Source organism: Dermacentor silvarum, chromosome 3, assembly GCF_013339745.2.
Source record: "Dermacentor silvarum isolate Dsil-2018 chromosome 3, BIME_Dsil_1.4, whole genome shotgun sequence".
Taxonomy (NCBI): Eukaryota; Metazoa; Arthropoda; class Arachnida; order Ixodida; family Ixodidae; genus Dermacentor; species Dermacentor silvarum.
Genome location: NC_051156.1, coordinates 11,702,648 through 11,991,005, shown reverse-complemented (window position 1 = coordinate 11,991,005; position 288,358 = coordinate 11,702,648). Strand labels below are relative to the sequence as shown.

General features: G+C 45.7%; 1 protein-coding gene, 2 non-coding genes and 2 pseudogenes across 3 annotated transcripts; 1 reads left to right on the top strand and 4 right to left on the bottom strand.

Annotated features, from left to right (window-relative positions):
- Positions 1 to 49,142: 49,142 nt before the first annotated feature.
- On the bottom strand, positions 49,143 to 210,664 carry LOC119445320 (small G protein signaling modulator 2-like). The gene is made up of 22 exons (XM_037709634.2): positions 210,134 to 210,664; positions 186,724 to 186,799; positions 183,963 to 184,146; positions 180,989 to 181,120; positions 180,337 to 180,404; positions 177,026 to 177,204; positions 175,573 to 175,919; positions 172,482 to 172,549; positions 168,072 to 168,239; positions 161,211 to 161,321; positions 159,729 to 159,873; positions 154,224 to 154,288; positions 153,102 to 153,307; positions 148,662 to 148,857; positions 144,872 to 145,030; positions 143,760 to 143,923; positions 100,923 to 101,047; positions 95,533 to 95,615; positions 93,537 to 93,646; positions 90,906 to 91,002; positions 68,466 to 68,633; positions 49,143 to 57,933 (listed from the first exon to the last, which is right to left on the bottom strand). Exons 1-22 carry the CDS (start codon positions 210,284 to 210,286, stop codon positions 57,845 to 57,847), a joined length of 3,093 nt encoding a protein of 1,030 aa, XP_037565562.2. The 5' UTR covers positions 210,287 to 210,664; the 3' UTR covers positions 49,143 to 57,844.
- LOC119446942 (U2 spliceosomal RNA) lies at positions 102,871 to 103,020 on the bottom strand (annotated as a pseudogene).
- Trnat-cgu (transfer RNA threonine (anticodon CGU)) lies at positions 117,243 to 117,314 on the bottom strand. The gene has a single exon. It is a non-coding gene; the product is annotated as a tRNA-Thr (tRNA).
- Trnat-cgu (transfer RNA threonine (anticodon CGU)) lies at positions 121,130 to 121,201 on the bottom strand. Its single transcript has one exon. It is a non-coding gene; the product is annotated as a tRNA-Thr (tRNA).
- Positions 210,665 to 210,888: 224 nt separating the features above from the next.
- On the top strand, positions 210,889 to 286,363 carry LOC119445322 (vacuolar protein sorting-associated protein 33A-like; annotated as a pseudogene).
- The last annotated feature ends 1,995 nt before the right edge of the window (positions 286,364 to 288,358 follow it).

Genomic DNA, 288,358 nt, shown 5'->3' with positions numbered 1-288,358 from the left:
AGTGAGTCTGCAAGGGTCGGGCATTTTTTTTTTCGGAAAACTGAAGTTTTGTGTATCTATTGGGAGGAAAGTTTACTTCGTTGAAACCAGGTTATAAAAACATGGACATCTTCGGAAATTTCAGCGGGAATGTAATTTTTTGTATACAATAATTTGTTATATCCCGTTTCGTTATAACGAATTTTCACAGTAACATATTTGTTAATCTTTTGTCTTACCTTCTAATTGCAGGTGCGAAATCTGAGGTCAAGCATCATTGAAGCACGCTGAATTTTCTGCGTGTGCATCAGCCTGTGAAAATGTCTAAGCCAGTTCCCTGAATCGTGAAGTGTCCAATTTGTTATAACCACATGCAAAACTCTAGGAGGTGCATTCGAAACATTTTGCTTATGTAGAGGCGTGTTATTGATTTATTAAAAATTCTTTCAAACCTTGACCACTTAGTGCTTCAATTGTGTGAACAATCATGCTTTATGTTAAGCGTACTGGCTTTGACACGTGTTTATCGCTTTTGTGGCTTTGCCAATATTTCTGTGTTGCTCTGGTGGGTTGTAAGAAATGGGCCATAGGATTGGTGCTGTCGGTAAAGCCAACCTTTTTTCAATAATGCGAGGAATACGAACGTCCTCATTGATTTCTCTATGTAGCAGATAAGAGAGAGACACTAAATTCCTTCATAATTAATGCTATAATAGAAGGGTGTTTTGTGTGTCTAAATTCTTGTGCATGCCAAACATCCATGCAAGGAAATATTCTGTAATTGTGTTGCAGGAGGCTTTGATATTATTCCATCTGCAAATCTAGATCAGTGTTGACCAGGTAAGTAAAATAATATTGGGTCTTCCTTGACTAATGGGCAGTGTATGCTGTTTTCTAGCCAGATCACTGAAGCTAGGCAACATTTCGTTGGATAGTTGAAAAAAAATTAAACTATGGGGTTTTACGTGCCAAAACCACGATATGATTATGAGGCACGCCATAGTGGGGGACTCCGGAAATTTGGATCACCTGGGGTTCTTTAACGTGCACCTAAATCTAAGTACACGGGTGTTTTCGCACTTCGGCCCCATCGAAATGCGGCCGCCGTGGCCGGGATTCGATCCCGCGACCTCGTGCTCAGCAGCCCAACACCATAGCCACTGAGCAACCACGGCGGTTATTGGATAGTTGGATAGTTGACATCGGAAGGAGACAGACCACCTGGATTGCAATATGACCTAATTTTAGCTTCTGGAGACAATTTAAAATGTCATATTGTGCTAGTGCTTCCCTAGCTGAAACAGATTAGGTGTTGGACTACAGTTTAGAGAGGTCAAGTCCGTTGTACTTTATATAGTATATGTATATTAAAGTCAGCATGTTTATTGCTTATTTGTTTCTTCGCTTTCCTTTTCCTCAAAGTGAAGACTTGGTAACCTTATGGAATACATTCTGTGTTGAAATAACCTACGTTGTGTTCAGATTTCACGTCCTCTGCACTTTAAACTAAGTATACTTCACTGTCACTATCTTTTCTAAATACTTTAAATACTGTAAAACAATATTTAGGGCTTAATTAGCTAAATACGAGCGACTAGAAAAGGCCATGCCTTAGTTGTCCAGTAGATATTAAAAGCATTTAAAAACGGTTTAAGACTTCCTCAATACGTCTAGTAGAACGTTTTGTAGCCGTTTTCAAAACGTCCCAAGATGTCTTGCAAGAGTTCTAGCCGTCTTTGAGACGTCTACAGGACGTGTTGTAAAACGTCTAATATCCGAAATTTGGTAGTGCATTAGACGGTCTTAGAGACGGCTATAGGACGTTTTAAGCCGTCCGACAAAATCTTGGTTGTCTGTCTGTCGGTCTGTCTGTCTGTCTGTCTGTCTGTCCTGTCTGTCTGTCTGTCTGTCTGGTCTGTTGTGTCTGTCTGTCTGTCTGTCTGTCTGTCTGTCTGTCTGTCTGTCTGTCTGGTCTGTCTGTCTGTCTGTCTGTGTCTGTCTGTCTGTGTCTGTCTGTCTGTCTGTATGTCTGTCTGTCTGTCTGTTGTTCTGTCTGTCTGTCTGTTGTCTGTCTGTCTGTCTGTATGTCTGTCTGTCTGTCTGTCGTCGGTCTGTCTGTCTGTCTGTCTGTCTGTCTGTCGTCTGTCTGTCTGTCTGTCTGTCTGTCTTGTCTGTCTGTCTGTCTGTCTGTCTGTATGTCTGTCTGTCTGTTGTCTGTCTGTCTGTCTGTCTGTTGTCTGTCTGTCTGTCTGTCTGTCTGTCGTCTGTTGTCTGTCTGTCTGTCTGTCTGTCTGTCTGTCTGTGTCTGTCTGTCTGTCTGTCTGTCTGTCTGTCTGTCTGATGTCTGTCTGTCTGCTGTCTGTCTGTCTGTCTGTGTCTGTCTGTCTGTCTGTCTGTCTGTCTCTCTGTCTGTCTGTCTGTCGCTGTCTGTCTGTCTGTTCTGTCTGTCTGTCTGTCTGTCGTCTGTCTGTCTGTCTGTCTGTCTGTCTGTCTGTCTGTGTCTGTCTGTCTGTCTGTCTGTCTGTCGGTTCTGTCTGTCTGTCTGTCTGTCTGTCTGTCTGTCTGTCTGTCTGTCTGTCTGTCTGTCTGTCTGTCTGTCTGTCTGTCTGTCTGTCTGTGTCTGTCGTCTGTCTGTCTGTCTGTCTGTCTGTCTGTCTGTCTGTCTGTCTGTCTGTCTGTCTGTCTGTCTGTCTGTCTGTCTGTCTGTCTGTCTGTCTGTCTGTCTGTCTGTCTGTCTGTCTGTCTGTCTGTCTGTCTGTGTCTGTCTGTCTGTCTGTCTGTCTGTCTGTCTGTCTGTCTGTGTTCTGTCTGTCTGTCTGTCTGTCTGTCTGTCTGTCTGTCTGTCTGTCTGTCTGTCTGTCTGTCTGTCTGTCTGTCTGTCTGTCTGTCTGTCTGTCTGTGCTGTCTGTCTGTCTGTCTGTCTGTCTGTCTGTCTGTCTGTCTGTCTGTCTGTCTGTCTGTCTGTCTGTCTGTCTGTCTGTCTGTCTGTCTGTCTGTCTGTCTGTCTGTCTGTCTGTCTGTCTGTCTGTCTGTCTGTCTGTCTGTCTGTCTGTCTGTCAAGAAAACATAACAGTGAAGAAGGTTGCAAATTGCGGCGAAGTTGACTAAACAGAACCGGCGTTTATGCAATGCACATAAAACACTTGCTGGCCCCAAAATAAATGTAGCCCGGCGCTTGGTGGATTTCGTCCAGTGTGCATGGTTCCCGAAAGATTTTAACCGATGCACACTTATTCGGGTGCAGCCAGCGCTGCTGCGCCGTCTCTGAAGGAGGGCCCATCGACTTCTGGGTTGGTGGCCTCCAAGGCCCTGCTTTTCGAGGCAAGGCCTACCACCAAACTACCCCACTCGAGTGAGCGGAAGTCCAGCGGCTCCCAGGAGTCGATGGACACAACTCCAAGCCAGACTGCGCAGCCAGCGCCTCGGGAGCGGCGCGATTCTCGCGAACGCTCCAAGACAAACAAACCACGGATTACGGGGCCTGAAAAGGCTTCGTAAGCCAGCTTGAATCCTCTTGACACACAGCCGAAACACACAAACAACATGGACACCCAAATACTACACTGGAATGCGAAAGTTCTTATGAAAAACACAAACAACATGGATACCCAAATACTACACTGGAATGTGAAAGGCCTTATGCACAACCTCGATGACATTAAATAATTTCTGCACAAATACAATCCAAAGGTGCTGTGTGTTCAGGAGTCACACTTAAACCAACACAAAGCAACTTCCTCAGGAAATACGCCATTTTCCGAATAGATCGAGATGACGCACTCGCCTCTTCGGGTGGCATCGCCATTATAGGGAACAAAGATGTTGCTTGTCAGCAGTTACCTCTCCGAACTCCTCTTGAGGCAGTCGCAGTCTGAGTGGTGCTCTTTCAGAAGTTGGTCACTATAAGTTCCCTTTACATACCTCCTAATTACCAACTTTCCAGATCAGAGTTTTTAAGCTTCATCGCTGAACTTTCCCAACCATATATCGTTGTTGGAGATCTAAATGCCTATAGCAGCCTGTGGGGTGACTCTCGTTGTGATGCGAGAGGGCGCTTAATTGAAAACTTTCTTTTCTCCACAGGTGCGTGCTTGCTAAATAAAAGAGAGCCCCCATATTTTATAGCGTGACACACAATACATACTCATCTATAGATTTAAGCATAGCATCAAGTACACTCATGCCGTATCTGGAGTGGAAAGTCATCAAAAACCCCTATGGGAGTGACCACTTCCCGATCGCCTTAACATTAACAAAAAGGGAGGAAAACTGTCCTTATGTTCCCCAGTAGAAGATTGACTCTACCGACTGGGAGCAATACAGAGAGCTCACCTGCTTAACATGGGATGACATCCATACACTCAAATTGACGACGCAGTAGCATATTTGAAAGCATTTATTGTGAACATAGCGTCCATGTGCATCCCAGAAACACAAGGAAAACATTCCAAACGACGTTTTCCTTGATGGGACGATGGCTGTAGGGAAGTACGAAGAAAACAAAATAAGGCTTGGGGCCGCCTTCGTGACTCTCCAACTACAGAAAATCTTATAAACTTCAAGAAAACAAAGAGTGAGGGTAGAAGAACGCGCCTCCGTGCCAAAAGGGAAAACTGGCAAAAATACATATCACGCATAAACTCTTACACAGACGGAAAGAAAGCCTGGAACCGAGTTAACAAATTAAACGGCCGGCAAACTCATCCTCTACCATTAGGTAACAACCAGGGAAAGACTCTTGAAGACCAGGCTGATTTTCTAGGTGCCCACTTCGAGTACATGTCTAGTTCGGCCCATTACACATATGCATTTCTACGGTACCAGCGGCAAGCAGAGTTATTGCCCCTGGATCGGAAAATAACAAAGAATGAACCTTACAACCGTCCATTTAGCATGGCGGAATTTCAGGCGTCACTGAGTTGCTGTAATATGACAGTGCCAGGAAGAGACAGAATAGCTTATGACATGATCAAACGCTTACACCCTGAAGCCCACAAAACACTTCTGTCGATATTTAACTCCATATACTGTGGTGGGTACATCCCGGTTGCCTGGAAAAAGGCAATAATAATTCCCATTCTCAAAGAGGGTAAGGACCCGACTTCGGCCAGCAGTTATAGGCCTATAGCCCTAACAAGTTGCCTGTGCAAACACTTTGAGAAAATGACTAACCGGCGCGTGATTCATTTTCTTGAAAGTAACAAAATACTAGATCCCCCACAGTGTGGCTTCAGGGAAGGTAGATCCACAACAGACCACCTTGTCCGCATCGAGACAAATATCCGGGATGCCTTCATGCATAAACACTTTTGCTTATCTGGATTTGTAGACATGGAGAAAGCATATTACACCACTTGGCGTTTTGGAATCCTTCGTGATCTGGCAAGAATGGGCGTCCGAGGCAACTTGCTGAAGGTGATTCAAAGTTATCTCTAGAACCACACATTCCGTGTTCGCGTTGGTAACATCTTATTTCGTTCATTCACACAAGAGACTGGTGTACCACAAGGAGGTGTGCTGAGTTGCACTCTATTTGTTGTAAAAATGAATTCTCTCCACAGTGTCATACCACGCACAATGTTTTATTCCGTGTACGTGGATGATGTGAAAATCGGTTACAAATCTTGTAATCTTGCTATCTGCGAGCGAGAGGTGCAGCTTGGCCTCAACAAGATTTCCATAAGGGCGGACGAGAATGGATTTAGACTAAACCCACAAAAAAGCGCGTTCGTCCTCTTCTCGAACAAAAGAGGTATGAAACCAGACCCCGTTATTGACCTTAGTGGAGAACGGCTATCTGTGAGTCATGAATATAAATTTTAGGCCTCATCTTAGATTCTAAGTTAACTTTTGTCCCGCACCTGGAGCTCTTGTCACGCACATCATGGGGAAGCGACAGGAGGTGCCTCCTTAACTTATAGCCTCCTTAGCTTAGCCTTGTACGGTCACGCCTTGACTACGGAGCCATAGTTTATAACTCTGCAACACCTAGTGCTTTAAAGATGTCAGGCCCCGTTCATATCTGGGTATGCGGCTTGCCACAGGTGCCTTCAAGACTAGCTCGGTAGAGAGCCTATGTGTTGAGTGGGATGAGTGGTCCCTGCATCTCCAAAGAGCGTATTTAAGTCTGTTTTACTTTCTGAAGGTAAAGGCAGATGTAGAACACCCATGCCATACCACCATAAGCGATATATCGGCTGCCAGGCTGTATCGAAACCGGCCGTCTCTGAGGGCTCCTTTGGCCCTGCGTCTAGAAGCGTCGGCTGAAGAAACAGGATAGACTACTTCAAGAGAATATCTTAACGGCTCCCAGTCGGCTTCCACTACCTTGGGAGTGGCAGACTGTTGAGTGCGATGTCTCTTTCATAGAGATCTCCAAGCACACACCTGAGACTCAGTCACAGACCCCGTGAACGAGGCGCAAACGCCGGACCAAATTCCAAAGCCGACTTATCAGCTTCCGAAAATAACCCCACGAAAGCAAGGACAATTAATAATGAGTCCTGAAGTGCGCCAGCGAACACCGGTTGATGTCCAAAGACCGAGTCAGAGCCCAGAGTTGTCAAAAGACAACAAAATATATTCTTCGCACAAGGCAGTTACACACAAACGTGCACACTTAGGCTAGACACAACACAATACAAATCAGATGGGTATTAACAAACACAAGAAAGCAACACGTAAATTACAAAATGAATAGGAACACTAAGTGTCCAATCGTATTCACCGTGCTGGTCATGGAGTCAGATGATCTCGGCGTAGCTCGCGGCAAATCTCGAAGAAGGAACTTCTTCCGGAAATGCAGATGCTCGATGAACACGTCGACTAGTTTTCCGGGGAATCCCCTTCTTCCGCAGACGCTGGGTCTTCACGTTACATCACTTCACCGGTGCGGACTGAACTCCACTCCTGATTCTCGCACGGCGGTTATATAGACGTTTTCACGAGGGCGCTTCCGACGGTCTGGCGTGGAGAGTATGTGTCAGTGTTGCCTGTTCGGTCTGGACTGTGAGCTTGCCTTGCGCTTGCATTGCGGAGTGGTCGCTTTCATTCGATGTTTCCGTTGATTTTTGTCACGAATAACTTACGCTCGCATATAATGACATATATACTCATCAAACGACTACAGGCCAGCACTGTGCAGTTTATGGGTGCACAAACAACCAGCGGAAAATACCGATTTTGGGGACTAAGTGTGTCCACAGCACAGCACTCCGCGAGACCACTGCCACGATGGTATGTTCACGCTTCTCCAGTTTCCTGCATCACCTGAGGACTTGACATTTCAGTCTAATGTGAACCAATGCACACATCAGTAAAATAACGCGTTTTGGTAAACATTTTTCGGCGCATTTCCCAATAGGTTGCGAGAATTGTCAGCTCTTCGATGCAATATTTTCTCGTATGTAGTGGCAAAAGCTACATTTGTTATTCTTTCAAACACGACTTCATTCCAGTGCCTAATACGAGGGTCACCGTGACGACGCACTTTTGAACGTGATCGAGCCCGATATGGGTCGAATTTCTTGGTCGCGATTGGCTTCTTTGCTCAATCTCCGGAAGGGAGCCAATCGCGGTCGAACATTCCGTTGGTCTCGATCGCTATCAAAAGTGTCCGTGTGACACCGGTATAAGACAAATTGGAGCACTCTGCGAGAGAACTAGTCGGTAAATACACTTCGCAACGATCTGAAAAAATCGTGCCCTATGGAAGATGTATGCAGACCCTGTGTCCACCAAAACATTGTCTCTGCGTTCAGACGCACCTTGCGCGGCCCTGCCCATAAAGGTAATTAACTTCGACAGTGTGGTGCTGCATCGAGCTCACCCATCTTTTGGCGTTGTCTATTTCCTTGGGCAGCAAGAGCAACAACAAACCTGTCAACCTCATCAGCGCGGCCTAACGCCAGTGCTAAGTTTGGGAACCGTAATGCGCTAACTGTGCGTGGCGTAGAAACGCGCTAAATGAGCCCGCGCAAGTAAGAACGTAAAAACGGTATTCGCATGGGTACGCGGACAATAGCATCATGCTTGCAAGAATAACAGTAACGAAAAATATTAATTATTCGCACAGTCGATCAAGTGAAATACTTACGTGCGTGCAGTGACCGCTTCGCTGACCACTAAGCGCTTTTCACTCCCGGTCAGTAGTGGTTTACAGTCATATGCATATGTATTTATTCCACAATTGTTAAGACTCGACATTACTTTATTATGGACATAGCACAGTGAGACGGTGTAAGGGAAACAAGAGAAAGAGCAGAGATGGACCTAACGCTGCAATATTATTGGCTTATTTCGCTTCAGAGATAGCGCACACGAACAATTCATGCCGTACGCGATATCTTCAATACAAACTTCGCGCACGATCTACGTTAAGGTTCACCGTGAGCGAAGCTTGTTCCAAATTCACATTCGAAAGAAAATCCATTCCAGGTAAACAAACGTAAAAATAGGTAAACAAATATATTGTACTGGAGATTATCGGTACTGGCACGGTAAAGTGTGAAAGAGGAAGTCGACGAACTAGGAGTGCGCGCTCGATCGGTGTCCAGCTGAGACTGCTCCGTCTTCTTGTACATCAGTCAGACGCCCTGTGGACTTGCAAGAACATCCCGTGACATTTGGTGGAGGTGCTGGGTTAACGTTTTCCCCGACCTGGAGCTCCGCAGCCGTACGTTGCCATCTGCGGCCACAATGACCGACGACGCCGGCCCTTCGCAATCCGCTCCCGCCCCCCGGCTGTTGTGTGTTCTGGTGCGGTACGTCAGCGCGACCCTGCCATCTTCAGCGGCACCGACGATCACGACGTGGAGGACTGGCTTGCAGAGTATGACCGCGTTAGCGCGCATAACAAGTGGTCTGATCGCGACAAGCTGACCAACGCCATCTTTTATCTGACTGATGTGGCACATCTGTGGTTTAGAAACCACGAAGCCGAATTTCGAACCTGGTCAGCTTTCACCGAGACCCTCACTTCGGTCTTCGGCCGTCCCGCTGTGCGCAGACTCCGTGCTGAACACCGTTTGCGTGGTCGCGCTCAACAACGCGGTGAAACCTTCACGAGCTACATTGAGGACGTCATCGACCTCTGTAAGCGCGTGAATGCGTCCATGACCGAAGCCGATAAGATAAGGCACATTATGAAAGGCATAGACGACGATGCCTTCCATATGCTCGTGGCCAAGAACCCTACGACAGTTGCACAAGTAATTGAGCTCTGTCAAAGCTTCGACGAGCTGCGCAAGCAGCGCCTTTCCACCCGTCGCACCAGTGTGCAGTCCGCGGACCTCTCGGCCTTGGAGCCTGGATGCCTTGGCGCTGATCACTCTGGCTTGCTGCCGCAGATTCAACAATACATTCGGGAAGAAGTGGCTCGCCAGCTCTCTCTTGTAGCGTGTGTTGCTGAGCCTGCTTCCACGCTAGAACCATCGCTCCGTCGTGTCATCCAAGCACAAGTTTCTGAGGCGCTCCCACCTCCCTCTCCACCGCCGCCTGTCACTGCGCCTCTGACTTACGCTGCCGCTCTCAGCCGACCTCCTCCACGACCGATGCCTACTACCTCCCGACCCGCCGCTAGTTTCTACTCGTCGCCACTTCCGGTACGCCCGGTCCACGTGCCCTTATCGCCTTCCGGACCTTCTCTTAACCCTTGGCGTACTCCGGACAACCGCCCTATCTGTTTTGCGTGCGGTATTCCGGGACATGTTGCGCGTTTCTGTCGCCGCCGTGGACTTTATTTTCGTCGTGACGTGCCGAACCTCGGCTACCTTTCCCAAGAGCCTTCGCATCGTTCTATCCCTGATCCCTCGGACTTGTATTCTCGTCGCGCCGCCTTCAACTCTCGTCGGTCTCCTTCCCCTCGCCGCCGTTCCCTTTCACCCATGCTTCGCCGTTCCAGCTCTGGTCAGGAGGAAAACTGACAGCCGCAGTTCCCGAGGCAAGAACTGCGCCATCGTCGAAATTTTCAAGGCCTCGTCTTTCTCCTCCTAACGAAATCGCCGTATTTGTGGAAAGCGTCGCGACAACAGCTCTTGTCGATACGGGGGCTGCCGTTTCTGTCATAAGTGAAGACCTCTGCTGCAAACTCAAGAAAGTAACGATTCCTGTACCAGATATTTCCCTACGCACGGCAAGCTCGCAGCAAGTCAAACCTTCGGCCGCATGTACGGCTCGTGTTATGATTCAGGATGAACTATATTTTGTAGAATTCGTCGTTCTATGCCGTGCTTCGCATGACGTTATTCTGGGTTGGGACTTCCTTTCCGCACATCATGCTGTTGTCGACTGCGCTCGCGCGCAACTGGCTTTGTCTCCGTTCCGTGACACTACCGTCGACCTCCCGAAACGTTCTCCTAAAGTGATTGTCACCGCTGACGTCATTATCGCTTCTTTTTCTGCCGCCTTGGTGCCCGTCTCTTGTGACTCTGCCCCCGCCACGACAGCTCTTTTTACACCATCTGAAGATTGTGCGCGTCGACGGAACCTTCTACTCCCGTTTGCTGTCGTCACACTCACCGATGGTTCCGCTGCCATTTATGCGTGCAATCCATTTCCATGTCCTTCAACTCTCTTACACGGTGAATGTGTGGGGCGTCTAGACACTGTTGACGTCATTAGTCCATTTGACCTTTCTTCCGATAGGTCGCCACTGCCTATCGGTGCCATCACTTCTGCTACCGCACCAGCCTCGCGTTTCCCCGATGTTTTCTTGCATACCATCGACGACGCGCTTACGCCCATTCAACGCAGTGAAGTTCTTGAACTTCTTGAACGTTTTCGTGCTTCTTTCGACCTCGGCCAACCTTCCTTGGGGCGCACGACAGCGGTTGTTCACCGTATTGACACCGGTCACCATGCTCCGCTGCGCCAACGTCCATACCGTGTTTCCGCAGCCGAACGTCGTGTCATTGACGAACACGTTGACGACATGCTGAAACGAGGTGTGATCCAGCCCTCCCACAGTCCTTGGGCGTCTCCGGTCGTGCTGGTGCGGAAAAAGGATGGCTCAATCAGGTTTTGCGTCGATTACCGCCGACTCAACAAGATTACCCGCAAGGATGTTTATCCCCTACCACGCATCGACGACGCCCTGGATTGCCTACAGGGAGCTGAGTTCTTCTCTTCACTGGATCTGCGCTCCGGGTACTGGCAAGTGCCGATGGCTGAAGCCGACCGCCCAAAAACGGCTTTTGTAACTCCTGATGGATTATACGAGTTCAATGTAATGCCTTTCGGCCTTTGCAACGCACCTGCAACTTTCGAGAGAATGATGGACGCTATTCTCAGGGGTCTTAAATGGCACACATGCCTTTGCTACTTAGACGACATTGTGGTCTTTTCTACCGATTTCGATACGCATCTCGCCCGCCTTGAGCAAGTTCTTGCCTGTCTCACGTCAGCTGGGTTGCAACTCAATTTGAAAAAATGTCATTTTGGTGCCCGTAAGCTTACGATCCTAGGCCACGTCGTCTCCAAAGAGGGAATTCTGCCTGATCCTGCCAAACTTCGCGCCGTTGCTGAGTACCCCAAGCCCACTACTCTAAAGGAACTACAGAGCTTCATCGGTTTGTCTTCCTATTTCCGGCGTTTCATTCGTAATTTTGCCTCGATCATCGCTCCCTTGACGCAGCTTCTTAATGGCTCGTCAGACCTGTCGGCTTGGAACTCGGAGTGTGACGAATCATTTATGAGGCTCCGCCGGCTCCTCACGTCCCCTCCAGTACTGCGCCACTTCGACCCGAATGCGCCTACTGAGATACATACGGATGCTAGCGGTGTCGGACTTGGCGCCATTCTCGCCCAACGCAAAGATGGCTTTGACGAGTACGTTGTCGCATATGCCAGCCGCACCCTAACGAAGGCAGAATCCAACTATTCTGTGACGGAAAAAGAATGTTTGGCGATTGTTTGGGCAATCAGCAAATTTCGTACTTATCTTTACGGCCGTCAGTTTGACGTTGTCACTGATCACCATGCCTTATGCTGGTTATCGTCCTTGAAAGATCCCAGTGGCCGCCTCGCTCGTTGGGCCTTACGGCTTCAAGAGTATGACATACGTGTCATTTATCGCTCTGGACGCAAACATTCAGATGCCGACGCCCTATCCCGTTCTCCGCTACCTCCTGCCTCAGTTTGCTCCTTGCCTCCCACCTGCGATTTGTCAGCTCTTAGCTTCAACGACATGCCGGCCGAGCAGCGTAAAGATCCCTGGATCTCTCTACTGCTGGACTTCCTGTCTCACCGCTCACCTGCGTCTCTCTCACGCGCCGTGCGTCGTCAAGCACACCACTTTGCCATCCGCGACGACCTTTTGTATCGACGGAATTACCTCACCGACGGCCGTCGATGGCTGCTCGTTATCCCCAGTCACCTGCGCTCACACATCTGCGCCGCTTTCCACGATGACCCCCAATGTGGCCACGCCGGCGTCTTCAAAACGTATTCCCGTCTTCGTCTTCGATTCTACTGGCGAGGCATGTACAGATTCGTTCGCCAGTACGTCCGTTCATGTGCAACGTGTCAACGTCGCAAGACCCCTCCTCAGAGTTCTGCAGGTCCCCTGCAACCTTTACCCTGCCCTGCTCGACCATTCGACCGTGTTGGAATTTATCTTTACGGCCCCCTTTCAAGCACTCCGGACGGTAACCGGTGGATCATTGTTGCAGTAGACCACCTCACACGGTACGCCGAAACATCTGCGCTGCCAGCGTCCACCGCGAAAGACGTCGCTTGCTTCCTTCTTCGCAACCTCATTCTGCGACACGGTGCTCCACGTGAATTATTAAGTGACCGTGGGCGCGTCTTTCTCTCCAATGTCATCGCGGCCCTGCTAAAGGAGTGCAACATCGTTCATCGCACCGCTTCCGCCTACCATCCACAAACTAACGGCATGACGGAACGTTTCAATCGTACGCTTGGCGACATGCTTGCCATGTATGTGTCTGGCGATCACTCGAATTGGGACCGGGTTCTTCCTTTTGTCACTTACGCCTATAACTCTGCCCCGAAAACAACCACCGGCTTCTCTCCTTTCTTTCTTCTCTATGGCCGAGAACGTTCCTGCCTCTTGGACACCATTCTCACCTACCGTCCTGACGCTTCTGAAGTGACACCTGTTTCAAAAGCAGCTGCTTATGCTGAAGAATGTCGCCAACTAGCCCGCTCGTTCACCACCCAAGATCAGTGGCGCCAAAAATCTCGCCATGATGCATCCGCTCCTAGTGCCCGCTATTCTCCCGGAATGCTTGTTTGGCTTCAGGTCCCGGCTACTTCCCCCGGCCAATCCACTAAGTTTTTGTCCAACTACCACGGTCCCTACCACGTACTGCAGCAAGCATCACCTGTGAACTATGTCATCGAGCCGCTCGCGCCGTCTTCTGATCGCCGTTGCCGAGGGCGCGAAATGGTTCATGTAGCACGGCTTAAACCGTGTTATGACCCGCCGATGCTGTCTTTTCCCTAGGTCGCCAGGATGGCTTCTTTCTGTGCGGGGGGTGATTGTACTGGAGATTATCGGTACTGGCACGGTAAAGTGTGAAAGAAGAAGTCGACGAACTAGGAGTGCGCGCTCGATCGGTGTCCAGCTGAGACTGCTCCGTCTTCTTGTACATCAATCAGACGCCCTGTGGACTTGCAAGAACATCCCGTGACAATATCTTTATACCAAGTCCTGTAATCCCTATTGGGATTGACAGTATGTATACATAAATAAATACTAAAAATAAAAATCTAGCACCTGGGATGTATCAGTTGCGCTCGCATCTGTGATCACTGTCGCGCGTCGGTTCGCTGCAGGTACCGCGCTGCTCGGTCGCCACGCTTAAGCTTTGACATTTGGTTATAAGCACCCTGCACCGCACCAGATCCAATAGATTTTGCATGATTGAGCTGTTCAGTTGCGTCGGAAGCGTATGGAGTAACCACCGCATATCTACCAACCACTGACACGCGTCGTCGGGCCGCCAGCGCCTGGTTCTAAGTATTGCCCGACAGCTACGTACGCGCCATTTGTTGCAGCTCTTGTTTCAGCCATACTTTCTTTTCATGAGAAATCCTGTAGGCTCTCTTCCGTACAATAGTCGTGTCGCGGAGTTCAAAAGGTACTTCGGGTACAGAAGCTGCAGGTTATGTATCGAGGCATCTAAGTTCGGGAAAAATTGTCCATATGTCAGCGCATTTGGCAGTCCTCATCTGTGGCGGTGTCTGGACACTTGAAACCAGGGAGTCTAAAGTCACTTCATCTTTCCAAGAAATGTTCATTCGTAGCTTCTTCATGTCGGGTCTTGACAGTATAAACAAGAATTCGACATCACGCATAACTAGCGTTTCTACTGTGAAGTCCTCCCCAGCCAAACGTATACTGACTCTTGTCCAGGTGTGCAGTCTTCGAGCTGATCCATCGTAGCTCTTAACCGTTACCACTTTACCTTGTCGCATGTCATCTGCCTTTGCCATGCTTTGATTAATCAGACTTACTGAAGCTCCTGTGTCGACTAGGGCACACACTTCTTTTCCGTTAATAAGCAGTGCCGTTTGTAAAACGTTTGATCGAATCAAGTAGACAGCCTCATTTTTGTAAAACGGGTGGGGCTGTGCACCCACGTTTATTCGTTTTTTGTATGCTTGACGTCTCGTTTGGAAGGGAAATAGTCAGAAGCTGTGCTTCTGGTGGATGCTGCCATCGCTGTCGCAGTATTATCCGGATGAACTCTGGCTGTATGGATCCAATTGTGCTGTGCAATGGGCCCAGGGGCTTCATGGTAAACGTCCTTAAGACACCCCAGTAGGTCTTCAACTGTCTTAGGCGACATTATTTGCACTTGCCTTTGGCATTCCTTTGTCATAGCGTGGATGACAAATGGTACAACAAACGACTCAGGCAAAGTAGAATCAACAATAACAGCCGTCTCTTCTCGTAGAAATAGTCAATTAGTGAACTTGAGCCTTCCTTGAAAAATATAGCTTTGTCCCATCGGTCGACCAGTTCTGATCAAAAGCCCAGATAAAACTGGCTCTCCAGTGATCCCAGGCGTCGTCCGGATGGTCTGTTATGCGGAGGTCATACCATTTCTTGGCATTGAGTACAAGAAATAGCCTCATACTTTGCACTTTATCCTGTGACGTCACCCAGCAGTTCATATCACAAGCATATTCAAAGAACTTCAACCAAGTGGTTGCCGACGCGGTCGTCCCATCGAAAATGTCCGGCTTTACTAATTCAGCTTGGGGCCATTGTTCCGCATTGTCTGGGGAACAAGTACGAAGCATAATTTATCCAAGAATATTGTTACTTAGAAACGTGCCATAAGGTTGGTTGCTAACATACCATGGTATGCCCACACAGAAAACTATTATTCGGAGTTTAACATCATTCAAGTTCCTAGTCTTTATGCCTTCAGGTAAATTATTATGTACAAGAATGCTATTAGAACAAACAACGCAGATGTGTTGACGCTATTCAACGTTCAAAGACATGTGCCCATGTACAATGTGCGCAGTTGCACCGCTTGGTCTCACCGTTTTGTCGGCCTGTGTACCGATTTCAATCAAGCGCCAATAAACTTCCCTGTTTCATTAACACACTTGAACGGAATAACATCTCACTGGAAGAAATATCCAAAAATAAGTTAATTAGTGTTTTGCCGCTCCTGCACTAATGGATGGTGTTTCATTTAGTTTTTCTGCATGTTGCGTTATTGTTAAATCACACAATGTTAACAAACGCACTAAGGCTGTTCTCAATATTGTACGTATATTTTCTTACTGATCCCTACTGTACAAATTTTTGCCCTTGTACGTTCTCAAATTCAGAATATATTCCGATATTTTCAGTATTTCTCGGCATTTCTGATGGCTGTTTACTCGCCATACTGTCGCGTTGGTCGTAATGGGGTTCTCAAAAGCCGCTGCATGCGGCTTTTACCCTTACGTCCGCTCTCACTCTGTATTCTGTGGAAAGAGAGAGAAATAAAGATTATTATTATATTATATACGTACAGCTGGCGTCTGCGTCTCCTTCCGGTCCCGTGGCGCGCACTGGTTGGGCTCGGTGGTGGGCGGCTGGCGTAGCTGCCGAAAACAAAAAGTATTTATGGCTTTGAGTACCTTTCCCCGACTGCCTAATCGCCCTCGTTCGAAAAGAGGGCACACCGAAGTACTAAATTTTTTGTCCAACGCAAGGAATCCTTCCCGCGCTCCTATGTTATACATAGCAAATGCGCCGAAAAGGTCAGAACACTTTCACCTTTCACCGTTGCAAAAGTTCTCACAGACGTGCTGGGTCCCGGATACAAAATCACTAAAATGGCTAGCGGCGACCTACTTCTTGAAGTTCGCGACAAATGACAGCATGAAAAGATTTCAAATCTCCTTGCTTTTGGTGATGTTGAAATCACGGTAACCCCCCCCCCCAACGCTCAATGAACACATCCAGAGGTGTGGTATCCGATGATGATCTCATGAATCTCAGCGAAGAAGAACTAGTTGAAGGATGGAAGGAACAGGATGTCATCAATGTACAAAGAATAATGATAGAACGTGACAACAAAGAAATTCGTCCAAAACATCTCATTCTCACCTTTGCGACGAGTGTACTGCCAGACTCTCTCGAAACTGGTTACACAAAGACATGAGTAAGACCCTACATTCCGAATTCACGCAGATGTTTCAAGTGTCAGAGATTTTGCCATGGCTCGCAAAGCTGCCGCGGCCGGCTCACTTGCGCAAAATGTGGCAAACAAGAACACGCTTCCAACAACTGCGCTGGCACGCTCCACTGCGCGAACTGCGACGGTGAGTATGCCACATATTCCCGATCATGCCCTACGTGGAAGAAGGAAAAAGGTATTTCATTTAAAGTGAAAGAGGAGATCTCATTTCAAGAAGCGCGGAAGTGCGTTTCCTTCCTGCATATTGCAGGTATGCTGGTGCAGCGCGAAAGAGGCAACATTCCCTCTGAACACAAGCCAAAACGTTTTGTACCAGCCAAAATAAACTAGGATGTCTACAACTATTCAAGACGGCTACAAGACGTCTTTATAGACGTTTACAAGACGTTTACATATACGTCTTGAAGACATCTTTGTATGTACGTCTTGAAGGCATCTTTATGTATACGTCTTTCAATGTACGACTTGAAGACGTCCTTATATGCACGACTTGAAGATGTCCTTATATGTACGTCTTGAAGACGTCTTTATATATATGTCCTGAAGGCGTCATTATATATACGTCTTGAAGACGTCCTTATATGTACGGCTTGAAGACGTCCATATATGCACGACTTGAGGATGGCCTTATATGTACGTCTTGAAGATGTCTTGGTATGTACGCCTTGTAGACGTCCTTATATGTACGTCTTGAGGACATCTTTATATGTATGTCTTGAAGACGTCTATATATGCACTACTTGAAGACGTCCTTATATTTATGTCTTGAAGATATAGTACATCTTGAAGACATCATTATACGTACGTCTTGAGGACGTCTTTATATATACATCAATATCAGTGGCCCATGCATATACTGCATACGTCTTGTGAAGGATGGCTTGAAGGCATCTTTATATATACGTCTTGAAGGCGTCTCGCGAAAGATGGCTGGATAATATATTGAAGGCAGCATACGTCTTGAAGCTGTTTATACGTATATATATATAGGTCTTGAAGTCTTGTTAAGCTGGTTTAAGCTATCATCTTGCCAAGACGGATAGAAAATGTTCTGTAAAAACGTCTGGAAGATATCTGTGCGGATCCTTATCCTTATATGTATAAAATATGGATTTCAGTTCTTTCCGCTGCTTTATACGATTGTTAGATATCTAGCACCCATACTGGTCACACAGCCTGTACTTGAAAACGTGTACATGCACTGCCTTTCCTTTGGTCTGTCATTTTATCATCCTGTAATGTGTAAATTGTGTACAGCGCTTTGCTGCACATGTGTCGTTGCACTGTACGTCCACTCGTGGCATCTATACGTATTTCACGAAGAAAAAAAATTGAAGCAAACATTAAAAAAATGTGCTAGATTGAAGGCAGCATACATGCAAGACCTAAGGCATTTAACCACGTTAATAGAGAAAACAGAAAAAGTGAAAAATAAATCGAAGGCCTAAATTGCCTAAATGATGAAGCAGACGGTGGAGACTCCGGATTAATTCTGAACACCTTGGATCTGTAAGATACACATCAATCTAAGTACACGATCGCTGTTGCATTTCGATCCTATCGTACCCGCGATAGCAGTCGCGCTATAATAGCATCGCGCTCAGCAGCGCGATGCTGTAGCCTTGAAAACGTCTTCAAGACGTCTTTGTGTGTACGACTTGAAGACGTCCTTATATGCACGTCTCGAAGACATCTTCACAATACGTCCTGAAGACGTCTTTATATATACGTCCTGAAGACGTCCATGTATCTACGTCATGAAGACGTCCTTATATGTACGTCTTGAAGACGTCTCTATATATACGTCATGAGGACATCTTTATCTGTACGTCTTAGAGACGTCTTTATAAGCACTACTTGAACACGTCTTTATGTATACGTCCTGAAGATGTCTTCACAAATACGTCTTGAAGACGTCTTCACACATATGTCCTGAGGAAGTCTTTGTGTGTACGACTTGAAGACGTCCTTACATGCATGTCCTGAAGACATCCTTACAGATACGTCCTGAAGACGTCCTTATATATACATCCTGAATTCATCTTTATATACACGTCTTGGTGAAGTCTTTACACGTACGTCTAGAAGACGTCCTTATATATACGTCTTGAAGACGTCTTTATTTGTATGACCTCAGGACGTCCATATATGCACGTCCTGGAGACGTCTTCATACGTACGTCTTGAAGATGTCTTTATATGCACGACATGAAGACGTCCTTATGTATATGTCTTGAAGATGTCTTTACACATACGTCCTGAAGAAGTCTTTACACATACATGTTGAAGACGTCTATATGTACGTCTTGAAGGCGTCTTTATATGTCTCCGACTTGGAGACGTCCATATATGCATGACTGGAAGACGTCCTTACAAATGCATCTTGAAGACGTCTTTATATACGTCTTTAGTGTACGTCTCGAAGGCATCATTATGTATACGTCTTGAAGGTGTCTTTACACATACGTCTTGAAGAGGTCCTTACACATACGTCTCGAAGACGTCTTTATATATACGTCCTGAGGGCGTATTATATATACGTCCTGAAGACGTCCATATATGCACGACTTGAAGACGTCTTTATATGTACGTCTTGAAGACGTCTTTATATGCACGACTTCAAGACGTCCTTATATGTACAGATCGATTATATACTACAGATCGTGAGCACGTTTTGGCGCCTATAATCCCCATAATTTTGAACTGTTAAGGAGAGTTAATTACTCATGACAGGCTTAACACAGCTGCTGCTGTCCACATGCCGAAACTTAGGGCTCCAACTAGTGTTGCTCATTTGGCGATATAGAACTACGCTGCTTGCTCTTCCAGTGGTCCACCATTCCGGCAATATTGTTGACGATCACGAACGCGATCAGGCAAACTTGCGTAGCCGACATAATTTATTTGGCATGTTTATTGTTATTGAATTCCTGGCTGGCGCGGTAGCACCGTTCAAAAATATTCCCACCTCGAACATTTATCCCCATTGTTCTCGCGTAAAATCGCGCGCTTGCTGTTCGTGTTACTGCGCTTGCTTGCAACATGTTTTGTTTGAACTCGTATTGTACTGGTTGCGTGTGACCCACCTGTTTGATTCTTTTCATTTGCGTTTAGTGACGGTGATGTATTTGTGTGCAGCGCATTCGGACGATCTACAGTCACGCTTCAAATCTATTGATTGCTGGTTGGCACTTCTAAAATATTGCGATCTTTGTGGGTGCCTGCTCATGGATGCAGACTCGGGAACACGCCGCTTTGCGCATAATTTCCTTTCGCACTATCTATTTGACCTAGAAATTGTGGATGGCTTACCTTAATTCGCATCGGCGTTCATACCGAAAGTCATGAATCTGAAATGCTAAATCTCGCGGGCTGAGAACGAAACTTTAGGTAACTCGCAATTAAAATTAATAAAAATCTGGGGCTTTACATGCCAGAAGCGCGATATGATTATGAGGTACGCCTTAGTAGGGGCTTTGGATGAATGTTGACCACCTGTGGCTCTCTAACATGCACCCAATGCACAGCACACGGGCATTTTTGCATTTCGCCCCCATTCGAATACGGCCGCCGCAGACGGGATTTGCGCACCTACAGCACACCCCATATTTTGTGTCGTTGTGATTTCTCTGGTTAATGAAATATCGCCAGGCCATCTACGCCTTTTCACGCTGTTGTGTTCTTCTTTCGGGGGTTTTACGAGACAAAACCACTTCTGTTTATGAGGCACGCCATAGTGGAGGGCTCCGGATTAATTTGACAAACTGGGGTTCTTTAACGTGCAATACAACGCAAGCACACGGGCGTTTTTGCATTTCGCCTCCATCGAAATGATCTCGTGCTCGCTCGGCAGTGCAAAACGGCTTAGCCGACTAAGCAACCGCGGCGGGTCAGGCTGTTGTGAATTGTTGCTTTGTTTCTTGTTTACCCGTTATTTTATCAGAGCTTTATCAAATCGCTGGTAGCAATTTCCTCCAACACACTTCTGTGGAAGGTAAGGAAAATTTAATTTTTAGTGTTGTTACGAACGTTTAGCATAGCGCTATATATCGCTTTATACCGTTGCCGCGACGATCACAGGCACAAGTGTGGTTGGCGCATGCTCTCTAAGCTGTGCCAGTTGTACGCGTGGCGTGCTTTTTAGGCAATGCAAGCAAACCAACCGGTAGCTGGTGGATACGGTAGCGGCAATAGTACAGCGGCATATGGCTTGTTCATTTAATGTTCCAGTGGGAACCCGTGAGGTACCTGGTAATTAAATAAATCGAGGTATCTGTACCTACTGGCGCGTAGCGTCAAGCGTTGAGCAAAATCAGACACTTGCAGCGTTCTATCAGAAAGCTGAAGCACTGGTAAACAGAACGTCATGAGAGAGTGGTTTCCTGTGATCCACATAACGATGGGCCTTTGCTATTGCAAGACTAATTATTTGCAACGCTGAAAAGGTCATTTCTTATTCCTGTTGTGCCATAGACATGCGGAAATATAGTCTAGAAGTCAGGCCGCATTATTGTTCCAGAGCGGATTATGTGGCATATACCATATACCGAGGATTATGTGGCCTGACTTCGTCTTTATATGTACGTCTTGAAGACGTCTATATATGCACGACTCGAAGACGTCCTTATATGTACGTCTTGAAAATATAGTACGTCTTGAAGACGTCATTATATGTACACCTTGAGGACGTCTTTATATATACATCAAGACATATCGTCTTGCGAAGGATGGCTTGAAGGCATCTTTATATATACGTCTTGAAGGCGTCTCGCAAAAGATGGCGAAAGATTCCAGTGCCTAATACGAGGGTCACCGTGACGACGCACTTTTGAACGTGATCGAGCCCTATATGGGTCGAATTTCTTGGTCGCGATTGGCTTCTTTGCTCAATCTCCGGAAGGGAGCCAATCGCGGTCGAACATTCCGTCGGTCTCGATCGCTATCAAAAGTGTCCGTGTGACACCGGTATAAGACAAATTGGAGCACTCTGCGAGAGAACTAGTCGGTAAATACACTTCGCAACGATCTGGAAAAATCGTGCCCTATGGAAGATGTATGCAGACCCTGTGTCCACCAAAACATTGTCTCTGCGTTCAGACGCACCTTGCGCGGCCCTGCCCATAAAGGTAATTAACTTCGACAGTGTGGTGCTGCATCGAGCTCACCCATCTTTTGGCGTTATCTATGTACTTGGGCGGATCGATGGCGAATATCTCAGCAACCTTCGGTTTGCAGATGACATTGTCCTATTGAGCAACAAGGGAGAGGAATTACAACAAATGATTGAGGACCTTCATCGAGAAAGTGCAAGAATTGGGTTGAAGATGAATATGCAGAAGACAAAGATAATGTTCAATAGCCTGGCAAGTGAACAAGAATTCAGGATCGCCAGTCAGCCTCTGGAATCTGTAAAGGAATATGTTTATCTAGGTCAATCACTCACAGGGGACCCTGATCATGAGAAAGAAATTTACAGAAGAATAAAATTAGGTTGGAGTGCATACGGCAGGCATTGCCAAATCCTGACTGGGAGCTTATCACTGTCGTTGAAAAGAAAAGTGTACAATCGTTGCATTCTACCGGTGCTAACATACGGGGCAGAAACTTGGAGGTTAACAAAGAAGCTCGAGAACAAGTTAAGGACCGCACAAAGAGCAATGGAACGAAAAATCTTAGGAGTAACGTTAAGAGACAGGAAGAGAGCGGTGTGGATAAGAGAACAAACGGGGGTAGACGATATTCTAGTTGACATTAAGCGGAAGAAATGGAGCTGGGCAGGCCATGTAATGCGTAGGATGGATAACCGGTGGACCATTAGGGTTACAGAATGGATACCAAGAGAAGGGAAGCGCAGTCGAGGATGGCAGAAAGTCAGGTGGGATGATGAGGTTATGAAATTCGCAGGCGCAAGTTGGAATACGCTAGCGCAAGACAGGGGTACTTGGAGATCGCAGGGAGAGGCCTTCGTCCTGCAGTGGACATAAATATAGGCTGATGATTATGATGATGTACTTGGGCAGCAAGAGCAAAAACAAACGTGTCAACCTCATCAGCGCGGCCTAGCGCCAGTGCTAAGTTTGGGAACCGTAATGCGCTAACTGTGCGTGGCGTAGAAACGCGCTAAATGAGCCCGCGCAAGTAAGAACGTAAAAAACGGTATTCGCATGGGTACGCGGACAATAGCATCATGCTTGCAAGAATAACAGTAACGAAAAAAAATTAATTATTCGCCCAGTCGATCAAGTGAAATACTTACGTGCGTGCAGTGACCGCTTCACTGACCACTAAGAGCTTTTCACTCCCGGTCAGTAGTGGTGTACAGTCATATGCATATGTATTTATTCCACAATTGTTAAGACTCGACATTACTTTATTATGGACATAGCACAGTGAGACGGTGTAAGGGAAACAAGAGAAAGAGCAGAGATGGACCTAACGCTGCAATATTATTGGCTTATTTCGCTTCAGAGATAGCGCACACGAACAATTCATGCCGTACGCGATAGCTTCAATACAAACTTCGCGCACGATCTACGTTAAGGTTAACCGTGAGCGAAGCTTGTTCCAAATTCACATTCGAAAGAAAATCCATTCCAGGTAAACAAACGTAAAAATAGGTAAACAAATATATCTTTATACCAAGTCCTGTAATCCCTATTGGGATTGACAGTATGTATACATAAATAAATACTAAAAATAAAAATCTAGCACCTGGGATGTATCAGTTGCGCTCGCATCTGTGATCACTGTCGCGCGTCGGTTCGCTGCAGGTACCGCGCTGCTCGGTCGCCACGCTTAAGCTTTGACATTTGGTTATAAGCACCCTGCACCGCACCAGATCCAATAGATTTTGCATGATTGAGCTGTTCAGTTGCGTCGGAAGCGTATGGAGTAACCACCGCATATCTGCCAACCACTGACACGCGTCGTCGGGCCGCCAGCGCCTGGTTCTAAGCATTGCCCGACAGCTACGTACGCGCCATTTGTTGCAGCTCTTGTTTCAGCCATACTTTCTTTTCATGAGAAATTCTGTAGGCTCTCTTCCGCACAATAGTCGTGTAGCGGAGTTCAAAAGGTACTTCGGGTACAGAAGCTGCAGGTGCATATGTATCGAGGCATATAAGTTCGGGAAAAATTGTCCATATGTCAGCGCATTTGGCAGTCCTCATCTGTGGCGGTGTCTGGACACTTGAAACCAGGGAGTCTAAAGTCACTTCATCTTTCCAAGAAATGTTCATTCGTAGCTTCTTCATGTCGGGTCTTGACAGTATAAACAAGAATTCGACATCACGCATAACTAGCGTTTCTACTGTGAAGTCCTCCCCAGCCAAATGTATACTGACTCTTGTCCAGGTGTGCAGTCTTCGAGCTGATCCATCGTAGCTTTTAACCGTTACCACTTTACCTTGTCGCATGTCATCTGCCTTTACCATGCTTTGATTAATCAGACTTACTGAAGCTCCTGTGTCGACTAGGGCACACACTTCTTTTCCGTTAATAAGCAGTGCCGTTTGTAAAACGTTTGATCGAATCAAGTAGACAGCCTCATTTTTGTAAAACGGGTGGGGCTCTGCACCCACGTTTATTCGTTTTTTGTATGCTTGACGTCTTGGTTGGAAGGGAAATAGTCAGAAGCTGCGCTTCTGGTGGATGCTGCCATCGCTGTCGCAGTATTATCCGGATGAACTCTGGCTGTATGGATCCAATTGTGCTGTGCAATGGGCCCAGGGGCTTCATGGTAAACGTCCTTAAGACACCCCAGTAGGTCTTCAACTGTCTTAGGCGACCTTATTTGCACTTGCCTTTGGCATTCCTTTGTCATAGCGTGGATGACTAATGGTACAACAAACGACTCAGGCAAAGTAGAATCAACAATAACAGCCGTCTCTTCTCGTAGAAATAGTCAATTAGTGAACTTGAGCGTTGCTTGAAAAATATAGCTTTGTCCCATCGGTCGACCAGTTCTGATCAAAAGCCCAGATAAAACTGGCTCTCCAGTGATCCCAGGCGTCGTCCAGATGGTCTGTTATGCAGGAGGTCATACCATTTCTTGGCATTGAGTACAAGAAATAGCCTCATACTTTGCACTTTATCCTGTGACGTCACCCAGCAGTTCATATCACAAGCATATTCAAAGAACTTCAACCAAGTGGTTGCCGACGCGGTCGTCCCATCGAAAATGTCCGGCTTCACTAATTCAGCTTGGGACCATTGTTAGCCCGCAGAGTCTCTGTTCGCATAGCAAGCAATTGTCCATGTTGCTCAATTTGAGGCGCCTGTACTTTAAGCATCCGCTCCATAAGCATACCAATGTCCTGACTATTGTCATTTCGAAACGGCTTTCTACTTGCTAACTGCCTGAAGTGCTTTTCATAGTCGGACATTTTGATATTGATCTTCCACATACCTCGGGTGACGAGATCCGCCCCGGTGACTTTAGCCTTACTTGCGATGAACTGGAGCAGGCTCGGTGATGTCGCGGTCTCTTCGACTTCGACTTGTTCTTCATATTCGGCTTGGTATGACGTGACGTACGGTTGTCCCGCTGTAGTAGTACCAACTCGTACTTCTATCCACATCCTGTCGGGCTGCGCCAAATGTAAAATAAAGGATCCGAGACTGATCAACTGTTTACTGTTTCCATTCGGTCATCTGCTTCTTCGTCTCTCTCTTAACTTCCTCTTCTTCGTTTGACCAGGACGTTACAATATTCAACCTTTGTCTCAGTAGTGGAGTATTTCCTAAGCAGATGCCGATTGCGAAATTTATTGTGATACACAAAAGAGGCGATACCTCTGAATTGTCAAATTATAGGCCAATTTCTATTCTACGGGTAATTTCTAAAGGTATAGAGAAAATTATTCCCACGAGAATAACTAATTTCTTAGATAAGCATTCTGTTTCTCGAATGATCAGTTCGGATTCAGACCAAGAAATCCACAGAGTTGGCACTGTTCAAGCAAAAGGAACCCATCATAAATGCATTTCAAGACAAGCTCCTTGTCCTCGGAATTTATATTGACTTTTCCAAAGCCTTCGATTTAATCAATCATGACTTGTTAGTAAATAAACTAAGCCACTACGCTATAAGGGGGATTCCTAATTCATTGATACGGTCATACCTTCAACATCGTAAACAAATTGTAGCACACAATGATGCTCTGTCTGATGGCCAATACATAAATCGGGCGTGCCGCAAGGCCGCATCTTAGGCCCTTTGTTGTTTTTAGTTTACTTAAATGATATATTTTACACTATGCTACCGGTGAACCTTACTGCCTACGCTGATGACATTACAGTGCTCATTGCGGGTAGAAGAGAAAATGACATCCTCTACAGGTAATGAGTTTTGTCAAATGTCTCGGATTAACCTTCTCGGAATCGCTTAATTGGGATGCGCAAATTAATAACACACGATCAAAAATGAACAAGATGAATGGGGTGCTAAGTCGTCAACAGTATGTGCTATCAACAAGAATAAACTGTTAATCTACAACGCATTCTTAGTTCCAATACTTAACTATTGCCGCATTGTCTGGGGAACAAGTACGAAGTATAATTTATCCAAGAATATTGTTACTCAGAAACGTGCGATAAGGTTGGTTGCTAACATACCATGGTATGCCTACACAGAAAACTATTATTCGGAGTTTAACATCATTCAAGTTCCTAGTCTTTATGCCTTCAGGTAAATTATTATGTACAAGAATGCTATTAGAACAAACAACGCAGATGTGTTGACGCTATTCAACGTTCAAAGACATGTGCCCATGTACAATGTGCGGAGTTGCAGCGCTTGGTCTCACCGTTTTGTCGGCCTGTGTACCGATTTCAATCAAGCACCAATAAACTTCCCTGTTTCCTTAACACACTTGAATGGAATAACATCTCACTGGAAGAAATATCCAAAAATAAGTTAATTAGTGTTTTGCCGCTCCTGCACTAATGGATGGTGTTTCATTTAGTTTTTCTGCATGTTGCGTTATTGTTAAATCACACAATGTTAACAAACGCACTAAGGCTGTTCTCAATATTGTACGTATATTTCCTTACTGATCCCTACTGTACAATTTTTTGCCCTTGTACGTTCTCAAATTCAGAATATATTCCGATATTTTCAGTATTTCTCTGCATTTCTCATAGCTGTTTACTCGCCATACTGTCGCGTTGGTCGTAATGGGGTTCTCAAAAGCCGCTGCATGCGGCTTTTACCCTTACGTCCGCTCTCACTCTGTATTCTGTGGAAAGAGAGAGAAATAAACGTTATTATTATATTATATACGTGCAGCTGGCGTCTGCGTCTCCTTCCGGTCCCGTGGCGGCCACTGGTTGGGCTCGGTGGTGGGCGGCTGGCGTAGCTGCCTAAAACAAAAAGTATTTATGGCTTTAAGTACCTTTCCCCAACTGCCTGATCGCTCTCGTTCGAAAAGAGGGCGCACCGAAGTACTAAATTTTTTGTCCAATGCAAGGAATCCTTCCCGTGCTCCTATGTTATACATAGCAAATGCGCCGAAAAGGTCAGAACACTTTCACCTTTCACCGTTGCAAAAGTTCTCACAGACGTGCTGGGTCCCGGATACAAAATCACTAAAATGGCTAGCGGCGACCTACTTCTTGAAGTTCGCGACAAATTACAGCATGAAAAGATTTCAAATCTCCTTGCTTTTGGTGATGTTGAAATCACGGTGACCCCCCCCCCCAACGCTCAATGAACACATCCAGAGGTGTGGTATCCGATGATGATCTCATGAATCTGAGCGAAGAAGAACTAGTTGAAGGATGGAAGGTACAGGATGTCATCAATGTACAAAGAATAATGATAGAACGTGACAACAAAGAAATTCGTACAAAACATCTCATTCTCACCTTTGCGATGAGTGTACTGCCAGACTCTCTCGAAACTGGTTACACAAAGACATGAGTAAGACCCTACATTCCGAATTCACGCAGATGTTTCAAGTGTCAGAGATTTTGCCATGGCTCGCAAAGCTGCCGCGGCCGGCTCACTTGCGCAAAATGTGCCCAACAAGAACACGCTTCCAACAACTGCGCTGGCACGCTCCACTGCGCGAACTGCGACGGTGAGCATGCCACATATTCCCGATCATGCCCTACGTGGAAGAAGGAAAAAGGTATTTCATTGAAAGTGAAAGAGGACATCTCATTTCAAGAAGCGCGGAAGTGCGTTTCCTTCCTGCATATTGCAGGGTATGCTGTTGCAGCGCGAAAGAGGCAACGTTCCCTCTGAACCCAAGCCAAAACGTTTTGTACCAGCCAAAATAGCAAAATAGCAGTCGCACTATAATAGCATCACGCTCAGCAGCGTGATGCTGTAGCCTTGAAAACGTCTTTGTGTGTACGACTTGAAGACGTCCTTATATGCACGTCTCGAAGACATCTTTACAAATACGTCTTGAAGACGTCCTTATGTATACGTCCTGAAGACGTCCTTGTATGTATGTCTTGAAGACGCCTTTACATGTACCTCTTGAAGACGTCTTTATATATGCGTCCTGAAGACGTCTTTATTTGTACGTCTTCAAGACGTCTTCATATGCACGACTTGAGGACGTCTCTACGTATACGTCCTGAAGATGTCCTTGCACATACGTCCTGAAGAAGGCCCCACACATACGTCTTGAAGACGTCTTTGTGCGTACGACTTTGAAGACGTCCTTATATGAGTGTCTCGAAGACATCCTCACAAATACGTCTTGAAGACGTCTTTATATATACGTCCTGAATGCATCTTTATATACACGTCTTGATGAAGTCCTTACACATACGTCTTGAAGACGTCTTTATATGCAGACGAAATAAAGATGTCTTGAAGACGTCTTTATTTGTACGACTTGAGGACGTACATATATGCATGACTTGGAGACGTCTTTTTATGTGCCTGGTGTTCCTGGTGCTTTTTTTTAGCTGCACCAATTTTTTAAAAATTGCCTGTGGCAGATAGCACAATTATAAACCTTGATCAAAATTACTCGATAAGGCGGCCATTACGCTACGAGAAACCGATATGCTTTCCGAATAATTTACTTGCGCTAATAAACAAACTACTTTGCAGCACATATTTGAATCTTCGAATTGTAGCTAGTGGGTATGCAATGCATATCGACTTAGACCGAGATTTGAGGACTATGCTAGTTTCGATATAATAATTTTGAATGTGTCCACCGAAATGCATTGGCGTTCCAGTTAGTGTGTGCTTCAATGTATGAAACAATGTTTTCTTAAAAATTAAGTTTAAAAACTGTGCATTTTTATGCAAGTTTGATACCGCATATTTCGAAACCGTTGCCATCCTCAGAATTTGTTCCAAGTCGATATGCTTGGCATAATCACTAGCTACAAATAAAATATGTGCAGTGAGGTAATTAATAAAAAGTTAATTAGTGTAACTGTCAATTGTTCAAATAAACGTTTTGATTTTTCGTAGAAGTAATAGGCCACCTCATCGAGTAATTTAGAACAATTTGGACAGCACAATTGTGCTGTCTGCCACATGTTCTTAAAATGTAGTTCAGCTAAAAAAAGGGACCATGTAGAATGAGAACATACTGTATGTTCTCATTCTACAAGGTTTTTTTTTTAAGATTGAACCAAATTAAAAAAGACATTGCATGTGGCAGATAGCACTTGGGCAAGCGCAATGGTCCAGTCATATCACATGCTTTAAACCATGACGCTATTAAGCTGTTTTCTGTGTCCCATAGAAGAAAGAAACATTCTTTAATGAGATGCTGGAGATGTTAGCCTGGCTATTCGCATGACATGCTATTCCAGGTGCTTAATAACGTAATGGTTTGAGGCAGTGATATGACTAGCCCATGGCGCTTGTCAAGTAATTGCCATTTTAATTGAGTATGCTGTTACCGGTAAGCTGAACCAACCGCTGAGTAGGTTCAGCTTACCACTGAGGCGAGGATGACAGAAGGTGAATACGTCATTGCGGCCTTAGTAATGACAGAACAAGATGTTGGCCTTCAGAATAACACACGGATGTAATGTCCTATCGTTTGCGCCTTTAAATAAATAAATTCTATGTGTGACCTGTATGTGCGGCATAGGTATTTTTGTGTCCTCATTAACTAATAGTTTGGACCGAATTTTTTTATACTGCTTCACTTGGTTCTTGACAAATCTTAATATATCTGTCCTAATTTAAACCACAAGAATGATTAAACACAGAATTTTGCCGTCTTCAGTTTTTCTGCTCACATTGACTTCCATACCTTGCAACAGCTAGGATATTAAATTAAAATTCAGTGCTGCATCTGGCTTATGCTTGCTCTTGGTTCTGGAGTTCATGTTACAAGAAGAAAAAAACTGGACGCCGATCAAAAAGTGGTAATACGAATTGGACGCATGGAAGCCTTGTTCACAACACGAACGGCTCGAAACGACGGCATTCTGCGTGTGCAGGCGGGATATTGCCATCGTTGCGATACAGCGTTTTTTTCTGTAGTTTTTTGTAGTCTGGATAGCAAGGGATTCCAGAAACTCCCTTCAAATCCAGTTTCCTTGATAGAAGCCTTATCTCGTCGGTGACATATTCAGCCTGCCACGTGCTCCACAAGTTCAATGGAAACGACATTGTTTCTTCACTTCTGATTAATTTCTAATTGATATCTTTTACATAGATTTCATGCTTCAAGCGCTTTCAGAATGACTGCTTTCGCTGATGTAAAGATAGTCGCGATTCGCGCAGGCTCTTCTGTATAAAATGCTTGGAACATATCTTCTGAATCTTCACATCTGCCTGTTCATGCTGCAACTAGTGGGCCTAAACGTGGGACATTAACTTCATAGGGTTTCAGAACAATTGCGATGGCCTTGCTCACTCAAGGGACATAGGCAAGGGTCGTGCGAGCTCGAGGGCGCGTGTGACCGGTAATGTGGCAGGCCTCAACGATATTTCGTCGAACGAATGAACATTTCCCGTTATGCTCACTCGGACGTAATCTTTGCAAGTCATTGTCAGAAATCTGGTAGCCAGGATTAAAGCAAAAATATTACAGCGATCCCGGCAAATTTGCTCTAGTTCAGGACGCTCAGGGCAGTGGCCTATCAGATGGGGGTGGGTGACCGGGCTTCCGCCCCCCCCCCCTCTCCAATTTTTTCTTTTTTACGGCCTGCGCCCTGCTCCATTTTGTGCCTGGCACGTCACCTATTAACAAAGGCGCTTATCCTTCGAACGTGATTATGGGCATTCGCGTCTCAACGCTTCTTCGACGCCTGGGAACTTAAAAAAACGAAGCACCGCAGTCAGGACGATCGCGGTGCTTATCTCCCCCATCCCCGAAAAAAATATCCGCGCTGCGCGCCTGGCTCAAATTACGTTGCGAACATTCTGAGTGCGGTTACCCCGGAAGTGTTTCATTCGCTGTGTCGACAATCGTTCAAGTTGACCAGTGACCTCGCTTGGCCGCGCGTCCTTCAGTCAACGCTGCCATTCAACATGTCCCCAAAAGGAGACCTTGTCACGTGTTCTGAAAACCTATGACGCGCGGCGCATATATGAATTGTTTTTCGGCGCAAACTGCTACTACGTTTAAATCAACAAAAGATGCAATTTCTAAAAAGGGCTTGCAGCATGTGTATGATTTGAAAACGAAAAATGTCGCTTGCGACGTAGTTGCGGAGGACGTGGCAGCCTCCAACCATGGCACTGGCCTTCTTGGAGAAGGCTGTCGTTATTGCCAAGAATCCGGATTTCAGGGTAGTATCTTGGGAGCTTGCTACCGAGGCAAAGACAAGGCCGAATCGCAGCGATGGCATAATTGCATCTGCATACGGAAGAACAGGTCGGATTTCTAACAGTTACTGTTTGCAAACAAGGCTGCGGTATATATGAGTGGGAACTCTTCAGTCATATGCAACAAAATCTTTTTATAGCGAAGTTGAAGGGGGAGCCAAAATTACGTCATTATATTCATTACTGCCTTTCACTGCAAGATATGCGCAATGACGCGCACAAATTTAAACTTGTATAGAAGCAGATGGTTTTTCGGGCAGCAGAACCACTACATGGCCACGTGCTCGCTGAACTTCTAATAAAACAGTAAAAGAAACTTCGGCGTCCTTAACACACCACTTCTTAGCATCTCACACGATTGCCTTTACGATAGCTGCCTTCTGTTTCAATGTGATGATCTTTCGTTACCTCTTTTACTTGGGTCGTCTCTAGCGTCGCGAAACCGGTGAAACGGCGACGCGGTTGAATAGGTTGCACGCTGCGACACCAACAATGTTCGTCGTGTGCGAGCAGCACGTGGTACACACAGGGAGGCGTGGCCTCTGAAATTGCACAGGCGCAATCTCTGAGGCCACGCCTATAGCTGCACTAACTAGCCTGCGCGGTGCCGCAGTGAGAGGAATTGCGATGGCGATTTAGTCTGCTTATGCGCAACTACGCGTAGTGGTGACAAGTACCAGTGTTCGACGGTGGATTCAACGCAAATACGTAAACGTTTTAAACATCGGCAACGAATGTGTGCTTGACTCTGCGGAAAGCAGAAGTGAGTCTGCAAGGGTCGGGCATTTCTTTTTTTCGGAAAACTGAAGTTTTGTGTATCTATTGGGAGGAAAGTTTACTTCGTTGAAACCAGGTTATAAAAACATGGACATCTTCGGAAATTTCAGCGGGAATGTAATTTTTTTGTATACAATAATTTGTTATATCCCGTTTCGTTATAACGAAGTTTCACAGTAACATATTTGTTAATCTTTTGTCTTACCTTCTAATTGCAGGTGCGAAATCTGAGGTCAAGCATCATTGAAGCACGCTGAATTTTCTGCGTGTGCATCAGCCTGTGAAAATGTCTAAGCCAGTTCCCTGAATCGTGAAGTGTCCAATTTGTTATAACCACAATGCAAAACTCTAGGAGGTGCATTCGAAACATTTTGCTTATGTAGAGGCGTGTTATTGATTTATTAAAAATTCTTTCAAACCTTTGACCACTTTAGTGCTTCAATTGTGTGAACAATCATGCTTTATGTTAAGCGTACGTGGCTTTGACACGTGTTTATCGCTTTTGTGGCTTTGCCAATATTTCTGTGTTGCTCTGGTGGGTTGTAAGAAATGGGCCATAGGGATTGGTGCTGTCGGTAAAGCCAACCTTTTTTCAATAATGCGAGGAATACGAACGTCCTCATTGATTTCTCTATGTAGCAGATAAGAGAGAGACACTAAATTCCTTCATAATTAATGCTATAATAGAAGGGTGTTTTGTGTGTCTAAATTCTTGTGCATGCCAAACATCCATGCAAGGAAATATTCTGTAATTGTGTTGCAGGAGGCTTTGATATTATTCCATCTGCAAATCTAGATCAGTGTTGACCAGGTAAGTAAAATGATATTGGGTCTTCCTTGACATAATGGGCAGTGTATGCTGTTTCTAGCCAGATCACTGAAGCTAGGCAACATTTCGTTGGATAGTTGAAAAAAATTAAACTATGGGGTTTTACGTGCCAAAACCACGATATGATTATGAGGCACGCCATAGTGGGGGACTCCGGAAATTTGGACCACCTGGGGTTCTTTAACGTGCACCTAAATCTAAGTACACGGGTGTTTTCGCACTTCGGCCCCATCGAAATGCGGCCGCCGTGGCCGGGATTCGATCCCGCGACCTCGTGCTCAGCAGCCCAACACCATAGCCACTGAGCAACCACGGCGGTTATTGGATAGTTGGATAGTTGACATCGGAAGGAGACAGACCACCTGGATTGCAATATGACCTAATTTTAGCTTCTGGAGACAATTTAAAATGTCATATTTGTGCTAGTGCTTCCCCTAGCTGACAACAGATTAGGTGTTGGACTACAGTTTAGAGAGGTCAAGTCCGTTGTACTTTATATAGTATATGTATATTAACAGTCAGCATGTTTATTGCTTATTTGTTTCTTCGCTTTTCCTTTTCCTCAAAGTGAAGACTTGGTAACCTTATGGAATACATTCTGTGTTGAAATAACCTACGTTGTGTTCAGATTTCACGTCCTCTGCACTTTAAACTAAGTATACTTTCACTGTCACTATCTTTTCTAAATACTTTAAATACTGTAAAACAATATTTAGGGCTTAATTAGCTAAATACGAGCGACTAGAAAAGGCCATGCCTTAGTTGTCCAGTAGATATTAAAAGCATTTAAAAACGGTTTAAGACTTCCTCAATACGTCTAGTAGAACGTTTTGTAGCCGTTTTCAAAACGTTCCCAAGATGTCTTGCAAGACGTCTTCTAGCCGTCTTTGAGACGTCTACAGGACGTGTTGTAAAACGTCTAATATCCGAAATTTGGTGGTGCATTAGACGGTCTTAGAGACGGCTATAGGACGTTTTAAGCCGTCCGACAAAATCTTGGTAAGAAGTCCTGAAGAAGTATATAATATCTTGCCAAAACGTCTTTAAGACGTCTTGCAAACGTTGAAAATGGCTTTAAGGACGTCTTGCTTATCTTGTCAAGACGTCTTGAAGACGGCTTCTAGACCAATGTTTGCTCAGTGGGGTTGCAGCTAAATAAAACAAAACCAGTTTTAAGAAAGTTTCTGTTGACATGCTCGTCTTCTCTGGAAGTCTTGCGCGTTTTTTATTGCGATAGCAATTATATGGACACTTCAACCGGATTTCTGCCGTCGGCGTCGCCGTCGCCGTCGTCGTCGCCGTCGCCGTCAGGTTCCCTATAGATAAAATCTTCGCCGCGCGCCGTATGCCCGAGCGGAAGCGTGCGGGGACGCGCGCTATCACGGAGAGCGAACGCACTCAATCACCCACGCGCAAGCAAGGAAGCCAAGCAAGGAAGCGGGAAGCCAGCGCCGGAGGGGGCGCGGGGGGGGGGGGGGGGGGCGCACTTCTACTCTGCCAACAACCGCGCTCGTCGCTCGTCCGCACCGTCTCTTATCTCCACACGGCTCTGACCTTTATGCGCCGTGCATTCGCCGCTCAGTTTCCGTTGAAGCGATAGACGGCACGTACCTTCGCCCGCTACGGCTATGCTTGCTGCCAGCGTTTTGACAGTCGTTGTCTGCAGTCATTCAGTGTGATCTATTCGTGTTTGTTTGTGCGCGCTCACACCACGCTTGTTCTTTCAGTTAGTAATAGTCGGGCCACATTTTCCAACGCACGCTACAAATGCAATGCTGCCCGGATCGGCAATGCAGGGCTACAGGTGTGTGCCTTCGCACGCGCTGCCCACGGGGAGCGCTTCTCATCAACACCACCGTTTCACAAGCGCCTTCTCGTGGTCATCGAGTCTCTCTTCATGTCGGTCTACTTACGGCGCAGCACACCTGCTTACTTAATCAGCTCATGTTTACTACAATTCACATTGCTACCAAAGCCGCTCACCTTACTTCGTATGACATTGCTGTGTTACTATCGCATTCATTGCTTCGCCCTTAGGGCGAAACTGTGACATTTTTTTACAATTGTGCAGGACTTCACAGCCCACATGAGTTCCTTTCGTCGCGAAGAATAATATAAGTATACTCCTCATCGAAGCTTAGCCGAGTGTTTCACCCCTCCCCCCCCCCCGTTTCATTTTGTTGTCAGTCACGAACTTTACCACGCCTTCGGAATTAGCCATCAGGAGCGGATCATCGTACTACCACGACGATACATCATCATCATCATCATCAGCCTATATTTATGTCCACTGCAGGATGAAGGCCTCTCCCTGCGATCTCCAATTACCCCTCCCCTGTCTTGCGCTAGGTGATTCCAACATGCGCCTGCGAATTTCATAACTTCATCACTCCACATAGTTTTCTGCCGTCCTCGACTGCATATATATATATATATATATATATATATATATATATATATATTGCCGGTGTCAGGCGCCAGTCTATGCCTGAAAATGTAGTGGACCGGAGGAGGACTTACCACTTCAGCTTACTATAATAAAAAAATGAGCAGAATATGACACGTGTTGGTATACAACGCTATAATCCTCCTACCTAACTGCAGGATGACCCTAAATAAATGTTCATTGAAATATCATGCGGCACAAACGCCATGAACTGTCTGTTCGTGCTCTACATCCGCTATTAACGCACAAATTAATCCGAAAATTACGCGTTCAAGACAACAAGATTATTCGCGCTTATTTAGAAATGCTTCCACGCACTAAATGAAACTCAAATGCTGCCGTCTTCTAGATACACGTGCGAGACACGCACAGCCTTAGACATACCCTTACATAATACGTTGAAGAGAAAAGAAATCTGTAGTGTATACCATTACTAAAAGCGAACCGCGCAGCCCGTTTCTAAGGTGCGGTACTCTCTACGTGTGTGCGGGAAGAAACATCTGGCGATTTCTAAAATCAGCTTAAGTAGACTGCAGAATAACCAGTATATAGATTGATACAACGTTATTATCAGAACTCGCGAAATCCGAAAAGAAAGTCTTAGTTTAACGGAAACTCACGCGAATTATCTACATATCTCTGCGGAAAAAAACACAGACGTTATTCTTTCTCGAGCTTTCAGCTGTCACGTTTTCCTGAAAGCAAACATCAAATTAACTCGAAAATTTATCTGCCTCTACCACGATCAGAAGAGACCAACACTGCCCTCTGCCTAACAGAACGTTCCTAAATCTCAAAGTTATTCCAAAGTATCCTCAGACAAATGACTAGTAATGAATGCAACTTAGCAAACGTGCCTCGAAAGAGAAGCACTACTGTCAAACAAAACATGACTTGTCACAAACTCACGCAGAAGCGTCGCTCATACGTGCCTCAGTACAAACTCGCCACGCCTTCGGAATTAGCAATCAGGAACAGATCGTCATATTGCCGCGTCGGTATTACTGCCCGTCGAACAGCCCATGGGCATCACCTGTGGTGCTTGTCAAAAAGAAAGATGGTAGCTTGCGGTTCTGCATTGATTATCGCAAGCTGAATCATGTTACAAAGAAAGATGTGTATCCGCTGCCGCAGATTGACGACTCTTTAGACAGGCTACGGCATGCGCGCTACTTCTCCTCCATGGACCTTAAGAGTGGATACTGGCAAATAGAGGTAGATGAGTGTGATCGAGAGAAGACTGCATTCGTGACGCCTGATGGGCTTTATGAATTCAAGGTTCTGCCTTTCGGCTTATGCTCGGCCCCAGCCACGTTTCAAAGGCTCATGGATACTGTCTTATCCGGTCTGAAGTGGAAGACATGCCTGGTGTACCTCGACGATGTGATTGTTTTTTCCGCTGCTTTCGAAGAACATCTAAAGCGGCTGCTGTCAGTTCTTCAAGCCATACGGTCCGCGGGACTCACATTGAAACCTGAAAAATGTCACTTCGGGTTTGAAGAGCTTCAGTTTCTAGGTCATGTAGTTAGTCAAAAAGGTGTTAAGCCTGACCCCGATAAAACTGCAGCAGTCGCAAAGTTCCCTCGGCCTACGGATAAGAAGGCGGTCAGACGCTTCATGGGTCTCTGCGCTTATTGCCGACGATTTATTGCCAATTTTGCGCATCTCGCCTCTCCACTCACCCGGCTCACAAGAGACGACGTTGCGTTTGTATGGGGAGAGGAGCAAGAAGCGGCGTTCAACGAGTTACGGCAGCGTCTACAAACTCCGCCAGTACTCGCTCACTTTGACGAGGACGCGTCAACGGCGATCCACACCGATGCCAGCAACGTGGGCCTGGGAGCTGTCCTTGTTCACGCGGTGCCGAGAGAGTAGTGGCAGGACGGTGCCGAGAGAGTAGTTGCTTACGCAAGTCGAACATTGTCACGTGCCGAGTCCAACTACTCAACCACGGAGAAGGAATGTCTGGCCGTCGTATGGGCAGTCACGAAGTTTCGCCCGTATTTATACGGTCGCGCTTTTCAAGTAGTAAGCGACCATCATTCGCTTTGCTGGCTGACCAATATGAAAGACCCGTACGGACTTTTGGCACGCTGAGCTTACGGCTTCAAGAGTACGATATGACAGTGGTGTCGATATGACAGTGGCTTTTTAGGGATTGTTGATGCGGCCGCCATCTCTCGGCAACTGCAAGCCGAGCGAGAGCTCAACACCTTGATCGAGTTCTTGGAAGGGCGAGCTACGAAGGTGTCGAGAATATTTTCACGGAGTCTACCTTCATTCTGTTTGCGCGATGGCGTTCTCTATAGGAAGAACTTCTCTCCAACAGGGAAGAACCATCTGCTAGTCGTTCCCGAAGTTCTCCGCCGCGAAATCTTGCAAGGCTGCCACGACGAAGCCACCTCGGGCCACCTTGGTTACACGCGAACACTAGCACGAATCAAACAAAACTACTTCTGGCCTAGGCTCGCAGAAGAGGTGAAGCACTACATGAGGACATGCCTTGAGTGTCAGCGACGCAAAGCACCACCGACTAAACCCGCTGGGCTATTGCACCCGGTCCCGGTACCGGAAACGCCATTTGCTCAAATTGGCATAAACCTCCTGGGCCCCTTTCCACTATCTGACAGCGGCAACAGATGGGTCATAGTCGCGACGGACTATCTAACCCGATATGCGGAAACCAAGGTAATCCCGAGCGGCACGGCAGCTGAAGCAGCACGATTCTTTATCGAGAACATTATCCTCAGACACGGTGCTCCAGCGATCATAATAACCGACAAAGGAGCCGCATTCACAGCTGAGCTTCTGCGCATTGTGCTCACGCTGAGTGGCACAGCCCATAGGAAGACGACGGCCTATCATCCACAAACAAATGGGCTTACCGAGCACCTCAACAAGACAATCGCAGACATGCTTTGCATGTATGTCGATGTGGAGCACAAGAACTGGGACACAATCTTACCATACGTCACATTCGCATACAATACGGCACGCCAAGAAACAACGAAAATGGCGCCGTTAGCCCTGGTCCATGGTCGAGAAGTCACTACAATGCTTGACGCTATGCTGCCTCATGACTGCAATGGTTCAGATGCAGATGCCGCAGATTTCGCTGAACGCGCCGAGGAAGCACGACAGCTCGCCCGCTAGTCAGCAAGAACGCGACGCACGACGCTACAATCTCCGCCACCAATTTGCCGCTTATACGCCCGGGGAAAGAGTGTGGATTTGGTCTCCCGTCCGACGCCGAGGGCTCTCGGAGAAACTTCTACGCCGGTACTTCGGACCATACAAGGTTCTACGCCGTATTAGCGACGTGACCTACGAGGTGGTTCGTGACGGTTCATGCTGCTCGAAACGCCGTCAACAGGTGCCTGAAGAGGCTTCATGCGCACTACGTGCGCATGAAGCCATATCATTCAGAGTGAAGTGGACACCGCCAAGCTATCAACTACGAGTCTTTCCGCCACGATTTGATCAGCATCGGGACGATGCTCGCTCTGGAGGGAGGGTAATGCCGCGTCGGTATTCGTGCGCAAGTGCGCCCTGGCGCCGACAAAGACGACGACCGGGCTGCTCGAGATTCCGGAAGGCATCTAGAGAAGAAGAAGGGATTCTTGTTGTTGGCGCCTCTCTGGTTTCTTCTCCCGAGTACGGCGCGGTGCTTCTATAATAAAGCTCCTGAGCTTTGTGTATCGCTACAATATTTCCACGATGATAGGTGCCTCTGTAGAAAACGCGAAACATGTAGCCATGGGCCCCTCTGACACAACGCTCAAAAAAGGAATTTCGGGTTCCTGTGTTTTAACAATGAAGAAAATATCTGACTTTGAATTGTTCGCATCTTTCACTGCGTTACTCATAGCTTACCACCCTTTCCTTTCTGGCAAGTATATTGCCTGTTGCTTTACCATTTCCGCATCTTATAGAACCACTCAAAAATTATTTTACTATGCAAGTTTGACCTTATCTTGGTATAATCCCTTTCATAACACTATAAAATGGCCTACCTTGTCTGCTACAATAACCCTCAAATCTCTGGCAATCAATCATTCTACCGAGGCGTGCGTACTGTCAGTTTTCCTTCAGGAGTTCGATTTAATCGAGAACGTCCACACATTGCGCAATATATTGAGGTCTCTAGTCCTCGCGTGCATTACGAGAAATAGACCGCGCCACAGTTACGTCATGAACAGGAGATAGATAAAGACTTTCGACTTTATCTATCTCCGTTCAGCATGACGTAGCTAAACGGCGACAGAATTATCTTTCGATCTTTTGAAACTATGGTTGAGGCCCTTCTGGGGGAGTGTCCTATGGCCGTCCGGTAGCTACACGTCAGCGAGCGTCGTTTCTCTACTGGCTGAGGCGGTTTAAACACGTGAGCACTCTTTGGCGAGCTCCCCAGCCCTGTCACGCAAAGTTTAGTGCCTTGTATCTGCACAAAAATGCGTAATTTTCAAAGTTAAGACATTTAATCGCTATAATAGTGTAAATGGAAGCTTTTAAGCGATAAGGAACACTTTATAGCAAAGAAGTAAATAGAGAATACCCCTAGAGATACATAGGGCGACTTAGAAAATGCATGGGAAAGCTTATAGCAAGGGTAGGCCAAGTGACATTTGGGGGTGGGTCAGCTAGAAATTTTGGGGTAGGCCAATTAACCTAAATTTGGAGTTGGTCCAATGCCCAATTGAACGTTCCTGAGCGTCCTTCGAGTTATGAACACCTCGTGGGCAAGCGAGCCCTTTGAGACACTTGGCGCATTCTCATTGGGCCTTACCTAGGCAAAGTCAGCATGCAGGCGAGAACTTGCGTGGAAAAGGAACGCGCGAATAATACAGCCTTGCGAGATCGACAACCAGGGTGACATGGCATAGCGGTGATGCACCCTCCCCTAACACAACGCCTCATGCGCTACTGCGGCAGCTGGTGTTCCCGTTCAAACGCTCTGCTCCGTCGAGGTGCGCTCGTGCCCGGCATTCCCGCTCAATTGATACGATTGCATTGAAGGGGACGGATGCGGCGAGAAAATCTGGCAATTGACTACTTAGCTTTTTTTCCCCCAGAAAGGCCATGGTTAGATACGCATAAGCTAGGCAAAGCAAGCAAGCAAAACTGAGCGCAAACGAAGGTACAGCCGAGTCAAACGATGCTTACGCATTAGTAAACAATTCTGAGTATTTCTGTGGCTTTTTTCTTACATGGGGGTAGCGACTACACAGAATTCAAAGGCATGCACTCAGTGACGCTGTTTGCAGTTTTCCGCCACTCATTGAAACGTCGCTCTGGTCTCTTCTATTCCAGACTGGACAACACGCCGAGCTGGTCCTCGAGAAAACGAACCTATTGGCACAGGTCAGAACATAACAGTTTACTCGTTCTTCTGGAATGACCTCTCGATGGAAAAAAGAGGCCACACATAACCTGTACTTCTTCAGGGCACGTACAATAGCGTGCATGCAAGGAAGGCCCACATGACTTGCAGACATAAATGCCATCAAGTGGTACGACGACGGCAGAGTTAAATAGATCCAGATTAAACAAATAAAAGAGCCCGTGGTACTATAGATTACAGACAATAGAACTGACCACTGAGCTAGTTGGTACTGTCCTGTTTCTTCTCATTTTGTGTAACGTTACTCATTATTAGTGTGTCTAGTCGGATTCTGCTGTCCTGTTTATAAAGTAGTTTATGGCTCTGGCTACTTCCTCAGTACGTTTGGCTGACCTGCGCCCACACAGAGCTCACAATGCCGAACCAGTAATATCTGAAACGCAGGCGCTCGTAGGGTCTGCAATACTCCAGTGTGAGCGCACTGTGGGTCAGTGTGAAAGGAAGCGAAATGGCCAATTGTAAACTACGGAGAATTAGGAGCAGCCACTTGCGGACGGCATGAGCAGGAGAATTTGTATTTTTTTATTTTTGGAAGAAGTTTTGATAAAGTTGTACACACTGTACACACACATACACAACACAAAAAAGAGGGCGGCTTGATAGCAGCAGGCCGACCAGAGCAACGCTCCCCTGCACACCCCAACACCGCGAAGCTCCAACGATAAAATTTTAGAATGCATACCAAAACGCATTTCAGCAAACATTTAACGCAAGAAGTAATCAACACAACTTCTGAATTCAACTGCATCAAGCATCTTCATGGCTACTTTCATCAGTCGACTACTCAAGATAGTTCTACTGATGACATGTTCAATAAATAAAATTCAAAAAAGCACTCTTCCTAATCGCTACTGGCCCAGTACATCTGTCATTCATCACTATTATCTCTTTAGAACATCTACAGATATCTACTGATCTACAATAATTTCTACGGGCAGCTAGAGCTTGAGCCATTTGATCCTTCTTTTTCGACTGATAAAATTAAAACTGCGCAGAGCTTTTCACGCTCTACATGAAGTGTGCATCACCGACAACGGACGAAGACTTGGTCATGCAGGTGACATGCATGACCAAGCATGACCCTTCCACAGAATTCAATAATAAAAAATGACGCTCTTAATGGTTGTGCTCTGTTTATTTTGGTGCCTGCTTCTCATGGTACTTAAAAATGAGATGCACAACTTCTGTCGCAGTAGAGTTGGGTGTACGCCATCGGAGTTGCAGACTATCGAAAGTAACCTGATGGTAAAAACTAGTAATTTACTCCCTGGTTGTGGACGTGTTTTTGAGCACCAAAAGAAACTTAAGTGGTGTTAAAAGTCAACTATTAGCAGCATATTTGTTTACTCAAGACATCACGCATATAGGCTCCTGCTAGTAGCTGTGATGCATTCAAATGTTCTTGAAAATAATTCAGGTGCCATTAAGAATAATGTCGCAATGCTCGATGGTTTCTAATGCTCCACACAGCGTGAATAAACAAATGCACAAGTACAGTGCATAAAAAATGCACCATTGAGTTCCATTTTGATCTAAAAGTAGAGTTTTCAAACCGGTGTCTGGCATTGCCCTGCACATCTTACACAATACAGTTCCTCGCAAGCTGTGCTGTGGAACCCAAATGATAGGCCGGAGGATTTTAGAAAGCTTAGGCAATTAGAGAGATTGAAGGCTTGGGACGGTTTTGTCCTAGATAAAACTAGAACATTACGTCTGAATGTTTTGCATGCGGGCCCAATTTGGCTTTGCTGCGCCCTCAAAACGTTGTGTATAATTGGTCCCAACTAGACAAGACTGCACATCTCATCATCATCAGCCTATTTATGTCCACTGCAGGACGAAGACCTCTCCCTGAGATCTCCAATTTCCCCTGTCTTGGGCTAGCTGATTCCAACTTGCGCTTGCAAATTTCCTAACTTCATCACCCCACCTAGTTTTCTGCCGTCCTCGACTACCATCCTCGACTCGACTCCCTTCTCTTGGCGGCCATTCTATAACTCTAATGGTCCACCGGTTATCCACACAGCTCCATTTTTCCCTCTTAATGTCAACTAAAATATCGGCTATCCCTGTTTGCTCTCTGATCCACGCCGCTCTCTCCCTGTCTCTTAACGTTAGGCCTAATATTTAGGCATAATATGCAGGGATGGGCTGCATACAACTCTTCGTGAGCCTCATGCAGCCGCTTTATTACTTTCCAAAATATTTAGATATTCAATAGCATCTACGTGTGCCCATTCTTGTCACGTTGTATGCGAATGCGAGCGTGTTTTCACCTGAGTGAAACTATCATTAAGGCTCAGCGGTTTCGAGATCGGTTACCTTAATTTAAAGAAAAACTGAAAAGTAAAAAAAGTGTTGGTCAGTGACAGTTCTGACATATTTAAAGATGAGATAAGTCTGCGCAAGGAGCTCATGGAAGTTGGAAGTTGCAGCCATGAATGCCAAATAGCAAATCATTAGCAGTAGTAGAACAAGAAATGGACAAGGATATTCCTTTTTCTACAACTGTTTATCATTTCAATCCTGAATCTTTCTACGAACCTCTTTCCTTTAAAGAGCAAACCAGAAAATTCACTCGCAACTCAGCGACGTGACAACTCACAGAACTGCACCAGGACACCAGGAAGAGCAAGTATGATCGAAAATCTGTACCTAAAACTGATAGTGAGGACCTTAAGCATGTGATTACTAAGGTTGTAGATTGTCTACGTACGAGTCTCTGAGTTGAGTATTTACGTTAATTTACGTTAACGACCTTCTCGATGTCCTAGAAACACCATATGTATTCATATACACGCGGACGACACAGCCATGGTGATAATGGCCGACAACCTGACGAAACTCGAAAGAAAAACTAATGCCGAATTGCAACACATATAATTTTGTTTCGCTGATAACTTAACTATTCATGCAACATAAAAATGTATACTGTATTTTATTCCCTAACGCGACGCCTACAGAATGACTTCTGCTTTCGAATTAATAGTTGTTTTCTTGAGCATGTTCCAAAGTTTAGGTACCTTCCAAGTAACTTTGGAATGTCATTGACATTGCCGCGATCAAATTAATTCTTTATGCGCTAAGTCGGCATCTAGATGTATTGGCCCTTTACAAACTCGAAATTCAACATTTTGCATTCCACATTCTTTCAGTGTTTTCTCATACAGCATTGAAACTTGAAGTTTCATTCATAAAACATAATTTCTTCCTGTTGTAAAATGTGCAAAAATGAGCCATTAAAAAAATTAAATCTTGAACAAATGTTCATCCCAGAAAACACCTCTTTGGATGTTTAGGAATATAGGATTATTTGAGTGAATTGAGAACAGTTTTTCTTGTAGCTCCCACGTACACAACCGCCCCTTCTATGTGTCCACATTTCAATCGTCGTCTTGCATTTGATTTCATCCCTAGAAGCATATTGTTTAGAAATATTAAACTACCCCCAACCAAGAATCTCTATGGAGAGCACTTAATACACTTCTTTGGCTCAAAGGAAGCCTGCCATATTGGTTTTTGCAGGTGAGAAATATATTGTTTAAATTAACAATGGCCAAGTTCTTACGTAAAGACCATGTGTGTAAGTGCAAGGTTGCCTCGCGTTTAAAACTTGCTTAGTATTCTGTCCTTTTGGCCATGTTGTTAAACTTTATTTTTCGCGACTTTGTAATTTCGCATTATTGTTTTGCAAAAATAGTACACATGTGTCATAACATTGTAATTTCAATATAGATATAAATTCCTGTGACTGCTTAAATATGTTTCATGCTTAATCTAACAGTTTGCAAGCTTGTTGTTCCTTGTAGGCACATGTTCTATTTGGGCCCCCCACTAGCCATTGGCTATGGATATCGACATTTTGTATTTTTTTTCTCTTCATAAAGCGATTAAGAGCGAATTAAAATGAATTACTGCTGAGCACAAATACAGGTAAAGTCAATAAGAGTAATTTTCCTTCGACAAGACCTTAATTTCTGCCTAAAGGAAGTAAGCACAAAGAAACATCAGGGCAAAAGTAGCCACGGTGGACACACAAGCGTCGGTGTGTCCACTGTTTTTGTTTCTTTGCGCTTACTCCATTTAGTCAATATGTACCAACTACCCTTGATTTAGGTCATTGCAGTCACGGATATATTTTAACACCAAATATTTGGGAAACTTAGCCGAATATAGCTAAGAAATATATTATGTAATCATGCGTTTCGACCGCTGCAATGAAAATACAGCACGTGTGTGCATACATGCCCCAATGTCAAACAAATATCTTATTATCCAGGGCTGTGAAAAATACACTTGTGTACGCAGTACAATTACATTCATGAACTCAAACAAGCCACAAGAAAGAATTGGATTATACCGAAAAAGGGACGAGGAATGGTCTCGGAATGGCATAACCGCAGTATGAGTCAAACCACGGCTTAATTATACATTTTCCAACATACCAACGGGTAAATATGTTTTTGCTGACTTACTAGTACCTAAACATCTGAAGTAAAACACAAGTCAAGAGAGCCCTGAGCAGTGCGCCTAAAAAGAACTTGTAATTTGTCGGCTAGAAACTTTTGCTAATTCTTTGTCTTGCAGTAGGGCCCACACAAGCCAGTCATCGTTGTTCACTGCCACCTCACGGTGTGCGCACGTCTTCATTTTTTCTTGTCACAATACTCCCGCATTGCTATTTCTGCCTGCTAACGCGCATCTCCAGTATGCTGTTGCACAAGACCGTGTCCCTTGGGAGACACATAGCTTCCTGCCACACGCTGCTGTCTGCATATGGCTAATATAAACTACTAGGTGCTCACTCCGCCCTTCGCCGCAACGCCTCTTTAAGCCTCATGTGTTATTTGTGCAGAAGTTTCTGTGGCATTTGCACTCCTACTGCCCTTCCCGGCTGTGCGTGCCTGGCTGCAGCGATTGGTGTGTTCTTGTGAAGTATGGCAGAGGCTTCTCTTTATGTCTGAAATATATAAGATACTTCTTTGAGCAAAGAATTAACGAGTGTGGGAACATTTACCGCTGTGACAGGAGCCACTGCTGATGTTCTTACTGGTTACTGACTAAAATACATTGAGCCATGCTTTAAACGGCATGAGCCTTCTGCGCCTTCAGCTTGAAAGACATCCGACATCTGCGTCAAAAGGCTATCAGGGTATGGGAGGCAAACACGCCAACTTATCATTTGATGAGCATAAACTAATTCTAACATGATATTGCGGTAAAACTAAAGCTAAGCAATCAGGTTAACTCAAAATTCAGCTTGGCCCCTCATTTTACGGCGTGTCATACAAGCCGTGAGTGATCCCTTCTTAACCGTGCTGTTGAAATAAAGAAATGAAAACCAAGAAAACAGTTATCAAAACTATGAACTACGTGATTTGTTTCTGCAAGCAAACTCTCGGATGGAGACAGAGTGGATGAAGCGCAGGTCATCGCTTCAAATGTTCAGCACGACGCAGACAGCCTTCAATTCACCGTTCCGCTTTGTTCTTGCTACATGAAAAATAAAATAGCCCATAGCAACCGAAGCAGCTATTAATGCACTTTGGTCAGATCCATAGCTAAAAGTTCAATAACAATGACACAATAACATTATATTTCATACCTTGTAACAGCATAAAATGTTATTAGTAGGGATGTGCGAATCGCGAATAGTAGGTTTCCAATCGAATATCGAATCGAATGAAGAAAAAAAGGCCGAATATTGAATATCAGAAAATTTTTCACAAAACTGAACGCTTACAAATTTCGTGCAAGAAAGTACGGTGCTGCACGTGCTCGGGAGTCTCCTAGCATCTCATAACAAGAATGCAGCAAGCTATCACTAACATGTACATAGAAATCAAGATATGCAGTACGGTCTTCTCTTATTAAAGGAAACACCGAATTAGTTTTCCAGTACTTATTCCAGCTCAATTTTAGTATATGAAGGTCTGGAAAATAGTTTATCGATACAAATTGTGTTGAATAGAATCAAGTGCTTTTTTCCTCTGAAACTAATAAATTTGTGACACACAGTTGCACTAAACACCAATGAGCTTCTCAATTTATTAGTTGACCTGTGTTTTGCGGAAATCGTTTATTCATTGCATAGACAACTTTGCTTTCCTGTTTTTCTACACAATACAAAAGGGCTTGCCCAACTTTATGGCAGGTGGATTATTCCAAGGCCAATGTGTGCGACAGACTACAGGACCGCGCATCACGCGACTTGAACGCCGTGACTGTGTACGCAGCCGGTGCTGACAGTAAAGTGCAGGCAGCGTCCGCATCGTTGTATTGTCGGGTTCGGCGTGATTTGCCTACCTGTCAAAGATTCTAAATCTGGAGAGTCACGGAAAGTTCGCGCATCGCTCGCGTCCGCCCCCCTCTTTCCCCTTTCACCCGCCGTCCTCAAATGCATTCAACCGGCCATGACACTATCGCGCCCGCCGTATAAATCCAAAGCTAGTCTTCTGACGGGTTGCTGAAAGCTACAAAAGTTGATCCCTCTTTCATAGGAAACGGTAGAACACGAAAGTGAAACGTGTCTTCACAGAATCTGTTGCATGTTTGCTTCGTGAGCTCAGGTCCGCTGAAACGAAAGGCGTACGATTTGCGGCTCGGCGACCGTGTTACAGGTTTGCTTGGCGCGGCGTCCTCTTGGGGAGCGGCGTCCTGCTGCCCAGTCACTTCGGCGAAGTTACGAGCATTTTGGTCCGTAGTCTCTTGGGCAGCCAGTTGAGTTGCGACGCGCTCAGCTTTAAGAATGCGAGTGACAGAGTTTGCCGCGAACGCGCGAAGGCGTTCTGCTTCATGCTGGCGTGTCTCTCGCCGGACCAAAGCCAGATTCGCCCGTCCACGTCGTTGCCTTGCTGCGCCGCTTAGCGCAGCAGTTTTCTTAGTTGGTGTCATTGCAAGCGAAGCAGTAGGCGGCGTGCCAGCACCGCTGATGCATGTTGAAGCTTCACGGCGTAGGTGACGAGGCGTCACTGGCCACGAAAGACAAACCATGCGCAAAAACTTCGTCGTCACCTCGGCAGAAGGCGTACACCGCCTACACCAGGCTACATCGCGTTAGAGCCTAAGCTGCGCTGAGACTACCGAAGCGCTCACTGTCGGCGCTCATTAGTGTCATGATGCAGTACTTCGCTTCACCGCTCCTAGGTGGAGCCGGCATCCCTGTCAAGAGAGAGAATATTTTACGCGTTCGCGCCGACGTCACATCCGTTACAGGAAGTTGATGGTGGACCCCGGCATAAAACACTTTCCTGTTTAAAGAGACCACCGTACGGTATTTAGCAAAGATGGCAGGTCGTGAACAATTTTGGTGCCATCCCGTGCACTCGCTTTCGTTTGTGAGGCGTTTTGGCGACTTTCTGAGTGTGGCGCGGCTAATACGAATAGGTCTGCGTTGATTCGGTACCAAACCGTAACTTTAGTCGCCGAAGCCCGATGAAGCAGCTGCGATTAGGCCTAATTGCCTGATAGTATGGCCGTGACAAGAATTTGCCGCTGGCCTAAGTTGTAACGGGCCGCATGCCATCACGGAATGCTTGCCGCTAATATGCTCCTACGGGTGGCTGATGAGTGGTCGGTCCCGAATCCACGCGTGCGGATTAACTTAACGGCTGTTGAAGCGGTGTGAAGTTCGTCGCCGCGTATGCATCGCGATATTCTTGTTATCCAGCCCCGCCCTACTGATTCAGCTCAGCACTGACGGACAGGGGCCAGGAGCTGCTGGGAACATATGGGTCCCGTAACTAGGGAACCACCCCGTCTGGTACCTGTGGGCACCACCAATATATTTTGGGCCTAATAAATGTTTATTCATCATCATCATCCGTGCCTGTCGGCGCATAATGGACCCGATCGCCGCACAAGCTTTCAGGTTTAATTGGTGTACAAAATACGTGCTGCTTTTGTTGCCGTTATGTCAGTACGCGTCGCGGTCCCGTCGACCCGGGCGAAGCTTCTACCGACAGAGTATGAGGTAAGCGTCTTCATCTCGCCTGGGTCACACACTTATGCGTGTGTGCGATCGCTTCATCGGGCCGACGTCATGGAGCACTCGCAGTGATGAAGTCCGCTACCACGATCGACTGCCGGCGCGGCCCTGTCCGCGGCGCGCTCAGCGCTCCTTTGGCGCCGAAACCGAAGTGAAACGCTCGAGCGCTTGTACGCCATCGACCACACGCGACATATGGCAGTGCACCAGTCTCTACACTGATTATATCGAATAATCGAAAAATCAAATTGTAGATATTCGATTCGGGAATTGAATTATTTGAACAATCGCTATTCGATTGGATTCGGTGAAATTCGGTATTCACACACCCCTAGTATTTAGTGAAGCCACCATAATCGGTAGAAGCAACAAGGAAGCTATTTTTAGCCCTTTGCAAACAGAAGCAACCGGAGCACCCAGTAGAAGACGCACAACAGCATATAATAAAACCAACTATGCTACAATGCAGTACAACTGACCAAAGGCAAGTAGCTACCATCTTACTCACAATGCGTTACATCCCAAGAATCCTTTTTGTGGAGTCAATGAACCGTGCAAAGCATTAACCAAGTTTACCGACCAATACCGGCTGCACCGGCTTGCACAAATGACAGTGGTTTCTTCTTCATCTATGTAGTAACAAGCAATGCACCTAAAAACTTGTATGCATGAAAAAAGTTTTCTGCGAATACCTAAAACCAACATGCTGAGCATACTCCTATGAACGTACTGCATATGTATTTATACTGTCAACAGTACACAGTTATTTGAATAATAGACTGTATGGATATGCCTCCTACGCGGGCACGTTTGATAACGGTTGAATATATTGACACTGCACGCCAAGCACATTAAGCTGTTCACTTGTAGGAGCACTCTGCTGTGAATACTGATTCAAGCTTCCTCCATCAAAATCAAGATATTCAAATTCAAGTGAAGCTGCTTTGTGCCGACATGTCAAACAAGAAAATGAAAATATTGACATTGTAGGCATTCCAGGAAATTGACCTCAAAAGAGTACAAGTGCTGTAGTCGTTCACTATCAGGTGCCCAACCTTAAATCATTACGAGCATATTAATGTGACTGCTAGGATGGACTGCATTAGCAAAAATAATGCAACCTCCGCATTCAGTAAGATAATTATAACACTTCAGTTAAATAAACTGCCCCGTGAACTGCTTTTTTGAGTCACAGGAACATAAGTAAATATTGAGTTGGTCCTTCCTTGCATGTGCTTCTTTGTTTGTGGAAAGACAACAATCCAAAGCGAATAGTGAGGCCACACCACATCCACTCTGTTCTATCATGCTCAAAATTTCACTGGTTCAGTTAAATGAGAATACAAATCAATAGTGCCCGTGTAACAAGGTACATATGCATGACTTTTATCGAGAAGTCATTGTGCACCATGCAACTTGCTACTTGCCATTTATAACTAATGCTATATAGTACTTATGGTGTACGGACAGCACAGTAGCCTGAACCAACAATCAACAGCATTCTAAATATCTAAAGCCTTTATCATCCCTCCCAACAAGCAACTCGGCCATAAAAATGTACTACAAGAAACTTTCAGCTCTGGCATGCTTCAGAAATGCATAGAATAAACATGAGGGTAGACGACATGACATATTCTTCTTCACACTTCTAAACAAAGGCCCTGCAAAGCCTTTGTTAAACATTTCATGCAGTTTGGTCCTTTATAATATCTCATGGAGCTTGTATGCCAGACTTCATAAAAGTGCAAGAACCATAGTGCATGCAAATGCGTTATTTTAGGATGAGAATCATCACTCACAAATTTCGTGCGCAAATGCATTTGCAATAAAAGTGCTGGTTAGAGGTGTTCTAGGGTCTCTTTGGACATACAGGTGTATTTTGTGTGCCACAATTTAATAAATGTTACCTCTATTAAAACTGTTAAGCAACAATGAACGTCCCAATACACCAGGAACACATTGAATTTTAATGCCAAAATGGCACATGTAAATCTTCCCAACATAGTTTCCGATGCACCTGTGATCACAGCTCACCCTTTCAAAGTCATTTAACACCAGTCCCTTGGAGCTTTAAAGTCAAAGGCCAGCCCAACTTTGAAGTAGATGTGCTGACATTTCGTTCAAATGCCAAAACTGCAACAATACCCAGTGGTGCGGGAGACAAGTGGTGCAAAACAGACGTTTTCTTCTTGCAAGCATAGTTCGACACTGCATAACAGTTGTAAATATATCTTCACTCTCATACCAGATCGGCATTTACTACAAATAATGCTACTTCCAAGGTCTGCAGCTTCTTTTAAGCTTACCCTTAACACAGGATGCCTTCTGCAATTTCCTTCAATAGTTGAATGGAATGCGTTACGCAAGCCTCAAGCAATGAAGCTTGCTCTTGTGATGCAAATCAGAATAATACAAGACACATTAAAACAGAACCAATTTCAGCACAAAATGCCACCATTACAAATAGACAATCACATAATTACATAATGACCAGATGACATAGAATTCTAGATTCTGAGGCTATTGAACAGCTTCTCACATACCCCTTATGTGAAAACCCTGATAAAGGGACCTTTAAGAAAATAAACTGGCATAATCAACACAAAACATTGGTCGCTATAATTATGAACACATTTTGTAGATAAAAAATTGTGCATTCATCAAAACCCTGCTTTTTGTTACCTATGATAGGTTTAGCCACGAACACATACACGTGAATGAACAATATACAACTGTCATACATGAACTATAAGCAAACAGCATGCCTGAGTGAAAAAAATGGACATGCAAAGTGCATAAAATCAATCTTGCTTGAATAATATAACCTCATAGCCACAGCGGTTTGTCCTTGACAACAAGGGATAAACTAGGAATGGACTAGCATAAAAACAATACTCAGTATTGACTAAACTTATGAGCGAAGGAGTAAAAGACACTGCACTAAAGAAAAAGTAAGAGCAAATGCTTTCACACTTCACATTTTTTGTGTAGCACTTGATGCTTGCAATAACGTCCCAGGTTGTTACCAATAGCCACAAGATACAGCAGCTACCACATCTGACATGTTGCCCCGCTCTGCTCGATAGAGTAGGTTCACATTAAGTTGCGTAAAGGAAATATGGAAAGTTGTTCAAGTTAACACAATAAACCTGGAGGATTTCAATTCGCCAAGTGATTAACGCTAAACGTAAATGACAGCTTGTTTTACAAAGCAAATATAATGGCAAAAATAACGACTACAGTTGCTGTTTGGGCCTTTTGGTGTGCCTGGTGCAGATATATATATCACATTACGGGGAAACACACAAGAAAGAAACAAATTATTCATGCGGCACCATGTCTGTAATTTGCTTATTCCTTGCGTTTTTTTTTATAGCGCACTGTATAATCTGTGCAGTGCATAATCACTCCCTCTTTCACGCTGACAGAAGCCGAAATCGAGTTCACAGGACGGAATGAGTGCAATTTAACTCTGTGGTTCTGGCTATCACGTTGTCACAAGAGATGTTACTGCCCACTTTGTTTATTGACGTGTTTTCTAACAAAAATAAAGAGCTGGTATTTTGCACTCTGTCCATTTGCGTCCTTGTTCCCTTCTGTGCATTTATTCCAGTGTAAAACTCAGCACAACTTAACCATGAATGGGTACCAACTAGCCCTTTCATGGCTTTACTTAACGTTAACACTACTGAGCCACCTGCATTTTTGTGCCACGTTCTAATCGAAACATATTTTCGCTATGCTAAAGCACCCTATATTTCTCAGAGTTGCAGAAATCACAATTCTAGCAAACTTAACTATGTATTGGGCCAATCTACGTCCTTTTGCTGAGTGAATCAGAACGCTCACATTAAAGGTGCTGCCTGTGTCAGGCTCTTCAGCTAATCCTGTGCCTTCATTCTTCGGCAACGACTCAAGTGCTTAAGGCCTGATGGGCAGCAGTGCATATGGGTTGTATTCTTCCCCAACAACATCTTAATGTCATTATTATCCCATCCCTGCCTACTAAGATGTCTCAAGAACTTACTTTCCACCCTGCAATGCCAGACGTTACTCAATTCGCATTTCCGAAATCTGTGTACCATTTGGCAATCAGCTAACGCAATTTCACTTAAATGGGCACTAAAAAGAAATATAATCTAAGCGCTAGTAGTGAGTTACACTTCTTCAATACCAAAAATACTACAAGGTGCACAAGCGAAGGACCGATGACGCCGCCGCAATAAGCTTTCCCCACAAGCTTACCCATGACGTCAAGAATTTTGGCGGCGTCCGCATGACCGAAGTTAAATATTCATCGGTAAAAATGCACTACATTCTGTTCTAAAAGAGCCAAATAGTGAATTTAGCACTTTTTTCAAAAACGTTTAAAGAGCCATAACGGCCCAAATGCTGAAAAATATTTCTCAAATCAGTTACATAACACTAAGTACCAGCGCCCTAGGGGCTTTCGAAGTTTAAAAAAGTCTTTCGCATTTGTTTTCTTTTGGAATTATGAACCTATTACGGCAAAATTAACAAAAAATTAGTTTTTCAATAATATATTACCAGTTCAAACATATTTCCCTTTTAGTGCACCCTTCAACTCTGCAGTCTGTCGCTATTTGATACCTTTATCGACTGCGTGGCGACCTCCCTTTTATTTTCCCCCGAAAATCTAGCCCTCTACTGCTAACCATGTCATTGTAATAACCCTCAGCTAGCACAACAGTGTGAATAGTGAGCCTGGCTTTGCGTGCACTGCCTACAATATCACTGCATGGGAAATATAAAAATCTTTAAACAAAATATTTTACAATATATCTCAGTGTTGAGCATGGTAGCAAATAAAACTGAAAAACTGACAGCAAGGTATCATGAAGTACTGGCTTACATTTGCCTATTTTGAGTTGGAAAAACGTCACACTTTTCGACATATTTACTTTAAGATACTTTAAAGGCAATGTACCTCCACAAGCATATAGACGACCTAAATTATGATTAGGGTTGCCACCTCGCCGTTTATTCACCTGCGCAACTGTTTTTTTCCTCACGGTGCCACTCCCGCCTCCAACCCTATGACACATAACTTGCCAGTTTTGCAGTTCTTCCTAAATCGGTACACTATAAGCTGCTCCACAAGCACTGTTCTAGGCGTTTATACTTATCAGACAAGTGAAGTCTCGAAAACAGTTTCATTCCTAATTTCTTGAACTTTCCGTAATTCTTTATTTACAGTGTATTTTCTAGCCATCTTCATTTCCACGTATTGTTGTGTCATTCGTAGATTAATATCTCTTAAGAGTAAATTGTTGGCAGCAACAACACGAACACATTAAATGTACACTAAAGTTTACACTTAGTGCACATTTATATTTAGAGGGTTTGGTACACGTTATATTTAGAGGGTTCACCTTTGGAAAACCTCCCGGACTTTCCTACTATATTTACCACCTTTACAGGTGTCCTGGCTGCTGGCCTTATTTCCTACGGAATTACTCAATGAGAAATCAAGATACCTGAATATCCTCATAGCAACAAATATATGTCCTCGAGAGCACCATTGCTTGCAAACCTTTATGTGCATAGTGGCCGAGGGTTTTGGGTTTGGCGCATTTGCATGGCCGGTCTTTCGCCGAGTAAAGTGCAGTTTACTATTGCACTGTCTCCGGGATCAGCCCGCTCTAGTCGCCGCGCCGTCCACAGATACAGTGTCAGCAATTGAGGCGAATCCCGCAGACAGCATAATGCTTCTTCGCTCGCTCGTTCACCGCACATCTCACTGGCCGCACGGCGCTGGCCAGCCAGCCCATCGTGCGCGATGCAATGGACGAGAATCCATAGCGGATTCGCCCCCACGAAAAATACACCTCAGACGCACGCAAGTGTTCCGTCAAACGCTTTGGGCGTTGATGCCAACACACCAAGACGAGCAAGAAGTGGACGCGTTCGCTCTTCGCGGCTGCCACGAAGGAACTCCTGACAGGCGAGGGAAGGCACCGAGAGAAAGGGCGCGTGCTCTTGGGCAACCCAGCAGCGGGGAAGGGCAGCAAGGACAAATGGGGGACAGCTGTTGCTCGTTCGTTCGTTCGGGCTATTCGCTTACATTGCCATCATCGTCGACTATTTCTGCATAAATTTTTCTCGGTAAAGGTGGCAACCCTAACTGTGATGCAACTTCCGAACAAAGTCATCTGCTGCGCCAACATTGCAGTCAAAGCAAGACGACAAAGCTGAAGCTCACTGTAGCAGTTATGCACCGAGTCTAGCTCACATGACAGTAGAGAACCTAAAGATGTGAGTCGTTAGCAAGATAGCGCCAACCTTTCCCTTTCCCTCAAGAACCACTTATCAATTGGTCGTGGGAGGCGCGACTCTCCGAACTGGACTTGGGAAGCCAATTGGCGACCCTCTACCACGCCCGGCGTGCCGCAGTAGCCAGTGGGGCCCTGGAACGGGGGCTCCACCCACAGTAACCAAGCACGATCTTTATTTAAAGTTGTTTCTCTCTCTCTCTCCATTTCAGCGATCATGCACCTATGTTCCTTGAGAGTATCAAGTCTGCTTGACCACACTATTTTTGTCGAAGTTTGAGTTTGCGTAAGATGTAACTCGGAACTGAAAATGCACTTTACATTGTGCTGACACCCATAGGCAAATAGCTATATTTTTGGTCCCTTGAGAAATTCAGTTCTTTATTGTCAAACTCTTTGATATCCGAAAACCTGCTACTACAAGTTAAACCTTTAAAGTGTATTGACGCAAACCAAATTGATCGATTGATAAATGTGAGAACTTAGTCACTAACCACAATTCTCCAGAAAAACCTGCAGATACCTCTGCATAAAGTGAAATCTTTCGTGCAAATCACTACGAACTGGCAATACAATGGATCAAGAATAAGCAACATGGTTTTATCACGGAGAATGTCATGGTTTTAGGGTGCTTGGAGAGCGCCAATGGGTATGTTAATTTGGCTATAGAGGAAGCCATGCACTACAGAAAGAATGAAAATATTACCACTAGTGCGCATCTTGATAACGAAGATTCACTTTACAAAAAGGAAATTACTTTCTGCTGGAAAAGACCATACCTAAACACGTCTGTTGTCCAGATGTTGTTAAGCAGAGTATATTCTCCAATAAAACGCCAGGAAATGTGGCCACACCACAGTGGTCCCCACTGCTGTTAAAATGTCCAGAGAATTTTGTGACTCGGGCGAAGCATTTGCACATACTACTGCCATTGTCTAAGGGAACAAATATGCTTCAAGCGCTTTTTTTTGTTTTCCAAATACAGCGAGATGCTCGAAGCCAACATTTGCTTTTTGCAATATAGACATTTAAATTACGCTGCTAGAAGCCTGTTTTCTGCACTTATGTATGCTCGTTAGCTCATGTGTGAGACGCAAACTAAATATAGCAAGCAAAATTAAAAGGCAAGAAGCAAGGCATGTACAATCGATATTCTGGAAGCTTTCTTGGTTTCGGGATCAATTGCAGCTTCACATACAGATAACACTTTGGTGAATAGCATCAATAAAATACTGGAAGGTTTCATAATGCATGCAGATTTTTGTGAATACCGACACACTATTGGAGGTTTTCTTCTGTTATAACACTACTATAACTAATGACAGCTTATACAGTTAGAAACTTACAGCTAGTCACACATTTAAAAAGAAGTACAAATGAAAGTGTTTGTCATAAATGATTGTGAAGCCCCCAAAATCACTTTTCCCTTAATGGTCCTAAGTATTTCTGTTTGGTCACCTGCAGAAAACAAAGTTTGTTTTTTCAGATCAATAATATTCTAGTTATGCGAAAAACTTTAAATCAAACACTGCTGCAGTTAGGACACAGAGAACAAAACAGTTCAAGTTCTGCAGGCGATTTAAGTTGGCCAATGCGTTAAAGCTAAAATGAAGTACAAATAGCCGTATTAGAACTGCAATGAGCCTGGTGTGCCCAAGTTAGCTTTATTATTAATCTCTAGAAAAAAATACAGGCTTGCAGCCTGGTCATAGCTTTGTAAGCTGTTCTTATGTGGGCACAGCGTATTTCTATCTAGCACAGCAAGAGAACAGCTTCAAAGTGTGTTTTCCAAGGCAGTCAGTTTGGTGAGCAACACAAGTTGTTTTGGTGAGCACTACAAGCCATTACATTAGTCATGAGCATTATCTGATCAACTCAGGCTGCTCAGTAAGTAGAGCAATCAGTCAAATGTGGTGTAGTGTCCAGCTAGTTTTGGCGGAGCACACGATGCTCAGCCTACTCAGTGACAGGCCAATCTACTGTAGCATAGATGTGGAACACTGAGAATTTGTGGCAGTCGGCAGGCAGACACTAATTAAAGTCCTCACAATGTGGGTGCTTACGATTCATATCAAAGGCGCTCTCATGGCACATAATTAACTTTTGTTGACAACTAATAAAAACAAGCCTGAGCTTTATCACCAATGTTGGAAAGAACATGACAAGAAGCGTTTTGGCAGCAATTAGGCGAGGATTATGACACAGTCTTACATAATTTGGAAAAGGCATGGTAGTAAAGGGCCGTACACAAGCACGCAAAGTCAGTAGTAAACTAAACATCGTTTTGTCTTTGGCACAGCAGCCTTGCTCAGAGTGAAAACGAATGGACTGTCAGTGTATACAAGATTCCCGTGGAAGAGTTGAAATGCCATGTGCTTTCGACAACTTTGCTTGGTTAATGCACTGACACTTTCTACCTCTTTGAACAATGCCCTGATTACGGCCAGGCCTGATAATTTATCGCAGTTTGATATGCGATCTTTCAATTTGCATCCCTAATGTAGCAGTTTGCCAAGTAGCACTGGGGCACATCTGGGGCACCTTGTAAGGACAGGAGGGTCTTGCAGATGATCCTGTAGAATAGTAATCCTATGGCACACATCGTGCATGACCAGTCCAAGGGTCAGATGAACATTTAGACGAAGGGTCAGCGGGCGTGTTGCTGTCATTAGACTGTAGCCGGGCAAGGCAAGGTTCTCCTATCGGTTGTCAATCAACGTCTGGATTTGCAGCACAAGCTCGCGGGCAATCTGTAGCACGGCCTTGGCATCATGTCGCTCGGCCATCTCTGAAAAGCATAAAGACACAACAAGCGTCAGCAGGACAATGCAAGGCAATTTTCTAGAGCCATGGCTCAAGGGAAATTCAACGAATTGAGAACACTACAAAGAATGAGTGACCCATTCGGACATGTTGCTCAAGTTTTGCGACGCCAAGTCTTACTCGTGCAACTATTGTGCATTGCTCACAGAATGCCATGGACGAGGGACAGCTCTTTTTATTCCATTCTGCTGATTCATTCTGCTGCCACATAGCACAATCATCCTTGGAAAAGTCGTGTCTCTGTATGTGCTCCTTGTGCATAGATGGGACACTATAAAAGAAAATCTTCAGACTCCAGTGGCTCCCTCGATTTCTTAAAAATGCGGACAGCATTAATTGACCTATGACTTTTTTACAAGTAGCCAGACTCCTAGGTAATCGTTACCTTAGATGTCAACAAAATGCGGTCATGCCATTCCTGTGTTACTGTCCTTGTCGTGCTGTCATCGGTGATGTCACCATGCCGCTATCGTTGCTGCAGTGTCATTATCATGCTGCCTTATTTGCCATCATTATTGCTTTACCTATTGTATTACCCACCGTAGTTGCTTAGTGGCTATGTAGTTGGGCTGCTGAGCACGAGGTCTCGGGGTCAAATCCCATCCACGGCGGCCGCATTTAGATGGTGGCGAAATGCGACAACACCCGTGTACTTCGATTTAAGTGCACGTTAAAGAACCCCAGGTGGTACAAATTATTCCAAAATTCCCCACTAAGGCGTGCCTCATAATCAGATTGTGGTTCTGGGACGTAAAACCCCATAATTTTGTACTACTGTTATCGTATTCATTGACATGCTGTCCTTAGTGCTGCCACGCCATCATCGTAGTAACGTTGCCGTCTTTGCCACCATAAGTCAGTCGTTACCGCCACCGGCGTTGCGCCCGTACCGTCATCATCTGTAACTGTCGTGCTGTCATTAGCTCCTTTGTTAAAGTCTGTGTCTTCTCTAGAGGACCAGTTTTCTAGCTCAGAACTGCTGTTTGCAGTAAACATTTTGGTATACACATTCCGTTAAACAACAAGAGGTCTGCATATTGTGAAACTTCTTTCTGTACTGCTCAACTGCAGCACAAGACAATCGAAGCGTCTCAACGCTAGCGTAACTGTTTGCCTGCTGAAATAAAGAATATTTTAGTTTCATTCAGCACCGCTGTTAGTCATATGGTACTTTGGTCACAACTGAGATAATGAACGGGTCTGGGTTAATGCTCTACGCGCTCGAGGCGCATTACGCATTCACGCCGTCGGCACTGCCGTTCTTGAACTGCCCCGCTGACGTCGCATGCGCCGCTCACGCTGGAGGTTTAGAGGGTCTTCAAGACGCGGAGCGCGTTCGTTGCAAAAACGACGATGCGAAGTGAGCGCACTGTCAATGCTACGCTCGATCGCCTCAGTGTCGGAACAAGGGCAACCAACCACAGGGGCACTCAACCAGGAGTGGCCTCGTGGTTGCTATCTGGCTCTTGGCTTTTTCTAGGGGTGTATGGTTCCGGGAAAGCTACCCACTCCATGAAAATCCCGTCAAATCCTGTATAACAAAACCCTGAAAATGGTAGCCTGGGCCGCTTCCATGGCGGCAATCTGCCATCTCGCGTTTCAATCCACCTATAAGGTGGGGACGCTCTCAGGTTGGGGAACACCCTTTTCCAAGCGATGAGATATCATAATGGCCGAACGCCTGGTCGGGAGCGCGCTTGTACCTATTTTGCCGGTAGGTACCCGACGGCAGCTCTCATCGGCCTCCCACATCTGCGGTGGATGACCTACCCGAACGCCTTCTGCGGATGGATAAGGGGCGCCCAGCGTGAAACCACGCCTATAAATCTCTATAAGGCCCCCTTTCCAATTGCGAGCTTCCACCCATTAGAAATACCGCTGCGTTTGCGGAGGCACGCGATTCAAACCCAGTATCTCCCGCATAAAAGGCGGGTGCTCTACCGCTGCGTTAGAAGGACATCTGCCGGTCTCTCGCATTCTAGCAATTTATGATCAAGTGGGCGTCCTTCACAAGCGTTGGTTCCCTCATACTGGCCATTGGGTGTCCGTCCTAAGCGTTCGTTCCCTTGTACTAGCCGTGCAGCAGACCGGGAGCGCCGTTTTACCTATTTTAGCTGTTGGTACCCTACGGCAGCTTAATCTGCCTCCCATAGTAGCGGCGGATGCTCGGCTATTTCTGCATTGGTGTGGTGGTAGAAGGGATCTTTATGGACAATTTTCCATCCAGTGGATGTCCTTCCCAAGCATTGGTTCCCTTATACTTGCCGCGCAGCAGACCGCGGCACCGTTTTACCTATTTTACCGGTTGGTACCCTGCGGCAGCATCAGTCTGCCTCCCATAGTAGCAGCGGATGCTCGGCTATTTCGCCATTGGTGTGGTAGCACGAGGGGCACCCGAAGACCTTGCAAATCTCCATGGGACCCCCTTCCGAAATGGGAACCCCTTATGAATACACTGAGTACAAGGTCGTGGGATATCTCTATACGTATGTGGAAAACCGGTGGGTTCCCGGCGATACTGTCATTCGATGCCAGTACCCTTTGCATGCAAGGCGGACGCCCGTCCATTTAGGCATTGTTGCGAAATGTGCCTCCTGTGCACTCTTCCACAGTTAAAGTTGTCTATAGCATAAGTAAGGTAATAATCTAGAAGTGTACTTGACGATCGAAAATAAAAGCCTTCATTTACAACTTGCTGTTTCCTATATAAACTTAACAATCGCCTTTATAATATTCGCAATGATGAATGAGTTGAAATAAAGGGTGTGTGAACGTATATTTCTAATTAGCATCAGCCCAGTGCAGACCAACCAAGAGATTAAGAGAACTTATTGAAGTATTCAAAGATTAAGCCATAGCGAACTAATCAGTAGGTGAATAATTGAAGACTACAACTTCTCACTGTCTCATGTTGGTGTCTCTCCCAAAAGTTAAGGTCGTACGTTTATGATCGCTAACCAGGCTGTCTGTTCTTCATTCATCCCTCGTAATTTGGTGTGGTCGCTCGTAAACCGTTTCTAAGACTAGGCGTAGTAGATACACTACGGTGTATTTCCGTATTGCTACGTTACATTTACTTTCTCTGTTAACTACTACAGGGGCCGTATTCTGGAACGATCCACTTCGGCGATACTATCGCTACGGCCACGCCTCCGACAACGACGCACGCCGATTGGCAGTTATAGCAAAACCGGAAAATAAATGGCGCCATCTAGTACTTCCGGTCTACGTTAATTAGACGTCACGGTGTCGTTTGGTGCTGTTGACATATATTGAATAAACGAACACCTCTGTGTCATCATGCGGCCGATACACAGGTTTGGAATAATATTTTGGCTGATGGAGATGCAAACAACTCGTATAATAACTTTATAACAACATTCAAAGAACGTTACTTTGAATCGTTTCCTCTTTAGACATATCACAGACGAAACAAATCGAAGAAACCATGGATAACAAATTACCTCAAGCGACAGATAAACCATAAAAATAAACTTTACCAGAAGTTCGTTGAAACACGTAATGCGGACTTATGGGCTGGATACAAGACTGTTAGAAATAAGTTGAATAAAGAAAAAGAAAGGGCGAAAAGGGGCTACTACTACCACATGTTTGATCCACAACGTCCAAAGTGACGTAATAACATGTGGAAAAAACTAAATGAAGTACTGAATAAAGGAGCCACTCCCACTAAAATGGATAATCTGGAAATAGACGGAAAAACGCTAAACGTAATTGAGCTTGCAGAACATTTTAATGATGTCTTCGTGAAAAAAAAAGGAAATACCAGCCACAGCGCACAAAAAACGACCGGCATAAATCAGATACCAAACACGATTTTTTTAAACCAACTTCCAGTTCTGAAGTAATTACACTATTCAGTAGAATAAAAAAAATAGTCGCAGCTGTGATCCTGATGGCATAGAAATGCGGCCAATAAATTATGTATTAGACGTCATAGCAGAAGTACTAACACATATATACAACTTGGTGTTATCAACAGGTATTTTTCCAATGCTCATGCAACTAGCAATAGTTACCGCAATATACAAAACAGGAGATAAAAACAATTTAAGCAATTACGGCCAATATCTATACTCCCTATTTTCTCGAAATGTCTTGAAGAAATAATAAATGATAGAATTTATATCTTTTTGAGAAAGTACATTCTTGTTACCGAGTGTCAATACGGTTTCAAAAAGAAGCGTTCAACTGAGAGTGCTCTATTAGCACGGAAATAAATCGTAATATACAATATCGAAAAGAGGCTTTTGACACTTGCATTATATTTGGACTTCAGTAAGGCCTTTGATTGCGTAAGTCATAAATTGTTATAAAACAAATTAAAATGCTGTGGATTTAGAGGAATGTCACTGAAACTTATTCAGTCGTATTTAAGTGCGCGGTCTCAGCACGTTGAAATAAATGTGTTTAAATCACGCACACAACCAATTAGAACCGGGGTGCCACAAGGCAGCATTCTAGGGTTTGTATTAATTTTATTTTACATCAATGACATAATCAACATTGATGAAGATTGTAAATGTATAATTTATGCTGATGATTGCACACTATTTTTTACTGAAAAAAAGTTAGGTACTCTCGAGGCGCTAGCAACAAACACCTGTTATAAGCTTCGCGATTGGTGTACTAAAAACAATTTAACGCTAAATGAAACAAAAACAAAATGTGTCCTTTTTCGAGCCCTTGGCACTACAGTTACCTAACCATATTACCCTAGGCCCATACAAAATTGCAGTAACCAAATCAATTAAGACGCTTGGAGTAATTTTTAATGAACATGTATCCTGGAATGAGCAAATAGACCAGATTATTTTAAAGCTGAGACGCGTGGTTGGTGCTTTAAATCGTTGTCGACGTCTTTTGCCTCTTTCCATAAAGCGACTTATTTATCAAGCTCTCATCCATGCCCACTTGAACTACTGTGCTTTAATATGGGGAAACACTACATTAACGAATTTGAATGAGCTAAAATACTTCAGAAAAGAGCTATTAGGGCAATAGAGAACATACTATACCTTGAATAAACCAGAAATCTTTTTGTTAAGCATAAAATTGCTATTGCGAACGATATATACAAATGCAGGCTGCTACAATCCTACATTAGTGCAAATCGCAGGAAGCTTGACACATTTCTCACACTTGCAAATCTTGAACATACTCAGAGTATTTATTTCTATCGGTATAAACCCCCCTAGAAAATTCCATTCTCACGCACTATTTACGGAACGCAAAGGCTTAGCCACACATTACCAAGCACACTTAACGCATAGGAGCAGCAAGACATCGAAATCAAAACACTAAACCCCACCAATGTAATTAGTTTGTTTTTGTAACAGCGCATTCCTTATATTGTATTGCTTTATATCATTATGTTTTTCACTAAGCATAGAACTACGATGCCATTTTGTGTTCTCTTGCTTTATTATGTGCGAATATGATGCTATAGGTACTATTAATATTTTTCGTACTAGTGAAGTGTATAATGATTATTTATTTTCGCTTTTGTGTTTATCCTGTCAATTTAATTATTCACTTTTTCCTTGTATAATTATTCGCTTTTTGCTTGTATATTAACCTTGTATATTAACCCTGTCATTAACCCTGTCATTGCTGGGTGGACGGTGTTTAGTCAAGCTGCAGTATCCGCAGCTTTTTCGCCGTCTCCCCTTTTTCACCGATGTTTTTGTTTTGGTGAAATAAACAATGACTGACTGACTGACACGAAAACAACACACCCGAGCCGCTCTGCACTCGCACGGTGCGCTCTCTCATGCGTTGTGAAGCGTTGGACAGCGCGTGTTGGTAGTGCATGCTGACGTTACGGGCGGGTTGATTTGCTGAACGTGGCTATCGTAGAGGCGATAGTATCGCCGAGTTGGATCGTTTCAGAATACGGCCCCAGGATAATCAGTATTGTAATCAGTACTGTTGTAATCAGTATATACATCTACATGCGCTCCTTCCATGGGCGCCATTCATACCTCCTACTAATATATTTCTTAACTCCTTGATATCATTTCTAATGCACTCAATCAAATGTATATTTTTATCTCTGCTATCACTTCCTCTCCATTTACTCCTGGCCACGTCTTTTTTTCCTTTCCGTGCGCAATTAATCCACAAAAGCTCTTGGGCTCTTTTAGTATTTGTCACTTCATACCTCGCATAATGAGCATGCCTACACCTCCTCCTTACCTTGACCCAGTCATTCTTTTGTTCCCTTCCCATACGAAATTGCCATTAATAGGTGGCTGCTCCAAATATCGTAGATGCATTTCGCTCAAGGCGTACACGCTGAGAGCTTCGTCATTCAGCGGGGTTTTAATTTCCAGCCATTTGTACTGCTTGCGACCCCTCCACAGGTTAATGTAACAAATTTATGGTCTCTATACTTAGGCTCTTAGCGCGTCTTTTCTTGACTCCTTGTGCTTTAATCCTGCCTTATTACTGGTGCGTCGCTGCATTCAGTACTTAATCTACCTTGCTGAGTGCCTGCGACCCACCTAAAAAAATTTCACGGACGATTACGATACTACCTAATATGAATCTTCAGCGCAGCTGTAAATGTTTTTTGTATACGTGTTCGCGATATATTGGCTGGCACCACGGACAACCTGTCTCGTGCAGCACGTTGCAAACGGAGCGAAGTGTGGCGCGACTGCCTCGCTGATCGGGAGATCGCGAGAGGCATCACGTGGGTGACGTGTGGGCGCGATTCACAGCAGCCACTGCATACAGACCGCCGCTCATGCAGCGCCTTGTTCCATATACGGTATCGGTGGCTTCATCGGTGAAAAGAAGACGCGCGCTACTCTGGCGTCATCTCGTAGCCATCTTGTCCGACACTACGCTTTTCTTCTGACGCTCTCGCCATACCCTCCTCCGCTTTCCGCCTCGAGGTTCCGCTGCACCTCCCTCCTCCGCTTCCCTCTTCGCTAACGCCGTCTTTCATCCGCGCTCCGCGTTCGTTTTCATCCTTCGCAGTGCTCGTTCGCTCGGTTACAAGGGACACCGAGGGACGACGCTGACGCCCGCCGCAGAAATGAGCGCCTAAGGACTGCGCTCTAAAAGGCGCTTGGTGGTCGGCCAAGATGCACATTTATGCCACGGATAAAGAATCACGAAAGCGGTTTGGTCAATGACCGAGCGGAGTGAGCACGAGCACCAACAACACATCTTTTGCTAGCACCCCGCATTTCGGTTAATTCACGACCACGCATGCTTCAAGAAATATTCGTTAATAATGCTACGTTGTAGTCTTTGATAAGATGTACATCATAATTGGCGTTGTAATGACACAAACATGAATATGTTTGAATATGAATATGAATATTGGGATGTTAACATTGTTTTAGAGCAATGGTAAAACATACATGTTGATTATTCGAAAAATATTTGATTGGATTGTCGTTTGACACTATTCGATTCGTATTCGATTCAGTCTCAAAAATTACTATTCACACACCCTTATATGCTCCCGAATACCTCGTACGCCCGGTACACGTAGCATTTTGTATCTGTTTCAACTTCCTGCGCAAATATGAAGTCATAAATAGGAGACATATTTGTACTGAATATCTACTAAATTGACTGGCGCCTGTGCTCTCGTTGGGGCCCTGATACCTGTATTATTGGATTACATATTTCACGAGGTTATTTATCAACAGAACCCTCACATAATGCCAAAAAAGGAAGTCATTGTTGACTTAGTATGCCATGCACACAAAATCAAATACGAAGGCTTAACTGCGCTTCTAGACTCCTGTTAGGACGTTCCTACTAATTATTTAAATATTTATTTATTACGCATAGTGAACATGAACAAAGCTAATTAGGAGAACCTAGAAGAATTCTTTGCTGGGCTAGTTGGTGAACAGACATGTAGAAAGTTGCACGAAAATTCGAAAATTCGCTTTTTTTTCCTTTTCCCGAATTTTCGCGCTACTTTAGACACGTCACCAGAAAAATTTGTAACACAGCGTCACTTTTTACACTCTTTTGAGATACTTCCCAACACAATCAATGCACTTCTGGATACAGTAGTCGAACCATTCCTTCCAAGTATCCCCTTGGAGCTGGGTACACTCATCATCCCAAGCACTTGGAATTAAGGTTCTCTTCACCGGAAAACTGCTTTCCTTTCAGCCTGTTCTTCACGTAAAGGAGCAATGCAGTCACAATGTCCGATCTCTAGGGAAGATTCTAGACCAGCTTCAACCCAGTAATCGACAGATAAATCCAGATAATCCATTCAGGCTTTCTAGCGGTCTGTCGGTGCAATGTCATGGAGCAGAAACCAGGTCTCTAGCCTTGAGCGTGCTCGGATGTTTCCGAGCTGATCAACAACTCTAGACCGACACTTCCTGGTTCCCCGTTCTTGGGACTGTTTCCGTGTGTACACGCTGAAGAGCCCAAATTTTCTTTTTCACAAATCTTAGCTTTCGCAAAGACAGAGGTGTGGCTTTGTCTTTAAAAAACGCGCACTTTCCTCCGGGTGTTAGTAGGGCGTACCAGGTTTCAACAACCGTAATTATGCATCTGACAGCGCGAGTGCTATTTCGGAACTTCTTGAGCCTCTAACGGTACCATGAAACACGGCGTCTCATCTGCTCAATGATCAAGGCATGAGTCAGGCAATGGGAACGCACTTTTCTCACTCGAAGGTGTTCGTGCAGAGACTAATAAATAGCCGGTTAAGGAATATTAAATTTTTCTTCTAATTGGCTAAAGATCACACGCCTGTCCACCGTGAGCATCTTCTGCACAGCAGCAATGTTCTCCTATGAAACGGACGATGCTGGGTGCACTTACTGTTGACTGTCTTGCACTTTTTTTTAGCGGTGAGGGCAATCATCACCCAGCGCAGGAGTAATCTAGCCCAAACACTCATCAACCATGTACAAAGTTCTAGCGCAACACTACTGACCGCAACACTTCGAGCACTTGAGATTGTACTCATAAGAAACTAGGAAACTAGGCTTGTGCTTCCAGCTATAGGGCAAGTTGAAACGTGTCTCCACATGTGTCAACGATTTGCGATATGCGACAATTTGCTGCTTCATATTGCAAAAATTTCTTCGTGACCTTTGTACAAGAAACAAGACATATCAAGACATAAAAATTGCAACTATTCTCCATTTTTGCTTGAGTAACTTTCTGTGAATGCTCATTAAATGTAAATGAAAAGGTGAGCTCTAAGTAGAACACTGCATATGTAGAATTACTTGGGAATACTATGTCATGTCGCTACGAATCTGTTCACTAAAGATGAAGCGGATTCTGATCTAAGTATACGAGACAATATTACGCCGATGTCACATTAACTGCACACGGTCTAAATAAAGCATGCACAATAGTTGCGCCATTTTGACGCGTTTCATTCCGTCAGCACTCTACAGAATCCGCTATGGTTACTGCCAAGAAACAAGCTTTCTTTCATAACGGCGGTGTTGCGTAGCGCGCGAAATGTAGGAAAAGGACAGAGGAGACTAAAGATCGCTAACTTCCAACTGATCTTTATTTGCAGATGAGCATCATTTATATGCGCAGCAAACAGAAAAACCACAGAAAAAAGGAGGATACCCAGAGCCAGTGCATCGTTGATAAGTGAGATCGCTTTTTTAACACGTGCCCACGATGGCCCAACGTCCTGCCAAGTAATCACGCTCAAGCCTTGAGAGAGCAATGGACGGGGTGCTTACGTAGCAGTCACCACCATTATGAACCACGACCAACTCACCCAAGCTTCTACCATAATATGCTTGCTTTCTTTTGTTGCAACACTTCCCTTGAGCAATTCTAATAAGAATGGTAAAAGTAAGGGGAAATGTAATCATTTACTTTTTAGAGCATATCTCTTAGGCCCATTTCCAGCGTTGAGCGTCGGCGTCCCTCGGCGTAACCGAGCGAACGAGCACAGCGAAGGATGAAAAAGCGAACGCGGAGCGCAGCGGGAGGAGAAAAGCGGAGGAGGAGAGTATGGCGAAAGGGTGGGCGCTGGCGTGGGCTTCGAACCTACTGCGCATGCGTTACTTCGTCTGCGCCGCCGCCGCTAGAGAATGCGCTCCGCTCGAGGAACGTCTGCCGCTGCTGCTAAACAAGCTGCCCGAGCAGAGGCTCAGCGCTGCCGCCGAGAGCACCCTGTAGTTCAGAATCAAATTCATTGCCACAATATATCGCGAGTTCAAAACACCTAAACAGCTGCGCTCAAAATTCCCATTAGGGAGTACCCTAGTCGTCGGCCATTTTTTTAATCGTTAAGGTACTCCTCCGAGGCTGTTATTGAGCCCTAAAATGAATTCATTGTTAAATGAAGTAATAATTTTTAATCAGTTTCTCGCTACATGTGCGCAAGACTTGTCAGCGTACCTTAGACCAGCACAGTGCTACATACCCACATGCACACCTCAACGCTTAATTGTACAAAAATACTTCCTTACATAACGAAATACAGAAAGTCAACAGCGGGCATACCATTGAAAAACTTGATAATGTCGGTGAAGTCCATGTTGTTTTCTAGTATAATATCACGGTAGTACTCCACCATGGCCAGAGCAATGAAGAGCACAAAGTTGCTGGAGGCAACGTGCTGGGCAGCCCAGATGGTTTCCCAGACGCTGAACACGTCCTGGTAGACGAGCTCTGCATAGCCATGAGAAGAAACATATTACAACGAAGCTGTTATCCTGTCGGTGTTCGGCATTTTTCGTGTCCTGTCCGTGAAAAATTAACACCATCATCAATGGCCCCTACCCCTCTAAGCAAGCAAAAATGCGATGGCTCATCCCCTCGTAATGCAGAGGCTACAAGCACTCAGCAACGTGGAGCTAACAGGGCATACATTCATTGCAACCACACATACAACGTACAGAACAGCGTACGTTTCAATAAAAAACAAGCTTAAAACAAGCACCTATCATCATCAGCAATGGCTCATAGCCCCGAACAGCGCATAGATTCATCGAAATCACCCATACAACACACCGAACAGCACACGTTTCAATAAATAAAACAAGCATCCGAGCCATCAGTAAAGCATTGCATAACCTCCCTCAGCAGTTGTAGTGGTGGTTTTGCCAAGGAGGTTGAAAAAAAAAAAAAAACTTCTGGAGTGGCCGGCGCCCGCTAATGTTTACCAGCAGGGGTGAAGCCAGCGCTTGCTCCGACTTCACCTCTGAAAGAGTGCCGCGCAGGCTGCAGTCCGCGCACACCTTAAGTGCTTATGTTGTGCGAATGTAAACGATAGGGTAATTGTAAAATAAAAGGTCATCTTTTGTAGCTAAAATATTATATTTGGTTGAGTGTTGATATCAAGAACTCTAAAAAATGCACCACGGCATTCAGCTTTGCTCCTAAAACCAGTGAAACAAAGGTGTACATTTAATAGGATGTTTACAGCGAAATGAGCCATCTGAAACATGAAGGAGGCAAAAAGCAGGCGTTTCCTATATTCCACTATTCCCTGATGTCTCTTTGTACCCCGAGTAAGATAGCGGCGGCCTGGCTTCACTTTCAAAGCACCATTGCCACTACAGAATTTTTTTAACCTGTTTGGGTTTTGCAACAGCTTCGCTGGACATCCACTTTCAGAAGGCCGCGGGATGGCGAGTCATTTTGTTTTATTATTATTCTGGGGTTTTACGCGCCAAAACCCGGATCTGACTATGAGGCACACCGTAGCGGCGGACTCCAAATTAATTTTGACCACCTGGGATTCTTTAACGTGTACCCAATGCACGGCACAGCGCTTTCTTGCATTTCGACCCTATAGAAATGCGGCCATTGCGACTGGGATTTGATCCCGCCATCTCGTGCTTAGCACCACAATGCCAGACAAAGATAAATATACAAACTGCTTGTAGATTGGCCCGCCAATGTCTCTTCCTTTTTTCTAAAGTGGCGAAACCCAATCACAACACTTTCGCACGCCCGCGCGATAAAGCACAAGCGAAAACGAGCAACATTTCGAAACTTCGGTAGTTAGTACCAAGGCATAGTGGACAATGTATCGATTTGTAGATCCTTCCTCGAAGCACACGTGCATTTCTACGATCTTTTTACGTGCTTTCTACAGCGATGCTGTTATACGCTAGTTTCCAGCGGATCGCTGCTTGCGTAGACCGAGCAAGGTATATATGCAAACTGGTAGCGTAGCTTCCATAGAAACCCACATGTCAAGAAAATGGCGGCTCGTTGCAACCGTCGCCATCTACGTATCCGGGGGACAACTAACAGCAAGCAAAAAATTAAAAGTGACGTCACAACCGAAAACGGCAGTGACGTCAAGATTTTATGCTGCTAGGCGCGAATGTTTGAATTTCTTCGGCATCCGGCATTTCGACCGCTACGCCAGCAGCTATTTTTCTTTTGAAGCTGAGCGACTGAAGCGCCAGCGTGTCATTAGACTATAAGAGTGGCGTATGTCTTAATGTGATCATAATTATGCTGTCATTGATAGTAATTGCTCCAGTAGGTTCCTTAGGAAGGTGAGCGAATAGGATGGAAATAAATGAGGGCGTCAAGAAGATTTCAAAAGCAACTTCACTTTTATTCGTCTAGAATAACGCAACCAATATAATTAACCAAACAAAACTGGTTTCAATGGATGAAAAGTACTATGGCGTGCACACAGTCGTAATGTATAGCAGCAGATGCGAAACCTTTTCACAGTATCATTCGCAATTCCGTGCGACACCATGTATTCATTTCCAACAGTTATCAGACAAGACAACATTGCCCCACATTATCATTTAGAAAACATTTGACTTACTAATTTCGTTTCCCGTCAGACGCTCAGAGTCTGTGGAACAGAGTGAGCGAACACAGCGCGACGTTTCTTCGCGGAGCGTTCCGTATTTATCGTCACGACGCGACACAGCGCGTCGGATGCCGCAGCGTTAACTTCGAACCACAACCGGTCACAGGCACTGCAGCTGGCTCCGAAGTTCCGGCTGAGAAACTCGCTTTGAAACCTGGCCGTCGCACTGGAGAAGTTGGCGCTAGTGCTGCCGAGGCCTGCACCACCACGTCGGGTTCCTGGAGGGCTAGACGACGCTGACGTTTGGCCTCAACATCGCGCTCCCGCAACTCGGCGTCGGCGGCTCTTCGCTGACGTTTGGCCTCAACATCACGCTCCCGCAATTCGGGGTCCGCGGCTCTTCGCTGACGTTTCGCCTTTGTTTCGGAATCCCTCACGCTAGAATCGGCACGTCAACGACGAGCCCTTTTCCGAGCGAGTTCGCTGCGCCGTTGCTCAAACGCAGCCTGATCCTCGGCGGAACGCAGCACGCGCGGCCTCCCCGTCCGTGCGCCCAAACTGAAATGAGGTGAGGTAAGCCCGGCGGAGCGCACGCCAACCCCCCTTTCTTCCCTTTCCCCCCCCGCGACACACCAAACGACCCTGATTGGTCGGGCGCGTCACGTGAACCGGCGCCGGCGCAGCTTTTCCCGCGCTTGCTCTCTCTTTCTCTCTTTTTTCCTTCCTTCCATCCTTCCGTCCTCCTTCTTTCTTTCTTTCTTGTCCCTGGCTCATACCCGCATATCCCTATGCGGGTATGCGCCACACGTGCTTTTTTGCTTGACTACAACGCCACCAAAACTTTTGAGTCAATATAAGCTCGGCTTGAAAAAGTGGTGAGAGCGAAGAGGCGCGAGGAGGAAAGCGGATGGATGGATGGATAGAAACATTTATTGAGCGATGGTAAGTATCGCGGTGAGTCTTCGAAGATCGGAGGCTCTTGGTCTCGCGGTGGGGGGGCCCTCAGTCCAGGGCTCCGCTCGCCGTCGCCGCCCTGCGTGCCCTGTCAATCAGGCTAAGCTGATCGTCCAAGGCCTCACTGGCCAACAGCGACTCCCACCGCTCCGCGCTCGGGTGTTGGATGGGGGGTAAGACAGTAATTCCACGACACGCCCATGTAATGTGGAATAGAGTGGCTTTCTCGGAACACCACGGGCAGCGTGAAGGGTATGCCGTGGGGTGGATTTTGCTGAGGAGGTGGAGGTTGGGGTAGGTACCTGCCTGGATAAGTCTCCAGCTGGTAGCCTCCTCTTTGGTGAGTGAGCGATGGGGGGGGGGGGGGGGGAGAGTATTTTCTTCGGGTACCCTTATAATAATTTAGAATGGACGAATAGTCACACGGTACTGGAACGGGTGCCTCAGGGGCAGGGTGATCGGGTGCTCGGCTTGTATACCCTCGAGCGACCCTGTCCGCCGCCTGGTTTCCCTCCAGCCCCGCGTGGCCAGGTGTCCATATGATCTTATGCCTGATCGGAGGTGTTCGAATGTGCAGCTGTTCGCCAGCGTCATGTGCCCTTAGGAGGATATTGAGCGCAGGTTGAGAAATGCGTCCTTTCAGGTAATTGCGGCAGGCGGCCTGGGAGTCCGTGAGAACGTGAAACGACCGTCCTAGCTTGTTGCCCTGAGCGATGGCAAGTGCGATGGCAACTTCTTCAGCCTCCGTGATGTTCTGGCAGTGGAGGGAGGCACTGGCTAGCTCCCTGTGGTGGTGGTCGCGGACGACCGCTACTGCTCGAGTGCGGGTGGTGTGATACAGTGCTGCGTCGGTGTAGCAAGTGGGGTTGTTCTCACGGTACCTGAGGGTTAAGGCCTCAACTCGTGCTTCCCGTCGACCCTGGTGCAGTAGGGGGTCCATGTTGCGGGGGATAGGCGCAACGGTGAGTGTTGAGCGGACATGATCTGGGACCAGGTGGAGTCGGGCTGCCTCCCGAAGGGTACCAGTGTGTCCGAGGAGCTGCAGGAGGGCGCGGCCTGTGGGTGTGAGCGTTAAACGTTGGAGCTGAGTGGCCATTTGTGCTTCACATAGCTCCGTGAAGGTGTTATGTACCCCCATGGCAAGGAGTTTGCTTGTTGGGGCACCAGGGGGAGCTTTAAGGCCACCCGATAGGCCCGACGCATCATGGCGTCAATTTGGTCGCGTTCTTGCTGATTTAGGTGATGGTAGGGGAGGCCGTAGACGATTCGACTCACTATCAGACTTCGAACGAGCTTGAGAGTATCTTCTTCCCGCATTCCATGGCAGCGGGTGGTGACACGGGCAATCATGCGGGCCACTTGTAGCGTTGTGTTGCGCAAGAGTGTGAGGGTATGTGTGGCGCGACGGTTGGATTGCAGCCACGCACCTAGCACTCTGATGATGGAGCGTTCGGGGACGACTTTGCCAGCGAGGAGGACCCGGATGGGATTTTCCTGGGCAGTCTGGCGGGGCTGGGTTGTGGAGTGGCGAACTCGGAGCAGCTCGGATTTTTCGGTGGAGCAGGCCAGCCCGCGGGCATGCGCATATTGCTCGACACAAGTGGCGGCTTGCTGGAGGTTGTATTCTTTTTCGCCGAGGGAGCCCTGGGTAGCCCAGACCGTAATATCGTCCGCATACATGGCATGGCGAACGCCCTCGATGTGTTGGAGTTGATGTGCCAGGCCCACCATGGCCACGTTGAAAAGGAGGGGGGAGATGACCGAACCCTGCGGCGTACCCTTATTAGGGACTACGAGGGTGTCTGATCGGATCGTCCCCATCCCGACAGTGGCAGTGCGATCGGTCAGGAATGCTTTGACGTAGTTGAAGACACGGTGGCCGCAGTTCAGGGCTGCAAGGCCTTCGAGAATGGCTGGGTGGCTAACGTTGTCAAATGCTCCCTTGATATCAAGCGCCATGATGACGTTTTCACCATAGCGGGGTACGGGTTCAATGACTTCCTCTTTTAGTTGGAGGAGGACGTCTTGAGTGGACAGATGCGCACGGAACCCGAACATCGTGTGTGGGAGCAGGTTGCCATCTTCGAGGTAGGTCTGAAGGCGGAAGGTGATCACGCGTTCGAAAACCTTGCCCAGACATGAAGTAAGGAAGATTGGACGCAGGTTCTCGATTTGCAACTTCTTGCCTGGTTTCGGGATAAGGATCACTTCGGCATGCTTCCACTACGGGGGCATGGTGCCGTTCTGCCAGTGGGTGTTCAAGAACGCCGTGAGATCTTGCAGGGCAGTGTCATTGAGGTTACGGATAAGTGAATATGTAATGCGGTCAGCACCGGCAGCAGTGTTGCGTGTGCTTGCGCGGACGGCCGCATACACTTCCTCGATCGTTATGGGGCGGTCCAGGAGGGCGTTTGGGGAGCCTTGATAGACAGTGTTGGCAGAGGGTGGATTGTGATCGCCAAAGCATTTTCTGCGGAGCTGGTCGAGAAGGTCGTCATCAGTACCGTCAAATGTGTGAATCAGGCGATGGACGGCCTTGTTCGTTTCAGTTTTGCTGCGGGTGGGGTCGATGAGAGCCCGCAAAATGCGCCACGTGCGCGCCATCCCCAAAGAGCCCTTAAGGGTGTCCGTGAATTGCGCCCAGTTGAGTTGGGCTAGGCTGGCGGCGTATTCCTCTGCTTGGGTGGTGAGCAAGGCAATTTTGACCTTAAGTTTTCGATTATGTTTTTGAGTCTTCCAGCGGCGGAGTAGACTACGACGTGCGTCCCATAGGTGGAGCAGGTGGCCGTCTACCTCGGGGGTCTGGGTGGTGCGGGTGATGTGTTTTGTATGGCGATCTTGGGTGCGGCGAAGCTGTTCGCACCAGTCCGTAAGGCTGGTGTTAGCGTCGAGGGTTTGCTCGCTATCGCATCTGAATGCATCCCAATCCGTGATTTTGGCTTTCCCGATGGGACGCCGCAGACCATCCTCAGTGAGTTGAGTGCGAATGATATAGTGGTCACTACCCAGGGTTTCCATGAGATTTTCCCAAGTGTACGTGGAGCTGCCTCTGATGAAGGTAAGGTCAGGGCAGGTATCACGACAAACACTGTTTCCGATGCGGGTGGGTGTGGTAGGATCGGTCAGGAGCTCGAGCCGGTAAGTGTCGACGGCAGCGGCAATTTGCTTGCCTTTGTGGTCAGAATTCCTGTAGCCCCAGCTTGTGTCTTGGGCATTGAAATCCCCGAGTAGGATCAGATCCTTACCCTTGGCCAGTGTACAAGCACCTCGGATGAGGGTATAAAAGTCTGTGTGGCGTTGCCGGGGGGGACTATAGGCATTGAGGATAAAAAGGCTGTGCTTGCTGGTCTTTTTCCGACGCCGGAGCACGACCTCTACAATGACATGCTCAATATGAGTGTCTGGGATGACGTCTAGGGCAATGACAGTGAGCGCCTTACTGACGAGAATGGCCGCTTTGCCCTCGGTCGGGCTGTCATAGGCCTCGTAACCTGACAGGGTTGGCGACACACCTGGCTCCTGTAGGGCGATGACGTCTGGCGGTTCAAGCTGGGTGTTTATGTATTGTTGAAGGAGGCTCCGCTTACGACGGTAGCCTCGGCAGTTCCATTGCCAAATTTCTAAACGTTTTTGCGGAGATGCGGTGGTGCTGCCCATGTTAGTTCCGAGAGGTGGGGGGTAGGGTGAGTTGGGGGGCCTTGAGGATAACTCCGGGGCCGGTAGCTGTCTGCGCGGGGGTGACCGGGTTGAGCTGAATCGGGGGGTTGGAGGTAGGAGTGTGCGTTCGTTTCTTGCGGAGGGAGCCGCCTATTTCCGCAAAGCGGGCTTCAAGGTGTGTTTCGACATCCGCGATGCGTGTGCCCAGTTGGGAGAGTTGGGCAGAGAAGCTCTGCGTAAGTTGGTGGTTTTGGTTCTGTTGTTGTTGCGTGAGTTGTTTCGTGAGTTCTCGCAACATTTCGTGTAGTACGGTATATGTAATGGGGGGTTCCTGGGGGGATGCAGGAGGATCCGCGCAGGGAGGGGCCTCGTGTGTGGGGTGGAGTGGGGGGGGGGTGGCGGCTTGGGTGATAAGGGCGCGTAGCTCAGCCATTTCACGGGCGTGTTCGGCTTTAAGTTGTGAGAGTTCTTTCTTAAGCTGCTGGTTCTCTTGGGCCAGTGCTTCATATTGAAGTGTGGGTGGGGGGTTTGAGCACGGAGCGACGGGGGTCTTTGCCACAGTCGACCAGCTTACCTTGGCGGCCCTGTCGGGCGGCGGGGCGGCAGGCCGGCCGGCTGGTGCAGCGGAGCCCTTCTTTTGCAGGCCGGTGCTTTGGTCATGGGTGGCGTGGCGTTCCGGCTGGGCGCGGGAGCTGCGTTGCTCGGGCTGGGAGGGTTGAAGCTGGTCCAGGCCGGCTGGTGGGAGCGGCGGAAAGGACTGTGATCGGGAACGGGACCGGGAAGGGGTCTTTGAGGAGTCGTCATCGTTACTGAACCACCGGCGGCGCGCGCTTGGCGGCTGGCGTTGAGGGGTTCTGCTACGGCGAAGAGTTTTCAGACGTTGAGGACACTCCTTGGCTCCTGAGAGGTGTCCCTCCCCACAGAACTTGCACTGAGGAGTGCAGGGGTGGTTCTCAGTGGGGTTCAAAATGCCACACTGGCGGCACACGGCAGCGTCCGGAGTGGGGCAAACGTCCGAGCGATGACCAGGCTGGTAGCACACCTGGCACACTTGTCGGGTTGGACGGTACGGGTGGCACGCTACCTCCCCGCCGTAGTAGAGAACGTAGCGGGGAACAAGGGAGCCTTCGAAAGTTATAACGGCCGTCTTCGATGTCCCAAGCATGCGGGCGCTATGGATAGTAACGCCCTGCGTCCGCACTCACAGGTTAGCTTTTAGTTCATCTGGAGAAGTTCCAGGGTCCAAACCATGTATAACGCCCCGTAGAGTGTTGTCAGGGGCCGCCACGTAGGTGTTGAAGTCATGATTGCTCCCGCCGAAGGCGAGCGTGGACACTCGACGAAGGAGCTCAGCTGTTTCGATGTGTGGAGTGCTTGCGATAATGATGTTCGACCCTGTACGGATCCGCACAATAAAGTCGTTGCCGGTGCACTTGGGGTGGTAGTTGCAGGCTGCCACCACAGCCCGACACACCTGGTGAGTTGTGAGTGTCTTGATATTTAGGCCCTTTTTGGGGCGCAGAATAATCTTGAAGTCGTTCCGAGGTAGCGGCGGTAGCCGGCGACGCAGCCGGCGCGTCTCTCCGGGCGAGCTCTTGGCGTTCGCTGCGGACGCGTCGGGCGTCGCTGCCGTTTGCGTGGTAGGAGGCGAGTTGTTTACCTGGGCGTTGCTGGCAGAGCCTGGCGGGGACTGAATTCTGGCCGGCCCGGTTGCCTGGCCTTCCAGTTCTCGTGCTCGGTCCTGGCGCTTTTGTTTTTGCTTCTGGCGCCGGGAGAGCGCCAGTTCCCAGTTTGTGTCGGACTGTGTCCCTTGTTGTTGGGCAGCCTGCGGGAGCAGCGGGGAGGACGCTCGGTCGTCGTCACTGGCCGAGGTAAGTTCCTCCATCTCCTGTAGGTCCACGAGCTGGGGCGTCGGGGGGGCTAGAAGGGGCTGCATGGCCGGAGATTGTCCGGCTTGCAGACCCGACGTCGTAGGTGGTGTATCCATGGGGTTAAGGAGGCTAGCAGGTCATCGCTCGCCGAGTGCGAGCTACGCCTACTTGCGAGTCTTAGCGGGTCAGCGCCCGCTTCGTTCTTCTCGAACCGATAGGAGGAGGTGGGATGGTCCTACCGGTTGAGAGTGAGGTCATCAGGGTCCCGCTGATAAGGGCTCGAATCTCCGGCACACTGCCTGGGGCGATAGCGAGGTGGACCGGTCAGAACGGGCAAATTAGCGGAGCCGAGGTGACGTGCGACCTCTCAGCCCGGCGGCCATGTTGATCTGGGCGGAGAGGAAACGGCGACATATGTGCGAGTGAAAGCGCGTGAGGGCGAGGGACGCGCGCTTTTATCAGGAAAGCGGAGAGGAGGGTGCAGCGGAACCAACGTAAATATACCTGGTAGCGAAGCTTCCATAGACGCCACGTTGAGTGGCACTGACAATTGGGCGAGTTGGTACGGATGCATGGCTTCAGAACGGCGCAACAAGGAAGACGAAAAGACGAAAGAACACACGTTGTTCTTTTTGCGTTGTGTGTGGCCACGTGTGTGTATAAATCTGCTCTGTGATATGGAATAAACTTTAGTTGTGAGTCGGCGCTTCTGTTCGTGTGTTCTTTCGTCTTTTCGTCTTCCTTGTTGCGCCGTTCTGAAGCCATGCTTCCATAGATGCCCATACCTTCAATACATGGCGGTTCATGGGGCTTAGTGCCATCAGTGAAGATGGTTAACCAGCGAAGCTGAAACGTGCGGCCTCGGTGTTTATCACTGGATAAATCCCGAATGTTTATTAAAGTATTTCTCAATTAAGAGGTTACACACACGTTCGGCTGCTACGGAGAGAACGACGTCCCTGACGGTACGCCCGCAGTCCGCCGTTGTCGCTGCGTTCAATGTCTCGAGTTTGCTGGGCGGCGGGGTTAGCAGCATTCGCCCGCCTATTGCCGCTTGCGATTCTTCGAAATTGCTTCAAAATTAAGTCTGTCCGTCACGTAAGACAATGCATGGCTCATACTGCCTTAAGCAATGACTCATAACCCCGTAAACGCGGCCTCCCCAATACGACGACAGAAGAGAAGTGAAATTCTACGCTGGAATGATGAGCGACAACGCAGCCAGCTGTGGAAGAAGAGGACGACGAATAACGCGGGAGTTGTGGCACGAGCGCGTGCCGAGCACGAGCGCAGACCCGCGGGGCGCCAACGAGCCCACTGTGGAAGAAGACGACGCACGAGCCAATGCTGATGGTGATAGTTTTCTGTACACACGCGATTTTGCCTTGTCCACTTGACGGTGACGCACGTCGTAGCGGCGCTTCTGGTTCTCTTGCGACACTGACAGGCGAGCGCGTGCTAGTTGTCGAGCGTTAATTGTCAGCGCGAGCGATGGCATCACGGGCATATTCACTTGTCGAGGTGGTAATCGATGCTAGCAAGGTGTCGACCGGAAGCGTCGATTCACGGCCATACAAGAGGTAGAACGGGGAATAACCGGCAGTGTCGAGGCGAGAAGAACTGTAGGCGAATTATAGCCAGGTCCCAATTGCGGTGATCGGCTGAAGCGTATTTCGCCAGCATAGCTGTAAGGGTCCGGTTTGATCGCTTGGTCAGGCCAGTGGTTTGTGAATGGTAGTAGGTGGTAAGCTGCATGATGCTGGATAGAGCAGACGCGCATAATGTCATCAGTGACCTTGGACAAGAAGGTACGGCCTCGGTCTGTGTGCATTTTACGTGGAGCTCCATGCATCAGAATGACGTCGCGTAGCAGGAAATATGCCACATCCGTCGCGCAGCTGGTTGGGAGAGCGCGCGTATTGGCGTATCTAGTCGCGTAGTCAACAGCGACAGCAACCCACGTGTTCCCCGAAGCAGATGCCGGAAAAGGGCCCAGGAGGTCCAGGCCGACACGACCGGAATTTCGAGGGACTGCAGGCACCCAGCGGGAAGTAGGGATGGCTTCTTGTGTAGCACTGACAATTGGGCGAGTTGGTACGGATGCATGGTTTTAGAAGGGCGCAACAAGGAAGACGACAGACGAAAGAACACACGTACACGCGCTTGTGTACGTGTGTTCTTTCGTCTGTCGTCTTCCTTGTTGCGCCCTTCTAAAACCATGACTTCTTGTGCCGTTGACATGGCTCACAAGCTGTGACCTAGCGTCGCACAGAACATACAAGACCAGGCCAGAAGAAGTGGCGGCGTACTCTGTCGTAAGTTCGCGACACGCCTAGATGTCCAGCGGTGGGCGCGTTGTGAAGTTCCTTAAGAACGGTTGGTTGCACGGAGGTGCTTTGGGATGACAAGAATGAGATCGGGCCCTTCGTAATGAACATTCCGATGGTACAAAGTACCATCCCGGAGAACGAAGAGGCGTAAGGAATCGTCGTCGGGCACGGATTCAAAACAATCGATGGGAACTTTGAGTGAGGCATCACGACGTTGCTCGTCGGTGATACGGAGGAGCTGTGTCACACACGGAGAAAACACAAGGCGGCCTTCTCGATGTCAGGTACGTCAGAGCTGTCGACGGGGTAACGCGACAAACTATCCGTGTCTTGGTGCAGGCGTCCGGACTTGTAAATCACAGACTATGAAAACTCTTGTAGCCTCAAAGCCCAACGACCAAGCCGGCCCGTGGGATCCTTGAGGGAGGAAAGCCCGCAGAGAGCATGGTGATCGGTTACCACGGAAAAGGGACGGCCGTAAAGGTAACGACAGAACTTGGCAACTGTCCGTTCTGCAATAGTTGCGCTCTGGTGGTGAGAGGAGGCGGATGGCATAAGTGACAACGCCATCTTGGCTACGCTGATGCTGGGCTAGGGCAGCGCCGACACCATGAACACTGGCATCCATACGCAATTCTGTTGGTGCATTAAGGTCGAAGTGGGCGAGGATCGATGGTGAGGTCAAATGCGTGATGAGAGCAGAGAAGGCGGCAGATTGTAGAGGTCCCTGTGAGAAGGGCACGCCTTTCTTCAAAACGTCAGTGAGAGGTCAAGCAATAGCGGCTAAATCTTGGACAAAGCGGTGGAAGTAAGAATACAGCCCAACAAAACTGAGAACGTCTGTGGCTTACTTAGGAACCGTAAAATCTTGGACGGCACGAATCTTGTCTGAGTCAGGTTGTACTGCGGTAGCGTCGACAAGATGGCCCAAAACCGGCCGAAACGGCATTTCGATGAGTTGAGTTGCAGCCTGGCCTTACGAAAAACGTCAAGTATAGTAGAGATACGTTCAACAGGAGTGTCAAATGTTGATTAAAAGACAATAACGTCGTCAAGGTAGCACAGGCATGCGGACCATTTGCCCTGAAGCAAGGAGTCCATCATACGCTCAAAAGCGGCCAGCGCGTTACGTAATCCAAAAGGCATAACTTTGAACTGGAAAACACCGTCGGGTGTCACAAATGCGATCTTTTAAATGCGAAGCATTTCTTGGCGAACATTTGCTACTTCGACAGTATCTATCTATCTATCTATCTATCTATCTATCTATCTATCTATCTAGCCGCCTACGACTTTGTGCTCTCATGGTCGTTTCCTTAACTTGGTATGTACCAAAATCGGCATACTATGACAAGAGTATATGACGAACATAAATGATATGTCATGACAAACGTGTCATGTAGGTTATGAAACAGCCGCCTACGTCTTGGTGCTATCATGCTCATTTCGTTAACTTGGTAGGTACCAAAATTGGTATAGTATGACAGGAGTGTATGACGAACATAACTGATAGGTCACGACATAAATGTCATGACTTGCGTGGCATGTAGGTCATGACAATGACCCAGCGAAAAAGATTAACACTCAAAAACCACTGAAATGGGTTCAGACGTGGACACAGGTGAAGGAAACACTACAGGATGCTGGTAGAAGTCATAGTCATGAGCATGACTCATCAAAAATGACAATAACTCAGCGAAAAAAGTATAGCACTCAAAAACCACTTTAATGAGTTCGGACGTGGGTACTAAGGGAAGGAAACACTAAAGGATGCTGGTAGAAGTCATAGTCATGAGCGTGACTCAGTAAAATTACAGTGACTCAGCGAAAAAATATTAACACTCAAAAACCACTGGAATTGGTTCGGACGTGGGCACTAAGTGAAGGAAATACTAAAGGATGATGGTAGAACTCATAGTCATGAGCATGACTCAGCAAAAATGACAATGACTCAGCGAAAAAATATTAACACAAAAACCAGTGGAATGAGTTCGGATGGGGTACTAAGTGAAGGAAAAGGCTAAGGTTGTTGGTCGAAGTCATAGTCATGACATTGACTGAGAAAAAATGACAATGACTCAGCCAAAAAACATGAACACTCAAAAATACTGAAATGGGTTCGGACGTGGGTACTAAGTGAAGGAAACACTAAAGCATGGTGGTAGAAGTCATAGTCAGGAGTATGACTACGGCTTTCGTCCTAAGGTCTCTTAGGTGTAGCTAAAGGGACTCCTGAGGACTCATGACATGAATGTCATGACATGCGTGTCATGTAGGTCATGAAATAGCCGCCTACGTCTTGGTGCTCTCATGATCGTTTCGTGAACTTGGTAGGCTCCCTGCACACTGCTTCGCGTAACATCGATTCCCATGAGGCGTGGGATCTGCCGGCTTTTTCTCTGTCCATATCGTCGACGGCGCTCTGCCAGTACCCAGATCAAAGGTCAGTAGAGAAGTAGCTGGCACCGTAGAGGCAGTCAAGGGCGCCGTTGATTCGCTGCAGCGGGTACACGTCTTTCTTTGTTATTTAACTGTAGTCACTTTGTTCAGATGGCGGTAATCCACACAGAAGCGCCATGCCCCGTCCTTCTTCTTAAACAGCACTACTGGTGGCGCCCACGGACTCAAAGAAGGCTCAAATATGTTAACATCGAGCATCTTGTTGACCTCAGTTTGAATTACATGGTGCTCCGATAGAGATACTCGATATGCTCTGTGGTGAATAGGAGCAGCATCGCCAGTATTAATATGATGCTTGACAGGAAGCGTCCGGCCTAAGGGGCGATTGTTAAAGTCTAAAACATCCCTGTAGGAAGACAAAATACGGTAGAGGTCTTCGGCTTGCGCTGGTAAAAGGCCCGTCGCGATCATTTTCTGAATCTTGGGATCAGCACAAGAAGCAGACTTCGGAAATCTGGTAGGCTCACACGAAGCATCGGGTGAGAAAGCCGCCACGTGATGGTCATCTAAAGGCTCGAGTTGGGCGATGCAAATTCCCTGGTGCACACTGTGCTTGATTCGACCGAAGTTGTCGACAGGAATGCAAGTCCGGTTGGCCGTGATAGTCAGAACTGTGTGAGGTTCGGTGACATTATACTGCAGTGGAATGTTGGGCAGCGGAGTGATGAGATACTCTCCGTCAGGAACGGGCGGGGAAGACGACAGCTCGATATACGTATTTACTCGAAAATAGGTCGAGCACGAATGTAAGTCGACCCCTATATATTGTGCTCTCTGAGAAATAAAAATATTCGGATATAGGTCGATCTTTTGAGAAACTGAAAAATGGGAACATTACACACCTTTATTTACAATAAGCTCGGCTCGGCCACTCGCTGCCACAAGCTACATCCTCGTCAGAACTGTCAGGAAAGTTGTCCTCGTCGGAAAGCCGTTGCGCCGCATGAACCCAGCCCCGACTCGCTTTAAACGTCGACCGGCCGGCCGATCCAGTCTCGTTGCGCCAACTGCCGGGCTTTCCTTTGTATGTCCTCGCAGGATACCTGAAGACACTTTGCACGCTCCTCTTCCACATGAAGCCTCAGTTCTTTCTCGAGAACGTCACGCCTCCAAGTTGATGGGCCGCGAAAAGCACGATTCCGCCCGTTGCACGCAAAAAGTTGGCACCGCTGCTTCCTCCAATCCCTAATCAGCTTTTCATTCACGTCGAACTCGAGCTGAGTAGTCGAGTTATCGGCAAAAAGTACCACTTGGCGCTTGAAGTGTAGCCATGCCAACGTGACATCGTCGCACAGTCGCGCAGCAGCAAATGTGAACCGTCATGATCAGAAAAGGGCGACGCAGAGGCAAACAACCAAACAACCAATAAACAAGTGTGTTTCCGTAAGAAGACACCGCTTCGGGCCTGCCTGCACGGCGGTTTATGCCCCAAAGTTGCGTCGAACGCGGCCACTTATGCCACCACTGCTGACGTGGTCTAGCACTCGTCGGTGAGCGCTCGCGTACCCGGCGGCGGCCCTGTTCCAGAATGGAACTTCATAAGCTCGGTACTTTTGCTAGCTTACGAATATAGGTCGAGATTCTTTGGTCACGAATATAGGTCGATGGCCAATTATGGGTAACATTTCCGGGGAAAAAAAAGGTCGACCTATATTTGAATAAATACGGTATGATAATGATTCGGGCGGCACGCGGACGAAGCTGGTGGCACTTAGGCGGCTGGGAATTGTATCACAAGTATCCGAAAGAATGGTAAGTTCGAGGCGGAGGGTGCTCGCGGAGCAGTCAATAAGAGCTGAATGCACTGAGAGAAAATCGAAGCAGAGTATGAGGTCGTGCGGGCTATGAGCAATCACGGTAAAAAGGATAGCAGTGTGGCGGCCTGCTATGCTTACGCGTGCTGTATACATACCGATGACAGGAACAGTACCGCCATCCGCAACGCGGACGACGCGTGTGGTTGCAGGAGTAAGGAGATTTTTAAGTCGTCGTCGGAAGGCAGCGCTCATAATGGAGAGGCGCGCACCTGTGTCGATCAGCGCAGTGACAGCAGTGCCTTCAACGTCAACCTCAAGAAAGTTCTGGATTGTGGGCAAAGTAAGTAGCGGATTTGAGGGCAAGATCGACATCGCAGCTTCACCTCCCGAAGCTGCAGTTCCTAGTTTTCCGGCCGCGTATAGAGGGGCATGGACGGTGACGAGAAGCGACGGGGCTGGGGCGAACGAGACCGATGACGGCGATCGGCCATTGCGAAGATTCGGGGCAGCGGCGTCAGCGGCAGCACGATCATGGCGAGAAGCATGGGGAGCAGTAGGTGCAAAGTTGCAGGCACTGTTTCATGTTGGAGACGGAGTTGGCCATCGGTTTCGGCAATAACGAGCGATGTGGCCAATGCGGCAGCAATGCAAACAGATGGGCTTGTTGTCAAAGGTGCACCATTAAGACGTTTTGCGGGATATGGCGGGAAGGGACCGTTTAGGACGAGGAGGGCCCCGACAGAAGCGCTACACGCTAGGTTCGTGGTTTGACGAGCACACGCAGTTGAGACCCATGTTTTCAAATTCTTGTCGGACAACGACCTGGATCACAGCAATCGTGGCTGGTGATGGATCGGTGGGCGTCGTGGAGTAGGATGGCGAATAAGCGGCCTCGAGCTCGCGACGAACGACGCCAGTTACGTTATCACATGGGTTCGGCTGACGGGGATGGTCCTCCCTAGTCGACGTACTCGTAGCAGCGGTATTGGGCCGGCGCACGATATGGGGCATGATACGGCGGCTTTTAGTTTGTTCGAAGCGGCGACATTCTTTGAGAATGGCGTCAATAGTTGGAACAGTGCCGAAAACCAGCAAGTTGAAGGCGTCATCCGTGATACCCTTTAAGATGTGGGCCACTTTGTCTGTTTCAGACATCTTGTCAGCTTTGCGGCAAAGAGCCAAGACGTCTTGTATGTATGAGACGTAGGGCTCTGTGGGGCTCTGAGCACGTGTCGCAATGGCCTTTTTTTGCTGCGACGGTGTGCCCAAGAGGGTCGCCGAACAGTTCGCGAAGTTTTTCTTCGAAAATGTCCCAGCTTGATAATTCATCTTCGTGGATTCGGTACCACACGCCAGGAGTGCCGGTCAGGTTAAAAACGACATTAGCGAGCTTGATCGTTGGATGCCACCTGTTACTAGTGCTGACGCGTTCAGAGTCTGATCCACTCGTCGACGTCAGTGCCGTCCAAGCCGGAAAACAGACCAGGGTCGCGAGTGTGGGCAAGCGTCACGGCTGGAGCAGTCTGACGAGTCGCAGCCGGCGATGATGAGGTCTCATCTCCGGGAGGCATAGTAGCGAGCTCGATGTAGCGACCGCTGTGGAGCTCCGTGGCGAGGACGGGGATTACAAACCTCCACCAAAATGCTACGTGCGGAAAGACACAGACAAAAGAGACTATTTACACTGTATTTACAAATGCATGGCAGCCAGAGATCAATATGGTAACCAGCTCATGCCAAGCCCGAATGCCCGTCTTCGTCTTTCTTTGCGCCATGGCTTATAAGCGCATGCTGTATCGCAACAATATAATTACCTTGCGTATTCCACGACAAATCATGAGTTATGCTAAGGCCATAATATTTGTGAGTGTTTTACTGTTGATAGCAAAGTGTAATTATGTACATATCTACACTGATTGCCATTGTTGACCGTACGTGATATGCTCATCGATTTACACAGTTAGCCTTCAGTTTCATAAGCTATTTGTCACACCAGAGTGACACATTGTATTGACGTCCGATGTGGCCGTCACTATCGAAACATACCAGTAACGGTTCATTAACTCGGCTAACACCTGGTGGAGCCTTATAAGTTAAGAAAACAAATACCGAGCTACCCGGTTGTTTGAACTTGCACAGGCTGCTTACTTCGTGGGACGACCGCAGGCGTTCTATTGTATCTTCGCATTAACTCGAGTGCTCAAAGCTGCATCGGCTGTTACAACTCGTCTGGTCAATAAAGTAACTTGTTACATGTAATTGGTTACTGAAAAAGTAACTGAATTACAGTGCATTATTGGGTAGAAAAGTAATCGATCAATTACAAAACTACAAATAATAGTAATTGATTACCAGTAATGACTTACACGTAATTCGTTACATGAAAACCTGGCAGATATGCATGCCTTGTGTAACGCACAAAAATTCAGAGAAAGCGAGCATTCAATATATATTTTCAAAGCACGTAAGTATCCTACACAGTTCTAACTTTTGGTACACGTCCCCCATGAAATGGCCCCTATTTCCTCGAAATATCAAAATATGGATATCTGCCATTTTTGGTCCTGCCAGGAAAGCAGACAAACTTTTGAAGCCCTTCATATAACACCTTTAAACAGGCTGAAACTGAGGGTTTAGCAATTTTCGCTTACCCCCCAACTGTCACGCACACCTTAAACTTTGCCGTCATATTGCCTTTCATATTCCCAATTGTTTCTCAAATATGAACTTCGGGAGTGTCTCAGCTCTGTCAGAAAACCGTGGAAACTTGCATATAACATTTTCGATCACCACTAACGCATTAACAGCTTCGTTGTTAACGATCACGCATTAACAGCTTCGTTGTAAAAAAAAATATGTGTTTGCGCAACCGTTACGTAGAAACAGCCTCAAAACGAAACTGACGAAAAAATGCAACTCATTGTTGTAATGGTATTGTAATTTCTCTGAACATTCAAGGTCGTTTTCAGCAGCATATCCAGAATAAGTCGTGATTACACAATCACATTCGATAATCAGGCCTGTAATGTGTTTTATTACTTTTTTGATGGCGATAAGAGATTGAGACTGCAACACTATGTCGACTATCTCTGGGCAGAGATTCAATAGTTCTGGTATTTGATAATACAATGATTTCATCTTGCGTAAGCAGTAGAGGGAAACCTCACTCTCCACTGCTGAAAGTGTCAATGTAGCCCAAATTTTAAGGACACAACAGTGATGACATGCAGTGACAAAAGCACTAAACAAAGTTGCAGCACAGGCAAGAGAGATATCGTGACGTGTCACTTCGTGAACGCGGGTGATGCGCAAGCATATGGGTGCTATAGTGCACACGAACCAATCGGCCTCGGTACGTCTAGACCCTGTCCGCATCGCAGATCGCTTTCAAGATAATGCTCGCGCGCCATATGCAGCAGCCGCCAAAGTAGAACGCCCCCTCCCTCCCTCCCGTTCCCCCGGTGCCTCGCGTGTGATGGAAAACGGCGCGCTTCCTCCCCGCTTTCCTCCCTCGCGCGCGCGAGATTGAGCCGCCATCGTCGGCTCACCGTCACACGCTTTCACTCGCACATACCGCATACACCGCGCGGGGACGATGTTATCACGAGACGAACACATAGCGCACACAGAACCCGTAGCAACTGCCAGAGGAGGTCAACTCAGCGCGCCTCCACCTACCGTCCTCCTCCTCGACGTTTCGCCTCCTTTCTCCTTGCCCGCTTCGCTCAGCGCCACCTAGACTTTCCTCTAAGTGGCGTTGCATTGCCGCGAGCGAGCTCAGCATGCTCCTCGGTACTGTCCCCGGGGCGCGATTCTCTTCTCCCTCTCTAGGCGCCTTCCTCCTCCGGCGCTCGCTTTCCTCGCGGCTTCAAACACAATTTCGTCGATTTCACTGACGAGGCATGACGCTTGCGCGTAAAAAAATATGGCTCACAGTTGACGTTAACATAAGAAGTTATTATTAACGAGTCATTCGTATATTTCGAGTCATTCGTATGTCGTATTCGTCACGAGTCATTCGTATTCGTATGTCATTCGTATTAACGAGTCACTCGTATGTCGCACGGCGACAAGAACGCATTAAGCAATTATTGTCGTTTCAATATTGCCCGTCTTTTCCAAGGGTATAGAAGTTATCCACGTCAAACTCTTATCATACTTCAGCAAGCGTAACTTACTACATTATTTCCACTATGGCTTCTGAAAACGCCGATCAGCAGAAACAGCCCCGTTGAAGCATAAAGAAGTTATTTTAACAGCATTCCATAGCAAAGACCTAATCGCCAGTATTTATGTTGAATTGTAAAAGTACTGAAAGTTGGGCGAGTTGGTAGCTATTCATCTTGAAACTGTAGCGCGCACGCGAGAAACGAGGACAAAAAGGCGAAGGTGACAGACAGGCGCTGATTTTTCAAAGAATTTTGACCTTGTCAATCATGAGATATTGCTCCATAAACCAGAAAAATACGGTGTCAGGGGGATTCCGTATGAGCTTCTGAAACCTTATTTCTGAAATAGAAAGCAGTTCGAAAGCTGCGACAACGCTTCACCGTTCTTTGTTGCAAAAACGTACTGGCGTTCCACAGGGCAGAACTCGTATACTGGGACCGATTCTGTTCTTGTTATATGTAAAATATATAGTAGACAGTGCTCGCGATGTCAAAATGATCTCGTACGCAGATAATACCACAGTTTTTGTTACCGGTGCATCTGAAGCATAAATAGAAAGGAAAGCGCATCTGGAACTGACTACCTTAAAACAATGGGCAGATGTAAACCGTCTGAAAATAAATGCCTCTAAACTTAAATGCTTCTTTTTGCCCCGAAAGGTAAAACATTAAAGGGTATTCATATCAACTTGGGCAATGGGGTTATTAGAGGTGTGTGAATACTCGGAACTTTTGAATAACGAATCGAATAGTCACTATTCGTAAATGCGAATATTTTTCGAATACTTTTCGAATATTTCAGAACGTCAACTGTCCCCAAATAAACATAAACTTGGAGCGAAAATAACACAAATTTTCACACTGCGGGCATAGTATAGACAAAAAAGTCGCAGTTTCGCCTGAAAGGCGAAGCATCAATTGCGATAGCAAATTAGTAGACAGGTATACGGAGTAAGGATAGTAGTTTTATCGGCTGTATAAATTTGGATACCTTCGCTTACTAACTGAATTAACAAGCATCGTGTCAGCGCGCACAAGCAAAGATGAATAGATCACACTCGATGACCGCACACAACCGCTGTCAAAACGCTGACGTGAGCAAGCGCGGAAGCAGCAGCGAGCGAAGGTTCGTGTGGTCTATCGCTTCAACGGAAACTGAGCGGCGAAAGTACAGCGCATACAAAGATAGGAGCTGTTTGCAGGTCGCTTGCAAGATACGGTGCGCGCTACCGCTCGCAGCAGCGCAAAGTACGCAGTTGCTGGCAGAGTAGAAGCCGCACCCCCTCCTTCGCGCGCTGCTTTCCCACTGTCCTCCTTTCGCGCACCAGATTGAGACCCCCTTGCGCAGGGTCACTAAATGCCCAGTTGGTTCTGGAGCACAACGGCGCCCTCCTCCTTCGCTTCCATCCCCCCAAGGCCTTTCGCGCGACGGAGACGTCACGTTTGCTATCCGCCATGCGCTCGCTCTCCGTGAAAGTGCGCGTCCCTCGCGCGCTTTCGCTCGCACATGCAGTATACGGCGTGCAGCGACGATTTTATCGCCGTTGGACTATATACGGAACCTCACGGCGACAGTGACGGCGACGGCAGAAATCCGCTTGGAGTGTCCATATAATTGCTATCGCAATAAAACATGAGAACTTGCGTAATCGAATACGCTACGTCATACGTACGGCTACGTCGGTAGCCATACTTTGACAGGCTATACAGCGATCATTCACACTCTCAGAGGAATCCTGTGCATGCGAAGAAACTACTTGTCTGTTTCTAATGCTCCATCTCTGCTTTACTTATACAACGCTTCATAACGTACTATGCAATGACAGAAACTTGCTAACTTTCAGTATTCGCACACCCCTAGAAGTTATAGAAAATGACGACAGCGTAGAACCGTTAAGTGTGGTCTTTTCTAAACATGTTGCATGGAATGAGCACGTAGAATGCATTAAATCTAGAATGTCTTTGGTTGGTATCATCTCGCGCACGAGACATTGCTTCTGGTTAGTTAAAACACTTCTTTATAAATCGCTTGTGCTCTAGATTTTGCAGTGTTGTAGCACCATCTGGTGTACGACGGGTGTCACCGATCTGTAGAAAGTGCACTTACTCCAAAAAGGTTGTTTGTTGCGCTGCAAATGTGCCATATTTCTCCCACAGTGCCAGTCTTTTTATGTAGTCCGATATTTTGCCCGTGTTTTCATTCTCCAACTATAGCTTACTCTTAAGTTACACACTTCTCCTAAAGAATAATTACAATGTAACTATTGCACTGTCTGAATTACAGGAAAATGTGCACGCAAGACCAACAAGGCACAAAGAAAAATTTATTGTTCCAATACCGTGACCGAATTAAGATAAGCAATCCAGACTCTACACCTTACCGACCTTGCTGAATATGTTAAATTAAGATGACTGTGATACTACTTGCCATGCCAGGAACTTCATTAAAATGTACTGTGAACAGAAATTTTCTTGTATATAGAAATACACCTGTAACTTACGTTTGTTGTTATTTATTTTTCTATTTTTTGCCATAACTTCATGCATTGATATATCGTAAAAATAAACTACTAAATTTCTACCTAAAAATTCAATTCAATTTTCAATCAAAAGTTAAATTTCTACCTAAGACTTTAAAAAATACTTTTGCAAAATGAACATCACAAGAGCACATCTTTTTCTCATTTGTATGTAGTATTCATTTGCATGATCATTTCTATTGTGTGTTTATGTACTGTACACAATCCCTGTACTTCTGCTCCTGCTGTATTGCTATAGTGGGCCGGACCTTTGTCATGCTGTGTTAACAGCTCTTTGTCTTGTCTCCCCCTACCAAGAAAAATAAAATTGAATTGGAAAACTGAAACTAAATTGAAAGAAAAGACATGCATAATGCCCGAGGAGAGCAACAGATGTCATTGAAATGCACTGCAGGTAAGGCAGATAAAAAAGGTTCACCTCGCTTGAAGTCCAGAAGAAACCATCGATAGCAGAAGTAGAAGTGTGTGTAGTCTCCATTCTGGTGCATCAGCTCAAACATCTCTGCGTCCAGAATCTGTGTGAGAAAGGTTTGGGTGAAATGTAAGTAGCCACCGAAACTATTCAGTTTCAGCACTGTTGCAAATTGGAGCCTGTACGGCCTGCATGATAAGAATTAAAATCTGTCATTGTAGATCACGCTAAAGCTGGATTACGCTGATGTAATTTTTTACAGGATTCCTGCATCGCCGTAGTGGCATTACTGCAAAGAGGTGGACATACACGACGTCCAGGTAGTTTTGATACATAGCTGGGCAAATAAAGTGCGCAGGAACTTAAATGCAAAATACACAACCTAATGGCACAACTATAAAAATCAAAGTACTCATAAAATGTACCGTCATAAGTTACAATAATGAAAGACTGTTATCCAATATTTCGTCTGGGAGTTGATTTCAATCCCCAATTGTCTTTTAAAAAAGTGTTTGCAAAACTGCAGGCACGAAAGGAGTATTGCACTTTTTCCATGTGCAGGGTCCAAAAGATGATCCGTGTTGCAGTGGAACGCAGTGAGAAGAAGCAAACTGTACTGCTACAACAGTCAACGCTTACACCATGTGTCCCACGTAAAAGGTCCGCATGACTAGTCGCGCGGCACTTTTTTGTGTATCGCGGGCTTTCTTTCAGGCTTGGAAAAACATTTCGTGTAGCACGTGTTGATCAACAGACAGCTGGATCGGGAATGTTTCACGATGGTCTACAATTTCCTCATTGACATTCCTGCGCTGAATAAATTATTTCAGAAATTGAATATCGAATAATAACTAATTATGTAATTAGGTGAAATACAAGAAAACACAGGCAGAATCCATCTCGCGCTGACTGTGACCACGTTAGCATTTAGTCAATGTAGCCACACAACGCATTGACACTGTCGAAACGAGTTATGTATGAGGCGTGTAATGCAGCGGGGTTCCTCTTTCGTAAAGCCCCTTGATAATTTGAAAGTATAGCGACGCTTTCCTCCCGCGGCACATTACTCCTCGATTCTCCTATAGCACTATAGGTTCTGCGGAAAGCAGAACCTATAGTGCTGCATTTCTTAATGAAAAACAGTCGACGTGCACTGGTGATGGAGTCCCAGCAAAATATTCAGCATACTGAGGACAACCACATTTTTATGCAACGTACAAATTGTCGCAGCAAAAACGCTGATGAACAAGCCGGAAGAATTTAAAAAATGCAGCATTAGTGGATGGTTTGATATGAGCAATAATAAAGGCACCTTGCCTCGTAAACAACACTGTTTTTTGTCAGAACAAAGTTCTTTCGGCCAATGTTGTGCAGCCACTGCTTCTTGCGCAAGCCGTCGCGCTTTCCTTGCGGTATCATAAAAACAGCATTATCATGTTCAGGCTTCTTGCTGTAGTTACATACGCTAAGCACGGCAAAGTGCAAGCACAAGACCGCACGAAACACAGCGTCCAACGTTCGCTGCGCCGAGCCAGCCGAGCTAAGGAGAAAAATGGCGCCAACGAAAAAGAAAAACATAAGTAAAACTCAAGATCCGCGCGTTTCCAAGGGCAACGGCAGGGAGACCGATCGTCGTGCAGAAAAACAGGCGCAAAGCCGGTTCCCGGGGAGAGGACGCGCAAGGGGAGAGGAAGAGACGAGGAGGTCGCGCGGCGGCAGCAGCGTTCAAAGAGTGGCGCTACTTTTAAATTATCAAGGAACCTTATTCTTGCGCGCTTCTCGGCGCCAGCTAGCGCCGCAGGCGCGAAGCTGATTGCTGATTTCTGATTAGAGAGCAAATATAGAACACACATAAACACGGCGGACGGCACTGCGTGCATTTTTATTTGCGCTCTGAAGGCAATAAAGGGCAGCTCTTTTTTAAATTTTTTACTAGAGCTTAAAGAAATATGCTAAATAACCTGCCTAATCCATCATGGGGTTACACAATATGTCACTTCCCTACTACACAATTAGTGCAGCCTCTGCTACATATGAATATGATATGCGTGCATGCTACATGCGAGGGTACGCTACGAATACTTCAGAGTCGGAATGTGTAGGTGTGAAATAATTGAACGAAGAAGTGCAACATTAAGTTTTAGAAGTGCTTGCTGAGGACCTAGTTGGTGCATACTTGAAATAAGTTTTATTTTGTGCTGTATTTCTTTTTTATGCTCATTAATTATGTCAAGCATAAGTTATGTGCTGCTGCTTGAACATCAACTGTCATTTAAAGATCAAATGTCACGCATGTCTGGCAGCGGTTCCTGCAAGCACTTGTCCATTCTGTGAATGACAGTGTAGGGCATGCAGAATGCTTTCTCCACACAGGAATGCTGACTTGACTTCACGCAATGCGATTACCCCAAACATTTTGAGTAGCTGGGATGCCACACACATAATTTTTAGCCTCGTGATCTGTCTAGCTTAAAGTTCACCAGAATAGTGGAAGGCTTTTTTTGAGCAGCTTAAGAGTTCTTACTGTTCCCCCATTAACAAGCTAGAATGCATTCCTGCTGACCTTCACTAAATTTAAAGCAGAACAACAAGAGAATCAGCTGGCTGGTAGCCCTCAGCCGAGTACGGTCAGCTTGCCTGGATGAGTGAGCGCATGTTGGCGAAGTGGTGGTCCATGGCACCCCCATGAGGGAAGTTGGCTGCCATTCGCTTCATCAGCTCACAGAAGCAGCTGTAAGTCAGCATCTCTGCGCAAACACACACACACACACAGACAGACGTATGTTGCTACTAAAACTAGGTATAGCATCTTGTCTGCTGCAAAACAGTTCCTTCAAAAGCAGTTCTTGTTTGAGATTACTGAATCAGTCATGTAACTATCACTGGTCTTACAAATAAGCCATTTATTTCTACCTTGCCCTTAGATATATTTGTAATCGGGACCATGATTACAATAAAGTATTATTTCATCTACAAGGAAAATGAAGCGTGAGGCAAAAGATCATACAGGTCTCAAAAGACGAGATACAAGCCCTACCTGTAACTAATATACCATTCCAGGACATATTCAAGTATAGATGTATTCCTTGAACAATTAATTCCTGATAGTAAAAGAATGCATTTGTCATAAGTTATGACTGCCTCTCTTGCTAGCTACAGCCGATTTCATTATTTTGATCATATAGATGGATCATAAGTATCCCAAAGTTGTGTCAGTGTTTTGATAAGAATCTTAACAAGAGGCTCCGGAGTAATTTCGGCCCCCTGGAGTTCATCAAAGCACACTTCACATCACTTGCGCATTTTGCGTTCTATCTGCACCATGGCATGCTTACTATGGCTGAGAACCGCACAAAAGGCCCTGTGTTTAGCAGCTGAATATTATGACCACTCAGTCACCACAGCAATCCTGCTGTTTTATAGCCATCAGGGTAAGCGATCTGCACATGTGGTGGTGAGCACTCTAGATATATATAAAATGCCACCGTTCACAAATAGATACCTTATTTGTGTGTATACAAACATAATACAACCAGAAATGCAGGTTGTTAATTTTTAAGTTTTACGGAATTTTTAGAAATTGTCTGTGGCAGGTAGCATAATTCGTATCATTGAGCTGGGTTATTCGATGAGGCGGACATTCGTAGCATGAGAAATCGAAACACATATTCAACTAAACAACAAAATTTCACTAATTACCTTCCTAGTTAATTATTTTACGACATATTGCAATTTACGAAATTGTAGCTTGTCATGCGTATTCACTTGGAATGAATTTCCAGAATGACACCAGTTTGGAGATATGCGCCATCAAACTTGCCGTAAAAATGCACTGTTGTTCCACTTTATATATTGAAGCACAAAAGTAACTGGCACGCATTTCGCAATTCATTGAAAGAAGGTGAGGCGTGCAGGCACAAGAGAAGGAAACCATACAACACAAATGTGGTCCCCGTCCCTTGTGCCCGTGCCTGCACGCCTTCTTTCACGATGTAACAATGCATAATGCAGAAACATTCGTGGCTTACATAGTTAAAGGTCTGACGAATAACCGCCTGGCGAGGGAAGGTCACAGTTTTAACGGTCAACGATTGTTTTAAAGGGTAGGTCAACGATGGTTTTAAGATGGACGTGTAGCTTATCACACGAGTTATGATGGCGCATCTGCATGGTACTATCTGCGCATGTGCCGTGGCGTGCGATTATTGGTACTGATAGTCCATAATGGTTAAAAACGGCTGTAGAGGATTTGAATAAAACTAAAATAATAAATGTACAGCGCCTATCATATAGCCCCCGAAAGAGTGAAGCCACCGATGTATTGGCGCACACACGCCTGTGGAACGATGGCTACGGTTTCCTGCTGCTAAGCCGTAGGTTCTAATGCCAGCCGCGGCAGTCTAATTATGAAGGCCGCAGAACGTCAAAACACTCGTGTAGTTATAGGATGATGTTGAAAAACTCAGGAGGTTAAAATTAACCCTCAGTCCCTCACCACTACATGTCTCAAAGCCCAAGTGTATGCCTTGGGATGCTAAACGAACGAAATGATGAATTAATCTAAGGAACTCCCCTCAGCTGCTCAGAGTGCCCAGTCATCATTAGATTTCCATAGCCGTCTCGTTCAACATACCGTCATCAAAAATGACCAGCAGGGGAGCGACGAGGTCGCACATTCCTTGCACATAGCCGACGTCCAGATGCTCCCACACGTAGCTGCAATGCACGGCACATCACTGTGAACATAGTCATCCAAAGAAAAACAGAAGCAACACTAAGTCCTGCATAACAAAATTCCAGTAGATGCAGTCTTATGAGCACTTGTAATTACAACTAGCGTAAGAAGCCCCTCATTATGACCAAATATTTTTGGTATGAACCAAAATGTGGGTTGCTCTTAAAATCCTAAAACCAAGGTATCAAGTCGAAAAAGTTTTTGGGTTCAGTTAGGGTTCAGATTCAGACTTCTGCATGTTTTCCTGTTCGGTTCAGGTTCACCTCCGGAGAAAAAATATAATGGCTTGAATCGGTTCATGCGGGTTCATAAGGGTTCAGAATTAAGAAAAAGATTTTTTTAGAAAACAATATCTTTCACATCATCCGCGAATTTTATTTGAACGAAAGATTTTATTTCAACGAGTTTCGCCTCGCGTAACGCGAAACTGACTAGCTATATGACCCGAGGTTCGCATGCAGCGGTACTGTGATTTGTTTTCGAAAGCCCAATGCATTGAAAACCCATTTAATTCAATTTAGCTGCGCCTGTAAGGTGTCTTGCACGTGCGTGAACCTCACCCGTTAAGGTTGAGAGTCTAATATATCAAGATTTGGTAACAACGAAGGTCTCTATGACAGGCGTTGCCCTTAAAAGGGTGTTCATGGCACCCCCACGCGGGAAGTTGGCTGCCATTCGCTTCATCAGCTCACAGAAGCAGCTGTAAGTCAGCATATCTGCACACACACACACACACACACACACACACACACACACACACACACACACACACACACACACACACACGCACACACACACACACACACACACACACACACACACACACACACACACACACAGCCTGCAACCGAGTTCTAACGACGCAGCCAAAAGTTTCCTTATTTCAAAGTACTTAAACTTCGACGCTGTCGAATGGCTAATAACAAACAGCGCACTGTAAACGAAGACAAAGGAAGGCGTAGACATAACACAAACACTAAGCCAGTTTTCTATCCTCTTGATGCTATCACATGTATTATCGCCTTTATTACAACTTGAATTAACGCGCCTATCACGTTACAGGCTTTCGCACCAATTCCTAGGTTGCTGCATAGTTTACTGAGATATATTGTTTTATGGTGACCGTGCGGCGCTGCATCCAAGAAGCAGCTACTGAGGCTGTGTGTCTTGTAGTTGTCTTATTTCACAAAGTTACCTCAACCAACACCAATGGCCTGGTATCACTCCAAGTACATGTACCAAGTAGAGCCAAACGTACGCCACTTTAAAAAATCGTTAGAGTTCAAAATGAAAATATTTATTTATTGAACACGACATGTTCGGACGATTAAAGCGCCTGTATTTTTCATCACATAAAGAAGCAGCCTTGGCTGCACAAGAATTAACAACATACTGTGTGTCAGAACTGAGTTGAGGTTATTTGACTTTATTACAGTCTTAATTTGCCAGTAACGTGGGATCGTTTACAGACTATGGGAGGCTTTGAGCCTTTGTTCAACGTTTCCCCTCTAACGTGCCCTAGCAGAGGGTCCATGGGGCCTTTTGACCCGTTTGCTGAACCAGTTTGGAACAGTTCTTCCAACAAGTTCGGTTTCAGTTCCAAGATGGTGGGGAAATAACGGTATGGTTCAGTTATGGTTTCACTTTCTTAAAGCGCATCTCGGAGCTGTCTACTTGCGCGCTTAAGCACACAGACGAACCAGGCACTCGTGCTCGCGGTAGTTGCCGCCTTATCGCCCGCGGACCCGAACGCTGATAGCCACCGAATGCTGACCATTCGGTCGCTAGTACAAAATTGCGGCGGCGTGTGACGGAAGGGTAAAAACGTCGCAGTTTCGCCGGAAAGGCGAAGCATCGATTGCGATAGCATATTAGCAGAGAGCCATACGCAGTCAGGATAGTGATTTTATCGGCCGTATCAACTTGTAAACATTCGCTTGCTAATTAAATTAACAAGCATGGTGTCAGCGCGCACAGCAAACATGAACACATCACACTCGATGACCGCGGACAGTCGCCGTCAAAACGCTGGCGTGGGGAAACGCGGCAGCAGCACCGAGCGAAGTGACCTTCGTGGTGTTGTCTATCGCTTCAACGCAAACTGAACGTCGAGGACACACCGCACACACAAAGCTACGAGCCGCCTAAGCACCTAGACTGTGCCCCCAACGCCGATCGCTCTTAAGCTACGGCCGCGCGACCGCGCGCAGCCGCCACATATGCACTTGCAACCGGAGTAGAATGCCGCCCCTCCTCCCTCCCCTGCCCCAATGCCTCGCAACGTTGGGTGCCTCGCGCGCGGCGGAACACGGGCCGCTTCCTGCCCATTTTTCTCCCTTTCGCGCGGGTGAGATTGAGCCGCGATCATCGGCACCCTTCGCACGTTTTTACTCGCGCATACAGCGTAAGGCGCGCGGCGACGGTGTTGTCGCCCTTGGACTTTATACGGAACCTCACGGCGACGGCAGAAATGTGCCTGGAGTGACCATATATTTGATATAGCAAAAAAATGTCTCTAAAGGCAAAGAAAACTTGGCAAAGCGATGTCGTGTACGTGCCGAAAGGGCGCGACAACGTTATGCTGCCACGCAAAGTATTTTATTATATCCAAATAAATCCATTTTTACCGGCAGTTCCGAGTATGCATTGTCAGAGCGATGGGCGGGAAGCCATCTTCTATTTATTTCGAAACGGGGCAGTCTTCTTCTATACCGAAAATAAATCAGTTTTGTTCGGCATATTAATGCATATTTAATGCCTACACCTCACTCTGACGTGGTGATATTTCACGGTTTTTTGACATCGCGGACAGACCGTCGAAGTGGGCGCCGCCCGAAAACCTTTGACCGATACAGAGGGCTGATGGCGAAAAAGGCACAGAATCGGAAATAATTATTTTATTTTCGGTCTAATAATGCATAATCAGTCTGCACACTTCACGTCAGATTAAGAGTTTTCGCGGTCTTCCTGACGTAACGTGGCCGACAAGCGAAGTGGGGGCGACCAGAAAAATGTTTGGCCAATCGTGAAGGGCTGATTGCAGAACAAGCTTTCTAAGCTATGCTCCCGCACTTGCGGAGAGAGCAGTGGAGGTGGCCAAATACGGCATGGTGCTTTTTACGTGCCATGCGCTGTCGGCATGGTTTATGCCATTCCACTCTCATGTGGTAAGACGTGCGTTGACCAGACAGGGTGTTGCGTTAATGAGTGACTCAGGGAACATACGCAAAAAGTAAACAAAAATGTAGATAGAGGAGCGCACCTTGTTGTGCATATAAACTCTTGCATCAATTGTGAGGCGCGACTCGATGGGACGTTGATTCTTGTCAAAAGCAAGAATGAGCATGCGCGGCTTGCCTTAGAAGCCTACCACATAAAAAGACAAGGCGATTATTGCATCAGTGATACATCTTTGTCCCTGAACCCAACTGAATTCGACTTTATACGTTTGCGTATATGTGATAATTTGGCAGATATCTGTAATGTATTGTGTGCGCCTGCGTGGTTGTGTGGCCTAGGCTTTATATATGCATTCACACGGAAGAAAAAAAGAAGTTGTCAGTCCGGGCCAGTGTGGGTCGTATCTTCCTTTTGTGGTCCGTCTTAGGTTTTGCGCTGTAAGTTTATGTTCAGAATTATGTACCAACTAGGCCCAAATGAAGTTTTATTAGAATATAAAAGTTTGGAATAGCTTTACGTTTTAGCGCCCAAGGTTTGTAGTGTCTAAAAAATTAAATCTAGTGGCTGCTGGAAGCGGATTTTTTATTTAGGCCATCTGTTGTTTCACATAAATTGTTGAAAATGGGAAAATGTAAAAAAGCAAGAAAGAAGCAAAGGCTATAGCTCTAACTCAAGACTGAAAAATGGTAACACAATTCTGGAAACCGCACCTATTAATACATTTAAAGCAGACAAAATGGATGTAATATATGTGCTACACACCACTATTAAGTATACTATACTAATATGCGAGTAGGACTTGCGAAATACGTGTGAACACTGTAACAAATTCATGTAAACTGTAGATTCATATATCGAATTCGTCCGCTTTAGATGCTCTAACGTGTGCAGTTTACAAAGCTGCGATATCTGTTTTCAGTGCAAGGCTACGGGTTTGTAAGCTTCGTGCTTCCATTTTTTTTTAAACATGCCAATTTTCGGCAACGTTTCTTTAAAATTTCAGCCCGCAAGTCAAAATTCCGCTTCCAACAGTCAAAAGAATTTTCTCTTTCAAGCTTTCTCTTTCAAATGCAACAAATTTCATTCAAACTGATCGGGGGGTTGTTTTATAAAAGCGTTTCTGCGTCTTACAAGTACTTGAATGAGGGGCATCGGAGTAGGCCCCGAGCTGAAGCTTCCTCTTAACGCGCGCCACTTTCCCCTTGCGCCCAATATTGGAGGTCATGTTATCCAGCGTGCGCTATGGGAGGAGAGCGTGCGTCTCCTGTTCTAGCCCGGGCATGGCTGCGCATGGCTGTCCGTGCGGCTGAGCGCATACTTGTCCTGCGCGATGTATGTAACAGGTCATCTGTGGCGGGTACTAGAGCTATGGGCGGGCCATGATGGCTGGCGGTTTCATGCACGCTGTCGCCCCGCGCGCCTAGTGCTGGAGGTCGCGTAGTCGGAGCTTTGGATAAGTGGCACAGTTAAAATGAAGCGAGCGGCAGCACGAAGTTTTCGTTTTAGGACAAGCACGCGTGTTCACCGCTGCCACCCTGGTGACAGCGAATGCTCGTGGTGATCAAATGATATCTGTTCACGTATGTCTCTGCGCGCGTGCGACCATGCTTGTTTAGTTATTAGGCGAATGTTTACTGCAATTTAAATGGCTTTTGGAATACGCCCGTACTTGGTGTAATTGTCTTATACTTTGCTACCGCTATCGATGTTTCACCTTTCAGGCAAAACTGCGACTTCCTCTTTTGGCAAACTCTGGACAAACGCAAGTTATGAACAAATTGTTTTGAGCACTTAAGTACTAGATGAAAAGATTAACAGTATAGGTGAGCTGGCATCCGTGCGTTGTTTCAATCAGTATCATGGAAGTAGCATAAAAACTGGATATGTGCACGGGGCCGTATTTTTCTTCTGGGCCTTAAGAACTTCGTTTTCAAATTATGTTATTGGTAAAGTTATGTTTTTGCAAATACTGTAACTGTCTTCTTTCAGTAATACACCGTCTTCAACAATGACCCACATGTGAATGAAAGATTGCGACGCTTAAGTGCTGCATACATGCTAAGCCCAAGACGTGGTACTGTTACACATCGACAAAGAGATTGACTGACGTGCACATGACATTTCGCAGCTTCTCCAGGTTGGCTGTAGTGAAGTAGGCGTAGTTACGGTCACAGCGCTGCACGTCTTTGTCGATGCGGTGCAGGTTGAGTGAGAACAGGTCCAGGAGGTCACTCTGCAAGCAGAATTAGGTAAGAGCCTTAATTACCATATGTGAAACTGTCGCGAGGTAGGTTAATTACATACTTGTACACGTTACATAAAAATGTAACCGATTACTATTACAATTACTTCATTCGAAAATGTGATTGATTAGAGTTATCAATTACTGCCCCATGAAAGTAATTCCGCAGTTCCTCAATAGTAATCGATTGCTTCTACGCACGTTACTTTCCTCACAACATTTATTAACATTGCATAGATGCAGTAAGCAGACCGCCCGCTTCAGTGCGTACTCGCGGCCCTTCGTACATTGCTTATTGCACCAACAGTCGCTTTTAAAACATTTTCGTCGGTCATCGTCCTTCGTTTTTGTTGTGAACACATCAGCAGCGACACCGAAAATTTGCTCGAGGAGGATGAAGAGAGGGAAAGAGTTTAGCCAGTTCACTCGATGTGCGCGCCGGAAGGGTAGGACAGTGTTGTAACGTATCTTGCGCACAATATTGTGGTTACTCAGCACCTCGGTGCACTATGAAGCACAGCGTTTCATCGTTACCGGCGCTTGGAGAAGACGCTCCCGGTTGGGCTAGTAAAAAGCAGAAAAAAAATGGTTGGTATGCGATTACCAGGCCTTTCATCTCCATGCGAAATTTTAGCGTAGCTCTCTACGTGCTTTCATTTCGCGATATATTGGCTGGCGCGGACAAACTGTCTCGTGCGGCACGTTGCAAACGGAGCGAAGTGTGGCGCGACTGCCTCGCTAATCTGGAGAGCGCGAGGGCCAGCGCATGGGTGGCGCATGGGCGGTGTTCACAGCAGCCGCCGCAGACAGAACTCCCAGACGACGCGCGCTACTCTGGCGCCATCTCGTAGCCATCGTCGCCGCAGAGCAGATATTCTAGAGGGCGCTGGCAGAGCCCGTCTTGCACGGCACTACGCTTTTCTTCTCACGCTTTCGCTAATCCCTTCTCCTCCGCTTTCCTCCTCACGCATTCTTCGCTATCACCGTCTCTCATCTCCCGCTGCGCTCCACGTTCGCTTTCATCTTTCGATGCACTTGTTCGCTCGGTTGCGAGGGACAACGCCGACTCTGGCTGCACTAACGGGCGCCTAAGAGCTGCATTTTAAAATATTTCACCAAAGAGACAATAATTCTTTCGCACTCCCACACGTAAGCAATCTTAAGTGTCTCTGCCGAATTTCTTTTGGCCTTGGAGGATGCACTTACACTGCGGAGATTAATGTTGAAGATATGTTGTCGCAGTTTCGTCTACCGATTTACCAAGAACATTTTTTAGGAGAACGGCCAGAAGAGGTGGTGTAATAGCAGTATTCATCAAGTCGAAATGGGTAACTACAATTACGACGTTTTCCTTTGCGGAAAGCCTCGCCTGGCTTTGGAAAGCCTCGCCTTTCGCTTTGAAAATTGTAACGTGGTTTTGTTGTTAGCTGCGATACATTGCCCCCCCCCCCCCTCCGAACATGCATAAACATTTTTGAATGATCTAAAACAAAATCAAAATTGTTTACTTCCTAATCCGAACGTTTGTCTCATTGGAGACATCAACATAGACATTTTAAGGTCGGAGAAAGCCATGGTTCCCAATTACTTCAACACCTTAGCTGACTATGGCACTGAGTCGTTTGTTAACAGGGCTACACGAGAGGAGCTCCTTTTGCCTCGTGTTGTGACTTCCCTCAATTGACCACGTGATGGTTGGTTCAATAAATTATACGCGCAGCTGTTTACCTCTAGCCCCCCTATGCATCTCCCGCATACGTTCCCAGGAAGGGTACCCTGGCCGGCTTACGTCCTTATTACGGCGCGTGGACAGGCATGCGTGGGCCGGTCTCGGAGATAGTGCAATACCGGGCCGACCCGCGGCGGACGTGAAGCAGGCTTCAAGCACTCCGCCAACTTCCAAAGAATAATGCAAGGAAATAAATATACTGCGCAACATACAACACAAGGACGTAGTAAGGGACACGGATAGGAGCCAATTTCAACTAGCATTATTCTTCGTCGCTCATTTATATATGCCCTTGATCGCACAAGCACGAAAGCATGTAATCACATTGTACAACCACAGATTACAGCAAGCCGCGCTAGAAACACTTATCACTATCCATTCGAGAAATATATGTGTCACTTACGCAAGCTTTCCCTCGTATAGATATACTGTATAGAAAGCTTTTATCAGCTCCCAGGCAGTGGTATCTCGGTTTCTACCCAAGATCTTGATTTCTCTGAAATCCGGAACGCACGTGCAAGCGACAATGCGCAGTCAAATGCGCATTCTCTTTATTTTCAATTAAAAGCTCACCTTTCCTTGCACGATTGTTAGCACTTTTTCATTATTTTCTGGGGTTTTACGTGCCAAAACCAGTTCTGATTATGAGGCACACCGTAGGTGAAGGCTCCGGGTTAATTTTTACCACCACGGGTACCGTCCAGTTTGCCCTCCACAAGGTAGCGGAATCTCGTAGACAACGCCAACCGCGCATTTCACATACCCCGAACCTGCTTTTTGCCGCAACCTCCGGTTCCTTTCCTCTTTTCAGAAGAGATTCTGGGGCAAAGTCCAGCCAGCTTGCGCGGGGCGGGAAAAATAGCGATCGGCACATTGTGTCTGCTCGCTATCTTTTTCAGGTTGTGGGATAGGCGATGCATATACGGCAACACTTCTGGACGACTCCTACTTAGCGGCCCAGTGTTCACCCTGGAACGAGCTGCTTTTGTTTCACGCAGAAGCTTCTCTGCAATTGCCGCTACGATCGCGCATGGGTAACCGGCATTAACCAATCGGCGTACCTGATCATTAAAACTATACTCTGCGTTGCAAGTGGGCACGATTTCCTGAGAGCAAATCCCAGGCCAATTTTAGCGATGCGCCTCGTAACTAACTTGGACTGCGCAGAATCATATGGCAACAGTGCCTTTCGTGCTCTGGAACTATACGCCCAGCATACATGATCACGTAAAAACGGGCATAAATTTCTTTCGTGCTTCAATGCATAAAACGAAGTTTTTTTTAAGAAATTAACTGGAACGCCAACGAATTTCTCCGCAAAGTTCGGTAATTAATATCTCGAAAGTGGCATCATCCGGAGAATTCATTCTAAGTGGATCCGCTTTGCGAACTCCAAGGCTAGAATTTATAAACTGTTCTTCTTTCTGGGGTTTTACGTGTCAAATCCAGTTCTGATTATGAGGGATGCCGTAGTGGAGGGCTTCGGATTAATTTTGACCACCTGGGGTTCTTTAACGCGAACTACAACGCAAGCACAGGGGCATTTTTGCATTTCGCCTCCATCGAAATGCGGCCGCCGCGGCCGCTATTCGATCCTGCGACCTCGTGCTCAGCAGCGCAACGCCTTAGCTAACTGAGCCACCGCGGCGGGTTTTATAAATTGCGTCAAGGGCCATAAGGTAATTAGTTCCAAACTTAATTCGAGAATTTTTGTTAAGTTTCGATTATGCATTTCAATTTTTTGTGAAAGTAATGTCCACCTCTTCCAGTAGACCAGCTCATGAACTAGAATTGTGCTATCTGCCATGGGCAACCTTTAAAAATTTTTTAATGTGTTCGCTAAAACACCATTTATAAGAAAGTGCCCTTAGTGGCCTTCATGCGTTTTATTTGTTTTAAATCCTGTTTGACGAATAATGAGAGGGGGAAAGAGTGTGGCGATGGCGCCTGTGCACGTGGCCAGGGCTTGTGTGGTTATAACGTCACGCGCGTCGGAGCTGCCGGCGCGGCAGCAGCAGCGGTTGCGGCAGATGCATGGGAGGTGCGGTGACCGCGGCGGCGCGTGTGTCGGCGTAGTAGGGTGCCGTATGAAAAAGTGTATGATTTCATTATGTATGCAGCCCATGTATGCAGCCTAAACAGCTTCGCTAGTAATCCGTCCCCATATGAATGTTGGGGTCCCACGAATTTATTTCGAATATCAGTTCCCTTCGAGTGACAAAAAAAGCTGCAGACCACTATACCTTATAGGATGCCAGCTTTAATTCCCAAGTTCCCATCAACCCAAAAGTAAAGAATTCCAATACATTGAAATATTTGATTGCATTAAATTTGACCAGCTTTCCCACTATGACTAGAACGCAGCGTTAACAAATAGCTGTCCGAACAGTGTAGCGGCGATTTCTGCTTTAAAAAAGGCGTGTAAAAATCAATGCCCCTTTCTGAAAGAAAGATGGTTTAACGCGAAACTTTCCCCCATGCAAACTGAATCAAAGCCCAAAGCCAACGACCACGCAACGAACTCAAGAAATTCTGAGCGACCCGATGCGATGCTTATGTGATTTTATTGCTTGTTTAGGATTCTATTTTTTTAACGTTGAAGTTCAATGAAGACACATTTTCGTTAAGTTGCATAGCCTTTATTTTAGATCATGTAGCCGTCGATTACACGCACACACTCACACTTTCACGGAATGCATGCCGTTGCCGATACACGGGATCGGCCTTACGTGCACGATCAAGATCGCGCTTACGTTCGCGTACGGCAGCCTCTTTTTCTGCCCTGCGCTGCACCCGCGGCCTACCCACGGTGACGGCCGGGAATGCATTGCGTGACGCCCGCTTAATGCAATGCAGATATATACAGTTCGTCTGGGTAGTGTGGCGTTGCAGTTCCCATTGTTCTTATCGGTACAACTGCGAATGCAAACTCTAGTGTTCTACGACGGCCTCTATCAAGAAGCCCGGAACAATGTTACAGCACTGATGCGCTGCTCTAAAAAGGAACGCTATCGTAAATATTTTTTCTCGCGTTATAAACCCGCTACGATGTTGTCCCTGGTAAAAGAGCGTAGAGTCTCTTATCCAGGTACATATGTGGACCCGATAACAAAAGGTTTCGGGGCTATTAATCAGAGTGTGGCGGACAGCTTGAATGATTTATTTTCTTCGGTTTGCGCTGATAATGATGGACCAACTTATTCTGTTGTTTTTAACAATGGGCTTACTTCAATAACACATTCTGCATTTCTTCCACCAATAACTAAAGAAGACCTATATCGATTGCTGCATCTGTCTAAAAAAAGGCCTTGCGGCCGCCGTGATGTCGTCTGCTGATACAATTTAGCAGGCGACATACATCGGTACGTCAGACTTATGGCCGAGTCACTCCTTTTTATCTTTGATATAATCCTTGATACTTGCAGAATACAAAATGAACTAAAGAGAGAGCGCGTGATAGCGATGTTTAAAGGCGGAGATACATCGAAGCCAGAGGACTATCGCCCCATCTCTGTCCTTCATTTCTTAGCGCAACTACTGGAAACATTCGTGCTTGAAACGATTGAGGAATTCGTTCTAAAGCATAACATCGTATCACCTTCTCAGTACGGCCTTGTGTCTCGTAGAAGCATGCGTGCGCTTTTTGAAGAACTGTCGGATCTTCAATATCAAACATTTGAACTTAACCAAGTAGCCTGTGGACTTTTTTAGGTATATCTAAGGTGTTCGATTCGATAAGCCACAGTATTATATGTGCTAAACTACGAAATGACGGGTTTCGGGGACATTTCCAAGCATTTATATAAAACTACTCGGTATATCGGTCTCAGATTGTATGTATTGGTGACCAAAACGTTCTTTGTGGCTTCTTGACGCAGAGGTTCCACATGGTTCAGTTCTGCCTCCGCTTCTTTTTCATTTTTACACTGACTTGGGACCGCTAACTACTTCCTGTACAATTTTCCAGTATGCTGATGATACGTTGCTTCGCACATGAAGTATGAAGCTGCTGTCGCTTTACATCAAAGCGACGTAAAAATCTGATGAACTGGTTTCGGGAAAAAAACGTGTAAATGTCAGTGCTCTGAAAACGCGCTTAGAATGTTTCAGAAATCCGTTAAAGGCTCTTCTGTCAAGTAAACGTGTCTTCATTCACAGTTCTGATTGCTTAGACTGTGTTTCTGCCCCAGCACAACACGCGGACAGTGTCAAGTACCTTGGAGTCTATTTTGAGACAGGCATCTTGAAATATTCAAGTGGCTCGAATTTGTGCGCGGCTACGTAATGTTGCATGTGTACTTTACACATAAGCAGTTATGCAAAAAATGACAGTGCACGCTTTAGATTCATCATCAGCATCATCAGCAGCCTATTTTTATGTCCACTGCAGGATGTCCGCTACCCTTGTCTTGCGCTTGCTAATTCCAAATTCCACCTGCAAATTTCCTAATTTCGTCGCCCCACCTAGAGTTCTCTGCCGTCCTCGACTGCGCTTCTCATCTCTTGGCACCCATTCTGTATTTCTAATTGTCCACTGGTTATCCATCCTACGCATTACATGGCCTGCCCAGCTCCATTTTTCCTCTTAATGTCGATTAGAATATCGGCTATCCCAGTTTGTTCTCTGATCCACACCGCACTCTTCCTGTCTCTTCTTCCTGGGGTTTAACGTGCCAAAACCAGTTCCGATCATGAGGCACGCCGTAGTGGAGGGCTCCGGATTAATTTTGACCACCTGGGGTTCTTTAACGTACAATACAACGCAAGCACATGGGCGTTTTTGCATTTCGCCTCCATCAAAATGCAGCCGCCGCGGACGGGATTCGATCCCGCGATCACGTGCTCAGCAGCGCAACGCCTTAGCTGACTGAGCCACCGCGGCGGGTGTTCCTGTCTCTTAACCTTAAGCCTAACATTTTTCGTTCCATCGCTCTTTGTGTGGTCCTTAACTTGTTCTCGAACTTCTTTGTTAACTTCCAAGTTTCTACTCCATATGTTAGCACCGGTAGAATGCAATGATTGTACGCGTTTCTTTTCAACGATAGTGGTAAACTCCCAGTCAGGATTTCGCAATGCGTGCCGTATGCACTCCAACCCAATTTTATTGTTCTGGAAATTTCCTTCTCATGATCAGGGTCCCCTGTGAGTAATTGACCTAGATAAACGTACTCCTTTACTGACTCTAGAGGCTGACTGACGATCCTGAATTCTTGTTCCCTTGCCAGGCTATTGAACATTATATTTGTCCTCTGCATATTAATCTTCAATCCCACTCTTAGACTTTCTTGGTTAAGGTCCTCAATCATTTGTTGTAATTCATTCCCAAAGTTACTGAACAGGACAATGTCATCTGAAAACCGAAGGTTGCTGAGGTATTCGCCGTTGGTCCTCACTCCTAAGCCTTCCCAGTCTTATGGCTTGAATACTCCTTTTAAGCATGCAGTGAATAGCATTGGAGAGATTGCGTCTCCTTGCCTGACCCCTTTCTTGATAGGCAACTTTCTAGTTTTCTTGTGGAGAACCAAGTAGCTGTGGAATCTTTGTAGATATTTGCCAAGATATTCACATATGCCTCCTGTACTCCTTGATTACGCAATACCTCTATGACTGTTGGCATCTCTACTGAATCAAATGTCTTTTCATAATTTATGAAAGCCATATAGAGAGGCTGATTGTACTCCGCAGATTTCTCGATTACCTGACTCATGACATCATGACATTGATATGATCCATTGCAAATATCTCTTCCTGAAGCCAGCCTGTTCTCTTGGTTGATTGAAGTGTTGCCCTAATTGTATTGGAAATTATCTTGGTCAATATGTTATACAATACTGAAAGCAAGCTAATGGCTCTATAATTCTTCAATTCTTTAACGTCTCCCTTTTTATGGATTAGTATAATGTTGGCGTTCTTCCAGCTCTCTGGTAAACTGCATAAATAGGCCCTCAATTATCCGATGTACAGCGGCGCACCCTGCACGGCTTCGATTGCATGATGTGCAATGCAAGGTGCCGCCACGGTGCAGTACACCCTTAAACCTTGCAGCAAGTGGGTGCAGCCCGACGCACCACAACCGGCACCACCTGCACCTTTTCGGTTGTGGTGTCGCGCACTTGTATTTAGAGCGCAGTTCTTAGGCGCCCTTCCTGTGGCAAGCGTCGGCGTCGGCGTAACCGAGCAAACGAGCACAGCGAAGGATGAAAGAGTGCAGCGAGGGACGAAAGATGCGAGGACGGAAGCGGAGGAGGAGGATGCAGCGGAACCATGAGGCGGAGGAGGAGGATATGGCGAAAGCTTGAGAAGAAATGCGCAATGCTGCGAAGATGGCTACGAGATGGTGCCAGAGTAGCGCGCGTTGTCTGGGAGGTCCGTCTGCGGCGGCTCTTGTGAATCGCGCCCACGCGTCACCCACACGCTGCCTCTCGCGACCTCCAGATTAGCGCGGCATTCGCGCCACACTTCGCTGCGTTTGCAACCTGCCGCACGTCACAGATTGTTCGCGCCAGCCAATATAGCGCGAAATGAAAACACGTATGAAGCTGCGCTCAAATTTCCCATTAGAGAGTATCGTAATCGTCGGTGAATGCTTTAATTGAACATACCTATTGTAGAGCTGGCACTTACTACAGCACAATGAGTAAAAGGCACTTTGTATCTCACAGAGAGACCATATAGACCTTTTACAGAACCCTTTCTTTTTACAGAACGCCTTTCTACGGGAGAAGACGCTGAAGGCGTTGCGGACGGTTGGATCGAAGTTACCCACAGAAGAAGGCATCGCACGAACGCCAACGAGATGGCGGGAAAGGACGACAACCGCTCGCGAAGCCCGATGTGCCGAGGCGGCCGAAGCATAGTGAACAAAGTTCTACGAGCAAGTAGGATGCCCAGACTACCCCGGGATGATATCAAGATAATTGTTCGACCGAAAGACGGGCTGAATATAAGGAACACGTGCGGAATGAGTCTCGACGAGGCGATACGCAAAGAAGCGGTAGTGGGCGACGACGAGATGATCACGATCTGTCCCAATCCCACGCAAAACATCCTGGTGATAAGCACACCGGACGAGACAACAGCGACGAAAATCGCTATGATCAAGGTTTTGACGATCAACGGAAAGAGGCACGAGACCAACGCGTACGTTTCGGCGCCCGAGCAAATGGTAAAAGGGATTATCCGAAACATTCCCCTGAAGTATACCCAAGACCAGCTCACGCATGCGTTGGTGAACTCGAGAAACCCCTCTTTAGCGTACGCCAAGCGGCTCGGCAGTACGACCACCGTGATATTGTTGTACGAAGGAAACAGAGTCCCCACATGGGCTTACTTCAATAGCATCATGATAAGAGTATCCTTGTATCGGAAACAGATTGACTTTTGCAAGGAGTGCGGCAGGCTCGGCCATCGACCCGACGTGTGCCCAAGACCGGAGATCAAACTATGCCCGACCTGCGGATCGAAGAACCCAAGCAGCGAGCATGAGTGCACGCCCAAGTGCCGGATCTGCGGCGAGGCGCACCCCACGGCCGACCGAATGTGCAAGGCAAAATACAAGTTGCCGCACATAGTGAAGCAGAGAAGGTGGCGGGCGAGAAGCAGAGCAGAAATGGAACGCACATTGGAAGATGGAAAGACGACCCCTCAGCGGACCCTATCACCATCGGGATACAGTATGGCGGAGGGAAATGGCCAAAGTCGCTCGAGATCCAGATCCCTCACGCCGATAAGAAGACGGAGCCGAAGTCATAACAGACGTAAAAGCAGAAGTCGAAGCCGGAGTCGGAGTGGAAGCGGCAACCGGAACCGAAACCGCCCCCTGCCAGACGGCGTGCGGCCCACACAGGGCGAGACACAGACAGGGCCGCGCAAAGTCACCTGGTCCGACATAGTCGCGGGGAGAAATGGATACTGTGTAGAGAGCACCCCCGCCACTGGCAGTACGAGAGGAGCCCCCGATCGCCTCCTGGCGGCGAGGATGGAGAAAATGGAACGGGAGAACAAGGAACTTCGAGAAGAGCTGGGCAGGGCCAGAAAGCAGAACGAACAATCAGCGAGGAAAATCGACGAGCTACAGCAGACGCTGGACGAAATATTGAAGAACATGAGAGGATCCTCTCATGAGAGGATCTCCTCATCCACCTCCCGCGAGGCCGCCGAGCGAGGCGATGTGACCGCGACAGAAGGCGAAGTCGGGGAGATGGACACCTGTTGCGGCGAAGAAGCACCGGCGACGGCGGGCTCCAAGCGCAAGGGCACGAGCGACGCGCCACCTACGGAAGACGCTGTGGACCACGCACAAGCACCGAAGAGACCCAGGTCAGGAGCCAGAAAGATAGACGCGATCGAAGAGATGGTGAACAAACTGACGGACAAGACGGAGCGAATGTTTGACATGCTCCTGACGAGGCTGAACGAATCCGACGCGGGACGGAACGCGCAGTACGCAGCGGTCAACACCCAACTCGCGGCCATGAATAAACGAATCGAAGATCTGGAACGCGGGACGATGCAGCTGCAGCATCAGCAACATCACCACCACCTGCCCGGAAGGGCCGGGGTACCGTCACCACAAGCGATAAATGTACCGGCCATCCTCACCAGCGGCAACAACGCCAACACCACCCGCACCGGGGAAGGAGGGATGCACGGACAGTTGTGTCCCCCCAACACCTCTGCATAACAATCATGGCTGTGTCCCGCAAGTCCGACAACAGACGCATTGTCTGGCAGTGGAACTGCAGGGGCTTCAAAAACAAAAAAGCAACAATGGTGCAATACATGAAAACGCTTTCAAATAACAAACTTCCTGTCGTGATTGCCTTGCAAGAACCTTTCGACCGGCCCCAGCTTCCGGGCTATGTTACGTGTTGTACCCCCTACGAATGCATGGGGAGGGACGTCAAGGTGTGCACCCTGGTTAAGCGTGGGACGGCCTTCATCGAACACGAACTCGTGCTCAACGAAGAGTCGGACATAGACCACGTCCTGATCGAAGTCGTTCCGAGTAGTGGAAGAAAGAAGACCGGCCTCTTCGTGCTCAACGTATATAGCTCCCCCTCGCAAAGAAACCGCACTCACACTTTCGACGCCCTCTTTCGCGAAGCGATGTCCAAGGCCACCTCCAATCCCTTGCTCATATGTGGAGACTTCAACGCGCCGCACACGCAATGGGGATACGGAGCTGACTCGCCGAAAGGGAAGAGGTTAGCCGGACTGATAGACGAGCTCGGCCTGACCGTACTCAACGAGCCGGCTTCGCACACCAGGATCGGACAGGGAGTGTGCCGCGACACATCCCCCGACCTCTCTGTCTGGTCGGGCGCGGACGCGGTCACTTGGTCGAACTCTTTCGAGGACCTGGGGAGTGACCACAGAATCTTGTGTGTGACCGTGGGAGAGAATGAAAGTGAGGAGGACGTCTGCCGAAAGGCAAGAATCGTGGACTGGGATAGATTCCGGAAAAATAGAGAACGAGACAAGAAGGAGGGCCCGATTGAAGACATCAGCGAATGGTGCAGAGAACTACTCGCGGACGTTGCGAAAGCCACCGATGAGATTGAATGGACGGACTGGCGACAAGAATCCCCCAAAGAAGTAGGAGACAGATCCCGCGGAGCTGGGGACGACGACGCTCCCCAACCGTCCAGAGTGGACAGCCGGCTGGCACATCTCGTTGCGGCCAAGAAATCCATGCAACGGAGAGCGAGTAAGCAAAAACTCAACAGGAAGATACGCAAGAAGATCGCCGAAATCAACCGGGAGATCGAGACGCATTGCGGCCGCCTGTGCGAGCAAGAATGGCAGGAGCTGTGTGACACGATGAACGGCAACATGAGCGCGGGACGCACCTGGAAGATTCTCAGGCACCTGCTCGACCCGGGAAGCACCAGAACGGCGACCCGTACGGAGATGGCCAAGCTGCGACACAAGTACAAGGACGACCCTGAAGCCTTCGTGGAGGAGATCGTGCAGACGCACCTCACTCGACCGGAAGGGAAGAGTCACCCCGAATACCGCGGGGCTCCCAACGAGGAGCTTGACGCTGACTTTTCCGTGCAGGAAATTAGAGCGGTCCTCCAGCTATTGAAGACCAAATCGGCGCCAGGTCCTGACAGGATAACCAACAAAATCCTGAGGAACCTGAACGACGACGCCATCGAGAAGCTCTGCGAGTACATCAACTCGTGCTGGAAGGAGGGCCGTATTCCGCAAGAGTGGAAGTCCGCGGACGTTATACTAATACCGAAGCCAGGCAAACCGCTAGAGGTCCGAAACATGAGGCCGATCTCCCTCACGTCCTGCGTGGGGAAAGTGATGGAGCATGCCTGCCTCAACAGGGTGACGACGCTCCTCGAGAAGCAGGACGCCTTCGGCACCCACATCATCGGTTTCCGGAAGGGACTTTCCACGCAGGATGCCATGCTGCAAATCAAAGAACAGGTAGTGAACGCTCCGAGCACTCACGTACGCGCCTTGCTCGGGCTAGACCTCAAGAGCGCCTTCGACACTGTGAAGCACATGGCCATATTGGACAAGATCAGCCGACTCGATCTCGGGGCGAGGTTTCACCGATATGTCTGCAGCTTCCTGAATGAACGCGAGGCGACGGTCAAGATCGACGGGGCCACGCCGCGAACGGTCCGAATGGGCGGTGCGGGAACGCCGCAGGGCTCCGTACTCTCCCCCATGCTTTTCAACCTCGTCATGATCGGCCTGCCGGAGCGTCTCGACGCGATAGAGGGCATCAATCATACGATCTACGCAGATGACGTGACAGTGTGGACCACGGAGAACACGAGCGTTGGCGAAATGCAAGACCGACTGCAGCGGGCCGTCCGGGAGGTGGAGCGGCACCTTGAAGACACGGGACTCGTCTGCTCACCCGACAAGTCAGAGATCCTACTCCACAGACCGCGCAAGAAAGGACCCCTCCCACAGGGCGTGCTCGACGCCCGTCGTTTGGGCGTCCACGTCACGACGAGGGAGGGGACCCGAATACCGACGGTGTCCAAGTTGCGAGTGCTCGGCCTGTGGCTGGAAGAGAACGGTGCCAACCGCGAGCTGGTTTCCCGACTGCAGAAGAAAGTAGCCGCCGCCACACACCTCGTCCGGCGGGTCGCGAACAAGAGGAAAGGAATGAAAGAACACAACGTGACGAGGCTGATACAGGCGTATGCGCTGAGCCATATATCGTACGTCGCCGCGTATGCCGACTGGAACAGGAGCGAAACCGACAAGCTGAACGTGGCGATCCGCAGGGCGTTCAAGACCGCCCTGGGGGTACCCCAGTACACGCCAACTCACAGGCTCCTCGAGCTGGGCGTACACAACACGCTCGAGGAGGTCGCCGAGGCGCAGAGAATAGCGCAGCTGGAGAGGCTGTCGGGCACCAAAACGGGAAGACGAATCCTCGACCTGCTCGGGATTCGATATCATGAGGCGCGGGGACTGAAGGAAACACTGCTACCGGAGGTCAGGGACGCCATACAGACGGAAAACATGCCGAAGAACATGCACCCGGTGCATGACGTGCAAAGACGTAAACGACGGGCGGTAGCAATCCTCGAGGAGCACGGAAGACGAGAAGGCGTCCTGTTTGTCGATGCAGCCAGGTACCCGCGGCCCGCCGGTAACGTTGATGGCGACGAGGGACGACGACCACCATCACCACTACAACGAAATGTGCGAGACGAACCGGGGATGCCAACACCACCATCTCTACTACTACTACGACAAAAACGGCAGCAGCAACAGCAGCAACATCAACGACACGGCCGGCCGACGGCGGCGGAGCCCGCCTTCTCTATGGCGGTCGTAGATACGAAGGGAAGGATCCGAGTCACGGCATCAGCTAGGCTGCCGTCGGCCGAAGCAGCGGAGGAGATGGCCATAGCCCTCGCGGTACTCCACGGAGGTACGGAGGATAGCTTGATCATAAGCGACTCCAAATCAGCGATCCGGAACTACACCAAAGGTTGGGTGTCCGCGGATGTGGCGCGCATGCTCAACGCCAGAGCCGGAGACTTCGTGTCCGGCAGGATTACGATCAAGTCCCTCAAATGGTTCCCCGCGCACGTCGGGGAGCTTGGTACTAAAGAAGACAACAGCCGCAACAACAACAATACTAACGGCCGAAAACACACCGGCATCCCGCCCAACCACAACGAGCGTGCCCATCTCGTCGCGAGGCAACTTACCCGCCGCGACGCGATCACCCAGAGGGCAGCCGCCGTTGTTGTGCGGGACCCCACCGGCGGAATTATCAACACAACCCAAATCGCGGCGGTCGGAGCTGGGGGCCACGGGGACGCCGACTGTGATATCGAGGAGTTTCCGGCCTCGTACCGAGAGGTTCTTGCACACTATAGGCAAGAACGTATGACATATCCACAACCCCACGGGCGGCTGGACAGGTCCCAGGCAGTCGACCTGAGGCGGTTGCAGACGGGCACTTTCACCAACCCCTATCACCTGCACCGCCTGTGGCCCGCGCTGCACCCATCGCCCGGCTGCCCGTGGTGCGAGCACGAACGGGCTGATATGGCCCATATACTTTGGGAATGTCAACGCCCTGAAGAAGAAGGAACAAGAGGAAGGGGGAAGATAACAGCAGGACCTTCTGAAGCGGGGCGCCTCGCTGAGAGATGGCAAGCCGCCCTCCTCAGCGAGGCACCCGAGGACCAGGAGTGGGCCATCCAGCGGGCCAGGGCCATTGCCGAGGATCTCGAAAGATTTTTCTCCGGCGATGGACCCCTGGCAGCCTAGCCCCGGGCACCAGCAGCCTTAACCGCTGGACAAATAAAGTTTATTCCTATCCTATCCTATTGTAGAGCTGGCACTTACTACAGCACAATGAGTAAAAGGCACTTTGTATCTCACAGAGAGACCATATAGACCTTTTACAGAACCACATCCATGGGCGCCGCCACATTTGTTCACGTGACAGCGCCCGCCATTGAGCGCCTCCTGATCAGCGTTTGCTCGCTTGTTTACAATGGCACAGCCGCTACAAGCACGGTTCAGATAGCCGCCATTTCGACTACAACGGTGAGCAGTGAATGGGCAGTGTATATATATATATATATATATATACGTTCATTTATCCATTCTTTCTGCGCTGCAATACTAATAGTTTGCAAGCTTACTAGCTGAAGCTTGCGACGAATGTAGCCGCCTTATGTTTGCTTTTACACTTTATATTGTATAGTCATTTACAGCGGTAGATTTGTAGGGCTGTTACGGCCATGCGCTTTTTTGTCGTCATTAACTGTACTGATGTGCAACAACATCGTTAGGGAACAGGCGCGCGTGCGTGCGTGCGTGCGTGCGTGCGTGCGTGCGTGCGTGCGTGCGTGCGTGCGTGCGTGCGTGCGTGCTGCGTGCGTGCGTGCGTGCGTGCGTGCGTGGGGGCAAACCGCATATCTGACTCTCTCTCTCTCTCCATATATATATATATATATATTGAATTACTAGTATAATAAGTCAAAAAGCCTGGAAATGCATCTGTCAGGTATTTTTATTTGTAACAATAGACATATTTCTCAATAACACATGGTGAACCATCGAGGCCCGAAGAATTATTTGAATTTGCATTTATTTCTTGTCACTATAAAATCTACATGTGATGCAGGGACAAATGGCATTGAGTGCCCAGAGGTCCCTGATCCAACCCAGTAGCAACTGTGCAGCTCAAAAGAAAATGCACATTTGTTGCAGTCAATTTTACTAATTAAAGGATTTTACTTGGTGTCTACAGCATAACTGTGTCGCTAGTTAAGGTAATAGTACTGTCGAGGTTATACAGAACGAAGTACAATAAACATAAATTACTCTCAATACTAAAAAGAAATAGACGGCATAGGTGTGCGAACTTGGTGAATTACAACCCGATCTTTAGTGAAGCTGATTTTTTTTTTCGAACAGTTGCACTAAATGTTTCAGTTTCGTGTAATTACATCGCAGACTTTGAAAAGTTACTCGTATATTAGTGTTCCGTTTTAAACCTTGTCCCCGTGTAATGCTTTGAAGCACTTCTTGCTGGAAACTTAAAGAAAACAGTAGTTCATCAATACACATCTTACTTCGTCAGAAAGTTACATTATCCCCACATATAACAAGATGCCTTGTTTAGCTCACCGAGGACACCGGAGAAGCAACCTATACGCATCCCGTATGGTGCACGGGAACATATGGGAAAGCAAGGATTTAGTAATTATCTGCAACACTTGCATTTAAACGAGGAAAGTGACAATTTCGCAACGCACTGCGCTTGAAATTCTTAATATTTTCATGAACGAGAAGAAAGGGAACCGAGGGGCCCGATTTTTATTATCATAGCATACGAAGCCAACAAACAATGACACCAAGGACAACATAGGGGAAAGTACTTGTACTTAGTAATTGAGGCAAAGAAATGATAAATTAATGGAAATGAAAACGGATGGAAAATCAACTGTCCGCAGGTGGGGAACGAACCCACGCCTTCGCATTACGCGTGCGATGCTCTCACCATTGAGCTACCGCGGAGCCGTTTTCCCATCCGCTTTCTGGAGTATTTATGTTTTACAACTATGTAGAACTAACCCTGGGAGTGTTAGCCAATTCAATTACTAAGTACAACTAATTTCCCCTATGTTGTCCTTGGTGTCATTGTTTGTTGGCTTCCTATTTTCATGGAAATTCAAGTCCATATCTCATGCAATTGTTTTAGGAGTCGGGAAAAGCAGCGGTATGACACCCTGGAACACTTCAATAGTATGTAACTTTCTACAAAGGCTTGCAATGAACCTACACAGAAAAAACATTTATCGCTCGTCACTCAGGATATTGTTTCGTACTTCGAATAAATATTAACACCGTGTCCCGCATAGTTTACTGAGGATCAAAAACTAAACGCCGTGTATAAAACATAAAAACTGCATGAGGAAAGCGAGTGTTCAGTAGCGGTTTTTCGAGTACGTAAGCAACCACCGCAGTTCACATTTTCGGAACACGTCACAATAAGGTGGTCTTCATTTCTTCAAAATATAAAATATCCGCTGTTCTTGCTGGGAAACAAGTAGTGAGGTAGCCCTTATTCAGAAACCGCCTGAAAATGAAATCGATAAAAGCAGAAGTGATACAGGCCTTTAGAAAAAAATCAGTCAAGTGTTCTATTGGCACTGAAATGGCTCTGCACGTTCGACCGAGGTCACTTTCACGAATATACCACCTAGCAGACCCTCATGTAATGTCCCGTTCTGGGACCTTTGAGGTATCATGAATAAATGAACTTGCATATAAAACGCTAATCTGTTCTAAACTAGAATATGTCAGTGCTATCTATGACAACCACCAGGTTAATATGATGAATTCCCTTGAATGGTTCATTCTATCTGACTACTCCTATAATACAAGTGTCTCAGCCTTAAAATCCCACTTGTGTCTTCCCTCGCTCACCTGCCGCCGCAAAAGTGCTCGTCTTTTTTTATTCTTTAGGTTCTGTCATTCGCTGCCCACAGGTAACCAAATCATCATTACAGCGCATCGTTTCTCCCGCCATACGCATCACAATGCTGTGTATCTACCACGCACCCATTCCACCACGTATCAGCGTTCTTTTGTTTTTGCAGACAGGGCGAGAATGGAATACCCGTCCTTCTGACATCGCCCTCATCACAGACATTACCCGTTTCAAAACTGATATTCAGTCACGCCACCTAACCAGTCCCGTCATTTTTCTAAGTGCCCATCCCTCATGTAATGTCCCGTTCTGGGACCTTTGAGGTGTCATGAATAAATGAATGAATGAATAAATAAATAAATAAATAAATATGCGATAAGTCGTGATTACACAAAGAATAAATTCGGCAGTTACACCTCTAGCTAAGTGGTTTGATTAGATTTTGATGGTGATAAGATATATATTTATACTGCAACGCTACGTAGGCTATTTCTGGACGGAGATTCAATGGCTCCAGCATTTGATAATCCAACCATTTCCTGCAGTAAGGCACACCCATCGTTGGGCGCCGCTGATTAAAATACTTTATCCGGACCTCTCCCCTCGCCCGAAGGTTAAATATTTCAAGCCGATTGTTTTGTTTTTTCAAGTATGGTTAGGCGGTAATTTGTAACTGCGGGAACTGTCCAGCGCCAGGACTTCTGCGCAATGCAAGCGTGTATGGCGAATCTCGCGCGTCACCCGCTACAGCGCGTCACGAGGAGGCACAATACTCGCTGCCCAAACCGGGGATACGTAGTAAAGAAAAGCATTATATTAACGTGGTGACTCTATTAAGAAATAAAATTTAGCTTCAGCTGTAGTTTTGTTGGACTTTACAGTGTGTAGCTGAAAGTGCCCGCTTTCGAAAGTGGGGGGGGGGGGGGCAAATGGCATGGTTTGCCCCGCCCCCCCCACTTCTGACAGTGGGGGGGGGGACAAGTGCCCCCCCCCCCCCGGTAGATACGCCTATGCTCATGAACCACTGGTACCGATTGGTCAACCAAGGTTTGCTCACATATACCTGACATGTATATCTCATAGTGAAGTGGTGAATGGTGGGTATGTCATTGAAGATAATTGCCATAGTTTGGCCATGCATGAGTAAGCTTCTCGAAAGGCGTTTCAAGTATATCCGTGTCATATCAAGATTAGGGCCATTTAGGTTTTTTTTTTCGTTTTCATGTTGGCGAGTCCAATTGAGAGAACAATTGGGTCTAATTGTGTCCAAATAAATTGGCATGTGAAAGCGAACGAGCACGACTTACTTGACTCTGCCAAGAACAGCAGTGGTGCACGCTTGTCTCCTCTCATTTTTACACTGCCTGCCAGGAAATATGTAGAATTTCACGGGTGGATGTCGGCCTTTGTTGTTTTCGAGGCGGTTGTGTCACTCAACGAATAGCTTGTGCGAACGGGAGACAGTCACACAGACCGTGCTCCCGTACACAACAGGCGTATGCAACTGCGCTGCCTGGCTACTGTTCTATTTCCTCCGGCGAGCGGCGCTGCTCAGCAGCTTCCGTTAAAGTCCCTTGATAATTTCAAGTACCACTACTCCTTGAACTCTGCCGCCACCGCGCGACCTACTCGCCTCCTCCTAGCCCCTCCCCTCCCCCTTCCTCCACCTAGCGCGCGTCATTTCTCCCTTGCGTGCCCGAGATCAAGCCACCATCCTCCTCGGCTCACCCTCGCGCACGCTTTTTCTCCTAGCTCCTACAGCATATGACACGCGGCCGCGGTCTTGCCACGTGTACTTTATACGGAACATCACGGCGACGGCGGAAATTCGCCTGGAGTGTCCACATATAATTGCTATCGCAGTAATAACAATTGGTGGTGACTCAACCACAGATGTGAGCTATTGCCAACACTTCAATTGCTATTTTCAGAGCGTCTTTTCAAAGTCTAACGACTATGTGCCTTGGGGCGCGCCGGTGTTGGTAGTCTAGTCCCCACGGTAACTAAAGAAGATGTCGTGTCTATGCTGCTTAATAATAATGTAAAGCACCTTGCAGGACCCGACAGCATTCCAAGTGCCGTTTTCAAGTGATACGCTGAACAGATAGCCCCATTTTCTGACAGATTTAAAAAATTTTTCCATCAGCTCAGGTGAAATTCCAGACAACTGGCGCATTGCGTCTATCACTCCCATTCATAAAAAAAGGCGCCCGCTTATCAGTCAGTTACTTGATGCAGACATGTGCCATGAGTGAATTGCAATTTGAGCCGCGTTACATAATCAGAGCGCTAGACTTCGTTCACGTCGTTAACAGCAAAGAGTTTTTTTTTTTTTTTTCATTTCGCCTGTGCTGCATATTCTTAGGCATCCTCTTAAAGTGCTTTGTATCTAGTGTGTGCTCTGTGAGAAAAAAATGGTTTGTTTTATTTTGTAAACATTGTTATTGTTGTAAAAATAAATATTTTCTGCATGCACTAACAGGGAGATTTATAATATTTTTGGAATCTGTGCAGTTCCTTGAGTATTCTTTGGTTGGGCTGATTTTGCTTATTTTTCACTGCTGCAGCAATATTGTACATCGTTTTTGTTTCGATGCTGTTCCTAATAAATTTGTACGAACTTGAAAGTGCATTCGAAAACAAAATCAATTTTATGCGCTCAAAGAGCGCAATGCCGCCTGCTCGCTGAAATCATTGCTCGAATTACTGTATACAATTATAAATAAGCTTGTTTGATATTTTAAGGTAAATAATCTTTCATAAGTATATGCGCCGTGTTTTTCATTCCGGTGATGTGTACCCACACGTCGTGTATATGCATTTATGATGCGAGAAAACTGTCCGCAACTTGACCAAATGCGGTCAGCTTGGGCAACGGTCCACTGTTGGAAAATCAACTGTCCGCAGGTGGGGAACGAACCCACGCCTTCGCATTACGCGTGCGATGCTCTCACCATTGAGCTACCGCGGAGCCGTTTTCCCATCCGCTTTCTGGAGTATTTATGTTTTACAACTATGTAGAACTAACCCTGGGAGTGTTAGCCAATTCAATTACTAAGTACAACTAATTTCCCCTATGTTGTCCTTGGTGTCATTGTTTGTTGGCTTCCTATTTTCATGGAAATTCAAGTCCATATCTCATGCAATTGTTTTAGGAGTCGGGAAAAGCAGCGGTATGACACCCTGGAACACTTCAATAGTATGTAACTTTCTACAAAGGCTTGCAATGAACCTACACAGAAAAAACATTTATCGCTCGTCACTCAGGATATTGTTTCGTACTTCGAATAAATATTAACACCGTGTCCCGCATAGTTTACTGAGGATCAAAAACTAAACGCCGTGTATAAAACATAAAAACTGCATGAGGAAAGCGAGTGTTCAGTAGCGGTTTTTCGAGTACGTAAGCAACCACCGCAGTTCACATTTTCGGAACACGTCACAATAAGGTGGTCTTCATTTCTTCAAAATATAAAATATCCGCTGTTCTTGCTGGGAAACAAGTAGTGAGGTAGCCCTTATTCAGAAACCGCCTGAAAATGAAATCGATAAAGCAGAAGTGATACAGGCCTTTAGAAAAAAATCAGTCAAGTGTTCTATTGGCACTGAAATGGCTCTGCACGTTCGACCGAGGTCACTTTCACGAATATACCACCTAGCAGACCCTCATGTAATGTCCCGTTCTGGGACCTTTGAGGTATCATGAATAAATGAACTTGCATATAAAACGCTAATCTGTTCTAAACTAGAATATGTCAGTGCTATCTATGACAACCACCAGGTTAATATGATGAATTCCCTTGAATGGTTCATTCTATCTGACTACTCCTATAATACAAGTGTCTCAGCCTTAAAATCCCACTTGTGTCTTCCCTCGCTCACCTGCCGCCGCAAAAGTGCTCGTCTTTTTTTATTCTTTAGGTTCTGTCATTCGCTGCCCACAGGTAACCAAATCATCATTACAGCGCATCGTTTCTCCCGCCATACGCATCACAATGCTGTGTATCTACCACGCACCCATTCCACCACGTATCAGCGTTCTTTTGTTTTTGCAGACAGGGCGAGAATGGAATACCCGTCCTTCTGACATCGCCCTCATCACAGACATTACCCGTTTCAAAACTGATATTCAGTCACGCCACCTAACCAGTCCCGTCATTTTTCTAAGTGCCCATCCCTCATGTAATGTCCCGTTCTGGGACCTTTGAGGTGTCATGAATAAATGAATGAATGAATAAATAAATAAATATGCGATAAGTCGTGATTACACAAAGAATAAATTCGGCAGTTACACCTCTAGCTAAGTGGTTTGATTAGATTTTGATGGTGATAAGATATATATTTATACTGCAACGCTACGTAGGCTATTTCTGGACGGAGATTCAATGGCTCCAGCATTTGATAATCCAACCATTTCCTGCAGTAAGGCACACCCATCGTTGGGCGCCGCTGATTAAAATACTTTATCCGGACCTCTCCCCTCGCCCGAAGGTTAAATATTTCAAGCCGATTGTTTTGTTTTTTCAAGTATGGTTAGGCGGTAATTTGTAACTGCGGGAACTGTCCAGCGCCAGGACTTCTGCGCAATGCAAGCGTGTATGGCGAATCTCGCGCGTCACCCGCTACAGCGCGTCACGAGGAGGCACAATACTCGCTGCCCAAACCGGGGATACGTAGTAAAGAAAAGCATTATATTAACGTGGTGACTCTATTAAGAAATAAAATTTAGCTTCAGCTGTAGTTTTGTTGGACTTTACAGTGTGTAGCTGAAAGTGCCCGCTTTCGAAAGTGAGGGGGGGGGGGGGCAAATGGCATGGTTTGCCCCGCCCCCCCCACTTCTGACAGTGGGGGGGGGGGACAAGTGCCCCCCCCCCCGGTAGATACGCCTATGCTCATGAACCACTGGTACCGATTGGTCAACCAAGGTTTGCTCACATATACCTGACATGTATATCTCATAGTGAAGTGGTGAATGGTGGGTATGTCATTGAAGATAATTGCCATAGTTTGGCCATGCATGAGTAAGCTTCTCGAAAGGCGTTTCAAGTATATCCGTGTCATATCAAGATTAGGGCCATTTAGGTTTTTTTTTTTTCGTTTTCATGTTGGCGAGTCCAATTGAGAGAACAATTGGGTCTAATTGTGTCCAAATAAATTGGCATGTGAAAGCGAACGAGCACGACTTACTTGACTCTGCCAAGAACAGCAGTGGTGCACGCTTGTCTCCTCTCATTTTTACACTGCCTGCCAGGAAATATGTAGAATTTCACGGGTGGATGTCGGCCTTTGTTGTTTTCGAGGCGGTTGTGTCACTCAACGAATAGCTTGTGCGAACGGGAGACAGTCACACAGACCGTGCTCCCGTACACAACAGGCGTATGCAACTGCGCTGCCTGGCTACTGTTCTATTTCCTCCGGCGAGCGGCGCTGCTCAGCAGCTTCCGTTAAAGTCCCTTGATAATTTCAAGTACCACTACTCCTTGAACTCTGCCGCCACCGCGCGACCTACTCGCCTCCTCCTAGCCCCTCCCCTCCCCCTTCCTCCACCTAGCGCGCGTCATTTCTCCCTTGCGTGCCCGAGATCAAGCCACCATCCTCCTCGGCTCACCCTCGCGCACGCTTTTTCTCCTAGCTCCTACAGCATATGACACGCGGCCGCGGTCTTGCCACGTGTACTTTATACGGAACATCACGGCGACGGCGGAAATTCGCCTGGAGTGTCCACATATAATTGCTATCGCAGTAATAACAATTGGTGGTGACTCAACCACAGATGTGAGCTATTGCCAACACTTCAATTGCTATTTTCAGAGCGTCTTTTCAAAGTCTAACGACTATGTGCCTTGGGGCGCGCCGGTGTTGGTAGTCTAAGTCCCCACGGTAACTAAAGAAGATGTCGTGTCTATGCTGCTTAATAATAATGTAAAGCACCTTGCAGGACCCGACAGCATTCCAAGTGCCGTTTTCAAGTGATACGCTGAACAGATAGCCCCATTTTCTGACAGATTTAAAAAATTTTTCCATCAGCTCAGGTGAAATTCCAGACAACTGGCGCATTGCGTCTATCACTCCCATTCATAAAAAAAGGCGCCCGCTTATCAGTCAGTTACTTGATGCAGACATGTGCCATGAGTGAATTGCAATTTGAGCCGCGTTACATAATCAGAGCGCTAGACTTCGTTCACGTCGTTAACAGCAAAGAGTTTTTTTTTTTTTTTTCATTTCGCTGTGCTGCATATTCTTAGGCATCCTCTTAAAGTGCTTTGTATCTAGTGTGTGCTCTGTGAGAAAAAAATGGTTTGTTTTATTTTGTAAACATTGTTATTGTTGTAAAAATAAATATTTTCTGCATGCACTAACAGGGAGATTTATAATATTTTTGGAATCTGTGCAGTTCCTTGAGTATTCTTTGGTTGGGCTGATTTTGCTTATTTTTCACTGCTGCAGCAATATTGTACATCGTTTTTGTTTCGATGCTGTTCCTAATAAATTTGTACGAACTTGAAAGTGCATTCGAAAACAAAATCAATTTTATGCGCTCAAAGAGCGCAATGCCGCCTGCTCGCTGAAATCATTGCTCGAATTACTGTATACAATTAGAAATAAGCTTGTTTGATATTTTAAGGTAAATAATCTTTCATAAGTATATGCGCCGTGTTTTTCATTCCGGTGATGTGTACCCACACGTCGTGTATATGCATTTATGATGCGAGAAAACTGTCCGCAACTTGACCAAATGCGGTCAGCTTGGGCAACGGTCCACTGCGAATGAGAGCGGCGCTAGCTGGACGCTGGCCTTAGTGGACTGCAGCGGACGATTCATGGTGATAACTAGTACCATATATATATATATATATATATATATATATATATATATATATAAAACGAATCATCGCGCTCACATTATCGTCACAGAAACTGCTACAAACTACCGCAAGCTGCCCATTTGGTGGCGAGCCAGCACCCAAAGTCATGCACCCGCGAGGTCATCGATAACGTGTCCCGAGCCGTCGCAGTCACAGTTACCTGATTGCCCGTATTGTAACTAATACCTGATTACCTAGTAACCCTAGGTAATCAGGTATTAGTTACATTTGATAATACCTAGTAACTAATTACCTGATTGCCCATATTGTAATCTACAAATTGTAGCCGTGGAGTTCGCAAGACGGATCCATTTGGAACAAATTCCCGGGATGACACCGCTTTCGAGATATTAATTCCCGAACTTTGCGAAGAAATGCATTGGCGTTCCAGTTAGTTTGTTAACAAAACGTCACTTTGTGCATTGAAGCACAAAATTAACTGGAACGCCAATGCATTTCTCCGCAAAGTTCGGGAATTAATATCCCGAAACTGGTGTCATCCCGAGAATTCGTTCCAAATGGATCCGTCTTGCGAACTCCACGGCTACAATTTGTAGATTACAATATGGGCAATCAGGTAATTAGTTAAAAACTTAATTAGTGGATGTTTATTAATTAGTCGATTATGCATTTCAATTTTTCGCGCAAGTAATGTCCGCCTCTTCGAGTACACCAGCTCATTAACTAGAATTGGGCTATCTGCCACAGGTAAACTTTAAGAATTTTTGAAAGTGTTCGCTGAAACACCCTGTATACCAAGTGAACGAGACGCGAGAGTTACGCGGTATGTATTTATTTTTGGTATCGCGGCCCCGCCGACGGACACATTCCCCTTCCCAAGAGCCAGTTAAGGATTTCGCCTTAATAAAGAAACAGCAGAGCGCGGGAGGCAGTCTTGTAAAACAAGTCGAATGCATGAAATAAAAGAAAGGAAACGATAGGGTGTAAAAGCATAAGCATAAGCTAGCTATATCTGCTACGTTCTCCGGGTTATCGCGATCTCCAGCTTATTTTCTTCTGCAGCACGTTCACGTTGCTCATTCCACGCATAACTAAATAAAGTAAGCGGGCGCAATGCGTTACTCAAACAGCCGCGTACGTACGCGCGGACCAAGTGAGCTAGAAGGATATAGACAAAATACCCGTATTCGCAGCCGGCAAACGCGTTCTCTGTGCGGTGAGTCACTGCGGTATTACCCTTGCGGTGACGTGGTACTTAACATATCCCAAATTATCGCGATGTGTGCTAATAGCAACCAAATTATCAGGCTCCTAGCAGAAGCCCGCCGCATTAGCACGGCTTCCGCAGCGGAGAAAGCCCACGATGATGATGATGGTGATGATTTAATGGTATCCCCTTTGAAACGGGGCGGCGACAAATAGTCACCTAGCCTGCTTCATTTTGTAGCGAGAGCATTCTCGCCGTTTCGCTATGGTCGGTGGCCGCACCGCGAGCTGAGCCGTTGCCTAGCAACCACCGCGGCGTTTCCCGGCGGCATTGCCGGCAAACGGCGCTGCCGGCGTTTGCGCGTTGCATCGCCGGAGGAGCCAGCGTTGCATCGTAGGCAAAGTTCTGACTGGTGTGGTAGAAGTCTGTTGCCAGTCTTTGGGGCCAACGTTGCCATGAAGACACATGCCCTGCCTCCACGTGGTCACATGGTGTGATCGTCCACGTGACCCAGGTTCAGTCGACCTTCCCTTATATGTAGAGTATAGTGAACTAGAATATACTCTAGTGGCACGATCGGAAGGCCGCGCCGCCTCTCTCGGCGGTCGGAAACGCCACGGACCGCCGCTACGGTTTCGCGTGGCGCTACTGCGCCTTTTCCTAGGGGAAGCGCGGACGGGGCATCGGAGCGGACGGTACGTGTGGGTACAGCTGCCCGAGACTCGCGAGCCGCTGCGTCGGCAGCCACGAAGTGACGACTGCACGTTTACCGGTGTGTTCTCCAAAATTACTCGAGTGCCGTGCGGACATTTAGAATTGCGAGTACATGTACATGTACAGCTTCAACAATCTTGCCTTACTCAGTGTCAAAGGGCAACTGTGAGCCTGCAGTTCTCCATGCCCTTTTGCCCACTAATTCTGGCACCGAAATGTTTTCATTTGGTAAACAGCACCTAATTGACAAATTTGCAGAGAATGGCAACGTAGCTACCTCACAGACGTTGCTCACAGATAGTGCGCCAGATCATGCGTCATGTGTTACAGCTGCCAGTGATAACCGGCTGATGTTTTACATAGCAGGGTACGTAGCTCGGAAGTGCATTCTAAAGACGGGCTGCGAAGAGTGCCTGAAACTTCTAATGCCAAAGAAGTCGGCTGAAAATTCGAACCTAGCACAGTTAACACGCATGAAGGACATTCGATGGAGGCGAAATGCGAAGACACCCGTGTACATAGATTTAGGTGCACGTTAAGAAACCCCAGGTGGTCCAAATTTCCGGAGTCCCCCACTACGGCGTGCCTCATCGTGGTTCTGGCACTTAAAACCCCATAATTAAATTAAATTAACGCATGAAGGACAATGGTGGCCTGCTTTACCCTTCTAGCCTGCTATATAAGTTTTTCTTGATCTAGAAAAAAGCTTTCACAACGTGTTTCAATTTGCTGAAGCTACACTCTGACAGCATACTGGACATCCTAAGCCAACCTAACGCGAAGCAGAAAAACCAGCTTGGTTGTCCTGACCATTCTGAGGGCATTGCAGCTGAGGTCACAGTTTTTACATCACCACTAAGCTGCACTTCCTAAGTGAAAGCCTAAACCAGAGTAATGATAAAAAACGCGAAGCACCCAACGCTTAAAGGTCAGTAGGTGTTGAGTTGCGCTCATGTCTATCTGATGTGTAATTTGTGCTGCGAATCGTTGGAATACTTTCGAAAAGCTGTTAAATGAGTTAAATAAAGAGATGTCCTTGTTTTCACGTTCGATGCTGCGCACTGTATCCTGTACAGTAACCTCCTGCATAATAAGCCTTCACCACAACTATATTGAATTCAAAGCCAAACGCATATGTGCCTATATTGAGGAATTAATCGCGATCAGTGGGTAACGAAGGTTCTGAGTGCGGGTGCTAAATATGGAAAAAAATATATATACTGGTCGTCATGGTATATACAAACAGCTAAGCCACGCAGTGACTAACCTGACTATTTTATGTTTGCATTAACCAGAAAGCAAACGCGCGTTAGAACAGCAGCTGAAACTACTGAAGGAACCCTACAACGCGGCCGAAACTGCTAGGAAAGGTAGCGGTGGCGCCATCTCGCGGCGTCCGTGGAAAACGGAGCCCGGCCGGTCGCACCACTAGAGTATATTCTAGTTCACTATAATGTAGAGTGTACTAGACAATGGTCGAGTGGGCCGAACGGCGCTCTGCCGCTGAGGCGCCGCGTGTGGAAAAATAGTGCGAGGGCGCTGCGAGCGAACTAGATTGGGGCGGAGGCGCGCTCCGCGGCATATTCAACGTAATTTCGCTGCGGGCGCCGAGACCGATTGCGCATAGTACGCTCTTAAAATAGCGCTTTATTTCAACTGCAAATTTATGTTTAAACCATTTTGCCAAACATGTATATTTGAGGCATAGATTATACAACGCGGCGTCTTCAATTTTGCTGTCGTTGTCAAGCGCGTCGTCTGCTAGCGAGCGCGCGTTCGCTACGCGGACGCTGGTGGACGCCCAGTTTTTCTCGCAGAACCTCTGTGCAGTACATTTTTTTATGTTTTATTTGCTGCGGTGCGCCCATGACCCCTTACGGCATTTACCAAGTGTTGTTTTAGCCAGGTGAACTGCTGTTTTTACCACTGTCTTCCAAAGTAACTGGTATCTGTGCAACATGAAGCTACGTAAGAAAATTTTATTATGGATATCGTGTCATTTTACATGCGCTTCTTGTTGGTGGATATTGATCAGGGACAATAATCAAAGAAAACAATATTACAGTGAAATAAACCACGTTTATTACCTGCGTGGCGCGAAGAATGATCAATGTATTTCTAGGTAATTCAATCAAAGGGTACATAGACATATATATATATATATATATATATATATATATATATATATATATATATATATATAATGGAAAAATAACAAATATTATAAATGCAATAATTGAAAAAGTGAGGACTCCCGGCCGGAATAAGCGCACGTGTTCGCAGTAACAAACACACTTACTGGTGAATAGTGGAAATAAAACTCTCATTCGCAGTAATAATATTCATAGCAGGCAAGACCATCTTATATATATATATATATATATATATATATATATATATATATATATATATATATATATGTGTGTGTGTGTGTGTGTGTGTGTGTGTGTGTGTGTGTGTGTGTGTGTGTGTGTGTGTGTGTGTGTGTGTGGGTGTGTGGTGGTGGTGGTGCGTGCGTGCGTGCGTGCGTGCGTGCGTGCGTGCGTGCGTGCGTGCGTGCGTGCGTGCGTGCGTGCGTGCGTGCGTGCGTGCGTGCGTGCGTGCGTGCAAGTGTTATTGATATACTGTACGACGCCGAATAGTCATTTCCGTTCGAATGTAACGCATGGCAGCACTATTGAAATCTCAAAGGTGAGTGACTGCATGCAAGTGAGGACTGTTATTCCGTATGATTGTGCTGCCGCAGAGTCGTGGCTGTTTTGCAGAGGCGCAGTTCCTGAGAGAATTAACGGACGGGTGTTAATAAGTCCTGCTTAATAATACTTAATATTGCTTAATAAGTCCTGCGTTTTGGGGCAGCCTGTAAATCTGCTAACTTGATAAAGACAAGAATTTTCGACAGTCTCACCATGCTTGCAACCCATTAAAACTGAGTGCCCCATGTGGCACCACACTTATCTTCAACGAACACAACAGATCTGCACATATCTCTACGTGTATGTGAGGCATGTCGTTCCTTTACTTGCTTCATTGTGGTCGTTATAATAGTGCACCGGATAACTGAACGCAGCCGTTTATAATATACAAGCTGCAGACTTGAGCGGTCATACATTTGGGAACGGCATTACATTTACATAAGCGTAACATGTTTTACTCGGAAATAAGACTCGAGAATAATTTATGCTGTTTACACCCCCAGAAATAAGCCGAAGAACGCAGCCACCTGCTTTTTTTTTTTCTTTTTTTTATTATAAGCAAATTCTTGGGTTTTACGAGGCAAAACCACGATATGATTATGAGGCACCCGGTTTAGTTTTTGCCACCTGGGGTTCTTTAACGCGCACCTAAATAAAAGTACACGAGTCTTTTTCCATTTCGTTCCCAGCGAACTCCGCGACCTGGATTGAACGCGCGAGCTCCAGAATTAGCAGCGCAACGCCGTATCCACGATATAGGCACTAATTAGGCTCCCGCGCAGGCTTTCTTTTTTTTAAGTATCGACAGGAAAAAAATTTTCACGTACGGCTCACGGCCAAAGATTAGCATATAGAATGGCTAACTAAAACCGTTTTCGGCGCTCGAGGTCCGACTGCAATAAATGACCCCGTACCAATTACTCCGCATTCTGTTACACGAGAAAGGCGGGAACTTGCAACAATGGAATGTTGCACTGCAGTTTACTCTTTTTTTATATATATACCAATGTTTCCCGTAAATCTAAGTACAAGGCGCCGGATGGGGCAGATATGCTTTACTTATTTGAAGCGGCAAGCAGGAAGGTTACATATGTTACAATTGCTTCGTCTGCGTTTCGCAAGACCTACTGATAGAAAACTATATGCGCAACAATGCACACGAGAGATACATGCTGCTTGAAGAACGAGAAAAATATTTTTTTTCTCCAAAGGGAACCGTACAATAACATAATAGAATGAAAGCCGACGATGTGGCCGCAATGCAAGCTCAATCACCGAGCGGCATTAGAAAATAAAAAATAAAGAAGAGAAATGAAAGGAATCTATTCTTAAGGCATAAATACATGTCGTATGCAATTATGAACCCCATTTGATCGGTCTGAACGCAAATACCAGCGCGCGAAGTAGTACGAATGACCCTGCCGAGCTGTATCGCCAGTACTTTCCAACGGCACGACCTTGATGCGGCCCAATCCACTTCGATCGCAGCGCCGCCACAGTATTTTTCCACGTCGGGCGCCTCACTGCAAAGCATGCGCCGCCCCAGCAGCTCGTCCCACTCGACCATATTCTAGTACACTCTAGTACTACAGTGTACTAGAAGAGTTGTAGTGCGCTCACACCGCGGCAGAGCTTGACGCACTTCATGTCGCCGCCGACAGTGGCGCGGTTCGCAGCGTCACCTGAAACTTTCCTACGCGTCGCGGTAAAACAGCTATCGCGTGTTGCTGTTTTCACCGTATAAAAGTAAAATGCACGACGTGCAGCGCACGAAAGTTCTTTTGGTGCAACTTCGCAGTGTGCAGTGAAATAAATTACTATTGTTGCGGCTGATCTACAGTGGGTTGGCGATTTTTTTTAGCCGGAGGCACGGATGAACTAGCCTTGCTATTCATGATGTTCTGTTAAAGGCTTGATACGGCCGCTGCAGTCACGGTAGCAAGAGGCACTCGAGTTTTTTCTGCAGCTGATCGATAAAATGGTCAGTGTGGTTTCGCCACAACGACCGCGCATCCGCGTTTCCAGCACCACCGCGCCGAATTTAACCACCACTTCGAGTTTGTTTGTTTTTTTGTTTGTTTTTTTTCGCAGGTAAGGCGTGCAGCGCCTTAGACATTTTCACGTTGCCCCATCTATTCACGAAATTAAATATTTAGGTATCACTGCTGCACAATTTAAGCTGGTTAGCTGGTTATTTATGTATCACATCTTTCGTAATGTTAATGCGACATGAAATCGAAAGGATGAAAATACCAGGTACACCGATGAGCAAAAGTATACAGACCACAGGGTCGCCGAAAAAACTCAATTTCTTCGTAATTAACATGCATAAAGTGGAATTGACCAGTACACGTTAAAGCTCGCAATGCCAAGATTGGACTGCAGTCCTCAATTTCAAGTTGCATTCGCAGGCAGTTGAAAAAAATCAGCTTTATCGCGCAATCCCTGGTCCGTATACTTTTGCTCACGGGTGTACATTTCTGCAATAATTAACAATGTTTATTTACAACGAAGTAAAGAATGATCCCGGAAGAGACGGGAGCAGCCGGTGAAAATTCCGAATAGCTACTGTCTAGTGCGCTTCGGCTTTTCTTCGCGGTTGCTTGGTCCCTTTCACACCATTTCCTTTTGTTCCTGGGCTTCGGTGTCGTCTTCGTCACGTACTGTGGTAAATTCGGAAGAATCGTGGGAACAGCGTTTTCTGATAGCAGTGGCAATTGTCACGAGGAATTCACACCTCTTTGCATTCTATATTTATAAGGTGCACAGGTCCCTAATTATGAATCGCGGTTCGAAGTGTAAATCACAGACTCGCAAGATTCCTCCAGTGTCTTATCTGCGCGGTTGAGGTTCCTCTCCCATTCCTTTCGCCATTCTTCATCACGTGGAACGCTGAGCAAAGACGCCTTTGGTGCATCTTTCACACGACTGTAGGCAGATCTGCACTCGGGTTCAAAGCAGTAATTTCGACGGCGGCTAGCCATTCTCACTCACTAAGAGTGCACATTGAGTAAAGCGTCAAGCAGAGAGCAAGCAGAGAGGATACTGCTGAAAACGCCGGCGGGACTTGCAGTCGAGAGCCGACAACGTCGACATTAAGTGGTTAGTTTTCAGAAAGGAAAGGTTGGCGCTATCTTCTGGAGCCCTTGAGGGAGAACGGTCAACGTCGCGATCCAACAGAACGTACTCCATACCAAGCTAGGGGGGTTTTCAGGAGAAACTGGCGGCAGCGCCTCTGGCGGGCGCCGGAGCAGGCGACACTGAGTGCGCCGCGGCGACGCGGCGCAGGGATATGGCAGTGAGCACACTGCCCCTATTCTAGTACACTGTACTAGTACGGAGCCTATGGCCACTTCCTAAATGCAACACAACAAACCACACCGGAATAGGAAGCCACACCACAATATTTTGCTCAATAAAGACTTTAATTTCTCTCTCACTCGCTCCCTTCACTTCTACGAGACGATGTGCGCTAAGGCGCGTACGATCGTTTTTGATATGCGCTTTTTATTTTTTGCTAAATATTTCGATGACAGTCGCTACCGACTTTAGCGCCACCGCACTGCTATCCCGTCGTACTTTGAAGTATAGTCTGTAATTTATTATTATTACGCTGTGATATTTTAGGCGTAGGGTAAAATGTAGGGTAATAAAAAGTTATGTAGGGTAAAGTAGGGTAATTTTGACTGTGACGTAGGGTATTTCCCAAAAATTGGTTGGCAACACTGCCTCAACGTAGCGGGCGCTTTCGATATCTCCTTATTTGGTGCCGTTTCATCTGAGTCGCCCTCCCCCGCATCCACGTAGGGGTTTGTGTAAATAGCGCAACAATTTCCACTTATCAGTAGATTTAGCCATGGCAACGCCACGCATGGACCCCAGTGTGCTGGAGATTGCGGACATCCTCAGAGACCCTGCCACGGAAGAGGCCTTTCTGCGTGGTGTCGGGCTGGTGCCGACAGCTCGACCTCAGAGTGCCGGAACCCGTCAAGGCCGTCCACCGATGTCTGACTACTGGGGCGTCTGCAAGGATCTTGGGTTCAATCCCAGCGAGCCAGGATGCGAGGGAGAAGTCGTCACATACCACCGCCGGTGCGTAAAGGGTATCGGACCAAGCTTTAAGTGCAATCGCTGTAGAAAGCAGGTTTCTCAGCTGCGAGGTACCGATGCGCTGCATGGGCAGCAAGGGCGGGGCTCATTTTTTGCTGCACCGACGTACTAGGGCGTCCGAACGTGAAACTCTCAAGAAGAGAGGTAATCTGGCTGACGTACGTCTTGGCAAATGGGCTCTCGTCCAGGAGCACGAAAAAGCTGGTGCAGAATGTTTTCAAAATGAGCAATAGTACCCGCACCGACTGGCGAAATTATATTAGGGAGGTGGTGCTGGCAGAGCTTCTCGAACAGCCGCCGATGGGAGGTGGTAAGATCGACGAGTGCCTAATGAGAGGCAAACGCAAATCTAACCGAGGTCGCCTCCTTGCTGGTGACAATGTTCCTCCCAGGCGCCGAAATAACTATGGCGGTGTATCGGACCAAGGCCCTTGGATTTTTGGCATGATATGCGTTCAGACGAAGGAACTGAGGCTGTTCGAGGTAGACAAGAGAGACGCGGCTACCCTCGGCCCACTCATCGCCAAAAATGTCCTCCCAAGGACCACAGTTTACAGCGACGAATGGGCTGCATATCAATGCATACCCAGCATTGTGGATTCCAATGGAGCGCCATTGAACCTGGACTGGCACACCGTCAACCACAGCGTCAACTTTGTGGACGCTGTGGTTCAACACAGGGTCCAACACCCAACGCATAGAGAGCGAGTGGCAGAAAGCGAAGCGCCGACTCGTTCGGAACGGCAGCGGAACATGCCGGCCCTGCTGCGCTCGCATCTTGCCTGGATCTGGTGGATGTCGCTCAACGGGCGACCGGGGATCACAGACTGCTTCCTTCGGCTGATGGAGGCAATCGCCCGCCGGTACCCCCTTCTAAGACGACCTCGAGCAACTGCCTGACAGCCCCTGCTGTCGAACATCCACCGCTTCCTCAACTTTTTTTTTCTTTTTCGAAAAAGGCTCTTTTCAGAGCCACTCCAATGATGCATCGGCAGAGTTCGTAAATTTCACGCTGCTCCAGCCGTGACCCTCTCCAGTCGAGAAAAATACCTCGGTTGCACTGCAGTATTCGCTGCAGCACCCAAGCGCATTCACTGCATATTTAGGAAATTTATGCAGCTGTGACGACGGAAAGCACTGAAAGAAAAATTTACGCGCGATGCAAATTACGCCAAGAACCACGCTCGTGCCGAGAAAAAAAAAAGGTTTTGCGACGCGTCTCAGTTTCAGATCCAGCGAAAGCTTCAATACGTACACATATAGCACCCATCGCGCAAGAAAGCGGCCCGGGTTATGCGACGCGTCTCGGTTTCTCATCGTCCCGCAGCGCGAGAGACTGCCCCGAGGATTGTGCGACGCGTCTCAGTTTCAGATCCAGCGAAAGTTTCAACACGTACACGTAGCACCCATCGCGCAAGAAAGCGACCCGGATTATGCGACGCGCCTCGGTTTCGCGTCGTCCCGTCACAGCCAGCGCCCGCAGCGCGATGAGACCGCCCCGAGGAATGTGCGACGTGTTTGTTTCAGATCCAGCGAAAGCTTCAATATGTACACGTAGCACCCATCGCGCAAGAAAGCGACCCGGGTTATGCGACGTGCCTCGGTTTCGCGTCGTCCCGTTGTAATCCAGCGCCCGCAGCGCAAGAGACCGGCCTGAGGATTGTGCGACGCGTCTCAGTTTCAGATCCAGCGAAAGTTTCAACACGTACACGTAGCACCCATCGCGCAAGAAAGCGACCCGGGTTATGCGACATGCCTCGGTTTCGCGTCGTCCCGTCGTAATCCAGCGCCCGCAGCGCAAGAGACCGCCCCGAGGATTGTGCGACGCGTCTCAGTTTCAGATCCAGCGAAAGCTTCAATATGTACACATAGCTTCCATCGCGCAAGAAAGCGGCCTGAGTGTTATGCGATGCGTATCGGTTTCGCTTCGTACCGTCGGAGAACTGGGCCCGCACAAAGCGCGCGGGTAATGGAGCAAAATTACGGTACTACCAGGAGCTGGCAACTCTGTGCGCCTCGGAAACGGCGTCAATGCGGTCGCTATATTTGACGGTGTTTAGGGGCGGCTCGGTGGGATTCGTCGGCAGATATAGAAAGTGAGTCGGAGAGACTGAAAGAAGCCAGGCTTCGTCGTCGGAACGAATCCAAAAGGAGGCAGCGAGCCGAGGAGACGGAGGAAGAACGAGCCTCACGCCTCGAGAAGCGTCTTAAGTACGAAGCGGCCAGGCAAGTGCATTCAGATGAGGATGGTTCGTCATCTAGTTCGGCATCTCGTGCCAGGGCCGCGGATCAACGATGGAATGAAACACCAAGCTAAACAATAACGTTAACCGTACCTCTCGCTACGCACACCCAGGCATAACTGAGTTAGGCCACAGCCAATTTTAATCAGGTTCTTTATCTAGCATTTTTGTATATCTCTCATTATTCGTTTTCTTTTTTCCCCAAGGTTTACCTTGTACCGCTACGTATGATTTTAAGAAATCAGGTCGTATCAATCTTTTCCCTGCTTTTTTTCCACCAGTACTCTAATCATCTCTACGGCTGATCTGGTAATGTTGCCTTCCACTTTAAACCCAAGCACTTCTGGAAGTTGTACGTTACCTACGGTTCTCGCTGGGTGAATCCGTTCTCGCTGGGCCGTCGCATTCCATGAGGATGTGCTGAGTGGTGCACATCCTCATGGTGCACCATACACATACCTCATCTAATTCCGAATTATTTGCTCCGCTATGTTTTGGTCCTTAGGCAACCGGCTCGCGCCTCAAATAGCAAGGCACTGCCCTTTGTGTTATCGTACAGATTTCACCCTTCTAATTTCTTTCTTCTAATTTCTTTCTTCTCATTCTTCTACATCTCCATGGTCCTTTTTGTTTCCATTCTTTGCATCCCATTCACTGTCTCTATTTCTCTCACTTTCTTCCTGATGGCTCCTGGTTGTCTATTTACAGTTTTGCTTATCCTGCACTTGGTTGCCAACTTCCTTGACTGCCAACTTCCATTTTGTGTCCACACTTTTCATGTACAGATACTTGTGCACTTTAGCCGCCCATTTATTTTCATCCATGTTCCTGAGCCTTTCTTGAAAACAAATTTTGCTCTGTGCTTCTCTGACTTCAAAAGAGGCCCAACCCATGTCACCCTGCACTGCCTCATTCGTGGTTTTACCGTGGGCTCCCAAAGCCAACCGGCCTACTGATCTTTGGTTAACTTCCAACCCCGACATGATATCCTATTTTAAGCATAGAATGGCAGTTGCGAACGTTAGCATAGGCACCATTACTCCTTTCCAAATTCCACACACCACCTCATACTTAGTGTGGCCCCACTAAGTGTGGCCACTAGTGTGGCCTAGATTTGTCACTGCGTTGCCACAAATATCTGCAATTATCTGTAAATCTTTTTTATTGTCCGCTAGTAGCACGATGTCGTCTGCGTACATCAGTCCAGGGACCTTCGGTTGCACCATTTGTCCAGTATGCATGTAGGATAAATCAAACCCTAATTTGCTGTTTTCCAGTCCTTTTTCTTTAACGTTAAGTGTGAACAACAACGGAGACAGAGGACATCCTTGCTTCAATTCTTTGTGAATTCACACCATTTCATTACCTTTTCGACCTTCCCATACAACTTGTACTTGGTTGTCTTTATATATCCCTCAGCAGCTCCCCGAAATCGTTATCTATGCCTTCATGCTTAAGAATATCCCATAACAATTCCCTGTCTATGTTGTCATAAGCTCCTTCAATATCTAGATATGTTATCGCTAAAGGTCTTTTCTGAGCTACTGAAATCACTATGCACTGAGTTAGTACAAACATATTATCCGCTAAGCGTCTGCCTGGCCTGAACCCATTCTGTAATTCCCCCAATACATCATTTTTCTTCACCCACTTCGACAGTTCTAATTTTATGGCTTGCATTACCATTCTATATATACTGTAACTCGCCTTATCTTATCTCGTCTTATCCTTATCTCCTTTGCCTTTGTAGATGAGGTTCATCTTGCTTTCATGCCATCCAACGGGAATTTTCTTTGTTCTAATCACTTGCTCTATGGCATTAGTCAGCAGTGCCTTGCTTTTTGGACCGAGGTTTTTGATTAGCTGTATTAGGATTTCATCGGGTCCTGCTGCCGTGTTATTAGGGACATTTTCTGCTGCCTTTTTCCAATAAAAGCTTTCTATGCAAAATTTCTGTCTCTTAAGCCTCTCTGCTGTTGCTGGATCTGTTGTCTGAACTACGCTTTTTCTTGTGTGGAAGTTATCCCTAATAACGTCTGTAATGTACCACAGCGCATCGTCTCCTTCGTAGATGTTACCGTCTTCATCCCTTATAGCCATTTGCGAGTTTTTAGTTGGAGCTCCGAGTGCTTTTATATGGTTCCAGAATTTTTTTGGGGCACCTTTGTCTCTTTTGTGAATGTTATGCGCCCAACGTTCACTTGCGCATTTAATTTTCTCTTGCACGAGCTCACTCGCTACCCTTTTCTTTTCTAGGTATGTACTATTCCATCTAAGGAGCACCTCTTCTTCTTGTAATCCCAACTTTTTGGCTTGTCGATGAGCCCTAATTGCCTCTTTATGCTCTTATATAGCTTGTTTTATTTCCTTGTTCCACCACTTACGTGATTTCCTCTTTCTAATCCAACAATTGTTTTGCCATGTATGCCTTATTTCATGCTGCATAATGTCCACCAGTTCCTTATATTCCCAGACTGCTGTAGGAAAAGCCTCAATTTTCTTCTCTATTTTTGCGATCTCTGTTACTTGCTCGTCATTCATTTTTTAAAACTCTGAGGCTATTGGTTCATGTTCGGCGTTGGTATCTCGCCCAACTTTAATGCTAAACGTCTATGATCACTTTCCAGGCTATTTTTTTCATTTTCGTCTATTATCATTTGGTCTAGTTATTCGTAGACCATTTCCGAGACTAAGGCATAGTCGATACATGACTGCCCATTTCCGCATTGCCACGTTACCTGTCCATGACACTTTTTCTCCCTGTTAACTACTATAAGGTTCTGTTCATCACCCAGATCCAGCACTAGAGAGCCGTTGTAATCAGTATATCCATCTAAATCGTCCATGTGTGTGTTCATATCTCCCACTAATGTCACCTGGCCCAATTTACTGAACTCATTAATATCGCTTCTAATGCAATCAACCAATTGTTTATTTTTTTTCTCTGCTATCGCTATCTGTCCATAGGCAAGCTACTCCCAGCCACATCTTTTTGCCTTGCCATGTGTAGCTAATCCTTAAATGCTCTTTACATGTCTCTTTTACCCTTTGCCACTTCAGACCTCGCCTAATTAGTATGCCTACGCCTCCGCCTTTCCTTGACCCGGTCATTCTGTTGCACCCTGCCCATACAAAATTGTCAATAACAGGCGGCTGCTCGAAATCTCGTAGATGCGTTTCGGTTAAGGCATACACGCTAATTGCTTCATCATTTAGCCGCGTTTGGATTTCCAGCCATTTTTCCTGCTTGCGACCACCCTGCATGTTAATGTAGCAAAGTTTACTTTTACTATTCTTATCCTTTCTGCATCTTTTCCCAACTCCTGGTCATCAAATTCTGCCCTTTACTGGTGTTTTGCTACGTTCAATACTGAATCCTGCTTTCTGATTGCCTGGGACCCGCCTAAAAAAGCTACAGCTCGCGCCGCGAATCGACGTACAACCGGTGTTGGGTGCTGTACCAGACCACGGGCCAAGTACAGCAGCGCCGCGGCGCGGGAGTTCCCAAGAAGAAGTCCTCACTCCTCCCATGCATTCGCGTGACGCTTTAGACATGCCCCAGTATTCTAGGTGACTCTAATTTCGACTTGCTTTAGGGAAGGGGGGGGGGGGGGGGGCTTGCTCGAAATTTTACAGTATGTGTGTTGGTATTCCCCATTGGTGCAATTGGTCATTCAACCAATTGATTTGTACACATTGGGTACGATTGGTCACTCCAACAAAACCAATTGGTCATGTTGGACCAACCAATTGTGTGGTCTAATTATGTACTAATTTATAATTGGAAATTTTACAGTTGGTACCTATTGGAAATTTCCCAATTGAAGTAAATTGCTTTTTTGACAGGGTGGTCTTTGCATATGTATTATATTTGTGCTTCAGCAATACTTAGTTGTGGCTGCTTAAGAGAAAACTCATATCGGCCCCTTATAGTGTTAGACAGTCAGCCTACAACTCTTGTATTAGGCCAAAACTAGAATGTGCCGTAATTTCCTGGCACCTCCACAATAAAAAAAATGTCAGAGATTATCGCAAAGAAGTGCAGACAATGGGACAGCTGAAAAAATTAACTAAATGGACAGGACAATGCGCTGTCCTGTCCGATATCAGAGATCTAGTGCGCATTCAAAGGAACGCAGTACCATTTATTTTTTGAAAAAACAAGAGCTGACTCGTCTTTATTAATGCAGCAACATAATATTGAGTTGTAGCGATTGTCCTGAAAAATGAGTCGTGTCTTGTTTTTGTTTGATTCTCTTGCAGGAAATATTATACACACATGCGATGCACTACCAACTGTGCTACTGTGCTACAGCGACGACCATCAATCCATCCACTAACTCAAACATTTATGTGTACTAAATCTAGCTCTGGGAGTGTTAGCCAGCACCACTGGGCTGATGTGGAACACCCTTTTTTACCCAATGGCGTCACGTAACACGTGAACTTGGGGGAGCAGGCACATGGCTAATAAACCCTCGTATGCATCTAGTATTGGCATCAAGGCTGCCAGATTCGAGACCCTCGTTATAAATAAACAAGAAGGAAAACAGAGGGGCTCGATTTTTGTTATTCACGACCATATAAAGCAAGCAGGCAATAAAGCCAAAGAAAGGATAGGTGTGATTAGCTGTGGCTGAGATTGAAATGTAGAAAACAATGAAAAATAGATAAATGGAAGTGGACGAAAATATAACTTGTTGCCAGTGCGGACCGAAGGAACAACCTTCACATTTCATTTTCAACATTTTCAACTACAGCTAATTACCCCTATGCTTTCCTTGGCTTCATTGCCTGGTGGCTTTACATATATAGCGGAAGTCCAGTACCTTGAATGGGTTCCAAGCTGTCCACAACACACCCAAGTCTCAACAATCCCAAAACCAACTATTCCCCTGACCCACTGCTGCTCTATCCTTCTGCTTGCCCTTCTGCCTCTTCTTTCACTTGCGGCGTTCTTCGTTGCCGTTACGATAATATGTATATACACACATACCAGTGGCGCACTGACGGGGGGGTTCGGGGTTTCTAACTCCCCCTCCTCTGAGGCCGAATTAACCCAAGTTCGTTCACGCTGATGACGTGCGAGTGACAGTTTATAACATACACATTATTATTTTTGTGCTCTATCCACGCTATTACTGACATTCCCGAGTTCTCCCACTCCATCAGTCATAAGTAACATCCTTAGACACTGCCACCACTCACTGCTGCCACAACCATTTAGGGTAAGAGCTTCAACGGATGACCACGTGCACTGCTCTGCAGACTGAATTCTTGACCCTATCAAGCTCTTTCAAGACTTTGAGTAAAACGCTGAAGAAATATGCATCATCATCATCCTTGGTGTCATCATTATAATTATTAGGCATTTTATTTGCTGCTGGATTCCTCTGGCTAAAGCAGGGAAATTGCATATTATGCAAAGTGCTTGCCCTTCCCCTCCCACACACACACACGCACAAAAATTCACCCGTCCCCCCTGGCAGAGATCCTTGGTGCGCTACTGGCACATACGCACACTCTACCTCTACAACATGACCGGCTTCTTGCACTTCACACACATACACTTTTTCCACTTTAACACTCCTAATTCTCAAACATTAAAATTAATTGCACTTTCACGGTTTACACAAAGCACGCTCTTCACATTGCGTTTGGTGCGGTCGCAGTTCAGATTCTTCCAAAGGCGTTGAGACGGTGCACAGCACGTCACTTATTTGTGAGATAATGTGTTCCAATTTTGTCATATTAGAGAAACGAATTAGAGAGTTATAACTTGCCTGTAAACATATTCTAGCTGTTTACTGGTCATGCACAACCTGAACAGCAGTGGTGGCGCCATCATGTGACACGACGTCAACTACATCATGCAGAAATATAATTGCAACAGCCATGTTGTACCTCTCTGCTAGTGTAAATGTGTTGGATTTTTCCCCATTCTGTGACAACAATGACGCAGCATTAATGTTTTATCAGGTGTTGTGGAAACCCTCGGAAGGTCTTGCCACCCGTGCTCCACTAACGTAACTATATCCATCAGAAATCACGGCTGCGGATTGTTTTGGGAAGGCCACAATGGAAAGACAGCTTCTGCTACCACTGTATGTAAGCCGTACTTTGGAAACAGCAGAAGTCTTTGTTGGATGAGTTAAATGTGAAAGGGCATGCCTCCTTTTTTTGTCTGCTTTTTATTGACATGGCAATAATATAGACACTCCAGGCGAATTTCCGCCATTGCCGTGATGTTCCGTATAAAGTATAAGTGCGACAACATCGCGACTGCGTGCCGTATGCTGTGGGTACAAGTGAAAGCATGCGAGGGTGAGCAGAGAACCATGGTAGCTTGATCTCGCGTGTGCAAGGGAAGACAGCAGTGAGGAAGCGCACTGTCTTCCATCGCTAGCAAGGCATCAGGGGGACATTCTACATCAGCGGCGGCTGTGTATGGTGCTGCTGATCACAAATACACGGGCCCTATCTTGAAGGCAATCTGCGGCGTGTGCAGAGTATAGGCCCGCCGTGAGCTGATGGCTTCGTGTGCTTTGTGTTCTCGCCGCTTAGTCCACATTGAAGGAGAGGCAGCACGAAGGGCGATTCGCTCGCTGCTGCTGCTGCCGCCCTTCCTTACGCCAGCGTTTTGACAGCAAGAGTCATCAAGATATGTTCATATTTGCCTGTTCACGTATGACACCATGTGTGGTAATTTAGTTGGTTAACAAATGTTAACAAATTTAACGGCCAATAAATCTATTACCCTTACTTTGTATAGCTGTCTAATAATTTGCTATTGCAATCAATGTTTCACATTTCGAACAAAACTGCAACATTTTATTTTGAATTTGTAAGTTGAATTACTTTTGTTTACCAGTGTGCATTTTTATCATTTTTTTACAGTCGCCTTGGGACCATACAACGAACGTGTTGCAGCACACCACTTGCAGCAAAATAATGTCACAGAGCCCCTTTACAACATGACACCTGGTAAAAACAAACAAATGCTTTGTGTAGGGCCACGTGACACTAAAAACATTGCAGCATAATAAAGCACTATATTCATAAAAGCACTGGCATGTTCAGAATGGGGTGAGTTGGTACGAATCTATGGTAAAATGAGCTTAACGAGAAAAGACAAGGATGGAGAAGAAATGGACACCACAAGCGTTAACTCACAACTAAATGTTTATTTGATCAAAGAAGCACTTTAAACGCAAGCTGAACAAATATTGCAGTTGCCACAACTGAACAAAATCAACTTCAAACGGTGAAAATTCAGAATAAAAACAAAATTGAAGGCAAACAAAAGCAAGAAATCATAGACGGCGCAGTCGTTAAAGTGCTTGAACTGAAGACCGTACCACTCAAGGCAGGGCTGATTGAGCTTCTAGAAAATTTTGTGGCTTAGTGGGTAGTGCTGCTGGCATTGACACATTTTAGTACATCAATTCCTTGGTAGCATACCTCTTATGGTGATTACACACCTCATTGTGATTTTCAGTATTTTAATTCTTAGATACTTTATGCACTTTACAGCAACTGTTTTTAGGCCTCTATACAGCCACATTACATCTACCTTTTGCCATTGACCGCATCCACAACAACATTGTACCATTTCCTGGCACTTTTTGGCCATCATTGGTGCTTGCACCATAAGACCCCATATATCAGCATCATCAGAACCAAATGGCCCAATCTTTCATGGTACCAGCAATCGCAGCCAGGTTGCACTTACCGAGTAGACTCCTCCACTGGAAGAGGCTGGTGACACACAGCTGGACTCGTCGTCGACAACTGGCGGCTGCAGCAACTGCAGGGGATCAACAGGAGGTCGAGCGTCCCCTTCTTCTTCGTCTTCTTCCACCACTTGGCCTTCCTCCTCCGCTCCTGCTTGTTGGCCTGCGTTTGAGCAAGCTTCTAAAACAAGCGAATCAGGCTATTTTCGAACTTTAGCATTGCTTTTAAAAAAACTTTATTCAGGCAAGACGGATGATTAATGGAGAAGATGGCAAACACTGAGGGCCAATGTTTTCTTCACCAGCTTCTCTCAAACACAAATCAAAGCAGCTATGACATCGTGTTCATCCGTCTTCAACTTGTTTCTTAAGTCTAAAGCATACCTAGAGGGCCTCCCAAATATCAGAATTTACCCCTATCCTGCATCAACTGCGCCCACCCTGTACCTGTAAATTTCCTAGCTGCATAGATCCATCAATGGGGTAAGTGACACAAGCGTCGAGGGAGTTGACTGCCAGCCATAGCGAGAAAAGAATGATGGGTGGACATCTCTGCTCATCAATTTCAACACCATCTGCTATTGTTCTCCATATGACCCAGGAAAACATCATCCTGGCCAGCTGATAAAATTCTGCACGCAGCAATACTACTGGGTTGAAACAAATGCTCTTTTGGACAAAATTATTGCATATTGTTTTTGTCTGATTGCTTCCATGCCAGTGAGCTTGGCTATATAGGGCGACTGCACGGCAGTTAGTAATCACAGATGAGGGTCAGGGCCTTGTGCGAAATTCAGACAACAGCACAAAATGAGCTGTATTTGCTCCAGCCACTTGAGAGCTGGCTAGTGCCGGCTCCCGTTTGCAAGAAGCCATTGTGCAAGGGCTGAAAGTTGGAAATTACTAAAGAAAAAAAAAGAAACTAGTGGACAGAGTGAGTTGCATGCTCAGAATCGCCTCTCACCATTTTAGGCACGTGAGAGGAAAGGGAAGTGTCACGTGGCAAAGCACATTTGTTTTTTTTTTTACGACTGTGTTGATCATATTGTGAAATTTTTTGTGGAAACATATCCGAACGGCAGTGCGTACGCTTTCATTTCCTTTGACTTACCAGTGCCTGTGTGGGCTGGGCTGTGGCTGCTATCGATTTCCCATGCTATCTCTTCCCCTTCGCACACTGCTTCATCATGGGCAGCAGCATCCATGGAGCCTCCACCATCGCTGCTGCCATCTTCAAAGACCTCGTTGCTCAAGTGTGTGTCCTTAGGACCTGCAGTAACAGGGATACAACACTCATTGCTTAAACCTCTAACTTCCTACCGTGCCAGTGTTGCGAAGACATTGCATAATGCCTCTCAACAAGGTTGACACAGCTTGCTTTCAAGATAAATTTTCAAACACGCGTTACATGTCATGCAAGCGCACATTTGTCCTCAGTATGTATGGAGACTCTCTTTCCGATGAGGCTGTCCCAAGTGTTCACGTAAACACCTCAACGATTCAGCAACCATCTGCTACAACGTAATCAAAATCGTTGCACTCCTCCTTTATGTAGTTTTCAAAAAAAAATTGTGGGGTTTTACGTGTCAAAACCACGATCTGATTATGAGGCACGCTGCAGTGGGGGAATCCGAAAAATTTCGACCACCTGGAGTACATTCACGTGCCCCTAAATCTAAGTACACGGGTGTTTTCGCATTTCGCCCTCATCGAAATGCGGCCGCTGTGGCCGGGTTTATGTAGTTTTATTTCGTTAGCATAGCTGCAGCCCTTTATGGGCCTTCATTCATGATCTCACAAAAGTTGCACTAACTTCAAACAAAGAGCAGGAGAAACACTCTTCAGGCAGCTGCGACCCCTTGCATGCTCTACGCTAACATGTGACCACTCTCTCCTGCATTCCACTGGCTGCGTCTTTCCATCTTACATTTCTCGCACACCTCTCTTGTGGATGCTACTGAATCTACGCATGTTTGTATTCATAGGCTACCTAAGCGTTTTTACTTTTTCTTTTTTTGGCGTGAGTGAATGTACGCGTGACGTTGTACGGTTTTTTTTATATGCTTTTCACCCTTACAGAGACAATGTATAAACTGAGCTCTGGGTGCTTGCAATCGCACTGTTGATGAAGGCCGGACCCCAGCCGAAACGTTGAAATTAAACGCTTTTGCTTTTCTACATGTGCCTGCCCTTGTTTCAATATATATATATATATATATATATATATATATATATATATATATATATATATATATGAACTCAAGAACTTGCTACAACAGTATACAGTACACCTGAGTGTACAGGCAATTATACGTTTTTATGCTTGCTTTATTTGATTGTTTTAACTGTGTGCACATATTCGAAGCACCGAATATTCGATTCGAATCGGTCAATATTCGATTTGTTTCGACTGACACTTTTACTATTCGAAATATTCCAACCGCTAGAAATTGATGTTGTCGGTTTTTTAAGTCAGCTTTACCGCAGTACATAAGCGTCATGCGGCGAAGCATATAAAATGTATTGCAGTGAAGCATATAAAACGTTAAAAAAGGGGCACTGCCACGAACCCCTGCTGGTGCTTATGGCTATCCGACACTATCAGCTGTTCTAATACACCCACTACCTACATTGTGCTGCTCTTCATGAACCTGGACAACACCAGCCGCCAGGTTGAAACCTCTGTGTCTGCTGCCAATCTGGCTAAGTGTCTAGACACACGGTTTCCAAATTATAAATTCGACCAAATGGCAAGCTTGGCACTGTTTGTAGACTATTATAAAGTAATTGAGTACCCCCAGGATGCTTCGATCAATGTCAAACTGGATTAAAAACCTGGCTTTAGAAGAAGCAAGGAAAATTTCAACACCAAGGAACCCAGACATGTCCTCAACAACAAAAGCTCTGAAGAGGTTCCTTCCATGTCAGCACTGTGAAAAAAACTTTGATGAGCTCATCAACCAGCAGCAATTTTTCACTTGCTTGTGGCAGCAATTTTCACTGCCGCAAGCACAGGTTGACAGATATGCGCATGATGAAAATTTAGCCCCCCCCCCCAAAAAAAAATATCCATGTAAGTGGTGGTGTAAGCATGGTGCCCACTGTTGGCTCGGCTTGCAGAGAGATGCCTGCCGATACCAGACACTAGTATGTCCAGTAAGCAGCTCTTTTTGATGTCTGAAGGAATTGTGAGATGCAGGAGGGTGTCACTGCTCCCCAAACATGTCGAGAAGCTATCCTTCCTTCATGACAACACTAAAAAACTGCACTTGAGATACTGTCAAGCAAAAATGTTGTACTAGAGAATTTTGTTCACTACAAATCATAATTTTCCTGTATGTTATTTGCTGTGGAATAAGCATGCTTTCTTTTCATACCTCTAGTTGGTGAAGAAAAAACGGCATTTTACAAAAGCAACAGTATTTGTATTAAAAAAAGGTATTCGACAAATGCTCAATTCAATTTGTACTTGGTCTTCATTATTTGAATTTACTTCAAAATTGAAAAGTTGATATTCGCACACCCCTACCTTGTTTTAGTCTTTCGCATAGCCAGTGCAAAAAAATTTTCATCCTATTATGCAGACAATCATTACTGCCTGTATGGACAGGCTTTAAAGTATGGTATGCTGAAGTACAAAGAACAATTAATTGAATTCCATGGGACGAAAATTTGGAATAAGCTACTCCTGAGAATTAAGGTAGCATGGAACTTTAAATATAACTCCAAAATAATTTATTTGTAGAATCAGGATCTGTTAACAGTTCTTTTCACTTGCAGTCGTCAGTGTATAGTCAAACATCTTTTAACGAAGCACTTGGGACCTCCAAGATGCTTCATTATACAGTTCCCTTGTTGTAAAGATTGCACACCATGTCGTTTCCAATCGAGCCAGGTTTAGCTTGTCCCACAAAATAAAACCTTTGTTTCCCATAAATTCAAGAGATACTGAGTGAAATTACTTATATTCTTCTGCACACTTAGTCCAACAAAATGTGCAAGTGCAGCCAACCTTATTGCATTAAGGTTTGCAGCGTGTTTAGGCCTTGGCATAACTCGGTAGCAACAAAAGTTATATCGCCAGAATACATATCTGCTGCATTTTTGGTGGGTATGCGAGCTCTTTATCACTGGTGTCTTTATTCACTTTTATAACCTTTTTATCAGTAATGCCTTTGACAATGATGACATCGTTGTCAATTGTGAAGTATTCATCATCCGTCACATCTGCTGCTGTGTTGCAACAAGTGGTCAACAAGTTGAGGCGTTCCATGGGTTTCCACAGCAGGACTAAAACACTTTGGATGATCAGCATGCTCATCAAGCACATCGCTAGCACTAGCGGCGACCACAGCTCAGTGGTGGCTGAGCAGGGCAGTGCACTCGCATTCATTGTGAAACAACAAATTAGCCATAATGCCTAAAATTTTTCGTTGTACAGGCAAATTTCCCGTAGTGGTCTTCGCTGTAAAGCATTTACAATAGATAAGAAGGATAGGGATTCATCCGGGACATACAGAATCCTCTGCTGTACAGATAATTTCGTTGTAATGACGTTTGTTGTAGAGGTGTTCTGACTGTATTATGTTACCTGCTATATATTGTAGTGCTGCAATTATGAACATGTCTTTTTATGTTTTGTTTATATTTTTATTATTACTATTTTTTGCACTGCTGACCCGTTTGAAACATTTTTCACTGGACCAGCCACTAGCCAATGTAGACTATTGGTCCACGTACAGTTTGTCTATTTCTTGCGATTAAGCAGTAATAATTCAGACTGATTGATTGATTAAATGAGCAATTGATCGACAGATAGCTAGATATAATTGATTGATTGATTGATTGATTGATTGATTGATTAAAAAGCAAGTGTTTGACAGTCCAGAAGATGTGCCCACCAATGAGTGGTATCTCCGAGGTGGTGCTCTCGGAGGAGAGCTTGGTGTGCAGCCCCTCCCGGTGGCGCACCATGGCCTCGGCAGCCAGCCACTCGGACAGGGTGGCCTCGTACTGTGCCTGCGTGCTGGCGTCTCGTTCCTGCCGCTCCTCCGGCAGGCTTGACAGCGCATAGTGGCCTAGCAGGTACGGCCACACCTGTGCAGCAATGAGCAGCAATCGAGCGACCCCTGGGCTCCCAACGCCAGCACTTCTTTTTTTTGTTGAGGACTTTGATATTGTGAGGCCCCACCACCTCAAGAAGAGCACCGCTTGAATCCCTGTGTTAGTGATCAAAAATATTCCTCGTCATTTCATGCCCACTGCAGGATAAATGCCTCTCCCAGCGACCAGTGCCTGCTGATTCCATCCTATGGGTGGAAATTTCTTAATTTCATCACAGCACCTTGATTGTACTTCCTCATACTCAAATTATCCATCGATTATCTGCCCTGTGCATTAAATGGCCTGCCCAGATTCATTTTCCCCTCTTGATCTCAAGAATATCGGCTGCCTCAGTTTGCTCTCTGATCCACACCGCTCTCTTCCTGTTTTTTCACGTTACACCTATAATTTTTGCTCATTGCGCAGTCATTAATTTTTTTTTCGAGCTTCTTTGTTAACCTTCAAGTTACTGCCCCATACATTAGTATGGGTAGAATGCAGTGATTGTACACATTTATTTTTGAGGGTAGCAATAAGCTGTCTGTCATAACTTGGTAATGCCTTCTGTATGTGCTCTAAACCATCTTTATTGGGCTGATGATTTTTCTCACGGCACTAACAGTATGCACCATTAAATGAGTGCCACATCTTGCTTTTGTTTCTCGTCCTCTCACCAGCCCGAGTTTCTGCTCATAACTCCTTGAGCCTCCCCAGTCAAAAAAAAAAGCAACTGACTCCAATTATATTTTCCAATTGGAATCAACTGGGACCAACATGAACCAATTGGAAAATCCTTATACTTCCATTCGGTTACGATTGGGTCAGAGGAGAAACCAATTGGAGTTGCCAATAGAAATGAACTGGAGCCAATGGGAACCGATTGGAAAATCCCTAGTTCCAACTGGTAACGATTGAGTCAAAGTGAAAGCAATTGAGTCCAATTGGACTTGCCAATTAGAATCAACTGGGCCTAATGGGAAATCCTTACCTCCATTTGCCTACGATTGAGTCAGGGATGCAACCAATTGAGTCCAATTGCACTTGCCAGTTTGAATCAGCTAGGCCCACCTTACATTCCCAACTCAGTCTAATTGGACTACCAATAGTAATAAAGTAGCTAGAACGTAGCCAACTGGGAAATCATACTGTCAGTTTATGAACCCATTCAAGGAAGCTGGAATGAGTTATACCTATATATGCATGCAGTACTGCATGCACACCTGCATGCAGTACTGCATGCAAACAGTATTGCAGGTGTGCAAACAGGTGTGCAAACAGTATTGCACACCTGTTTCTGACAGCTGGAATCCTATTTAGGTTTGCTTTGTGGGGTATATATATGTATTGTTATTTCCCACTGGTGCAATTGGCCATTAATTCCAACCAATTGGTTTCAAACCAACTGGCACCCATTGGATACACTTGGTCACTCCAACAAAAACCAATTGGTCACGTTCCAGTTGGTTCAATTGGTCCAGTTATGTACTAATTTACGATTGGAAATTTTTCAATTTCTCAATGCGCACTCATGCAAACATGAACAGCTCTCACTCGATGACAACGAACACTCGCTGTCACAACGCGAGCGAATACTTTGCCCCATGTTATTAGGAAACTGAGATTACATGACCTCCAACACTAGACGCGCAAGAACACAGGGCGCATCAAGGCACCAACCATCTCGGCTCGCCCCTTGTACTTGCTGCAGATTACCCCCAGGATATGGTGCGTGGCCCGCACATGGACAGCCATGCGCAGCCGCCGCAAGGGTGGAGGAAAAGATGCGCTCGGGAAAAGAAGGCATACAGGTGCAAGTCTCATGCCCCCACCCCCCTTGAAGGAATTGTCAGCTATTATGTTGCTCTGAAAACTCTGAGCAGCCACGCACCCCACGGCTTCCACAATTAAGTTGTTTACCGACACAACAAATGACGCAGCACTGTTTCCTGCATACCGCGTCTCAACAACTGCACTTCGACGGCTTTTTTTGCCACGGAGCCTGCCATCTGTATGTTTCCTTGCGCTTCCTCAGACTGAACTCAACTGCGCAAGCCGTAACTTTTCATGTGGAAGGACACTTGCCAATAATGTTTGCCTCAGTCCACATTTTTATAGTTTCTTGTTAGATTTACCAGCCATAAAGGCCCCAAGTACATGCTTGAAGTGGCCAAAAACTTCCTTAAACTGGAACCGTTTCATGAAATTACTTAGCTAAATTGTGAAAAAAGATACAAGGTATTCAATGGAACTATACAACGGGAGATGAAAATACGTTGTTACATCGTGAATTTCATTTAATCGAGGTTTGTTATATCAAGGTGGTACTGTATAACATTTAAATGCACATAACTTAATAAAGCATATTTTTGAAGTTTGAAATCTCTGCCATTACTCGCACGAAAAATGACTATGCTTAGCAAGTAAAAAAGACAGGGAACACAAGCTATTTTAATGTGATACCGAAGCAGGTCCTGAAATGCTGCTCATCATCAACACCATCATGATGTCATAACACACAGCAAAATTTGGTGATGATGTGCAGCATTAAGGCTAGGCATGATGACGTTGCTCATAATATCATCATCAGCAGCAGCCTATTTTTATGTCCACTGCAGGACGAAGGCCTCTCCCTGTGATCGCCAATTACCCCTGCCTTGCGCTAGCTGATTCCAACTTGCGCCTGCAAATTTCCTAACTTCATCACCCCACCTAGTTTTCTGCCGTCCTCGACTGCGCTTCCCTTCTCTCGGTATTCATTCTGTAACTCTAATGGTCCATCGGTTATCCACCCTACGCATTACGTGGCCTGCCCAGCTCCATTCTTTTCTCTTAATGTCCATTAGAATATCGCCTATCCTAGTTTCATAATTTCATCATCCAAGGCCCTACTAAAGTTGTATTAATGTATTTAAGCTTTCATTTTTTATGCGAACAATTGCAGAATGGAATTTGCTCCCGTATGACATAGTGTCGGCACCTAATTTTTCATCTGCCATAGAGAACTTTACATGAATCTGTTTTAGACAATATTTCCAGTGGACCGTTTTATGCATTGTGTAACAAATTTTATAATCGGATATTTTTGGTATTGGATGTGCTGTCTTTCTCTCTAATTACGATGATTGTATTTTTAGTACCATAACTGATATGATGCTGTTTTTTGCAGAGTTCCATCATTGACCTTTATGTTTTTAATTAACCCCCCTACGATAATGCCCAACTCGGGCGCTGTAGGTATTTGTAATAAATAATAAATAAATAAATCCCGGGCTCATAATATAGGGGTGTGTAAATAGTGGTTTTTCAGACCGAATTAAATGCGAATGAAATAGTGCCGGAAGCAAATCAAATTGAATCGAATACTGATTGAATAGTTTTTGAATAATGAATAGCTGTTATCACAATTATTATAAAATGATGTTCACATCTCAGTACTCTTAAAGTTGGCAAGGTTCTGTTATTACATATTATGTTATGAAGCATTCTTTAATTAAAGCCCAAATGCAGCATTAGGAGCAAACAAGTAGTTTCTTCGTATGCACAGGGATTTTCAGAGAGTATAAATCATCACATTACAGCCTGTGAAGGACGGCTAATTAATTGACGTAGCCTGCTCCACAATGCACATTCTCATGTTTTATGTCTATGCTATGCCCATGGCGGTGAAAATTCACTTCACTTTTGCTCCAATATTATGTTTATTTGGTCATAGTTGATGTTTTGGAATATTCGAAAAGCACTGGAAAATATTTGCATTTATGAAGAGTTTTGTTTCAAAGACCGAATCAAATGGGGCACTATTCGACTCGTTATTCAAAAGTTTCAAATATTTACACACCCCTATCATAAAATGATAAACAAGAGTGCTGTGCATGTTTCTTCCAGCTGCACACAGATGTGGAGATCACACTGATCACAGGAGCGGAGCAAGCCAGTGTATAATTACACCATGACGCATATCCGCTTCCTGGGTACCAAAACAAGCTTTTTCATAGGAACAAGGATTATGTATAGTAATTTATTGAAGGTGCTGTGACAATCGCCAGTATATTTTCTATTCCAGGGTTTAAAGGTATTGGGCCTTCGCTTACCGCAAAAAAAAAAAAATGAAAAGTAAGAAATTTCATGCCTGTGCTCCTTTGAGAAGAGTATGTTACAACCAACAATTCAATATATTTGTGTTCGCTATAAGGAGGTTTGATGGCATACACTGAAGGCAAGAGGAGACATAAACGAACCAAGGGGCGGACTTCGTGCTCAATGCCGCCAAAGTAGACGAGCCGGTGCAATTCCTGGGGGTCGTCCAGGCGTCCCGAAGCAGACAGGCACTGCCAAGCCTCCCGTGTGAGGCCCCCCTCAGCGCCTTCTCCAGACACGATCGCTGGATGCACTAGCCCCGACAGGTGCGTGCGAACCGTCCGCAGGTGCCGACAGTGCGCCAGCCCTGTACGTATGCCAGGAATGACGTGCTCAATGCTGGCAAGGTGACCAGCACATACACCAGAACAACAATCGTATCTCTTCCGCAATGCTGACACCTCTGATGCTTGCTAGCTCCATTGATGATTTCCTAAGGCACCTGTCCCACTGCATGAGCACTTGGAGCAGTGATTCGCACACGCGTGTGTTGCACTGAAATAACACCAATCCCTCTCTGTTCTGCCTTTGTACTTTTTCTAAAAGCACTGGTCTGCTCATGCCTTGAAAACAAATCAGAGATGTTACTTCAAAATCGGGCCTACGAACACAGTGCGCTATGACCCTCTGTCGTCAAGGCCCCACTTTGCGCCATGCAATCACCTGTCGGGCTCAACCAAATATTTCTTCCTTTTACCCATAGCGAGTAGCATCACTCCTAAAATGTTAATCACTTAATCTGGGATGCTGCCGCTAGTTTCAAAACAATACTATTCTTCATATTTGCAGTCAATGAAATATTCACACCAAAGCTACGGTTACAAAGGGAAAGATGGTCACCACAAGCGAATTTCACTTTAAAACACTTCAAGCATATATCCTTGGCAAGCTAAAGTAGCCAAATTGGAATTTCACTGACAACAAAATCATACTTTCCTTGCATGCAACATTTTCTAGACGAAGTCTACTAGTTTTTCGCTTATCCCTGAAACAGCACATTTTGCCCCTACTGAGCACTGCATGGTTTTGTTGCTGTGTTGCTCTTTGCAGTGCAGCTTGGCCCTGTGCAATTTTTTAGAGACTCAGGCAAGCTATGTGTGAATAAGCACTAAGTTTCCTGACGCACATGTTTCTGTGTTGCACATAAGTCGAACCGCGTAAGCGTACCACATACATGCGTCCTGTTAGCCCCCACTATAGCAAGTTCTATGAAGTGCACTCACATCCATAGAAAGCCCTCGAGATGATCTGCTTCTTCATGGTGTCGCACAGAATCTGCAGTGATTGCCTGCACAAAATCACATGAGTTGAGATGGAACCTTGGCTTACATGGTGCACACTCCTTTTTGTATTTCTTATCCGCCTCTTATTGGCATTGGAGCAACTACGTTTGTTCATTGTTGCTCTGTTTGCATCCCAGACTGTATGTCTGTGCCTTTTTGTCCATTTTATCTAAGAGCATATTTTATGTGCAATGCTTTAATGTTGTTACATTATGTAGCATACGTGAATATTGTTCTTTCTCCATCACGTAAACTCTATAATTCTGCTGCCATGATTGCCCGCGAATTGGGGACTTTGGGCATATTTGCAGCTACTAAACTTTGCAATTTCATGCTTGTGCCCTACCACAGGTTTGGCAGCCTTGTGTCTACTTAGGCTGCAAAACCCCTTTGCAATTTTTAAAGCCATTTCTGCCTTTTTGAAACAGTGCAGACTGTTTAGTCATTAATGTGGCACTTCAGTAACATGCCTTCTTCATGCATGGCTTTTCGTACATGACTTGTCGATCACGTCTGGTCCAAGGGATGCATAGACTTGCTTGTACAATATCAATTGGCATGCTAGCGTGCACAATGTTCTCTTTTTTTTTTCAAACGATCTTGTTTATGGCATAGCGCAAGCCCTTGCTCAGCCAAGTACATCGAATGCACCACATTTTAGAAGGCACTGCCAACAAAACTAGCTCGCAAAATAAAATAGTATTTTTGCGCATAGTGTCCGTATTTCTTCCCTGAAAATTTTGCATGCACTTAGATATTGTAACATTTTACAATTTCAAAAGTCGTGTAAGTTAGGGCACATGAAAATAAAGTGCTTTAGAGTATTTCTTATTGTGATGCCCCCTCCACACCTTACCCAATGCCTCACATGAGGCCTATCAGGAATTTTAAAATAAACGAATATGTTGATAACACAGAGCAAATCACAGGGGAAAAAAATAGTGGCACCTGTGCTCTCTGGTTTTTCACATAGTGCCCAGCAAAATAAAGTTGTGTCTTCTATCATTTCTGGGCTTCATTCGCACTTATACTGCTAGAGAATTGTTAAAAACAAGAGGAAACTGATCGCAGGAGCCCACTGAAACAACATATGAAGAAGGGGTTTAGTATGCAAAAAAAATAAAAATTAGAAGCAAAAGATCCATGGCTGGCCAACTGCTACACTGACTTGCAAGGTTCAAGGTTTCGATCGACATTTGAAGAATAATACGCACAGGAACTAATGTTCAATAGGTTGGCAAAGGGTCAATAGATTGTAATTGGTAATAAGCCTCTTGAAGCTCTGTCAAACTGTGTAGTTGCAGAAGAATCAGATCATAATATCTTCAAAATAACAATGATGGATTCAAGTGCATATTGCAGGCACTCCCAAGTACGAGCAGCTTGCCGATATCTCTGAATGGGAATGCATACTGACAGGGCATTGTATCATTACTAAATCTATAGCAATGAAACTTGGAGGATAACAAAAGCAGCTTGAGAAGAAGCTGAGTGCTGCACAACACGTGACAGAATAAAAATTGACAGGCATAATATCAAAACTTAGGAAGATAGCGATATGGATTAGAAAATGAATGGGTATAGTCGATATCCAAGTTGAGATTATGAAGGAGTGGAACTAGGCAGGTGAAGCAGGGTGTCGAGCAGAAACAGTGGTTTGTTAAATAGTCACAGGATGGGGTGCCAATGGAAGGAAAGTGCACTCGAGGATGCCAGGAAATTATACTTGGTGTGGTGAAGATCACTAGAAGAGGCCTTCAATTTAAAGTTGACATTAGCTGACAATGATGTTGACATTATGCACGTTACTTAACTCTTTCCTTAATGCTAGAGATGTGCCCATTTCTGATGCTATTAAAGGGATCCTGAACCACCCCTCAGGCTTGTTTAAAAAACACAGTCCGTGGATAGCATACGCTGCTGTGGACATCTCAGCCAAGTTTTGCAGTCGTGCGCGGCGCGTGAATCTCGCAAGCGGAGCGCAAGGTCACCTTTCTCTCAAACGCTGTCATTTCAACAGAAGCCTGCTCCTCACTCTTTTTTGGACGTTTTATATCGTAATATAGCAGATTCCCATACACGAGCTATTGGTCAATAGCTGACGTCAATCAACAAGGGTGGTTGCATCAGTGGGCTTCTTCTTACTATTACTGTGTATATTTATTGACGGCCTTTATTAAACAGGCTGAAGTAAGTGAACATCTGCATTCAAATTTTAATAATAACTACATACTTCCGGAAGAAGCTGACTATCGTCTGCTCACGCTCGGCCGCAGCCGACCGCGTAGGAATTACACATTAGCCACCCTACTTATCGGTGTCGCAACCGTCGTGTCTGGCTAATTTCGACTAGTTTTGAATGCTCAACTAGCCTCGAACCATGCATAACTTAAGGTCAGACCACAGACACGCTTGCCAGCATACGCTCACTCCTGGCTCCTCCTGGTCAGACGCCTTGGCAGACTTTGCTTCGTATTGATATGGTATTGAGCTATTGATAGCACTTCAAAATGTGCAAGTTGGATGTGGCTACTATCCATCAGTCAAGTATGGTACAGGACAAAGCCGGTCCACACCACGTAGCACAGCGAGATTGGAGCATATGAGTGCGAGCACGCACTCTCGAGCCCTGTTGTGCACAAAGCAAACGCTGCACATATGCACAACAGTTGCATGGTTGCCTGTAGCTGCGGTCTGCTACGAAGGATAAATACCGCGGCGCCACCGTGGGGTGCCAGAACGAGTCCACTGGCTGAGCGCACGGCGGCTCGCTGAGGACAACCGCGTTTGGCGCTTCATAGGCACCAAAATCGTAAGTAGTGGCATCTACGTGAACATGCAAAATCAAATTTGAACTGCCCGCCACGGTGACGTTCAGTAGGCAAAGCGTTCTTGGCATGAGCTGCTCCGCCGTAGCATTCGCAGTGCAAGGCATTGAAGGAGGAGTAGAAGTACTTTTTGTGCCAAAGTATTTTTGAAATAGCCTGTTTTAACTTCAAATGCATTTCTTCACTTAGATAAAAAGTGGTTCAGGGTAAGTTTTAACATGTTATTTCAAGACGCATTTGTCGTATTGTATACTGTGTACGATACGACACAAAAGAAAGTATAAAATTGTATACTGATAACTGGTGTTTTGAATGGAAGTAAAGATGAAATAAGTGCTCGGGGAGTTTTTGAGAATTCTTATGTTAAACTTCAAAGAAGTGCTCGAAGAAGCATGAATGAAAGTAATAATTTGCCTTTTTTTAGCATAAGTACCGAGAGAAAAAAAACTGAAATATACAAACTATGCGCTTTGCTCCTATTTCCCAACTTCTGTAAATTAGACAAAGCAAAAAAAATATATTATGCAGCTTTGGTGGCCTGAACATTAGCCATAGTGATGCCCTTGCTATGCAGGAAAGCCATGGCTTCAGAAATGTGAAAACAGGTAGGCTCCTATTGTACAGGAAGCACTTGTTTTTACTCATTGCGGCAAGCACCTCGCTCCTTTATTACTGCTTTCTTTATGACCTCGAAGCAATGGTTGTCTGGTTAGGGAGCCTCCACAAGCCTCCTCATATTTGGTTATTGTGTTTGATCAGCTTCTCTCTGCTAGCACCTGGGAGCGTATTGTGTAAGAGTCCACATAGTGGACTGTCCATTTCAGATGTAAGCGATTGGCTGCAGCTGCCTGAGCGTGAAGTAGAGTGGTTGCCTTTGTCTCGCTCGTGCACCTGGAGCCAATCGACGAACTGGAACCAGCCGAAATGGACAGTCCACTAGATGGACTCTTACAGAATACCCCCCCTGGTCTGGTCGTGCACCTTGAACTGGCGCTGGAACTTTCAGATGCTTTGTACAGTACTTTAGAGTACTGTACAGTAATGTACAGTGTTGCACAATAATGTATCGTAATGAATAAAGCCATTTGCACACGCAGTGTTCAAAAAGTAAGATATCAGACTGCTAGTCAATCGTCTGTTGAAGGTCGGTCTCAAATCGGCTGCATGCTCTTGTGTAAGCAAAAACTCCACATGACAGGAAGCTTTACGCGTAATAAGTTGTACAAACACTGACAAAATGCTGATGGATAAACGCTACCTACTGCGTGAAATGAAAAAAATAAAGTTGTATTTACTATTCGTCGAACACAATCATGAAACCAACACGCACTCCTCAGCATGTCCCGATGTTTGGCAGATCGTTAAAATAGAGTGCACGTAAGATCTGAAAATTGAACAACCTGACAAAAGCTTCTTTGTCTTCATTACTGCTGACATTTAAAGATCATGTTGCACAGTCACCTGAAGTGCAAATTTTGTACTGTTTGATTGGGGAAGTGCTAGGCGCACTGGAGGCTAGTTTCCACAATACCTCATGTCGAAGTTTTATTTTTCCAGACTGCCTAATGTGCCAAAAACTGTCATATCTGGCCAATATTTAAAGTACCGTCGTCATTTCATACGATGCAATCTCACTGCTTGTTGAAAAATTCTAAAGATAAAGTTTAACATGTCGAAAAACTGTCAATCAAATTGATCTATTTCTATGGGCCCGGTAAGGAAGGAGTTAAAATGAGTTTGCAGAGGCGTTTTAAGGGCCAAACTCTCGGAATAATTGCTTGGCTGACCCTGAAGTGATAGACATCCCTGTCAAAAAAAGCAATTGACTCCAATTAGGAGATTTACAATTGGTACCAATTGAAAAATGTCCAATCGTAAATTAGTACATAATTTGACCAATTGGGCCAACTAGAACGTGACCAATTGGTTTTTGTTGGAGTGACCAACTGTATCCAATGGTTACCAATTGGTTTGAAACCAATTGGTTGGAATGACCAATTGCACCAATGGGCAATACCAATACACATATATACCCCACAAAGCAAACCTAAATATGATCCCAGCTGTCAGAAACAGGTTTGCTATAGCCTTAGTACTGCATGCATAGTATATATAGCTATAACTCATTCCAGTTTCTTTGAATGGGTTCAAAAACTGCAAGTATAATTTCCCAGTTCGTTACGTCCTAGTTTATTCCTATTGGTAGTCCAATTAGATTCAGTTGGAAATGTAAGGAGGGCCTAGCTGGTTCAAACCCACCTAGCTGGTTCAAACTGGCAAGTACAATTGGACGCAATTGGTTTCACTTTGACTGAATCGTAAACAGTTGGAACTAGAGAATTTCCAATTGGTTCCAATTAAGTCCAGTTTATTGCAATTGGCAACTCCAGTTGGTTTCTCCTCTGACCCAATCGTAACCAGTTGGAAGTAAGGATTTTTCCAATTCGTTCTTATTAGTTCCAGTTGATTCCTATTGGAAAACCAATTGGAGTCAATTTTTTTTTTTTACTGGGATGCTTCCATACATTCCAAGGCCTAATTCAGCCTGCAAAGGCACAAACTTCAATGGCAAAAGAAAGCGAGCCTAATTAAAATTATACATGTGAGCAACACTCACCCCTGCGGCCTTTGTCCAGGTGACTCCTCCTCGGGTGGTGGTGACTCACTCGACCGGGAGGAAGAAGACCGTGCCTCCAGCAGGCGACTGGCGCGAGCTGCTTCAGTGGCTGCTGAAGTAGAGGGGCCGCCTTCTAGGAGGTCCTCTGGACATAACATGCCAAGTGCATGAGGCCCAGCGTTCTATCTATAGCTGCCCTATCGCAAACCAGATGCTGGCATTGCACAGCCTCCCACGGCCACGCATGGCTGCCAACGTGGCTGAGCACATATGCAGCTCAGGCGCCTTGTTTTAGAGCTAATCTGCCACGTGTGCAAAGTCAGGGCGAGCCGAGATGGCATGGCTTCATGTGCGTTTATTGCTGAAGGTTTTGTAATCTCAAGTTCCAGAGATGCGTTAAAGCAAGAGGCAGAGAAAGCATTTGCTACTTGCTGCTGGTGCTTTTCACGATAGCATCGTCCCACTGCAGGCGAAACTATCAGCCACGGAGCCGGAGTGGATGTGAAGACGTCACTGGCTTCACTTCGTACCGCCGACATGAAGATATTGTCGGCACGGCATGAAATTGTATCTTTCATTGCCGATTCTCAGTCAACAAAATGAAATTTTTTTTCAAGGAAATTTGTTTTTTATGATTGCCCGGTAATACGGAAAATTTTGCGGACTTTTCCATGTAAGAAAAATCTAACAGCGACGATACTTACTTGCATAAAAGGTCGAATTACAATACAGCAAAACGTCAATATAACAAAGCAAATTGCCAATTTCACTGACTTCAATATATTATCACAAAAGTGGTGTCTATTCATGAAAGGCCGCTCTTATAAACCAGTTGCTGGTTCTTGTCTTATTAACATTCATGCGAAATTTTCATCCCTGTTTTGTCAGATAGCCTCCACACATACATACTGCCAAACAATAGAGCCTTGCAGTTGACAGTGAATCCTCACTTGTGCACTTACCCTCCTACACTTGCAGTATTTTGTTGTTTGCTGTGCACCTGTTGTGTCCTACTCCAATTATCCCTGATGCATTTCGATCTGACAGTTCTGTCAGATGTTCCTACCAGAAAACTTTGCACACAATTAAAAATCCTGGGTTACTAAACACGCTTCAAAGCTGTGTTTAAAGCTGAAAAGTGCCCGCAAAATGACAACTTCAGACCAGCCGTCACTGGAATAGCAAAATACTCCAGAACCTTTTGCAAAATTATGAAGATACTGAGGTATTGTGGCCCAAGGGGTTGCAAGGTTTGTAAAATTAAGGAGAAAGTAGATTTTGCTGACATTGTCCCTGTAAAGTTAATGAGATGCAGTGGTTGTATCTATGGAGGTTCTGTATTTCAGTGGAATTGCCAACCATATATCTTTTCCCCCTTATTTGTACATTATTTACACCCCACCGTAGCTCTCTTCAATACCGTCCTTAGTCCCACCACATTGCCTATGGCAAACAGTTCTTTCAAAGTGAGACAGTGCTCACCGAGGGAGTGTGGCCTTAGGGAAGTGATGACTCGAAAGACAAAGTCGGTGCTGCCCTCTTCCTCTTCACCTTGGGCTGCCCTGCGGCGACGTAGCCGTGGAAACACCTTGCCTGCACAAGACAGCAACTGATACAGCAAGCATGCTTGGACAGCCTGGTTCTACATGGTTGATGCATACAACAATGATTATAAAATATGACAACGGTAGAGAGATTTCAATATGTCAATCGGGGGGGGAGGTTGCAAGAGCTGACTCAGCTCTCGTTTCGTTTCATCACATTTGTGACTCTTGCTCTCTATGTAGTACACATTCTAAGATGCAGATAAATGTTGAACCAGTCAAACAAGAGCAAGACAAAGACAAGGAATGGTCATTATTGTGCATATCCTTGCAATTTTTAACTGGGGCATGAGAGTGCCACTCCAAGAATCAGCGAGATAGGCGACAGTGTGCGCAAGTGAACAAAGTGCTCTCCGGTGCGAGCATCATCTTGCTATGCTGTTCATATCAGGAAGCTGCACGCCCCACCAGGGTTATTTGCACAGTCCTGCTTGCGAAAAGCTGGTATGAGAATTTAGATTAAGATGTTTCATCTGCGACTCGCTATGCAGGTCTTCTTCGTATTACTGGAACCTGCAAATGCGCCAGGGAACAAAGATAAAAAGAAATAAAATTTTTAAATACGTGGAAGGTATTGTCATAAAAAAAAGCACAAGCGATGATTGCAAATACTTGTAACTGCTTGGCCTTGCTATTTGTGGTAGTACGCAATGATGCCTCATGTATAACAAACGAAGGATGTATGCACTCCTGAGGCAAACAGCGTTCACCGTATGCTTGGTGTGTTGAACTACTTTGGCAAGTTCGTGCCGCAGCTATCTGAAAGAACGGTGCTATTAAGAACTCTTATCAAAGCTGGCACGGAGTTTGAGTGGATGGAAAACCACGCCATAGAGTGGAAAAGCATGACGCAAATTTTGACCACCACACCCGTGTTCGCAATCTTTGACCCACGACGGGAAACAAAGTTATCTTGCGCCGCATCGCAGAACGGCGTCGGCGCCGCTCTTTTGCAGTGCCACAATAATCAGTGGCGGCCCGTAGCTTACTCATACCGAGTCCTGACTGAAGCAGAAAATCGTTATGCTCAGATTGAAAAGGAGGCCCTAGCAATTTGCTTTGGATGCGAAAAATTTCATCAATTCGTCTATGGGCGGAAAGTGACGATCGAAACGGACCACAAGCCACTTTTGTCAGTTGCTCAAAAGGAAGTCGGTGACATGCCGCCTCGTCTTCAACGATTTTTTTTAGATTGTTAAAGTATGATTTTGCCTTGCAGTATATTCCTGGGAAGCACCTGGTGCTTGCTGACATGCTGTCCCGGTCAACTGCTGACAATCAAGACAAGGCTGGTGTGACAGACGACGTCGAAGTTCACGCAGTCCAGCTACTAGGCAACAGAGTCACGGCAGCAACGCAGAAAGAACTGCAGGCGGCAACTGCTCGTGACTGCTATCTGCAGTCTGTAATCACTAGCTTTGTTGCTGGGGCTACCAGTACAAGGTGACCTCAAGCCTTTTGAGCAAGAACTCTCCTTTGTCAATGGAATACCTTTAAGGCATCGAAAGTGGCTATTCCGAAAAGCATGCGTCAAACAATTCTGCAGAGAATTCATGCAGGTCATCTCGGCATGCAAAAATGAAAGGAAAGAGCCAGACATCTAGTATTTTGGCCAGGGATCAATGCTGCTATCAGTTCTATGGTGCAAATGTGTCCTACATGCCACAAGTATGCTTACAAACTGCCGCAAGAACCGCTTCAAATGCGACCCATGCCAAGTTGTGCATGGTATAGAGTTGGGGCTGACATTTTTTCGTTTGCCGGAGACTCATACACAGTTGTTTTTGATGCCTTATCAAACTTTCCAGAAGTGCAGTTTCCAGACACATCGGCGCGATCAACCATTGCAGCCCTCAGTGCTATATTTGCAAGATTTGGCGTGCCAGTTGAAGTATGTACTGATAATGGTCCACAATTTTCTAGCTATGAATTTGTGGTATTTTCAAGGCAATTTGACTTCACACACGTCACATCCAGCCCTCGTTATCCACAGTCTAACGGGCTTGCGGAAAAACGTGTACAGATTGTGAAGCGCATCTTGAAGAAAACTGCAGACTCGGGGGATGATTTCTGGTTGGGCCTGCTGGCTTACCGCACTACCCCACTGGAGGACGGGCTATCCCCTGGTGAACTCCTGCAAGGAAGGTGCCTTTGCACCAACCTCCCAGACTTCAGTGCTGTGACCGCGACCGATGTCAAGAAGCACAGTCAAAAACAAGCTGGAAGGCGTTTGCCTCCTCTCCAAAGAGGTACCCTCGTGAGGCTCAGAGATACAGAATGGTCCCGAAAAGCTCAAGCGATGGGTATGCCCTACCCAAGATCCTACCTGGTAAAAACGGAAGACCAGAAGCTCCTCAGGCGCAACCGTCGTCACCTACTGCAAACCGGCGAACGGCTCTTAGAGGCAAGTGATGACTACATCGATACCACCCCAGCGGACAACGACACTAGTCACCATTCAATAGCGACAGCTCCAACCTCACAAACAGTAACGTGTCAACCACCGACAACGGGCAACCCTTCGACCCCGGTTGTACCACCGCCACCTTTGAGAAGGTCGACCCGAACCATGAAGCCACCGCAACGTCTTCATTATGACGAACATTTTAATCAAGTGTCTGCATAGTCTTTACTTGTGTTAAGATGAACTTTCAACAACTTTGTTAGGAAGGTGCACAATTTATTTGTTACCGGAAAGGGATGTATCCGATAAGGCAACTGTAGCATGACTGTGCATCCTTAATGCGCAGATACTCATGGCGCATGATCCCGCGCCTGTATAATCAAACACTTGAATAAAGCAATTGTTCTTCTTGTTCTGGCCATCATGCTGTTGCGTCGTCCTTGCTAGTTACAATTAGTGGCCCAAGTTTTTGTTTGCCATGGTGAACATGTTATTTTACAGATCCATAGTCGGGTTGCCACACATTCACTTTTTGTGAGAGCTTTGCGCACATGGTGCACCAGCTACAGATAGTCTCGATGGTGTTTGGCACTCCAAAAATGGCCTTTGGCATGCCTTTGTATTTAACGACAAACCTAATAAGGAATGCTTACGATGGTTCGGTACCAACACCACATAAAATTAGGCTATTTCTACAGTGTTGTGTAAAAATATGACTACTACACATCAGCATCATGGTTTCATAATAATACATTTCCTTTTTTTGATGTTCGCTCTACCAAAAGCCAGAAACTACATTGAATCTCATTCTCCGTGTTGAAAAATATCAACAATGCATGATTTCCCATCGTCATCCACTGCCTATCCGCTAGATATAATTGAGGCACTCGGTACAAAGGCCAGCATCACTGTGGACCACATATACCTGACCAAAGTGTCTTGAAATATTTTTGAACTAATTATGTTGGGGCTTTAAATAAGAAAGACACTAGATATTTACAATCATACAGTTCTGATGCAGATAGGGGGCAAATACAGTTTACTTCCATTAATTCGACCCTGACAAGACCAACAAAATTGGTCGAATTATCCGGCAGGTTGAATTAAACAAGAGGCAAGAAAAAAATGCCAAGAGACACCATTGATTCATTGGCAGTATTTGACTTGATTCTAAAATGCTGCCGAATCGAATGCGTGCCCACTTTTTATTGGTCGAAAATAGAAAACTAACACATAGAAAGGACATTAGAGCTGCTAAACAAAGTAGAAATCAATGCGCACCAGATATTTTAGCAAGAAAAACATAGCATGCCTCCAATTCCGGCAATAAGAAAAAGATGAAACCAGCGCACTTTAACCTCACAAAATGAAAATTTATTTACCTAATGTCTATCGTCATCACTCTTGGACAGCACTTTGCCGCTGTCTATGTTGTCATCATACTATGGAAGAAAATTCGTTTTGTCGTCATCTGTGGTTGCCATCTTGCGATGGCACTGGTGATGACAATCACAGCCAACCATTAGGTTGGCTGTGATTGTTGAACACTGCAAACGCGGTTTTGGCTTTGGTTCTGTATCGGATTGCACCAGCCCAGGCAATTTACAGACAAATTTTCTTGGAAGAAAAGGCGCGCATTAGAACATGGGTAAATAATGCAATAATTCTTCGTAAGCTATTCCTCTCACTTAAAAATCTTCCTGGGGTAGACTGAAAAATGCGTTTTGACGGGAGATGATGTGTGTTTGATGCATTCACTGCACCATAAGCATAACCGAGACGGACGCTGCCGATAGGGGAGTCACCAACTGCGATCACCATTGGAGTCAGGTGCATGCGTGATGACCAGCCAAGTTCAAATTATTCAGCAAAGGCTAATTTCAGGATCAAATAACAAAAGTTAGGCCCCATATAAATGTACGAGCGCCAGCTGGGACTTTCGGTTGAGATCGAATTAACCAAAAAATCTAATTATCTGGAGTCAAATTAACAGAAGTCTACTGTGCCATGACCTGACTGAACAATGGAGTATGTTCAGTGAAAAACTTTACCAGCAAGGAGCTGTTGAACATCATCGAAGAGATATTCTTTCATATTCAAGTCAGCTAAAAGCTGGATACTTACTCGGTATATTGTAATCCTGCATACTACCTGTCGCACAAGATAGTTGCGAGACTACTTTCCTGTACTCAAATGTGTCACTAATGAGGGCCAAAAGTTCTATAATTTTGTGCATACATTTGCTTCCTTTAAAAACATGCCCCCAGGTTTTAAACACCCCTGGTTCTGTAGAAGCTAGTACATGTGTCCATTTCCATAGAGGAGTTACAGTACAGGCTTTGTACACAGCAAAGTTTGATACGAGGGCACAGAAAATACAGGATTTTATCATACAGCATATTAAAAATTTCTTATTGAAACAAAATAACTCTGGCGTAAAAAGTAATTTCTACAACTGGCCAAGACTGTCTGCTCATGCGATGGAATAGCCATGTATGCCCTTCAATGACCCAGCACCGTCAAAGCAGACACTGCACACACAATCTAACTTTACACGTCACTCAAGAGCTGGAAGTCGATGGCGCCATGGTGTATCCTCGTACCCAATAATGTGCACATTGAGATTCACATAATGAGAGAACAGACAGTAGGAGGAAGAGTGCCAGTAAAAGTCCCAATACAGCTGTGCAACCATTAATTTAAAGAAAATTCTCAGTTTACTTAATTAATAAGTTCATTCCTATTATTGGATTTAGTTTTCTGCCAAGTGAACCTCACTTTCTAACAGCGCAGGTAAAAAATAACTTGGTAAGAGGCACACAACCCAGGTCATTTATTCGGCTAGCCACGAAACGTGTAACATCTTTTAAAAAAAAGCTAGTTATCAGTGCTGTCACTCAGAAGGTAAGCAACCGCTTTGTAGAGCTCAGAAAACTGGATGTAAATAGTACACATTTGTGGTCCACTTTATTGGAAAAACCTGCACAATATCTGCAGTTTTGTCCAAAGCAAAAAGTAGCAACATGAGTTAATATATCAGTAACACAACATAGTAATACTAGTACTTGAAGGTTTCTGTAATGTGTAGCCATGGCATCGGCAAGGAATGAAATTAACAATAATACTGCAATCATTCCCAAATTCAGAAACTTCCTTTAAAATTGTAATCCAATGTGACACTGTTTTGCAAGTGGAGGGCAGACAAGCAAAGGTGCCATATATTTGAACTACATGTGTATTCCCTAAGCATTTTTTACACTTTATAAGTCTGCTCAGTTATCAAGACAGACTGTAATGGAAACTACAAAAATCTCTTTCTTGTCAGGCTTTTTTGCCGCATCTCTCTGTGTTGCTTTTATATAAATAGAACAGGCACAGAAAACACATCAACAGAAGTAAACGAACAGCATATGTGAGTGCAATTTCTTTGGCACATCAACTCACCCAGCTCACAGTATTAACGTCCCTTTGTTTTCTGCATGGCAAATGATGACATTAAACTAATCAGTGTATTAAGTTAATTGCCTGGGTGCCAGGTTCGCAAATGCCAGAATTTTGCCATTTCCAATCTGTCGGAAAAATCATGCAAATATTAATGCCAAATGCATTATTGCTTAACGTGGGCTGTGAAATGCGACTGCCAACAAGCCACCACAAATAAAATCTTTTCAGCCCATCAAATAATACCAATTCATCAACATTTTTCACTCCTGCTCCATACAGCACATGTTCACAGACTGATATTAGCCTCAAAGAAATGGTCTGACTGGATGCTTCAGTTGCATGCCCACAGATATGCTCTCCATATATACATTTAATTCACTGTTATTATTCCGTAAACATGGTCACAGATCTTATTTATGTAACAGTATCTGCAGGTAATAGAGAGTTCTAGCTCATCCACAGACTTCATATCGTTTGCAGATTACCGGGTTACTGGAGACATAAACACGAGCGGTCAGGTTGGGGAGGCCACCTGGCGGTGCAGAGCTCAACCAGACACAGAGCTATTATTGCAGTAACCAATTGTATTGCACTTTGCTGCAGGTGTAAAATTTCTGCAGCGGTGTAATCGTGAGCACGTTGCCTTTTCCTAATTTTCATTTTTTTTACAAGAACACTCGTGTAACAAGAAAACCTGTTTCTAAGGCATTGTGATTAGACGAAGCGTTGTAAGATGTCGCTACCGGCATTGTTGTTGCCGTACGCCACTTTGGTAACCCAGTAAACCACAAATGGCAAGAAGTTTGCAGACAAGCTAAAACTCTCCAATAGCGCGCTAACTTCGTTGGTGTGCTGCTGCAAGTGACATAGCTCCAAAGGAGGACAACAGACCTGTGCCGCTCTGCTGGGTCCACAGGGGTGGGTCCAGCTGCCCGTTGGGAAGCAGGCCATTCTCCAGGCACGACAGAAACGCCAGCAGATGTCCTCCCCGAGGAAAGTGCATGGGTGGGCGCTGCACTCCGTCCTGCCCCACCAGCACCAGGGTACCCCCAGAGTCACCTGCCCCAACAGCAAGAGCCGTCCTCCTGAGGCTACCTCATAATTGCAGTGCAGAAGTGAAAGGCTGCACAATTCTGCAGGCCATCCAACTTGTGAGGCTCAAACCAAACCAAATAATTAGGTTCATAGGCTACACTGTTCCTCCTTACAGCTACCACAGATTATAATCTTCTTGTTCATTATAATTAAATATCCCTTTGTTTATCTTTATCTTCATCAACACTTAACCACTAGTACCAGTACAAGCACTGAATTCTGCTTGTTGCCTTGTATGCATTACTTGTATGTGAGTTAACACCACATTTAATCAACTTTATGACCTTCTGTTAATTTTATGCATTTTATGGACATCTTATACAGTTGAACCTCCACATAATGAACACCGATATAAGTATTTATTGAATATAACAAAGCATAGTTTTTCTCGCTGACATCAGAATGGATAAATTTATGTTTATGATGAATATCAGATTTAATTAAAATATTTTAGTGCTGGATGCAGTTTCACAATGGGGTTCGACTGTATTGGTAAAAATTCTGTCTTTCAATGCAAGAAGTGTAAATTAGGAAAAGCAAAAAAAAGCTGTGGCTCTAATCCACGCTGTGAAGGTGGTTGGACAGCGAAGCTGTAAACGACACCCACAATGATTACCCATTGTGACGTCACTTGAATTCACACACGTGGCTCTACAAAGAGTGAAACCAGAGACAAGTGAAATATATTTAACCACACCCTATGTTACTTCACAACGACATTATATTCACGCTGTTCTTCTGGCGTCTCTACTTTCCGTGGTCTACCCATGGTAGCCTGGAATGAACTGAATGAGTTGCTAGACCGTGGTGACGTCACTACGTGATTTCTATGTTGTTGGGCACTTTTCCACTCCGAGTAGCTAACGCAACCGTAATCTTTACCGGGAAACACACGCAGGCAGTGGCGCACCAACGGGGGCGGTTTCGGGGGTTGTAATCCCCCCCCCCCTGAGGCCGAGTTAACCCCCCCTTTTGTTTTACCCCTTTTCTTTCCTTGCGCCTTTGAGTACTGCAATTAAGATGTAAGACGCGCAATCATCTGCACACTCGCAAAAAGCGTATTTTTTGACAATTTCCCGTGAAGAAATTGAAAGTAGTGCTGTTTAGATGGTATTGGCAGACTAAGGCAAACTGTTAACGCCCCCCTAGCAGAGATCCTGGGTGCGCTACTGCACGCAGGAGAAGGAACGCTTTAAACGACACCCACAATGATTACCCATTGTGACGTCACTTGAATTCATACAGGTGGCTCTACAAAGAGTAAAACCAGAGACACTGGTTTCATGAGGGCCGGAACGTGTTGGAGGTTGTTCCCATTTCACACGTGCCTTATCATCCATCATGTGGTTTTGATGCTTGTTCTGTGGTTTTTCTTTTGAAAACGAGTGCTGAGCTGTATGCTGTATGCCTGATTTCAAAGTAGATATGCTGTTTGTATTCAATTTTTAGCCTGGCGTTTTTTGCTTACGCCAACAACAGGAAAATTTCCTTGGCTTGTAGAGGTATATAACTTCGCTGTAAAAAATTGTGAGTTTAATGCCAACTTCTATAACAAGGAAGGGATATATTACACCAGCCTATGAAGAGAAGCAATGAACAAAAATTATATGTGATTTAATTACATTTACAATTTCAAAATAATACCAGGAAAAAGGGGCAGTGTGTTTAAACATGCTTCAGGGTGTGATGTAAGTACGAACACTACACTAAAATTAACTAAACAATCATCTCTTATTGAGCACAAAATGATGGTAAAGATTATTAGCGGTGAGGAGTTGGAGTAGCGCCCTCTACGAGTGACGTCACGGCCAGGACGGCGCTCGCTCGGCTGCTGCGCGCAGCTCGTTCCCTTCGTGCATGCTTGGAGTATTGGTGGCTCGAGCCGTACTTATTGAAGGATATGTCGGCTTCTTTTTACTGTCATGCCTGAATGGCAGTTTCTTCAAAACTGCCAGGCATGAAAATTTGTGGCATGGATATCGCAAGCTATGTAGCATTGAAGGGGTCTACTAGTTTTGCAATGCGTATATGCGCAGTGTTGTCCATTAAACTTTGCGTAAAAAGAATGTCTGCAATTTCAACACATGAAGTTATGTATGATGCTCTGCAAAACATCTAAAATTCCCTTAGTGCTTAGCTATGAGAGACATTGCATTTATACAAGAAAAATCTTGGTATTGGTATTTGATGTCAATATTATAAATGCGTGTTAGAAGCAAACTGCACAGCGAATCTTTTGATTCTTATTACTATGGAGAGTTGTTCTAGTCAAATGTGGCTACTTTATTAATGCGTAAAAACGAAGAGTTAGGCACGCATTTTGCATGAAAACGTTTGCTAATACTTTCACCGTTCTCTGAAACAGGCACCCAGAAAACGCATTGCTCATGGCAGTTAACACGACGGCGCGTAACGTATAGTATGTATATACTTCAATAATACCATAACAGCAATCACCTGAAAGAACAGTTTCAGTGGTTAAGATCGAGAGCCTATCAATTGCAAGCGAGAAAATGTTTCATAGTAACCCTCAGTTGCCTTTATCGACATCATGGCACAGCCCTTACGCAACTAAATCTACCGACTGTCGTTATGCTGAGGCACGCATTATAGTGCGAAACCCATCAGTTTACTACAACTTCGAATTGAAACCATGAAGCAGTTATTTAAGCGCCAATTGCAATGCCTAAGGTATACTCGAGGCTATACAGTGCAGCTAAGGCTGCGCTGAGGAGGAAAATTCAAACGCCTTCTGCCTCACCATGTCTCGATCCAGGATTGTCTAACTACACAAACTGAGAACTATTTGCTTCGTGAGTACATAAAAGAGAACCTCACATACCCACCTCATAGAGAAGACACCAGACGCCCCAAATGCATTCACTTGATTTTTGACCACCACAAGGGAATAATGATATCTTCAATACTGCTAATAAATGAGGCTTCGGCTTTTTTCTTGCTGCAGCCACACTGTCCAAAAGGCATATTTCACTATAAAATTAGGGCCGAGCAGTCTGTGTCAGTTCACCAAACAGATTCGTGATGTCTGTTCCTCAAGAAACAAGCAGCAGTAAATTGCACAAGTGAGTTGTACGTGTAGTACGGAACATGTGAATAAATATTGATACATTCCTTTGCGTATTCTGTAAATAGCTGTAAGTCTCAATTAGCTTTACTTCAAATTACCGCCACTTCAAATTAACCGGTGAAGAACGGCCTAATTTTGAGAAGCAGTTAAAGAAACAAGTGGTGCTGGTTGAGTTTAAACTGCATTGTCAGGTCCTCATGTTACTGCCGAGCGTTTCTGTGAAGAAATGAAAACAGATAATTTACCATGAGGTATCGTCACAAGCAAACATGCTTTAATGGGTTAAAACCAAGGTAAATATAGCAGTCATAGTCACATTGCTCGTTGCACCACTACCGCTATGGTATCCTAACTGGATTCTTATGTGCTATGTTTATGTGTTTATGCTTTTATTAGTTACGCACTATTTATGCTTTTTTATTAGTCCCTCAATCTGCAAAGTCTAGATCCGCGCATGAAAAACACGCAATGGGCTGGTCTGAGCTCCTTCAGCTGGCACTACAGTGTTGCCCTTGACAAATAAATAGTCTAAGAAATAAGCTCTTTGAATAAGTTTCGCAAATGAAGGTGAGGTAAAAATGTATCTGAGATGACCGTCGTAAGTATACAAGCACAGGGAACTACAGCGAACAAGCGGAAGCACTGCAGAAGGCACCCAGACAGCGCCCGAACGGCAGCAGACGACAGGCGCTAGTCCTTGCCCTGACGTCACGCGAGCGCCGCTCGCAGCGCCCCTGTAGGTTGTTCTCGGGGCTAATAACACTGAACTATCTCAAATTTACACGTAACTAAGCACAAGTGGTTGGCATTGTTTGGTCACTTCGGTTGAGCATGCAGCTGTGGTGTGGATGCACCGTGATTCCAAACACAGGAGTGACGTCTGTTTCTTTTATCTAGTGCTGGGTTTCCTCAACTCATATACAAGATGGTCAAAATGCTCATAAATCAGAATTTTGATGTACCAAACTCAGCACATAAAAAACAATGCATTGGGCATTATGAGGTGAAGCATAATTTCTCCAACCTACTCAGGACTACAACTATTGGTTACTTTTCACAGATAGTTCATGGTAAAAGCAGTCTAAGAGAATGGATGCTCTGTGTGAAAGAGGCCTCACCTTGCTGATGACAGTGCAGGTACACAATGTCCTCCATGTTGACACTCAGGGCATACTCCCAGTAGATGCTGGAAGAAAGACGATGCATTAATGCAAATCGAGAGCCTTGGAAATAGCAATTTTAAATGATTTTCTTATGTCCCTCAGACACCAATTATGATGGACTGTTGAAAAATGTGTGATAGACACATAGTTTTATTCCAAGGCGCCACAGACTGTATTGAAGGAAAGCCTATGTGGCTGGATCCTTTGTGAATATTATAAGTTCTCATAATTACAGAATAAATAAATGCTGATTTATTGCACACTCCTACATGTAAAATTTTTAGTAAAAGTCTGAATCATCTTTGGTAAATAATGTGCTCAATATATTTGTTGGCTGCAGACACTATGAGAAAGAAAAAACTATGTTTTCACCTTTGCTGCTATTGGTGAAGCCACTGCTAGCAGTGGTGTACCACGAGTACCTCTGTGCAAAATTTGTGTGGAGATCAGACAGTAGCTTAGCAGGAAGAGTCGTGTATATCTGACGCTCTTATTAACCCAACACACAGTAAATGTCATACTAAATTATATGATCACGACTTTATTAATTGGTACAAAACTGTGCAAACACATAGCTCAAGTAGCATCTTGAATTGGGCTGGTTGGTACATATCTTTACTAGGAGGTTACAGCGCTAAAGACACAATGATGACGAGAAGTAACAAACATGGCGCTGACTAACAACCAACTTTCATTGCATGTCGACGTCAATATATATACTGGCTAGCTATTGCTACATTACAATAAGTACTAATGTATTTACCCAGCACATGACTTCGCTTTGTTAACGATTATCGCACATCCCTGTTAGTGTGTGTCCCTTTTACTAATCCAGTATATATTGACTTGGGCATGCAACAAAAATTGGTTGTTAGTCAATGCTGTGTTGCCTCTTCTTCTCATTGTCCTATCTTTAGCGCTGTTACCTCCAAGTTAACATAGCTGAAAGTTGATTGGAGATCGCGGGATCGAATCCCGGCCGCAGCGGCCACATTTCGATGGAAGCGAAATGCAAAAACGCCCGTGTGCTTGCGTTGTAGTGCACGTTAAAGAACCCCAGGTGGTCAAAATTAATCCGGAGCCCTCCACTACGGCGTGCCTCGTAATCAGAACTGGTTTTGGCATGTAAAACCCCAGAAAGAAGAAGGTTCTGCTCAAAAGTATTTAGTGTTTAATTACAGGTAGTACTTGCATAATGTGCTGTCAACTCTAGACTTGCACTGCTGGAGGCATCACTCAATCCGTCTGCTTCAGCTTGCTTCTAAACCTAAACATTCGTCCCCTATTTTCCTTTACCTCTTGCTGCCTGCTGTGTGATATCATCATCAGCCTATTTTTAATGTCCACTGCAGGACGAAGGCCTCTCCCAGCGTCTCAGATTACCCCTCTCTTGTGCATGCTAACTCCATCCTATACCTGCTTAATTTCCTAATTTAATCACATGACCTAGTTCACTGCCATCCTTGACTGCGCTTGCCTTGCCTATCTCTTGATACCCATTCTGTAGCTCTAATGGACCTCTGGTTATCTGCCCTAGGCATCACATGGCCTGCCCAGCTCCATTTTTTTCCCTCTTAATGTCAACTACAATATTGACTACCCCCATTTGTCCTCTAATCCACACTGCTTTCTTCCTGCCTCTTAGCATTACGCCTAACACTTTTCCTTCCATTGCTCTTTGTGCGGTCCTTGAGTGCTTCTCAAGCTTCTTTGTTAACCTCCGAGTTTCTGCCCCATATGTTAGTACTGGTAGAATACAATGATTGTGCACTTTTCTTTTTACCGATAGCAGAAAGCTGCCGGTCATCATTTAGTTATGCCACAAGCATGTGCTCCCATTTTTACTCTTCTGTAAATTTCCTTCTCATGAGCGTGATATACAAAACTCCAAATAGGCAGTGTGAGCTCACTTTCTTCTTTTCCTGCTCGCTCTTTGAATGAATGTTGTTGCATTTCTATCTCTCTCTTTGCCAATGGCTCAAGCTGCTTGGAACAACACATGGTGTCACATCACCAGAGATCTCGCACCATCTGAACCTTATTTTGTTTTCCAACCTCACACTTAAGTATGTGCACATTATGTCATCCACTATTATCTTCCTTCTCATTTTTTCCATGTCCATCAGCATTTTTTCCCAGTAACTTTCATCACTCATAGAACTTCAGCCTTAGCCCACATAGAAGTGAAATGGAGTATAGTGTGGTAGATACACATGCTTCCAACCTCTCCACCAGATATCCCAGCGAGTCAGAAGCCTGCTTATAAACTGACCATGCGCATTCTAGCACTTCCAACGCCCCCAATGAGGTTGACTGGCCTGCGTGGATCCAAGAAGTTGAAGACTCTAGCATTGCATTTGGATTTGGTGCATGTACCAAAGAAAGCCAAGTCAGCCCACTTCTCTACACCATGGTGTGCCAGGAAAGAATAATTCTCAGGATGCTTTGCATCTCTGACCAAGACTCAATAGAACTATTGAACAATGAAGACAAAATGCAGCACTTATGTTTGCCAAATCCAGAACTCCCGCTTGCAAGAGTATTTGTTTGAACAGAAAGGAATCAAGAAGCAGGAGAAAATGTGGACAATATGCATGCATGTGTCCTACACAGTCTTGCAGAGAAACGTGAATTCTGGAATCTGACAGACTGTGTTTAAATTCCATGGTTTTACATGCAAAAGCCCCAATCTGAATATGAGGCATGCCGTAATGGGGGACTCTGGATTACTTTTGACCAACTTGGGGCTGGGTTTCTTCAACATATGCATAGTGTATTAAGCGCTTTTACATTCTGCCCTTGTTGGAACGTAGCCGTCATGGCCGGCATCAAACCCATGAACTCGGCTTCGTGATAAAGTGCTCTCTAGAGATTGATCGATCAATCAGTCAATCGATGAACTGAATAATCAATCAATTAGTCAACCGATCAGTAGTCAACTGACCAGCTGACCAATCTACAAATAAATTGGCATTCAATTAACCAATCAGTCAATCCTTTCTAGTGTCCCTTTAAAGAAAAGGCAGCAGTCGGTTGTCTGACCAACCTCTTGTCCTGGCTACTGCCCAGGGAGTCTCCGGACGAGCTGTCCCCACTGGTTGTGCCATTCATGAGCTGGTTGGGTGTCCACTTGAGAACTAGCTGGGTGCCACCTTGCTGGTGCAGTGACAGGTAGCCTGGCAGGGGCTCACCCGCATGACATCGGGGCTGCACGCGCACGTTGTTCTTGCCGTACAGCAGTGTGGAGCGTGCATTCTGGTGAAGCGACTCGACATAGTCCCGAGCCAGCCGGTCACAGCCCCCTCCCACCGATGCACCGACGACACGGCCAACTGGACCACCACCTTCTTCGGAGGAGCTGCCACCGGTGGTGCCACGGAGGTCACGGCGACACTGCGATTGCACATCCCAACTTTATGGGTGCCGTTGTTGATGCATTGACAGTTTACATCTTCTCCCGTGAGAGAGATGCATTGCTGGAACATTGCTCACTCGCTCATTGTGCACTACTGGTCGACAAAGCACTGCCACCAAGATACCGTCACCAACAAGTTTTGTTCCACTACACCCAGGATTTCGTTGTGGCTTGTTTGTGCCTATTTGATGCAGCTTTCACAGCAACAAATTTCAAGCAGTGAATTTCATTTTGCATCGATCAATGCCTGAAAATGAACTACTGAGCTGCAGGATGAAGAAGTTCATTTGAGTCTTTTATGTGCCCCCGAAACATCCAGGACTGGACCCACCCTCCCACTACAGTCTTCGTCACGAATCTCCTGGAAGTCAGTTGTTACCAATCATTTCCTACATGAACTTCTCCTTGTGATATGCCATAGTTTAAGTGAACCCACCTCTCTTTATTATGTCACGGTGACTCTGAGAGTAAGTAAAAGAAATGAAGATAAGATCACTGTTACGCAGTACCAAGTGACTGCAAGCACCCATGAGAGAAATATAAAATTTGCTAGAAATTGTAATTGCGCATCACTTCATTCAGAATCATGAGTAAGAAAGAATAATGTCTTATTTCATGATACAGTCAAACCTCGACATAATGAATATGGATATAATGAATTAAATCTAGAATGTTTGTTGCCAATGTGGGAGAGCACTGTAATCAGCACATGCATTTAATGAATATTGGATATACCAAAGGTATCTTTTCTGATGATGTGGCTTCGTTATAACTGAGGCTCGACTGTACAGACTTCGCCACATAACATGACCGATTACTCCTTTTGTGCAATGGAAAGGAAGAGGCCAGGACAACAAAGGACAGAGTAATTAAATCAGTGGTCCATGCTGCCTCGCTTCTTCACCATGGCTATCCTTCCTCTTCAGTCAAGTACACCGGTAAAGAAAGACTTGTCAGCAGCCTATAAAATGTTTTCGAAAGCAAGAAAGCTGTACACAGGGCTCAAAGTTACGACCTGCTTTTTATGCCTGAAGGAAACGTTTTTTTTTTTTTTTTCTATCTGCCATTTATCCTGCTTTCCCACCTGGAGGCCCAGTCGCCTCGTTGGCGGTGGTGTGCCTGCAGTGGCAGACCCCCCGGCACTGGCTGAAGTCGGAAGCCCGCTGGACAATCGATGGCGCTGCACCAGCTCATCGGCGGGTGGGTCCGTCCAAAAGTGGTCTTGTGTCTTCATTTTGGAGTAGTCCAGAGCGCATGGACCCACTGCACTCAGTGAGACAAAACACATACACACTGTTGCGTAGGCACTCTGCTCCTTTACCAGCACACTAATCAGAAAAGGCCACAAAACTGGCCCTTTTCTCATAATAAACTTCGCTCATTGCAGAGCTAGCTTATGTACCTCCATAACAGAGTAGCGCAACATTCTTCATCTTTCTGGGGTTTTACGTGCCAAAACCAATTCTGATTATGAGGCACGCCATAGTCGAGGGCTCCGGATTAATTTTGACCACCTGGAGTTCCTTAACGTGCACTACAATGCAAGCACACGGGTGTTTTTGCATTTCTCCTCCATCTAAATGCAGCCACCACGGAGTAGCACAACACATTCTAGACAAGAATAAAGACAAAGCAATGTGTGGAACCTCGCTGATACGATTCTCCATAATGCGTTTTTACGGATAATATGCTTCTTTTTCTTTTCCCAGTAATACGATTTGTTGGGCAATAGGTTGGATGATACGATTTTCGGATGATACACTTTATTTTCCGGTTCCCGTGAAGATCGTAACAACGAGATTCCACTGTATTTGTTTATGACGAGAACTAAATTAAGGCACTGGCAATTGCCTGATGTATGTCCTGAGAATAATTGTGCTAATAGAAAGAGTATATCTCAAAATGATAGAAATGAGCACAGCCTTATGCCTCTAAAAATAAATATGCATATTTGAAAATGGGCAGATAAAATATTGCAAAGAGTGCATAAGTCAACTTGTTGAGGTGAAATACCGCAACAAAATGGGTTGACGGGCCATGTGAGCTCACGTAAATACATGCACATTCATCTTTGCCAAGTGTGGTCCGCATTTCATAGTTATTTCAGAAATGCCATTGTGGCTTTTGCAGCTTTCGTTTTTGTGCACGTGAACTTTGGAGAGCTTTTGTCAAGAACTGTTGTTGCCTGTGCCAGAATCTACAATTCTGGCGCATTAATAAATCTAGTCAAGGTGCACTTGAATGTTTAAAAAACGGAAGCAGAATCAGATCACATATTAAATTACAAGCTTTCAAACCATAAGTCTGCCACACACTGTTGGCATTTCGGCTTTAACGACAAAGTAAAAAAAAAAAAAACTTTTTTTTTTGCTACAATACCTGCAGTGTGCTCTGTTCAGATTAGTTTTTGCAGCATATATATATGCTATTGTGATTTACATATACTATCGCATGGGTTCTCAAAGTGGGTTCCGCGGAACCTACGGGTTCCGCAGGCCCCTGCTCGGGGTTCCGCGAGCCACTGATAAGTTTTCCCTGGTCCCGCTCTCGATAAGCTCTCGACAAGGGACCCTAGTCTGTAAAACGTCTCCTTCATTTTATGTATCGCTATTTTGCTAATAATAATAATAATAAACTTCAATAATAATAACTATCAAAACGGCGAACACGAGGTGCGCTCGATCGAAAGAACCTCTATTACCCATGCCCGAGTGTCAAAAAAGCACATCACAGTGCGTAACAGCAACGCGCGAACTGCGCAATAAATACGCAGGCAGCTTTTAGCCACCCAAACTCTGAGAACGGGCAGCGCGCCTAAGCTTTCACACTTGAATCTCGGAGGCCGTAGCTTACCACCATGCGCGTTTCTCCTATTTGTAGTTAGGGTCGGTGCCGATAGTGTGCGCACTGACGCATACGTTGGAGGAAAAAAAAATAAAAAAATGCGCGGAGCGCCGCAAATGCGCGCCGCAGAAGAGCAAGAACGGCGTAGCGTCCAACCGAAACGAATCGGCGTAGTCCGCATCGCCGTGGTCCTCAGCGGCTATCGTACGCGGCACGTGACTGACAGCAACGCCGAAGCGCTTCGTGCCTAATTGGCTGAATAAAGGCTTTAAAGCCTTTATTCTTGCGTTAATCGCCGCGCGCAACACCGCGTTGGCGGCTAGCCGCGTGCCTCCGTAAGTGCGTAGTCGCTATCTCTAATCGCGTCGATAACCACCGCAGTTTCGTCCGCAGCGGTTGCGGCAAATAGTAGTTTCGTTTTCACTCGATGCGCGCGTCGGCTGCGTGCCTTCACAACTGCGCAGTCGCCTCCCATGGAAGCGTCGATAGCGACCGGCCGCACTTTCGTCCGCACTTCTTGCAGCGAACGGTAGTTTCGTGTTGACTTGGTGCGTGCGTCAGCCGCCTGCCTTCTGAACCGTAAAGTCGCCGTCCATGATCGCGTCGATAGCGGCCGCGGTTTCGTTCGCAGCGGTTGCGGCAAGCAGTAGTTTCGCTTTGATTCAGTGCAAAGCTGTCGAAGATAAAAAGCACCGGCTACATCGCGATGGACGGACAATTCGTTGGCGAGCAACTGAGTGGCGAAAAAATAATCGAGATGTGCGCCCGTTGGTGTGCAAAGCGCGTCTCAGATGAAAACGCGCGCCGCGAAGGATGTCGCGAGGCCTTCGCCGCTGCTAGCGCTAATCAGTCATGAGATGAATTAGAGAATTTCAGCTTCCGCACTAGTCTTGTGCTAAATAGAAACAAGATTTGACGATTCATTGATTAAATAGAAGCGTGATGACGTATGAAGTACTTTACTTGTTTATTGTTTTCTTGATACCCTCGATCGATAATTCGACATTCCGTTAATTCGGGGGGGGGGGGGGGGGGGGGTTTCTTTGGCACTTTATGGAGGTTAGCAGGGTTCCCTGGGATGACCGTACTTGAGAACCCCTGTACTAATATCGCATCAAGCTACCGCTCAGTTAGTATGGCCGAAATAATCTGCAGGCATAGATATTTTCTATAAGTAGCTTTCCATTCTGCCGTAAAAATGTTGGTCATATATAATGGTACACTATACTTTTTATGTGATCAGCATATTCAGTTTTCCCTGCTTTAAGTTTTATGCAAACATGCAATCAGTAGTGATGTCGACTTCCCCTTACCTGAAGCCCAAAAAAGCCTAGCCTTGTCATAAAAACTAGTCTTTATTTGAACAAATTCTAAATTCTTGCGGAGTTCGAAGAAGACTACATTGCACCGTAGTCTAAAACCACGGCTTTGTCATAGCCACAATTTTAATGCAGATCGCTTTCTGAAAAGTGTGTTTTGACTTTAGTTGCTGGCTCATTTTCTTAAATGCTAGACACTTCACATTGAGGTTACACACACAGCTGAACTTACCAAGCAGGGAAGCCAGAATCTGCCCAGAGACAGGGTCAGCCACCAGGGCGTCTTTCTCGTAGTACTTGCTGAAACAGACCACGCTCTATTTGTAAAGTCTTGTCTTATCAACAGAAATACACTGAAAGCAAAACAACCCCAAAGATTCAGAGCAGGCACACAAATGTAAGTAGGGGCTTCCATTTTCATTGCTCTGTGTGTGGCTTCTGAGCAAGGATCAAAATACTGTACTTTTCAGTGTAAAAGTTGCAATTTGTTCAAGTGCAAAAGAAGGATTAAATTTTGACATGAACAATATATATGATAACATTGCCTCAACCTGTAGCAATGTCTGCTGAACGCACAAAAAACTTGAGACAAATTTTATCAGACAGTTGAACTGCAACATCTATAGGAAGGACAAGCAAGAAAAACTACTGGAATTTTTCAGAAAGATTAAGAGATCCCGAAGATTCTTTTTCTCGTTGCTCATTCTGGGTAAATTACTCCACACCGTTGGCTTAGACAACCTATGTTCAGTAGATCGCCAGCACTGTTATTTGTCATTCGGTCTGCACACTGTCTCTTTTACACTGATTTCCTGCATTTAAAAGCAACACTGTGAATGGAACACTGTCCAGCTATGATTACAGGTTCCTGTGTGATAACTAACCTGGAATTGTGAACCAAGTGGTCAACAATGCTCGCCAACTGCTTTTCAAAGAGTGCCAGCCGGATCCAGATGTATCGGCCACTGGCGGCCCACAGGGAGCGACGACTTGTTTGGCTGCGCAGGCGGCTCTCCCTGCATGTTGCATACCGCAATATCAAAAACTGTCACCCCAATAAGCCAAGCAAGCAATGGACTTTGTGATACCACTGTGACACACCAAGGAGAGACCCCAAAAAAAGCAAAACACTTTATTAATGGCACACTTTTGCCTGCTAGGTTTGCAGAATTAAGACAAAGGCATGGTATTTCCATCCAGCCAAGCTCAAGTCTTCTCTGCAGTCCTCATTATCATTACTGTAGTTTAGCACAGGTGGATGCCAACGACATTTGACACCATCAATAGAGAGATTATCGCCCAAATGCTCAGCTGACAGAAATTGCTGCATTAAAATAGAGGAAGTAAAAGTCAACAAAATGCATCACAAAGTGACCTCAAAAGACATGGCCTCATGCACAACACATACTTGACTTCTGGTAGGTGCTTACATCACCTCAAGCAGGATGGGCAATAAGGAAGGACTTGCTAGCTGATGTCACTGAGACATTATGCAACCTTTCTAGCTCCAAAAAGAACAACCTTGGCAGCTGCTTCAGAAAGCTCCCGACAGTGAATGACAGACCAAACACACGTACATATCTTGGTTGAGCAGGCAGGTGATAGATTGGCGTCACATTCCGTAATGCTGAGTGTCTCATGCTACTCTTGGGTTGCACACAAGATCAGCACACACAGCTGTTTCTTGGTGCCACATGTCACATGGCTCAGATTCCTAAACTCTGATATATGCCAAGGGCCGTGGTGAAAGGAATGGACCACATATGTCCTTGGCAAACTATACAGTGATGCTATCGTTACATTTCTTAATTAGTGGATTGAGAAGGCCTTACAAATAGTTGCTGCGTAGTTATGACCATTGCAATCTTGCAAATGCATTTAGTAAGTCTATATAGAAGTCAAGGTTAAATCAAGGTCAGCAGATCACACAGTCCGTTTTCATTTCTTGTTTTCATGTCAGTGTGTACTATCTTAGCAGTGCAACCTTGCAACATATATCCTTAGGTCTTACTGCTTGCTCACCTGACACCTTGGCAGAGGATCTGACATTTCAGGATGCTATTGCTTCTTGCACATCTAACACAAACCACAGTCACACATACTGCACACAACACTGTAATGGGCCATTGAACTTCCATTTGAAGAGAGACCTGGACGTACAAGGTGGTATGGTGCATCTGCTGTGCTGCTCACACTGTCAGGCATTGCATTTGCAATGTTTTTCAAGCTTTCAATTCATACTGATGATAAGCTTCTGCTTTTCACAGTAACCACATTACACCTCTTTCCACTTTTTGTCATTGATGAGGTAGTTTCTCACTCATGCTGTGCTTCTTCTGATTCTATACAAACAGCTTCATGATCAACTTTTGCTTACCCAGATTTGGCAAACAGCTGTGCCAGAGACAATGAATTAATTGTGTGCCTCATATTTGGAAGCTACCGGGTGGTAATGATATCTCCGACACAGAAACAAGAAATTTGGTCTTGCACTGCCAATAGAGGACATCATATAACCTGTCACTGGCTGCCACTGGGACATTTTGACATCATTGCTAACAACCTTGCCAATGATACTGCCCAATGTGCCCATGCCGGAGCACTGACATTTCTTACCCTGCTATCAAGAGTGGACAGTACAAGAGAGGTTCACCATCTAACATGTAAAATTGATGCTGGTTTATTGAAATACTTTGCATTGCTACAACCATTGCTTATGCAGCCTCAATCTGTCATTGCAACTGCAGTTACCAACAAGTATCTCCCAATGTGACACACACAACACTGCTTTAGTGGCTGTGGGTCAGACTAGCTTTCACTAATACATATAGCTATCACAAGGAATCGCTGGCTCACATATGCACTCAGTGTAGATGCGAAGAGGCTGCAGTTCCTGCTTCGACAAACAATGCTAGTCTCCAGTGTGCTTTGAACAGACTGGAACCTGGTGTCACCACTCATAAGCCCTGAAAGGCACACGAGTACTCTTTCAGGACTTGAAGGAAAGTGACCAACTGTAGACAAGCTGTGCCTTGTCTAGTGCACATGATTCATCTGAACTCCTGTCTTCTCCCTCTGTTTCAAGGTGTAGGGTAGCAAACACGGACAAAGTCTAGTTAACCTCTGCTTCCCACTCTCTTTCTCTGGCACAGAAGGAAAGCTTGTCCTTAGCCTGGAGGCTTATATTTTTTCAAGGACATGATTATAGCGCTAAAGATAAAATAAAAAGTAGTAGGACTGAGAACTGCCTCTATCGTCACTTACAAATGAATGCCCGTGTTGTCATACATTTAATTACGTCTTTGTGTTTGTTATTGTAGTGATAGCTAGCTGTTAAGCGTACTACTCCAAGCATATGTTGTTGCATGTGCGATACGTGTCGTCATCACATTCATCATCGTGTTTCCTAGGCAGAAGAGGTTGCCAGGAAACTCCATGTGTCCCCAACCAGGATTTGATCCCATGTCTGTGGCATGTGAGCCATCATGGTACTATTTTTGCACTGCATAATGTCAGAGTGCTGTTATCACTGTCATTGTGGCCGTGCCGTTATCACTTCTGTCATCGTAATCATGCCATTGTGCAGTCGTCATCGATATATCATCATTGCCTTCATGCTGTGAATGTCAAGGAAGCTTTCATTCATTTACGTAGCCCATGAAGCTTCCCTCTGAGTGAACATCTACATTTTTGAATGGTAAGCAAGTTTGCTGGCTCAGCACTGAGCCAGGCCTCTAATGGAAAGTTGTTCTCAGTTTAGCTGGAACATCTTGGCCCTGAGAACATGCTCTGGCAGAGAGTGGTTGCTATATCAGTTAATGTGCCCAGAAGTTGAGCACTTGCAGAAGAGGCACTCACGTTGTAGACGAGTCTGAGGTCACGGCTGCTGCTGCTGCTTCCATCTGGGTGACTGCTCGGGCAATGGCCGCAGCTGGCTCAAAGTGCTTTGCCATTTTGTGCAAAAGTGCTGTGGTTGAATTTGTCTTGAAAAGTCCTAGTGCTCGACGCTTCAGGCCATGCGACAGGCATGCATCCACCGCCGCTGCATGACAGTCAAACATGTGCCATGAGGAAAATGTACTTTAAGCACTTCCATATTATTATTGATCAGGTAGAAACAATAGACAAATCGAGCAAATTGTGTGAGCTGCAATGCCTGTATATAAAATAGTGACAGGCCGAAAGTTTCTGCATGCACACTTTAATGAGAGGGAAGCGGGTATATCTTAAGGCAGTAGCTGTCATGGATTATTCTGACTCCCTGTGTTTCTGTCCAGATGCTGTGCCAAAAAAAGCTGTAAAGTTGTCATGGCAATGATGAAATAAAATAAACATAAAATATTGTAGAGAAAATGTTACTTATCTAGGAAAACCTCCCTTGTGGTCATTACCCCACTCATGTCAAGATCGCTGTTGAACAAGCCTAAATCTGCTTTTCATGGCTCTTCAGGACTCACTTGAGTAGCATAGTCTATTTTATATGGAGGGAAACTCATCATCTCGAATCGTTTCGGTCATGAATACCTGTACTCAATTTATGCACTAACAAGCAGGATAAACCTGATGGTCAATGGTCAATGATGGCAAATACTGGATCAACCTGTACAATACTGACTTACCTACTCTTCTAGAAACCTTGCAATATATTTGTCTTATGCCAAGAGGTGACAGTGGCGCGAAACAATTGATTAAATGGGTCATACAGATGAACTGACGTGATTTACCTAGAACTATACTCTGAAGCAGCAATCTTGGGGGTGATGCTGTGCTTGACAATACTAGCTGCTGTTGGAGAAGGGCCCGTCCCACACTCCTGTGGTATAGTGGTAGTACTTGAATAGTATCCTGTTTCCTCGGCATGGTATATGCCATACCATTATTGTGTGGGAAAGTATGGTATATGGGCAAATGGGGCACTATAGTCTTCATGTATGCCTAATTGAGAGAAGTACGCTGCTCACAAGAATTCAACATGCTCAAAACTGTCCAGTGCAATGTAGATGATGCCATAGCATTACTAAGGTTCTATTTAGGTATAAGAGTCAAATACCCAAACCCGCCTCAGTAATCCAGTGGTTATAGTGTTGCACTGCTGTGCTTGACATTGTAAGTTTGATCCTAGCCTGTAGCAGCTACATTCTCCTAGGGGTGAAATGCAAAAACGCTTGTGTGCCATGCATTGGGGGTGTTGAGATAGTGAGGTTGGTCAAACCGTCTGCATTTATTCAGTGTTTCTGAGACAGAGCATGTGCTCCAAGGAGAAATGAAGAAGACGGTGCATGAGCTGGCTTGGTTCCCTCATGAGTGCGTCGCACTCTCCCAGAGCTGATGGCAGTGGGGCTGCTACAGGTGTATGTTAAAGAATCCCAGGTTGTTACAATCAATCCGGAGCCCCCACACTACGGCATGCTTCATAATCAGATTGTCGGTTTTGGCACATAAAAACCCCAGATTTCAATTCAATTTTTTGTCAAATATAGTCTAGGCCTACCAGAGTCATATAGATTCTGTCTTGTGTAATAGCCAGTCGTCTGTCACCTTAGACAACAAAGATGTACAATTTATGAGTGGCATCATTTGCTGTTGCACCTTGCATATCTTACATGTACCATGTGCCTTTATATTTCTTGTGTATATGTATTTTGCCAAGTGCAATAAAGCCGTTAATTGTGACTACAGTGACTGTGCTGCCTGATTCTTGCATCTTCTGTTCTTTCTGCAATGTTTGTTTTCTATAACTGCTATCAACATCATCAATCTGTTTAGGACCTGTGCAGTTCAAAGACACCTAGCTATTGGTCTTGTTCTCTGTCAGCTGACTTAGTGCTATGGCTGAAAAATTCTAATAATCTCATTGCTCCGTATAATATAACACTGCTCTCAACTGTGTTTTACTTGACTTGGAACCTTGTTATGTTACTCTATAGACCTTCAGGTATCCATGCTCCATGCATTACATTGTAATTCCATATATAGTAACATTGAAGAATAAGATGGTGGCAGAACTGCGAGTCACAAAACTAACTTGTGCCCACAAAACAACTAACACTCAAGCCAACGATAGCGGCGAGTACAGGGGGGATCTTCAAAATTTGATTTATGGGTCTTAGCATCCTTTGTCTTAGCACCAATTTTTGTTTCTTACCGTGAATCTAAACCAATTAATCCAATTTGCAGTCTTAATGCTTAAATTAAGCCTCACGAATAAATATGTTTTGTACAATCAGCATAAAAACTAATGCAAATGCTTCACACAAGAATTGTGAGACTGCTTTGGCACTCCAGAGCCAGTACAAGTGGTGCACGTGACCTTAACGGGCCCTGTTATTAATCAATCAATCCCACTAATACTTCCATTTCCTGGGGATGTGTGTGTGAGCGCAATTCTTCTATTTAGTGATGGTCATTGATCATTATCATAATTCTTCCACTGCATGTTCTGCTCATATGCTCGACAACAACATAACACAAAACTAACACTGTCACGAAGAGTTTTTCTTGATAAATTTATTTTGACTTAATTTGCCACTCTAACCTATTTGCATGCTTGAAAGTGAATACCAACAAAAAGTGTACATATAGTGACACAGAGCCTTGTGGCCCTTAGCTGCACACTCACCACAAAGGGAAGTGATGCTGCTGCTCTCCTCATGGACAAACTTGCGGGTCACTGCTTCTTCCATGATCTGCTTCACCTGCACAGTACACAAACCACTTATTTATTATGACAGGTGTTGTCTGTGTGTCTGTTTAGACACAAGGTTGAGAAACCGAAGACAGTTCCAAGAGGGCACTTGCATCTAACTTGAAGGATGATAAAGGCAAATATTAGACCTAGCTAGACTAATAGCCTAAAACACTGAGAATTACTTCAGCACTTTTTCTGCTCCAAGGGGTGACTGTGTCACTGAGAAAATGAGATCTAAAAATCATGTGTCTTTTGCAGACAGCAAGTAAAAGGTGAATATTAATAGAGATATGCTAATTATATTTTTAATATGTGTGATTTATTAATATTTACCTATTATAAATGGACATGACACACCATCGGGAACTCATCCCATACTTTCACAGCAGCAGTGCTGATCCAGTTCTATTTTGCATCCGATGTTTATTATAAATAGGGTTCATCATTTTCCATTTTCATTTTCTGAAAATTCAACATAACTATTTCGTTTTTATTTCCTCCCAAAAATTAAGTTGCTTTTAGTGAATATATTTTTCTACGTGAACTTTCACTGGCTTTTCTTGGTGGGTGATTTTTCACATCAAGCTTATTCGCTTGATTCCTCAGTTAGTTTGCTAATTTTGTGTTTTGACTGTGCATCCTGCTCTTCAACACTGTAGTTGCATCTAACACACAAAATAAGAAAGCTTTTGAGAAGCAGTCTTAGCAAGAGCAGGATGTTTTGTGACCATGCATTAATTACGAGATTACATTTGATATTTGAGCATGAAGAGAATGAGACTTTTACAACATTATGCGCACGCATCCACAGAGGACCATTGTGCTATTTAGGTCCTCCCTGGATTGCTACAAATTTTCTTTTTGCCTTTAGCTGTTGAATTATATGGAATGAAAAATAGATGGTTCTTTGCGCAACCTACCAGTAATTTGATAGTTTTTTTACCTAACCATGTTACAAGTTAAAACATTGTATATCCACTTTGCTGAATCCTGTATTGTAACTGCATTCACTATCTGTACCTACTCCTGCTATGTCTTCTATAAAGACAGCAGTATTTGCAAATACGTTAAGAGACAGGAAGAGAGCAGTGTGGATCAGAGAGCAAACGGGGATAGCCAATATTCTAGTTGACTTTAAGGGGAAAAAATGGAGCTGGGCAGGCCATGTAATGCGTAGGATGGATAGCCGGTGGACCATTAGAGTTACAGAATGGATACCAAGAGAAGGGAAGCGTAGTTAAGGACGGCAGGTGCAAGTTGGAATCAGCTAGCGCAAGACAGGGGTAATTTGACATCGCAGGGAGAGGCCTTCGTCTTGCAGTGGACATAGATAGGCTGATGACGATGATTTGTAAATAACATGTGGGTTCACTGCTCCAACGAAAGAAATAAGGGAAATCAATGGTATTCATGCAACAGTAATGTGTTAGCGTTAGTATTTGGCCGTTTTGCACAGAGTGATAAGACGAACACTGATTAAAAGCATCAATGGCCAAACAATGTTGTTCTTCTTGAGACTTCGCAGTACACTTCTGATACCTCGCTTCAGCTGCTCTTGCCACTCCTCATCCATTTCGACTGTGCACTGCCGACGACTTGTCTCCACTACCACTGCCATACAGCATTGCCTTCGCTTGTCCATTTTGGCTGTTCATCTTTATCACATATGGTCTTGGCATTCTTCCTTGGGCGCACTTGTACAGGATCACTCATACTTCTTGTAGAAGGCATGGTATCCATCATTTACTTTAACTATACAGCCCACAGAACACAAATGCAGTCACTAATGCATCTATCAGAAAGCACAGCACGTGTTCGGACTTGACCGGGAGCAAAGTGCATCTGGCTGATGGCCAAGCGCCAACTCTGTGGAGTTGCATTCCACCGTGCTGCACGCGCCTCCTCCTCTCCTCTTTCATTGCCTCTGCCGGAAGGTCACATAGCGCTCCCTCCCATTGGCCCGGAGCAGATGACGTACAACTTACGCTTCCTCCTCTCCCCTCTAGCTGCACTACAGCTCCCTTCCCCTCTCGCATGATGTCAGATGCCTCCTCTCCCTTCCATCTGCGTTAGCCTCCTTTCCCCTCCATTCCCCTCCTTTGACGTACAAGGGTTCTCGTTCGCATGATCGTTCTAATGCTGATGCATTAATAATACTATTTGGATATGGTATGTGAGGTTCTGTGTTGTGTGATGCACACTCCCATGTTATGTGGTACAGGGTTGGTGTTGACCCACACCATGGGCATATGTCCCTAAAGGCTGAGGGGTGTATCTTGTGTAGTTTATGTAAGCTGACGAAGGTGCCTGTCTGTAGCCTACACAGATCGATGGCCTCTTCAGTCTTTAGGTTTCTGTGTGGTGGTGGGTAGAGCATACGATTCCCTCTATAGTAGATTAATATAGTAGAGTAGTCAGGATCCATGGGCGTTAGGTCCTCTACCACGGATGTGTTTAGGGCCGGGTAATGAACATATCCTCGAGCCGCTCTATCCGCATGTAGATTCCCTGTGATCCCTTCGTGTCCCGGTACCCATGTTATCGTTTGGATAAATTCTCTTTGGTATTCTTTGAGTTTGGTCAGAATTCGGGGTGCGTCCATACCAACCCTTCCTCTCTGGAAATTCCTGCATGCTGTTTATGAATCTGTTAAGATTGTCAGCGATTCCATTGATTTCCTTCCCTCTTCGATAGCAAGTGTGAATGGCGACTTTCTCCACTGTCGTGATGGAGCTGGGGGATATCGACCCGCTGGAGGTTCCTCTGCAGTCGGTCACCACTGCTACTGCTTTCTTAGCGTTGCCTGTGTAGAGTGCAGCATCAGTAAATCGGGCTGCATTCATAAAGCCGAATTTCCTGTTGATGTATTGGGCCTTTGCCTGTCTCCCGCTGGGGTGGAGGTCCGGGTCCATGTTTTTGGGGAACGGGATTACCTGGTACCAGCGTGGTAATTCTTGTGTTTGTTTGTGGGCTTGGAGTTGGGCGTTGTAACCAAGTCTCCTAAGTACGTTCCTGCCTGTGGGTGTTTGGAGGAGCCAGTTTTTCTGCGAGATGAGTAGAGCTTTGGCTAGTTCTTCAAAGGTGTTATGAAGTCCTAGGGCCAGAAGTTTCTCCTTTGAACTGTTCTTTCGTATTTATGATTGCATCTGCTTTTTTCTTCTGTGCTTTAGTTAGGTTGTAGTAGGGCAGGCTGTATGTTACCCTGCCGACTACTAGGCTCCTTACTAGGCAGAGTGTGTCTCCCTCCTTCAGGCCCCTTCTTCTGTTTGTGACTCATGCTATCATTTGGGCGATTTGTTGGGCCGTCATTTTGAGGAGGGCGAGGGCATGTTGACTTCTATGTGGAGGTTAGGGTCCGTGGGTACTGCTCGGTTTCCTTTCCCTTCCCATATTCTTATGGTTTCAGATTTGTCAGGTGAGCACTGGAGTCCTCTTTGATGGGCATATTCTTCTATTGTAGTGGCTGATGCTTGGAGCTGTTCATTCTTTTCGGCCAGGGAACCCTTGGTTGTTCATATCGTGATATCATCAGCGTAAAAAGCATGTCAGATACCTTGGATGTTTTGGAGTTTTCTGGCCAGGCCGATCATAGCGATATTGAAGAGAGTGGATGAGATTACCACTCCCTGAGGGGTCCCCTTGTTCGGGGGGTGGAAGGTTGCAGTTTCCATCTCTCCCAGCTTTAGCTCTGCTGTCCTTTGGCTTAGGAAGCTTCGTACATAATTGTATGTTCGCTCCCTGCAGTTGGTGTTTGCTAGTCCTTCCAAGATTCCTTGGTTGCTCACGTTGTCAAAAGCCCCTTTGATATATATGGCTAGGATAATGTGTTCACCTGCATTTGGAATGTTAGTGAGTACCTCTTCTTTAATTTGGAGGAGGATGTCTTCGGTCGAGAGCTTTGCTTGGAAACCGTACATGGTATCTGGCATCTGCCCACTCTCTTCCAGGAACTGCTGTAGTCTGACGTTTACTACTCGCTCAAATATCTTTCCTAAGCAGGATGTAAGCGAGACCGGCCTCAAGTTTTCTATGGCCAGTTTCTTCCCGGGCTTGGGTATCATGATTACATTGGCATGCTTCCATTGTTCTGGATCCTTAGACCAGTGGTCATTTATGAATTGTGTGAGAGAACCTACGGCTGTGTCGCTCATGCTTCTGATGACGGCATTAGTTATACCATCCACCCCGGCTGCCGTGTTGCGTGTCGAGCTTGCTATAGCCGCTCTGACTTCCGCAACCGTGATGGGCTCGTCTAGCTTTGGGTTTGGGGTTCCACTGTAATTTTTTTCATATGCGGGTATAGGGGTAAGTCCCGTAACATTTGAGGCGTAGAGCCTTTCCAAGCAGAATCTGGGTATTTTGTAAGATATTCTCATACGGTTCTTCTACAGCTTGATCATGCAGTGCCTTTACGACTGCTGGAATCTCTCCTGAATGTAATGCTTCTTCATAATCTATGAAGAACCGCGTGCAGAAGGGTTGACTATGATCAATTTTAAAGGGGCCCTCAAACCCTTTTTTAACTAATCATAGAATAATGTCACTATTAAATTACGTCACTTCGTGAATCTCATGCCGCAAAATTTTTTTTAATTGTTCCAACACAAGCGAAGCTAGACATAGTTACTGGAGCAGCTATCTTTCTCCTTTCATTTCCTCTAGCGCGCTGGAAGCTACACAGAGGAGACGGCAAGGAGGCACAAGGGAACAATGCCCCACTGGCCTTGCTGAAGGTTGAACGTCTTGGCGGTGAGACAGCTCATGGCGACCGTAGTATCTACACTCACAGCCGGGCTAGAGGGGAGACGTACACACTTCTCCTCTCTAGCCCAGCCATGCTATGCTATGCTTTTAATCTCGGGGACCACGTGCAGCAGATGTGCAACTATTGTGAGTAAACTGGTAGTGCAAAGATTAAACTGGTCTTTCTGTCTTACTGGGATTGCAGTAGCCATATATATGTTTCATTCATTTAACTCAAATGAGCCATAATTGCATTACTGAGAATGTTCTCACGATCATGAAATCAGCCAATAGCTGTATAAAAGGCTACGCTGCTTGTGACGACGGTGCATGAAAACATTTAGAAGGAGACAGCAAGTAATTTTTCATGGGTCTTGACACGAGATTGCAAATTCCCTGCTGCATGCACTGCAAAAATATTTGGCTCGCATGTTCACAGGAGCCTCGTCAACAATCAGCGAAATTTTCTTACTACGTTCAAAAATTGTTTCAGGGCCCCTTCAAAACGTTTATTGGAATGACTAGTGCCCTCACTTGCCTTTACAGCAAGGAAGCTGGGACTCACCTTGATGTAATGGATGTACACAAAAAGGAACAAGAGTCGGTATAGATATCATGAGGGCAACATAACCCTTAAAAGTGTTGTTATTAATTTTTTTAATGGCATCTAGCTGGCTTCACGGAAGAAACATGAGACATAATTGCCTTGAAATGACATACGAGCAGCCTCAAAGCTGGGGATCTAGGGTGGCACCAGAGTTGCAATGAAGCAATCATTTATCAGAGGTTGCAACGCAATACATGCAATGTATTGGCTGGCCGAACCAGGCCGAACTTGACATGAAACTTTGTCCAGAATGCCATCAGCTACTACCAGGGCCACTTTGTAGCGTGGAATGCACATACACCCTCCTACGGTATAAAGACACTTGAAGCACATCTACCATAGCATTTGTGTATGCAAGTTTATTTCTTAACTGCCTTTGCAATAATCCACACAAACTGTAGACAATGCTGCCCATTCTTCTGAAATGTTTTTGGGGCATACCTAACCTTAAAAAAGCTGTTTGAAATAGTTGAACAACAAACTGCTTTGTGATCGATCACCACATATATTACAGAACTTCAGATCACTGTTTCTTTTTAACGCGATAGTGTTAAGGGCCCCATGTTGCAGACAATCTGGTGTCTGCAACACTGGGGCACATATATTTAAGTAAATGTATGTGCCACGCCATGCTATATGACATGCGGTATATGCGGGTTATATTGCCACACTATTCTATCACTAAAGTTGCTCATACCTTGTCTTACATTCTTGACAAAGTTATTCCTCGGAATTTTGAGAATAATAATAATAATAATAATAATAATAATAATAATAATAATAATAATAATAATAATAATAATAATAATAATAATAATAATAATAATAATATTATATTATATTATTATTATTATTATTATTATTATTATTATTATTATTATTATTATTATTATTATTATTATTATTATCATTATTTTATTAACAAATCTTCCAAGTACAATGAGAGAAATCAGGTTCGCCTAAGCCATCACAGTGGCTTGTCACGCCACTGTGATGACAGCCCACAAACAAATTTCATGAAACAAAACACCGACAGTGCATGCCTTTTATGTTAACTCTTCTCAGCCTGAAATATTGAAAGTGGGAAACAATAACAGAAACCTGAAAATGATGTAATTTTTTTGGTGCGGCTGTGCACTACCTCCGGGATCGGCCCACGCAGGAGGCTGCGTTTCTACCAGAAAGCTCATCTGGGTGTTCATTTTGATTCAAGTATGTCTTGGGATAGTCATTTGGCTAACGTTTGTGACCGGCTGCGCAAAATAGCATGTATACTATACTCTATCAAAAGCATTATGCCCTGTTTATATAAGGAAAATGATAGCTCACACATTAGCATACAGTGTGCTGCGCTATGGAATTTGTTCTTTTTACTTTTGTTCAGTGTTTTGGCGCAAAAGAGTTGATTGCTTACTAAAATCTATAATTTGTGCCGTAATGTATGGTGTTCAAATGCTCAACAACTCTAATCTCTTTTTGTCATCACGCATGCCTTCTTTCAGATTCTTATTTAAAGAAAGCGTCATTCTTATGTATCTATGGAATAATGAATTCTGCCTCCCATACGTCCCTGTTCGTACACTGCGCCCACGTGGCCATTTCATTTTGCCTAGAGTGCGCACTAGGTACGGTGAACGTGTTCGTGCTTTTTATGTGCCAAGTGCTCTAAATGACCTCCCAACCAATGTTTTCTCGTTAGGCAGTCGGAAAGACGTAAAGTCTGTTATATTTGATTTGTATGCTTAATTTCTTTTTTTTCCTTCCTACCTGTTTTTTTTTTTCTTTCTTTTTCCCTGTTTTTTTTTTCACTTCAGAAATGAACAGATACGAATTGACAGTGGCGCATGCTCCGTTTTGTGCCCTGCTGCCGGACACTGCCCCACAAGCCATTGTCGGCTTGGGCAGGCCCGTATTTTGTACCCTGTAAATCCACGAATAAAGATCATCATTATTATTATTATTATTATTATTATTATTATTATTATTATTATTATTATTATTATTATTATTATTATGCATAGCGCTCACTGCCAGCGTTTTCCAGTAAACATTACAGTTACATAAGCTGCAGTTACCGGGGAAGCGGGAGAAGCAGTCAGGGATCTTCGAATGCTATTGCATTCCACTCTTAAAGGTGAAGCTTAAGCATCCTCCAGTTTCGTTTAATTATAGACTCTCTGTGTCGGCTGTGCCGAATTCTCTGTGACAATTATGTCAGCAACGTCACTGCTACAAAGCCAATGTCATAGGCTTCCGATTTATACCAGATGTGGAAAAATGAAAAGTCAGGTGGACTTTTTACTCTTGGGGCAATGAATCAGCAACACGGGCAACCCAAAATAAAGTAGGCATGAGATATCACAAAATCTAGTTTATTTAAGAACGTGCTTATACATTGTCTGAAGATGACCGTAGTTATGAGACCCTGACAGCTATGAAATGTGGGTCGAATGGAACTCAACTGGAGCACAACTGCAAGCTATGTTTTCATGACACAATAAAAAAATACAAAACACAGACAGATTGAATCACTCTCGCTAAGCATATTATAATCATGCTTAGAAATAATTTTGTCATCTGTGTGTACTTGGTGAATAAAAGTGTCTCCTTCACATGCTCATCGTCCCAACATCGAACTTGCTTTGTGCCGAAATTTTACAGCACAACTAAAGCAGCATGCTATTAATTGTATAGGTAATTAATTAATGAGTTCGATGAATCATTAAATGACAATTCAATAGTTTATTTCATCTGAGCATTTAATAAGCATTTATGAAGCATTAAATAAGCATTTATGTACTTGTTATATTATTCGGTTCAAAGATAAATTTTGACACGAGATTATAAATTCCCTGCTGCATGCACTGCAATAATATTTGGCTCACATGTTCAAAGGAGGCTCGTTAACAGTTAAGCAACAATTTGTTCAGTGACAGGGCGACATTCACCAGCATGCAGTCTATGAGGCCTTCACGTGAAAGCATATGAACTAAATAAATATGAAGAGGCTACACAATACAACATGAAAATGTCATCAATGTAGTACTAACACTGCTGATATAGCAAGAATTACAAAGTTGAAATGCAGCTTTAGCTTAGGGCTAACTCTTGATCTCCCTATTCAAATACATGTAAAACAGAAATGCTCTTATGAGACAAGTGCTGGATTGATTTGAATAATTTTTTCTGCATTTGAGGGACAGAATTTCATTCCAGAAAATGTAGCAAGCTAAATTTTTATTTAGAACCTCATACATTTACAATGATTGTTTAAAATCAGTAAGTTTAAAACAAATTAGAGCGTTAAGTTTACAAGTCCATAACTATAGATCAACAAGAGGTGTAACAGTTCTGTAAACCGTACCTGTTAGAAAATATAAGGTGGACAAATTTTATATGTAAGCTTACTATTGAAATGAAACTGTTACAATGCGTATGAAGATTTTGCAAATGCCTAACTCACAAATAAGTGGTATATTTAAAGCAATATATAACATGTCAATTCTGTCTGCCTTTATATGTCGTAATATGTTTAGCTTACTGAATTGGGAGATCATTATTTATGACTGAGCTAGTTTTTTTTTCAGTGTTTTCTTTTTGCAATTTTCAATAATTCTTGGTAAAAAGAAATAGCGTAAATAAAATTGCATAATAAAAACAAATAGCGGCACCTCCACCAATTCGTTACGATGCAGAAGTCACATATAAAGATGTATTTACACTGTTTACAAGAGAGACAACGATACACAAACAAGATGGCTGTCGAGACCGAGTTCACCTCTACACGTCAAATCATCTTCTTCTGACTGGCACCATTCTTGGTTGTGCTGTAACAATATGCTTCCTACAGCCACTAGATTTAAACTTTTAACAGCGGAGCTGTTTAAGGATCGAGGTTGATCCCTACGGAGTGATGGTGTTCAGCAGTTTCTAGTGAAGTGGAGAGAGTGTGAAATGAAGAGAGGAGGTGCAGAGAGAGAAAGAAAGAGGCAGACAGAGAGCGAGAGAAATAAATAGATAAATGAAACAAAATTACCTTACTTGGCGAGGTGGGATTCGAACCCGGGTACTCACGGTCTGAAGGCGAGCGTCATAACCACTACACTCTAAAAAAAAGTTTACACCCTTTGGGTCGTATCTTGTCCCCTAACATTAATCGTCATCTGTCTTGTCCGCATTTCTTTTCTTTAACGCTGCGAGCCCGGCACTTTCTAGTAACGAAAGGCTTGCACGTTATCAGCGTGGCACAGCATTCTCGGCAGGAAAGTAGTGAGCAGCAGAGTTTTCAGGAAAGGCAATGAAAGCAAGGCAGGTGACGACTATTGTTTGGGGACAAGATACGACCCAAGGGGTGTAAACTTCTTTAGATTGTAGGCTATACGCCCACACTTGCAGAACATGCATTTATGGGAACGATATGCATGATTGCGTTGTACCGACGATTGTAACACAACTTGCTATGGGTCAGAGAAAGAGAAAATGAGAGCAAGAGAGACAGAGAAAGAAGGAGAGGTGGGATTTGAACCCGGGTACTCACGGTTCGAATACGAGCATAATACCCACTATGCTTGCAAAGCTCCGCTGTTTCATCAGATTTCACAAGCGTGGAACTGGCATATTTTTTTTTTCTTTTAAACGCAACAAGCCTCATGAAATTCCATGCAGTGGACACTGAGAAAAACTATTTCTCCACTCCTGTGTAGTTAGATGGAGCTAACTGTTGGTTAGCTCCATCTAACCAACAGTTAGCAATTTTTACCAATGCAAAAATTCTTAAGAAAAACCTTTTTTGGGGGCTTTCTTCTAGTGAGCTTACATTACTTATTAGCTGTATTGGTATGTAAGCATTGAAAAATCTGTCGGAAGTGGGAATAACAGCTCATTCCATTTGCTTATATTGCAAGGGAAAGAGATTTAAAACAAATGTGGAACATTCACATAACTTGCAGCTATCGTCCCTCTGTGACACATACGGTTTTAAATATGTGTTCCCATTGACACCTGTCTTCTGGCATGTTATTTGGTTTAACAGTGATCGATTGAAAGAATGTGCAGTGGTTTTTAATGGATTCCCACGAGAAGGTATTTCTCCCTGCTGTGATACTGATATTTTGATGTCTGTCTAGTGTGAGTCAGTCACAAAATGTACACCATCAGTTGCAAATGAATTCCAGTCTGCTGACAACTTTATTGCTGTAAAGATTCTATACAGCAGCGGTATACTCTTGAAAAGGTTGAAAAGCGTCTTAAAAATAGATTGCTTGATGACCATGAAGCAGGCAACATAGGCAGCACCCACTGGCCAGTGGGTAAGATGAAGTTAGCGCATCGGATCACTATTTACAGTGTCAGTCCTTGTTGCAGTGTCAGTGTCTCAAGTCTGATCATGCTGCAACAATATGAAGTATATAAAGTTTTCTTAAATAGATAGTAAAGCGAATTTTAATTCTAAATGTATGTTATAGACTACTGTCATATAGGTCATTACTGCACCATCCTGCTGGGGCCCAGAGCACTAGTTTATTTATAAAACAAGGAAAGAGACGAGATGGTTTGCATCTCCACTGGCGCTGGGGTGCTGCAAGCCACAAGCCCAATGAGATGCATGTGGTTGGTTGATACCATCGGGTCTTTGTTGATCGTGCCGACGTTTAGTGCAATTCTGTTTCTTTCCGCTTTCACAGAAAGTGTACTTATGCCATACTTTCAATAGTGATGCTTCAAGAAAGAATGCATGAATAAACAAGTTGTGGCATGAGCACACTTACGATCAGCTCTGTGCAAAACTCGGCCACTGCGGTCTTCTATAGTGTACGATGTAGAACCTAGATGGTGCCCCGACTTTGTGCCGTGAAATGAATTTGAGATCATGTGATGAACTGCAGCATGAAGGAATGTGCCTGTATTTGTAAGTACTAGAATGAAATAGTTTGTAAGCTGGACCTTTCTTTGGTATGCAGAAACAACACTACATCTCCAATGCCAGTGTACGCTAGTAGGTATATCGGAAGCTATGATCGAGAAAATTGCCGAGTACCTTGCATGCAGGCATCTCCTTGTCCAACTTCATTTTTGATGATGCTACCGAACTATACCAATGTAAGGAACACAAACCAGACCAAAAGCATCCTACAGCTCCCATAGCATCTGCTAAAATAATTAGTACCTTTATGTCACTGAGAGCAAAGGAAGTACAACAAACACATATCTTCAACAAGGTGAGCTTTCTTAAAAGAAGATTTAGAAGTGCATCCCGGGAATTTAAAAGGACACTAATGACGATCTTACACTTAGCTTTTTCTGCTTCCAAAAGTTTGAGTCCAGATTCCGTACACCACATTTTGTAGGTGCTATAGTACTTGTTCAAGCATGTTTTTTAAAAAACTCACTGCAAGTGAAACTGACATGAAAAAAAAAAGCACTTATGGTGTCAATCAAGGCAATGTTCTTTAGCTAGATAAGTGTCGCTTACTTGCATTCCGTGACATGGATGTGTCTTTCCTGCTTGTATTGGTCCTAGGTGTACATATACCCTCGTCCATGTAATCAATCTTTCATTTGATAGACAGCACAATCCCATTCTCTGTTCTTTCATTCTGTCCTGTTTTTGCCCTGCATTTTCAAGCCCAATGGTATATTGTAAGGCTTCATGAGCCTTGCAACTGGCCACCTTGTGAAAAAGAGCAATTGACTCCAATTGGGAAATTTCCAATTGGTACCAATTGGAAAATTTCCAATCGTAAATTAGTACATAACTGGACCAATTGAACCAACTGGAACTTGACCAATTGGTTTTTGTTGGAGTGACCTTAATTGTACCAAATGGGTACCAATTGTATTGAAACCAATTAGTTGGAATGACCAATTGCACCAATGGGCAATACCAATACACATATACAGGGTGTCCCAGCTATCACGCAGCACGATTAAAAAAAAGCGGAACGTTGTTACACGAAGCCAACCTAGTGCGTATTGTTTTCAGTACAGTGGAGTAGCCGCTAGTAATTTTTTCGTTACTGATATTTAATTAATTGTAATTAATTATCTAACTCGAGAAGTACTGTCCTAATTATCAAAGTGTCAATGAGAAAGTTGTAGACCAACATGAAAAACTCCCGATACAGCTTTCTGTTGCTCAATACGTGCTACATAAATGTTTTTTCGAGCGTGAAAGACGCCTGCAAATACACGTAGAATTGCCGCATGACTAGCTGCTCGAGGCACTTTGCGTGTATTCGCGGGCTTCTTTCATGCTCGAAAAAACACTTATGTAGCAAGTATTGAGCAACATAAGCTGTATCAGGAGTTTTTCATGTTGCTCTACAACTTTCTCATTGACACTTTGATAATTAGGACAGTACTTCTCGAGTTAGATCATCAATTACAATTAACTAATTAAATCTCAGTAACGAAAAAATTACTGGTGGCTACTCCACTGCACTGAAAACAATACGCACTAAGTTTGCTTCGCGTAATGCCGTTCCTCTCTTTTAAAATCATGCTGCATGATAGATGGGACACCCTGTATACCTCGTCAAGCAAACCTAAATAGAATTCCAACTGTCAGAAACAGGTTTGCTATAGCCTTAGTACTGATTGCATATATAGCTATAATTCATTCCTGTTTCCTTGAATGGGTTCATAAACTGAAAGTATGATTTCCCAGCTAGTTACGTTCTAGCTAGTTTATCTCTATTGGTAGTCCAATTAGACTCAGTTGGGAATGTAAGGTGGGCCTAGCTGGTTCAAACTGGCAAGTCTAATTGAACTCAATTGGTTGCATCCCTGACTCAATCGTAACCAATTCGAGGTAATTAGGATTTCCCAATGGGCCCAGTTGATTCCAATTGGCAAGTCCAATCGGACTCAATTGGTTTCACTTTGACTCAATCGTAACCAGTTGGAAGTGAGGATTTTCCAATTGGTTCCTATTGGTCCCTGTTGATTCCTATTGAAAAAGCTAATTGGAGTCAATGTTTATTTTTTTTTTTGACTGGGCAGTTCTTGTTTCAACAACAAGCAGCCACGAGGTTCAATGCTGGTTGAGGTGAACGCTGACAGTAAAAAACTTGTTGCGTCACCGAAGGGATGTGTGACAGAATGATGGCACAGGTTGAGCGTGCCACCGGCACCAAGACTCTACAGAATGCAACAATGTGATCTGCAAGACACTTCCTCATGAAAACATGCCTGTGGTTATGGTACCAGCATAAGGAAATGCAGGGGCAGCGAGATTGACAACATAGGTGCTCTTTTCCTGTGTCAGTTTTAATTTTAGCGAGCATGTGAAGGGTGAAATAATTGTCACATGGCCCTCTCAATAGCTTAATTATTTCTTTGTTAGGCCACATAATGTGAAAGACAGGCTTCAACTTTGCTCGAATTCATAATTACACTAGATAAAAAATTTAATATAATGTAACTACATGTGCTATTTATGTGCTACATATTACTCCTTATCTAGAAGCTGCCAACTTCGACATTGGAATTTTTTAAATGATGTATTTATTTTATAAAAAGTTGAACTGTTTCCAAGTATGTCTTTTATCATATTGCCATCATTCTTTGTTTTTAAGTTACTCACATTGCACATTTATTACAGGAAATGTGGTGGGACTGGAAGTACGCGATAGTAGATTATTCAAACAATAATGTTTAAGACAAACACAGTTACCGTATTTGCTTGATTGTAACGCGAGTTTTTTTTTTTTTTTTTTTTTAGATTTTTGCAACCTGAAGTCGATCCTCGCGTTACAATCGAATACCAGAATTCAAGTTGTCTGAAAAGTGCAATGATACACCCAATTCTAATCAACGAATGAAATGTGCGAGTGAAAGCGCGCGAGGGACGCGCGCTTTCACGGAGAGCGAATGCACGGCGGAGAGCAAACCCGGCGTCTTCCGTTGTGCGAGAGGTCTTGGGGGGATGGGAGGGAGGGAGCGGAGGCGACGTTTAGCTGCGGCACCAAATGCGTATCTTGCGGCCCGGCGCAAGGGGAACTGGCGACTCAATTGTTCTGTGACTCAATCTCCTACGCGAAATGAGGAAAGCGAAAAGGCAGCGCGGGAGGGAAGAGGGAGGCGGCTCTGCCCGCAATGCCTATTTGTACTTTGCCCGGCTGCGGCCTGTCGCGCGCACCGTATCTTGCAAGCGATCTCCACACGGCTCTTACATTTGTACGTGCTGTGCTTTCTCCGCTCAGTTTCCGTTCAATTGACAGACCGCACGAACCTTCGCTCGCTGCTGCTAGCGCGCTTGCTCACGCTATAGCGTGTTGACAGCGGTTGTGCGCGGTCATAGTGTGATCTACGAGCCGAGGTGTGTTCAAAAAGAAACCAACTTTTGAAATAGCGCGCCAACCGGCAGAGGGAGCGCGCTGCGGCTACTGAGCGAAAACAAATTAGAAGGGAAAATCTGTACGATAACACAAAGGGCAGTGCTTTGCTATTTGAGGCTCAAGCCGGTTGCCTAAGGACCAAAACATACCGGAGCAAATATTCGGAACTAGATGACGCATGTGTATGCTGCAGTAAAGATCCAGAGACCACTCAGCACATCCTAATGGAATGTGAAGGTATTAACTCAGCGAGAACCGTAGGTAACGTGCAACTCCTGCTAAGCGCTTGGGTTTAAAGTGGAAGGAAACAAAAACAGATCAGCCGTGGAGATAAGCAAGAGACGATTAGAGTACTTGTGGAAAAAGGAGCAGGGAAAAGATGGATACGACCTGATCTCTTAAAATCATAGGTAGCGCTACAAGGTACATTTTTGAAAAAGAAAAGGAATAATGAGAGGTATACAAAAATGCTAGATAAAGAACATGTATAGTATACCTGATTAAATCAAGCAGGCTAGGTGACTATTTGTTGCCGCCCCGTTTCAAAGGGGATGCCAATAAATCGTCATCATCATCGAGCGCATCTAGCGGCAGGTTTGCCGCGTTTCGCTCTGAGCGTTAGTTGGCGGGCTACAGCCGCTGAAGTGGGCACATGATCAAGCTGTTCGTGAAGAACTGTGTGTGCGTGTGTGTGCGTGTGTGTGCGTGTGCGTGCGTGCGTGTGTGTGTGTGTGTATCACCTTACACATCCACAGGTGATAACCACGTCGAGATTTTTCGCGTTACTTTCGTAGTTTTATTTTTTCTTGATGGACGCAATGAAAAGTCACGCCTCGCGGTCGCGTTACAATCGAGTAAATACGGTAAGTGAATTATGTTAAAACGTCGATAAAGCACAAACACATGAGTGATTGAAAAGAGTGGTTAAAAAGGCACCATATGTAGATGAGAGAAAAATGCTTACTCATGCATCACAATTTCCACCACCCATTCTCCTCCTATAAATCCACCCACGTGCAGTGTTTACACGTCTATTTAAAAAAAAAAAAACTGCTAAGTGACCATGCAGAAGAGAAATATTGTAGCCATCATTGAATATCCCAGCCCTTGCATATTTATGCATGAATTGCTTATTGTTCATTGCTGAACTTTTCAATCACTTAATTTAGAAGAATTGATTGAGGCGAAAAAAAAATTAGAGACAAATAAGGCTTCTTGATAAATACCCTTTTGTAATGTTTGATTTAAGAAAATTAATGGTGAGCTATGCATAAACACATGCAAACACAGATTCAAAGTACTCACAATATTGTTACGCGAAGGACGAGTCAGTAAGACGAGCAACTATTTACAGGTTATATTTCCAACAGCGGTTGCAGCGCGCGCTGACCGGTTAGATTCACCTCGCGAGCCCAGCTCGTTCTTCTTCCTCTTTTCTCGAGTGATGGCGCCCGCGCGCCTCGTTCAAACAATCAAATACCACACGCGTGTAGCATAATCCCCCGGCGGCAGAGGCGACATCCCGGAGCGGCTAAATGACATCACTATAGGAGGGTGATACTGCTTCAGTCGTGTAACGTGCACGATATCACTGGAATGGGAAGCAGATGGGGCGTCAGGGGATATATCTCGTAGGTGACGGGAGTCACGGCACGAAGCACTCGGTATGGGCCTGTGTAACGAGACAGCAGTTTTTTCTGGCTGGCCGACCTGACGCGACGGAGACCATAGAAGCACCAAAGGACCAGGCGGGAAGTGCACGTCTCGGTGTCGCCGGTCGTACAAACGCCTTTGACTCTCTTGGGAGTTCAGAAGGCGGTCACGGGCAATTTCCCTTGCGTGGGCAGCGCGGGCGATGGCGTCAAGTGCATATTCCTGGTCGGTGCCGCGTGAACAGGGAGAGCAATTGTGTCGAGGGGCGGTGCTGATTCTCGGCCGAACAGAAGGAAAAATGGGGAATAACCGGCTGTGTCGTGGCGCGAGGAATTAAACGCAAACGTGACAAACGGTAGAGCGAGGTCCCAGTCTGTGTGGTCTGAAGAGACGTACTTCACGAGCATGTCTGTGAGAGTGCGATTAAGACGCTCCGTGAGGCCATTTGTTTGCGGATGGTATGACGTAGATAGCTTGTGCCTCGTGGCACAGGACAGCAGGATGTCCGCGATAACATTTGATAGGAATGTCCGGCCACGGTCTGTGAGAAGTTGTCGCGGAGCTTCATGTAGTAAAATCATGTCGTGTAGAAGAAAATCGGCGACATCTGTGGCGCAGCTTGTAGGGAGCGCTCGGGTGATGGCGTAGCGCGTGGCGTAATCTGTGGCCACAGCGATCCACCTGTTCCCAGAAGTAGAAAGAGGAAAAGGACCAAGTAAGTCTAAACCAACCCGAAAGAATGGCTCCGCGGGAATGTCGAGTGGTTGAAAGTACCCAGCAGGGAGCGTCGATGGTGTCTTACGTCTCTGGCATTTCTCACACGCAGCTACGTATCTTCGAACGGAGCGAGCAAGCCCTGGCCAAAAGAAACGTCGGCGGATCCGGTCGCAGGTGCGTGACATACCGAGGTGACCGGCAATGGGTAGGTCGTGAAGTTCGTGGAGAACAGCCAAGCGAAGGTGTTTAGGGATCACAAGGATCACAATTTCCCTTGCGTGGGCAGCGCGGGCCGTCGGGGTGAACGTTGTGGCGGTAGAGTACGCCACCTTGAACTGTGAATAAGCGAAGGGAACTGTCGGTAAGTGACCATTCCAGGCGGTCAATGATGATGCGCAAGGATGGGTCACGGCGCTGCTCGTCGGCGACATGGAGCAGTGGAAAAAATGTCGCAGTTTCGCCCGAAAGGCGAAGCATCCATTGCGATAGCAAATTAGTTGAGAGCAATTCGGAGTAGGGATAGTAGTTTTATCGACTGCATAAACTTGGACACATTCACTTACTAACTGAATTAACAAGCGTGTTGTCAGCGCGCACAACCAAACATGAATAGATCACACTCGATGACCGCAGACAACCACTGTCAAAACGCTGGCAGCAAGCGCAGCCGCCGCAGCGAGCGAAGGTTCGTGCGGTCTATCGCTTCAAGGGAAACTGAGCGGCCGAATGCACAGTGCATACAAAGGGTGTGGAGATCGCTTGCAAGATACGGTGCGCGACAACACCGGCGCAAACATATAATAAAGAACCAAGCGCAAAGTACATGAACGTATTTGTTGGCAGAGTAGAAGCCGCCCCCTCCCCTCCCTCCTACGCTGCCTTCGCGCTTTGCTCCTTTCGCGTGGGAGATTGCGTCGCCAGTTCCCCTTGCGCCCGGTTGCAGGATACGCATTTGGTGCCGCAGCAAAGCGTCGCCCCCCCTCCCTCCCATACCACCACGGCGTTTCGCGCCACGGAAGTCGCGTTTGCTTTCCACCGTGCGTTCGCTCTCCGTGATAGCGCGCGTCCCACGCGCGCTTTCACTCACACATACGGCGCGCGGCGACGATTTTATCGCCCTTGGACTTTATACGGAACCTCACGGCGACGCCGACGGCGACGCCGACGGCAGAAATCTGCTTGAAGTGTCCATATAATTGCTATCGCAATAAAACATAGAAAACGCAGGCGTCGGTGTCAGTGTCAGACATAGAGGTCGGGTCTTCGACTGGGTAGCGAGAGAGGCAATCTGCATCCTGGTGTTGGCGTCCCGACTTGTACGTCATTGTGTAGAGATATTCTTGGAGTCCGAGGGCCCAACGACCGAGCCGGCCAGTAGGATCCTTGAGCGACGAAAGCCAACAGAGCGCATGATGGTCTGTGATCACTGAGAAGGGCTTGCTATATAAATATGCGCGAAACTTTGAAACAGCCCAGACGAGAGCAAGACATTCACACTCGGTGATCGAATAGTTGCGCCTTGCAGTTGTCAGGAGCCGGCTAGCGTAGGCTATAACGCGGTCGTGTCCGTGTTGGCGTTGCGCTAAGATGGCGCCGATCCCATAACCACTGGCATCGGTTCGGACCTCTGTAGGTGCGGACGGGTCAAAGTGGGCCAAGATCAGTGGATTGGTGAGAATCGCGATAAGGCGTGAAAATGCGGCAGCCTGAAGGGAACCCGACGTAAAAGGCACGTCTTTCTTCAGAACTTCCGTGAGTGGTCGAGCTTCACGAACCGTCTGAAATAACAGAGCCCCACAAAACTCCGGACGTCTTTGACAGACTGAAGTACCGGAAAAGCCGTTACTGCTCGAACCTTCTCCGGGTCGGGTTGTACTCGGGAAGCATCGACGAGATGGCCTAGCACTGTAATCTGTCGGCGTCCGAAGTGGCACTTCGACAGTGACAAATATGCCGCGGTAGGAAAGCAAAAGGCGATGTAGGGCGGCTGTTTGGTCAGGTGCGAGGGCCGTAGCGACCATCGGACGTAATGGGCCGTCGAGGTTCAAGGCATCCTGCGGGTAATCAGGAGTATCTGGAGACGCGTCGGCTGCAAAAGCAGTGACGTGGTCGTCTGTCACTGACCGGAGCGTGGCCACCGCTATGCCTTCAGGTAACACTTGCTTCGCCAAGCCAAAATTGACAACGGGGAGACACATCCGATTAGCGGTAAGGGTAACGACGGAGTGTGGCACAGAGATGTCGCGCGCCAGGAGGACATCACGAATAGGTGCGACGACATAGTCTCCATCAGGCACGGATGCCGTTAAGGCCAATTCGACGAAGGTTAGGGCTTTTGGAGGTAAACGAACAAATGCTGTAGTGCAGAGGGTGTTCGGTTGTTCGGGTCGATCGTCTGAAAGAAGAGGAAGCTGGATGCACAGCGTACCGGTGGAACAGTCGATGAGGGCAGAATGCGTTGTCAGAAAGTCGAGCCCGAAGATTAGGTCATGAAGGCAACTGGTCAGCATGGTGAACAGGACTGGAACTTGGTGGCCAGCTATTTCAATGCGAGCAGTGCACATATCCCTGACGCGTCAACAGTGGCGCCATTGGCGACGCGTACGGCTCGAGTGACGGCAGGCGTAAGAACCTTTTTGAGGCGACGACATAGGTTAGCGCTCATTATGGACACTTGGGCTCCAGTATCAATCAATGCCGTCAACGGGACACCATCTACGTCTACTTCAATTAGGTTTGTGTTCGTGAGGAGCGTCAACGGAGGATTTGGACAGGGCGAACGTGATGCAGCACTACCTCCAAGAGCTGCATGGCCTGGTTTTCCGTCCGGCGGTTTGGCGAGGAAAAGCGGCGAGGTTGGGGTGACAGGGAGCGACGGCGTTGAGGCGACGGCGATCGACCGGAGGTGCGGCTGTCCGGGGCATCAGCAGTAGGGTATAGACGACGAGTTGAGTAACGGCGAGCGTCAGCGTATGGGCGAGGAGCACGGAATGAGCTCCAGTACGGCGACATCCAGGCGGTGCGGCAGTGGCGGGATACATGACCAACTCGGTGGCAACGGAAGCAGATCGGTTTGTCGTCTGGGGTGCGCCATTCAGCATGATTGTGTGTTCTGGGAGCGAAATACTGGTCATTACAGGTTGTGGACATGGGAATGGGTGCCGAATCAGGTCGGGAGACAGAGCAGGCAGCAGTAGGGATGGCATGGTTTGCAATTTCTTGCCGCACAACTGCTTGAATAACGGAAATAGTGGGGGCCGCTTGGTCAAACGTACCGTCTAGGGGTCGCGGACGAAGGGGGGCCGCACTCGCCGCTTCAATCTCACGGCGAACGATACGCGTGACGCGTTCTCTTGAAATGGACGTGTGGCGGTAAGAGCGGCGCAAGAGGACGTGGCAGGGGTATTTGGGATAAAGTCCCTAAAATTTTTTTAGGGACTTTAATTTGGGAGCTGGAATAACTGTGGGATGACGCGGCGGCTTTTGGCTACATCGAAGCGGCGGCATTCTTTGACGATGGCGTCGACTGTAGAAACGTCGTTATAGACGAGCATATATTGAAGGCGTCGTCCGCGATGCCTTTTAGGATATGGCCAACCTAATGTCAACCTCTGTCATGTGCTCGTCGACTTTCCGGCAAAGCGTGAGCACTTCCTGTATGTAGGAGACATATACGATTCGGTCGACTACTGGACACGTGTAGCAAAAAAGCTCTTTTCGCGCAGCCTGTTGGCGACCTGGCGGGTTGCCAAATAGGATCGCGAAGCCTCTCTTTGAAAATGTCCCAGCTGGAGAGCTCGACCTCATGGGTGCGAAACCAGACACGCAGTGTCCCGTCTAGATAAAAGATCGCATTGGCAAGCATGATGGTAGGGTACCAGTGGTGGCTTCGGCTAACACGTTCAAACATGCTGAGCCAGTCGTCGACGTCAACACCATTTTGGGCGGAGAATGTCCCAGGATCACGGAGACTAGGAACCGTAACGTACGTTGTGATTGGCGCCGCAGCTGTAGGTGGCGACGGGGTGGTTCCATCGGAAGCCTTGGCTGAGAAGACGATGGTGCGACCACTTCGGAGCTCCGTGGCGAGGACGGGGAACATTCCACCTCCACCACAATGTTACGCGAAGGACGAGCCAGTAAGACGAGCAACTATTTACAGGTTATATTTCCAACAGCGGTTGCAGCGCTGACCGGTTAGATTCACCGCGCGAGCCCAGCTCGTTAATTCTTCCTCTTTTCTCGAGTAATGGCACCCGCGCGCCTCGTTCAAACAATCAAATACCACACGCGTGTAGCAATATGGCTGGATACCTTTAAAACTAGTTCTAGTACTGCCTGCCACATAAAGGTCACTGAGTGAAGTCATGGTGTAGTTCGCACTTAATAGAAAACTCAGAATCACCCGGCACACCTTGCACATGAAACATTAATCTGTAGTGGAAAATTAATGCAAAGTACATGCGCTATTGAGACCATAACCAATATTGTTTGCCCAGACCTCTTGTAACATGAACTGTCTGTCAAGACTACCTCTGTCGTATGCAATAAGCTCATTTTCTCTGGGACGTAACTAACATGCATTTATGTCATACTAGATAGAATTTTAATCGTGACCATATAAAGCCAGCAGGCAATTGTGAGGCCAAAGTGAGCATAGGGGTAATTAGCTGTGGTTGAAATTGAAGTTAAAATTATGGGCTTTTAAAATTATGGGGTTTTACGTGCCAAAACCACGATATGAATATGAGGCACGCCGTAGTGGGGGACTCCGGAAACTTGGACCACCTGGGGTTCTTTAACGTGCACCTAAATCTAAGTACACGGGTGTTTTCGCATTTCGCCCCCATCGAAATGCGGCCGCCGTGGCCGGGAAGTGTAGAAAATAATGAAGAATAGGGAAATGATAGTGCACAAAAAGATAAACCTATTTGTCACCATGCAGTGGGGACCGAACGAACCTCCATACTCCATGTGTACATCGCACAACTTAACATTTATCCCACTTAAACTGAGCATATGGGTTCAAATATTAATAGCTAGGTGAACGGAATGGGTGAGAACGGAAACAGATTTTAAGCTATGGCTCATTGCAGATGCTATGATTCTATTTAAGTGAGATTGCGCTAGAATTATTTATCTTATATGGGTCTATATACATAAATTTTTATTTTCCTGAGCACTATAGTGTATGTACGTACATTAATAATAAGAAGACCGCATGAATTCTGATGCATATATATATATATATATATATATATATATATATATATATAGTTGCTATAATTTGAATACCCCGGACAGTTTATTTGTACCATAAACATTGGTTTGCTTTCTTTTTAAATCACATTTTAATTACGCACACAATTAAAAGTATGAAATTTCTATAAGCATATCACACAAATTGATGCTCCAATATGTACAGTATCAGGGCCGGTATTTTGTAGCGATGCCTTATGACTTATTCTATACTAGTCTTATCATCCACCTCTCACGGCCGGCTTATCCCGTTGATAACGCGAGCGGACAGTCGCTCTGACCACTAACAAAGCGCGATAAGCGCTGAAAGGCATTAGCACCGGAAAGGCATCGCTACAAAATACCGGCCCAGCGCAGCGCAGCGCATGCCCGCGTTTGGATCTGCGCGCATCGCTCGTGAAGGAGGCTTTCCGGCACAACAGCGTCCGGCATGGCGCGCGCGGAAATGCGGCGCGCGACGCCCCAAAACGGAACTGCAGCTGCGTGTTGCCGCAAACGAGGCCACCGTTAAGATACGCGCGATCCGCACCCCGAGCGCTCTTCGCAACTGTCACTGCACGAGGTTCATCGACCCAAAAGCGAACATCGCGGGTCCCCTGGAGCGCGCAACAGGCGTTTATTGCCGAAGGCCCGCGCCTGCAGTTTACGGTGCGCTAGCTGTCAAACTCTATCGAAGTGAGCAGCGCACAATTTAACGCAGTGTTTTCAGCCAGGCGGCACGACGCCGGTCGCCTCGGTTGCGGCGCTCCATATGTGTGCCGCGCGGGCCGACTCCCAAATTGTGCAATATGGTTACCGGTATCTAGCACCTCCGGATGCTCTGGGCAGCACGGGCACTCTTCGCTTTTTCATCTCAGTGCCGGCTTCTAACAGAACGAGTTTTGCATCTCCTTAGGTAAAGCGATCGGAAGTATATTGTGCGTATTTTGCTCACGCGCGCGGAACACAACTGCTCCGACGCACGGCTGCATGCAGCCGAGTATAATCGGCGCACCTGCTGCGTGCGTCGCAGCGCGCACATTACCTCTTTCTTCACAGTCCTCAGTAGTTTCTCCCTGTACTCGTTTTCGCTGAGCAGCGACGCCGACGTATCGTCGCTCTTGCTCCGGAAGACGGTCATGATGCGCGTCGGAGAGTCGCTCTTGGAGAATGCAGCCGGCGCTGACGCGAGGGCCATAACCTCTTCGAGTCTACCCTGCTGCTCGAGGCTGGAAGCAGCAAGACTGCACGCACAACAATTCGTCTCGGCGACGGCAGCAGCTGAGACACGCTCCGCCTCTCTGATTGATGCGGCGGTTGCGGCGCTCCCTTCGGTTTCGGCGTTGGTTTCCCCGCAGGTTTCCCCACGGCCTTGGACATGGGATTAGGAAGCCCTAGATGCAACGCGCTTTCCAACTTATTTGAAGCGGAATGCTGTGCCCTGACCTTTTGGTTATGTCATATCTCTAGTGTGGTGTGCCAGAATGACTGCCCATTGGCGTCAACGTGAAAGTGCATGAAACGCACTTTCACTTGCGTAATGTCGCTACCTACCAATTTTCTTTTTTTTTGAATACGCTAACAAGTTCTTTTGCTTTTTACACCACCACTTTCATGGTGGTCATTCCATTGTTTTTCTTATAATTTGCGTAGCCCTGTAAATTGTAGCTATCCTAACTGCACCTTATCAGCTCTTTTTTTTTTTTTTTTGGCGGAGTAATGTGTATAGCGCCTCACGCGGCGAGTTTATGAAAAAAAGGGGGATTCACGTGGAGTTTGACAAATGGGATAGGAGTATGAAAACTAGTAGGAAGCGAGGGGCGGTGTTTAAAAATGGCCGCGCACTTGGCCAACGGCAGGGTCAACGTCGCGCTGTTACGTGAGGCAGCAAGAAGAGAACTGATCGAATTGCTCGACAAATGCAATGGCACCAAGGTAAAAAAGATGCATAACATTCCGTAGATGCGTGAGTGCATGAAAGAACAGGGCTTCCGTTCTTGGTGCTATCAAGGAAGCGAACTGCTGTCGGTGACGGCGTTTGATGTCTCCAAAGTGAAAGCGATATAGACGCGAGTTCTGGCTGTCATTGTCGGCTTATTTTCACCCGTGCTCGCGTTCGTGTTTTAAGTTACGCGGTGAAAGCTTTTATTTTGCATCTGTTCCTAATACGTTTAAACCGGTGAGGCACTTCGATTGTGAAATTGTGACCATTTTGCCATTGATGTCTGCAAATAAAGTTAACGGGAAAACCATCTTAACACCTCTTGTGCGATGTATGCTCTTCTAAATGCTCGCCCGGGACGATGAAAGCGTCGCCAAACTTATCGCGTGCTTTTTAAAACATGTCTCGTGCACAAGCCATCGGCTGTCGCTCTCCATATCGGCTGTCGGCTCTCCATATCCTGAAGGCCAGTGTGTGCTATAGCACACACACGCCTTGTCTTAGTAGTTTTGCAACTTCCTGTGCTTGTATCTCGGTTAGACTGTGTGAGTAAAGTAGACTGATGAAGCGCTACAAAATTTTAACTTTCTTTGGCGTCCGCTCTTAAGCATATGTACTGAATTATGGAAATCAGTTTGCAATTGGCAGTCGTTTCTTTTTGTAAATTGGGTGCATAGGTCATTCATAGCACATAATCGCTTGTTGGAAGGACGACGTGCATTGCTAAATTTTGAATGTAGTCCTCTATGTCATTTGAGAAATGCAAGTGTGAGCGTGTGATGCATGTCTGCCACAGAGAACATACAGTTCCCTGAAAAACTCCTGGGACTGGCCCTACGCAGGCCTGTTCGCAAGCAGAATAAGTAAATTTTCATTTTTTTATCCATTGCATTGGAGTACTGCAGACAATGAGTAGAAGCAACTAAAATCAAAGACCACATTGAGACAACGGAAAATTAAAATGAGAAACGCTATGCAAGGACAGCCTTTGGGTGTTATATTGGCACAGTGCGGCCTCAACATGGTCAACGTGATTTACAGGCTATCGTGTGGGACGAGTCCCTGGCTGGGCCCTTCAGCCTTATTGCAGAGTTTGGTCTACTGCGGGTGAGTACTCTGAATATAGCAAAATCTATGAATGTGAGTACTGTGGTCTCAGTGAATAATAATATAAACTCTTTCAATATAATTAAAGCACGAGGCTGTTGGGGGCCAGGGTTGTGACATGAATCTAGGCCAAAATGCACAACCCTATTGCCTTTGTAACAAGAAAGGGTAAAATATCTTCAAAAAAATAAAGTGTATAAACAAAGAAGCATGTTATAAAGAACACTGTTTGTTAAGGCAAGAAAATTTTCGGTTTCTCCCGAAGGGGAATCTCAAAGCAGTGGTGAGGTTTAGCATTGTGCTCGAGTACCTCTGATGGATTTCTAACGATACGTGGGGAGGAGATGTTGGCGCTTTGCAAGGCAACAACGGGGGGGGGGGGGGGGGGGTCTGTGCAGCAACACTGGCATGATAAAGAGCACTGCCAGCTGCATTGCTGTTGTCGTATCTCGATAGCTCTCACGGCGAGACAAACAGAAAACCACATCGACCGGCAGCAGAAACACGCCTTGACTGTCCATACAAATGCTATCACAATAATGCGGGATTTGTACGGGATATTTTCCTACACATTTTACGGTATGGATAAATTTGTTTTACACATTGAGGAGAAGAACTGTCATAAACTGGTAGCTGTGATTGATTACAATGCCACTGTGCAGTGAGTGATGTTTGTGATAGCTTTTAAGAGGACGTTTTAGCTCGGCGGCTCCTATCTAAATACATGGAAATGGAGAAGTCAGTTTTCTTCGTAACCACTGCACCAAATTTGGTGCGGTTTGTTATATTCAAAAGATGAACCTAAAATCTAGTGACTGTTCAAAGTGAATTTTTTATTTAGGCTGTTCATTTTTTTTGGTGCAAATTGTTAAAAATCGCAAGTTTACAGAAAACGAAACTATCAGGTTTACAACTCTGTAACTCAGCAATAAAAATTGATATCGCAGTTCTGTAAACTGCATCTAAAGCAGACAAAATTAATGTATTACACATTGCTCGGCAATATACCCTTCTTATGTGAGTATGACTTTTCCAAAATCCTTGTAAACATTGTAACAAATGCACGTAACCTGGAAATTTATATGTCGAATTTGTCCGCTTTAGATGCTCTAACTGATGCAGTTTAGAGAACACCGATATCTGTTTTTGATGCAGAGGGAGAAATTTGTAAACATCGGGTATTCCATTAAAAAAAAAAAACTTACAATTAAAAAGAATCCCTGTAAAAAAATTCTGGCCCTAAATCAAAATTTCACTTCCAACAGTCACTAGAACTTAACTTTTTCTCTAAAATGCAACAAATTTCATTAAAATCGGCCCAGGGGGTATCTTAGAAAAGCGTTTATTCGTTTGCATGTACATGAATAGGCGTCATCGGAGTTGGGCCTGGGCTAAAGCTGCTTCTTAAGCTGCTGTCATGTTTTTGAACTTTGGGTATGCATCGAAATAAATGTACCAGTCTTGAATTTCTTCACAAATGTTCATTAGACCGAACTGCAAGGTTCAGAATATGCACTGCAATCGAAAAAGTACAATGCCGCAATTTATCCCTTGCATCCAGAGAATATTGCGTAATGTTAAAATGATAGCCGACAAGTGTGATGTCAGGCTACATCTCTTTTTTTTTTCCCATGAAAATAGTACAAATCTGGCCTTTGTTGATCAAGCCAGGGTGAGAGCCACGTGCAAAGGAACACATGCAAGTTATTGGTACACGAAAGCGCTTGTTTGTGCTTTCGTGTACTCTTCTATGTTGGCTTTCACCAAGCAGTGGGCGGGTGTTTATCAGCAAAACATGAGTTGCATCAACGTGAGGGTGTGCAGGCTTGATCCGAAGGTGGAAATACAAGTGCGAGGGACAGCTGTGTGGATCACTAAGACTGATGTAGTCGTTAGCCATCCTCGTTACAAGGCTGCACCTTTAGTGCTGCCTCTCTCCATACTGCAACACTACTCCTCATCACACCACCAGAAATTTCCTCGAAAAAAAAAAATAAACAAAATGAAGTAGCATGGATTTATTGTTGTGTTCCACCATCTCGCATAGGGGAATGAAAACAGTACGTTGTTTCCGAATGTCCATCTTTGAGGCGAATCCTGTTGTTTCTTGTTTACATGTGCAAAGTTTGGTTTGACGTTTCCAAAATAAACAGCTGGAAGCGGACGCATTTGCTTATTGTACAGTACGGCTCACTCTTAAAAGGAACATCTAATTAGTATTCAAACGAATGTCACTTGATTATGTCATAAACTTCAAAAGAAAAAATAAATTCCCACAAAACCCACCTTATGAGGAATGTTGACGCTAATGTGATTAGCATTGAAGCAATGTAGTGAGGCTCTATATTGCCACCGCAGTGAGACGTCGTGTATGAGGCATGTATGCAGCCAGGTTCCTCTCTCGCGCTTCCCTCCGGACATGCTTGTACCTTCTAGCGGTGCTGCTGTGAAGTTTCCGCCTGGTGCGTGTATGAATACATATTTCGACAAGGTTGTCTGAATATACAGGGTGTTTCAGCGAACACTTTCAAAATTTATTTAAGGTTGTCTGTGGCAGATAGCCCAATTCTAGTTAATGAACTGGTCTAGTCGAAGAGGCAGACATTACTTGCACAAAAAATTGAAATGCATAATTGACTAATTACCCAAATTTTACTAATTAATTTTTAAACTAATTACCTGATGACCCATATTGCAATGTACAAATTGTAGCCGTGGAGTTCGCAAGGCGGATCCACTTGGAACGAATTCTCGGGATGGCACCAGTTTCGAGATATTAATTCTCGAACTTTGCAGAGAAATGCATTGGCGTTCCAGTTAATTTTGTGCTTCAATGCAAAAAGCGACGTTTTGTTAAGAACATAACTGGAACGCCAATGCATTTTTCCGCAAAGTTCGGGAATTAATATCTCGAAAGTGGTGTCATCCCGAGAATTTGTTCCAAGTGAATAAGCCTTGCGAACTCCACTGGCTACAATTTGTACATTGCAATATGGGCCATCATGTAATTAGTTAAAAACTTAATTAGTGAATTTCTGTTAATTATTCAATTCTACATTTCAATTTCTTGCGGAAGTAATGTTCGCCTCTTCGAGTAGACCAGCTCATAAACTAGAATTGTGCTATCTGCCACAGGCAACCTTTAAGAATTTTTGAAAATGTTCGCTGAAACATCCTATTGTCACGTGGTAGTGACGGTCAAGAACACAGTAGCAAAACTAAGCTCATGGGGAAATGATGAGTGTGCCTAGAAAAACGGGCTGCACTCAAAACACAACGATATCGGCGAACACAGTCAGCGATCGACAAAGTCGGACCAGCGGGTCAAGCGCGTCAGCTTTTATACATGAGTCATCGAAGGTTCTAGAGTAATCACTGGTGCCCATGTCTCTTCCAGAAAGCACTACAAAATTTGTGTTGTGCATACAATCAGAGAACACAAGGTTCGGTGACATCAGACAGTGAATAAAACCATCGATAACATTCACGAAACTACCGATACATGCAGGCACATCCTGCACTGAGCGATAACATTTATTGTGTTGTTGCGACACCATGGACCCGAGCACACAGGGGTTGGACCCTTCCGCGCTTAACCGTGCGTGGCTTAGCCGTGTCCGGGGGAAAGGGGATCCTGGGGGTTGAGCCAATGCTGAGTGCTTGGGCCTTTATGGCCCCTCGGCGGAGGCAACACACCCCCTTGGCCTCGGCTTCACGTAGACGGCACCCCCGGGCTGACCCGCCCGGGCGAAATCGGTATTTGCCTTTGCCTGTCTCTCTCTCCCTCCAACCTTCGTCTTTCACTTTCAATCTTTCCTGTCCTCTCTTTATTTTCCTTTTACTTCCGCCTTCATGGGCGGCAAGGGTTAACCTTGTACGTTATATCCAGCCTTGGGTATAGGTATTTGGTTATAGTGGGGATGCACCGCTGGTGTGCACAGAACTGAATAGTTTGTCCTGTGTCGTCCCCTAGTTGGGCTCCATGGTGGGTGGCAGCCATCCCTGCCGAATATAGCAATCTTATTGATGGAATCACTCACTGGAATTTCCCTTCACTACCTGATCGCTCCCTCAAGAGGGGGCACACCGATGAAAGCTTCAAGTTTTTCATGCAGCCAAAAGAAGCATTCCCAAAGTATCATGTAATTCACAGTCAGCACGAAACCAAGACAGTCCTCATGATATCTCCTTTTGTTGTGGCAAAATGGTTGACAGAATCACTTGGCCCAGGCTAGAAAGTAACTAAGATGGGAAGCGGCGACCTTCTTCTTGAAGTTCGTGACAAGACCCAGTACAGCAAATTGTCAAAACTCATTGCTTTTGGAGACATCCCTGTATCAGTAGGCCCACACAGATCCTTGAACACTGTCCGCGGTGACGTCTCTGAAGATGACCTACTCGATCTTAGTGAGAGCGAGCTACTTGAGGGGTGGCAAGATCAGAATGTAGTAAAAGTCCAAAGAATAACCATCAGGCGCGACGATAAGCAAATCCCAACGAAACATATAATCATTACCTTTGGAACAAGTAACCTACCAGACACAATAGAAACTGGATACTGCAAACTCCGTGTACGGCCATACCAACGTTACTAGACTAGCTTCAGTTGTAAAACTCGGCGGCGCTGTGCGGAACCGCCACCCGCCCGCGCATTCATGGCGCTGCCATCGCACGCAGCTTCACTTCCCCACTAGCCGGCTATGCGAACTGGCCTGGGCGAAAGCACGCAGTGCAGCGTTGGTGTATTCTGTGGTTGGTTGTTGACGGCGGATTTCAGGAAGCATGTCATCCACGAAACTGTAGCCTTAGCCGCGTTTGTTAAGGATATTAGCAGACGATGCTGACATGCTGCGTTCCTGACTGCAACAAGTGGCTATTGAACGATGTCAACAGTTCGGCGCGCCACTTCTTGTGTGCTCCCAGCAATGCGACACTTCGCTCGGCGTTGAACATAACGATTCCTCGTGCCGACCGGGAACTCTCTGCAAAATCCATGGTGTGTGATTTACACTTTCACGAGCAGGACATCTTTAAGTGTTTGTGCATATTATCAATGAACAGACGGTTGAGGTGCCACGAGACAAGTGAGCACTTGCCGAGGGTGCGGTGCCGAAAGTGTTCCCGAACCTTCCCTCGTATCTGTCGAACCAATCGAGAAAATGAAGAGAGATGTTTAGTGACCTGTTCTGGGCCTATCTTAGAAGAACTGTCAGAGAATACGCTGAGTCGTGTTGGGTGCCCCTTGCGCTTTCAGGAACTGAGTGCACTGCATCATTAAATTTTTAACAGCGGAGCTCTTTAAGCTTTTTGCTTCCCCGCGTAGTGTTCGCAAAAGCTCGCCTAGCGATGATGTCACTGCGCACAGCTGCGCCTCGCATCACCTTGCGATAGCCAATCAATAGCTAATCGATAATTGATCAATAAACAATAAGTTCCGGAAAATGCTAGGGATGACTTGGTAGTGCTTAGTCTAGCCCAAATACGTGGCCAATACCTTGCGATAGCCAATCAATAATAAATTCTGGAAAAGCATAACCCGTATAAGGCCAGGACCAGCCAGGTGCCGATCAGCTCTGTTGTTTATTTAGTTTTGCGCCACTTGTGCAAGCTACACTAATTTCTATTTAGTCACGCGCATGCATACACGCATACCTTGCTTAAAAATGCGTTCTTAGGCAAGGTTTCTGGAGCAGCGGCGGGGATCCAGTCTTGAAGTAAAGGCAGTGAGGAAACATGCCAAGCTGCTGTAGGTGGAGTTGGTTTCCACGTAGGCCCAAATCATTTGCCTAGATTATGTCCCTTCTGACAGTTTAAGTCTTAGCTATATATAGGGGCATACAGTTGTTTTTTACTTCTTTTTCTTTAATAAAGCATTCATTGGTTTACAAGAAAGTTATGCTGTTGTTTTTGTGGATAACGAATTTGGTCTCACTAGCTGGCCTATAACTGCCCCAGACTGAAGGTTTAAGCAAGTAAAAGCAGCGAGAAAACGTGCCAAGCTGCTGTATGAGAAAAGTAAACTGCGTGACAGGTTTAGGGCGGCAGAAAGAAACAGCACGACACTTAAAAACGCAGCTTCTGTGCTTCGTCGTATGCGTTTCTTCCTATCGTGCAGTTTACCGCTCTTTCAGTATGAACCAACCAGCCCGATATATCTTATTGCTGTAGGTGGATACCGATTTTGCATGGTATCACTAATTTGGACTATAGGGAGAACGCCAGCAAGCGCAAAACACACGCAAGCTGCCCGTCCACACGAGCTCAAGGCTGCGGCGAGGCGTCTGCAGTGGAGCGCGATGGAACGGTGCCGCCATCTGGCGGCTGCCCAAGGAGTGGCGACAGCTGCGGCAAGCGCACCGGCGGAGAGTTTTACAACTGAAGCTAGTCTAGTAATGTTGGGCCATGCATCCCAAATCTGCGCCGATGCTTCAAGTGTCAGCGTTTCAGGCATGGTTCGCAAACCTGCCGAGGGCGCACAACTTGTGCAAAATGTGCATCCAATGAGCACTTATCTGACACCTGTACTTTCACCACCCACTGTGCTAACTGTGACGGAAATCACCCCGCTTACTCCGTTCATGCCCGTCTTAGAAAAAAGAAAAGCAAATCATTGAACTCAAAATCAAATTTAACCTATCATTTGAAGAGGCACGCAGACGCTTCTCTATGCACAACCAGTCTAGTCCGTCCTACACCGATGTGGCGCGCCGGGGGGCAGTGTCACATCATTTGGCAGCTCCCAAGTCACACGGAGTGTGACGACGGTCACGCCATCAGCCCCCCTGGCTGGAGCAGCTACTGCTGCTCCACCCCCTGCCAAGGAGGGCCAGCAGACCCGCGGGTCTGCCGGACCCAGTGCCACTGCCCGTGCAGATAGGCCCGAAACCTCCGCGAACGTGTCCGCTGAGTGGGCACTATCCACTGCCTCAGACGAGGTGATGGATACAAGCAAAACACCGGCGTCTCAGACGCCCAAAGAACGGCGCAGCTCCCTTGAGTGCGCCGGGAAGAAAGGCATAACCCCCATCACTGGGGCCTGGAAAGGCCTTGTGAGCTAGCCTAATTTATCTCTCTTAGACAAACAGCACAAAACACACATAAAATGGATACACTGATACTACAGTGGAATGTTAGGGGTTTACTCCACAATCTAGATGATATTAAGAAACTCCTACATAAGTACAATCCAAGAGTGCTGTGTGTCCAAGAAACACATCTTAATTCTTCACGCATGAACTTCCTCTGGCAGTATGCCATTTACCGAAAAGACCGCAACGACGCCCTTGCCTCGTCGGGCGGTGTGGCCATAGCAGTAGATAAAGGTGTTGCTTGCCGGCAAATACAGCTTAAAACGCCTCTAGAGGCAGTTGCTGTCTGTGCAGTACTCTTTAATAAGATGGTAACAATTATGTCACTATACATCCCCTCGAACTACAACCTATCAAAAACAGAATTTTACAGCTTCATCTATGAACTGCCCGAACCTTATATTGTTGGAGATTTGAATGCACACAACACCCTTTGGGGATATTGTCACTGTGATGCTAGAGGGCGCTTAGTAGAAAACTTCCTCTGTCTACAGATGCATGCTTACTAAATAAGAAAGAGCCTACATTTTACAACGTGACAAACAAAACATTCTCATCAATCGATTTAAGCATGGCTTCTAGCACACTCTTGCCGTATCTAGAGTGGAACGTGATTAAGAATCCATATGGGAGCGACCATTTTCCGATTGTCATAAAATTTACAAAAGCTGATGACTGTTCTCCACACGTCCCTCATTGGAAATTCGAGTCAGCCGACTGGAAGCGGTATCAAGAACTCACACACATGAACTGGGAAGACATCTCTACACTTCCTATCGATGATGCAGTGGCATATTTGACTGCGTTTATTGTTGATGCAGCGTCACTGTGTATCCCTGAATCAAATGGGTCGCCCTCCAAACGACGTGTTCCCTGGTGGAATGAGGAGTGTAAGGAGGTTTGCAGAAGTCAAAATAAGGCCTGGAGTCACCTTCGCGACTCTCCAACTACCGAGAACTTGATCAGGTTCACGAAAATAAAGTCGGAAGGTAGAAGAACTCGCCGCCGTGCCAAAAGGGAAAGCTGGCAGAGATACATCTCTAGCATAAATTCTTATACAGATGAAAGAAAAGCCTGGAACAGGGTAAACAAGATAAAAGGTCATGACACTCATCCTCTACCATTAGTGAATACACAAAGAGACACTCTTGAGGACCAAGCTGATTCTCTAGGGGAACATTTTGAGTACATTTCTAGTTCATCCCATTGCTCAGATACATTCCTGAGATACCAGCAACAAGCGGAGCGACTGCCTCTGAATCGGAAAGGAAAAAGAAATGAATCTTACAACCATCCCTTTAACATGGCAGAATTCCAGGCTGCACTAAATTGCTGTAATAAATCGGCCCCTGGACACGATCGAATAGTTTACTAGATGATCAAACACTTACACCCCGAAGCACGCAAAACACTCCTATCACTTTTCAACGCCATATTCTCTGCCAGCTATATTCCGTCTGCCTGGAAGGATGGCAATAATTTCTATTCTCAAAGAGGGCAAGGACCCGATTTCGGTCAGCAGTTATAGGCCTATAGCTCTAACAAGTTGCCTATGCAAACTTTTTGAGAAAATGACTAACCGGGGCCTGATCCATTTTCTTGAAAGCAACAAAACACTAGATCCCTTGCAGTGCGGCTTCAGGGAACGTAGATCCACAACAGATCACCTTGTCCGCATCGAAACAAATATCCGTGATGCCTTTGTGCACAAGCAGTTTTTCTTATCGGCATTTTTAGATATGGAGAAAGCATATGATACCACTTGGCGTTTCGGAATACTTCGTGATCTGGCAGGAATGGGCGTCCAAGGAAACTTGCTGAACGTAATTCAAAGTTATCTCTCTAACCGCACATTCCGTGTTTGGATTGGTAATGTCCTAAGCTGTACTCTATTTGTTGTAAAAATGAACTTGCTCCATACTATCATACCCCGTACAATGTTTTATTCTGTATATGTGGATGACATCCAAATAGGTTACAAATCGTGCAATCTTAGTATCTGCGAGCGACAAGTACAGCTTGGTTTGAATAAATTGTCTAAGTGGGCGGACAAAAATGGTTTTGAACTAAACTCCCAAAAAAGCATGTGCATCCTCTTCTCGTGGAAGAGAGGTGTAATACCGGATCCCGTTATTGAGCTCAATGGAGAACGGCTATCCGTTAGCCACGAGCATAAATTCTTAGGCCTCATTTTAGACTCTAAATTAACTTTTGTCCCACACTTGAAATATTTGAAAGCGAAGTGCCTGAAGACAATGAATCTGCTCAAGCTCTTGTCCCGCACGTCTTGGGGAAGTGATAGAAGATGCCTCTTGAACTTGTACAAAAGTCTCATACGGTTTAGACTTGACTACGGAGCCATTGTCTATAACTCTGCTACGCCTAGTGCTCTGAAGATGCTGGATTCCGTCCACCACTTGGGTATCCGTCTTGCTACAGGTGCGTTCAGGACTAGTCCTGTGGAAAGCCTGTACATTGAATCCAACGAATGGTCTCTACATCTTCAAAGGACCTATTTAAGTCTCTCATACGCCCTGAAGGTGAAATCAGATGTACATCATCCATGCTATTCAGCTATTCGCGATTTGTCCACGGCCAGGCTGTTCCGTAACCGCCCAACCACTAGGCCTCCTCTGTCCCTCCGGTTGGAAGCACTGTCAGAAGAAACAGATGACCCCCTTCTAGAGAATGTCCTAATGGCTCCTACTCGGCTGCCATCGCCTTGGGATTGGCAGACTATCGAATATGACATCTCTTTCGTAGAAATATCAAAACGAGCACCTGAGGCACATATACATTCACATTTCCTTGAGCTTCAGGAGAAGTACTCCTCTGCTGAATTTTATACAGACGCTTCGAAGTCTCCTGCATGTGTTTCTTACGCAGCTCTAGGACCATCGTTCTCACTATCCGGTACGCTTAATCCATATACCAGTATTTTTATGGCCGAAGCATACGCGATCCTCTCTGCAGTAAAACACATAACGCAAACGAATCTCACTAGGGCTATTGTCTTCACGCACTCATTGAGCGTAGTCCGAGCCCTAATGAGTTAACGAAAACATAAAAACACTCTCTTTAACGAACTCTATGCATTGCTATGCTCAGCTTATATGGGGAAACAAGTCATCATCCTATGCTGGGTACCTGGACACAGTGGCATAAAAGGCAACGAAGATGCTGACGAGAACGCTACCTCAGTAGCTTTTAGCGACACTGACATTACAAGACCGTAGAGGCTTGGGCCAGTCGGTACATACTCGAAAGGGAAACAGCGTGAAAAAACACAAGAAGACAAGAAGTCTTCTTGTCGTGTTTTTTCGTGCTGTTTCCCTTTCGAACACTGACATTAGCATACCCATTGCAGCCACAGACATTAAACCATAGTTACGGCATAAGCTGAAGAAGCACTGGCAGAAACAGTGGGATACCCAGGTATCCAATAAACTGCACTTAATCAAACCTAAATTAGGGCACTGTATATCGGAGAAAATAGCACGATACAAAGAAGTGCTTCTTTGTCGGTTAAGAATAGGTCATACCTTCGGCACCCACACTCTTACCTACTGACTGGAAGTGATCCTCCGTCATGTCGAAGGTGTGGCAACAGGCTTACAGTTCTCCATGTCCTTATACAGTGTAGGGAAATAGAAAGGGAGCGCACAAAGTACTTTCATTCTGCGTATCGCCAGCATATTCCACTTCACCCAGCATTCTTTCTAAGGAACGAACCGCTTTTCAACTTAAAAACAGTTTTTAGCTTTTTAGATAAGTCAATGTCCTAGAAATAATTTGGCCGGGTCATGTGTAGCACAGCCTCGCCTTCGAGACTGTAGCTGCAGTGACATTAGTCTTTATTGAACATGCCTCTGAGCTCTCTACTTCAAGAGCCCTGAGGAGGCAGTAGTTCTTGTATGTCTCTTATTAGATCACTTTATCGTAGTGAAACTTTTATGCGCGTTTTATTTTGTCATGAATCATTGTCATTATATTTTACGCAGTTTACAGCGACCTGTTCTTAGGCCTTTTTACAGCCACATTACATTTACATTTGTAACTCAATTTAATCACTTCATTCATAATAAATAAAGAATTAATTACCATTTGTCATGGCACTCTTTGGCCATAGCTGGCCCTTGTGCCATTAAATGCCACACATCAATCAATTCGAAAAAATATTCAATCTATCTTTCTATACTGCTACTAACCCAGACCTATTAAAGCTTGCCAAGGTTATTCCTGTTTACAAAAATGGGGACCATAATTTCTAAGAAAACTACCGTCCTCTATCTCTCTTAAGTTGCCTAAACACTGTTTTCGAAAAACTTCGTTCTCTGTTAACTTTGTGTAATTGTAGTTAACAAAAATCTAGCCCCTCGTTTCCTCTTCTTGCTACATACTGTGAATTGTTATTCCATAGTTCTGTAGCCTATGTAGGCTTATTAGCTGTTGTGAAATTTTTAGGCCAAAACATGCTTTCTGGTTCTTCTCATGCAGAAATATGAACTTGTCTGCAGCTGCTTTAAAGGGAATCGAAAGACAGTATAATATGCCAAGCATTCGGCAATAGATTAGTGTTGCAGGGTGTCCAAAATACTATAGTACCATAAACTGAGTACTTGTAAGCAATAAGGTGGCATTAACATAGTGTAGGGCAACAACTGCTGTTATGAAAATATCGTACCAGTTCCTGCCAGCAACATGTCCTGCTTATAAGAAGTGAATTGTAGTTTACTATTGGTGATAAAGAAGCGAGTTACATTGCATTTAAACATGACATAAAATACAGTTTGGCCAAGCTTATTGAATTTTTCAAAAGAAGATATTTCTGACTTTAGTACTTCACACCCTTCCATTAAAAGCTATTTATTTGGAGTGTGGCGCCCTCTTGGTGTGGGGCTGAGCAGTGTATGGACTCTGGGATTACTGGCCTAGCAGGAAATTGTATGTTTTCGGTCATATGAATTGCAGGGCAATTTTGCAGCCCTGACAATTGCAAATTCACATGCAACTTGTTGTTTTTTCTTGAAAAAAAAAAAAAAAAACTTCCTTCGGCTTTTGCAAGGGTAGTCTAACAATTTAAATAGATTGAGTGTTTGACTGTACTGTACTAACACATCAAGACCAGAAAAAACTTGGGAACAGTAAAAAGAGAAATGAAAAATACTGTTCTTAAAAAGGTACACAAACGCAAAACTTTCTGTTTCTGTTTTGTGTTTCTGTTCTTGTGGAGTGTGGCCTCACTATGAACTTGAGTGGGACTCCTGACATGTGCACAAATCGGCCCTGCCACAAGCCACACCATGATTGTGTTTCCAAAACCTGAGCATGTGTCCCAAACGACATTTCATTCCTCCTTTACTGTGCATTCGACAAGTGATATGCCTCACGCTCTGCTGTCGCTTCTTTCGGAATGTGGAGAGCCATTCTCTCCTTCTAATTTGCAATTGCCAAGTACCAAACGCACTCAGCTTTTGCCAATATGATCATGGTGTGGCTTGTGAGCACTCAGCCTGCACATCAGTGGTTCATGATACATGACCACTATATCCGATTTTAATTATGTAAGGAAGCGCCCTGCCCAACATACCTGATGATGCACTCCTCTTGGCACATGTCTTTAATTGGCCTCAATAATGGGTAGTATGTTGTATGTTCAGGGAATTGAGGCCATATACTGTGATTGTGAAGCTGGCAGCTTTCTGTAAAGAGAAAAAAAAAAGAAAAGAGTTATACGCAAACATTGTGTTAGATTCATTTAACAGCACTAAATTTGGTGTGCACTCCACATTCTCTATCTTGAAGGCCACAAAATATAGAAGGCCAAGATTCTGGTGTCAGTAGCAGACTCTCTCGGTTGTGTGCGCAGGACCACCAGGTGACCCAGATGTTCCATTTGTCGAACCAGCGTCCTGTGAGCACCACAGCCCAGCATGTAATCTACATGGTGCGGCCACGGCTCACCCTGATGGACATCATTGCAGAGCAAGTGCTCGAGTAAGTGGCACTGTGTGTCTCACGTTTTCACAACATGCATTCCTACAGACAAGAAGTCCTGCTGTGCTGAAGAAATTTATAGAACTTGAAAATGGGCTCAATGCTGAGCTTCGGAGAACTAAAGCAATTTACAATGAAAATCTTTTGACTGATATTTCTAATAAGCACTCCCCTGCTGCCTAGAGTGTAGTAAATAAAGTTTTAGGCCATGAAAGCAGAAATACGTTTCCTGAGCAATTAAAGCATGAATTGAATTCTGGGGTTCTACGTGCCAAAACCAGTTCTGATTATGAGGCACGCTCTAGTGGAGGGCTCCGGATTAATTTTGATCACCTGGTGTTCTTTAACGTTCACTGCAACGGAAGCACACGGGCGTTTTTGCATTTCGCCTCCATTGAAATGCGGTCGCATTTCGATGGGGGCAAAATGCAAAAATGCCCATGTCCCGTGCATTGGGGGCACGTTAAAGATCCCCTGGTGGTCAAAATTAATCCGGAGCTCTCCACTACAGTGTGCCTCATAATCAGAACTGGTTTTGGCACGTAAAACCCTGGAAAGAAGAAAGATTAGGGATGATCGATTGAAACTGCATTATTTGATATGAAAGAACATGTCCTACAAAATATTTAAAGCTGACTAATAGCTTTAGCCTTATTTATTGATTTCAGTAAGGCGTTTCATTCGCTTGACCATAAAATATTTTCACATAAGTTATGAACTTACCGAATACACGGTAAATCTCTAGCTTTAATACAGTCTTACCTTATGTATCGAGACACACAAATCATCTTTGTTACCAATAACAACAGGTATACCACATGGAAGCGTGTTGGGATCTTTTCTGTTTAACATTGATATAAACAGCATTTTAAACATTGATTCAGCTGTAAAGTTAGTCATACATGCAGATGATCGTACCATGTTTCTTTCTGGTCCTGATGCAAACAAACTCGCAATTAAATGTAACCAGATACTTGATTCGCAACAAATTGGGCACGGGGCACCCCTCAGAATTCAGGCAGTCCCCGCACTTGTTCGGGTATAGCCGTCCCCGCGTCCAAGCGGGGCCAGTAGCGGAAAACGTCAGGCGCAGCGAGCTGCTTCACCCACACGGGGCAGAAACGATGGGGCTCGTCACCCTTCACAGTCCGGTAATGATCCTTCTGCAGTTTCACCTACGGAAACCTTGTTACGACTTTTACTTCCTCTAAATGATAAAGTTTGGTCATCTTTCCAACAGACCAGCGCAACCGAAAGGCCGCGCCAGACATCGGTCCGAAGACCTCACTAAATCATTCAATCGGTAGTAGTGATGGGCGGTGTGTACAAAGGGCAGGGACATAATCAATGCGAGCTTATGACTCGTGCTTACTGGGAATTCCTCGTTCAAGGAGAACAATTGTAAGCCCCTATCCCAATCACGAAAGAAGTTCCACTGGTTACCCAGTCTTTTCAGACAGGGATAAAGACACGCTGCTTCCTTCAGTGTAGCGCACGTGCAGCCCCGGACATCTAAGGGCATCACAGACCTGTTATTGATATGTTACGTGTGGCTAGGAGGCCGCTTGTCCCTCTAAGAAGGTTGTAAGGTGCTGGGAACCCCGCACCTATTTAATAGGCTAGAGTCTCGATCGTTATCAGAATTAACCAGACAAATCGCTTCACCAACTAAGAACGGCTATGCACCACCATCCACCGAATCAAGAAAGAGCTCTCAATCTGTCAATCCTCCCATTGTCCGGGCCAGGTAAGTTTTCCCGTGTTGAGTCAAATTAAGCCGCAGGCTCCACTCCTGGTGGTGCCCTTCCGTCAATTCCTTCAAGTTTCAGCTTTGCAACCATACTTCCGCCAGAACCCAAATACTTTGGTTTCCCGGAAGCTGCCCGCCGAGTTATTTGAGTAACTCGGGCGGATCGCTGGTTGGCATCGTTTATGGTCAGAACTAGGCGGTATCTGATCGCCTTCGAACCTCTGACTTTCCTTCTTGATCAAAGAAAACATTCTTGGCAAATGCTTTCGCAGTAGTTCGTCTTGTGACGGTCCAAGAATTTCACCTCTAGTGCCGCAATACGAATGCCCCCGTCTGTCCCTCTTAATCATTACCTCGTATTCCAAAAACCAACAGAACAGAAATGAGGTCTTGTTCTATTATTCCATGCAAGTTTATTCAGGCGACTCGCCTGCGTTGAGCACTCAAATTTTTTTCAAAGTAAAAGCACCGGCCTTCTCGATGCACACCATGAAGTGCACCAAGAAAGGACCGGCATGATGTTCAGTCCGAGCCGTCGCATCGGGTAGATGCACTACTCGTCTGGAACTGAGATCCAACTACAAGCTTTTTAACCGCAACAGCTTTAGTATACGCTATTGGAGCTGGAATTACCGCGGCTGCTGGCACCAGACTTGCCTTCCAATTGATCCTCCTTAAAGGATTTAGAGTGTGCGAGGTCTGTTAGAAAAGTATCCGAGATTTCGCCGAAGAAAAAAAACTGGCATAAGTGGAGCGTTGGAAACCTAATCACCCTCAAAGTAGTCTCCTTGGGACTCCACACACTTCTCCCAGCCATGCTGCCATTGTTGCAAGCATTTTGAGAAGGCCTCTTTCGGAATCAGCTCAGCTGTCATTGCAGCCATAATGTCCTCTCTTGTCTAAAATCGCACTCTTTTCAATGGCCTCTTGATTTTGGGAAACTGCCAGAAGTCGCAGGGGGCCATTTCAGGAAAGTACGGAGCCTGTTGAACTACAGGAGTCTGGTTTTTCGCCAAAAAAGTCTGAATCAAGTGCGAGAAATGTGCAGAAGCATTTTCAGTGATGGATGCGTCAATTTCCTGTTGACCACAACTCCGGTCTCTTGCACTGCACAGCATCACGTAAGCGATGGAGAACATCCCTGTAGTACTCTTTGGTGATTGTTTGACCCTGTGGTGTGTACTCGTGGTGTACCACACCGCGGGAGTCAAAGAAAGCAGTCAGCATCACTTTGACATTGCTGCGCACTTGGCGGGCCTCCTTTGGTCTTGGTGACGTAGAATGCTTCCACTGTAACGACTGGGATTTGGTTTCCGGGTCGTACCCATACACCCAAGACTCGTCACCAGTGATTATGGTGTTCATGAAGTCGGGGTCACTGTTTGTGGAATCCAGCATGTCCTGTGAGACTTCAACACGAAGTTGCTTTTGCTCCACCGTGAGCAGCTTCGGTACGAATTTCGCCGCAGCTCTCTTCATGGCCGAATTTTTGGTCATAATAGAATGTGCAGAAATATGCTGATGCCCACCTCTCCCGCAATTTCTTGGATAGTCACACGATGGTCCCGCATTACCACAGCATCACCACAGTTAACTTCGGCAATGACCTGGTCATTTCGGCATGTTGATGGCCAACCGGAGCGTGGCTCGCTCTCCACCGATGTGCGGCCGTCTTTAAACCGGTTGTACCACTCCTTAATCAGTGTGGTGCTCATAGCATCGTCACCGAAAGCCGTCTGAATCTTCTGAATGGTTTCCACTTGGCTGTCGCCCAGTTTCCGGCAAAATTTGATGTAGTAGTGCTGCTCCAGTCGCTCCGTCATTTTCCTTGCAATAAAAAAACCGACGAGAGCACTGCGCACTACCTCACTCAAACGCTGCGTCCCAGCGACTGATGCTATCAGCAGGCGGGAAAAAATTCGTGCATGCGCACGAAGGTTCAAGGTCGGCTGAAGCAAGCATGCTTGTTTCATATCCATCAGGTGTCAATAAGGTCGGATACTTTTCTAACAGACCTCGTACTCATTTCAATTATGGGGCCTCAAAAGAGTCCTGTATTGTTATTTTAGATGCGAGAGCATCTTATGCTCGGGGCAGTGTCCATTCTGCGGCGTCCGCACCCATACTGCGCATGCGCAACTCTCCCTCATTCTCCTCTCCTACGCAGGTGTGCGCTCTCCTCCTCTCCGCCACAGGTGCGGCGCAGCAAGTAATTGCATATACTGTAACTCTCTCTCTCTCTCTCACTCTCTCACTCTCTCTCTAAGGGTACGCCGGTAGGTGGCGCAAGTATCGCGGCGCAGTATAAAGCACGCATTCGCTGTGCTTCCTTCATTCTCTCTCTGTGCAACAATGTGCGAAATGCCATGAACAACAACAACGTCGGCGCTAGTTGCAGCGGCAGCGCCACCACCGCGGAGCAGAGGAAGGCTCGGGAAGCCGGGGTTGTTGTGTTCAGAGCTTCGGGCACAGCTGCAACGTGTGCGACCGGCTTTGGTTCGACAACAACCTGAGCAAGGTCGGGAGCGTTCAGAACAACGTCAGCGTCGGGGCAAGTCATGAACGTTCCGATCGAAGTGCAGGAACTCATGCAATGCCTACCCAGGAACGTTCCCGACGACGCGGCGATCGACGTACACATCAAACGAAAACAACCCCGTAAAAATGTCTCCTCTCTTCTTAATACATTCTCTCACTCTAACTTTCATTGGGTTGTGTTGCCAAGTGAAACGAAACGGAAACTCGATGTGCGCCCCCCGCGATGCTTTCGCATCCCACCATGGTTGCCCGTAGGGTGAGATGATGTGATTTTTTCGTCACTACTTCCCCATGCCGGGAGTGGGTAATTTGCACGCCTGCTGCCTTCCTTGGATGTGGTAGCTGTTTTTCAGGCTCCCTCTCCGGAATTTAACCCTGATTCTCCGTTACCCGTAACAACCATGGTAAGCAAGTAACCTACCATTGAAAGTTGATAAGGCAGACACTTGAAAGAAACGTTGCTGGCTCGTGGCCATGCGATCAGCACAAAGTTATCCAGAGTCACCACACAATACGGGCCGAAACCCGATCGATCTTGGTCTAATAAAAGCACCCGTCGCCCAAAGAGCTTCAGGCTCACTGCATGTATTAGCTCTAGAATTGCCACAGTTATCCAAGTAGGAAGAAACGATCTAACGAACCATAAGCCGTTCGCAGTTTCGCCTTATTTCGGCATGTACTTAGACATGCATGGCTTAATCTTTGAGACAAGGATATGATTACTGGCAGGATCAACCAGGTAATTGTTCAACTGCGCGTCCAGCCAGGCTGGATGCCGTTGTTGCGACGCTGAGGCCACCTTCAGGCGCCCCAGCGCGCTTCGTTTTCGCAAAGGGTAGCACTTTGCAGAGTCCGAGATGACGGCGTTCGAGCTCGCTACGGCACCCTCCCCGCAGGGCCGGGTATCACCACGCAGGCAAGAAGCACGCACACTCTCGATCGATTCGTTGCGTCGAGTCGGTCACGGCTTGCGGTACTTCCCTTCAGCCCGCAGCACTGGTGGACCCACCGGTGCTTGCAACGTAGCCGAGACGGCAAAGCCGCCAGGCAACGGGTCACGCCCGCGCCTTCAGCGCTTTCGTACTTGACTCGTCTGAGGACGATACGGAACACACCTCGATTTCATGGAAAAAGCTTCGTCCGCAGCCCCTGACGCATCAAGCGGATGAGGCTGCAGACGATTGCTGTGGGATCCACGGGAATGATACCAGGGACACGCTTGACGGCCACGGAGCCCGCCGCATATCAAACACCCAAGTCGCCCGCCTTCGGGGGCAACTGAGGAACTCGCTTAAAATTAATCCTTTAAAAACAAATGTTATGTTTTTTGAAGCCACAAACAAGGCAGTGAGGACAGAACATGTCAATAAATGTGGTAATTATGAAATTGAAATAATTGAGAAACATACATTGCTCGGTGTACCATTTTCTTCAATGAGATTCACATATTTCCTAGCTGTAGAAAAGTCTACCGTCAGTCAGTGGTGCAATGTTGCCTTGCCGTGGGTTTCTTTCTTTAAACATTAAAATTAAAATATATAATGCATTGTTCATTTCACGAATTAAGTTTTGTAGCGTAGTTTGGCTAACAACAACTAAATCAAGCATACAAAAAGTTGTAACAATGCAAAAACAAACTTTTTCAACATGTTGCCAGCCTTAAATATTATGAATCTACTTCGAGATCTTGTAAAGAACCTCACATAATTAGCATAAAAAACATGTATGACTATCGTGTTCTATCGTCCTTTCATTATTCAAACCAATTCTTTAGGTCCAAGTCAGCCTATAAGTTTGTTCACTATGAGCGCAATGGCTTTTGGAAGGAGCATAATAAAAAAGAGAGTGACAGCAGGAAAAAACTTGTGTCAATACAACGTGCGCAAAATTGCGCGCATAACCTAAAAAAATGTGGGTAGCAGGTACAGTCTAGAAGTCATTTTTCCGGCACCTAACATGCTCAATAAAATATCTGCTGGGCTGGATTGTAGAGTTTCATCAATAAAAAAGTAAGTAGATTTAAGTGCATGGTTAAGCATTCGCTGGCACTTGTGAAGTGTAGATTGCCCATTGTATACTGTTTGCTCCTATCTTGGGGAAAAGTACATACATTGGTCAAATCGCTCGGTGTGTGAACACAAGACTTTTGGAACACGAAAGGTCACTGGGGGAAACATTCATTCCCACTTTAAAGGGCATTGTTCACAATGTGGGTGCATACCGCTTTCAAGTGACACTACCGTTCTTTCTTACCATAAGGATCAGCTTGCCATGGAAACTATAGAAGCTTTCCACGTTAACAAAACACTGTTGTATCAGTCAACCATCTGTTTTACTGAGCCATCATGAGGTCATCTTTCTCAAGGAGCACTAGAATAAATGTGTGAATAACAAAATAGAGGTGATAGGTTGCAAGGATTAGAGCACACCATGTTAAGATATGCTGCCGATCTTTGACACCACAGTGTGCAAGGGCATATGAAGGGCCGTAAACTTGTTTTGCCAAATTTTGATGCCTCAGGGTGCGCGGGATTATAAATATGAAATATTTTTTTCTAGAATAAAGTAGTTGCGAGTGCAGCGAGTGTCGTGTTTTCTTCTGTTCTCTCTGCTTTGTCCTGTTCAGTCCACTGCTTCACCCACGTGGTATGATGTTTACTCCAAATGCTAACGCATTAAAAAACAATAAACACATGGTTACTACGTGAACATGCTTTTATTTACTGAATGAATCAGCAAATCCTGTTTTTACTTTGCACGAAAGCAGTGCAGAAGCTGCAATTCTTGTCATCTCATGACTGATTAGCGCTCGCTGTGGTAAAGATCTCGCGCCTTCCTTCGCAGCACGGCCGTGGCATACGTCTTCATCTGAGACACGCTTTTCACTACCACGCACACATTACAATTATTTTTTCGCCAGAGAGCTGGTTGCCAACAGATTGTCCGTTCATTGTGATGGATGTAGCTGGTGCTCCTCATCCTCGACAGCTTCCGTCGTATTTACATCACCTGTGCACCCATTGCACTGAGTCATAACGAAAACAAATGTTTGCCGCAACTACGACCACTCTTGATGCTATCATGGACGGCGACCACGCAGTGCTGAAGGCATGCGGCTGATGCATGCATCGAGTCAAAACGAAACTACTGTTTGCGGCAACCGCTGTGGGTGCAGTCGTGGTCACTATCGACGCGATCGTGGATGGCGACTACACATTTATGAAAGCATGCGGCCAACACAGTGTTATGCATCGCGGTAAATGCAAGAATAAAGACTATAAAGGCACAAATAGGTACAAAGTGTTCTGGCATTCCTGTCGTTCAGATATGAGATCTGCCGATGACTATGATGTGGACTCCAACTCTTCGTTTCAGTTGGGCAAAAGCAACGTTTTCGCTGTTTTTGACCTCACACATTTGCGGCGCCCCGCACTTGAGGAGCTGCGAGAGTTGCCCGAATTAACCCGTGTGCAGCCAAATACGTCCGAATCAACGAGAGTTTGATTCCACAAAATAATGCCTATGCCTGCCAGGACCAGAGGACCAGTCTGAATTATCCTATTTCCCAAATTAAAGAGGGTCGAGTTAACGAGGTTTTGATGCATTTACTGCATTTACTGCTAGGTATTATCAGTGGCTTAGGAGTGAGGATCAAAGGCGAATATCTAAGCAACCTTCGCTTTGCAGATGACAGTGTTCTATTCAGCAACAATGGGGATGATTTACAACAAATGATTGGGGACCTTAACCGAGTAAGTGCAAGAGTTGGCTTAAAGATTAATATGCAGAAGACAAAAGTAATGTTCAATAGCCTGGCAAGGAAACAAGAATTCAGTATCGCCAGTCAGCCTCTAGAGTCTGTAAAGGAGTACGTTTATCTAGGTCGATTACTCACAGGGGACCCTGTTCGTGATAAGGAAATTTACAGAAGAATAAAATAAAAATTTGGTTGGAGTGCATACGGCAAGCATTGCCAAATCCTGACTGGGAGCTTACCACTGTCGTTGAAAAGAAAAGTGTACTGTCATTGCATTCTACAGGTGCTAACATATGGGGCAAAAACTTGGAGGTGGAGGTTAACAAAGAATCTCGAGAACAAGTTACGGACCGCACAAAAAGCGATGGAACGAAAAATGTTAGGTCTAATGTTAAAGGGGCCCTGAACCACATTTTATCGAAGTGGAGAAAGATATTTGAAGTGAAAATAGGCTATTTCAGAATCACTTTGCTGCAAAAAGTACTTCAATGCATTCAGCAGAAGCGGAGTTATCGGCAATCAAATACGGCTTCCATTGTGCTCCCCTTCCTCCTCCAATGCCTTACACTGCGAAGGCTACAGCGGAGACGTCACCGTGACATCCGAGACGCCACCGTGGCATGCAGTTAAAATTTCCGATTTGGTGCCTACGCTGCGCTAAATGGAGGCCAAACACAGCTGTCCTCAGAGAGCCGCAGTGCGCTTAGCCAGTGGACTTGTGGCGACACCCCACCGCGGCAACCGCAGTGCAGCTGACTGCAGCGACCAATAGAAGCCGCGTATTGGAGTGTGCTTTATTACGAAATAAAGCACACAGAAAAGAGCGAGGATCATGGGGTTTTGGAAACGAGAGCATTTGAGAAAAAGGTGTCTTCGCGTTTCGCTTGCGAGCTCCACGGACCGCATACGACAGCATAACTTGGCTGAGATGTTCACAACAGCCTATGCTACACGCAGACTATGTTATTTCAGCAAGCCCGAGGGGTTGTTCAGGGCTCCTTTAAGAGACAGGAAGAGAGCGGTGTGGATGAGAGAGCAAACGGGAATAGCCAATATTTTAATTGACATTAAGAGAAAAAAATGGAGCTGGGCAGGCCATGTAATTCGTAGAATGGATAACCAGTGGACCAGTAGAGTTACAGAATGGGTGCCAAGAGAAGGGGAGCACAGTCGAGAACGGCAGATAACTAGGTGGGGGGATGAAGTTAGGAAATTTGCCGGTGGAAGGTTGGAATCAGCTTAGCGCAAGACAGGGGTGATTGGAGATCACAGGGAGAGGCCTTCGTCCTGTTGTGGACATAAATATAGGCTGATGATGATGATTACATCAGTGCGAATGTCATGTGCAAATGGGCTGTCATGGTGAGTCGACAGTGCTGGCAATGTGAGGAAGTGCCAGATACGCGAGCAAGCGTTCATTCCCATTTGCTTGCGCCATACTCGAACATACATTTGACAGTGCTGCTGATCCACGTGACCAGCATTCTTGCCTTGGATCAGTGATCACAACTTCATCATCATATGCTGTCATAACAGTATAGACCACTTATAACGTAACCGCTTATAGTGCAGGACCAGATATAGTGCGGTCTTTTCAGACTCCCATTAATTTTCCCATAGCACTCCATGTATACACGTATCGCTTATAGTGCAGTTGCGGGAAACGAAATACCGGTTACAGTGCGGCTGCCTGGGAGTACGGAAGTCAGTGGAGACGGCGAATGCTCCACTCAAACGGGCGCCCCAAGGATTGCTCGAGGAAGAAAGAGAGACGAAGTGGAGGAGAAGGGCGCGTGGTGCGAACGAACAGCCAGTGAGGCTGAAACTAGAATCTTGAGTGTGAGTCGTGAAATATCACGGCGCGCATAGCGAGCAAGGGCCACGAAACTGCCAACGACGGCCAACGTGCGCCTCACGATAACGGCAGTAAACGAAACTTCAGGGAGCGGGCGGCGCCGGCACGGCACGGCGAAGGGCGCACGCGGAGACCATGGAATGTGAGGGAGGAGGGCGACAGGGAAGTGGATTTCGCCTCGGCAACTCCGCCGCTTCGGTGGCTCCCCTCGCCCTCCCTCGTAACTCCTTCACTTTCGACTGTCACCGTGCGCGCTCACCGCCGTCAGGTGCCGCCGCTCCAGCCGGCCTGGCGCCAGCTCCCCGAAGTTTCGTTTTCTGCCGTTATTGGGAAGCGGGCGTTTGCCAGCATGGACAGTTTCGTTGGCCGGCCTGGGACAGCGCCGCTGCTTCCCTCTGCGTCGTAGCCGCAGCGTGCAAGGTCAACACGTGACTAGAAAGTAGAGGAAGCATAAAGGAGAAAGAAGGGTTCACTGCCATTTTCTACGCGTGGCTACGGTAGCGTGGCTGAGACACACATGTTCCGGCGCAACATAGAATCGGCGACCTTACCATTTGAGAGAGGGTGAAATTTCCGCCGCATTTCTTATTTTTTTTTGTTCGCGCGCGACGTTGAGGGGGGATCTCCTAAGCTTTTACTCTATGGCGGTGCCGGAGCAATGCCGGTCGGAGGTGCCGCCGCGTGATTTGGTTCGAATTAACGAGATTCGACTGTAAATTGAATGCAAACGTTCTAGCCGCATTCCTTGACTGTCGCATATGCGTGGCGGCTCGGTGCACACGTTTTGCATATGTACGGGCCTTGAAAATTGTTGCTTTGGTTATAGTGTGGTACCGCTTATAGTGCGGATATTCGCAACTCCGGCTACTTACGTTATAAGCGGTCTACACTGTACATGTAACATAGACCATCAGGGACGCAGTGTCTGTTATGGGGGGGGGGATGTATTGTTTTGAAGCATACGTGAGTAGGATGGGATGTTTTGAAAAATGGTGTAACCAGGGAAATGATCTCATTAAGAAGCTGAGCGATCTTAGCCACCATGGCATGCCAACTTCTGCAATGTGACACCAATGCTTCGCTGTTTTTGGCCATCGTAGTGTTCTGCCATTTGGAGAGTGAAATTTGGATCTATAGCTGCGGAAATTTTCGATCGAGGGAAACTCTCATTTTGCTCGCATTTTGAAGTTTCTGCGTTACACTTAAGTTTTGGTGAATTATTTGCCATGATTGGGCTTTTTCTCTTATTGTTTGAACATGCTAAGAATAGATCTAAAGCGAAAATGGTGGCCTTGAAGAAATGTTGCAGGGCCCCTTTGAAAAAAAACCATCAATTGTAATCGAGTGTGTTAACCAAACACATGTGAGGGGTAACTCGGTGGTGTCCACTGTTTTGTTGCCACAGGCAAGCGCGGCAGCCAAGCAGCCAGCGTAAGGAGTTCCACGTGTTTTTTGTGCCACGCAAGAGCCAGCCATGTGTCCGTCAATTGGAGGTGAGCCTGTGTGTGCTTGTCCGCACATTGAAAACGGGTGCTCATGGAAAGACGCAGCATTTATGGCATTAGGACCCAAGAAAATGCAAACAAATAGGCTTCTTAGTGGCGGAATGTTTCTCGCTGTAGGTGTTGCTTTAGTCTGAGTGTGGTTCAGGTTTGTTATAATAAACTAATCGCTCTTAGTAAAGGAGCAGAATTACTTGGTGCTACTTTTAGAATCGGAATCAGTTTATTTATGCCACTAGTGAAGTAGGAATTACAAAAGATGTGAATACAGAAGGGCACAAGTCCCATAGCAAGGGACTTGTGCATCGTGAGAATAACCATTTAAATAAAAACAACAGTGACAACACATGAAACATCTTACTATAAAATACTATTAAATATTATCAAGAAACAAATGATTGGAATACGGCTTATGGCTGTGAATTAATAAATCATTAGCAGTGAAAGGCTCTAATGTTCAACATTTCAATTAACAAAAAACATCAATGCAAAAATGCAGTAAAAAAACAACTAATAAAAATATGACAAATTGTGCAATAGGACAATGATTATGTTACTTGATTGGCATGTGCTATATCTATTTCAACACAAATGAGGAAGCACTTTTGACAACTGGGGAGAGTAAAGAAAACCATATTACAGTTATAATGTGAATAAAAGATATTTAATGCAACTTTACCATTAACTCTTTCCCTACCATGGGGAAAGGGGTGTTTTTTGTAGGTTACGCCACATATTTTTTTCTGAAGGAACTACTGCACTCATTATTTTATGTAATACATAAACAAAAAGTGTAATGATGCACTTTTCACGCTTAAAAGTGTTATTGACGAGATGTATGTCATGAAAAAGATATAAATTGCCAAAATCAAGATTGTGGGATAAAATTGAGCAAAGTTTGTAAAGACATGCTTGTATCTACTAAGAAAAAATGTAACGAAAACTATGAGATATACAAAATGCATTGCTGTCTAATAGGCACTATCTCTACAAAAATTGAAATTTTTAATTGAACAGGTATTCCGCTAGAAAAATTTATCTGGAAGCACTTCAGTTGGGCGTGCCGGGCTGCAGCCGCCGATGCTCCAGGCTGGTTTGTGTCGTCGTCGCTCTCAGCGTCAAAGCCTGATGAAAAAGCAGCATCCTCAGACTCGCTGCTGCTCGTTCCATCGATAAAAACAGCCGCAGATGTTGCGGAATCACGAGATCTGCGATCTCTTGAAGCACACACGCCGCTCTCGAAGGCGGCCATTTTTGCTTTCTACTTTGATAGTCGCGAAACTTCGGAGCGCATTCAGAAATTACTGCCTGACAGCAAAAACGCGAACTGCTTAGAAAACAAAAATATAGTTCTCCTCCTTCACGTCCAATGGCGCAGTGTCTTCATGATCGGCGCGGAAGGTCTCGAAAGCGGTGTTTCAAACCATTGATAGTGTGCTAACGATGCCCAATGGGCGTGGTACGGAAAGAGTTAAGCTTAGAACAGAGCCTCTAAATCATACACTACATGCCATATTCACCTGTGCAAGACCATCTGTATATGTTCAGTCTGTGGCCTTTGTTAGTGCATATTAGGTGGGCAAATTCTGCACCATTTGACACTGAAGTGGGTCTCCTCAGAGCAGCTGATCAAGTGTTAAGAGTTAGTGTTCACAACTAATTAAACTTATTGTGCACTTTCTGAGGGACAAGGAAGGTAATTAGGAAACTTGATAGTATGTACATTGTTGTATCTAGACAATACTTCAGCAGCAATACTTACCACAGGTAGACAACCATATGAAGCCAACAGGTGATGAAGCCAAGGAAAGGGGAAAAAATGATTTTAATTGAAATGTCGAAATACTGCTAAGAAAATAGAAAGTGAAAGTAAGTGCAAAAATAGCTTGCCACCAGTGGCAGCCAAATCCACATATTTTGCTTTACGTTTGTGATGCTCTAGCTGCACTTGAGCTACAATGGCAACCATCCTCGTATTCACTTTCTTCAGCATTTGCATCTTCTTGGTTTCATTGTTTGCTGGCTTCTTACGCTTATGACTAACAAACGATTAAGGCCTATTGGTTCTGTTCCTTCTCGTTCATTGCCATGGGTTGATATTTTGACATTGTACATTGACATTTCCATCCCTAGTGCTCCGGAAGCAGTCAAGTTGTATAAATTACAGGCTTAGTGAGACTAATCGACTAATGACTCAAACAGTAAAACAAGAGGCTAGTTGACTCATCTATACAGAGTCCCTGGAAGCAAATTGCTGCTCACTTCTGTAATATATGTGTGTGTGTGTGTGTGTGTGCGTGCGTGTGTTTGTTTGGTTGTTTGTTTATTTAGCAGAAGGGGCAAAATGAGATGTGTTAAATACTTGGGTAATGCTTGCATGGTTTATTTTTGATTGACAGACATCTTGCGCTACCTCTTGTAACATCTTGTGCGACTGTGTTCAACTTACTATCTGCCTGAGTGTAGGTTTCGCCTGCAATGCAACCTTTTTGCGAACTTTTTGTTTCAGTTTTTCTACCAAGAAGAGCCACGCTGTGCATGAACATTTATAACTTACTGTACTTCAAAAGGCTGTCTGAAGATGTTGCCACTTGCACTCTTTTTTCCTGGTGCATTCAAGCTTCTGCACTGATGTCATGAGGAGCAGATCTCTGCCTATTTACTTTTTCCTGCTCATTTAAAATATTGTGTGCTCTTATGCAAATTTATACATGCAGGAGGTGCAGAGATGGCCACTTTCGCGACATGGGGAAAGTATCATCAAAGTTGTTCTTTAAAAACAGACTTAATCCTCAGCACTTCACTGTAGTCAAGCAGTTGCCTTGGAATGTGGAACCTCATCAATCAATGCACAGCTATATAAACTTTCACCACAGGAATTACAAAGAATTCATGCATAGCAAGTGAATTAGAAAAAAGTGAGCACTTGGTGACATGCAATTCTTACTGCCAAGTCTCAGTTTAAGTGCAGTGAATGTGTACTTCACAGAAACATATGCTGCATTTTTTACTTTCCTTGTTTCCCCATCGTTTTGCTGCTGTTCAAATAATTTAACTTCGAGCTTTTCCTTCAGTTCTTTTGTTGATCACAAATGTCATGTGCATCCGCTGTCAAGAGTTCAAAGTCCACTTGACAGCGACTGTTGCTGGGCTATGTAGTGTATCTTCCGTAGTATATACTTGCACTTCTGTTGCATGGGTTTCCGCTAGTGGACATTCTTTGTGCTAGCATTTTTATGTTGTGCGTTTCCTCTTGAAATAAATTGGTTGTTAGGAGTGCTTGTGTAAGCGTGTTGTGCCTCTTGCCCTGTTTTGCTTAACCAAGCATTGATGCTTCACCTCAGTGTGCTTGTGATGCTTTGAAGCCACATGTCGAGTTTCACTTCTCATCGACATTGACGGTGCTTTGAAGGACTGGCTACACAGCCAGGCATCATTTTCAGTCACATAGCCGGCAGACTTTCGATGCAGGTAGTACCACAGCAGGGTTAGAAAAATAATGACTGGTTCCATGAAAAATAATGTTCTACATTGGCGGATTGGGTATGTACTGCACATTCTTCTCTGTTCAGGAACGCGGAGTGTATGGAGAACTGAGCATTGAAGAGTACGCCCTCGAACTGTTTCCTGTGGACAGCGACGTGCTTTCAATGGAAATGGACGCCTCCTTCAAGGTGACTGCCCTTGATTGCCCATTACCCAGATTGAGAGTTTCTTCTTAGAACTTGTAACAACTGCTCTCCAGCCAGTTCAGCGTGAATAGAAATTGTGGGGTGACATGGCAGTGCAAGTTAAAGCGCTGTTGGACAGGGACAAGGTGAAGTGCTTGCACACAAAAGTGTTACTCAAAGAAGTCTGTCATTCAAGATCATGTGCTCATACTGCAGTTGACTCACATTAATTCTCACATCAAATGACTGCAGATTTTTGTTTGAATCATCTGAAGCTTGAACATATTGGAGGTACATAGCAGGCTGAATGTAAAACGCGAGCACATTGACACTGTGTGAGCATTCTCGCTCATCAGCAGCTTTACAGCAAAGCTTTTAAGAGGAGTTTTGCAGTGGTTTTCATTTGGCAGCATGGGCAGTATCAACAACCAACAGCCCAGCCTGCTTCTCAGCCACCAGGCAACCGCATGACGAGGCCATCGATGAATGAGAAGAATGGGAACCGGTCACCCTTCTTCTCGTTCATTGCATAGCGAAGGTCTCGACTCCAGCAGTTTTGATGCCTTCAGGTAGCATAGAAGGGTTTTTTGGTCAGCTGCCCGTCCCCAAAGTTCACCTACTATGTGACGTCATAGGTCTAAAATGACATTGCATGTCTGGCGACATGGCCATGAGTGGTGCTGGCTAACACTCCCTGGAATCTTCTACACACACATAAATAGGTAAAAACAGAAGAATGTGAACATGGGAACAATTGCCACGTAGCACAATTAGTAATGCAACGCATGGGTAATGCGGATTCAGCCCACAGCCGTGGCCTAGTTGTAGAGTGCCCATCTCGGCTGCGGGAGGTTGTTGGTTCGATTCCCACCGTCAGCAGGCACCCACTGGTTCAAATGGGCACAAGCGTACCCCGGCCTGGTGTTTGGCTTCTTTCAAGGGTGATACGCTTGGGAAAGGAGCCTGCGCCATAAATTCCCATAGAAATCCTCGTGAGCACAAAAAGAAAAGGGGATGTTTGGGCCACTCCCATGGCAGCCATTTCCCACGTGGCCCCTCAAATGCACAACCCGAGGGCAAACACCCCTTTGCAAGCATTGAGGTCCCATAATGGCCGAGCACCAGACCGGGAGCGCGCTTGTACCTACTTTACCTGTAGGTACCCGGCGGCATCACTTGCCTCCCACAGCCGCGGCGGATGCTCTTCAACAAGGTCGTCTGTGGTTGGACAAGAGGCGCCGAGAGATAACTCGGGAAATCTCTATTGGGCCCCCTTTTGAATTGTAAGCCCTAGAAGAAGCCTTGCGAGGAGACGCCATTACGTGTACCGAAGAGGTACCCAGAATACGTGGCACACATCTAACATCGGGATAGCGTTGATTGCGTGCCTCGTCTGAATCGCATCTCGTCGCATGCGGCGGTTGCAGGCACGTTAACTAGATGGCGCCACCATACTGGCAGAGGCTCGGGTCGTCTGCGCCTGCGCGCCTGCCTATAGGGCGCATATAAAGGGAATTTTTCTTCTGCCTGATAGCAAGCGCTTGCGTGGCTCAGTGGTAAAGTATCCGACTCTCACGCAGCGGGCCTGGGCTCCATCCCGGCAAACAGCTAAAGAAATCTTTAGCTGTTTGCAGCTTAAGTTCATTCTTGGCCTTGTGAAACCTGTCCAGGGTTTTGGGATCATTGCTTCGTTTAGAGCGCCTAAGTCTACGGACATGACGAGATAAATGCAATATGTCGCGAGTGATCCAGGGAAGGTTAGCATTACATTTCTTAGTTTTAATGGGCACAAATCGTTGGGACAAGATCTTCTAAGTATTTAACTAGACAATTTACATCCTGAGTGTCTGACAGAGAAAAAAACGTATCAAAATGATCAGCTAAGAGATCAGTAATGGAATCGTCCGCACGAGCGAAGTCAGGAAAGCTACTAAATGTATAAGGTGATTTGGAGGTTGGACAAGAGAGCGATAACAAAACGCCCTTATTATCTGAGAGTCCCTCAATTAAGGCCATTAAAACAAGCAACGAGTTCCGAACACTGGCACTACATCTCACTTTGCAGGAATCTGCACTCGATGGTCATGTAGCCTTGGCTGTCATGCACGGAACTATTGAAACAGAGTATAGACTTGGTAAAGCCTAATGTCTTCACTGTCCAAATAGACGTAGTTGAATGTCAATGCTGGCAGTTAAAAAGTTCTATGTCCTGGAGTCTTTGAGCCCTTACATAAAATTATGAGTAGTGTTTTCGAGGGAGGGGGAATAAAAATTTGCTAAGTATTTACAAGAAAAGAAAAATTTCTGTTGCTTATTATATTAATTTCAATTTTAGCTCAAATTGAGGAACGTGTTACATTTGAGTGTTTACATTTGAGATTGCCTGGCGGAGGAGGCTCTTGAATGAAACAAATGTGAGCTGTAATATTCAACATTTTTTTTATTATTGTTATGAGGATAGATTTGAACACAGAATTACCAAACAGTACAGATTTTGTAGAGTATTGTTAGTTTATATGCTTTGATTTCTGTAAATGGTCAAGTCTGAGTACTGAAACTTATTGAAAATATAGTTACACATCTTTTCGTTTTTATGTAAAATTTCATACTCATAGAAGACATAATTGAATGGTAAATTTCATTTAACATTCTAAACTAGTCACCTAAAATTGCAAATTTAGAAAGGTTTTTTTTCTTTATTTTTTTTTTTTTTTTTTACTGAGGGCCATCGTAAAGTTAGCTGGAAATGGTCAATGTTGGCTTTGCATGCCTATTTTCCCAACCATCCACCTCCAGATAGACTGTCTTTATCAATTCAGCATCCCCTTTCCTGTGGTGAGAATGTGAGAAGTATGTGCTGATACTTATCAAAACTAGGAAGGTCCGTGGAGCCACTGTGAAGGTGTCGCTGTCTCTGCCATGATGCAGGAGTGCCACGTGGAGGAAGACACGACGTCCATGCACTACGTGGCTCGTGCACTCATTACCCTGCAGTCCCTCTATGGAGTCATCCCGAATGTCTACGCCAAGGGAAAGATGGCAAAGGTGAGAACACCACTAGTGCCTTTTTCGCGTAGGAGCCCTTTTCAAAAGAGCATCTTTGTACCCTTGCATTCAGTCTCTCGGTGAACGATACTACTGATAAACGGTACGTAATTCCCTGTCCCCTTGAGGTTTCATCTAAGGAGAGTCCACTGTATCTTTGATACTACCCAGCCCTGTTTACACTATTCGCACTGCTTATTGAAGTTGGTCAATATTTTAAAGTTGTGGGGTAGTCACAGCTCTGAAGAACCGACACTACACTGTTCTTCCTTTTCCTCCATGCCGCACAGTGTCACTGGGGCTGTCCTCTCTTGCACACTTAGCACAGGATCCCCAGAAGCAGGTTTGAAGTGTAAAATATTACAAGCTTCTCTTAAGTGTATTGGGATGCAGAAACAATCATGGGTGCTCTGATTGCATCTCATTGAGGCCAGGATAATGTTGGATTACACAAAGGTGTATTGCTGGTAATTGATCTGTTGCGAATACAGCCCCGGTGATCTGCATCCAGCTAGTTGAGGTTCACGTTGTTTATTGTCCATATGTTGTGAAAGTACAACAGACAAAATTAAATACAGAAAGAGGTCCTGAAGTGAAGCCACTGTAGTTGGGCCTCTCATACACACATTTTAAGCTAACTGAAATTTGTGAGCAGTTGAATGCAAGTGATGAGTACTAAAACAGTGGTGAAAACAACTCTGTAAATTCAGTTTCACAATACAATACAAGGGAATGCAGTACTAGTACATTAAGCAACAATTTATCATGTTTACATAAAGAAATATACCAGGATAAACAATAAATACAGCAATTAATCACATAATTTAGTAATTGAGCATTCTAATCATTTGAGCATTTTAAAATAAAACAACTGAGCATTGTAAACTGCAGCAGTAACTGACAATAAATAATTAATCATTCGACACTGAAGAAATAAAGGACAAAAAACTACATTTGAATGATGATAAACATGACATAGTTTTTACATCACAGGGTATTGAATTCCACAGTTTTGATGCCTAGAAAAGCAACAGTATGACAACCGTAATTTGTTTGTACGTTTGGGGAAAAAAGTTGTGTGTTGATGCAAATCTTGTCACATTAGTACGTATTTAGTAACTCTTTATGAATCATCTGAAGTAGGTTGCTATGTGTAACAATTCGATGCATGTCATTATTGGGACTATAATTTATTAGATCCTCTATAGGCCATATATTAAACTGTTGATACAGTCATTTGATAAGGCAATCATGTGGACTGCAAGTAATAATGAAGATGCCTTGGTTTTGTATCAGTCGTAATGATGTGAGATGGCAGCGATAGGTTAATGACCGAGAAGTTATACAGTAGTTGAAGTTACTTTGAATGAATGCGTAATATAGTGTGATTAGTGTGCGCAGGTGGAAACATTTTCGTACTCTAAGAAGAATTCTAATACTAGTATATGATATACTTTTTCTGCGATAGTAAGACCTGTAAATTAACTTTCATTAAACTGTCAAACTTAATGAAGTTAAGTTTCACAGCTTAACAAGCTTGACAGCTTAATGAAGCAAATGTCTCGAGTCCTGACTTGAACTAGATGGGACAGCCAGATGTACCAATCTTTTATTTTCTGCTGAGTAACAGTGAATAAACCTGAATTCCTTGTTATAGTGCCTGATGGCTTGGTTGCACATTCTTCTCGATTGTCTTCCGTTGCATTGTGATAAACGTAAAAGGTGGTTTCGTTTTTATCGGGTTACTAGTTCTTTTGTAGGCCCTAGCTGTTCACAGTACCTCTATCTATATTGGTAGCCGTGTATGCCAAGCAACCTAAGCAACTTTCTTGTTGCAAAATGCAACATAATAGGGCAAAATAAATTTTGTGCAACATTGTTGCATGTAGACTTGCAGCTCCTGGCTCTGACAGAGTCAGTTTCAGTAGTCTTGGTCGTCGTCAGCCCCCCTGTTCCCACTTCGCCTACTCAGGAGTTGGCAACCCTAGTCACAGGTGGTGGCCCTTGACCCCCTCCGCAGCTGGTGGGCGACCTGCTGGTGCGTCTGCGCAGAGAGCAGGTGGGCCGGGAGGCGCCCCTGGTGCCCCAGGTGGACACCCTGCTGCTGCTGGACCGACAGGTGGACCTGCTGACACCCCTGGCCACCCAGCTTACCTACCAGGGCCTGTTGGACGAGCTGTTTGGGGTGCAGCACAACCTGGTACGCCTGCCCGAGGCTTCTTCCTCGGAGGGGGCGGGCAGCCGCCAGCAGCTGTGCATCAACTCGGCCGAGGAGCTGTTTGCCGAGCTGCGTGACCGCAACTTCAATGCCGTTGGGCCCCTGCTCAGCCGGGAGGCCAAGAGCCTCACGTCCCAGTATGAGGTTTGTGCTCGTCCCCTGGCTTTGCCCTTTGGAGAATGGGGCAAAAAAAGGACAGGGACACGGAAAGGAGGCAGGCACTGCCTTCTGATTTGCTTGCTTACTTGTCTGCATCTATATTAACGCGATAGCCTTAAGGGCCCCGTGTCGCAGAAAATTCGGCGTCTGTGTAGGCGTCTGTGGCAGAAAAATCATCCCCAACCACCCCGACCGCGTAGGCCCTCTGCGTAGCGCAAGGTGTCAGCGAAGGAGAAAATCATCCCGAACCACCCCAACCGCGCAGGCCCTCCACATGGTGCAGGGTTTTGGTGAACAAAAATTGAATTTCTCACAGTGAAATCCGTCAGAAAAATGATAAAGTATGACTTCACCACAACCTACAGACATTTGTGACGTTGGATTGTAATTTGAATGTATGGGAAAACATAATTATGTTACGAGGAAACTCAAACACAGACCCCTTTTTCAGCATTTCTACCATACCAACCTGGTGCGCTCGGGTAATTTACTTGTGAAAATGCTATCCAGATGGCGCTCGCATCTTCGGCAGGTCAAATTGGGACTTCGCCTGCCTAATGCGTTTCATACACGGGCGCGTCGGGGCAATAGCAAAGAATTAATAAAATAATAAAAAACAGGTGCTAGGGCCTTCACATTTTAATGTGAGACGACTTATATTGCCCCTGGAAAAATGTTTTCCCAGCAATGCATTTCTGTTTAAAAGTGAAGCCAACTTTAAGGGGATTGGTGCAAGCTTGGTCTTTGTAAGCTGGTTTTTCCACGTGCTGTGTTGCGGTGAAGCTCACTGAAACAAAAATGCGATGCGAACGGGGCCCAATAACGCTGTCGCGTTCCACTCTTACAGGCGAAGCTTAAGCATCCTCCAGTTTTTTGTAGGGTTCACAGTACCAGGTTGGCCTTCACAAGGCGGAGGGAAAGTGGGAGGACTGTACCATTGAAAGCAGTGCCCAATGTCAATTGCTGCAGCTACATTTGGAACATTTTCTTTTCATGAGGCACATTTTGCTGGAAGCCTTCTGACCTGCACCACTCAGATGAAATCTGCTTGGCCACTGTAGATGTACACGGGTATGGGCAGAGCACGTCTAGCCATGTTCGTGAACGAGGGGCACTGCCTCACACTCTGTTTTTGTGGTGACGTCATTAGCTCAGTGAGTTTTCGTTCTTCCCCAAAAGCAGTCACTTTCTGTATATCCCCTCCATCAATCCTCAAGACAGTGCTTTGGAGATTGATGAGGCCTGAGATATAAGATTGTCAAGTGAAATAGAATGAATTAGAATGTCTTGAGGGGCTAGTTGGTTGATTCTAATCAGTCTTAGTGTATGTTGGGAAACAGGACCCTATCAGCGCAGACCACCGACTGGTTTATTTCAACGTTGGGCATTACAAAATATAGCATCTGCACAGGCGCATACAAATTGAAAGAAAGATAGATACAACATTGCATTGATAATCAGGTAACAGCGATCACGTGTCACTGACGCCAAGACCATTGGGTGTAGACCGAGATCAAGCAGTTCGTGGGACCGGCTACCCAGTATGCAGCTGTCAAGCGCAAGTCTCGCTCTTGACCGCGGTAACGAACCTTGCCAACCGTCAACACGTCACACTTTCAAGATAGGGCCAAGGCGATTATCGCCAAAGTGGATTGTCTCCTGCTTCGTTTTTCCGCATTGCTTTGCTGGCGAAATCCACGCAAGTTTCGGATTCTCCGAACTATGCGGCCCGAGCACTGATCACTTTCCTTTTAAATGCTGACAGAGCAAACGCAGAGAACGTGAAGACTAGACTATTGCTTAGCACGTGTACTGCAGCACATGGACTACGGTGGAGAGTAGCTAGGCTCGGCACGCGTGCGAGGTGGCCATTTGAAATGCATGGCTATATGGTAACGCAGTAACTCGATTCTAGGTGGACCTGTTTTATTTGGAAAAAAGTGCATGATTCCAGTAAATACGCTTTCGAGTAAATGCGCTTTTGTGGCTTGAGGGAAGCGTTTGCCATCTAGTTTGACTGCCGAACTTCCAGGCAGCCGCGCTGTAACCCATATTTCATGTCCCGCAACTGCACTATAAGTGATACGCGTATACATAGAGTGCTATGGGAAAATTAATGGGAGTCTGAAAAGACCGTATTATATCCGGTCCTGCACTATAAGCAGTTACATTTTAATTGGTCTATACTGTATCTTGACAAGATGAAATTGGTAGACAACTGCTCCATAAATTTTCAGCGTGTCAGTATTATCAAACACAGGGCATAGGAGACGCTGCTTTTGTAAGCAAGAAAGAAAATGTCAGACAAGTAGAGCGGTCTTAAATTGTTTTTCCACAACTAGCACTGTGCTGTCTGCTTACTTGGACAGTAAAGGTGAACATGAAATCAAGCTCAAGTGGTAGACTACTGCTCCTAAATTTTCAGAGTGTCAGTATTATCAAACACAGCTTTTGTAAGCAAGAAAGAAAATGTCAGACGAGTAGAAAATTGTGACCATCACTGCCTCAATACAATACCAACTTTCAGCAAGGTATCAAAAATGCAGTGTGAGCAATTCTGGATTTTCATACTCGCTATCTGTCATTCTACTTGCGAGTTGTGGTGCCTTCTCTGTGTGGCTCACTGGCTCAACTGAGGGTGGAACATGACCTCTGAGATCCACGATGCAGTGCAGGATTCCTGTGCTGCTATGGCATGTTGATAATGTGTTGCCACCAATTCTTTTGAGTAGTCTGATGTCTTCAGTCATGTTTATCTCACCGACTAAGTGATATCTTGGTGCAGAACTGGCATATTTAGCTATATTTTATTGGCTCGTGCTATGGTTGGGTGGATGACAATTTCTTCGTTCATGAACCTGCCTCCACCTTGTGGACTTCCGCAGAACTGATTTGCCAAAGTGAGGAGCCTGATGGCTGTGTTCCAATATACTCGCTGTAGGCAGTTAGATGGGCAGGTAAGCGGGCAGCGGCCATCTTAACTTTCATTCCAGTTTTTACAGAGCCTGCAAAAGAGAGAGCATTGCGAAGACAGCATTAAAGTCAAAACGATACGGGCCACTTTGTTCTCCAAACAAGATGGTGGCAGAGCAGAAGACTTGGAAGCTTGACGGGAAGGTCTTCTGCTCGCAGGAAAACGTAGTCACGCTTTGTTACATGCTTAATATAAGCTACGTTATGTCTTTTATAGGTTCTCACACGCAAAATTGTAAAGTACAGCAATAATATGTGGTTGTCTTAGCTTTTTCTTGTTGACGCGAGGTGGCATCATGTCACAGAGACGGTCTGCCAGACTGGTTCCAGATACGTTCCATAGTTTGGGCTCAAAGCTGTCTTCTTAACTGCCAATGTAGACAGTCTCCAACGCCGGCCAGTATTGGAACACTTCCAAGTTATCATTTTAACTCTATAATTGTCGCTACAGGTCAACAGAGACTTCGACATGGAATCGGACAAATGGCTAGACATCGCAAAATGAAAGAAAAGTGTTGAAAAAGTGCTGTCTTTGTGTGTATGCAGAGCTTGAAGATGGTGGTATGGCAGCACTAAGGCATTTGCAGCCATGCTTGGGTCACTATTTCATTTTTTACTTTCACCAGGCTTTCTTGACTTTCTCTAGGATCTCTGTGCTCAAGTTTAAAGTGTACGTCTATAAGCATGGCATTTGCACTGCATTGAAAATATAGGCTCCTGCTATTTATGGATGTGCGTTTTGTTGTGCTGCCCATCTTCGCAAACATTGTCAGTAAATATGAGCACCTGCCAGAAAGACTTCTCTGGCAGGTGCTTGTCTTTACAGACAGTGTTTGTTCCTTACCAAACAATGTTTGACCGACCCTAAACAAATTATTTTTCAAGACAAATTGTTCTCAGGGGGGTTGGTGTGAAGTAAAGTGTTCAAATGCTGTCAGAGAAATCTTTAAAAACACTCACTCGCCCGCCCGCTTGCTTGATCAATCAATCAACCAATCAATCAATCAATACCATTTTGGAGAAGATTGTTCAAATGGCAACAAACTCGAATGTCCACCCATGGGCACCTTTTTTTTTTGTGTGTGTGTGTTGTAAGTTTGGCAGATGCATAGCGCTCAAGAGGAACAGCCTGACTGAAGCCAGTGAGCTGGTTTGAAGCTGCGTACAAGTAGAATTTACAAGTGGAAGTTTTGAGTGTCAGTTAGCTGGAGGTTGCTGACAGTAATAGCAAACTTTCATCAGCGCACTTAACACTAGAGCCATTGTCTGCTGCTGCCCTCTGCAGCACGGCAAGGGCACATGCCAAATCAGGAGTGCATGCTCTTATCATTGGTGTATCCCTTTAAGACGCTATGTACACAATTGTGTACGCCAAGAAAGTTTGTTAACAGCAATGGCATTGATAAATGTAATGGTACTTAAAATGTGTCGACTACATCTTGAAACTGTTCTCATTGCTATCGTGTTGCAAGTTTGAATAACTGGTTCGAAATGTTTTACTAGAACGAGTGGGAAGGTAGACGGTTGTGTGCACTTGCTCGGTGCGAGTATGTCGTTGTATGTAGTGGGTGTATTCCTTTCATTGTTTTTCACAGTGTGTTGCATCAGGTATAATTTTCAAGTGCCTGGATGGGTTCTTTTCAAGCCTGGTAGACATGAAATACTTGATGTTCTCATATGTAATGTTCTTGTAGTGAGTTTTAACACGGAGTCCATGTTCTGTAAACTTGACAAAAGTCACTAAAGAATTGAAAACTCTTTATCTATTCTGCAGCTGTATGCTTTTGATGATTATGAATATGCAACAAATTCGGTGAAAGTGATTTTTCAGTCAACAGCATTCATTGGCATCTGATATTGTGACCACTTGTAGAATGTGAACTCTGCCCGTGCCTGCAGACACGTCCTTGGCCGAAGAGATCAAGAAGGTCACGGACCAGGAGTCCTTCTTTGAAAACCTTGCTGTCGAACAAGGTGAGTGTCTTGCCATACGAAAAGCCAGCAGTGGTGTTTGGCTTTTAGGATTCTCACTCATTTGGCCAAGGCAGGACTTCCTGGTTCCTTTTGTGTTGTGTTCACCAATTTGCAGAGGCTGTCAGCACTAATCACGTAGGCGAGACGGCTTGCTGTCCTAAATGCATGACCTTCAAGAGTGGACACTGAGAGAGCTGTCGCTGCTGTTATTTGTAGGCATATTGTCATGTAGTAGTGACGCTGAAGAAAACAGTCGTAAAACTGTGTGTGACGAAACTGATTCTTTATTGGGCAAACCTGTGCCCACAAAAGCAAGCTACACTCAAAGCACAAAGATAGTGGCGAACACAGTCGGCGATCATCGAAAATCTGATCAGCGGCCAAACGCGTCGGCTTTTATACCTGAGTCATCGAAGGTTCCAGATTAATCCCTCATCCCCACGTGTCTTCCAGAAAGTTCTACACAATTCGCGTTGGTCATACAATCAGATAACTTAAGCGTCTGTTAAAACAGGCAACGGAAAGAAGCATCGATAACGTTCTAGAAACTTCCGATACAGGCACGTCCTGCGCCGAGCGATAACGTTTAACATTTGTTAGCCGGTGGAAAGCGGCCACCGGTGAAAAATAAACATGTATACGTGTCAATATAAATTCTTTCATGGAAAGCAATTGCAGGAGCCGGAAGCGCATCACGACCGCTATGTTTCTGGCAGCGCCTCCGAGATATGCAAAGCCGACAGGGTGTCGTCATAGAGTTTCTCATTATAACACCTAGAGGGTAAACTGGCGCCACCGTCTATGCGAGTTTCTTAAAGGGCTGCCATGCCCTCATGGGAATGACGGGATATGTGTCTGCGAGGCTTGTGTTGGCAGGTGTTGTACGAGACTTCGTCTAAAACGTGGATATGGCTATTCAAATAACGTGTTCTTAAAATAAAATCTACATAAAAGGCTTTCATTCACCCATATTACATCTCTCAATAAAGTTTACTCACATACAATGCAGCATCAAGCGAAGAAAAGGAAGAACAGATGACAAGTTGTTCCAAAGCGAGCGAGAATCTTGTCGTCTGCCCTCCAACTTTAGCAGCCAGCTAATACTTTTTACGTTTCATAGAATTGTACATCCAATAGTGTGTCCTCAAAATTAAACAAAACATGTTTTTTGTGTAATAATAAAGCTAAAGTAGTTTTTTACGTCCTGTTTTATTAGGAAAAGAATCATTGTGACAGACGGAACGGTGCTAGCCAGGCGCGTCTTCAAGGCGTTCTGGCTCTCCAAGAACGATGCCAATCCGAATCCACAATATACCGGCATTCCTTTGCATACCACGGCGCAGCAGCGCCACATTTCCCTCTAGGTTTTATAGTGTGAAACTCTATGGGTGTCATGTCATGCCAGTCTCGGAGGCCACAACCGGAAACTATGAATTAACCGAATCAATGTGTGCGGGGTTTTCAAGTTATCCAGTGTATTTCTCATTGCAATTTACAAGACTGCGCAAGTTCTACAAATATTGATACCTTGATAATTTCATTTTGGTTTATTTGAAAATATGGTTTGTATTTTCAAATAAACCGAAATTGAATTATCAAGGTTTTACTGTACAGTCCTACCATTGCCTGTACAGCGAACATGTAGGGCATCACACATTGAGTTTTACAGCTTCCTTTTCTTATTGTAGCAGTTGATTGGGCACTGAAGTTGTAGTAAATAGTCAGTACTCTCCTTAAAGAATTCATAATGACATGAACTGGGTAACACCCAGAAAGGAATAATGTCCATGCTGTCTTTGCTATCTTCATGTTGTCCCCCCTGTGTAGGGAAGCAAACTGGATATCTACCTTCCGGTTAACCTTCCTGCCTTTTGCATCTCATTTATCTCTCTCTCTTTCATGTTGTCCTAGATTTAATGTGCACTCTTATGTATTCAACATACTGCTGCAAGTGAAGTGCAAAAGACAAGGACAGACAAAGGATACAATACAACCCATCCTCAGTGCTTGTTTCTTGCATTTCACCTGCACTATGTCGTACCAACTGTTGGTCTCTACTTTAGAGAACATAGTACAGATCAGTCTTACCAACAAGGCCGAATTTCTACCTTTATGCATTCAAGTCTGAACCAACTCGGCAATAAGGGTTCAGCTTCCTTGCTTACAGAAATAGAGGTAGCAGTCTGAAGTTCTGTTTCAAAATGGCATTGCTGACAATAAAGGGATATTGTGCAGATTAAAATTCCAAAGCAGCACACAGATCTGCTGCTTTAGCTATCTCCTCTACACAGAAACAAGCACCCAAAAAACAAATGATCGAAGGTAGTTACAAAGTAGGCCGATTGGCTGTGCCCGCCATGTGACTCCAGCGTGCTTTGCCATTGGTTTGGCGCTCGCTCCGTAGGGGCGTCGTCTGCTCTTTGCACCTCGCGAGCTCCATGTCTCGACCATCGTAATCTCAGAGATTGTCAAAATGGGCGCTACGTGGACATCTCTCCGTTTCTAGACGTCGCAGAACTGCACCTAAGCCTTCTGAGCATCGGTGACGCGGACTTCGTGACCAAGCTTCGTGCGCGAAGTCTTCAGACATGCTGCTAAGCCTTTCGAGCATCGGTGCTTCGGAATTCATGACCAGTTATTTTGTGCATCGGCACCTCCTACTTGGCAATCAAGCACATTGCAAACAGACTCATCGGATCCGCGACCATGCACATAGCGCAGTGTACACTTTGGACCCGCGACTTAGCATGTCGCACATCGGCGCTCCATACTCGGCGATCAAGCACATTGTGCACGGACTCGTCGGACTCGCGGCAAAGCATTTCGTGTATCGGCACCTCAGACTGCACGACTAAGCACATTGAAGAATAACTTCTTCTACTGAACATGAGACTTAGTAGCGCAAAACTCGAAATAAAAGACAACAGTGAGAGGCGAGAGGAAAGGAAAGACGTAGCGCTCATCTTTCCTTTCCTCTCGCCTCTCACTGTTGTCTTTTATTTCGAGTTTTGCGCTACTAAGTCTCATGTTAAGCACATTGAGCGTCAACTCCTCGTACCCACAGCTAGGCATTTCATTTATCAGCATCTCTTACTGCGTGATGACCAGACCTGAGGCCACATGATGATGATCATGCACCAGACCTGAGGCCACATTTCCAGAAGCCGTGCATCACAAAACACACCAAAGGCTAAAGATTTGGTATATTTTAGAGAAACAGAGAGAAGGTGAAACTTCTAAAGTCATTTTCTTAAAACTGTGTTCTTGCTTTTCTGCTTAGCTTTTGGAGCTGATTTCTCTGTTACTGTTTGGCCTATATTTTGACTCCGCATTTTATGTCACATTTCTTGGGCTACAGTGCAGGCTGTAACATTCTCGCATTTTTAGCTTGACTTTTCTTTAATTTATGATGTGGCTATTCGTTTTCCCCAAAAGTGTGCTTGATGTGACGCAAGAAATGACTATCCAAACAATTTGTGTTGCGACAAAAAAAAAAAAACTCAGGAATGTCAAGAATCTACCAACATGCCCAAACAGTCACCTTAGTGAATGTCACGCCCTTCAGCACACATTTAGCTATGCAGTCAATATTCAACGAACTTTCCATTGAATTCTTGAAGCTCCTCAAGCTCTCCAGGAAATGCGAAGACGAAAAACTCTGCTGATTAAAATGTTCGCAAGGTATCACTCTGAAACTGTTATGGGAGAATCAGGTAGACATTCTAAATATGTGTGCGAATTTTCATCAAAATTCATGAAGAAATAAGGAAGTTGATTTCGAAATCCACGTCCCCCCTTAAGAGTAAGCAGCCCCAGAAAAATAATGTGGCACTTGTTAGTTTTCTAGAATGAGTCCATTGGAAAGCAGATTCGTAGCACAGGTCCACTCAGCTGGTGCCATAGTTTCACCCTAAAGGTACTAGCTAAAAGTGTCTTTTGAGGGTGATGCTATGGCGAAACACAAATACAGGGAAGTCCTTGGTATAAAATTGTTTCTGGGCAGCTAAAATACATTAGAAGGATTAACTGCTGGGCTAGTTGGTCTGACATGTTGGCTGGAAAACGAAGTGCAAATAAATTACACAGATACCGCGCTGCAGTGCTCGTCTGTTCCATGTGTCATTGGGTAATTTATTCGCACTTAGTTTTTCTAGTCAACTAAAATACCGTAAGCAAAGAGCAAGCAGTGCCGGCCAGTTGGGGAAAAACGCCTACCACAGTGATCATATTGCAGGAGCAGACGATGGGCAGTGCATGAAGAGATGCACGACTGCAGGCACCGACAGATACACAGATACAGTGAAATCCTTGTTACTTAACCATAGCTGGTTTATATAGAGCTGTGGTTGCGTATCTCAACTACATTTGCCAGCAAACAAATGGTACTGACCAGCTGTCATAAACGACCCGTCACAGCAGGAGCATACAACGCGTGGTGCATGACTGGAGACCCGACTGCAGCACCGGTAGTTCTAGTGATAACGGCTGCAGCCATGCTGGTCAGTGTATGCGCATATCGAGCTTGTGAAACTGAAGTGTGTTTAATGTTGGTTGAGACATGCACTCTTGCTGTCTCGTTTACAAGAACGTTTACACTGGCACAATGCAATGGCCACACCTTGTGCGTTTTGATTGAGTGGCCATGCCAGCACCACAGCCATTCGCTGTACCACGACACAACATAAAGCTCTTGCACATTCTGACTGAGAGAGGATGCAGGGTGCATCTGAGCTGCTGCCATCTTATCTATTTTGCATCTTCTGCATGCGTTGAAGAAGCATCAACCCATTTGCGTTAATGCACAGGTAGCGCACAGGTTGTGCACAGATAAGCAATCTGTGCTCCAAGAAGCTGTAGAAATGCAAGAACTCTGTATCACTTGGGTCCGCTGACATTTTTGAATTTTAATCACTCTTGGCAGTCTGCTGTGGCTTCCTGTAACTATGCAGCTTGCTTGTCGCCTTGTGTATCACTGTTTCCATTTTGTGCAAGGTTCTCACGTCTGCCATCCAGGAATTTCCAGGAGTTCATTTCTTGCTTTGCCGAGTGTGTAGTTTTAGTCCTTTAGTAAGTTGACACATTGCTTGAGTGATGTGGGTGTCTGTTTTAATCCGTTCGCACTCTAAAGATACTTCAGGCTCTTTCCGGCAGGCTATCTATCTACTATGTATGTTTGTGCCTAATTGTTTTCCCGCCTGCCTGGGGGTAGTCTTGGGTCGAATGGTTAGTGCATCAGGCTGCTGTGCTAAAGTAACAGGGTTCGAAAGAAACCATCGGATCAACTTGGGTCACTGAGTATGCGCCACTGAGTGTGCGGCAATTGAGGGAACAACTCTCAGAGTTTGCAGGACCTGGCACGCCACGCTCGGAGGTCATGCATGGACTTCTCGGCAGCACCACTAGATGGCACGGTGTGTCCAGAAAGAAGTGTGAGAGAGGAGCTTGGTTGCCGCATGACGTCTTTCTCGGCGTTCACACCCATCGGTGCGCCATGCATTTTGGAGCTGCTGCTACATGGCGCTGAGTGTTCTTAGGGAAGCACAAAAGAGAAGCCCCGCTGCAGTACATGCCTTATACATACATAACTCATTTTGACAGTGGCAATACATTGTGTGGCTATATTGATTCAGTGCTAATGCATTACAAATTTTAGTCTTCGTGAGATGGGTTCTGCTGAATTTTTACTTTGCCAGAAGCTTTTGACGATCTAACATTCCCATGGAAAGTAATAATTCAACACAAAGCTCATGATTTAACACTGAATTGGGCCCATTTTTTTACAGCGATTGGCTTCTTTTGCCACTTTCTTTTTCCAGTGGCTTGTGTGCTGCCATTGTTTCCAGTATTTAAGCACTTGGAATTGATATGACAACAAAATCAGTGAAAGAATTGGTTTACAGTCTCCATATTAAGTGAAAATGTCTTCTTAAGAGAGAAGGTTCGTTGCTTTATGCACATCTCTTCAGCATTAAAGGGACTGACAACCAATAATCATAGTACCCATGTTGGAGCGCTGCTCTTAGGCGCCCGTTCCTGAGGCGAGCGTCGGCGTAACCGAGCGAACAAGCACAGCAAAAGATGAGAGCGAACGCAGAGCGCAATGGGCGATGAAAAAGCAGCGAGAGCGAAGAGAGCGCGAGGAGGATGCCGCAGCAGAACCATGATGCGGAAAGCGGAGGAGGATGGTATGGCAAAGCGTAACAAGAAAAGCATAGTGCCGCGAAAGACGCACTCTACAGCGACGATGGCTACGAGATGGCGCCAGAGTAGCACGCGTTGTCTGTATGGAAACAAAGAGCTGCATAAGCAGAGGCTGTAAATCATGCCCACGTGTCACCCACGTGCTTCCTCTCGCGATCTCCCGATTAGCGAGGTCGTCGTGCCACACTTTGCTCCGTTTGCTACGTGCTGCATGAGACAGATTGTCTGTGCGAGCCAATATATAGCGAAATGAAAGCATGTGTGCAGCAGCGTTCAAATTTCACATTAGGGAGTATCGTAATCGTCCTGTGAATTGTTTTTTTAGTGCAATGGAAAGCTTACCAGTCAGAGTGTCTAAACATGAAGTGATGAGCAACACGAGAGCAAGGTGAGAGCAGGAATTAACGTTTCGACAAGTGGACTTGTCTTCTTTGCCGCGTTACAACATGAAGTGGTAACGCGGAAAACGTCATGGAACATTTTTTATCAATTTTTCAATCTGCAGTGAGGATGAAGTCGTTCACTTTAAGCATGCTGAAAACAGTGTTAGGTGAACGTGATAGTGATTATACACCGGCATTGGTGGGACGCAGGCAAGTGTGGCCGTAGCTGTGAGAAAGTATTACAGTATAGACCACTTATAGTGTAACCGCTTATAGTGCAGGACCCAGTAGCGCACCCAGGATCTCTGCCAGGGGGGGGGGGTTGACAGTTTGCCAATACCATCTAAACAGCACTAATTTCGATTTATTCACGGGAAATTGTCAAAAAATGCGCTTTTTGCGAGTGTGCAGACGATTGCGCGTATTACATCTTAGTTGCAGTACTCAAATGCGTAAGGAAAGAAAAGGGGTTAAACAAAAGGGGGGGTTAAGTCGGCCTCAGGGGGGGGTTACAACCCCCGAATCCCCCCCCGTCGGTGCGCCACTGGCAGGACCGGATATAATACGGTCTTTTCAGACTCCCGTTAATTTTCCCATACCACTCTATGTATACGCGTATCGCTTATAGTGCAGTTGCGGGACACGAAATACCGGTTACAGTGCGGCTGCCTGGCAGTTCGGCAGTCAACCTTTACATCAAACGCTCCCCTCAAGCCACAAATACCGTATTTACTCAAATCTAATGCAATCTTTTTTTCCGATAAAACAGGTTCAAAAATTGCGTTTGCGTTAGAATCGAGTATGACCCTAAATCTGCATTACTATGTCGCCGTCGGCATTTCAAAATGTCCGCCTCGCACGCGCGTCGAGCCTAGCTACTCTCGGGCCTAGCTACCATAGCTTCCTCCATGTGCTGCAGTACACGTGCTTAGGCAATAGTCTACCGTCTGTCTTCACGTTCTCTGCGTTTGCTCTATCAGCATGAAGTACCGAGTTCATCATGATGCCGCATTTAAAAGGAAAGTGATCATGTGTGCGGAGACGGACGGAAATCAGACTGCATCACGGGCGTTCGAAGAATCCGAAACTTGCGTTCGGGACTGGCACAAACAGAAGGAGAGGATTTTCGACAGCAAAGCAATGCGGAACGGTTTCAGTGGACCGAAGCAGGACGTAATCTGCGACGATCCACATCGGCGATACGATCGCCTTGGCCCTATCTTGAAAGCAATCTGCGACGGGCAAAGTCTGCCGCGCGCCGTGTTTTCGCCGCCTGTAGGTTGCGTTGAAGCGAGAGGCATAATAGCACGAAGGTCAGTTTGATCGCCGCGCTTCGTCACTCGAGCGTTTTGACAGTTCGTTTCCGCGGTCAACGAGCGAGATGTGTTCATGTTTGCTTGTGCGTGTGTGACACCGTGCTTGTTAATTTATTTAGTAAGCGAATACGGAACCTAGAGCACGGTGACAGCGACGGCAGAAATGCGCCTGGAGTGTCCATTATCACAATAAAATAGTTGTTTTGGTTATAGTGCGGTACCGCTTATAGTGCGGATATTCGAGACTCCGGTGACTTATGTTATAAGCGGTCTACACTGTATTTTGTTTATCAAGCCGATGGTCCTGCGATTCATGTTTTCCACAGTGTTAAACTATTTCTACAATACTAGCAACGTGTTTTCGTGGTTTCCTGTCCAACTGCTTTGGTTGTTAACAGGTGAAGAGTGTCTTTTAGCTAAGCCGAGATAAGTTCTCGAAAGCGAAAGAGCGCTTTTACACATGATACATACGCATTTCAGTGCGTTGCCGTAGCCACGCGTGTGCGGCTTACTCCCAAACTCGCGTGTGTACAACAGCATGTGTGCTGCCATGCTTTGTGGGACGGGTGTGCCGCTCATTAGCGTGGACTTTCTTTACTTCGTAATACACTAGCCATCATGGTTGCTCAGTGGTTATGGTGTTGGGCTGCTGAGCACAAGGTCGCGGGATTGAATCCCGGCCACGGCGGCTGTATTTCGATGGGGGCGAAATGCAGAAAACACCCGTGTACCTAGATTTAGGTGCACGTTAAAGAACCCCAGGTGGTCCAAATTAATCCGGAGTCCCCCACTACGGTGTGCCTCATAATCATATGGTGGTTTTGGCACGTAAAACCCCATAATCATCACTTCATAATAGACATAGGACAAAGCACAAGCGTCTAATAATACACAAACTGCAACTTTAAGCGATGTGCATGCTGTACTTAATAATAGCCGGCTAATGTACAGTAATCTCATATACTACATCTGAAGTACAAAGATTTCGCCGCCAGGCCATGGCCACTTACTGGTCTTTGAGACTTTCTTTGCCAATTTAAAATTTTAATTCCTACTTAAATTGCAAACAACGGGCTGGAATCTATCACTGTAAATCATGGTCATTCCATTTCCATCAACGTCTCAACATATTCTAGCTAGTTATCAGGCCCTTTAACCAGCAAGAATTGACTCTGTTATTCCCCAGATGAAGTATGCAGTCTCACCTTAAAAACAAAGGTGGTGTCGGGCTTTGGTCACATGTGTTGGTTGCTTTTGCGGGGATTGAGGAATGCGCCGGTACCACTGTGCGGGCTTCACCTGCTCTGCTGTCCCTACGCCTCCACCCCATTCCACTCACAACCCGTTTCAGCGGTGGCACTCCACTCGCGACGGTTTGTGGTGGGGGACTTGAGCTCGCGCACGGTGCCTTTGCCCGTGCGGGGAGTGCATACTTTGTGCTGGTCCTTTCCCAATGCTAAGCCGAAGAGAGGTGCCTAGTGCTCACACGAGGTCATACCACGCCGAGCCGCACTTGCCGAAGGCCCAAGCCGAAGGAGATTGCCCGAGCTCTCGCGAGTTGGCCCATTGGTTATTGCGAGGGCAAGTAGCATAGCTGCCGGGACTTTTCCTAGCGACGTGTCCCGGCTTGAGCCTGTGCTCTCGCAGCGACGTGCTATAGGTGCCCCCGTCCGTATTTTCACCCTCGGTGTGGTGCCCCTTTTGTTCCCGCACCGCCCTGGGACTGGGCATTTGTACAGTGTTGGGTGCCGCCGGAGACAATAAATGGTTTCCACTAACTCGGGGCAATTCTGTGTTCTTGCGTGCGTCGCTTGGTGTAGCCCCTTGCGGCCTGAGCTCACACGCTGCGGCGCGCTAGAGGTGATGGCTGACGCGGCCCTGTGGCTCGCTAAGCTCGAATTTGCGGTGGTCGGTACTCCTGTGAGACCCAAAGACCCCACACTTTTTAGATCACAATTTGACACCTGCTTCCTTGGCTGCTGAAAGCACTGCCTTGCCATGCCTCGCATAATGGCAAAACGCTGATGTCTGAACCTCTGGAACTGACTCCTGTTCACTTTTCATGTGTTCGCAGAATTCATGAACGGTGTGGACACCGACAAAGTACACCCTCACATTGAGGACTGCATTGCCAGACAGGAGGACATTATCAAGGTAAGCAACGTTGCCGTTGCACTGTTGAGAGGAACCTTAATTACTTTGTCGAGTAAGTTGCATTGCATTTTGCTTAGATTGCTGCCACAAAATGGCTCAAGCACTTGGTGCAGGTTTTTGTGCCAGCTGTGTGACCCGTGATAGTATTGAATGTAACACTGTGAGAGAAGAAAAGGTAAATCACAATGCACCGTTTATACGAGCTAAAGTTATTTGATTACCTTAATGTAGGACAGATGTATATTTAAGTGCAGTAATTCAGCGGTATGTCCAAAACTAGTTGGGATTATCAGATATTCTAGTAAGAAAGAACACATGTAGAAGTTAAACCTCGATATAACCAACTTCAAAATAACGAAATTCTACATAGAAAATTTTTTTCTCATTCAAATTTGCTTTTCCCGATTGCCCGATAATACGGAAACTTTTGTGGCCCCTTCCATGTAAGAAAAACTTCATCGGCGACTGTACTTATTTGCATAAAACTTTGAATTTTAATACAAGAAAATTTTTACATACCAATGCAAATTGTCTATTTTACTGACTTCGTTAAATCAAGATTTAACTTATATACAAAGCATGGTTGCCATTTGAAACTTGAAATGTCGAATGTTTTGGAACTAGAGACTAAATAGCCAGACAGACTCGTGGAATGAAAAAAAAACAAGGGGCATGTGTATCCAGCTCGATGGTCACCTTTGTGACAAGAGCAAGGTTAAACGACTTTCTGACTTAACGCCATTAATATGAACTTTTTAAGCAGATGTTGCACAAATATTTGATGCTATTGAACACTAGGGCTTCTATTACACAACGATATAGGCAGCAACAAACAACTCACATTTATGAAATTAACACATAATGCACGAGTCCACACCAAATACAGCCGACTTCCGTTAATTTGACTCTGACAGGACTGGCAAAATTGATCAAATTATCTGGCGGGCCAAATTAAATAAAATGCAGAAAAACTCCAAAACATACTGCTGATTCATTTGGCAGTATTTACCCCATTCTAACATGCCCCCGAATCTAATGCGCACCTTCTTTCTGTTTGTCCAACATAGTAAAATGACATAGAAATGCAGCTGTTTGCTGTAAAATCATTTATTTGCTCTGAAAAGGCTGTTTCCTTGTGTCTTTTCATTCTCATGAAGTACCTGCCGTGCATTTACACTGGTTCAACTGTCCGAACCATGGAGGTTCTCAACTTTTTCTCTTTTGCAGCATGACAGTTTTTCTTTCTTGCCTTTAATCTCTGATATCTTTCAGCCTTATTGCTCCTAATTTGATACTGTACTTACTGTGTAGGGTTTCCCTGATGGCCTACGTTGAGAATATTTCTTGCTAGCTTGACAACCGATGTGGGGAATAGTGTGCATTTGAATGCCAAAATAGTGTGGAAGAAGCGAGAAAACATTGATTATTGAGAGCATTGTGATCGTGTACAAATTGCAACGTTGTTGTCTGGTTGATGAAACGTAATAACTGTTTTACAGAGTTTTATGGTAAGTGCTGGAAACCATTCAAGTGTTACGGTTACATGTATTGACCCTAATTCTTATGAAGTAATGTTATTTGTTTAGTCATTGGTTTTCTCGTGCTGTCGTTGACTTTCTCTTTTTCCAGTAATATTCAGTTTCCTCAACGAAAGAATCTTCTGTGCATGAGAGAATTTAATGGAGATGAGTTTGAGGCTTGTTTCCACACTGCCGTAAGGGCTGATGACATTGCAATTTATAACTGTGGCACTCAACAATACTAAAAAAATGAGGGATGTAGCGACCCAGTGTCTCCGAGTCTGTTTATGGTACTAGTCTGCTGGAGCGTTGGAACAGCAGCTTGACTGTTACTGCTCTGGCTGCAAAGTCCAGTGACACAAATTGTGACACCCTGCGCCCACCTCAGTTATGTTCCACTCTAAAAAACTTGCTTACCCTCCTTGAGGTAGCTTTGGCAGTGAAATGTGTGTTTACCTGCTTCGCTGGGGGCTCAGTGGCCGTGGCAATCCACTATCTAGTACATGAGGTTATTCAGTTCGCCTGCATCACTGTGAACCGGTTCACGGTGGGCCACGATAAGTTCAGAAACTGTGCAGGTTGACTTCAGCAGTGCAGATACTACACAACATTCAAAATGAATGCCGAGGCGCAGATGTTATTTCGCCTAATATGAGCCATCCAAGTAAGTTTGAGAGGCCCCAAACCGCAGGTATGGTCATTTTCTGAGGTGTAAGCAACACACCTGACATTGCATAGACACAGCAGACGCGCGTAAGTGGGAGTTCATTGGCACTAATGCCTGTGCTGCATTGTCTGCTGCGATGCTGGTTCGCACCTGGATGCTTGCACCACGTCAACACCGTCTGTAGAGAGTGTGCAGAAATATTGTGAACCAGCCCTGCATGTTTCTTGCACCTTTTGAAACAAACGGGGGGATTAAGAGAGCACCAATTCTCCACTGTCAAAATGAATGGCAGGGTGCAGCGCCTCATGAACTGGTTCAGATGGTGCATGCAAATCGAACAGATCTATGGAGGAAGGTTTGTTTTTCTGCCGCTGTGGACACGTTCCAGTGGGAAAAGATTGCAAACGCTCTTATACCTAGCTTTGGGTGCATGTCAAAGAACTCCAGGTGTTCGCAATCAATCTGGGGCCTTTCATTATGGCGTCTCCAATGGCCCCTATGTTCCTATGGGACGTTAAACTCAAGAGTATTTAAATTGAAACTCGTAAAATTATGGGTGTGCAGGACAGAACTGAGGCTGGTGCTCAGACGTGTGTGTGTGCCTTGCAGGTGCTGCGGCTGGTGTGCATGCAGAGCGTGGCCAACAATGGGCTCAAGCCCAAGGTGCTTGACCACTACAGGACGAGAGATCCTCCAGGTCAGGAGTAGCTTGAGCTGGCCATGTTGTGTCACTGTTGGCCTTTGCAGCGCAGCTGGATGAGGATGAAGGCACAGCCATAGACACGCAGACGCTGTATAGGCACTGAATGCACGTACAATGCCTGTGTCTTTGTCTGTCCTTATCTGCTGCACTGGCAAAAGCTTGAATGCCTCTGGGCCAGGTCCTTGCTCTTGCCCAGATACACAAATAGGCACCCGAGAATGAATGTTGGGCAGCATTACCCTTTGCTCTTGCAGATGTGTCAAGGCAAGCGTGAAACACTATCATGTGAATGCATTAACAGGTAGGTGTTACTGCCTGTAACAAACAACAGGTGTTCATGGAGCCTACTTGCTGCGCTGCATGCATTGACTGTCAGTGAGATGCCACACAGCATTCAGATCAACTTCTGTTGATGCCTGAGTTACATTGTGTGTTACTGGATTGAAAATTGCTTCTGGGGGAAAGAACTACAAGAACACTTGAACCAGATGAGGAGGTAAGGTACGACCACACCAAACAGGGTGGACATTCTTGGTATGCGGGGCTTGAGACCGGAGATATGCCACATCTGCATGCTCAGCATTTCTTTTTGTTCAGAAGAACAGTACTTTTATACATTATGTATGTAGCAGAAACAAACAATATTTAGAGAACAGTAGAGTCTTGGAACTGTTAATAACTATGAAATCTATTCAACAGCAACCAGACAACATGAAAATAATACAGACCAGCAAAATGAAATGGAAGAGAACTAGTCCATAAAAAAAGAACAACAAAACAACATAATGTAATTGTGTTTGCATAAGTGCATTGTAGATCAATATATAGTAACCACATAAAACAAATTAATGGAATGACAATGGCAATAAAAGAAAGCTACAGTTGTATAGAACACATGCATTCCCACAAGAACTACTTGTTTGCACAACAGTTTTGTTTTCTTGTACAGCAGAGCCTATCTCCATTACTGGAGATTGTGAAACAGGATTCTGGGAGAAATACATTGCCTTATATACAAATAAATACAGTAAATAAAAAAGCAGTGGTCCCAGAACTGACCCCTGTTTGAACTGAACTGATTCAATCGCCAGTTTGGTTAGCAGTGAAAGTTGCAAGGATGCGTGTGCGACTTGCATGTTATGTCTACTTCTTTTTCTTCGGCAGTTGTCTGTTCACATGCTGTTGTCTGATGTACTCACACGGGAAGCATCCTTGTTTCCTTGTTGAAATTGAAAGGCCAACTGCAACAAAATTTCACTTTGGCTAAATTGAAGCAATGTTGGCAAAACTGTAGGGCTGATAAGTGTCTGATTTTCTTATCAACAGCCTTTAAATAGCACTTAGTAGATGTTGCTTGCACCTGGTGGTTAGCTGAGATAATCAGCAGGTCGCGGGCGCTGTCTAATCTTAAAAGTCTTGCTGCAAAGCCATACTGGTTCTCAACGTCCTGTGTTCTGGATCATTTCGAGCGAGCAATAATGGTAGTTTCTATTGCGATAGCAATTATATGGACACTCCAAGCGCATTTTTGCCATCGCCGTCGTAGTGATGTTCTGTATCATGTACAATGGCGATGAAATCGTCGCCGCGTGACGTGCGTTGTGTGTGCGAGTGAAAGCGTGCGAGGGTGAGCTGGCAACCGCAGCTTAAACTCACGCACGCGAGAGAGGAAGGCGGCCGGAAGTGCACGGTCTTCGTTCACGTACGAGGAACAGGGAGAAGGCGACGGAGACGGGAGGGGGGGGGGGGGGAGGGTGCGTTCTGCTTACGTGGCTGCTGCTCACAGAGCTATCTTGAAAGCGATCTGCGACGCAGCGCGGGCTGTCGCGCACTGTATTTTGAAAGCGATCTCCAAACTGCTCTGACCTTTGTAAGCGCTGTGCTTTCGCTGCTCTGTTTACGTTGAAGCGATAGACTGCACAATCTTCGCTCGCTGCGGCGGCCGTGCTTGTTCGCGCCAGCGTTTTGACAGTGGTTGTCTGCAGTCATCGAGTGTGATCTATTCATGTTTGCTTGTGCACGTTGACACCACGCTTGTTAATTCAGTTAGTAAGTGAATGTGTCCAAGTTTATGCAGCCGATAAAACTGCTATCCCAACTGTGTATAGCTGTCTACTAATTTGCTATCGCAATTGATGCTTCGCCTTTTGGGCGAAACTGCAACATTTAGAAAAATTTTGTATCTTTTATTTTTTTCAATTTCTGTATCAAAAGTTTATCTGTTTGTGAGCTTTTCATGGTGCATTTATTTGTATTTCAAATGCAAGACTTTGCAGGGAGATTGCTTATACCTAAGTTGTCTAAAACTAGGCTTTTTATGTGGTCAAAAATTTTGGTGCAGGTACTGCACCAAACAGAAGTCACAAATACAAGTTCTTGTGCTGCACTTCTTGCTTGTATAGTAATTGTGCGGGAGGGCCAGCCAAGTTTGAGATGCGTGCTTGTTATGCTCGTTCATTTGCGGCAGAAAGGAGTCGTCTTGGACACAGAAAGCTGAGAAAGCCACTGATGACTTGTCTGTGCTGCTGGCTTGACAGTCGCATGGAGCTGGTGTCTTGGTGGAGAGAATAATAAAAATCGAAACTTTGCAAAAGTGCCACCACTGGTGGTCAAACTCATGCAACTGTGGTGACATGAAAATGGGTGCTGTACCACTGAGCTGTTGTGCAACACACACCCATGACAGTTGCATGGGGTTTGTCGTGTGCATGATGCAGGCTTGGCGAGCAGTCTTATCTGTGCGCCCATCATGCTTATGTGGAAGGAATCACATGCATTGCCTGAGACTTGTAGAATCGAAGCTGCAAGTGTTGAATTGGAGTGCTTGTAGAAGAGCTATGAATTGGGCTGCTTGGCGTGTATTCATATTTCTTGCGCTAAGCACGGTAGGACGCAACAGGGACAAAACAAACACTGGATATGAAGTGGACCCTGTGTCACTTCGTGTCCGCTTCATATCCAGTGTTTGTTTCGTCCCTGTTGCGTCCTACACTGCTTAGCACAAGAAATATGAATTGGAGTTGCAAGTGTTGAATTGGAGTTTGAAATCAGTCTTCTTCTGCCATTTGTGTCTGTTGGAAGAAATGGACGAATGGTAGTGAGAGGGAAAGAGCATTGACGGGGAACATCGACATAGGATAAATATGAAGAAAAAGGTTGGCCGAGTCAAAGTGGCTTTGTGAGTAAGATTTGCATAAGTGTTTCAAGATGAGTCATGCAGTGATGAGCCAGCAGAGATTTTAGTCATTGCAAAGTGAGACGGAGATCTCTGCAAATATTTTATGGAAGGTCATGGTATTGTTGTCGCTTTATTGTTTTGTTGGTTCTAGATACTTGGTTCCAATTTTACTTGTGGGCTTTGTTCTTGATTATGACTGCCATGCGTGCAATCTCATGTGAGTTCATGCATGGCTGAATCTGCAGACGTATGGCTACCGGCAGCTGCTGTGGCTGCTTCGACTGGAGAAAGCTGGTCTGCTGCGAGCGCAGGAGCACAAGAACCACTTCTCTACTCTGCGCAAGACACTCAAGCTCAATGTTGAAGATGTCAGCGAGCAGGTGTGTGTGCGGCATTCTCTTCTGGTGTCGCTGGTCAGCTGGCCGGCACATGCACTCTCTTCAATGTTGCAGTGGCGCATGCTCACGAAATGGCCATGTAATGTGGCAGCCACGTTCCGACAAGATTGGAACCGAAAAACTCTAGTGTGCAGAGGCTTCAATGTGTGAAGCCTTTCACTGCCATCATTCATCATGGTCTAGTGCAGCATTTTGAAATGTTGAAATCAATCAGGTGTTCATTTCACAGTGCCTATAGTAGAGTCCCATTGATGCAATTTCAGTAAACACAAATTTTAAGATGATATAGTTTCACAAAGTTCTCCAGCCAGGTGCATCCTGTGTACCGTGTTAAGAATTTCTGGTGATACTGATCGAGTGCTCTTCTGCACCACTACAGAGTAATTAAGCTGGCACTGGTAATGGGATTGTGAAAGAGTTGACATGTTACTGTTGTGTCTGTGTTCCAGGTTCCCAACGACCTGTCATACGTGTACAGTGGCTATGCACCACTGAGCGTGCGGTTGGCCCAGTTTCTGGCACTGCCTGGCTGGCGTGCCATCTCGGAGGCCCTGACCCTGTTGCCGGGGCCAACGCTCACTGACCTACAGCAGCGCCCCCCAGCTGGACGCATGCCCCGGCGTGCGTACTTGACACTCACTCCTATATATTGATGCCTGCCCATTTGCTACCTTTATCGTGCCTTCATGGCATTAATTGAAAATCAAATTAGTCTGAAATTTTGTGTCCATAACCCCAACATCTCATTACGAAGCACACTGTAGTGGGGATCCCGGATTCTGATCACCTGAGTTGCTTTAATGTGCCCCTAAATTTATGTATATGAGTGTCTTTGCATTTTGCCCCCATTAGAATGTGGCCGCCATGGCCAGGATTGAACCTGCAACCTTAAGCTAAGCAGGGAAATGCCATAGCCACTAAGCTACCACGGCGGGCGCCTTCATGCCGTTGTGTCTACATACCTTTTTGTCGGACGAGGAGGAAAGGGCGTGCAGTGAGCCTTTCCTCCTCTCTGGCTTGTGCAGGTTGGTGCAGCGCTGCTTGGATGTGTTGCCGGTCGCACGCTGCAGAACGATTTAGAGGTGTTTCAGCTAGTTCTGAGTGCAATTTACGGGATGTCAGTTCTTGCGAGGTCGTCGAGCAACCACTGGGTAGCCTTTAGGTGCAGCAGTAGCTACAGCATCTGGAAACTTCTCTTGGCTGTGCAAAAATGCGACACGCATCATCAGCCCCGGTTTGTGTATGTGTTGTGAACTATTTTTCATGTATTGGTTTTCACTCGATGAACAGAAGCGCGTCTGGTAAATTGCCAGCGTGAATTGGAAAATGTTCTTACTAAGTGCTCGTGTATGGCCAACTCTACCCCGAAACATCTAAGCGCCAATTGTTATAAGACATTTGCATCAGCCACCGGAATCATTCTCACGCATTATAAGTCTAGTAGACTTCAAATCACTATGTCTACGTTAGCCTCCTGCATGAGGCCGAAGGCTTAGCTCAACACAGCGAGGACTGCGGTTGGTAAACCAATATGATACATACAAGCTTGGTGCCTCGATTGGCGTTGCCGTTTTGCCCTGCGAGGCACAATATACAAAAGAGATCGCATAAAAAGAATCCAACAGCTATACTTAAGGACACAATTTCCGTAAGATGGGTGAGTAAGATTTGCATAGTCGTAGAGGACTGGACTTACGAGACTGAAAAAAAAATTCTTATGTCCTCCTTTTGGGGGAAAATAAAACAGAACACGGGATGACATCGCAATAAGACTTCGCATAGTCGTGCCGCATGCTTGGACCACTTGGACCACATGTTATAGAGCAAACATATCTATAACACAGCATTTAGTACTGCCTCGGACGCTCGCACAGTCTGTAGTGGGTGGTTTGGCCACTCAAAAAGCGTGATTCACACTCTACAGTATGCGGTTATTAGTAACCAAACTATATTATTTGTGGGCAGAGACCTTGCCCAGCAAACAAAGCACTCACCCAATCTATCTACAGATAACAACTTGAACGCTTGTCAAAGTAAACAGCACAACTTATTCTCCAGCAGAACGGTACCCATGCTGTTAGGATCGTCATAGCTTTTGTAACTACTCATTGCTGCTAAACCAGAGCTTAGAATTACAGTGCTGAGAATGCTGCAGCAAGGCAACATTCGTGAAACGTATTTTCAGCAATACCCAACTGATCTCCGTGGCTGATTGTAAGCTCAAACAAACACGCACACATCACACTGGGTGCTCCGTCCACCCTAACGCCAGCAGAAACTCTAGCCGCTGGATTAATTCAGACTTAAATCCCTTCACTACGCCTCACAGGACTGTTTCCCACGTAGAAGACGCTACGTCATGCTAAACAGACCACGCGAGCGCGAAAATGCCCACCAGAAACTGCTGCCGAGTGTATACTATAGCATACAACATGGGCGTTCGCCCTAGCCAGCATGCCAACTGATCACAGATGGTGCCACTGCCTACGCAATGGCAGCGCCCATGAAAAAACAGTCTGTAATATCTGCATAAGTATACTGCAGCCATGAATATTAGTGCCCACTATGGTGGCTTAGTGGGTATGGTGTTCTGCTGTTGATCATAAATTCGCAGGTTTGATTACCAACCACATTGCCGTGGGCGGGAAATGGAAAAATACTCGTATGCTCGTATGTCTAGCATTGGGTGCATGTTAAGGGGACACTGCAGAGAAAAGCAAGTTGAGCTGCATTAGTAAGTGAGTGCCTTTCTCAAATGCCCAGAAGAGCAGCTCTTAGCATGAGAGGAGGCCTAGAAAATCGGAAAGTACTCAAAAATGAAAGATGGGTGGTGATGTCACTCCACACTAGTAGCTCACTCTGACGTCATAGATTTGAACCGCATCTGCTTGACCCTAGTTAATATTCTGTCAGTAAAGTTATACTACGCTGTATTCTAAAGGAGCCAAAGACTGAATACTAGAACAAATTTTGAGAACCTTTACTGTGCCATGACTAAAATATGGGAAGATACTTCGAAATTCATGACGTCACATTGATGTACTGGCATGGAAATCGAAATTTTAGAAAAGTTCGGCCTTCGGTCTATCCTCTAGTGATAAGCCTCTTACCGCAAATTTAATTAAAATAAGCATTTTGATTTGTTATCAATTTAGACTGATTGGGCGTATCTCTTTCTTTAGCGTCCTTTTGAAGAAGTACAGCTTGTGAAATGAACATGGCCACCACCACATCTCTCACATCCCCTCTGTTGTTGCTTTAGGATGTTGAACCCTGTCAGTCAACCGATTCTGATGACTCACAAGTATAGCATAGACTGCTTATGGCATTAGTCGCTGATGTCGCAAATATTCACACTATAACCGAAAGAACAGTTTTCAAAGCCTACAAAAAAAAAAGCTGCCTAATCTCGGAGGTCAGCTAAGCAATTCCCGTGTGTACACAGCTGCCGCAGAGCACCTTATACCATGTGAATTATACAGTCTGCTTCTGCCGTGGCAGACGTGCTGCCTTTTGTTCTTCTGCTCCTTGTTTGTTTGCTCTGTGTGTCCTCCTCCACATTTCCTTGGTCACCGCCTACTGCCTCGCTTGTCTGTATGATTTACCGGTAGCCACATTATAACCTGCATTTTGTCTCGCACATCTGCATCTGAAGCACTTTGCATATATACTTATATTGAGTTCTGTGGAAGAATAAGCATGTGCTGGAAAACACGGCGTTATTTGTGGTACCACACTATATAACATAACAAGTGGTCTGAGTTGCGTTATATGAGAGAGCAGGATGTTGAGAACTTTAAAAAATATGTAAACATATTTACATGGTGAACCATAGCATTGAGCCTAAAATAGACTGTTCTACCTTTGCGGAATGTAAAATCTTCTGCAGCAGTGTATGTCAGTGGCCCTGTGCATATGCATAACAGTAATTAACCTTGGAGGCTGGATGCATGGGTGCTGGACATCAATTGATTTTATGATACAGTGTAGACCGCTTATAACGTACGTCACCGGAGTCGCGAATATCCGCACTGTAAGCGGTACCGCACTATAAACCAAAGCAACAATTTTCAAGGCCCACACATATGCAAAACATGTGCACCGAGCCGCCACGCGTATGCGACAGTCGAGAAATGCGGCTAGAACGTTTGCATTCAATTTACAGTCGAATCTCGTTAATTCGAAATAATTCATGCGGCGGCGCCTCCGACTGGCATTGCTCCGGCACTGCCAAAAATCGCATTACGACGTGTGCGATCGCACCAATTTTTTTTGCTCCAGTCGCAGCATGTGAAACGGCCTATAGAGTAAAAGCTTAGGAGAGACCCGTCAATGTCGCGCGCGAACAACAAAAAAAGAGAAATTAAAAAAAACGCCGCGGAAATTTCACCGTCTGTCAAATGGCAAGGTCGCCAATTCTGCATTGCGCCGGAACATTCGTGTACATGCCGACGTCTCAGTCACGCTACCGTAGCCACGCGTAGAAAATGGCAGTGAACCCTTCTTTCTCCTTTATGCTTCCTCTACTTTCTAGTCACGTGTTGACCTTGCACGCTGCGGCTACGGCGGAGAGGAAAGCTGCGGCGCTGTCCCAGGCCGGCCAATGAAACTGCCCACGCCGGCAAACGCCCACTTCCCGATGACGGCAGAAAACGAAACTTCGGAGAGCTGGCGCCGGGCCGGCTGGAGCAGCGGCACCTGCACGGCGGCGGGCGCGCACGGTGACAGTCGAAAGTGAAGGAGTTACGAGGGAGGGCGAGGGGAGCCACCGAAGCGGCGGAGTTGCTGAGGCAAAATCCGCTTCCCTGCCGCCCTCCTTCCTCACATTCCACGGTCTCCGCGTGCACCCTTCGCCGTGCCGTGCCGGCGCCGACCGCTCCCCGAAGTTTCGTTTACTGCCGTTATTGTGAAGCGAGCGTTGCCAGTTTCGTGGCCCTCGCTCGCTATACGTGCCGTGATATTTCAAGACTTGCACTCAATATTCTGGTTTCAGCCTCACTGGCTGTTCGTTCGCACCACGTGCCCTTCTCCTCCACTTCGTTACTCTTTCTTCCTCAAGTACTTCTTGGGGCGCCCGTTTGAGGTGAGCGTTCGCCGTCTCTGCTGACTTCCGTACCCGCACTGTAACCGGCATTTCGTTTCCCGCTACTGCACTAAAAGCGATACGTGTATACATGGAGTGCTATGGGAAAATTAACGGGAGTCTGAGAAGACCGTATTATATCCGGTCCTGCAATATAAGCGGTTACGTTATAAGTGGTCTATACTGTATTATAATAATGTGCATCGTACATGGTAAAAAAGCATGCAATAAAAACCTCAGACATCTCTCATGATGCATCATGCGATCAACTTACTTTTTCAGAGGTCTAATATTAGGAGTGCTCACACAGTTATCGGCTTCTTTTTTTGTGCAAGACATCTCATATGTCAACTTGCTTTCTTTTTCCACCTCATATTGTCACGTAGTAGTGACGATGAATAAAACGGCTGTAAAACTGTGAATGACTAAACTGATTCTTTATTGAGTGAACCTGTGCTCACAAAAGCAAGTTACACTCGAAGGACAACGATAACAGCGAACACAGTCGACTATCATCGAAATCTGATCAGCGCGTAAAGCATGTCGGCTTTTATACATGAGTCATCGAAGGTTCCAGAATAATCTGTGGTGCCCACGTGTCTTCTAGAAAGTACTACACAATTCGCGTCGTGCATACATGCAATCAGATTACACAAGGTTCGGTGATGCTAACAGACAGCAGATAGAACCATCGATAACATTCGAGAAACTTCCGATACATGCAGGCGCGTCGTGCGCTAAGTGGTAACACTTTTTAGACAGTCAAACACTTTTTAGACGGTTACATAGCACTCCATGTAAAACTATGTTTTTACATGGAGTGCTATGGGAAAATTAACGGGAGTCTGAAAAGACCGCACTATATCCGGTCCTGCACTATAAGCGGTTACCTTATAAGTGGTCTATACTGTATTACGTGAAAGGTGTTGCAGATCTGAACCTATTAACTACTTAAAGAATGGAGCTACACATTTCTTTGGTGTGCAGCCACAGTGCTTGCTATCAAAGCATAGTATGTCGCATACTGGAAACACTAAGGCCCACAAGTAATACGCAATTCAACCTAACCTTATGCCCACAAGTTGTAGTTGTAGTATATGCACTAGCTATTGCGTAGAAAGCGTTGCAGATAAAGCACAACTGCACTGTGAGACGTGGGCAGTGAGACTTGTATGACCGCACTAGTTGTGCAGCTTCCCCGGCATGGCCCGCTAATTACCTCATTGTGTTTTCATCGTGCGCAGGTGGATCAGTGAGCTCACTGCAGTCGTCGAGTGCAGAGGAGCCCAAGGTGACGCTGGTGTTTTTCCTGGGAGGTTGCACGTATGCTGAGATTTCGGCACTGCGTTTCCTCTCCCAGCAAGACGACGGTGGGTGCTACCTTTCTTGCTGCACCCATACAGTATCCATGAGTTCACTTGACAAAATACATCACCACTGTGTTTTCTTACTATTTTCATGCATTCTACAGACACATACACCGGTTGCGCAAGGTATTTGAGAACACAATATTGGTTTCAGGCAGAGAAAAATATCTCCAGCGTCTGCTTTTCACTACGTGACGTGCTCGATAATAAATATCGGTAGTTTAAGCAGACTCTATACATGTATGTCAAAGACATGGGACCTCCCCCCCCCCCCCCCTCATGTGTGCTTGTGAAGAAATTAACTAAAAAGTAAAGTAAGCTCAGTAAAATACAGTAAGTACGACAGGTACAGTGGGCGTTTGGAGCAACGGTCTCTCATCGCGCCACTGAATGGACCAGTCTTCGAAAATGCATCATTGAAACGACCCGCCCGATCGGAGAATACATCATTAATTGTTAATCTTCGTTAAGCGTAGATGGCGTCATCCTCGTCGGGGCGAAGTGCGTTTCACAAGTCAAGGCCAGCTATACACGTCAAAATGCATGCGTGACCAGGCTATACCTACTCCCATAACAATAGCTTGTGCGCTGTGTCTTTGCGCTAGAAAACTTAAGTACGCGCAAAAACGCGTAAGGCTTTTTTTTTTTTTTTTCGAAGCTTTCGTTGCTCTGCTCCCTCATACGAGAGGGTTGCATTTCCTGTGGCAAGAGCATGGGCCGCTGTGTCTTCCGCTGTGTGCGAGCGTGCAGCCGTCATTTGCCTTTACGTCAACAGATTCAGAATGTGTACAGAATATTTCACCACACAGCATAGATATGGCATGTGCACGCATTTTAAGTAGTGCATGCTAGAGACACTGCACTGCACGGGCCGATTATTTAAGCCGATTATTTTACATTGGCCTGCCCGCCCGAGCCCAACCAAAAAATTTATGGGGAACCCGGGCCCGGCCCGGGCCCGGAAATTTTCTACGTTACCCACCCGGCCTGGCCCGCCACCCCTTTACCTTAGGCCCGAGCCCGGCCCCAGCCCGGCTCGAAACCGGCCCGAACCCGGCCCGAGACCGAAAAAGACATGTTTTTCAGAGTCGAGACGCGCGAGGATAACTCGCTGCACGTTACATGCACACCACCAGAAAGCCCGAGCCCAGCCCGGGCCCGCGTCAAAAAGCACATGCAGTGCCCGAGCCCGGCCCGAGCCCGTGAAAAAACTGCTCTACCCGGCCCGGGCCCGGGCTTTCCGGTAAGCCCGAGCCCGTGCAGTGCTCTAGTGCGTGCATCTCATTTCTGCTTCACTTACGCCGGTGCAAACAGGAAGCGGCCTCGTACCTCACAGAATCTCGACTGTTTGGTGTACTAGCGATGCAGGAATGAACTCCGGTCTTGTTCAGTGCATAGTGCACATAATCAATTTCTCAGGAGGCGTGAACTCCGACGAGAACTGTCAGTGCCTGCAACAAGAGTTTACTTACGCTGTACTGCGCACAACAGTAATCCATGCTTGTCGGCTGTCTGTTTCGTGCATTCTGTTGCGAGTCGGTGGAATTTCACTGCTGGCATCAACCTCTTCGTGTGTACATTGCTGGTTTGGGATTCCACAACACAACAGCAACTACCAGCCTTGCGTAATTGCTGGTTTGGGATTCAACACAACAGTAACTACCAGCCTTCCGTAGGGGCGCAATCGCAAACAAGAGACGTTTCGCGCGCAGACTAAGGCTACGTTCACACTTGGGAAGTGGCAAGCGGGCGGAAAGGCCAAAGCGGCTGGAAAATCTTTTCTGCGCATGTCCAAGTTGTTTACATTTGTTTTGCTACCGCCGCTGCCGCTTTCGTCCACATCCATCTAGTCTGCGTACGTTTGTCGGCGTGGTGGCACTCATTATCGTATTATTTCGAGCGGTATGCTCATTCATTGACCCACCCGTCATCAAAAGTGATCATTTTGCGCAACTTCGCGTGTCATCTGCGACCTTCGGTAAATTCCTCGTTGGCGTTCCGTGATTCTCCTCACACGGGCGCGGTAGCGCTGAGTCACAGGTTAGTGCCTAGGCGTGATTATATTTCTTTAATACCTTTTATTTACAAGTTGTAATAACATTTCATCATTTCGTATTATTGTCGGCACCTCCAGGACACCAAAGCGGCAACGGGAACACCAAAGCTAAAACCCGGGCCGGCCCTTGTGTTGGGGCTCGCCAAAGCCTGCGCGTCCTACGTGAGACCTACGCTCCCAATCTATCGTCGCGACGAGAAAAGCACCCGGCGACTTCTGCAACATACCGTGCACGTGCGAGGAGAATTATAGAGCACCAATGAGGAATCTGCCTAACTATTGTCTGCCATGGAAGTGGAAGAAGAAATGGCTTTTATACTTCTACCTACTTGTTTTCTAGAAATGGACAATGAATAAACGGAAGACTCGAACACCTCGGAAACGGTGGTGGTGGGTTCGCCTGCCCTTGCAAAAGCCCGAGATGTTGGGTCACGCCAAGGCTTCGTTGCCGCACCTCCGGTCGCGCGATACTGAATACTATCGCGAGTATTGCTGACAGTACGCTTTAGTACCACTCTTGTCGTAGAGCAAGGGGTGGTTCTTGATCACGTCGATGAGCATTGCAGCCTGCACTTTTGGTGCCATGTTCAATTAAATTACGACCGGTTGTTTACATGCTAGTGTAGCTTCCGGTCGAGCAGAACGACTTTCCGCCGTGTTTCCGCTTCGCCATAGCGAAAAAATCGGTTCGAGACCGATTTGGCTCGCCGCTTGTTTTTCTGCCTGTTTTGCCGCCTAGGCGGGTGGATTTTTGCAAGATTTTGCCGCTTCCGGCAGCTCCGAGACCAAGTGTGAACGTAGCCTAAGATCCTGCGCGAGCACGGCCTAACCGGCACCTGAAGGGAAGCGGCGGAAATGTATACCGGAAATTTCGACCACCTGGGGTCTTTAACGTGCACGTAAATCTAAGTAAATGGGCCTCGAGCATTTTCGCCTTCATCTAAAATGCGGCTGCCGCATTTTTTGCTTCAGAATGCGGCCGCCACATTCTCGCCCAAAACCTCAGAGAGTGTCAAAGCCTTGACAAACACCGTGACAGTTTTTTTCCATATGCAGAAATGATTTGCTGTAAATTACCAACCCAAACAGAAGTGCCCACAACTGAAATTGTGATAGTAACACCGGTTCCTTGAATTATGTCAGTGCGAAGCGACGAGATAAAAGGGTGGGTAAGTGGGGCGGGGGGGGGGGGGGGTGCGGAAAAAATTTCGGGCCCCCCCCTGGCTACGCCCCTGTCGTAGATGTTGCCAGCCAGCCACTCCTGGGTGACACAGGCAGTGTGGGCGGGAGCCGAATCTTGCTCAAGGACATAAGCTATCCAGGGCTTTACAATGGTGGCAAGCACCTCCACGTAAGTGGCAGCATTAACACAGAGTCCCTCTGCGAAAAAGTGTGCCGGCATGACGTAACCCTCGTTGCTGACGACAACTAACACCATCACAGACGACGGAAATTTTGTGTGCATCACTGTAGGCACCTTATCAACACTTGCACAAAGCCACCTGTCATTAGGGCGGTTAACTTTTTGGTCTTTGTCAAAGTTCTTTTCATCTGAAAAAAAAAAAAAGACAGAGCATTCCAGGCTCCTCAGGTATCTTCAGCTTGCTTAGCCAGCGCTTGGACCGGAGCAGACGATTCTCCCGAGTTTTATCGAACATGAATTGCCCCCTCCTCATGGCATAGGAATGGTACCTCAAGTAAGTAGTGCACCCAGGATCTCTGCCAGGGGGGGAAGAAAGCACTTTGCATAGAAGCACTTTGCATAATATGCAATTTCTTTTCTTCAGCCAGAGGAATCCAGTGATTCCACTCCTGCACCAACTGCGCCTAAGTGCGCCAAATGGAATTTACTGCGCCATCCTGATACAATCGACGAAAATTGCGCCTAACTGCGCCAAACAGTCTCGGATTTGACGGCGTCTATCGCTGACAATGGCACCACTGGGGAATTAAAACGTGCAACGTGATCATAGGGCGAGCCTTAGTTGCAATCTTAGTTGCGAACAGGAGACGAAACAGCGCTATCGCGTGTGTCCCGATTAAGCCACAGCGCCACGCTCAGCGCCGACGCGGCGTCTGCCTTGCAAGGCGGCTCGACGGCAAAGTGCGGTTTCTGCTGAGGCTCGTGGCTTCAAGGTCAACTGGCGATTCATCGGCGGATGTTATCTACTCCGGAAACGCAGCTAGTACCGTAGAACCCTGCTGATAAGTTTTTCACGGGACCGTTAAAAAAAACAAAAAAAATCAGAATCCGGGAAACGCAAGAGCTGAAAAACAGGCAAACTTGAGAAATAAGAGTAGTGTTAAACTGAATTCAATATTATTTTAATTCTTATGTGTGAAAGAAAGTCGTAGTTTTGCCCGAAAGCCGAAGCATCGATTGCAACTGCAAATTAGTAGACAGCTATACAAAGTAAGGATAGTAGTTCTTTCGTCCGTGTAAACTTGTATAAACATTCGCTTATTAACTATATTAACAAGCATGGTGTCGGAGCGCACAGGCAAACATGGGCCGTATTCTGAAACGTTCGCCTAGGCAAAATTTCTTTTTTTCGCTTTCAGGGTGCGCGCTGATTGGCTGGTTGAGCAAAATTGAATGACGTCGGGCTCAATCACCCAATCAGCTCATCCAATTTTGCTAAAAGAGCCAATCAGCGCATGCCTGAAAGCGAAAAAAGAAATTTCGCCTAGGGGAACGTTTCAGAGTACGGCCCATGAGCACATCACACTTGATTAGCGCGGACACGCGCTGTCAAACACTGGCGTGAGGAAGCATGGCAGCAGCAGCGAGCGAAGTGACCTTCGTGCTGCTGTCTATCGCTTCAACGGAAGCTGATAGGCAAAAGCACAGCGCATACAAATGTAGGGACCCTGTTGCAGATTGCTTTGAAGATACGGTGCGCGCGACCGCCTGGCGCCGCGCAAAGTGCAAGTTGGAGCGCCGAGAACACACTGTACACACAAAGCTACGAGCCGCCGACGCACCTACACTGCTTAGACTCTGCCCCCAACGTAGATCGCTTTCAAGATACAGCCCGTGCGACCGCGCGCCGCCGCTCAGTACGCAGTTAATGCCAGAGCATAGAATATAACGCCGCCCGCTATCCCTCCCTCCCCTTTCTTCCTCGCCGGTGCCTCGAGCGCAACGGAAGGCGTGCTTCCTCTTTCTAGAATCTCCGTCCGATTTCTCCCTGCTTTTTATTGCGATAGCAATTATATGGACACTTCAACCGGATTTCTGCCGTCGGCGTCGCCGTCGCCGTGAGGTTCCGTATAGATTTCAAGGGCGATAAAATCGTCGCCGCGCGCCATATGCGCGAGCAAAAGAGCGCGGGGGACGCGCGCTATCACGGAGAGCGAACGCACGGTGGAAAGCAAACGCAACCGTCGCCCAAAAGGCTGTGGGGGTATGGGAGGGAGGGAGGCGGGGCGGCGCTGTGCTCTGGCACCAAAGGCGTATCTTACCACTCAATCTCCCACGCGAAAGCAAAAAACGGGAAGAGGGGGGGGGGCAGCTTCTCCTCTGCCAACAACTTCTCATTTGCCCGGCGGTGCCGGTCGCCCGCACCGTCTCTTATCTCCACATGGCTCTGACCTCTGTATGCTCTGTGCATTCGCCGCTCAGTTTCCGTTGAAGCGATAGACCGCGCGAACCTGCGCTTGCTGCCAACGTTTTGACAGTCGTTGGCTGCGCTCATTCAGTGTGATCTATTCATGTTTGCTTGTGTGCGCTGACACCACGATTGTTAATTCAGTTTGTAAGCCAGTGTGTATAAGTTTATGCAGCCGATAAAACTACTATCCCTACTCCGAATTGCCCTCTACTAATTTGCTATCGCAATCGATGCTTCGCCTTTCGGGCGAAACTGCGACCTTTTTTTCTTTCTTGCGCGCGCGAGATTTGGCCGCGGCGTTATCGCCTTTGGACTTTATACCGAACATCTATGCGCCATAGCCAATTTTAGAGCCCCACTGCGTCATGGACACAATCTTTAAACTCAAAAGCCATGTTTTTGCTGGCGTAAACCGAAAATACGTCATATTTGTCGGCCCTGGCACTTTGGGCAACCAATCTTATCGTCAAGCCAAGCGACATGAAAAGTCAAAATGGCCGGGAAAATGAAGCACCCAGGAACGTAACAGCGGGATTCTACTGTAGCTTGTTTAAAGCGCAGCATGACATGTGAATATAATTACTGCATGCCGCCAATGTGTCCATCGTTTCTGTTCCTGATATACCGAATGACATCTGGGAAAACTAGCATTATATGAAACGATATCAATTTGTGTGTGTGTCGCATGCACAGAAGAGCATTTTTTTCTCCATGAGATCTGCAATGGATGGAAATGTTTACCAAGCTTCTTTTAAGAACGTACGAATTATTCAGGTCTTTGAATGTAAATTGCAACTCGCATTTTCGAAATACTTCAGAATGTGCAAAATCAGCGGCTCCCAAATGCCAAATTGCCTGCTCCAAAGTGCTCCAAAATGAAATTTCTGATGCTCCAAAAATTGCTCCAAATCAGAAGTCCACAGTAGCATCACTGGGAATCCAACAGCAAATGAAATGCCTAATAATTGTAATAATAATGACGCCAAGGATGATATTTATTTCTTCAGCGTTTTACTCAAAGTAATTTTAGAGTGAATGAATAAATACAAGACAGTGATAGAGTGTTTTTGTTAATCAGGAAAATTTTGGTTTTGTTAATCAGGGGGGGGGGGTTACAACACCCGAACCCCCCCCCCCTGTCGTTGCGCCACTGCCTGCACAGTGAGCCTGACATCGACTCTAGCGACTTGGAACTCCTTTGCAATGGCCCGCATTGGCTTCCCTGGGTCGTCACTAACAATGCATTGCAGCCGCCGGAGAAAACCAGGGGTTCTGACGATGTCTGAACGTTGACTGTGCTTTTTTTTCCTTTTCACCACAAATGCCATGTCACTGCCAGAGCACATCAGTTCTGACTGCGCCTTGTAAACGAAAGACTTCGCTACGTTCAGAAAGGTGGCAATTTCCAAGTCGCTGTGGTGTTCGGCCAGGGCGACGAGGACTGCATGGCATTTCATTCCCTGTGTCAACCTGTATGCTTCCATCTTTGAACAAACTGCGCAGTATGAATGATAAGGGGTCAACCATACAAGAAGCCGCACGCCTAGATAGATATGATGAGCCTGCTGGTGTCTGTGGCGATAAGGAATAGTAATCTCAAATACCTCGCGCACCCGGTAGTAGGTTTTTCCAGTTACCTCAGTGAAATAAGCTATGTACCTTATTTAATTTGGTAAAAATAAGGGGCACCCTACATTTGATACGTAGGCAAAGTTCCAAGTGTGTGTACTAATTACGACGTTTGTAATAAATTACGAGTGCAAGCACTAGTGAGAATCATAAGTGCATATTAAAATTAGCATAGAGTCTAGCCCACTGTCCTGGAGTGATATGATGGCCTCCAAGATCAAACTTTGTGATAAGGGGGAGAGGAACATTATCGTCAATGTACAAAACATTAAATGAGTGTGGAGTGTCTTTGTAAAAAATTCCTTTAACAAGTGCTCGAAAGTATTATATGTGGGCAATGTTGGAAACATGCAAGTTATATGTGGGCAATGTTTTTAAGTTTGTCATGGAACTCTTTTGTTACCACGCCCATAGAAATCGATAAATGTGATCAACAGTTTTTCTATGTGTTGTTAAACATTTCCGTTGGAATTCTACTAGCAAAATCAGGCACAGTCTGAAATGACGACTGAACTACTTGTCAGATTTGACAAGTTTAGGGAGATTGGGGATTCTGGAAAAATAAAACTTCGATTGAAGGTATCGTCGAAACTAGCCTCCAGTGCGCTTAGCACTTTTCCTAAAAAGAGATGCAAAACTTGAGCTTTGGTGACTTCGCAACATATTCTTAAATGACAGCAGCAGTGAAGACGCAGAAGCTTCTCTAGGGTTGTCAATTCTCTGATCCGACCTATAGGCTGCTTTATTGATCTCTTATACATTGGTAGATGCTCATAAGTGTGTGTTATTTTGATGATTGTGTTCGATTAATAGCAAGTGAAACTTTATTTGACTGTGAATTGCTTTTATCCATCATCACTTTGACAGCGAATGTACAAGTTATTACGAGCAATCCTTCCCGTTGTGTGAGTTTTTCACACACAAGAGAACACAGTCTATTTCAGACCGACCTTCGACCGACGCTTGACTGGCTGTCTAATCTCTTACATTTCGAACACCGCCTGTGAATGTGCCCTTATTCATTACTGTACAATATTGTGCGACATTCGACATTACTGTACATCACTGCACAGGAACTGAACAAAGCATGTAGGAGGCGCCAGTGCCAGTTGAACGCTCACTAGACCACCTTGTTTGCACAGAAAAATGGATCGAATGCAATAATCAAGTATGAGTAAGTTGCTGCATGTTCCTTGAACTGGCAAACATTGCTTCACGAGCCTAAAGAGTGCAGTAAAACCAAACCAGGTGCATGCTGCAATGAGTACAAACAAATTCTCCCTGTACAATAGGAACTTTCTCGTTTTAGCATTTGCCAAGGTACTGCTTTCCTGCTTAGTATGGGTACTGACGCCAACAAATCTTCATAATAATTTTTTTACGTGATCTGACTTACAAAAGTTAGGAACTACCGTATATACTGGCATAATGAACACACTTTTTTTCCCCAAAGAGATGAAGCAAAATTGGGGGGTGTATTTATTATGTGAGATACATTTTATGGGCACATTTTTGAAACAGCAAAAATTGAAAAGTAGGATGGTAATGATTTGAAAAATATATTAGATAACTTATCTTTGCAGTAAAAATACATGTATATACTGTTTGCAAACCGTAACAGCGTTTTTATTGCACTTCACTCCGCACCGATCGGAACCACAAGACCTGTTGTCCAGGTCCGCTGGCCGCTTCATCCACATCGTGGATCCACAACAGCTCGTCCTTGCAACCGCTTCCAGCCATCTGCCATTATTGCAAGCATCATGTTGAAGCGCTGGTTTTTTGGCACCTGTTGTTTTGACAAGCACGCTGCGTGTGTCTCTTTCCTCGACCGCCCTGCTCAACGGCATGTCAAAGTTTATCGGTATCTGGTCAGCATTTCTGTTTTGTGAGGAGATAAACTGTCTGTCCCACAGCAGGCGCATAACTTAGGGCCCATCACGCACAGTGAAATCAAAGACGGGCAGAAAAGCTGGCAACTGACACTCGAATTCGACACTACGCCCTGCTATGCTCACTGTGACGACCAAGCGCCAGCCACCCCATTCTCACTCGGATTCTCCGGTCCGCTGCGCCTGGGTGCACGTGCGCACTTCTTCTACGTCAGAGTAAAGTCTGTAAACTGCATGAAGGAATTGTTGTAGAAAGCCAGTTATGATTTTTAAAGTGAAGCTCCCTTTACTTCTTCCTTTGACTTTACCACTGTTGCTGCTATCTTGCACGCCGCATCGGGGCTTTGGTTCAGAGTGTGTGTACGAGGTGTGTTCAAAAAGAAACCGAACTTTTGAAATAGCGCGCCAGCCGGCAGAGGGAGCCCGCGCTGCGGCTACTGAGCGCATGTAGCGGCAGGTTTAGACGACAAACTGCCATTTGCCGCGTTTCGCTCTGACCCGCGAGCTACAGCCGCTGAAGTGAGCACATGAACAAGCTGTTCTTCGGATTGGTGCCAAAGTGACAATGAAGGAATTGGAAGAACAGCACGTGTGTGTGAAGTTCTGCTACAAGCTTGGGAAAACTTTCACAGACACATTTCAATTGCTTAGCCAAGCATACCGGGAGGACTGTATGAGTGGCACGCAGTGCTACGATTGGTTCAAGCGTTTTGAAGACGGAATAATGTCGGTCGGTGACGATACCAAGCCTGGACGACCTTCCACATCCACAGATGATGACCACGTTGAGAGAGTTCGAACTCTGATTTGTGGAAATCGTCGTTTGACTGTTCAAGAAGTCGCTGACGAAGTGGGTATCAGCGTAGGATCATGTCATGAAATTTTGAATGACAAACTTGGGATGCGTCATGTCAGTGCAAAATTCGTGCCGCATTTGTTGACTGACGAACAAAAGCAGACCCGTGTTGAAATCGGCCAGGAACTGCTCGCCGCTTCCAATGACGATGAAAACTTTCTTAAGAACATCATAACAAGCGATGAGACATGGGTTTATGGCTATGATGTTGAAACGAAAGTGCAGTCATCGCAGTGGGTGGCCAAAGGTTCTCCTCGTCCAAAAAAAAAAGCACGCATGAGTCGGTCAAAAATGAAGGTGATGTTGGTTGTGTTTTTTGACTGCAAAGGCAGTGTCCATCAGGAATTTGTGCCACATGGTCAGACGATAAACAAAGAAGTTTACCACGGAATCCTAGCACGTTTGAGAGATTCTGTGCACAGTAAGAGGCCTGAATTATGGGAAAATTGGGCTTGGATGTTGCATCATGACAATGACCCGGCTCACGCGTAGCTCCTTGTCTGCAGCTACTTAGCGAAACACCACTGCTCCTGTTGTGCCCCACCCACCATATTCTCCGAACCTAGCCCCAGCAGACTTTTTTCTATTCCCCAAGCTGAAAACCACCTTGAAAGGACGTCGTTTCCAAACTGTAGAGGAAATCTAGGACAATGCGAGAAGAGACCTGCGCGCCATTCCAGAAAGTGCGTTCCAGGAGGCTTTCCAAAAATGGAAGAAAAGATGGGAAGAGTGCATTGCCAGTAGAGGGGACTACTTTGGAAGGTACAGCACTTAAAATGTTGTGCCATGATCAGTAAAGGTGTTATAGCAAAAGTTTGGTTTCTTTTTGAACACGCCTCGTATACATGGAAGGAGTGTGGCGGAGAGGAAAATCGATACGAGAAACTCGTTTGGACCGTTTCATTGTGTCGCATATGCACAATGCCCTCTGGAGCTCCCTCTGCGTCGTCACATTATCTACTTGACAGCTCTAATTATCCGTGACCCCCCCTCAAAAGCATTGCAAAAACTGCAGTGCTTACCCTTTTACTAACGTGCAAGTCCAGAGTAGAGGTAAATAGAATGGCCGAGAGGTGGGAGAGAGAAGAGGTAGAAAATGGGTAGCACCGACGCAGTGGCGAAATGAGTGCCTCTCTTCGCTCGCAGTTCCCATACATGGGGGGGAGGGTTGGAGAGGGAAAAGGCAATGTGAGAAGGCAAGGAAACACTACTATTATAGACTGTGACTATACGTGCAGTTAAACCTGCTTATAACGAACCTCCATATAGCGAATTCCTGGATATAAAGAAGTTTTTCTATTCCCTGCCATTACTCCATAGAAGTACATGTATTTGAGACCTCTACGTAATGAAGTGGCAGCGGGAGACCCCCTCAAGTTAACGAATTTTCCCGGCCGACAACCTACAGATTTCGCCCCAAATTTTGTCATTTTTGCGTGAGCAGCAACCGGAAGCACCTTCACCGCCGCGATGGAATTCGAAGCGGCGGCGTTGTGCTTGGCGCACTTGAATTCACGGCATTCACGGCGACTGCGAGGCGAGAGCGAGCGCACGTGTGCGTGCATGAGAGCGTGCGAGCGTGCGCGAGGTGGGCCTGCATCCCTCGACCCGGCGATCTTGCCGCTGCAAGCGTGACCTTCTCCCTCCCTTCATTCAGACCTGATCCCGCCACTTGCTGCAGCTGGCCTAGCCCGCCAAGCTGGCACTCTCCTTTTCCAGTGATGTTGCCGATGTTGATAAAACGGGTCCAAAAATTGCCTGCATGTTAGAATCGAGTACGACCCTAAATTTGCACTACCATATCGCCATCGGCATTTCAATATGGCCGCCTCCTACGCACTTCGAGCCTAGCTCCCGTAGCTTCGACCATGTGCTGTAGTATGTGTGCTTAGGCATTAGTCTACCAATTTATTTAAACTGCGAATGTTTACAAGTTTATAGGGCCGATAAAACAGCTATCCTTACTTCGTATAGCTGTCTGCTAATTTGCTGTCGCAATCGATGCTTCGCCTTTCGGGCGAAACTGGTACTTTTTTGTTCATCACAACTTTAGTGTATTGGGAGTTAGTCTTGAGCGATAGTTGTATTTCTGTATGAAAGCGTGAGGTGCGCGGTACTGTAAAGGATTTTTTTCCCTCTCTTTTGCTCACGAAAAACGGGTGCGCATTACAATCGAGGGCACGTTAGAATCAAGTAAATATGGTAAGCGTTTCTTTTCTGAATTTTCGTGCCGAACCTGCATATAACGAAGCCCTCTTTATAACGAAGTTTTTTGGGAATTTGTCAATTTCGTTATATCCAGGTTTAACTGTATATAGACTACTACTACAACCGCTGGAAATTAGGCTGTGATTCTGCAAGGTTGGAGAAGTCTGCAGTCTGTTACTCCTGTGCCGAATCAGCAATGAATGTAGACATCTTTTAAGTTTCAGTTATTTATCTGTACATTGTTATGGTGTGCTGTTGGTGCTTTGTGGTAACTGTTGAATTTGAGCTCTGCAAGTATGTGCGTGCTTTTAACACGGTATCTGTGTGGTTTGCAGCGCCCGTGGAGTACCTGGTGGCCACCACAAAGCTAATCAATGGCCGGACATTCCTCCAGTCTCTGAATGAGCCACTCAACCCTCCCCAGTGAAGAAATAAAATGTATAGTTCCTATTAACTAATAGTGTCACACGGGCAGTCGTGACCCAGCAGCTGTTCTGCTGGTGCACAAGCTCTTCTGGACTGAGGAGAGGCAGTGCAAGAAGGCACAATTTTCAAACGGTACAAAAAAAAACATTCAGAGATTCGCACAATTTCGGTTACCCCTCAACTATCAAGAAAGTGCCAGCAAATTTTTATCAGATCTGCACTACCGAGAACTCCGACCCGGCATTTATGCGTGTGTCAGTGATGCCTCACAAGTAAAAAAAGATATACTATTTCGCAGATGTATTGGCAATCCCAGCAACTCGTACATCAAGGACAGTCAAGCTGTACGTGGGAGTTGTCGCACCCTTTGAAAGTATTTCTGGCCACTGTGCAACACCTACCCAAGGCTCTGAAGATGCTTCACTCTATGCTCGAGTCTTTGCATATTTAATTTTTTTATCCATTTACCCTAAGAGCCCATACGGGCATTACATAGGGGTGGGATGGACTACAAATAAAACGTGATAATATAGTAATAAACATAGGTAAGTGCCAGAAACAAATATATTGCAACTACACTCACACATATATATATATATATATATATATATATATATATATATATATATATATATATATGTAGTCAAGTATGAAGTTAGAATAATAGAACAAGCATTATAGATGTACAACAGGCATTATAACATCATTATACAAGCTTTACACATGTTTAGCACAAGAATTAAAAATAAAGCGGGGGACTTAAAAACATCCCACATCTAGAAATAACTGCAACTTCTCAATGAATAAGTCATGATCGATGTCGGATCCAGTGTTTTTTTAGAGCTGATTTCAATGACTAATGTCAAACAAGGGTGGTGGAAATAGAAATAGGTTAGCATGGGCGAGAATACGGGCTTATGATTCAGGCAAGGGAAAAAGCGAGGGGCCGGTTTTATATGCAAGGTAACGAAGAAAGACTGGCTATGATACTACAGCTTATTAAAAAAAAGTTCAAAATAAGTTAGCTATGTTTTTCAAGAGAAAAGTTTAGGGATTCTTTTATTTCTTTTATGCTCGACGTTTGTGTGTTGTTCCTGAGAATAAATTGGGAAGCTTTACAATAAAGTGATTCAAGTTTATTTACAAGATTCAAGTTTATTTATGAGATACGACTGATGAGAGTTCCAGATTAGTGATGCATATTCCATTTTTGTTTGTACTACTATTTTATAGTCCAAGAGTTTAGTAGATACATTAGCTTGATGTAGATTGTGCCCGATAAAACCAAGTGATTTAGATGTCTTGCTCGTTGTGGTATCAGTGTGATGATTCCAGTTTAAATTTGATATTAAGTTGACTCCCAAGTATTTTACCGTGGTTACATCTTGAATAGGCATATTATTAGAAAAATAATTACTTGTATCTTAGGTGTCAGTTTTAGTAAATGTGATGGCATTAGCTGTGGATACATTTATTTACATCTGCCAATCACTACACCATTTTGTAAGTTGATTAAGGTCTGTTTGCAAGTAGTTAGAATCTTCAGGTTTAGTAATTTGTCTATAAATAATGCGGTCATCTGCACATAATTTAATAGTAGAAGACACGTTTCTGTGAGTGTCATTGATGTATATTAAAAGCAAAATAGGCCATAGCGCCTAAATCTTTGAGTGGCGCCCTCTCGCGTGTGACCTCAGCGGGGAGACTCCACTGCCGCTCCGTGCATGCGCTTGCTACGTAAAGGCAACTTGACGCTGTTAGCCGACCTGCTGTGCTTGAGTTTTTGAAATCTGAGTCTGCAGGTTTGTGCAGTATAGTAGCCTGGCAAGAGAAGAATTCAGGATCATCAGTCAGGCTTTGGAGTCTGTGCAGGCATACATTTAATCTACTCACAGGGGACCCTGATCGTGAGAAGGAAATTTGCAGAATAAGAATGGATTGGAGTGCATAGGGCAGGCATTGCCAAATCCTGACTGGGAGCTTACCACTGTCGTCGAAAAGAAAAGTGTACAGTCATTGCATCCTACCGGTGCCAACATATGG

What these genes read in the sequence shown, in the direction of transcription:
- LOC119445320 (XM_037709634.2), bottom strand. Translation starts at nt 210,286, where the DNA reads ATGGCCCTCGCGTCAGCGCCGGCTGCATTCTCCAAGAGCGACTCTCCG. An exon ending in ACCTCAGACTCGTCTACAAC is followed by an intron (nt 181,121 to 183,962) that starts GTGAGTGCCTCT and finishes TGCAACATGCAG; the next exon opens with GGAGAGCCGCCTGCGCAGCC. An exon ending in CCCAGCCCACACAGGCACTG is followed by an intron (nt 143,924 to 144,871) that starts GTAAGTCAAAGG and finishes GCTCAAACGCAG; the next exon opens with GCCAACAAGCAGGAGCGGAG.